The 237,080-nt window shown below is 38.4% G+C and overlaps 35 protein-coding genes, 3 long non-coding RNA genes and 6 other non-coding genes across 83 annotated transcripts; 19 read left to right on the plus strand and 25 right to left on the minus strand.

The window, feature by feature from the left end:
- Positions 1-6,536: 6,536 nt before the first annotated feature.
- Positions 6,537-23,045, plus strand: LOC144467880 (uncharacterized). The gene is made up of 5 exons (XM_078176864.1): positions 6,537-6,709; positions 7,263-7,807; positions 9,947-10,266; positions 12,875-13,189; positions 20,600-23,045. The coding sequence occupies exons 1-5, from the start codon at positions 6,537-6,539 to the stop codon at positions 21,062-21,064; spliced, it is 1,818 nt and encodes a 605-aa protein (XP_078032990.1). The 3' UTR covers positions 21,065-23,045.
- Positions 11,973-13,960, minus strand: LOC144467881 (uncharacterized). 2 transcript variants are annotated; one of them, XR_013493739.1, is made up of 4 exons: positions 13,721-13,960; positions 12,858-13,138; positions 12,723-12,778; positions 11,973-12,608 (listed from the first exon to the last, which is right to left on the minus strand). It is a non-coding gene; the product is annotated as an uncharacterized LOC144467881 (long non-coding RNA). The 2 variants fall into 2 exon arrangements; XR_013493738.1 differs by having other exon boundaries at positions 11,973-12,778; positions 13,721-13,958.
- A 1,017-nt stretch (positions 23,046-24,062) lies between the features above and the next one.
- On the minus strand, positions 24,063-29,403 carry LOC144467675 (uncharacterized). 5 transcript variants are annotated; one of them, XM_078176572.1, is made up of 5 exons: positions 28,953-29,403; positions 28,488-28,810; positions 27,956-28,123; positions 27,411-27,465; positions 24,063-27,323 (listed from the first exon to the last, which is right to left on the minus strand). In XM_078176572.1, exons 2-5 carry the CDS (start codon positions 28,538-28,540, stop codon positions 25,992-25,994), a joined length of 1,608 nt encoding a protein of 535 aa, XP_078032698.1. In that variant the 5' UTR covers positions 28,541-28,810; positions 28,953-29,403; the 3' UTR covers positions 24,063-25,991. The 5 variants fall into 5 exon arrangements, with proteins under 5 accessions (XP_078032698.1, XP_078032696.1, XP_078032697.1 ...); XM_078176570.1 differs by lacking the exon at positions 28,488-28,810 and having other exon boundaries at positions 28,953-29,338; XM_078176571.1 differs by lacking the exon at positions 28,953-29,403 and having other exon boundaries at positions 28,488-28,942.
- A 308-nt stretch (positions 29,404-29,711) lies between these two features.
- Positions 29,712-33,344, minus strand: LOC144468027 (kinesin-like protein KIF9). Its single transcript, XM_078177141.1, has 13 exons — positions 33,032-33,344; positions 32,747-32,898; positions 32,444-32,537; positions 32,189-32,368; positions 31,949-32,134; positions 31,671-31,885; positions 31,247-31,600; positions 31,067-31,166; positions 30,892-31,003; positions 30,717-30,826; positions 30,518-30,655; positions 30,062-30,451; positions 29,712-29,969 (listed from the first exon to the last, which is right to left on the minus strand). The coding sequence occupies exons 1-13, from the start codon at positions 33,143-33,145 to the stop codon at positions 29,919-29,921; spliced, it is 2,196 nt and encodes a 731-aa protein (XP_078033267.1). The 5' UTR covers positions 33,146-33,344; the 3' UTR covers positions 29,712-29,918.
- A 905-nt stretch (positions 33,345-34,249) lies between these two features.
- Bnip3 (BCL2 interacting protein 3) lies at positions 34,250-61,530 on the minus strand. 2 transcript variants are annotated; one of them, XM_078177134.1, is made up of 6 exons: positions 61,449-61,530; positions 51,168-51,333; positions 48,600-48,687; positions 36,963-37,036; positions 35,678-35,833; positions 34,250-35,431 (listed from the first exon to the last, which is right to left on the minus strand). In XM_078177134.1, exons 1-6 carry the CDS (start codon positions 61,453-61,455, stop codon positions 35,380-35,382), a joined length of 543 nt encoding a protein of 180 aa, XP_078033260.1. In that variant the 5' UTR covers positions 61,456-61,530; the 3' UTR covers positions 34,250-35,379. The 2 variants fall into 2 exon arrangements, with proteins under 2 accessions (XP_078033260.1, XP_078033259.1); XM_078177133.1 differs by lacking the exon at positions 61,449-61,530 and adding an exon at positions 60,813-61,041.
- A 938-nt stretch (positions 61,531-62,468) lies between these two features.
- Paip2 (polyA-binding protein interacting protein 2) lies at positions 62,469-66,702 on the plus strand. 4 transcript variants are annotated; one of them, XM_078177139.1, is made up of 6 exons: positions 62,469-62,603; positions 63,010-63,091; positions 63,293-63,486; positions 63,561-63,713; positions 63,789-63,848; positions 64,812-66,702. In XM_078177139.1, the coding sequence occupies exons 2-6, from the start codon at positions 63,019-63,021 to the stop codon at positions 64,821-64,823; spliced, it is 492 nt and encodes a 163-aa protein (XP_078033265.1). In that variant the 5' UTR covers positions 62,469-62,603; positions 63,010-63,018; the 3' UTR covers positions 64,824-66,702. The 4 variants fall into 4 exon arrangements, with proteins under 4 accessions (XP_078033265.1, XP_078033262.1, XP_078033263.1 ...); XM_078177136.1 differs by having other exon boundaries at positions 63,789-66,702; XM_078177137.1 differs by having other exon boundaries at positions 62,470-62,603; positions 63,305-63,486; positions 63,789-66,702.
- A 108-nt stretch (positions 66,703-66,810) lies between these two features.
- On the minus strand, positions 66,811-74,255 carry Alpha-cat (catenin alpha). Of its 4 annotated transcripts, XM_078177130.1 has the most exons (9): positions 73,973-74,253; positions 73,056-73,397; positions 72,239-72,971; positions 71,946-71,972; positions 71,008-71,241; positions 70,314-70,916; positions 69,557-70,234; positions 69,181-69,355; positions 66,811-68,686 (listed from the first exon to the last, which is right to left on the minus strand). In XM_078177130.1, exons 2-8 carry the CDS (start codon positions 73,370-73,372, stop codon positions 69,191-69,193), a joined length of 2,757 nt encoding a protein of 918 aa, XP_078033256.1. In that variant the 5' UTR covers positions 73,373-73,397; positions 73,973-74,253; the 3' UTR covers positions 66,811-68,686; positions 69,181-69,190. The 4 variants fall into 4 exon arrangements, with proteins under 4 accessions (XP_078033256.1, XP_078033255.1, XP_078033257.1 ...); XM_078177129.1 differs by having other exon boundaries at positions 66,811-69,355; positions 73,973-74,252; XM_078177132.1 differs by lacking the exon at positions 66,811-68,686 and having other exon boundaries at positions 69,220-69,355; positions 69,434-70,234; positions 73,973-74,255.
- Positions 74,256-75,306: 1,051 nt separating this feature from the next.
- Positions 75,307-77,694, plus strand: Mms4 (Methyl methanesulfonate sensitivity 4). Its single transcript, XM_078177476.1, has 3 exons — positions 75,307-77,178; positions 77,249-77,302; positions 77,504-77,694. Exons 1-3 carry the CDS (start codon positions 75,916-75,918, stop codon positions 77,612-77,614), a joined length of 1,428 nt encoding a protein of 475 aa, XP_078033602.1. The 5' UTR covers positions 75,307-75,915; the 3' UTR covers positions 77,615-77,694.
- Positions 77,695-78,091: 397 nt separating this feature from the next.
- Positions 78,092-85,879, minus strand: Ranbp16 (Ran-binding protein 16). Of its 2 annotated transcripts, none has more exons than XM_078177473.1 (15): positions 85,752-85,879; positions 84,157-84,394; positions 83,916-84,082; positions 83,621-83,845; positions 82,646-83,519; positions 82,276-82,564; positions 82,065-82,209; positions 81,833-81,980; positions 81,590-81,749; positions 81,081-81,483; positions 80,863-81,001; positions 80,717-80,794; positions 80,459-80,649; positions 80,247-80,374; positions 78,092-80,117 (listed from the first exon to the last, which is right to left on the minus strand). In XM_078177473.1, exons 1-15 carry the CDS (start codon positions 85,764-85,766, stop codon positions 80,012-80,014), a joined length of 3,306 nt encoding a protein of 1,101 aa, XP_078033599.1. In that variant the 5' UTR covers positions 85,767-85,879; the 3' UTR covers positions 78,092-80,011. The 2 variants fall into 2 exon arrangements, with proteins under 2 accessions (XP_078033599.1, XP_078033597.1); XM_078177471.1 differs by having other exon boundaries at positions 84,157-84,518; positions 85,752-85,872.
- Positions 85,880-86,480: 601 nt separating this feature from the next.
- Positions 86,481-97,032, minus strand: Slmb (beta-transducin repeat containing E3 ubiquitin protein ligase slmb). Of its 2 annotated transcripts, none has more exons than XM_078177474.1 (9): positions 96,538-97,032; positions 91,783-92,017; positions 91,505-91,691; positions 90,906-91,362; positions 90,450-90,823; positions 90,286-90,364; positions 90,038-90,218; positions 89,690-89,737; positions 86,481-89,486 (listed from the first exon to the last, which is right to left on the minus strand). In XM_078177474.1, the coding sequence occupies exons 1-8, from the start codon at positions 96,589-96,591 to the stop codon at positions 89,727-89,729; spliced, it is 1,578 nt and encodes a 525-aa protein (XP_078033600.1). In that variant the 5' UTR covers positions 96,592-97,032; the 3' UTR covers positions 86,481-89,486; positions 89,690-89,726. The 2 variants fall into 2 exon arrangements, with proteins under 2 accessions (XP_078033600.1, XP_078033601.1); XM_078177475.1 differs by lacking the exon at positions 96,538-97,032 and adding an exon at positions 93,619-93,786 and having other exon boundaries at positions 87,441-89,486.
- Positions 97,033-97,421: 389 nt separating this feature from the next.
- On the minus strand, positions 97,422-99,553 carry LOC144478822 (phospholipid phosphatase 5). 2 transcript variants are annotated; one of them, XM_078197100.1, is made up of 7 exons: positions 99,291-99,553; positions 98,718-98,978; positions 98,534-98,639; positions 98,307-98,454; positions 98,064-98,192; positions 97,833-98,003; positions 97,422-97,778 (listed from the first exon to the last, which is right to left on the minus strand). In XM_078197100.1, exons 2-7 carry the CDS (start codon positions 98,801-98,803, stop codon positions 97,618-97,620), a joined length of 801 nt encoding a protein of 266 aa, XP_078053226.1. In that variant the 5' UTR covers positions 98,804-98,978; positions 99,291-99,553; the 3' UTR covers positions 97,422-97,617. The 2 variants fall into 2 exon arrangements, with proteins under 2 accessions (XP_078053226.1, XP_078053225.1); XM_078197099.1 differs by having other exon boundaries at positions 99,272-99,553.
- A 15-nt stretch (positions 99,554-99,568) lies between these two features.
- Rcd1 (Reduction in Cnn dots 1) lies at positions 99,569-106,478 on the plus strand. 3 transcript variants are annotated; one of them, XM_078197081.1, is made up of 9 exons: positions 99,569-99,778; positions 100,377-100,482; positions 100,705-101,080; positions 101,160-101,745; positions 101,824-102,105; positions 102,187-102,879; positions 102,964-103,327; positions 103,413-103,604; positions 105,148-106,478. In XM_078197081.1, exons 3-9 carry the CDS (start codon positions 100,824-100,826, stop codon positions 106,251-106,253), a joined length of 3,480 nt encoding a protein of 1,159 aa, XP_078053207.1. In that variant the 5' UTR covers positions 99,569-99,778; positions 100,377-100,482; positions 100,705-100,823; the 3' UTR covers positions 106,254-106,478. The 3 variants fall into 3 exon arrangements, with proteins under 3 accessions (XP_078053207.1, XP_078053208.1, XP_078053206.1); XM_078197082.1 differs by lacking the exon at positions 99,569-99,778 and adding an exon at positions 99,876-99,893; XM_078197080.1 differs by lacking the exon at positions 99,569-99,778 and having other exon boundaries at positions 100,065-100,482.
- A 111-nt stretch (positions 106,479-106,589) lies between these two features.
- Noc3 (Nucleolar complex protein 3) lies at positions 106,590-111,034 on the minus strand. Of its 2 annotated transcripts, none has more exons than XM_078197087.1 (11): positions 110,183-111,034; positions 109,856-109,960; positions 109,466-109,728; positions 109,141-109,381; positions 108,759-109,056; positions 108,348-108,682; positions 107,908-108,278; positions 107,671-107,835; positions 107,246-107,603; positions 107,061-107,158; positions 106,590-106,988 (listed from the first exon to the last, which is right to left on the minus strand). In XM_078197087.1, the coding sequence occupies exons 2-11, from the start codon at positions 109,859-109,861 to the stop codon at positions 106,781-106,783; spliced, it is 2,343 nt and encodes a 780-aa protein (XP_078053213.1). In that variant the 5' UTR covers positions 109,862-109,960; positions 110,183-111,034; the 3' UTR covers positions 106,590-106,780. The 2 variants fall into 2 exon arrangements, with proteins under 2 accessions (XP_078053213.1, XP_078053212.1); XM_078197086.1 differs by having other exon boundaries at positions 109,856-109,979.
- Positions 111,035-111,772: 738 nt separating this feature from the next.
- On the plus strand, positions 111,773-125,057 carry Mino (glycerol-3-phosphate acyltransferase mino). 2 transcript variants are annotated; one of them, XM_078197084.1, is made up of 14 exons: positions 111,773-111,997; positions 113,733-114,197; positions 119,525-119,643; positions 119,706-119,884; positions 121,364-121,519; positions 121,596-121,990; positions 122,078-122,501; positions 122,573-122,744; positions 123,088-123,272; positions 123,344-123,530; positions 123,608-123,831; positions 123,894-124,004; positions 124,076-124,268; positions 124,348-125,057. In XM_078197084.1, exons 2-14 carry the CDS (start codon positions 114,136-114,138, stop codon positions 124,533-124,535), a joined length of 2,595 nt encoding a protein of 864 aa, XP_078053210.1. In that variant the 5' UTR covers positions 111,773-111,997; positions 113,733-114,135; the 3' UTR covers positions 124,536-125,057. The 2 variants fall into 2 exon arrangements, with proteins under 2 accessions (XP_078053210.1, XP_078053211.1); XM_078197085.1 differs by lacking the exons at positions 111,773-111,997; positions 113,733-114,197; positions 119,525-119,643; positions 119,706-119,884 and adding an exon at positions 120,343-121,238.
- On the minus strand, positions 125,027-127,239 carry LOC144478817 (tektin-3). Its single transcript, XM_078197093.1, has 9 exons — positions 127,192-127,239; positions 126,974-127,128; positions 126,647-126,898; positions 126,308-126,540; positions 126,120-126,229; positions 125,902-126,050; positions 125,605-125,827; positions 125,383-125,537; positions 125,027-125,307 (listed from the first exon to the last, which is right to left on the minus strand). Exons 1-9 carry the CDS (start codon positions 127,237-127,239, stop codon positions 125,097-125,099), a joined length of 1,536 nt encoding a protein of 511 aa, XP_078053219.1. The 3' UTR covers positions 125,027-125,096.
- A 182-nt stretch (positions 127,240-127,421) lies between these two features.
- Positions 127,422-129,488, plus strand: LOC144478818 (V-type proton ATPase subunit S1). Its single transcript, XM_078197094.1, has 3 exons — positions 127,422-127,781; positions 127,854-128,207; positions 128,284-129,488. Exons 1-3 carry the CDS (start codon positions 127,515-127,517, stop codon positions 128,827-128,829), a joined length of 1,167 nt encoding a protein of 388 aa, XP_078053220.1. The 5' UTR covers positions 127,422-127,514; the 3' UTR covers positions 128,830-129,488.
- LOC144478816 (heparanase) lies at positions 129,166-132,821 on the minus strand. 4 transcript variants are annotated; one of them, XM_078197091.1, is made up of 7 exons: positions 132,693-132,821; positions 131,668-131,792; positions 131,097-131,410; positions 130,765-131,011; positions 130,335-130,694; positions 129,816-130,260; positions 129,166-129,750 (listed from the first exon to the last, which is right to left on the minus strand). In XM_078197091.1, the coding sequence occupies exons 2-7, from the start codon at positions 131,732-131,734 to the stop codon at positions 129,588-129,590; spliced, it is 1,596 nt and encodes a 531-aa protein (XP_078053217.1). In that variant the 5' UTR covers positions 131,735-131,792; positions 132,693-132,821; the 3' UTR covers positions 129,166-129,587. The 4 variants fall into 4 exon arrangements, with proteins under 4 accessions (XP_078053217.1, XP_078053216.1, XP_078053218.1 ...); XM_078197090.1 differs by lacking the exon at positions 132,693-132,821 and adding an exon at positions 132,412-132,675; XM_078197092.1 differs by lacking the exon at positions 132,693-132,821 and adding an exon at positions 132,236-132,309.
- A 79-nt stretch (positions 132,822-132,900) lies between these two features.
- Positions 132,901-137,205, minus strand: Brd8 (Bromodomain containing 8). The gene is made up of 3 exons (XM_078197083.1): positions 137,052-137,205; positions 133,725-136,711; positions 132,901-133,642 (listed from the first exon to the last, which is right to left on the minus strand). The coding sequence occupies exons 1-3, from the start codon at positions 137,068-137,070 to the stop codon at positions 133,466-133,468; spliced, it is 3,183 nt and encodes a 1,060-aa protein (XP_078053209.1). The 5' UTR covers positions 137,071-137,205; the 3' UTR covers positions 132,901-133,465.
- An 18-nt stretch (positions 137,206-137,223) lies between these two features.
- Positions 137,224-139,842, plus strand: LOC144478819 (tetraspanin-14). Of its 2 annotated transcripts, XM_078197096.1 has the most exons (6): positions 137,224-137,466; positions 137,575-137,647; positions 137,802-138,005; positions 138,074-138,247; positions 138,319-138,450; positions 138,536-139,842. In XM_078197096.1, the coding sequence occupies exons 2-6, from the start codon at positions 137,618-137,620 to the stop codon at positions 138,770-138,772; spliced, it is 777 nt and encodes a 258-aa protein (XP_078053222.1). In that variant the 5' UTR covers positions 137,224-137,466; positions 137,575-137,617; the 3' UTR covers positions 138,773-139,842. The 2 variants fall into 2 exon arrangements, with proteins under 2 accessions (XP_078053222.1, XP_078053221.1); XM_078197095.1 differs by having other exon boundaries at positions 137,224-137,647.
- Positions 139,843-140,366: 524 nt separating this feature from the next.
- Positions 140,367-141,683, minus strand: LOC144478821 (anaphase-promoting complex subunit 13-like). Of its 2 annotated transcripts, XM_078197097.1 has the most exons (3): positions 141,334-141,474; positions 140,821-141,254; positions 140,367-140,747 (listed from the first exon to the last, which is right to left on the minus strand). In XM_078197097.1, exons 2-3 carry the CDS (start codon positions 141,244-141,246, stop codon positions 140,367-140,369), a joined length of 807 nt encoding a protein of 268 aa, XP_078053223.1. In that variant the 5' UTR covers positions 141,247-141,254; positions 141,334-141,474. The 2 variants fall into 2 exon arrangements, with proteins under 2 accessions (XP_078053223.1, XP_078053224.1); XM_078197098.1 differs by lacking the exon at positions 140,367-140,747 and having other exon boundaries at positions 141,117-141,254; positions 141,334-141,683.
- Positions 141,684-143,188: 1,505 nt separating this feature from the next.
- On the minus strand, positions 143,189-145,288 carry LOC144467906 (astakine). Of its 3 annotated transcripts, none has more exons than XM_078176896.1 (3): positions 145,151-145,288; positions 143,931-144,085; positions 143,189-143,695 (listed from the first exon to the last, which is right to left on the minus strand). In XM_078176896.1, coding segments are annotated over exons 1-3 (411 nt in total). In that variant the 5' UTR covers positions 145,153-145,288; the 3' UTR covers positions 143,189-143,441. The 3 variants fall into 3 exon arrangements, with proteins under 3 accessions (XP_078033022.1, XP_078033023.1, XP_078033024.1); XM_078176897.1 differs by having other exon boundaries at positions 145,023-145,277; XM_078176898.1 differs by lacking the exon at positions 145,151-145,288 and adding an exon at positions 144,236-144,951.
- Positions 145,289-147,008: 1,720 nt separating this feature from the next.
- On the plus strand, positions 147,009-149,837 carry Emei (transmembrane protein 161-like emei). The gene is made up of 11 exons (XM_078176841.1): positions 147,009-147,318; positions 147,410-147,513; positions 147,591-147,846; positions 147,948-148,027; positions 148,122-148,337; positions 148,432-148,548; positions 148,619-148,759; positions 148,835-149,009; positions 149,095-149,191; positions 149,268-149,428; positions 149,495-149,837. Exons 1-11 carry the CDS (start codon positions 147,316-147,318, stop codon positions 149,612-149,614), a joined length of 1,470 nt encoding a protein of 489 aa, XP_078032967.1. The 5' UTR covers positions 147,009-147,315; the 3' UTR covers positions 149,615-149,837.
- A 138-nt stretch (positions 149,838-149,975) lies between these two features.
- On the plus strand, positions 149,976-151,632 carry LOC144467863 (uncharacterized). The gene is made up of 4 exons (XM_078176842.1): positions 149,976-150,610; positions 150,715-150,979; positions 151,059-151,324; positions 151,410-151,632. Exons 1-4 carry the CDS (start codon positions 150,605-150,607, stop codon positions 151,548-151,550), a joined length of 678 nt encoding a protein of 225 aa, XP_078032968.1. The 5' UTR covers positions 149,976-150,604; the 3' UTR covers positions 151,551-151,632.
- Positions 151,633-151,809: 177 nt separating this feature from the next.
- On the minus strand, positions 151,810-151,883 carry Trnat-agu (transfer RNA threonine (anticodon AGU)). Its single transcript has one exon. It is a non-coding gene; the product is annotated as a tRNA-Thr (tRNA).
- Positions 151,884-152,203: 320 nt separating this feature from the next.
- On the minus strand, positions 152,204-152,285 carry Trnas-aga (transfer RNA serine (anticodon AGA)). The gene has a single exon. It is a non-coding gene; the product is annotated as a tRNA-Ser (tRNA).
- Positions 152,286-152,575: 290 nt separating this feature from the next.
- On the minus strand, positions 152,576-152,647 carry Trnaw-cca (transfer RNA tryptophan (anticodon CCA)). The gene has a single exon. It is a non-coding gene; the product is annotated as a tRNA-Trp (tRNA).
- Positions 152,648-157,802: 5,155 nt separating this feature from the next.
- On the minus strand, positions 157,803-157,874 carry Trnaw-cca (transfer RNA tryptophan (anticodon CCA)). Its single transcript has one exon. It is a non-coding gene; the product is annotated as a tRNA-Trp (tRNA).
- A 1,551-nt stretch (positions 157,875-159,425) lies between these two features.
- LOC144478988 (uncharacterized) lies at positions 159,426-160,653 on the minus strand. 2 transcript variants are annotated; one of them, XR_013495433.1, is made up of 4 exons: positions 160,570-160,653; positions 159,847-160,469; positions 159,635-159,782; positions 159,426-159,537 (listed from the first exon to the last, which is right to left on the minus strand). It is a non-coding gene; the product is annotated as an uncharacterized LOC144478988 (long non-coding RNA). The 2 variants fall into 2 exon arrangements; XR_013495432.1 differs by having other exon boundaries at positions 159,847-160,580.
- Positions 160,654-160,817: 164 nt separating this feature from the next.
- Positions 160,818-160,899, minus strand: Trnal-aag (transfer RNA leucine (anticodon AAG)). Its single transcript has one exon. It is a non-coding gene; the product is annotated as a tRNA-Leu (tRNA).
- Positions 160,900-166,393: 5,494 nt separating this feature from the next.
- On the plus strand, positions 166,394-167,743 carry LOC144478675 (uncharacterized). 2 transcript variants are annotated; one of them, XR_013495394.1, is made up of 2 exons: positions 166,394-166,705; positions 166,778-167,743. It is a non-coding gene; the product is annotated as an uncharacterized LOC144478675 (long non-coding RNA). The 2 variants fall into 2 exon arrangements; XR_013495395.1 differs by having other exon boundaries at positions 166,394-166,654; positions 166,820-167,623.
- Positions 167,744-167,943: 200 nt separating this feature from the next.
- LOC144478672 (muscle-specific protein 20) lies at positions 167,944-189,083 on the plus strand. The gene is made up of 5 exons (XM_078196796.1): positions 167,944-168,113; positions 176,130-176,211; positions 185,926-186,055; positions 188,492-188,612; positions 188,688-189,083. The coding sequence occupies exons 1-5, from the start codon at positions 168,090-168,092 to the stop codon at positions 188,877-188,879; spliced, it is 549 nt and encodes a 182-aa protein (XP_078052922.1). The 5' UTR covers positions 167,944-168,089; the 3' UTR covers positions 188,880-189,083.
- LOC144478673 (myophilin) lies at positions 169,737-173,585 on the minus strand. Its single transcript, XM_078196797.1, has 4 exons — positions 173,443-173,585; positions 170,980-171,179; positions 170,802-170,922; positions 169,737-170,713 (listed from the first exon to the last, which is right to left on the minus strand). The coding sequence occupies exons 1-4, from the start codon at positions 173,446-173,448 to the stop codon at positions 170,531-170,533; spliced, it is 510 nt and encodes a 169-aa protein (XP_078052923.1). The 5' UTR covers positions 173,449-173,585; the 3' UTR covers positions 169,737-170,530.
- On the plus strand, positions 175,532-175,672 carry LOC144468227 (U4 spliceosomal RNA). Its single transcript, XR_013493783.1, has one exon. It is a non-coding gene; the product is annotated as a U4 spliceosomal RNA (small nuclear RNA).
- Positions 189,084-189,304: 221 nt separating the features above from the next.
- Positions 189,305-190,772, plus strand: LOC144478671 (PRADC1-like protein). The gene is made up of 3 exons (XM_078196795.1): positions 189,305-189,517; positions 189,596-189,735; positions 189,800-190,772. The coding sequence occupies exons 1-3, from the start codon at positions 189,433-189,435 to the stop codon at positions 190,244-190,246; spliced, it is 672 nt and encodes a 223-aa protein (XP_078052921.1). The 5' UTR covers positions 189,305-189,432; the 3' UTR covers positions 190,247-190,772.
- On the minus strand, positions 190,288-193,156 carry LOC144478664 (xaa-Pro aminopeptidase ApepP). 2 transcript variants are annotated; one of them, XM_078196777.1, is made up of 7 exons: positions 193,069-193,156; positions 192,575-192,614; positions 191,385-192,503; positions 190,989-191,315; positions 190,789-190,919; positions 190,535-190,710; positions 190,288-190,464 (listed from the first exon to the last, which is right to left on the minus strand). In XM_078196777.1, the coding sequence occupies exons 3-7, from the start codon at positions 192,491-192,493 to the stop codon at positions 190,342-190,344; spliced, it is 1,866 nt and encodes a 621-aa protein (XP_078052903.1). In that variant the 5' UTR covers positions 192,494-192,503; positions 192,575-192,614; positions 193,069-193,156; the 3' UTR covers positions 190,288-190,341. The 2 variants fall into 2 exon arrangements, with proteins under 2 accessions (XP_078052903.1, XP_078052902.1); XM_078196776.1 differs by lacking the exon at positions 193,069-193,156 and adding an exon at positions 192,788-192,918.
- LOC144478667 (heme A synthase COX15) lies at positions 192,795-195,167 on the plus strand. Of its 3 annotated transcripts, none has more exons than XM_078196782.1 (7): positions 192,795-192,813; positions 193,239-193,293; positions 193,369-193,528; positions 193,613-193,739; positions 193,967-194,099; positions 194,170-194,794; positions 194,861-195,167. In XM_078196782.1, the coding sequence occupies exons 3-7, from the start codon at positions 193,370-193,372 to the stop codon at positions 195,113-195,115; spliced, it is 1,299 nt and encodes a 432-aa protein (XP_078052908.1). In that variant the 5' UTR covers positions 192,795-192,813; positions 193,239-193,293; position 193,369; the 3' UTR covers positions 195,116-195,167. The 3 variants fall into 3 exon arrangements, with proteins under 3 accessions (XP_078052908.1, XP_078052906.1, XP_078052905.1); XM_078196780.1 differs by lacking the exon at positions 192,795-192,813 and adding an exon at positions 192,925-193,030; XM_078196779.1 differs by lacking the exon at positions 192,795-192,813 and having other exon boundaries at positions 193,158-193,293.
- A 20-nt stretch (positions 195,168-195,187) lies between these two features.
- Positions 195,188-205,596, minus strand: LOC144478670 (ubiquitin domain-containing protein 1). Of its 3 annotated transcripts, none has more exons than XM_078196793.1 (5): positions 199,403-199,619; positions 198,655-199,014; positions 198,458-198,576; positions 198,190-198,363; positions 195,188-197,930 (listed from the first exon to the last, which is right to left on the minus strand). In XM_078196793.1, exons 1-4 carry the CDS (start codon positions 199,482-199,484, stop codon positions 198,202-198,204), a joined length of 723 nt encoding a protein of 240 aa, XP_078052919.1. In that variant the 5' UTR covers positions 199,485-199,619; the 3' UTR covers positions 195,188-197,930; positions 198,190-198,201. The 3 variants fall into 3 exon arrangements, with proteins under 3 accessions (XP_078052919.1, XP_078052918.1, XP_078052920.1); XM_078196792.1 differs by lacking the exon at positions 195,188-197,930 and adding an exon at positions 205,477-205,596 and having other exon boundaries at positions 197,937-198,363; positions 199,403-199,618; XM_078196794.1 differs by lacking the exons at positions 195,188-197,930; positions 199,403-199,619 and adding an exon at positions 199,110-199,251 and having other exon boundaries at positions 197,937-198,363.
- Mms19 (MMS19 nucleotide excision repair protein) lies at positions 199,620-203,519 on the plus strand. Of its 2 annotated transcripts, XM_078196775.1 has the most exons (10): positions 199,620-199,828; positions 199,929-199,996; positions 200,245-200,483; positions 200,551-200,883; positions 200,964-201,558; positions 201,616-201,897; positions 201,976-202,688; positions 202,766-203,023; positions 203,086-203,250; positions 203,328-203,519. In XM_078196775.1, coding segments are annotated over exons 1-10 (2,847 nt in total). In that variant the 5' UTR covers positions 199,620-199,826. The 2 variants fall into 2 exon arrangements, with proteins under 2 accessions (XP_078052901.1, XP_078052900.1); XM_078196774.1 differs by lacking the exon at positions 199,620-199,828 and having other exon boundaries at positions 199,861-199,996.
- Rtp (MORN repeat-containing protein retinophilin) lies at positions 203,671-204,687 on the plus strand. The gene is made up of 4 exons (XM_078196798.1): positions 203,671-203,804; positions 203,926-204,109; positions 204,182-204,291; positions 204,368-204,687. The coding sequence occupies exons 1-4, from the start codon at positions 203,795-203,797 to the stop codon at positions 204,514-204,516; spliced, it is 453 nt and encodes a 150-aa protein (XP_078052924.1). The 5' UTR covers positions 203,671-203,794; the 3' UTR covers positions 204,517-204,687.
- Positions 205,006-209,919, plus strand: Fbl (pantothenate kinase 3 fbl). Of its 5 annotated transcripts, none has more exons than XM_078196783.1 (10): positions 205,006-205,354; positions 206,620-206,797; positions 207,074-207,252; positions 207,443-207,616; positions 207,689-207,856; positions 207,934-208,010; positions 208,091-208,267; positions 208,337-208,505; positions 208,590-208,703; positions 208,785-209,919. In XM_078196783.1, exons 2-10 carry the CDS (start codon positions 206,674-206,676, stop codon positions 208,836-208,838), a joined length of 1,236 nt encoding a protein of 411 aa, XP_078052909.1. In that variant the 5' UTR covers positions 205,006-205,354; positions 206,620-206,673; the 3' UTR covers positions 208,839-209,919. The 5 variants fall into 5 exon arrangements, with proteins under 5 accessions (XP_078052909.1, XP_078052911.1, XP_078052912.1 ...); XM_078196785.1 differs by lacking the exon at positions 205,006-205,354 and adding an exon at positions 205,661-205,798; XM_078196786.1 differs by lacking the exon at positions 205,006-205,354 and adding an exon at positions 205,729-205,874 and having other exon boundaries at positions 206,620-206,782.
- Positions 209,920-210,090: 171 nt separating this feature from the next.
- Positions 210,091-212,803, plus strand: Gas8 (Growth arrest specific protein 8). The gene is made up of 8 exons (XM_078196778.1): positions 210,091-210,323; positions 210,424-210,635; positions 210,719-210,980; positions 211,053-211,313; positions 211,371-211,538; positions 211,609-211,695; positions 211,765-211,974; positions 212,034-212,803. Exons 1-8 carry the CDS (start codon positions 210,321-210,323, stop codon positions 212,247-212,249), a joined length of 1,419 nt encoding a protein of 472 aa, XP_078052904.1. The 5' UTR covers positions 210,091-210,320; the 3' UTR covers positions 212,250-212,803.
- Positions 212,804-212,989: 186 nt separating this feature from the next.
- Positions 212,990-216,565, minus strand: LOC144478669 (galactoside alpha-(1,2)-fucosyltransferase 1). Of its 2 annotated transcripts, none has more exons than XM_078196788.1 (3): positions 216,151-216,565; positions 214,791-215,427; positions 212,990-214,733 (listed from the first exon to the last, which is right to left on the minus strand). In XM_078196788.1, exons 2-3 carry the CDS (start codon positions 215,261-215,263, stop codon positions 214,193-214,195), a joined length of 1,014 nt encoding a protein of 337 aa, XP_078052914.1. In that variant the 5' UTR covers positions 215,264-215,427; positions 216,151-216,565; the 3' UTR covers positions 212,990-214,192. The 2 variants fall into 2 exon arrangements, with proteins under 2 accessions (XP_078052914.1, XP_078052915.1); XM_078196789.1 differs by having other exon boundaries at positions 214,791-215,476.
- A 2,211-nt stretch (positions 216,566-218,776) lies between these two features.
- On the plus strand, positions 218,777-223,068 carry Non2 (upstream activation factor subunit spp27 homolog Non2). Its single transcript, XM_078197537.1, has 5 exons — positions 218,777-218,916; positions 220,086-220,176; positions 220,539-220,828; positions 220,899-221,146; positions 221,329-223,068. Exons 1-5 carry the CDS (start codon positions 218,874-218,876, stop codon positions 221,443-221,445), a joined length of 789 nt encoding a protein of 262 aa, XP_078053663.1. The 5' UTR covers positions 218,777-218,873; the 3' UTR covers positions 221,446-223,068.
- LOC144479049 (cilia- and flagella-associated protein 206) lies at positions 222,075-225,892 on the minus strand. Its single transcript, XM_078197536.1, has 13 exons — positions 225,800-225,892; positions 225,484-225,649; positions 225,246-225,426; positions 225,007-225,176; positions 224,739-224,952; positions 224,544-224,673; positions 224,357-224,464; positions 224,174-224,276; positions 224,025-224,092; positions 223,773-223,921; positions 223,617-223,715; positions 223,414-223,549; positions 222,075-223,354 (listed from the first exon to the last, which is right to left on the minus strand). The coding sequence occupies exons 1-13, from the start codon at positions 225,890-225,892 to the stop codon at positions 223,127-223,129; spliced, it is 1,845 nt and encodes a 614-aa protein (XP_078053662.1). The 3' UTR covers positions 222,075-223,126.
- Between the last annotated feature and the right edge of the window lie 11,188 nt (positions 225,893-237,080).

The raw sequence follows: 237,080 nt of genomic DNA on the forward strand, positions 1-237,080 counted from the left end.
TCTCTCTCTCTCTCTCTCTCTCTCTCTCTCTCTCTCTCTCTCCGGCAAGCCGTGTTTCTCGGTTCTCTTTGTCGACGTTTAATTCCTTTTCGCCCACGAATCGTCGCGTTTCGTAAGTCAAACTTTTCCACCGCTCGCGACGGTCCTGACTCTCGCTTTTCTTTCCGCGACGACGCCTCCTCTTTCGAGAAATTGTTCAGGAAACCAAGCCTCTCGGCGCATTTCACATATTATTTCAAATTACATGTTACTTCGCTGGTTTATTTGCATGTTTATTTATTTGTTTATTAATGAGAAGAAGTCATTAGAGTATATAATGAAAGGAATTAACGCGATAAACGCATTTTATAAAAGAGGTAACTTTATGACGAATAAAGGAAAATTGTGTTCATAATTATGAAAATGATCTGTCAGAATTTAAAAAAAATGAGTTTGTCAGTTATTTTACACCACATTACTTTAAACTAAATTTATTCAATGTAATTTTTACGGTATCGTCAAAAATGAAATATTAGATGGTGGTTGTAATTTCAACATTATATGGAATTTATTTAGAATCTTTAGTTAAAGATGATATCTTGAAATTTGAAATTATGGGCACAATCAATGAGTCAAGTAAACAATTTAATAGTCGTGTATCAAATGAACGTCATATTTAATTATTTCGAGTTGCTATTATTTATTTTTATTTCGAGACAACCACGCCGAAAACAACGGTTCAAAGTTTACAGCTGGTTAAAAGTTTATTTTATTTATTTTATTAATCGCAAGAGGTACTGTAGTATTTAGCAAATTATATAGCAACAGTGAATCTTACAGCAGTACAATTTAACACGTTTATCTCAATAATAGATATTAAATTATTGGTTACCGTGATAATCGGTTAATAGGCTACCAATCGGGGGAAAATGCCGATTTGTCGACTACCGATCGGTAAAGTGTTAAAATAGCTATTTTTAGATGCAGGCAATCTATCTTACATTAATCTATCTTTAATAGCTCGCATGGAGTGGAAAGGGTTAATAACTTCATCCTTGCCTAAAGTCCAATGGTCGGTGAAAACGTCGACGCGTCCAAGGGAGGACGGGACAACGAATCGCGCGCGAGAGCGTTGCCAGGGAAAGGGAAACTCTCGTGGAGTTTTCTAAACGCGCGAGAAGGATGTTCGCGTCGGTTTTGGTTCAATAAATCGCGATCGCACCTGTCGACGGCAACAGTGTTGAAGACGATCTCACGCGAGAGTCATCCGCGCGATTCGTTTCTGTTCCACCTCCATCGGGGGACCGGCTCTCACAATCCGAAGGGGGCCCTGTCTCGCGATCCCGTTGGCCAAGAGTGCCGCCCGGAGAACCGAGAGAGAGAGAGAGAGTGCCGGGAAGAGCAAGGATTTCGTTGTTCGCCGCGTCTCGCAGACATGTCGGATCAGCCGGGATTCACGGCCGCCGAAAAATCTCTCTCGTGTCCTCGCGTATTCGCCGCGTGTCTCGACGGACGAGCTTAACCGCGATATTCTCCGGGAAAATTCGAGTGCTTCGCGCCCCGGCCTTATCCGAAAGCCAAGGGCTAGACGCGGCCGACGAAACAAAAAGTATTGTGACCGTGCGCTGGGAATCGATACCGTCCAAAGGATACCATCGGTTTCCACTCGATCCAGGGTTCTCGATCGGCTGGTCGTTCTGCAGTGTACGTTTCCCTTATCCATTGCCCAGGACACGGAACAGAGGAAAGGATAACGGTTAAATAATCTAGAACATGGGTGTCCGACCACGGCGACGAACATCGATAACTCGAATACTGCCCTTGGTGGAAAGTATTCGTACATCCATCAAAATGCGATCACCTTTTTAACCAGTTAACTGCGGCGATCTCTTTGCAATGCGCCCACCAGTGTGTGTCGCGATAATCAAACGATGACGAAGGAAATTATGAATCCAACTCAAATTATTTATAATTTTCATTTGTTTGTCTCATTTCGTCGCGACCTTTAAACATTTTAAAATTTACGAATATATTCTAGTTCTCGCCAGAATTATAATTTCAACATCAAAATGTAACAAAAAATGATTTATAATTTTCATTTATTTTATTTTATTTCGTCTTGACGTCTAAACATTTTAAACGTATTAAAATTTACGAATATATTTTAGTTTTCGCCGGAATTATAATTTAAATATCAAATTGTAACAAAATTTTACACATGACGGATATAATCGTTATGACACACAATTTTGACACGTCTCCATGACGGATATAGTCGTCAAACACACTTGACTGGTTGAGACTCTATCAAATTACCTGAACTTTTTGGATCGTATTGGATGGACTAAAATATTTCCTTTTAATTTAAATAGCAATAATAGTAATAATATTTATTTCTATGACAGGACGAACCCTTTGTTGTAGAATACGAACATGCAATCAAACAGAGTGTAAACTAGAAAAATAGAAAGAAAAATGATAAAGCGGCTGACGTCGACACGATACGACTGCGGATTTCACGCATTTCCGGCAGAAATGAATGTGACGAAATTCGAAATAGTGAAAACGTTCAAACGATTTAAAGATACGATTATAATTCTTTCAACTCGTTTAGCTTCTTCGAGAAATAAATATCTGTCGCGCTTCCGTGCATTGCAGTCGGCGCAATTTTTATTTTTCATAAAAATCTGAATAAAAATCGGAATAAAGTGAAATGACAGAAATGCAGGCATCCGAAAATAAGTGAAACATGTTATGCGCTTCGTGCGAGACGTAAAGGATTTTGAATGTACGGAATATGAGAAAAATTTAAAGAATCTTGATAATACTCGGTACAACAAAAATGATAAAGAATTGTCTTGACTTTATCTATTCTATATCTACAGGGTGTCCCAGTTTTTAAGGTTCAAATTTTGTCAGTGTATTCTATGCCGCGAAGTAAGGAACAAATATTATGTAAACATAGATCATATAGAGCTTTGTTAAGAAGTTGTAACAACAATTCAGAAGAGGAATACTAGTCAACTAATCTTGTAATTTTAAATCTTATAATAAAAATATTTCTTCCACGATTTCTGTCAAATTGCTTATGGTAACGTAATCATTAATTTCGCACACTTTAGGATAATTCTAGAACAATTACCAAGAAAACTACAGTCGATATGATTGTTAAAACGCGTAACAAAATTTATCTTCTAAATATATCGACGCAGCTAAGTGGTTAAAAACTGGGTTTAAAAACTGTATTTTACTGATATCGTTAGTGTCAGCTATATTTTGCGTGATCCAAAAAGAACTTATCCCCTTCGAATGTGGCCCAGATAAGGTAAAACGTCGGACACCCCTGATCTGGACAGTAAATATCGCGGCGCTTCGGAATCAATTTGGAAGCGAGTCGATCGAGCAGGAACAAATGCATAGAGCAGGAATAAACGCATCGAGCAAGAATAAATGCATCGGGCTGAAATATCGTTGGAAAGCACTACGGTGGATCGGCTCGCGAAATAAGTTGCCACTTAATCTCGATCGCCCCGCGACAGAATCCGCGTTACGGGGACAGGCGAACCGGGTGACGCGGCTCCCCGCGGTGCATTCTGCTCGCCGATGCGTTTTCCGGCCGATAAATTGAATTTAATGTCGCGCTGCGAGCGCGTCCGGTCCCCGGGAAACGCGTCGAAACGTTATCGGAAAATCCGGATCGTGATTAGTTGCATCTGCCGGCTCTCCGAAACGGCGGAAGTTCCTCGACCCGGTGCGTCTATTTTACCCCTCGTCGCGCGAGACGAGCACGAGCTCTCTCTCGTCTAAATCCCGATGCGTCGGAGCCCCGCGACGCAGAAAATCCGTCGAATTCGCGTGGGAAAGCCGCCCAAGCGCCGAACACCCAGCTGGGAACGTCGGCCAACGTCGCGGTCAAAATTAACCCTTTGGCACTCGAAGCCATTTCAACGGCAAGTCTAAAATTATTTTTCTGGCTCCAAGTGTCTCCATTTTATGTAACAATATTTATTTTATGCATATGAGATTGAATCTCGTGACTCGTATGATAGTTAGAATTTTAACAATTTTTAAATCTAACCTTTGGCGATGTCTATTAAAAATAATTTTGGAATGTATTACAGTAATTTTAATGGCGCCGCGGAGTCGCCACTCGAGTGCCAAGGGTTAACACTTTGCAGTGGTGACGCACCACTAAGATTGTTACAGCACGTTCCGAAATAATTTTTATATTATAAAAAATTTGATTTCAAAAATTATTAAAAGTATAACTGTCGTTGCATGAGTTACAAAATTTGCATTAAAAATATTGCATAAAATACATTTTGTCGTATAAAATGGAAATGCTGTATGTCAGAAAGTTATTTTAGAATTACAGTTGAAATGGCTTCGTATGCAAAGGTTTAACCCTCCAAACGCGGCCGAGTTTCCATATTTTCGTGACGAAATCGCGGACCAGTATTATTTTTATTTTTCGCTGCGCAGATGCGCCCTAAGAATTAAATTAAAAAGAATATAAAGAAGAGAAGCAAAACAGAGAGAAAAATATTTTTTCAACCCCTTGCACCGTAACGAGGCAGGTTTCGCGACGATGATTTCATATGTTATCCATTAAACAGAAATGTCACGCGTTTCTTCCACGTCGAAACAAATATCATTCTTCTATAATCAAGTTTATAATGAACGTAAAAAAGGGGGCGTACATAAAACGAGAATTGTCCGGTTCTATCGTACAAGTTGTCAAGAACGAAAGAGTGATAATCAACGTAGCTGATGAGAGAAATTATTATGTTTCATATGAAATATCGGATTTTTAAGCGAGTAATATAAAACTCCATATCTTTTTTCAATAGCTATTGATTTAATCAAAATGTGCCTCATTTGTTTCACTGCACTATTCCCAACGTGAGTTTAATTCATAGACGTCTGTCTTCGAGAAATTCTGATTTTTCGGATGAATAAACTATAGCATGGAATTTGTCAGACTGTCTCCATTTACATACTGTCTAGCCCATAAAAAATTGCGAAATTAAACGAAGTAAAATATAAAATTTTATAAAATATAGATCATTCGCCAACCGACTTTCACTATTTTAAACATTCAAGATTATTCCATATTTTCAATTATTCCATATCAGAGTTTATTAATTCTAAAGATCAGAATTTCTTTGAGACAGGCATTTCTGAATTGAAATCTCGTTGAAAAAGGTGTAGTAAAGCAAACGGGACATATTTTTATTAAATCAACAGCTTTTGAAAAAAGATATACAGTTTTATGTATTCACTTAAACATTCGACATTTCATATGCGCCAACCTAATAGTTGAAAACTTGAGAATCGCATTATCCGATGACAAAAACAGTTCAAACAGGCTTTTTATAAATCTCATTTCCTGCGAATAATTGAATTTCTTTTCCACCTGCATACTTTGATTTTCAGGTGCGTTGTCTTTTCAACTCCCACTGTTGATTAGTCAATAATATACTGTTAATAATATACTATAATAATAATTATACTGTTAACCAGTGACTGGCAATACACAGTTTGAAATTCCTTTTCGTAAATGAATAGACACGAAATTACTATAGGGCCGACGAACTATACAACAAAGAAGGAGGGGTGAAATCTAAAATTAAATACCCTTTGCATTCAATTTTCCTACTGCTAAATTTTTCACCGTAATTAGACCGCGTCTGCCACGCGGTCGTCGGGCTAAAACAAATGAACGTTTATTTGCCATTTAATTACGTTTAGTTACAATTTCCAATTACAATTCGTTCGAGGAACCGAACTATTTCGCCCCGGAGCTATTTTCATTTCGCGGCTGTCCAATGAAACGGTTGCTCGCGTGATGTTGTTTGCCGTTCGCGACAAGAAAGAACAACGCTGGCGAGAGAAGGAAGGTGGAAGCGGCTCACCCAAATTGTTCCTTTCGCAGGTCCATCTCGCAGAGGAGAAGTGGGCCGGTCGGGCCCGGGGCCCGGGGCTATAGGCCAGCCCGAGTTTCGTCGCGCGGAGGATCCCGACCTCTTCGAAATCTCTCTTTATCTATAGAGCGAGAACAAGAGAAAGAGATAGAGAAAGAGAGGCAGAGAGAAAGAGAGAGAGAGAGAGGGGTAAAGAGGAAGAGAACACAGCTGCAGAGAGAACCGACTTAACTTTTCGTAGGATGATTCATCGGTTGCCTGGTTGAGCGAGCGGTTCGCGCTTCGATCGGAAGCGAGTGTGAGCTTAGAGAACTCGTAGGAGGAGCAGTATTAGAAAGAGGAGGCGAAGGAGGAAGTGAAGGAGGAGGTGGAGGCCTCGAAGGAGTTCGAGCATGTGAGAGACGGGTCGCGGCTCGAGCGACCCGAAGACAAAGAAGCGCCGCGTCGGAGGGGGCCCGTCGATCGGCGGATGAATTGAATAGTCGGGAGCGGAGTCAGAGAGGAGAGTCGGAGCGGAGTCGGAGCGGAGTCGGTGCGGCGGAGTCGAGGGAGAGATATCATCCTGCGAGGGTGATTCCGGTGTCCCAGGCGTAGATAGGAACAGATACGGGAATAAGTGGCAGCGGAGCCAAGATGAGCAGACGAACCGTGCCGCCGGCTGGGCTGAACTCCTGCGAGAGGATCAGACCGGAACGACCGAGGAACCCTATCCAGAGACTCGTCTGGGGTCCCGGCTCCCAATTCCAGGTCGGGCAAACCGGCTTGCCCGAGGACGAGGGCTCGAATCCACGGATGGCTCTCAGAAGGTACGTGTCCTCCTCCGGTTCGATTCCGTTCCTCCCCGTGTGTACCCCCTTGTAATCGCGATCGATTCGGTTCGCCGTCCGTTTACCGGTCGAACGGACGGGAATTGCGAGAACGGCGAGCTCGTCTATTCAAACGGCTGCTCGAGTATGCGCATAATCGACAGGTTGTTTCGCGTTTACGATATTATCGCTCGTCGAACCGCGGCGCCTGGTCGAACGAGGGTTTCGATCGGGAGTTATTTGTCTGCTCGAGAGACGCCCACGGTCTCGGAAGCTCGGGATAATTTGCTCGCTGTCCGTCGAGACGATACATCGAAACGATACGTCTTGCTCCCTTCCGCGCCGTCTTGGCGTAGCCGTGCGATCGCGTGGCAATCGTCGGACGGTCTCTCCGGCGGAGGAACCGATCGCTTGCGACCGGGATGGGATCAAAAGCGTGTTAACTGTTAAATGGCTAGGGGGATGGAACGGGGTCTTGGTCGGGTCGAGTAAACGGAGAGTTCTCGAGAGGGACAACGGGCCAGCTTAATACGATCGCGTTTCCTTTGAACAGCCTGCTGCGATTGTACGAGGGAAGACAATACCGGCAGGCGGCCAGTTTCCTCGCGAAGCTGCCGCACTACACTCTGAAAGCCACCCTGCCGGACATTCCCGTGGACCTGTTGATCGAAACGCTGCCGCACAGTCTGGCACTGTTGGAGGCGCTTTACACGAGGCTGGCCGAGCTAAACGTCAGCGACGCGAAGGTCCTGAGAGTCGAGCAGGTGCTATGGAAGATCGTGCACCTGATCTCCACCAGCCAGGATCACTTCCGTCTGAGGATCTGGTGCAAGCTGTTGGTGGCGGTCGGCAGATTGGCGCCTAACGCGAGGAGCACGTTGGTCGCTAGGAAAAGGGCGTTGGAGAGGGCGGTGGAGGGCCTCGGTCGACACGGTCTCGTGCCATCGGCGCAGCACTGCAACCCGGAGACCGGGGCCGCGTCGAATCTGCTTCCGCTTCCGGTGGCGCTGAAAGAGGTGCTCGAGACCAGGATCGACGCGTACAAGCTGGCCGTGCATAAGATCGAGAGCTTCGGCAAGCACGCCAGAACGCACAAAGGTAAGATCACGCGATGATCCGTGGACTATGGACTAGAGAAAAGTCTTGTCGGGTCCGAGAGCGGGATTTCGCTGGATTTCTCCGGGCGTCGGGGAAACGCCCGTCGTGGAATTTCCATGGGAAGCGAAAACGTCGCGGACGATCACGCGAGAGAAAGTCGCGGGATATTCGATCGGATGTGCCGCTCCCGATCCGATTACCACCGTCGTCGCCGGCTGTCTGAAATGACACGCGATCGCGTTCCTCGAGTGTCATCCTGTCGTATTTGCCGTCCCGTCGTCTCTCCACCGGCAGTTCCACTTACCGAGATCTCGGGGATCCGGTCTCGAGGCGCCGGGAAACGGGCAAAAACGACGGAGCCGTGCAGGATCGGAGAGAAAGATGCCGGCGGGATCGAGCGCCCCGCGGATTCTTTGTCCCGGTGAACTTTTGTCCGGCATTGTCGCGCGTTCGGAACCGGTGCGAGAGGTGCTTGCACACCTTGTTAGCATTGCCGGGTCGAACAAGGACCTGGAGGGATGGGATCAAGTTTAATGTATACTGACAGACAGGTCAATTACAATAAGCAAGTTTCATCTCTATCACTGTTTTATTTAATGGACTTGATTGAGAAACCGTCGGCACTTTTGTTTAATATATTAGGTCGTTCGGAAAGTCGTTTCGTTTTTTTCTTGGTGGAAATGAAACACAATAGATTACTAAACAAAAACTATTGCAAAGAATCGAACAAAATTTTTAGGCTTAAAAATTTTATTACTTCAMGACTTACTRTATCASTTGTCCAAATATATAATGATTATGCAGCTTAAGCGTGAAGTTGGCTGTGAAAAAATTAAGTCTTTTCTTGGGAAAAACGAAATTACTTTCCGAACAACCSAATAGTTTATTATAATATRAAGTGCAAATATATATCGCTATGTATCTTGCTGTGCATATGCTCGACTACTGACTGACTCGCCTTTGTTCCAGTCACATGCACCACAGTGCTCTAATCCATACAGTAGAGCACCACTGTAGTGACATATATGACGTGCAAATTCAATCACAGCAATGACAAAATATTCATCATTTGCAACAATCACTATCCAAATGCGATCAGATAATGCGTCAACGATTATACTTAAAAAATGTATTCGTTCTATACAAATTGATATTGAACCCTGAGATGAGTACTTTCAGGTTTCAGAAAGGTACTTAAACGTACTCAAATCTTGAAAATAAGAATCCTGTAATAGTTTTCTTCGCCAAGATACTTGCAGAGGACAAGGACCTATCTCGAAGAGATTCGAGTATGTTTCAAAGTAATTTTTAGAGAATCGAATCTATCTCGTATAGACTTGAGTACATATACTTTATTTATTTATTGAATATAAACGGGAAGTTGCCGATAAATTAAAAAATTACAGATAAGACAACGGCGGTTCCTTGAATACGCTCGATCCCATCTCTACCAACAATGTCAACGTGTTGGGATGTCACGGTCGACGTCCGACCGGCCGTAGGTCGTCGGAACGTCGGATTTTAACGCGGGCCCGCTCGCAGCGGCTGCATCGGACGCGTTACATTTCTGGCAACGAGTCACGGGACACGTTGCGGCAGATTTACACGGGAAACGCGGCTCGCCTGACCCGCTTTCGATCCGTCAGCCGGCACGCACCGTGCGCTTAACAGGCTTCAAAACGCTTCGGAGCCGCGCGCGAGCCAATCTAAAGGAAAATGAAATCGTTGTCGACGGTTCCGTCTCTTCGACAGCAGCAAACGGCGAACGGGTCCGCTCGCAAAAATGTGTGCCGGCGAGAGCACCGGCGTTTATTCGAATTGATTGCCGGATGATTACCGGCGCCGAATTTGTCGCGATTCGCGATTGATTTGCTGGCGAATTGCGGGATAATTGGACCGGGGTCCGTCGCGTCGCCGGATTACTGCGCGTGGATTAAAAGAGAATGGAGCGCGGCGCAGGGAGGGGACGCGCGCGGTTCGCTCTCCGTTTCGCTACGGCCGCTGGAATTATCGCGAACCAATCGGGCCGAGCGGAAATTGCCGATTTCTAGGCACGGATCGGGCGCGACGACGTAGGTACCGAAAGCGGCACGAAATCGGATGAAAGGGAAGTGAACAACGGGGCTTTGTGTTCCGCAGCGGACCACGGCGTGCAGGCGGCCTCGCATCAGCGGCAACTTTCCCTGAAGTACAGCGAGATCCAGCAACGGCTGATCGATAATCAGAGCCTGCTGAACACGTTGGAGAAAGTCGGCGACCCGAGCTGCTTAGAAAGTCTCCTGTCGGAGCTGAAGCGCAGGGTCGAGCAGGACAAGGAGGCGCTCAGACAATGGACGGCCTTGAGGAATTCGACGCTCGCCGGGGACACGAAGAACCCGCCGCTGGCCGCCAGGCTGTTGCAGTTCTCCAGGGGGTGCGAGCTCGCTCTCCAGCTGATGACGCAGAACACCAATTCGCAGGTAATCGATCCCCTCGTTCTCGTTGTCTCTCGCCGCGCCGCGCCAAAATCGGTCGACGGAACCGTGGAACGTGGAGAACTCGCGCGGCGCCCGTTGGAACGCGTAATTGCTTCGAGAGAGGCAAGGACCCTCCAACCACTCGGACTCCTCCGTCCGTTTTCCGTGTTCGCCGACTGCTGCGAAAGTAGTTGAGCACGACGTTTGATCATCCGGCGTAACCTCAGCGACATCGAGTCTCCCCGGTTCGCGGAGACCACGCCTTCTCTGTTCCATTTTCCAGCTGCCTGGTGTTGCAGTGCTGTTAGCCGTCGGCGTATACCTTCGCCGCAAATCCCTGGCGGTTTTCCGGCGGATCTTAACCCGACGGACTTCCCGGGTTTCGTTCGCGTCGAATCACCGGGCCCCGTGTCCGGTACAATCCTGCGGAGCTATCGATCGCGAGTCCGGATCGTACCGAATCGCACGAAATTGTTGTAAATCGTTGCGCGAGATCCCTCGCGGCTCTATCGCGGGCGAGGAGCCTACGCGCGCTTAAAATTTTGATAGAACAATTTGCGGCCGGGTGTGTCCGTTCGACTCGGCGATCGAAATGACCGCACGCGGGTAATCGTTGGTCTGCGCCCGACGCGGCGTTTCCAATTAATAAATATTTCGACGGAAATTCGAACGGACGCGTGTCCGGAGCCATCGACGCGGCGGTATGAAATTGCGCGGCCGTTTCCCGCTGATTCGCCCTGTCAATTAATTATCAAGCGGTCGTCGACCGTTCCTTCCTTCGACGTTTTTCAATCGCGACTCTGTCGTTTCCATTTGCCGGCGAATTCCTTGTCTCACCCCCTCTCTCTCTCTCTCTCTTCTTCGCCTTGACTCTGCCGTTCTCTCGGCCGTTGGCGGCACTCGGGGATGGAGGAAGGGCAAGTCCTCGAGAGACAAGAGTGTCGCGAGAAATTCCAAGAAGTTTGTTCCAGTCGATTCCGGGCCGAACGAGCGGAAGATTCGATTCCTGTTCCCGGCGGCGGGGAAGCTGAAACTTTCCCTCCCGGCCGTGGAAACGCTTTAATGCCGTTCCATGGAAAGAACGGAAGGGCGCGGAGGGGAAACGGGGTCGCGCCGTCCCCGACGATTGTTGATTAAAAACGGCGTCGATTCGACAGCGCCGCTGCACACACCGCGTCTCCGTAATTAATCGGATTTTACGAGGGAAACCACTTTTACTTCCCGGGGCCGAATCCTGCGTTTCGGTTCTACTCGACACCGATGATCGACGACCGGCCTCGCCGTCTCCTGCTCGTTCCCTCGACTCGTAAATCGTCGTCGGGTTCGAAGAAACGACGTTAACGACTCGCCCGGTTCCACGGCCGAATTTCGAAAGCCGTGCGAACGGATTTAAGACGCTCCCACCGGTATACGCGCGGCCTGCTCGCGATCTCCGGTTGATTTACAGAGGAAAGAAACTTCTCTTAATTTTAACACAATCATTCGAATTGTTCGACGAATTGGTAATTCGCGAAAGTTGCCACGGCGAACCGTATGAAACCCCCTTGTCCTCGAGTAACGACTCCGAGACGGCATTAAAGCGGTGCCGTTGGCTCGTCCGGAAAGTTGCCCAGCGTTCTTTCGCCAGTGAATGAAAGACGATTTCTTAATGGCTAGAGTGGAAGGAATCGAAAGGAGAAACCTTTTGACATTTTTCTGGTGGCTTTGAAATCTTACGGGTATCGTAGAGGCGCTGAGTTTCTTAGTCGGAAATTATTGAATCGAGGTACTTATTTAACCCCTTGACATATCGTTTTCATTGGACTCACAACTAAAAGTCCTTTCCATTGCAATAATTTCAATAATTTGCGATGTAAATCGTGTGTCTCTATTTACTGAAATGTTCAAATATTGACGACAGAAAATCAGAATTTTATTCACGCTAAAATCACAACGAGAATCGTGTTTCTTGACAATTATAATGATTCCGTCACATAATTACGTTAAAATCTGTCGATAATATTAATTAATTATATATCATCATATTCCACATTTGTGTAATTTAATTAAAAAAAAAAAAATATATATATATTCCGTATTCTGCATATCGCGTTCCACATTCCACGTTTCACATTGCATATTTCACATTTCACATTTCACATTGCACATGCAACATTCAACATTCAACATTCCACATTTTGCATTTAATATTGCGCATTCCGTACTGAAAATTCCACATTCCGCATTCCTGATTCCGGATAAAAAATTCCACATTCCGTATTCTGCACTAAAAATTCCGCAACAAAAATATAGCTTCAAAAATTCCGCATCCAAAATTCCGAACAAAAAATTCCGCATTCCGCGCCCTAAAACATGGGAATTTTTTAAGAAATTAAACACGGACTAGTTATACATAAAAAATTTACATTAAATTAAGCATGAATTACGTGATATCTCATTTTTTTCAATATTGGACTAACATCACTTTCAAAATAAACGGTCCATATATATATAAATGTTGCTAGATTTTTTCATCCTGCAATAAAAGAAACGTATATGAATGGCCGGTCGTTTAAAGTGTCGACAGAATGTGCGAAAAGTCGACGTAACCGTACGGTATGCTTGCTGCCAGGTATTCCATTTGGACGAGAATCTGGCGGACGACTACGAGGAAGAATCCAGCAGCAGCGCGGGCTATCACACGGACGAGAGCTGCAGCCCAACCCCGGAACCGGTAGTTAGGATCAGCTGCGAGCTTCTCAGGCCCGAGAAGAATTTTTCCAGCGCCGTAACTTCCGGCGGCGACGTGACCGCCGAACGACTGGCCGAGAGCTACGCCGCCCTCTACAGCCAGGCCCATTTGCATACCTTGGATGCTCTGGATGCGCTGGAACCCCTGAAGGATGCGCCCGACTTAAAAGCCAAGATCCTCTACTCGGTGGTCGTGGTAAGTGCCGGAATATAATCCGCCCTTAATCCTTTAACCGGATCGTTTTCCGGGCGTTCCAGTTCTTTAACTGGCAACGTATTAACATATTTCCGCGGGGCTCGCGACTATACAATAGCCGAGCCTTGTAATCCCGACTACGGTAGCACCGAGCTCGATGAACTTCTTTTTTAACCCCTTGCCGCATTTTGACGAGATTTCTAGAATATCTTTTCTATTAATATCTTATTAACACTTTAGCGACCGGGGATTTGACCGTAAAAATTTGGCTCAATGTTACAGTTTCGTTTCTATTTTGATATTATTAATTTTATTAATCGCGAAAAATATTTGATATTTAAAAAATTATACAATAATACCGAAGCTTACGGTAGTACAATCTAAAACATTTATCTCAATAATAGATATTAAATCATTAGTTACCATGACAAACGATTCACAGGTTATGTCAGGTTATACGGCGTAGAAAGCCGATTAATAGGCTACCAGTCGGTAAAGTGATAAGTATAAATGTTAATCCAGTCTTTTAACCTTTTTGCTACGATGATTCAGTCCGTCGTTGCGCCAGTCCTGAACAGGACCTCCCGCTTTCGATTTTCTATCCCTTCGTTTCGATTTTCTATCCCATTATGGCATGTAACACAGTAATAATCGAAAAATGCAGGTATGACAAATATAATTTGAGTGGTGTGTCGTTTATTTGTTTCGTTAAAAGATTCACGCATCAGTCGCGAGGGGCGCTGCTATCCAAAAATTAGGCCGTGATTTTACCGGTATGTCGGATGTATCCGTCGTTCGGCTCCGCGAGTTTCCATGTGGATGACAGTTCGGTGCGAAAGGGTTAAGCCGGAATAAAATTCTGTCCTCTTGTCATCGGTATTTAATCATTTAAGTAAACGTAGACAAATGCAATAAATATTTTTTCTTTTCCTTCTAAGAAATTATTACAGTAGAAAAAGTGCTCGTCCTTGTAATTATGAAGAAAATAGTACGGCAAGGGCTTAAACGACGATCCTAAAAAGAACGATCGGAGCAGATGATTCGATTCCGGGGCGACCTGTCGCGGAGCTTTTCGTGCAGCGTTCCGCGTCTACGAATATCGAGGGACGAACTCGATTGCCATTTTATTGCGCTCTTTCCGACGGTGTCCGCGGGGATAAACGGAAAAAAGAACGGCGGCGTTGGGAAAACGAAAAAGACAAGCGGACCGAAGGCCGACCATTGAACTGATTTCACTGCAATTGATGGCACGTGTGCGTCGCGACGACCGCTGTCATTCGCGTGTCGCGCGCCGATCCCCGCTCTTTCTCTATTTTTGCCGCGATTCGTTGCCGGAACGGCCGCTTTTGTCTCGCGACGAAATTCTGCGTGAAACGGCAACGACGCGCCGACAATATTCCGCTGAAAGATGTCGCGGGAAGATCCACCGGTGACAGACAAAGCTAACGAATGGACGCCCGTCCGTCCGCTTTGCATCTGTCGAAAACCTCTGTCCTGGATCTGTGTCGCGAATTCAATACGCGGTCCAAATCGGTGTTATTTTATTTAGTCTAAATTATATATTTATACGTGGTATCTAATTATAATATAAAAATCAAACAAAAAATGTCATACTTCAAATATGATTATTTTGTTCCGTTCAACTTATAGATGATTTTCAAATTTGTTCACTTGATGAGAAGAAACGAAACACAGGATACGTACCGTCTGCTATAAACAATATTGACTGATATTGATAAAATAACATTAAACTGTCAAACGCAGTTGATGTACATTCTTGGATCGTGGTGGTTAATAGGTTAAGAACACGTGTACCTGTGACTTACTTCACATCTATTTAGTTATACGTACAGTTTAGTTATATGTACATATAGTTTGGTTATACGTACCATACATATTGCAAAACAAATTCGCGCCACGAGAAAATAAATTATGCAGGGAGCGGGATGGATGGCACTAACGGACGGAATTAACACACATGAATTAGTACATGTGTATTGAAACATACGCGAAATAATCCACGGGTGCTCGTGACATTATTATGACGCATACTGAACTACAGTAAATTCTCTGCAGTTCTTTCTCAGCTTTTAAACGACAATGGACAATTTTTTAAACAAAACTGGACCTTGACAATTATTCGATACCTCGCTTTTATAATTGTTGACAAATGACAACCATAAAAACGATCCGCAGGCTCGAATAATCGTAATTCTTCCTCCTAAATTGTCTACTCTGATTTACAAGCTGAGAGAAAATTGGAGAGAATTTGCTGTACGTGTAGGCCACGTGCACGCGTGTACACGTATGCTTTGAAAACACATTCAAAGCTATACATACATACATATAGCGCATATAGTTTCTTTGTTTATTCGACAATCCATGTTATCGATTATGCAACACAATATCATTTCGGTGTCCTGTTACACTCCTTTTTTGGCTCGTCACGGTTTATCCAATTTTTCATGCTCGTGTAATCGGAGCTCGTATTTTGGCCCCACGATATAGTCTTCCAGTTTGTAAATCGGCCCCGATTTCCCCTTTTTTTGCGGGAGAACGGTCAATATCGCCGGGCAATCGAAATTCCGGAGAACCGTCGAACGTACGAATTTGTTCGGAAAAGTAGACCGGATGGAAGCGTAAACGGGAAGAAAAAGGGTTGAAACGGAACACATAATTTCGGTGGCGGATGATTCTTGATTTCCCGGCGGACGGCAGGAATTTTCGGCCCCGGGGCTCTCTGCCCGCTGTCCGAAATTGAGCGAACTGTGTCCGCGGACTGCGGACAAAAGCGACGAATTCGACGAAGTGAAAATTACCCGGCTAATAACTCGGGCAACGTAAGTTGGCGAAATTCATCTCTTGCGTAGCGGAGAACTTGAACTAATTTTTTCAATCAAATTTTTTTAATATCATAAATATAAAATTATTACAAATTTATTTTTCATACCTTCAATCTATTTAATAACATTAAAATAATTAATTCTCCCTAATTAAGATACTTAATTTAAAAAATTGGTTTTTACTTCAATTTATATAAAATCTTCATTTTTAAATTTTAATTATTAAAGATTAAATTATTATAATTTATATAATTTATATAATATTTAGTTTAGTTATTAATAATGTTGTCGACTGTCCGTCGTTACATTATATAAAGCAATATTCCGAAATTCAAACAGTTAGCAGCTCAAGGATGAAAGTTTACAAAAGCCTTACTTTATCGAAGAGAAAATTTATCTTAAATCGTGACACTGACCAATTTTGAAAATTTATCTTGTTTGCAATATACTAGAACAAATTGAGTTTGACTAGGTTGTTTCAGTTTTCAATTTTAACTTTCTAGTTTCGGTTTAACACTAGAATTACCGAGTCGTAAGCGTGGATAATATATATTTCTCTACAACAATAACGAGGTTGGATGTGTTTAAACTTGCGATGATTTCCATTGTAATATTCGCTTGAATGAAGAAGTTCGTGCAAACATTTCCAACAAAAGCATTTCCATATTATTAATATTGTAAAATACAAGATCATTGAACCGGTCATTTTGACTGGCTTTGGCAGTTCTAGTGTTATAATCCCTTGCACACTACGATTTCTTTCACAATTAATGAAAGAAATTAATGGTTAACTCCTTGCACTATTATTCCTTTCATGTTGCGTTGATTAGCACTTATTTGTCCTTAATATTTTCCTTAATAGAACCAGATAATTCTTGTTTATTGTATTGCCTTCATTTATTTCTGTTTCTAGACTTTGATAATAGAAGAAAATAATTATATTCATATTTAGTAGAGCTTGCGTGGAATCTCCATCACGAGCCTGACTCGTTATTATAGTGAAAGGGGTTAACTAAGTTAATTAAAAATTTTTTTACGCTGGCAATATAATTACCGAATAAATTTCCACGCGAGGCAGATAATTTATATTTATCGTATGCCGACTGGTAGCTCGACGTTTAAATATTAATAATAGAAAGGTAGAGTTTTATTTCGACTCGAAACTCGAGAATAACATCCATATTTAGTATATCACGTTCCAGATATTCGGAACGAGGCTGACAGGAGTTAATTAACACGTTCGCGGACGCTAAAAAAACAGGAATGAAATGAAAATGTTCAGTGAACCGATTAGCCGTTCCATTAAAGCACGCAAATATTTCGAAAAATACACGCTATTAATAGAATCGAATGCATGATAATTGGGTCTTATGAATTTTAATGTAGTAGCATCCATGTCATTTTGTGTCATAATGAAAATGAATACTATATCATTCATGACAGCGAACGTGTTAATGAAATTGCTTTGACATTGCGGGAATTATAGCGGTTGATTGTCGCCACAGAACGCGTTGAAAATATTAGGTTGGGGAGAAAGAAATCCATTATTTTAAATGAATGGACCAAACAAAAAAACAGAGAAAGAATTTTTGTAGTGCGATATGTCACCTTTCCGACGAGCATAAATCTGAAATTATTTGATGGATACATTAACAGATATCGATCGCTACAGCAGTTTACCGAAAAAAAATGGATTTCTTTTTCCCCAACCTAATATTAAAATATTGAAAAATGTTCATCGAAAATTGTATGTTCGGTCCAGCTGTAACGATATCGTTGATCTCAATGGCGATAGAAAGATGCCCGACGCGACTAAGTCGCGTCCCGTCGCTGCTCCTCGCGCCGCCAATTAATCCGCGGAGTTAATCGGAAGAGACCGAGCACAATAGAATCGCGAGTTCGCGAACCCGAGCGCTCGGGAACTCGCTAATACCTAACTGTTGTCGGTCTATACCGTTGCCGTGTTGCCGGCTCTTGTTTCGCACTCTGCTCGCTCCATTATCGGCCTTGTTTTCTCCCGCGATCGCGTTTCTAGACCGACAAATTTATACGCGAAGCCGACCGGACAAGAGTAACACCGATCGACTCGACGGCGCGGCGGCGTTTTCGTCGATAAACTGGGGGGGGGGGGGGGGGAGGCGGCGGAGGGAGGGAGCAACGAGCCGTGAAAAAGATTCGATTGTTCGCGATGGTTGGAGGCAGGTCACGGATAAACGGGACGAAACGAAACGAAACGGTTCGGCCGGCCGAACGGAGAACGGACGAGGAAAGACGGAGAGGACGGAGTCGCTTTCGTCGTCGTGGGTATTTATTTTAGTTCATCGATTTCCCGGGCGCACGCCGCGATGTGTGGAAAGCCAGCAGCTAGCGCAGCCTGTATGTATGCAAAGTAATAGCCTCAGGCTGACGGACTAGCGCCTCTGCCACTTGCCGGGTACACTCGATCGCAAAAGTGTCCCCTCGGCACACCGCCCCTCCTCGCGACGACGACGGCTTTGACGTTAATGGTCGATCGATCGGACGGGAGAGACAAGGTGCGTGTGGTGGTAGTGGTGGCAAAAATAATCTTCGCCTGTACGCGTGCATCGGCGACGAGCAAAGGGATCAACCGTGTCGTGTACCAGCGCGGCCGGAGTCCGAGGCGAAATTCTCGGAGAACACGCGATCAAAGATTGCCGGATTAAGCCGGCGATATTCGGCCAGCCTGCGTCGCGGATTCGAACGGGAAAACGGCGAACCCGTCGACGAAGGGAATCGAAAGAATCGTGGCCCTTGTGTCAATGACCGGACACCTTTCCCGCGCATTTTCATCAAAATATGCTTTGTTCTTGGCAAAATATCTTTAATATCCGTCTAGATCGTCGCTACTTGGCACATTTCTTATCGGCACGTGTTTCTAATGCAAAATTTTGTTATCAGAAAAGCGCTAAAATTAAACGATAAAGTTTACATCAGTGGACATCGTTTGCCCGGAGCGATCCAACGCGATCTCGCACGCTTCTCGCAAACGAACGCGACGCCGCTGAGAAATCCGCGACAATTAGCGAAACCGCAAAGCCTGGTTCGTTAACTCGTCAACGGCGCTCGAGATACATCGAGCGTTCCTTATCGGGGAACCTTGACCGATCTCTCGAGCGTGCAGGAAATTGAGAGCCTTATCGCCGGCGGCCAAGTCCCGCGTAGAGACATTGAAACAGCTCGCGGTTTCGTGCAACAAAGCGGAAGTCGAATCCGGCCGGGGAGCGTCGACTCGCCGCTCGTAACGTAACGCAGGCGTCGCTTTTCCGGCTAGAGGAGCACGATTGTTTTCGAAACAGGATTTTGAAGCTCGACTGCTTTGTTCGCGAATAATAATTGAACGCTTGCGCCGAGGTGTCGCCGTTCCAACGGGGCAACGCACTATGGTAGAGAAGCCCGAAATCATGGTCAAAATATAAAACTGTGACGGATTTAATTAAAAATTTGTGTATGTATATTTTCGGCAGTTCCGATTACGAATCTATATTTCAAAATTCCAAAAACAAAATGGCGGATCCAATATGGCGGATGGGTTGTTGAAAAGATGATACGATGTTCCCAAAAATTGGTGCATGTATATTTTCGGGAGTTCTGATTACGAATCTAAATTTCAAAATTCCAAAAACAAAATGGCGGAACTTCCACCAAAAGTTACAAGCTTCAGAATATGCACTTCGTACTGTCGTTCACACTCACGAGTAACGACTGCCCAAGAAACTCGAAGTTCGCGGTGAAATTGCCGTTCAGGTATATAAGTATGGATCATTTGGTTCTTCCCATCATACGGAGTCCCATGATTTCGGACTTCTCTACCACTGTGCAACGGCGCGGCGGAACGCGGCGACCATGGGCGATACCGCGCGTCCGGAACTGGGTATAATTGCGTGCCGGTCGAGGCGTCGCGTTAAAAAACCGCCCGCGGGCCGTCGTTCGAGCGTTAATCAAACGACAGGCTCGTTAAAAAACTATGCGGCGGACGCGTTCCCGCCGGGGGTTCGGTTTTAATTGAAGACGAAATCGCGAAATCGATCGCGTATAGCGGATTTGTCCGAGCGAGATCCGGCTCCCCCCCGGCCAGATCCGTCGGTCGAAAAGTCCGCCCCCGATACGCCGTATTCCGCTTCGGAGTGCGGAATCCTTGCGAAACGATGCCGTAAAAACCGTGTGTCAAAGCGGAATCCATTTTCCGTTGCTGAATAAATCATAGGATTATGAAAGCGGATCCCGGGGCGGCTCTCTTCCAGGTGGATTTTCGTTCGCGTCTCTCCCGCGTCGAGAGAAAGGAAAAAGGTCCCGGGTCGTCTCGAACAAGCCGGCCTCCTCCCCGCGCCCCTTTTGCTACGTGTTCCACGAGCCTGTCTCCGATGGCCTAAATCCTAAATTTGAAGTTGATCGTCGGCGAAGTATCGCGGGGGGAGACGGGCGAACAAGAAATTCGGGATCGATCGTCCTGGCGATTGGTCTGCGCGATTCTCTCTTCGACCGAACCCGGTCTGCCTTTATTATATATATTTTTGTTAAACTTCATGCAATTTCCTTGAACTTCCAGCTTTCGTGGCGACTGGCGGGCATGATCCAGACCTCGAGATTCGTCGAGGCGGTGAAGGTCCTCAGCGGCACCGACAACGCGGCGCAAACGGTAACGCCGGGTCTGGAGGAATGCGTGAAACGGCAGCTGGCCACTTCCGGCGCGAGAACCGGTTCCCGGGAGGTCGCCGAACAGGTGGTCAGCCAACTGGAGAGGACGCTGTACGACTTTCCGTGTCTGCGGGGATGCGACGAGGTCAAGAGATACGCCGCCGTTTGCTCCAGTTTAGCCTGGGCCTGCCTGGCGCGAACCACGCCGCTGGTCCTCGACGTGGCCCAAGCTCTGGAGTTCAGGCGACAGGTTCACGTCAGACACCATGCGTCACCGAACCCGAACGGCACCAGGATCAAGACCGTTCTGTGGCCCGGGCTCAGGGAAGGCTGCCAGGGTCCTTGTCTTCATCGCGCGATCGTCCTCACGTCTTAACCCCTTGCACTATAGTAACGAGTCAGACTCGTGTGAAACATTCCATGTACGGACCCTACTGAATATTAATATTATTAATTTCTTCTAGATCGAAATCAAATGAAATATTTCTATTATCAAAGTCTAGAAATTGAAGTAAATAAAGACAATGCGAGAAACAAAAATTGTCTGGTCCTATTAACACTTTCACAGCCGCATGTTTGCGCAGTGAAATGTCGCTAGGGGCCGGCAATATTTTTGAAGAAACACTTTGCCGTCCGCACTATTTGTAAACATTACTTCGTTTGAAAAGAACTTTACGTAAATCCATGAAATAATTCAACATCATTATACAATATTTATTCCTTCGTGTGATAATTATTAAAACGTACAAATATAAAACAACGTTATAAACGTGAATGTTACCGACAAATAACGACTGGTATACCAATGACACCACATGAGTGTCACCGGCAAACAACGTCTGGCCTGCCGATGACACCATGTTGGTGTCAACGGTTGTGAAAGTGTTAAGGAAAATATTAGGAACAAACAAGTGCTAATCAATGCAATTCAGACTTGTCTCGTTGCTCGAAGACAGGGCTCGGAATTAAGTGCACGTAACGCGGCGATGGTGTCAATGGTTAGGCTCCTGTCGCACGTTTCGTTCATTCCCAATCGCCTACATTATGCGAGCGCTGTAGCCTTTAGACGATTACACGGGTAAACGAAACGCGCGACGCAAATCAGATTGCATAGATCGGATGTCAAGACATTGCCGTGATTTCGTACACTTAATTCCGGTACATTTAATTGCTAGGAACACACCTTGACTAGGAACTTCTCCGACCTCGTGACGTAGATACACGATTAGGTTTCCATTGCGTCTTTCCGACGCGAGTCTTACAACGATACCTGAAATTAATCCGCGACATTCCGCGCAGACCTTGAAACAATGTCCATTAACACGTTCGTCGGCTAGCGCGAATCGCTCGCGTTTCTTACCGGTCCCAAATTCGGTAGTTAGAACGCATAGGATAACGTTATATTTTATACATTAAATATAAATTAACGTATAACAAATACAATAATGTATGAATTTTTAGTATTTTTATTTTGTATATTTTACATATTCCGGTGCTTATTTCATTAAATTCCTGTGCTACAAATGGCATTTTCATAAATTGAATAAATAAAATCTTGAATAAGAAGAGCGTCACCCATATTTGGTATACTTATCACCCATGGGTGACGCGGCGACGAACGTGTTAAACTACAGCTTCGATCCGTGAATCGTTTCTTTAGACTCGTTGTCAACATCTCCGGATTGCCAACGAGAACGGTTTCGTAATTGACAATCGACGTCGCGCCGCTGTTGCGAATAACGGGATCGAGCGGATCGATGATCGATGGTAAACCGACGCGACATGTGCCGGATCGTAGCGTATGGAGGACGCGGGCGACACGTCTACGCCATTGGCTGGTCCGATTACCGCGCGCGTCTAGTCGCTGTCTTGAATTTCCCAAGGGGAATCCGAATTACATTTATACTCCCGGCTTATGTAACAGAAACAGGTCGCGCGCTGTTCACCGTCCACGGATAGGGTTTTAACGTCGGGCTGGCGTGATGAGATTCTTTAAAACCGACCCGAACGAGATTTCTTTCGCGAGGTGTTCAAAGATACCGGGGGATACGTATGGAGCGAAATTAGAGCCACGCTAACGAAGAACGAACCCGGCTGTTAAACGACCTATCCGCACGATTCGATTCGATTTGATTTCCAGTTTAGAGCCAATCGTCGATTGCGGTTCAAGGAGACGCGCCGCGCTGCGACGATCGTTCGTAATTCGTTCGCGTAATATCTCGGGATCGTATCTCTTTCTGTCCCAGATTCGCCGGTGTTCGTGAAGCCAGTCGCTTGGTCCGCCGCGGCGAGCCGAAAACTTCCGTGAAACCCGTCCGAGAAACTTTTTCCGCAACAGATGCCTCCCGGGTGGTGGTCGCGAGCCAACTTTTCCGCGCCATCGCGGACGAATCGTGGAACTTTTGTATTCGACGTGCGGCCGCAGATGCCTGGAGAATATCGATACGCCGCGTCGGAGACGCAGCCGATGAAACTTCTTCGCGAATTCTCGGCACGTTCCTCGCCCAATCCCTACGCGCCCTCTTCCAACCCTTCTTGTCCTTCTCTCTCTCTCTCTCTCTCTCTCTCTCTCTCTCTCTCTATCTATCTATCTATCTCCGTCCGACTTGGCTCCGAGAGGGCTGAAACTGGCGAAAAACCGGTCGTTCCCGGAGCCCGTAGTCCCTCCAGAGCCACTTCATTGTTTTTCACGAGTGCGTCGGGAGCGCGTTCGCACTCTTTAGATCGAACGATCCGCGAGAAGGGTTCGCGGGAAACTTCCACGGTGCCTATCCCCCCTCGATGAGCCGAACCGGATGCTCTGTCCCGGAGCGGACCGAATGGCGGTGTGATCCGTGGCCCGTGACACGATATGTTTGAACGGTCGCGCTCGGACTCCGCGGCAAACGATCAGGGCCAATTTTACCTAATTGGCCTTTCTCTCTCCTCACCGGGCGTCGTCGTCGTCGCTCCGATGTTTAAGCCCGCATGCGAGAGGCCAGAACACTCGTGGACGTTCTATTTTCAAACCGCCGGAAATTAATGGAATTTTCGAAAATCTTCGCGAAGTATGTACCTAAGCGGGTATAACCGCGTTAATCGGAGCCGTGTAAACCGGAATGAACGACGACCTCTTTCCGAGCTCCGCGCGTCGAAAAACCGGTTTTCCGGAAGAGAAAGAACCGGAAGTACGCGATTAACACGGACACGCGATAGTATTTAACGAGCGGATAACGAGTTACGCGATATCGTTAAGGTCGATTACGCCCGGAATCGTTGATAGCTAATTACGTAGCGTTTAATTGCTTTGTCGACGTGTCCAGGAACCGGCTGACGTTAATTAGCGGTCCTGCTGTTCTCTCGTCTGTTGAATACCGTAGTATTTATTATAAATCTTTTTTTCTGGTACACCGTGCTGGTGCCTAAGTATGCTAGAATCGCTGCACGTTGGATTATATGCACAGCAATTGTCGTAGCAAGGAGGACGGCAATAATAATCAAATCTGTTTGAATAACGCGAATAACCGCACGGGCCCGTAGCGTTTAATAAAGAATGCAAGTGGCGCGCAGACGGTTAATTAGCCGGAGCCCCGGCGTCGCCGTCTTCGAGAGATAGCATCTTGCCAATGATCCAACTGCGATTCTTTCCTGGCAAACGACAGCCCGCTGGCTCGGCGGGGGACGAGGTTTCAAGTACCGTAACAAGCGTTCTCGGGTTTTCAAGATTTATTATAAATCTCATTTTCTATATACATTATTCATACATCGTATTCCCAACTCTCCTCCGTTCAATCGTAACAAGTATAAACAAGTGGATCCCACAGCTATTAAATGGTTCGCCGGGATCGCATTAGAGCACGATCAATGAAAATCGTTTTAAGGTTTTTCCCTTCTGTTGTTCGGAGCGAGAGCTGTTCCTAGAGAGCTTAAAAAGATACTCGGTACAAGTGCTGGTAATAAAAACATCAACTAAATGGGGGAGCTACTCGCAACATGGGAGAACGACTTTGGTGGAAAATACGACTCTACCGAGCGTGTCGCATTTACTTTTGTTTTATTTCTCTAACTTAAACGATACATTTTTAATACTCTCTTTCTCTTTTCTCCCCCTCACACTCTCCCCTGGTCGTCTTCCATGTCTCTTCAGTCTTCGTGTACGAATCCGGATACCGAGAAATCGTATCTGCGAACGGTCGGCCAGAAGCAAAATGTTATCGCCGCTCAATAACGCGCGATTTATACTCCGCAACGATTTACCCTATTATAAATAAGTAGTAAAAAAAAAAAGAACAAAGGAAAATGAAAAAAAGTGTCGTGTCTCCGCAACGAGAGAAGCAAGCTCTACGGTCAGGGTAAATATAAAATCTTTACAATACCCTCGAAACAATAAATCTATCACTCTCTCTCTTCCTCCCTCTCTCTTCCCTCCTCCTTCTTTTTCTGTCCAACTTTCCGATAGAAAAATGTCCTAGACATACTTATAGAGTTCTACAAGAAATATATATCGGCATACTTTTTAAATGTCGAGAAAATGAAACAAGTCTTAGCAACGTAAAATGATTGGAGAGGAAGTAATATGTTCTACAATTAAAGGAGTTTTTGAACGGCGCTACAGTCGTGATCGCTTATCGGGAATCAGTACGGTTAATTCGCTTGAACAAACTGCACGCGACAATGTGGTGAAAAACATGGACGATGATAAATCGAACGAACAATTACTCGAACGCTTCTACTATAGCGTCTCGTCGCTGGGTATAAAACATTCTCGAAAGATTTTGTACTTTAACCCTCGGCGGGCAGATCTTCTCGACAATTACACAATTGACGACGATTTGGACCACGTAAAGCTTTGTTTATCAATTCCGTCGGAACATAGTTTTAATATATTCTGAATTACAGAGTAATTAAATGTGACCGCCGCAACCGAGGGTTAATTAACTAGGCGAAGTTTCTCACCTAATTTTCTATGAATTCGATACATGGTAGAAGCTGTGTGTTTCATATTTATAAAATCAACTCGTAAGAACAAAAATTTTCACAAACATTCGCAAGGATCTGTACAGCAATCGCGTACTTAAAGTTAAAGTTTTAGAAACGAAATGATTAATAGTAATGTCTTTATGTAAAGCTTCGAAATTCCAGAGATCAAGAATTGATCTTTATTCCATGCTGAATCAAACGAAAAACTTGAAATGTTACCAATCGTCAACGTGGTCGCAACCACATACTTATGACTATAAATGGCATGGCACGAGGGCCGGCTTTCCTTGCGTGCAAAAAAAGAAGAAGAGTGTACGCAGGTGTATAAAAATCTCTGAGGTAATTTACATGACCGTACACCATCGTACCTTGCTGGATTGGTCGTTCGCCAACTTGTCGCGCTCGTTGTCTGATAGGTCCAGCTTATCGCCTTGGAACTTGAGCTCGGCAACGGGCGTGGATGCTTGTATAGGTTTACGTAAGCCCTTCAGTATGCTAATGGAAGTGTTCAACAAACTGTTCTCTGTGTCGATCTTTTGTTTCTTACTGCTCCAGTCTTCTTTGAAATCGTGCTTCCGTTTCTTTTCCATCGAACTGCCGTTACTCGCGGAAATCGTTTCGGATACGCCTGTGCTGTACCGCAGGATTTTGAAGTCCTCGATCTCGTCGGGCATGAACGACGTACCGGAAGTGTTGACGAACATCGAGTTGTTCGGTGAGTATCTTTGTTCGCGTATAGTTACGTGTCGCATTCTACTGAGAGATCGTCTGCCGCTGATACTCCTCAGCGTCTTACCGAAGGACAGATCCTGGTACGGTCTCGAAGGCATCTCCTGCTCCTCTTCTTGCTCTTCCTCCCGATCCGTTCTAGTTGTTTCCGGGAGCTTCTGGTTCTCCTTCATGCAGTCGTTTAATTTGATCTGCACATCTTTCAACAGTATCGTGGGGTCATACGAAACGAACGACTCATCCTTCTGCGTGGTCAACTCCTCCTTCTCTTTATCCTTCCTGGCATCGTTCGGCGACGGACTCGCGCATACTTCTGACAACACCGACCTAGAAGACTCCGCAGTCTCTGCGGTGATATTTTCTGTGCCGTTCAGCGACTCGCTCTGGACCACTTCGTTCTCTTGAACATTACTTTCCGATTCTATTCGAACATCCTTGTTCTCCTTGCCCTCTGGTTCATCGTTCTCGGTGTCCCGCGGCGGCTCTTCGTTAGACTTCTCCTCTAAAGCCTTCACGGAGCCTTCGTCGTTATCGAAGGTCAACTTTATATCGTTCCCCTCGATCTCCTCGCGTTCTTCGTGCTCCTCCACTGTTCTCGTTTCCACGGAATTATTTGCTTTCTCATCCTTCTTCACTGGCTCTGTTTGGGCCTTCTCAGACTCTCCATTCAACTGCTCTTCTCCTGTAGAGCTAGTCTGAGCAGGTTCCGAAGCAGCATGCTCAACATGCTTCTCCGTAGAGTTCTGAGTCTCCTCAGTAGCTACGTGCTTCGTACTTTTTTTCTCTGAGGTTTCATCCAGCTTCATCTCGGCCTCCTCAGACTCTGGCTGCATCTTCAAGTCGGACTCTTTACTTTTGTTTGTGACGCGTAGGTTCTTCTTCAATGGTGTGACAACTTTCTTAATAGGACGCTTCGAGACCAACTTAGATGACTTGCTAAGTTTAGTCTGCAAAAAATATGTTGATTCGCATCAGAGGTTCGAATATGTTACAAAGAATAGAAGTATCTTTATCAGGAGGGGTATTTGATTTACCGTAAAGTCTCTGTGAACAGGAGGTATTTTTTTCTGTGCTGTGCTCGACTTAGACCTAGAACAAGAATACACGAACGCTGAAAGTGGTTGAAAGGAGCTGCCTGCATGTATTTATAGCCAATTTCCACCGAGTAAGAAGTACCGGAGGTGATGAGAGGTATTAATTGAAAATGATTGTAAAAAAGCTCCGTTAGACAACAGCTAAACAGAACCGGTGGAAGTACGAGCCGCAAAGAAATTTTTCATGGAATATTCGAAGATTCGATCTATAAACAGAGAAATGCGGTATCTGTACGAGTTATCGGCGAAATTTGATGACATTTGATCCGGTTTATTTATTTGTTTATCCCCGTCGCGCTTTTCGTGTGACAAGAAGATGATAAATGCAAGCTATGCGCCCGGCACCGCACAAAGCACAAAAAGACAACTCGAAACGATGCGTAAACTCTGACCGAGACAGAGATAACGGATATGTGGCTGAGATATGACAGGGAGGAGACTGTGGCTAAACTCGCTGGTTCGTCGGGCTTATTGGTTTTACAAACCTGTTCGAATTCTCAGATTCGCGTTGTCTGTTGTGCAAGTGCGTTTCGGAGGTTTTCGACGCCGCGGTCGTTGCTTTCGGCAGCCTCCGATCGAACAAATTCCTCTCATCGCCCCCAGGGGCCGCCTTCTTTGGCGTCTTACCCATGGTGTTTAGAGTCTTGCCCTGCCTTGAAACCACGTATTATCTTTCCACGCCTTCACTCTTGTTAGCCCCCGAATGAAAATTAATCGCAACTCGTGGTCACACCGTTCCAACACCGAAATATCTAAACAACTTGATTTCTACCGCAAGATTCCGCTTTTACCCTATACCAATATATTCGATCGTACTCGACACTGCTCCCCGTCTTTTTCTCCTTCTTCTCACGCCCTTTCACTCACACACGCTCTCTCTCTCTCTCTCTCGACCGCTCTCTCCCCCACACGCACTCGTATTTCTCTATTTCTGTTTCAGTAGACCGGGGCCACAATCACGACATTCCGAGCTACGCTATTCGGACAAAGATAACGCGACAAGAAAAAACCACGTACAAGCCGCTCGAAACCGGTGTGTCAGTGTAGCCGTAGCCGGATCCTGGATGCATTCAGGACGCCATGTAAAACGCGCCACTCAAGCGTTCACGTCGGTGCCGTGAACGCAAGCGCGCGGTCAGGAAACGATGCGTGGAGCGACCTTTATCTAATTGGATTGAGTCTTTCGATGTTTTCCGGGAAGTATGCGGCCGTGTGCTAAGTTGCTCGGCGACGCGAGTGCACACTAACGCGACCGTAGATTTGTTCACTGACGATTTTCATTGATGCCATACAATACGAACGAAGGTGAACGCGTAAGGGCGCTGTTGTTGCGTTACCGTCTTCCAGAAACAAAATATTCATTCATAGCAATATTCCCTATACACTTTAGGTATATACTTCGCCGGCGGCAAGTAGCGAGATATAAATGTACACTGTTCGCTTCCTTAACCGGTTTTGTAAATAACACAGAGCCAAGCTTACCTCGATTTAATTGTATCACATTTCGCGTCAATCTCGTGCTGCATTTTATTCATTTGAAACGCGAGTGCAGTCTCGACGGCGGCACTACTAACACAGCAACTTGAAGCAACTAGTCAATTTCAATCCAATACACACTTGAGCTGTAGGCGCGATTTACTTACTGCCGTGGTGGGAGAAACTGATGCTCCCGTTTCTCGAAGGCATACTTTATGACAGTGCCGTCGAATAATCTAAGAGAAAGTTTCTAGATACTAGGCATCTCCTTGATTGTGCCTTGATTGGACTAGAAAAAATACTAGGGAAGACAAACGCTAGCGCCGTCGGCGGTAAAATGCTGAAGTTGATATCTAATTCTGAAATCTGTTCCAATGTAATTTGAAATAATTTGGCATGATCTCCCAGGATAACAAATTTGCAATCTTACAACGTAAATTATACACCTATGTGTTAAAAGAATATAGAATAAAGCCTAGAGTAGAGTACATGCCTAATTAATGAATTGTTAACGATAATCGGAAAATGTCTTGTTACGCCATCTACCATTCCTCGTCAAATACAGATTGCATAGCAGTTCCAACTTTTCGCTACGGGTGGAGCCATCAATACCTGCCGTTTCGCCGCATTTTCATAACGTAATCTTCAACATATTTTAATTAGTCGAAACTAAAGTAAATTTCGTACTTTCGAGCACTTTTTGAAAGTTTAAAAATAACGATTTATTCAATTAAATATAGAATATGAAATTAATGTATTATTCTGATTATAGGAATTTTAATTTAGCTTACATTATACATTTCATCTACCGATTAGATGATCGATAAGTTAATTCGATTAATTATAAGCTAAATTAAAATTAATACGTTAATAATGTTGGATAGAGAAATAATATGACACCGTTATAGCGCTATAGCACTTGTGTTTCACGTTATGCGTTATGTCAAGTATTATTGCATTAGTTGGCAGAGTTTAGAAAATACACCAATCATCGCGTTGCACTTCCTTTATTCTCTCCTTTTCCTAAAAATAATAAGAGGTACTGGTTAACAAAATAGTTTGGATTACAAAGCAACAATAAAAAAGAAAATGATCTTCTGAAATTTAATATTCACCTCAAATTTCCGCATCATCGCTCGTTGGAACTGATTGAACTTGCGTTTAGCTACTTCCAGAGACTCCTTCTCCACCGGTTCCAGTAACAATTTAATCGAATTGTCGCTATAAAGCGTCAATGCGTCTTTTTCTTTGCAGTACTCTCGGAACCCGGACTTGAAGTCCGTATGCATCTTCACCTGTTCCTTTAATAAATGGCGTATCTCGTTCTGTGCCTGAACAACCTCTTCCTCCAAATTCATCAGAACTCTTTCATGACACGCGATATCACGGCTGATCGCTATCTCCACTTCTGGTACCAGCTCCTCTGGTTCTTGCGGTTTCATCGCGTATCGAATTCGCTGATGCTTGCTGAGCTTGTCTTTGGCGTTCTCCAAAGTGCTCTTCACCTGGAGAACAAAGTTCCTACATCGGTCTCAGAGTCCTAAATCGAATCCGGGATAAATTCGGCTAACCTTGAAATACTTGTCGATCCATTTCGAGAATCTCTGTTGAACCGACGTCAATGTTCTCGCGTTCTTATCCAACTTCTCCTTCATCCTACCGTATACCCTTTCGTCTTTCAGGAAACGGTTGAAAATCTGCCGAAGCTTCTGCACAGACAAAAATTTAAGAAGACGAAAAAATTATCATAAAATTGTATATTATACGAACCATTAAAATGCTCTGGTAGTCCATTTGACGTTCGGGTTCAAGAGTCAAATCTTGTTCGCATTCATGTCCTTCTTCCTCATCTTGGTATGGTCCGAGTGTCATCCCGACACCTGGAGAATTTAAATTATTACTTTGTTTTTAGACAGCTATTGAAAAAATTAGAAAACTCTTTAACCAATTTTATCTATGCTTCCAACTTCTTCTACTTCCTGGACATTCGATAATTGTTCCAAAGTATTAACACCTTTCCTTAGACTGTGGATTCGATTTTCAGCAGTCAACGAATTCTATCAACGGATTCAAATATTTCATCAATAAAGATTAATTAAACCATATATAAATGAATATACTTTAGACAATCTTGCTGATACGCTAACGTCCACCATGTTCTTCGACATGTTTTCGTACATCTCCTTGAGTTGCTCGATCTCAGTTTCCTTGGCTGTTACTCTAGCGGTTAAATTGGCGGTAATTAATTGCGACGCAATGATTTTACAACGGAGAACATTATTTTTGGAAGACTTTGCAACCTGTTGTATAGATCCTTGACGCTCTTCAGCAACTGTTGAGCCTGGGTCATGTTCAACAGCGTGAATTTGTTCACGTTGCCGTTTAAATAATTAAGAATACTGCGATTAATCTGCTCCAATCGCGACCTCGATATATTGATCGAAGCTTCCTGGTCCAGGAACATCTCGTTTATTGTCAGCTCTTTTTTCAAAGCATCGATCTCGTTTCGAAGCCTCTGAACTATCGGGTCCTGACCATACCCCACGCCCTTCTTGACTTTGATAGGCTTTAATCTGGCAATGTTCCCAGTGAATCTCAACGTCGACAGAGTGACGTCCAGATCCTCCCTCGTGACACGGATGTGCGATATGAAACTGTCACAGATAAATTGATTTATTCATCGTTAAGAACACGGCAAGCTCGTGTTCTTTTTCGATTAATCACCGGATCACAGATGCAACGGGGAAATCGTCTCCGAGGAGCTTTAACAGATTGCTAGATCGTATCGCGTTGTACGGCATTGGTCCTCCACTGCGTAGATGTGCAAAAAATTGTTCCAGCTGGGACTTGGTCGAGTTGGCTACGGCGATGTCCGAAGCCGTTTTACAGAAACCGTTTCTGCCCATTGTTCCAATGCCAGCCATCTCTACAATGTGCATCTGATAAGGTAGAAAAAGATCGGTTCAAGAGAATCTGTAGAACGCCCGATGAATATAAATTACTTTGGCTCTGGTAAAAACGTTCCCCGACGTGACCAAGCTGGTATTGGTAGCGTGAATGGTAATCACGGATGTGTTAACATGGGACATCGGATACGTAGTTCCTCTCACAATGGATCTCCTGACCTCTCCCTCGAAGATCATCCTCAGTGCTTGTCCCTCGTTCTCCACGGGAACCACAGAGATCTCCTGTGGGAGCAGCAATTAAGACAGGCTCTTATCGCCCGTTTCTTGAAGACGCACCTTAAACGGATCTCGATCTTTTATCCGAGCCTTATTCTCTGTTTCTGGCAACAGCAGGTCTCTGGCATCTTTCCCGCGTAGCTCAACGAAGCTTATGTAGTACTGCATCTTGCTTACCCTCTTTCGGTTCATTTTCTCCAGAAACAGATCGCACAGTATCCTCGATACAAGACCCCTGTGCTGAGAAGAGGAACGTAATCACTGGACCTACATTATTCGATCACATGGCTCTGTTAATGTCTCTCAGAATCGTACTTCCCAGTTGTTGTTTAGTCCGTTGAGGGTGAAGCTTTTGCCGGAGCCCGTTTGCCCATGGCCTAGTAGAACGCAGCTTGTACCGTCTAGAATTCTGAAAGGACCGTGTTTTATCGAGTCGCATGTTTTTCGAAGCGATACTAAATCACGGATTCCTTTCCCGTACAATTTACGTAGTCCGAGAGCAAGACAGGAGTAGATATAAGATATTAAGCTAATAACATCAACGCATTGTCCCAATTGAAACCCTGAAGTATGGGTGTCAAAAGTGACTGTATAATCAAGGGTCATGTTTTAATTTACTTCAAGACTAGATCCTTGCTTGAGCAATGGTACACCTCCTCCTGCGAGGCGTCAAGGAAAATCCCATCTGTTTTGAAACACCAATAAGTCGGCTCTTTTATTATGGCGACCCTGTTCGCCTGCATTTCTTGTAAGCATCGTATAAATATTTTCTAAAGAGGAGATTGATCTTCCTTTAATAATTAATTACAATAACCTGCGATCACTTGAGTGGAGAAAGTTGTGCTCTCGAAATGTCAAAAAATACGCTTCATGTTTTAACATCTTTCGAAAAACATTAATTACTTTGTACTCTAGGTCGACTCGTACGCAAGATTCACAGGGTTTCTCTAACGGAAGTACTCTCACGAAGATCTTAATATTTTTCTCGCGGATTTTTACGTCATTGTAATTGGTCATGCTAATGGAAATTGCGAGTACAATCGGATACAGCAGAGCTTTTTCGTTTTCGGTTTTATTGTTTTACTTTCGTTGAATTGTAAATGATTAAATGCGGTTTCTTAGGTATTTCTGTTTCGTGGAAACAGAAATTGCTTCCAGTTGGTCCGGTTCGGGCGCCATTATCGTAGATTTTTATTGATGAAACTACCGTTTCACCGATACTTTCAAGTGTCTGGAGCTTGTAGATTTTCGATTACGAAACGCCAACAGAAATATTTAACAACAATATCGTAAAGTCTTGCGTATTACTTCAGTTTCGTCGATTCTTCGTATGCTTCACGGGTTTCCAGAAATAAAAGACCCGATGTAATATATAGAATTATTATTGAAAATATAAAAACTTGCGTGGCTAATTCCTACTTACATCGAATACGCACTGTTTCATAATATACAGCATCTTACACTGAATACACGGTATAGATATTATATTCGTCGTCAGTGAAAAAACCGCGGTAATTTTAATAAAGCGATTACGATCGCTGTCGAGTTGTTTCTTTATATTTATTTTTTGTTGATGTTTCGTTTATCATATATAGTTCAATACCAGCCATACATTGTGCTTTCGAAAGATAAGCGCGACTCGTAAATATATCGCGGTAGAATTGTAAGCGTCGCAAGTAACTGGCAAGTCTCTCAAATTAAAAAAGGATTATAATGACTTGACTCGAGCTTCCACGCTGAAATTATGAGCCTGTTTTCTCTCTCGTCAAAGCTTTCATGTATCTAAATGTCCTGGACGATACAAAAGCATGTTTGTTTAAAATAACTGTTCCATATTCCAAGTGCATTGACGATTATCGTCTACACCTCTGGCAGAAAATACTCGATCGATTATGCGTCGATCATTGCAATAATTCGGATATTTTACGTAGAAAATGCAATGAGATCAATCGTTTACAAACATAATATTGAATTATATTCGTTATTATGTATGTATACAGCATATGTTTTGTTATCTTCACAGAACAGTGTGATTTGATTAGTATATTTGTTTAAAATATCATTGCATATTTCCTGCCGAGGGTGGCACTTAATGAATATATACGATTAGAAACACGCCAATCAACGCAAACACATATATTTGATTATGCCAATTCTTAATTTCTAACGAATTGAAAATATAAAATAGAATCGTAATGATTCTTTACAGTTTCTTATACGTCCTCGACAATCGTAAAGTCGCAAACACAGAAAAGGAAAAGAAATAAACATTAATTGAACGGGATAAAAACGAATTATTAACGAGAACATACATCGTAAATCATTTTTCAACAAACTCTCGCCTTATTGTACTTGTATATTACGAACAGATTTAAATTATTACTTCTTCGAAAGAAGATACCATAAGCTCCATAGATTCTCTACAACGTGTATCACACTCGAACAAAATTTGCCTACTCGTGCCCGCATTGAATGTCGATTTCAATGCAGTCGAATGTCTCTCGCAATCTTCCTTTCCTAAATCTTCTCTGTGTAATCATCTCCTATCATTATACTCGTTCATAATGATACCACTTCTTCCCTCTCTATACCACGCTCATAAACATTCTATATCTGTTCTCAACATTTCCCTTTCCGTGTAACAATTAATAATTAATTATAGATAAATACTATCCAAGCTATACCTATAGACTATCGCAGATAGAAACGCATTTAGAAACGGTATAAAATGGACATGTTCCTTGTTGTATCAACAACGCGCTAGACTATAATAATAAATCATATTAATCTTGTGTATGTTTCGTGTACGTGTCTCTGTATATGTCTGCATGGTATTCAAGTATCTTCCCTTTTCTCATTCTAAACATATGCAAATTGCGTACACAGCTTACAGGATAATAAAGAATGTGTGCCATGGGCGCACACCGTAGCTTTAAGTTTTGTCTGTCGGGCAGGAAAGAGTTTAGATGAATGGAGCTAATATTAAAAATCGGGGGGAGGGGGGAGGAGGAGGCTAATCGAAATTGAGTCCCTCTCTCTCTCTGTTTCTCTTGATTGTTGTCGGTTTTACTGTGTTTTTGTTCATCTATTTTTTTTAATGTAATGCTTCATGTTTTAGGCTCGATAGACCCGCTCGTTCTTCAGTCTTCTATCTTTTGCAACACGTTTATGGACCAACTCGTCGCTCCGTTCCTTTGCAAACACAAGCGCAGCAATCCTGATACGTCCGCGGTCCTGACTGGGGAACTCTTTCACTCAATGGTCAAGCTGGACGTTATCGATCCTCGCCTGGTCAACCATACCCTACAAAAGGATACGGTCTTTAGTATACTCGTTCGTGACCCTCTCACCCCCCATTCATTCAGTTTCAGATTTTCAGCGCTCTAGCTTTCTTCGGGCTTCCGACAATTCTCTAACTATTACAAAACTTTATCGCTACATGAGCTTCTTGGCTGTGTTATCGAAAGAGAATCGTTGGGAGAGAAGCCATGATCGAACAACAGGAAACCAATGGAGTTTATTATTCTACAAAGTTAATAAAATGCTTACCCCAATCCAGCGCCGACCAACACGGACAAAATGTTTGTTATGAAAAGTGTATATAGGACCTCCTTGGAAAACAGGCCAATCTTGCCAACTTTCGTAGTTCGGATGCTATAGGATTTTCTCTTGTTCGTTCCAAGAGGATGCTTGAATTTCCAATCTCTAAAATAAAATAGCCATTGAATAAAGTTTTCTTCAAACGCCAATAAAAAAATGACTGTGAAAGTGTTCCGACGTAAAATGGAACTTTGTTAAAAGTTATCAAATTAAAATTACACCTTTACAAAGTGTTAGAAACTTTGGAGCAGGCTATGGAGTAAATTATAGTTTAAAGTGAACTAGAACTTAGGAAATTAGGACAAAGAATTCCCACACGTAAATTATGCCTCTACACTGAGTTGCAAAGTTAGTAAACTATGAAGCAGATGGCGGTATAAAATAGTCTACAATATGGAACTTTGGGAAAAATTCTTAAACTAATATTATTATTTCAAAGGAAACGGGCAACGCGTGCAGACCACCCGGAGGAATATATACATCTAATTTTATACAGCTGTTCGAAGAATTCTTGATAAAATAACCGAAAGGTTTTTCTCCGGACTGTCTTGACTTCTCAAAAATATGTACAGTACCGATTAAGTCTGTATATACAAAAACATCAGTGTACAAATACAGACTCATCATTTAGATACTATTGCAAATACAGAGTTTCCTGTGCTAGATCAAATAGAAATTTATTGATTCTGTCACCGAGCTTATCGTACAAATAAAATAGAAGTCCTCGTTCGGCTTTATTATGTATCATTTAGCAGTGGGTTGTACCAATTATGAACGTCGTATAATTGCGTAGCGCATACAATCTGCGATCTCGTTATCGCTACAAATAGAACTATCTGCGCGACGATTATAGCAAGGAAAACCGTGCAAGAATAATACAGAGAAACGAATTTAGGAAAGAGAGGATGGCTGGACGGGCGGTGAATCACTTAAATCAAAATACAAAAGTACCACAGTTATTTATAGTCGAATCAAAGACGCATTTCAAGACAAAGTAACAATTTTTCTATGCAAAATGAATCCTCCAGAATTTGATTGAAAGCATGATTTTATCAGAAATATTTTTATAACCTAGAAAATTATTTTTCGAAAAAAATTTCTTTGTGCAAATATGCTTCTAAAAATAGCGTCACTTTGTTCCCTTGTTTTTCGCGCGACCATAAGTAACTGAGACATTTTAGGCATTCTGCTTAAGCGGTGCACGGCTTGCACGTGGACTGAACAATTTGCATACTTTGGGGGCGCTTGGTCCGGACGCGAACTCCACTCGTAGATCCAGTCGGTGTTCTTATCCAAAAGCTCTGGTTCCTGTAACAATGAAAAGCGCAGTGTTAAAAGAATCCGAACGAAACGAAACGAAATCTGATTCGAACGGGACTCGTCGGGCTCGTATAATCCGCTCGCGAATCGGATTCGCGAGCATTTAAATCGCGAAGCGGGATCACGTGTCGTCCAGTGAAACAGAAGATGCACACGCGTGTCTGAATTGAATTGAAAGTCGGCGGAGGATCGGTTTACCGGTTTTGTTCGTGTAACACAAAGCTCGGCCAGGTTTTTCTGCTAGGCTGACGCTACGGGAAACCGACGCGATGCGGAGATCAGTTTCCTGTCGCCCGGAAGAATTCGATAGTGATCGCGAATCGACCGCGGTTTGTTGCGCAACAGGATCGAGACCTGCAGTCTTTGTCGCGGATTGTTTTGGCAGCGAAGACAATAGACCAGTCTAACAGTAGCCGACTGCATCAATGTTTTTTTTTTCTACATTGTCAAACGAGACTCGAGTGATTAAATCTTAGTTCGTAACAAGAGATGAATTTATAATATAGCATTAAGTTCACCAACAATTAATACTTCGATAACTCTTTCAAAGTTATCTCGTCCATTCAAACGTTCATCTTATTCTGTATCTCACGCGACAGTTTACACTATTATCGTGCTAAATATCGTGCTTTACAATTGTTTTACAGTTGAAACGATGGTGCAACGAGGGCAATTATTTTCATTGCTATCTTGTTCTGTACAAGAAAAAAGAAAAAGTTGATTGTTCGAAGAAATAAACATGAGTCGCAGCAGTGCTTCTTATCTATGAATGACTATACCGGGGAAGCCACGGGCGGCGGCAAGAGAGCCGCGACCAAGGATAACTTCTATTGGACATCGGCCAATCCCGAGACACGATCGCAATCATGATATCGCCTCTCGTACGCGCGTCACAAATCAACTACGCCTCGTTTGTTTGTAAACAATCCTCGGAGTCGCGGGCACGCCTAAATTTAAATTTGGCGCGCGTGGCGCGTCCCACCGCGGCCCTCGACGATTCCTCGTGTAACCCACGTTTCGTCAAGCGTACAAAGAACAACACATATCCATTGTTTGCCTACCTGAATTATCAATTCGTATAAATTTATATCGATGAAACGAATCTTTAATTCGACGCCCAGAAACATGTCGCGCGAAGCATATTTCAAAGCAAGTAAAGAAACACGAACTGCAAATCGTCGATAGTTAAAATAATTTGACGGTCTACTTTCGCGGTCCAAGCTATTCAACGGGGGTCTAGGTGTTCCCCCGTTATTTTTAGCATGTTCGCCGTGATCGGACTGCTAACACTCGGGGCTTATCGCTATCATCGCCGCGATAACGCCTCGCGAATTATCGACCGCGGCGCAAATCAAAAATCCTAATTCGTTGCGCAAACACTCCGCCCCCGGAAACAGATTTTTCTTTGTTTGGGCAGATTATTCGATGTGTAAATGTGGTCATAGCGATACCGGAGACCCCGATAGTCAAATTTTCGTTTATTTAAATACCCCGCTGGGTCGCTGCGAGCTCCGCTCGTTATAATTGTACCGTGCAGCTTCGTTTTCGAACTTCTGCTTCCACTCCAATGATTGTTTATGCTGAAAAGTCGATGCCGCGTTCGGTTTGCACGCGTCGCAAATGAATTGTTTGCGCTCCGAATAATTGTTTCACGTGTCGACTGTGCACTACTCGAGTCTACGGAAACGATAGTGCACACACGCGTCGACTCGTAAATAATACGGTTCACGGTTTTCTACGTCGACTCCCGCTATCTTTGCTATTATTTAAACTGTTCGACGAAGAAACCGAGACTTCAGCTTGTATTGATAAACAGAACTCTCGTGTTATATTGCAGGAAAATATTGTTCGCAACGCGCACAATTTGAAGGGGAGTGCACGGAAGGCATTTGCATTGCAACTGCGCTCCTGCACAGAATTTTAAGCATTACTACCGTTTCACGATAAATTTCAATTAAAATCGTAGAACGAGCAAGTTTCACGCAACACGGAAAAAGCCGTTCTCTTTCTCCATGACGAATGTACTCGACGATCAGAGATCTAAGAGATTAACGATTCTCTTACGTGAACCTCTCGTAAAAAAAAAACAAAGAAACGTTCCGGAAGAGCGGCGCGCAGCGGTGAAAATATTATTGCAGCGAAACCTCAATCGCGTATCAGCTTTAATCGTCTGCGGTCACACGCTTGTTCCCGGTATTTGCTAAAAAATTATCGAGTTAAACGATCAAGAGATTCGTTAAAATCTGGTCACGTCGAGGTTCAAGATAATCCCGTCCGGAGCCGAACGAAACCAGTTTTCCCGGAGTTTCCGGCATATTTACAAATCATTAAAGCCATTCCCCGTTCCGTTTCCCGCGTTGCGACGTCGTTCGCGAAGATGGGGCATTTGCATAGACGACGCCGCCGGGCGGACAGTTATATGCAACGCGCGCCGTCGCGTTAAACGACAAGCGCGAACGCGACAACGATGCGGCCGAACGGCTGCAACAATGCCAGGGATACGCGGGATTATTTGCGGCCGCGTTACACGCTCGTTAACCACGGACCAATTTATTTAAATCGTTCGCCAAGCTCGTCAACCGAGGCAGTCGCTCCATTTCTCGAAATAGTGGCCCAGTCGGACTCGAGCGACGCGTCATAAGACTTCTCTATGAATCAGCAACGAGACTACCCGCTGCTCCAAATTGCTCGAAAAAGCTTTTTGCGTGTTTTCTACGTGGCGCCAAAAAAAAACCTCGAATCGTGTATCGATCATTGCGACACTTTGTGTTTTCGTTTCGCGTACTATATCGACCTTCTACTTCTCGGAAAGGTGGGCTGTAAGTCTCGAGCAACGCGTAATAACAACTTACTATGGATTAGCACCCGCTCTCGAAACAGCTTTTGCGTGTTTTCCATTGACGCCAAAAGAGATCGTCGCACGCGTGTACTAGTCACCGTGACACTTCATGCTCTCGGAATATTTTCCGTTTATTATATCGATTTCCTGTTTCTGCCGTCTGCGACGTAGAATTATAAAGCTATCGATTCTCCGTGGCGTTCTCCGTCGAAGAACCGCATTGACCGGAAGACATCGTCCGTGAGAGACGCAGGGGAACGTAGGAACGCTTCCGCTTGACTCACCCTTTCAATTTCGACCGACCAAAACTCAATTACGTATGCGGGAATGCGGCGAAGAGGATCGATATTCGAGGATATCTTTCTCGTAGCTCTCTGTCCCGCCATTGGCCTAAATACCGTGCATCACCCACGTGCCTGAATAATCAATTATAAATCGCATGTGGTCTGTAATATAACAACGCCCACATGCGTGCACGCTCCTCGCTCGATTATTCGCCAATTAAGTGCGGTGGTTTTGTTCAATTTCTGGCTCGACAGATTTATCCACTGTCGAAGAGATTTAAACGGTTCTAATGGATGACGAGTGTGCACCGTGAAAATGGTCAGCTCCCGTTTCCAGACAGAAGCGCAGTAAGAGACTGACGCACCGTTTGCGTCGAGCACATTTAGAAATCGGGTGAACAATCGTCGCTGAGAGCGAGCCACTCGAGAGCACCCATTAGCCTCGAATTATCAGCTTCGTTTAATCTCGTCCCATCGAAAGATAGACATCGAAAAGACCCGTTTTAGAAAACCCATGCGACGCGCGTTTTCAACAGTGCCGCGTCGGACCGACCCGACGCGATTCGCGATACGTGTCGCGGCAGCTCGCTGGGAAAGCCTTTTAAGGTTGTTTCGCATCAGCCGTAGGCCCAGTTAGGCGCATCGCAACGCGTTCGGCGAGACCTTGGCTGTTCCGACGAGTATCCCAGAACGTTGCACTCGGAACGGCGAGATCGCCGTTGGTCGCGATTTCGATCCGACACACGTCGCCCAAAGCCAGCTGCGCTGATCGAATCAACGACAGGGTCATTAATATTGCTAACACAACATTGTATACTTGCGAGACGTCCTCGAATTTATCGTAAAAAGAAACTCGAGGAGGGAAACACGGTCTTATCTTTATCAGTGGAGACTCGTTATCGAGGTAACGAGTTTATTGATTATCAGACCTTATTCCCGTGCAAGCGAACCGCGACCGGTAATTTTTCCGAGGACTTGTTTCGACGTTCGTTTCCAAATCGAGCCATCAGCTCTTTTTTTAACGTGTCTTTCCCACCCACGGCAGCAATAAACAGATCCACGCGACGGTTTTATTTCTCCGTCCGGTGGAAAGGGAGCGATAAATTATCGCTACACCGACTCGGAGAATCCAGGCGAGCCGATTTAAAAACAGATGAACGTGAGCTATAGCATTCTGGGCGCTCCAAATGCGGATACCACGTGGGATAATTCCTGGTCAAATGTTGGGGGGCGAACTCGAACTGTGACTTGAAAATTTCGATACAATTTTCAACGACGCTTTAAGGGCTCTTTGAGGGTTTTTTTAGAGAGTTTGAAGCACGTCTGTATGATTCGCGGCAGCTTTTTATAAGCTACGAGAAACTAGAGACGATTCGTAACACATTAACCCCTTGCGCTACCATTCCTTCCATACTGCCTTGATTAGAATTTATTTATCCTTAATATTTTTTTAATAGAACCGGACAATTTTTCTTTCTCTCATTATCTTTGTGTACTTTCGTTTCTAGACTTTCACGAAAGAATAATTTATTTTTATTTCGATATAGTGGAAATTAATAATATTAATATTTATTAAAAATCTGTATCACGAGTCTAACTCGTTATTATAGCACAAGGAGTTAAGCTCTATATACTTATTCGGTCGTCGCCTGACACTGACACTATACTTTCCGTTCGTTATACGTTAATTACCGGTCATCGCAGGCATATCACTTTAACAAATGCTATTCTTTTGTACAGATAAATTTTAAAGCGTTCGCAATTCGAAAAAGAATGTACCTAGACATTACTTGTTACGAAACAGAATTACAATGAGCATTATTAAAATACGGTGACTCATAGCCTTCGCGAAACGTTGTTGCGCGGACTAAACGTAAAGGAAGAGCGAACGGACTTGGTATTTAGCATGTTAAAGGCGAACAGGAGCGACAGGTCGGAGGGAAAGTCGGAAGATCAGAAACAAAGGTCCCTTTCATTTCTTTAAAGATCTTACCTAACAATACGACTCTCTTAGACATCGCTCAATGAAACCATTTATTCGAAAACGCGCGCAGGCCAAATTGGTTCCGGCATCGAGTGCCGAAGAAACGATATTCGAATCTCGAAAAAAATGATCGATGTAAGTAGCGGGAACGTGGGAGAATCGATCTAGCTTCGGCGAACCGTGTCGGTCACTTTCTTACCGGTGACCAAAGCGTCAAAAACGTAAAAAGAAGTCGTCGACGAGATCCGATCGGGCCGAAATCAGGTCACGCACGTTTTGCCATCGGCGAATTGATTCGATGCCGTGAGTGGTCCGATCCGTGGACAATTCCGGATTGGTCAAGGCGACGCGCTTAACCGGAGTGTTGTCGTTCTTTCGTCATTTTACCCACCGTTTCGCGATTCTTTACGCTGGGAAGAGGTCAAACTAATCGAACTCTCGCTTTCCATTTTGCGTCAAAAATTCATTTATTCGGACGTCAATTGACTCATCGTAACGACATCCGTATAAACTTGTTATCATCGACAATACAATCCAACGTCCCGCAACTACATTTCGGAATAATTATGAATAAATAGAATGCAGAGTTACGAATTTATTGCGGGAAGGCTTTTTGCTACATCCAACATGTTAATTTAAAATAATCGGAATAACTTTTTCAACAACCCGATAGCATATTTTCCCAATTGCGTTGGGATCTAAAAACCGTACGGACGTTAAAAAAGTAAACGACGTCGTAGAAATGAACTTTTTATTTTTAATAAGTTTTAATAAAATTCGATTTAATAAAATTCATTGATTTTATAGAAATTTTAAGTTTGTTTTGTCGTGGCAGCCGAAGAAATTTCGCAACGCGACGACAGCGACCAGTCGTTGGGATGTGTACGACCGGTGGTCCAGTTGTCCTCGGCCAATCAGAGACCGAGAAATCGCACGGCAGGATTACGGGCGCCTTGAAAAGCGTCGTTTACGCGAACCGGTTCACGGAAACGCGACTCCTCGCTCGGATTACGCGGAAGTGGAACGCGTTACGCGCAGTACGTCGCGTAACAGGCAAAAGAGAAATTTTTATCGAGCGGTCCGCTCCGCGTGTACACGGAAAAACACGCTCCGCGGACTTTCTACGCATTAGAGTGCTCTGTAAACTCAGCGTATTTCTAGCCGCGGCACGGATAACAAAACCTAGCAACATTAGCTAATTGCGAGCGAACGGTCCGAGATTTCTGAATACCGAGAATTTCAGTAAAGAACGATAGGACGCGATTGAACCATGCCGTTCCATGCTCGGGTCTATTATGACCCCGAACTCGAGGTCTGCCTTGGCCGTTACGACATTTTGATGAATTTTGTATGCTTTTGTATTCTTTAAAACTCATTTGGCGAAGTTTGACAAACTTTCGGAAAGAAATTGCAAGAATTTTGAAAAGCCTGATAAATAACAAATTCAAAAAGGGAGAAGAAATGAGAAATGATATTGTTGTTTAATAAAAATATTAAGAGAAGTATCTTTTCGACAATAGCCAACAACGATATATGGTTGTTCGGTGCTAAGTAGGTTAAAAAGGAAAAAGTACGGTGACGCAATAGTAATAAAAATAATGACAATAATAACAAAAATATCTTAATCCAAAATGTTTGTATACACGAAAGGTCATGGCTCCGTTTGAACCCAATCATGAGACAAATGACAAATTGTTTATGCAACAATGCATATGCAAAAGTTCTACCGAATCAACCTCGAACTGCTTCGACGATGTTTGCCTGTCAATTGGCCGTTTCTCTGGCAACATTAAGCAACAAAGAATGAAAACGAAGAGCGATGAATCTCGGGACCAATTAGACCCTCCAACGTAAGAGACTTCCAAGGAGCGACTTGTAGTTCGACGTAAGCCGCGCTCAACCCAATTTTATAATAACTCGCTCAGCGTGTGTACAGCGGAAGCTTCATTTACCTCCACCGACTCGCGGCGCATTGAAGGAGAGCGTAGGTTTTGCACTTAGGTTCCATTGTATCCATTGCGCCGAGCCGATATCCTATTAGCCCTAGATTGCAACGGCTGATTCGCTCCAGCCAGGAAGAGCCGGGCGTAGTTTCGAACTACGTCCGGTTCAAAAACCTTGGCAAAGTTGCCGGTAAGCCGCGCGAAAGTGACACGTGTGACTCAATTAAACGCCGAGCACACGACGCAATCCGACCTCATCAATAACTGATCGACCCGATTTCGAAAAAGGGAAACTAGCTCGGTCGTAGTTCCGTAATTGTTCGCGTTATAAGAAAACTATAGGCACACGGTGCGCCTCTAGCTTGCGGTCGTGTAAACACTAGCATCGAAGGCAAAGACGTCCCCAGCAATCATCGATGAATCAGTCGAGGAAGTTTCTGCAGTGGCGCAGGCGTGCATCTCTCTAACGACAATGCAGTCGGTTTGATCGTGAAACGAAATGGAACGCGCGTCACTCGCCGCATTCTGGATTTCTCAATTTTTACGTTCGAGCGGTTTGCGTGCACGACTGGCGCATACGTTGCGCGCTTCTAGATCGTTCACCCGTGCGTTCGCTATTTCCCCGTTACGAGGATCACGCGATCCGCTCGGCAGCGAATCGGCTCGCAATTCTCAGCGCCGCGCAGCGCGCGCGCAAAAACCGGTCCTACCCGAGAAAACGCTCGCCAGTGCCAGCAGACGTTCGGTCGCAATGCGCTCGCGTGGGATTATGCTAATTCCTCTGTTATGCTCGTTTCGCGTGAACACACTCGCAATGCGCCATCCACGGCGCGCCTCAAGGGACCGGCGATGTAGCCGGGGCCTGCGTTCGGCTCCATCGATTCCGCGCGCTCCGCGAGGCGGGAATCGATCGAGCCTTTGGCACGCGGCGCGTTTGTCCGCAGGCTCTCCTAGTAGTAGTTCTAGACGCGATGAGTTGACCCGTCGGGTTCGCAACAGGTTACCAAAGTACAACAGAAGTTAGGTGAATTGGCTCGCGGTGAAACGGAGCCGGAACCCCCCCCCCCTAGGTTCAACGAACCGCGACGTCGTGAACTTTGTTTTGATAGGATCTAGGTTCGGATCGTGTTCCAACAAGATGCGCTGGAAATCCGATCCGAATGCGGAGGAATTTGGATGGAGCAGACGCGCTAGAACATAATGTTTACGTTGTGACCTTCAAATGCTATAATATCGAGTGAAAATGCATCTTTCACTGGCGTACTGTTGTGATATAATTGAGCATTAAATGGGATGAAATCTCAGTGCAGTGTACCATAATGTTATGGACTGTCAATAGGATCTCGATTCGATGAGATCTTGTTGCAAAACAAGAGGTAAACGCATTAGAAACACGTTCTGAACACAGAAGAATTTCAATGTTTATAGATACAATGCACATTGCATTACGACCGTGGTAATGCCTATTACCTGCCACAATTACTAACCTGTTCCAAGGTTTACTGGTATTACCACTTTAGAGCATAAAAGGAAATGTTATGACGTCAACTTTGTCTGTAAAGTGATCAACTTTAATGTCGACTGCCCCACATTTTAGAAACATAGCGTATAAACGCTCCTGTTCCTCGATTAACACATCGCAATTTATATCGAACAACGCAGACCCCTTTATGGCTTCCATACAGGCGTTAATAGAATGATTACTAATGTAAATAACGTCTGCCCACTAAACGAATTCCTTAGGCAGTCCTATTACTCTGTTAATTATATTCAGACTGCGGATCTCTATGCGAAATGAAAATTTTGCCATCGCGATCACGATTTTGATAGAAATATATTGTCAAAAACAAAGGTAACGATATCATTAAATTCTTCATACGTCACTCCTCAAACGTTTACGTACCTCGGTTCATTATGATTTAAACCGTTTATTCTGCTAATGAGTCAAAATTTTAAAAAATGAGTTTATCAGTTATTTTACACCATATTATTTTAGACTAAATTTATTCATTGTCATTTTTACAATATCGTCAAAAATTAACCATTAGATGGTGGTTGTAATTTCAACATTATATGGAATTCATTTAGGGATAATTATGAAAGTGGTCTAAGTCAACAATTTAAAGAAATTATACAAACATAACTTGAAAACTGCGCGTGCTCCTCTTTGACGCGTTTCTGAACTACATAATAAGCCGATAAAATGAAAAATGACAATCAAATAATAACAGAAACGGCAATTCATTCCTGTCTATGTGTCGACAAATAGCGGTTCAGGTAAGTTAGTGACACCGTACTTATTATGTGAATATGTTAATTATTATTCGGATACGTTGTAATCTGCAGATATTATACAACCACATAAAACTTCCAAGAAATGGAAAAGAATAAGACAGTTATCATATTCCGATGAATCATACCAAGATTACACTGTAAATTTAGAAACAGTTTTTCCAGTATCGGAAGAAAAACAAAAATATTATGCGTTTACTACCATACATTCCTTCAGTTTTCCAGGAACATTTTAAAAATCTTAAAAAATCGAAATGATAAAAATGCATTACTTTTTTAGAACCATTAATAAATGTAAATTATTTCATTATAGTTATTGTTTCAAATAAAACTCATAGTTCTTTATTGCTTTAAGTTATTTATAGGACATTCAGTTAATTTTGTAAATCGTCTAAGTCAATTCAAACTTTAAAAACAACATTTTCATATGAAATTCACAGAAAATTTCATATTTATAATAAATTTCCATTAATCAAGACTAATAATAAAATTCTAAATAAAAAGATCGCACAATGTAAAAATATATTTTAATTTTTGCAAATGCAATTCATTAAATATCTCAAAACAAGAAATGTATGACATAGACCACTTTCATAATTATGGTCACAAATGAACAATGATACCGCGCCGCAGTAGATCCTGGACGCATCAGTCGTTTGCGAGGCTGATTGCCTCGATGAACAGAAGCTGCGTGACAAGCTGGCAAGGTGATACATACTACGTGCATCGGGCGCCGTATCGGGCACCGTTTCTGCGTCGTCGAATGATCAGAATCGCCGGCGGGAAACGGCCGTTCCACTGGCGGCGGCTGGCCGTTTTATCAAGGCCGTTCATTCGCATTACCCGCGGAGACCTCGTTCCGTTGTTCGACGAACACAGAACGCGCCTCGTCGCGCGATTAAAATAGCCGCGGCGAGAGAAAAGCGTCTTCGCGGTGCATGTTCGTGCAACCTCGAGAAAAGGCGGCGCGCCTCTTCGCGATATATTCTATTTATAATGGGTTATCTGAACGGCCGAACGCGCGGCTCAAAGAAACCGGGCAGTAAAGAGATTGCTGCACTTTCCAAGACCTCGAGAGACCTGCGGCTCGCTGGGTGGGTGGGTGGGGACAGCAAACGGTGGAACAACCACCGGATCGCAACGAACGCCCCCGACTCGCGAAACAACGCGCCGATTGAGCAACGTACCACGACTCATGGAAAATCTTTAACGCGGCTCCTTCGCGGCTCGTTATCGCTATTACTCATTCCGCCGATACGATTGTCTTTGTTGCTATTTCCGAGCATCGTTTCCCACACGATAACGAGGATGATCTCTCTCGCGTGTGTCGCGAGTCAACCTGCCCCGCCGTCCGTATTTACCGAACTTGTTAAACACTGTTTACGCGCGGAACGATAAAACATCGCGGGCATTTTCCATACGCGATCGTTGCGCTGTTCGAGCGACAAATACGTAATCCGTGTGTGGACCGTTCGTAAACAGACGGACCCACCGTTTTATCGGAACCATAGATTCGCACGTGTATTTACCACCCCGTTAGGTCGGCTCGTTCGTAGCTTTTCCCTACGTCACGGCACTGAAAACCGAATCGATCGGAGGGACAAAGGGACGATCACGCGAACCCGTTACCGAACAGGTGCCCCGTGACCCAGAAATACGGAAGGGGCTGGAACGAGTAGTCAACGAGCCGTGGACTTCGCTGACTGCGTCGCTCGATAAAACCAGTTGCACGCCGCGCCGTGAAATTCCAGTGAAAATAGACCGGCGGACGAGTGTCGTCGGACTCGATTTCGCCAGGGAATGCCGGGAATACGAATTCGTTGCTCCGGAGACAAATGATGGTTGATTCCATGGCGCTGTGCACCTCTAGGGAAATCGAGCAGGTTACCGTGGCAGGTTATCTGCTGCACCTTTAATTTGTATTTTATATTTATCGAATATATTTTTGTATTCATTAAAAAAAGAGGCGCAGAATTTGATCACCCCATAGTAACCGGCGCTATTACCCTGTCCCAGGCAGAAAGTACTAAATTTTATCTGGCGTTCAAGATCGGAACGAATAAACCGGCGAAGAGGTTAACAGAATTTCAAGTTATGTCAGGTTATGTCAACGTAGGCAATTATTAATTTGCGTAAAAATCCATAGTTCCAACGACTGCCGAAAAAGATTCTGCTGTTACATGCTATCGGAAATCGATGACGAACTGACCTTGTTGCAGCTGTAATTGATGTAGACTCCTTTGAGCTCGTCCTCGGTCGAGAGTTCCGTGTTGGGACTGTTCGGCGGACTCTTCGGGCTGCAACAACGACAAACATTCTCTTATTTACACGATACCGTGAAAATCGGTGAACGCGCATACAATCGTCAGGCACCATTTACGAACATGCGTAAACATTCTCGAGAGTGTCACTCATCGATAACTCCCGCGATTTTGTATCGGTTGACCTCCGCGCGCGATCGTACAATACACGTGTTCCCATGTTTTTCTGCATTCCTCATCGATCCTTCCCAATGAACTACGACGATAGTGCACGAGCTCTTCGTAACGCGAACAACAATGACCTCATCGAACATCTGCGTCGCTGCAACGGCACACGATCCTGACTCACGAGGGGGGGCTTGAACAAGGATGAAGAGCCGAGTACGATAAACTCGAAGGAGGCAGGAGTTCGTTACCCCGATTATCTTCGAATAGGACAATACGTATTGCCGCGACGCGGCCCACGCCGCTTATCTACGATGACGACACGGTGCCCGCCCGTCGTCTCATCGGCCGGCGGCATTGAAGAAACGATAGCGCCGAACACACTCGGAAAACTGTGAAAAGAACTGCGTCGTAAATCGCTACGTTTGCTTTCCTCGCGCGAAAGCTTTTCCAAGAATTCGACGGACACGACGCGTACCGTCGAATTGAATTACGCTGCGCGACCGAAGAGTCTATAGAGTCGTCGGAGGCTCGGCAGTTGGCCTAGAGGCAGGAGCAAAAATGTGATAAGTAATCTACGTCTCGAATTGCGTGGCCTTAATAACTCTGGTTATGTCGTATTTGGGAGTTGACGATAGATCGAATAAGGACGTAATGGAGCCACGATGAACTGTTAGATGAAAACACAGAACGTCTTTCTTCTAAAGCTACAATCATCGGTTAAGTGCAGTAGGCTGCATAGTAAAGGACAGTTTTTCAAACTGCAAGGTGAAACTCCGAAGAAAAGACCTCAAACTTAAATAATTAGCAGAGTGAAAATCTTTACGATTTTTAAGATTTTTAAAATTGAAGAAACTCGATAAATTAACGAGTTTTAACAGCATTACTGTTTTCTTTTTACAACGAGCAACCTTTCAGTTAACGATGGAAGCGTCTCTTTAATTCTGATACGTTTTTAAATAGCGGATGAAAATAAAAATTTGCATAAACTTCCGCAGTTTAATGAGTATCGCCGAGTGAACGCAGGGGGCACCAAATGCCTCCGTAGCGGAACCGCGGGCTAGAGTGCGCAAGGTAATGAAGGAGACTGCTGCTGAACAGGTCGTAAAAGCACGGAAATGCAAATCTGCTTTTTAGAGTGTCCTATTAGGGTTCCCTGAGCCGAAACGTCGTCGAGTGATTTTTTGGAAGGAGGGTCGGGCGATAGAATTTCAAGTTAAGTTGGCAGGAGAACTCCTCGCCGGCTGAATGGGGGGGGGGGGGGGAAAAGAAAGCAATCAGGGGGAGGGAGGGGGAGAGAGAGAGAGAGAGAGAGAGAGAGAGAGAGAGAGAGAGAGAGAGAGAGAGAGCCGAGCAAAAAAAGTCAGGTCCACGGACGTGCGGCTCGGTAAGCGAGCCGGTTTGTTTGCCCTTTCTTCCTTCTTTCGGTCCAGCCCGCCGCGGTCCTTGCAGCGTACCAACGCCCACATGTACAAAGAGACCGGCCAGAAAAAGATCCACTAACAGTGTGCCATGCAGCCCGGCATCCTCTGACTCATGCAACCAGTTATCTTTCTTTCTTTCTTTCTTTCTTTCTTTTTCCTGGTCGCCCGTCGGCTGGCAAAGTGAAACCAGATTTTCCAGTGGAGCTTCGACACGAACTCGGCTTCTGGAAGGTAGACCGATTTCATAATACAAGAGCCACCACTGTTGCACTTCTCGGGCCACTCCTTTCTCTGCCAACGAGCGATCGATTACCGGTGGTGGGTTCAAGTGTCTTCGGTATCGGGTTTCGTAACCGTTTCTTCGTACCAATAACGAGCTCGGATACTTTTTTTAACGCGATCACTTGGATCGTTGAAGCTACCCGGGATTGCCCAATGATCCGGACACAAGTTAAAAAGATGTATCAACCCTGGTACGCTTCCCTGGGATTATCCAAGACATTTTTAATTTGTCCAGCAAACGTGTAAATAAATACTAAAACATTGAGCTTTCCTTCATCCTTCCGACCCATGCCATACTTTATGACGAGACAAACAAAAATGACTTTCTGGCTTGTTTTATATCTTGGAAATAATAAATAATACTTAATCTTCGGATTTTATTTTGAATCGCCCGCAACACCCACGATGGAGTTGTGCTAGAGTTAAAAATTGTTCAGTGGAAGGATCGGATATCTATCAGTTAGTATGGCTAGGGTTCGTTCTCGTTGCAGTCTTCGGAGACAATCGAAGAGATCTTCGACCCTTTCAGGGTCTTGAACTATAGAGGTCGTGTTTACATAATGGATCATGGCATCCCGAAGTTTGCGTTTCCTATATTACGAACCGTCGGAGGAAGATTAGGATTTCAAGGTGTTGGTAGCTTACCTGTCTCTTGGCGTGTCCCGGCGGGATGAAGCCAAGGAATGTCTCGCAGATGACTGTGTGGAATCCCTTTGTGCCTCCCTCAGGAGTCGCAGGTATTCCTCTCCGCCGCTGCTGAACGGCAATGGCGTTATCCTGTCAGGTACATGATTCAGTTCCACCCACGACTCTGCGAACAAAACACGGACGTAGGTTAGCAACCTAGCAGGTACTAGAAAGCCCATTAGCCTGAAAGCATCGTTAACTATACAGGAAGGACACCTGAGTCAGCGGTCAGGCAAACGAGCCTGACAGTATACCGTTTTTCCATCGATTCCTAATGCAATGCACCCTTCGCTGTGCAAACGAAGCGACGGCGCGATTGTTACCTTCGTCAAACGAAGGTCGAGAAGGAGTCGACGGACTCGTCGCGCATAGGCGCGAACACAATTTTATTCTAAATACAGAGGGCCGCATTAATATTATATTAATATTTGATACCGCATCGTATCTGAGAAATTTTTACTCCGTATCTTTACTGTTTGTTGAATTAATGAATTTATAGGTTTTTTATTAAGTCAGAACACTTACTTTAGATTCCACAAACATAAGTTTTATTTACTTAATTTGTATAGTTTTATTGTTAATTGATATCAGATGAACCAGTGTTTAATTTCGACGTCGCAAAAATATTCGGACACTTTACAAATTATAATCACTTCATTAAGAATACACATATACATCAATTAACAATAAAACTAAACAAATTATGTAAATAAAACTTATGTTTGTAGAATATAAAGTGAGTGTTCTGACTTATTAAAAACCTATAAATTCATTAACTCAACAAACAATAAAAAAAAAAGGAGTAAAAATTTTTCAAATACGATGGTGTCCGAATATTAATGCGGCCCACTCTAGCTATTTGTTGAATTAACAGGTGCAAAACTGACGTTCTTTAGGACGCTTTAGATAAAGAAATCTCTGGCGCTGTTTCTGCTGGTTAATCTACAAAAGCTTGTAGAGAGATCCCCAGACCAGTAGTCATTCCAGCATTCAATTCACGTCAATCTCAAACATGTGTGTTTTGACACTGATGTAACAAGATTCGCTATAATGGTCGTTAAACAATGGTTTGTTTGCTTCGATTGCAACGTTGATTGTTAGCTTCTTACTCAACCATCGCGAACAATTTTCATGAATTATTGTGACTCGCAGGCTTGGTCATGGGAAACGAATTAAAACGGAGGGGAAAATATTAAATGAACGATAATTACAACCAAGCTTTCAGGTATAGACCGTGCGATGGAACGCGATCCGAAAGCGACGGGAATCATTCAGAAACGTGATCGTCGATCCCGAATGTCTATTATCGAGCAATCTGATTCGATTACGGAAGAAGTTCATGGGCAAGGTCCGTTACCATCTGACGTAGTAATTGCAGATCGCGACGCGTCACCGGCGAAGACTATACGCTTGACCCCGACGTGGGGCGATTTAAATAGAGAATCTATCTTCCGCAAAGGAACGCCGTACGACTGTTAATCGATCCGGACCAGTCAATCCCATTGTTCTCAACGTCGACGCTTGCGACGGATAACTTCTAGCGATAGAGGACCAGCAGCGTTAACACTTCATCGACCGATAGCCAATAAAAATAAATTTTCAAAATTGGTCAGAAATTAATGTCACCCAGATATGGGTGACGCGGCGACGAACGTGTTAAATATGATAAATAAAATCAAAACAGAAACGAAAATTTTTACGACCGGACGACCGATCGATAAAGCGTTAAACGGTTTTCAAGAGAGACGCGCGCTCGTTTCCAGCTTCTGTTGCACCGACTATCGCTACAGATTATTGCATAAGGAAAATTAATCGATCGAATTACGAAAACGTAACGCCACGGGGAAGTTTGCGTTCCAGTTGCAGACACGTGCAGATCGATACGCGAACGGCCCCCCGTGTTCCTCGTATAGATTCCACGCGGCTCGATCGTCACGTGTTCGCACGATGGAGGGCCGGCATATATGCAATTCTTGTTTCACGGTGATTCATCGACCTAGCTTCGGACCTTCTGGATCACAACTCATCCAGCTTATCTACCGTTGCGATCTCCAGAAAATGCAACTTTGATATTTGGAACCTGAAGAATAATTAATTGAGAAACGACGACTCGGTGAATCGCGGTTCTCGGATTTGCTACTCTGGGGAATTGAAAATCGCCGGATTGCCACTTTAAGACTTTCGTAAAACTCGGAGGATTACAACTTAATCCTTCCAATATTGATCAGAAGAGTCGCGTGCGTCCGAGCGCAAAAATACGAAAACTTCTTCGACGTGGTTTAGTAGAGTTTCGAAAAGTAATTACAGTCAAACCTGTTTCTGTGCTGTCTTTTTTTATGCGATTCTTTTTTTCGTGCCGTATATGAATATCGACATATTGAATTTAAAATAAATAAAAAAAACAGTTTATTATAGTTGACTTTTGAAATAAATCAACTGTAGTATCTTCAAGTGACGAAAGCGATTACGAACTAGTTTATCGCAAAAATATGCGCATTTTGAGCTACGACGAGTAGTATTGAATTACATATATTTCGAAAATTTCTCCATGTTTGAAATTAGCAATTAAAATTTTTTTAAATGTTTCAATGTCTAATTTAATTCTTTATTTTGTTTGGAAAGCACTTTCTTGCTATTTCGTGAAGCTTCGACATATTTTCTAAGTGAAACTTTTTCGATGCAGTCCCTATCTACCGCACAAAAAAAAACAGGTTGGACTGTATACGAATTTTGTGAAATCTGACAATTAGAAAATTCAAAAATGTAGATAAATTCAAGCGATTTTTTATTTATTTATTACTAATCACTATTACCTTTTATTTATTAAATTACTTAAAAAAACAACAAGTTCTCGGCTGTAATCATCAACGATGTAGCGTCGTTCGACGCTGAGGAACCACGGCCGGGGAAATTGTACGACGAGCAACCGTAGCTTGGAAAATTGCAAAGAAAAGACGAGCTAGAATTAAAGCAGAAGTCGCCCGAGGATCTTGCGAGTGTTTGCTTTAACGAAGCTGGCGCATTACGCGTTGCGATCTGATTTCTCCGCGGCGTCCGCACGATTTTCTTCTACCCGCAATTAGCCACGTTGCAAAAACGCCTTCTCTCTCCGCAGATAACGCAATCCGCGTCTCGCAATAGCAGATAACTGCGACGAAATATTAGCGGCGACGGGTGGGACGGCATCGATTGGTCGAAACGCACGGTGTCATCCGAAGAACGATCGATTCATTGATTCATTATTGCAAGCGAATGTATTTCTTCTTTTTTTTTCTTCTTACGCGATATCGTCGGGATAGACACGTGGAAGGAGCCGATTAATGAAGATCTATTCGACGTTTCGCGGACTTGGGAAGCGGAACGGAATGTATTACGTGACGCTCGGCACGCCACGGCGCGTTTTTTCTCTCTTTCTCTCGTCTGCACGCTATTTTGCTAATTAGCGACGCGGATCAAACACTTTGCTGCGAGATAGACAATTCCCGGAAGATAACTCTACGATAAGGAAGATGCAATTTGCGATGGTTCCACGCGAATCTATCCACGTATCCCGGGTTTTTTTGTTTCAAATTACACAATTTTTCGCCGATTTTCCCGCCGTGTTTTCCGTCACGAATCCGTTTTTAATTGCCAGATACCAGGGGTTTTTGTGCCTTCCTTTTTCTTTATTGGCAGACCCCGGTAAAGATTACAAGTAATCGCGAATCCGTAATTAACACCTCGTATCGGACGCGTGAAAAGAACGACCTCGTCGCGAAGCAATTACGTTTCTCGTGCGGCCCGTTTTATCGAGTCAATTATTTTTCAATTATTTCGGATTAATATACGTATTTGCAATTTGGCCCGCTTGGAAAACATACGGCCGTCGGCACCGCGCGATCATTACGTTATTTCAAGAGTAATAAATCCTGACAAGGGCTATCTCTTCTCCTTGTGCCGGCGACGTTTAAACTTCATTGACCGTGTGCCTCTTCTATGCGTCGGCTGTGCTTCGCCAGAGCGAAGTTGTTGCGGTGCCGGACTCGAATATTTCGCGGAGAATATCAATCGCGTAGAACGGCAACTCGAATCCGACAGATGTATGTAGTGCCCCCTCCGGACACGGGGATTAAACAATTACACGTCCGCGGGCGGTTAGAATCGATCGGATGGCACAATTTCGGTCCGATGAATTTAATTATCGTAGCCGAGGGGGGTAACGAGCGGTTTTCCCTGACATCACCCGCAGCTTTATAATGTTCGTATCGGGCGGGCGGCGAGGCGATAAGCCGCGATACAACGTCGACTACATATGTACGTCGTGCACCTATACGTATGCATGTTTACATGCACGCGTACGCCAGCTATCACCACGACAATAAATAACGCAACGTCGAGGTAATCAACTGTCGTTCTTATTTTGTCCTTTACGGCTTCGCACGTCAAAGAACTCGTCGCGCCTTTCACGTTCCTCACGATAAATTAACCTTCCGCGTTGCCGACCCAACTTCACAAATACTTTTACAGAATAATTAGTCCCGTTATCGGTGCACAAGTGCTCTCCTATCGCAAGCTGAAACGCCATACGAACGGCGAAGCGGCGACAATTTTATTTCGTCCCCAAGACCAGATTAGAAATTTTCGTCGTGGCAAGGGTTAACAAGGCGACAGGAAAAATGTTTTGGTTCCAGCGACTCGGCGATCCGCTCGTTAATTAAATTCCGATTAAAGTCGTCGTCGTCGCGGTTGGACACCGTGATCCAATTGACCAGCTACGAAAATGATTGCGAGGACCGACTGTAAGGGTAACTACGTCGAACTGGAGAAAATACTCCATTGTTCCTACGTGCTGTCCCGGGAGAAGGTCAGGGTAAACATCGAGAGGTTGCGACAATTGGTGAAGCTGTCCGCTATTGTCCAACGGCACCGGGCCGCGTTCGAAGCGAACCAAACGAAGAATAAAAGGAAAAAGAGGAGGTGGCAGAAGCAACCCGAATGTACCTGCTACCCTGTTGACGAATAACAATCTCCGATTCTGTGTTATCGTCGATCATTCCGCTCTCGGTAATCGCGCGGACTCTCGACACCGGAAATGCAGTCGAGACAAACGCGGGAAACGCATGAACGATTAAGAGGCGTTAGCGAAACTAGTTCGCGAAGTGGCACCGGCCACGATGGCTCCGTGAATTTATGCTACCGGTTCACGTGAATTTCAAACGCGATAAAGCGAATTCGCTCTGCCTGTATCCGATTTCATGGTGGAACGCTTGCTCGTAGTGCGAGCGCGCGAGCACCAAACGCGCTGCGCAGCGAGGCCACGCCTACCACGCACAAAGAGAACAATTCGAGTGCTCTAAAAAATTCCGTTTTCGACAGAATAGCGTTTCAGCCAAGCGAAAGAAGAATTTTCGAAAATTGGACACGGACTATTATAGCAAACAGAGAAATAGGGAAATTGCAGGTACTTTCTCTCGCAGAGCTTCCGCGCTGCAAGACATCGCGAGATATAAAGAGTTCGAAACTTTTCGGTTGTCTGTGGAAAAGTTTATTCATTTTGCAGAGTGCCGGCGTGTAAACGGTGTCTCCGGCAGGGTAAAAAAAAAGGGGTTGTGTAATCGCGGATCGACGGGGAACCTGCGAATTCAAGCCGCGACCTATTTTCGGGAATATTTAAGCCGCGTTTGGCTCGCGGACGGCTGGCACGGCCGCCATAGCTAAATCTTTTAGTTGCCCGGAGTCAACATCACCGGAGGCCGGAGTCGTCGAGATCCACTTAGCGAGATTATTTGCAAATAGAAAGGTGAGCTCTCGCCATTAGCTGTTGTTTGTTGGCTCGGTAACCGGGGAAGAAAAAGTCCCTGATTCCCATAATCCGAGACTCGCTTTTCAAGCCCTACAATCAATTTTCGCGTCGCTCCGGCAATTATCTTTTCTCCGGCAGTAATTAACGTAGGCGGTAATAAAGTCTGAGCCTACAGGGCTCTGAAAGCGGATTGTATACACCGTCTTATGAAAAGGGCACTCAATTTAAAATGAGACATTTGGAACTAACATTGGTAGGTTTCGTGCTTACGATAGCTTACAGAAATCCGTGCATTAAAAATTAACCCTTTGCACTTGAGTGGCGCCTCTGTGGCGCCATTGAAAATTGTTATATCATTTCCAAAACAATTTTGACATTATTAAAAAGCTTTCTATTTAAGAGACTGTTAACAGCGTGACAGTTTTACGAGTCACAAGATTGAATTTTATATGCATAAATTATACTAAGTCATATAAAATGGGAATAAAGCTGGTCAAAATAGCTACTTTGGATCTAGATTTAAAATGGCTTCGAGTGCAAATGGTTAAATTAGTATAGTCTCTAGGGGATAACCATGGAAAATAGGAGCTCGTATCGCAAACGCTGTGATAATGTGTCCGACTACGCTAGGAGGGGAGACATCGTCGCCGGGATGAACGCACGAAAATTACCAGGAAACGTCACGTGCCGCGAAATCACGGCGGGTAGGTGGCCTTAATAAATTGAATTAAGGTCCACCAACGGGTGTTATGGTTAAAAATAGACGCAAACGTGTCCCCCTTTTCATCGGTCCGTCATTTCAATTTAACGTTCTCCGGAGGCGTGATAGGGCGGGCGATGTAACATAGTACACAACGATCAAAAGGTAGAAGCGTCTCTGCTAAAAATAGACAGAACAGTCTCTACAACATTCGCCGCAAAACTAGTAGTCGATTCAGCTCTCCGAATTTCTGTAAAGCTCTCAACTTAAAAGTTGGTCGATCGAGAGAACGTTCCACGTCATAAGATAACAATTATCGTTTAGGGTTTGGATGGCCGGAAAGCCTGATTAAGCAGTCATTTCCGTTGCAAGAACATGGCTGGAAGGAAGCTTCTGTGATCCTGCATTGCAACTGTTGCAGCGCGTCAGAATAGAAATGAACGAGTTACAATATAAGCATTCATTGGATACTTTAGGTTGTGGTTTGAACCTTGAAAACAGAAAGATTTCAAGAAAATTGCCCGTTTGAGGTGGGAACTGTCCCTACATCCTAGGAGCAGGTGTGCGAGCAGCACCTACCACAATAGAGCCGTGAGTCGAATCACGTACGAGACGGTTACGAACCCTGGCCACAGGTCAACTTTTTCAGCCAAACAGCGACCGAGAACTGACGTCATCCTACGTAGAGCTCCTGAGGATGGTCACGTAAGCACGAGTGGACAACACGGCTGCGCAGCTCCCCGCCCAAGGCTTCCGGAAAGGGAGCATTCTTCAGGAAACGATAAAACTTTTGCTCTATCAAGCGTCCGGTCTGGACGCTAAAATTATCTCGAACCCGATACGTCGAATGCGGCTAGAATTGCCTCTCCTTGGGGACAATTTTTAATGAGAGTCAGGAACTCGAGTATCAACCCCGTTGAATCATACCGTTACCACCGGAATGATTAACTGCCTCTGGGAGCGGGATAAAGCGGACACCCTCGATAAAAAAATGCATCTTCCGTGTCTATAACTACGAGGATTTATACATATATTAAACAAACGAATTTCTAGGCGCGCACGAGCGGAAACCACCCGTAGCGTAACAATAACCAAGAACTTTTCATCGTTCTTGGACAGTATTATTATTGCGACTAAGTTTTATCGCAGCTGACGGTACGCGGCCGATACCTGTTCTGCAGCTGTACGACGAAGGGAAACATTGCGTCACGGTAAACTCTTGATAACACCGTCGTGTTGCTTCCCCGACGTTATTAGACTTCGACGATTTTCCGGTATATAATTGAAAACCAACGGGAAAGCTAGCAATACAATAGGAAAACAGAAGCGAAACAGGTTGCACACATCGGCGTCCCTGAACTTGGCCGAGTGCCACGTTTCTTCGGATTCGTGTAAATAGAGCCGGTGGTTCGAGTGAACCGCGGGACAGTGACCCAATTGTTGACTGATACCCTGACGCCGGAACCCGCGCGTGCTAATTTTTCCTTTCCATTTTTATTAGACGGACGTGAATTTTATTTCGTCGAATTTTAGGTCTGTTGCGTACTCCATATACTTGAAAGTAGATAAGGTGGGCAATCAACCAGACGTAATGACAGACTTCGGTTTCAGCAACCACGATAACAATTTAAGGCTTTCGCGATGGTAAAAATCGCGGCACAAAATGGTCTAGTATTCGGAATCGGGGGAGTGTTTCAAAAAGCAAGAACGAGGTCTATTTACAGCTGACTTTGATGAACGATCACAAATGGTGACAAATATTTATAGGACCTAATAAAATTATTGGTTGCCAACGTGTGAATTCCGCAAAGTTTCTTCCGAAAATCGTGAACTTTCAGAGTCTGCAAAGATCGTAATCATCGTCATGAATGTAGTTCGGAATAGCTATTCAGGTTCAGATGGTCCCTTGCGGAAACATAAATAAAAGCTATTTTATCCATCGAGCCCTTAACAGAAACAGTATTTCAATGTGAGCAGTCGACTGAACGTACTACGAAACGGTGGTATTATTTTTCATTTTTCATGGTGGAAAGATAACGTACATCCCGAACGAAATGTTATCCATTGTTTTATTGGGCTTGAAACTTCTATTGATTTCGGTATCATATATAAATCAATGGAAACTCACTCTTTTATCAATCTTTTCGAGCTCTAAATTTGTCGAGTACTTGATAATATAAAAATATGCAGGATTTCAAATTTTTTGCTTTCTATCCGTTAACGCTATCGCAGTTATCTTTCTTTATCGAATAAAGTGCACTCGTACTCACTGTTGTGACAATAGTGTCATTTGTGTGATAAACTGAAGAACAAAAGACGGATATAAAGACTATAACATCGTAAAACTATCTTCTAAAAATTTCGTTGAAGGTCTGCAATGCGGTATTTATCGACTTGCAAACCAGCCGAATTTGCACCACACGATATACAACACTTGACTAACGTGGTTCCCATACAATTGTTAAAATGTCACTGATCAATAGACTGCGACCCGACTAAACGATTCCACAGATATTTAATAAGATCTCTTTGCTTTTTCCCATAGCCAAAGCAACAGGTTCAGATCAATTCTCGTTCGCGTGCAATAATCAACAACGAAAACTCGATTTGCATAAAAATGAAGATCCGCGGCCACCCAATCGATTTCTACAAAACAGACGAAGACCCGGAGCAATTGCCACTCGATGCGTTTTCCCCGAATCAGAAATCGAAACAACGCAGATTTTGCGGCGAGTAAATTATTTAGTAAACAAAATACTGTCGACTACTGGTGAACGACACGAGCCATTCTTTTCGCATACATATCTATGGCCGACATGGTGTTCGGCAATGTTAACCACCGGCGCATATACTGTTTTAAAAGCAGACGAGCGCGCCAAAATTTCCGAAACGTAGACGCTTAATTTACAACGGCATCGTCCCGACGATTCGATAGTTTCAAGATGGAAAACGTCGGGAATGTACCGGTGGACAGTAACTCGTAGGTGTGAACGTCTACAATCTACGACGCAAAAGAAAAGGAGATCGCGTTTGTTTACGCGTCAGCTAGGAACACGCGAAATGGCCGCGGTGTTTCGACTGACAGCTGCTCCCATCGATCCGTAAAATGAAGTTTACTCACCACCTAAGCTCTCGTCGGAGGTAAATTTTACCGTGGACGACATCACAATGACCTAAGGCACTCGCTCTTTCACTAGTAGCGGACGCGGCACTTACTAACAATAATTACAACTACAACAGACACTTTTCGACAACTTCTCTCTAACACAGGCGCCGACGCATCCGCGGCGAGTCACCGTGATCAAATGCTTGGCGAGCCGGCTGATTCTGCTTTGTTTTGACGAAACGTCAACACACGCACGTCACGTTCAAGCGACCAATCGCAGATCCGTTCCGTCTCTATGTACATAAATACACTGCTCGAGTCAAGTTGCGGGGGTACACCCCTTCTATTCGTTGCCACTACAAAGGATAGTAGTGGGGGTAGCTAACAGAGATTCGACCTGATTCGACCGTTTCACGCAGAGGGCAGTAGATATCGTCGTACTCTGGCGGAAACAAATTCATAATTTAAATCTACGTCCCTTCACTTTTTTGAAAATATAAAATTACTTTTACTCGCATTCGATTCCTTGCGTATTCATTTACCTTTATACACATACCATCAAATCCCTTTCTTTAAAGTCAACATTGATCCACTTTTTGGACTTGAAGAAAGTTTACAATTTAAATTATTTGCTACAGAGTAAGAACTTACCAGACATCTTTTCATAGGGTTGAAATGTTTCTGTTTACGTTAAATGGTAATTCCCAATACTCCTTTGACTCTTTCCAGCATTCTGACCTTTTCAACAGAATTTACGTTTGATGATTATTCGAGGTGCGAAATATTAGGCATTCACCATCTACATATTATGTTAAACTCCATTACTATAACATATAGTTAACTGAACTAATTTTTGTAACATTTTTTAAATTCTTTTACGCATAATACTTAGCGTCATTGTTTCCTTGGCGACAGAACAGAGTAGGGGAAACCCAATTTAATCGTGAGTAAAGCCTGAACAAGACGAAAGTAGGGAATGACGCCGATGACCGCAATGGTTCCCCTACCTTTTACTACGTGACTCAATCCATGTTCTTATTCACAAAATGACGCAGAAAATTATACATACAATGTCTGCACGTAATCAGATGTTCCATACGATTCCCAAAATCTGATGTAGCGATCTTTGAAATTTTACAAGAATTTTCCTATTTACAAATATCTGTTACAACGTTTTGAAAAATGTATGTTCGAGAATGTGTCCTCAGACGAATCAAAGTCGTGACTTTGCTTTTTACGCACAATATTATTGTTCCATCAGATACACTGTACATGTACAAGCAGACACTGTATGTTTACCCTGTTTTCCGTTTTTATAATAATAGAATTCGATTATATATTGTAACTTTGTGTGGAAATGACTCTAAACGGTTGCTTAGAATCAACAAATATCTTGCCGAATTATTGTGAACAGGCAATCCTATAATTACCGACTTTCTTTCAACCTTGAAAAAGATAATATTCATACTATTTTGTAATCGAATGTATCATCAACGTTACCAAACCATCGCAACGCCTTTTACTTTTCATGGACTAATACAGTACTTGAGGTTCACTTAGAGAATAATATGAAGAACAAGAAAGATCTCGATACTTACAGATAATTTAATAATTATAATGCACAGATCAAAATCAATATCTATCAATTTTTCGAGCACAAAGTGCATTGCTCTTTTTGCACATGGTGGCAGCACCGTCCCGGCATTACTCCAAGGGTTAATTTGTGTTGCACGACACGTATTTCACCCATGAACTGCGTAAATCGTGTTTTCTATCGCAAGTCGTCCGTAGACGCGTTCGTAAAAGGTATGTTTACACTTTACGCTCTGTACGAGATTATTCTTGATCGTAATAACAATAGATAGACGGTGTAATTATGAATAAAGATTAAGAAATATCGGTTTGTCGTGACTACAAAATAGATAGTTAAAAATGGTTGCCCTGCAACACACGGATCTGTCAAGCGACATTCACCCGTATCCGATTGCTACGATGCGATAAATGTAGTCGGTCAAAATTCTCAGTCGTTCGCATATCCAACGATAAATTAATTGTAAACGCTGGAACTCGCGATTTCGACAGTGGGAACCGTAAATTCGTAGTCGTTGCTACCATATGCGTAAACGAAATGATCATGTATTTAAACGTTTAGTCTGCGATTTTCGTACGACCAGGAAGGTTCAAGGTTGTATTTATTGTATATTGTTTTCAGTACGTTTAGATGAGATACGATTTGTCGAATCAGTTCATCGCCGATTCCTTCTCGGATTACGACTTTTCGTATAATACGTATTGTATGTATATCATTTATAATACTATCTGTGAATTCATTTCCGAAATTACATTTTTTTGCTACTTGTACGTTATTCTTGTGCGATTTAACGTGTAACAACTGAACAAATACAAAATAGGATATATCGTGCTATTTGAAATTAAGTATTCTAGTGTATGTTAAGATTATTTATAAAAAGTGTCAACTGTATATAGACTAGTAGTTGTTTTTTCAGACATATTTGAAATAAAAATGAAGATACCAAGCAGTGGTTCTGGAAATGATTACGGTACGGAAACAGACATTATTTCATACATGGAAAATAACTATGATTCTGAACTCGACGTGCCAGAAGCAGAGGACAGTGATTTTTCAGAGTATCTCTGGATGGAGAATGAGGAAGAATTCGACAAAGAGGTACAAAAATTATAATTCTGCTAGCATAGAAGTATATGGAAAATAGAAACATGAATATACATTTCTATAACTAGGTGATTCAACAATTAATGGAAGAAGAATTAACAGAGGAATGTCTAAAAGCAATGTGGGAGGATGAAAAACAACTTGAAAGAAACAGTAGTATTGATACTGAAATTTGGCAAGAACTAGACCGTTTAAGCCTTCCAGATGATATTACTGAATGGGTATACATTGAGATTTTATTGAGCAATATTATAGAATGTATACTGAATCTCATTTTGCTTAATGTATACTTTCAGAGTACATTAAATCCAAATGCAGCTGAATTTGTACCAGCGTTCAAGCCTGCAGTAACATCTGTAAGTACACCGCCAGAAGTTACTGCAAAATCATCATAGAAGCCATACATTTCCTTCTTTAAAGCAAATAAAAATGGACTGTATGTATGGCTAAATATTTACCACCCACAGTAACACAGTTGTATTAACTGGAACATATTAAAAGTTGAACAGCTGTGATTAAACGTACAAAGATATAACGAACGTCAAAGTGGATAATACGTAATGCTGTTATATGATAATCCAAGATTAATGAAATCAGTTGCATAACCAAAAATTTAAAAGCAAAAAAAAGAAAAAGAATGCTATTCAAATTTTTAGACAGAAAATATTGCATAATATTATAAACATTTAATTTTACATATATATTTTTTTGGGAGTATAATTAATCACAATATATACATAAATCACTTGTTAAAAAAATTTGCAATTTATATTTCTTGCTTAATCGTGGACAATTATACGCAGAAGTTTAGAACTTTTAATTACTTTTCTTTTATGTATTTGTTATTACAAATTGAGACAGCATATATGAAGGAAAACCATTTATTGATAAAGTCTCGAATCTTTAGTCAATTCGTATGCATCACTTTCACTTTTGTATTAATTATGTTGTACATATGTACACCCGACTAATTATTGTATCCAAGACAAGCATATCCTTTTTAATTCTTTCAGAATATTTCTTTTATTAAGATCTGAAGGTTTTTATAATGTAGTATGCGTTTCTAGAGAAACACTTCTCCTAAGAGTTCCTTTTATAACACTTATTTTATACTGGTATACACCTTCCGTAGGATCACTGACATAAACTAAGAACAATATATACCGACGTCATTAAGACACAAATGAAATATTGCATTAAAAGAACTATATTTCGTCAAATGCATATTCTGTTGCTGAAACATTCTTATTATGTCCTTATTGCATGGAACAACTTGTAACGATGATCTTTTATTATAATTTGTTTCTTTTATTTAAAAGGAAAGAGGGTGAACAAACATCTATGTCATTATTTTGGTCCTCTATCAGCGTACATCTGAAAGACTTAAAAGATCTCAAATGAAAGTCTTATGCAGGCTGTGAAGGACTTTTTCTATGGCTCATCCTAGAAATACCAAGAGCCATATCGTTTACTTACTTTAATTAAGTAATCAAATTTCTATGACGCGATACTTCAAAAGTGATTAGAATATGTATATGAAATGTAATATTTGAATACTGTAAGTGGTGAATATACAAAATGGTAATATAAAATTTAATATATACATATATATATATATAAATAGATATAAAATCAACATACTTTTCATTGCAACATATTTCATTAGTAAATGTTTGAACATTAACTTAACAATCAAACATGTTGAATACAAAATTATAGTCTGTAGCTATTCAACCATACATTCACCACTTATGTGTACTATTTGGAAACACATACTTATGTACAAATTTTATTAACATTTTTTGCATTGTGATAGATATATATAAATATATATACTGTCAGAATTTTGTAAGATTGCATGTGGTAAATCTGTATTATTTTAGTCACAACATACTTTAGTATCAACGCAGAAACTGTGATTATAAAGCAAATTAAATAGATTTATCAAATATATTATTCACAGTTAAGACACTTTATTGATTTCATAAACGCTTCGTATTATCTTGCTTTTGAATTTTTTCACACGTATCTCGTATACCAATCTGTGGCTACTCCTTGTGAAAAACGAAAAAGTAAAAAAAGAAGTGTACATGTAGTTTGTAATGATATCCGTGACGAAAACGTATAATGCATCGATTATGTGAAACAGTTGGAATGAAATTCAAACAGTTTTCTAATTTGGCACATTTAACTTATTAAAGAGAGACTGTTTTATAGATTTAGAAACGTTTGTTATATATATGTTCTAATTAATCATTGTCAATTTGTTACATATTATTGATGAAATAGCATATTATACTAATTACATGCAGCTACTTAGTTTGTATGCTTATACTTTTTACAATAAAATCATGAAAAAAAAATATCCTAATACGGAGCATATACTAATAGTTGTATTAACACGTATCTTGTAGTCATTGGATCTGTCAATTCAAATGACATGCAATATTTAAATCATATTATTGATATTTTTAATAGCATGTCTCGTGTATCACAGTGGAAAACTGTTTTTTAGCAGTAGAAAAACGAAAAATAGAAAATTTTTCTGGTTACAATGTAATCAGTAAATAATGCCTTGTTGCATACAACTTTGAATTTTCATGTACTCAGATTGTCGCAAAGTTGAATAATATTTCAAGACAAGAATCAATTTTCTAAATGATTTATTTTAATGGTACCTGTATTTATTTAGTATATAATAATAATAGTTATCTAGGTTTTACGAAATAAGTAACTGCAATTATCTCTTACATTATTATGTATATTGAAAAAAAACAACAAATAACGAAATTGTCAAAAAGAATTTGTTAATATAGATATAAAAATAATTTGTAACATTTAGATGAAAAGACACAAATAATGTGTTCCCTACTCAATCGATTATTTATGTGGTTGCGCAATATATTCATAACTTCAACTTTACGTTGAAAGATAAAAAAGTACAAAATCTAAAATACAAAAAAAAAAGAATTTAATCCAAATGATAAGATAATCTTTTTCGATTAATGGTGAAGTTTGTCTTTTGTAATTGCCATTTGCAAAAACAATGCATAATGGATTAAGAATAATTATATTTTTTAAGCGAGTTTGAATTACTATATTGTACCATTGCCATTAAATACTTGCATTTGCGATTCCCATCTCGTATCATTATTTCTGTATCATTTAGTATGTAAATGAAGCATATAAAATACAAATCTGTGTATTGTATTTTTTTTTTTTAAACTGTTCACGCTACCCTCTCCCTTTATTTCCTATTATCTTAAAGTTTTTACGTTAGCCCTTAGTTTTACCGATAACGATTAAACGAATAGACAGTGACATAAAAAGAAAATATATTTGTTAAAAGCATCACCTTATATTTGGCAGCATATCAGTAACTACAATTTATTCTTAAAATTATTTCTATATAAATTAGTGTTTGTCTTACAAAAGTAAAAAATTGATACCAATACATATCTTGTTTTGAAATAACTTGCAAAATGCGAAATTCCACACTTTCTGCAAACGCTTTGATGTATTTCGATAGGCAACACCTACTATAACAGCTAGATTAATATAAATAAAATGATACATGTCATAATATTAAGTGCAATTATAGCTTACTGTTAAATACTTGTTGCTTGTGCAACATATATGTATATATTTTCATAGAGATGCAAATTTCAATACAAAACATGTCGGTGCAATTAATTTCGAACAATCGATGATTTTGAGAAACGTTTACATTCAACACAAAGCTAATGAATTAAAAAAAAATTAAAACAAAAAGAGACAAATTATTAGTAAATTAATCATTATGCACAGGGACATAGTGATTTTTGAAAGTATGAAATTGGTATCAGTTTTTTTACAATTACTTCTTATCAGCTATGTGTGTTACAAAATCATCATAAACAAGATTACCTCAAACTGTGTACTCATACGTACTTATATACAATTGTTAAATACTTTGTTCTGCAGTCTCTTTATTCCAATGCAATACTGTTTCACTTCTTATTGCTTTTCTGTAAGTCTTCTTGATAGAAACTATCTTTCTTTTGTAATTCAAAAGTTCTACATTCCATGAAATCATAATGGTATTTGATAACGTCATATTCTGCCTTAATAAATGTATAGTATATTTGTCGACTCAAGAGAATATGTCGAACAAAGTATATAAAAAATTAATTAATACAGTTAGGATTGTATAGTTTAGAACATTCTAAGAAAATAATGTTCTTTTTGTATACGAATAGATCCAATTAGACTTGTAAATTACTCAGTAGGAATTGTTAATGTAAGTTTAGTTTGGAAGATGTTTAAGACCTGTACCTTAGTTGATTTCATATAAAAGCATAACAAAGTATGCAGCAATATTATTGTCAAAGAATACATTACAATAAGAAACCGACGTTAGTATAACATATTAGCAAACATTCAAGGCCTATAATTATTATTAAAATTACTTGAAGCAGCAGCTTTTGTTTCTCAAAAGATATCAAATATTTAAATACTCCAAAAGATATTAACTCTGTTCTTAAATGATGTTCATCTCTCGGATATGTATAATAAAGTGTATTAATGGTTAAATAGTCGAAAAAGACAACGCGAGAAAAATTAAATTTGCACGAAACATTTTAGCTCTCGTATGTATATGTCTTTTTCAATATTGCAACATAAAAAATATGAGGCCTTTGATAAGTTTACATGCATATATACGTAAATATACATACACCACTCATCGTTTATTATTATTTAGTAAAAATCCAATAAAAATTGATGTATATAATAAAAAATTTATATTTGTATATCAATTGTACACATGATAATGAAAAAATTGGCATCCCTTCGATACTTAATTGCTATTGTCGATTATTAATTAATATATTAAAGTCACATTTTGCATTGAAGTCTCCACTTGCAAAAAAATATATTTGTAATTATTATCAATAATTACGAGTAGTAAAACATTATAAACTTCTTATTTAAGTAAGGTGTAATTTACTTAAATATCCGTACGTACTTCATAGTGATTAAAATGTTCTAATCAATATGAGTTATATCAAACGATGTATCATTAAATCATAAAATATTCTTATACCCTATGAAATATAGTTGACACCTATTAATTTGTATGTATAATAATTCAAATCTAAATTTCATATATACTCTACAAAAAGAGATTAATCTTTGAGATCTAATTAAGTTTCATCTGTAAATTGACATAATCATATAGTGTTCTTCTTGCTTTTTAAACGTTTATCAATTAATAATTACAAAGAATAGTAACACTTATTTTATGCAAGATATTTTATTTTCAAATATTTTCATTATATTTCTGTGGTGAATATCTTCAATTTCTATCACAATTTCAAACATGAAATCAATTTTCTTTATATTTTATTATTTAAAATCTTTCTCAATTGCTTCTTTTACTACCGGGTATTACAACTATTTAATACACTATAATATGATTGTACACTGATGATATTTAAAATATGTTTAGTAACACTTAATTTCGTCTTGTAAGTTTCTACGGTATCGATTTGCAGAAAGAGTGTCTACATTTCTTGATACATAAGAAATTGTTAATAAATGTAGATTAAAACTTTGAACGTCATATTTAGTAGAAAATAAAACATCTTGCTCGAATGGCTCTCCAAAGGTGATGCTGTGTCTAGGTTTTATTTTTATTAAATTACTTACACATGAGCGCTTAAACGCTTTCCGTAGGACTTTGAAACTCTGAGAGTGCATGTATCGGATTTTGCACTTTTTTCTGCGAACCCTTACGTACTTTGGCTCTAACTTCTTCTGGTCTCTCTGGTCGTACCAACGGTTTCTTCTCTGGTGCTTTCATTTTCCATACAACGATTGGTGACTAAGCGAACAGAAAATCAATAAACTATTAGTAAAAAGTACAAGTGATTGATGGCAGCACAGCTGCATAAATACTCACATACTATACAATCCAATTGTTAGTTAGTAAACAAAATTGAATATTAATGTTAGTTGTATACAGGAATTTACAAATGTTAATATAATGTAGTCTAACTAAACACAGTATATTCACGATACTCACAGTTACTGTAGATTGTCGAGGATACTTTGTTGATGCAACATACGAAGCCTTAACAGTAAGAACTACTGCGTTCATCAAGTTCTTTGCCGCCTGTATAAGAGAAGTTGCGCTATCCAGTCCGGATACAATCAATTCGCCGCTAATGTTTTGTACATCCGCTTTAACTTTACTAGTTATATTCATTTGATGACAATATAATGCTATACGTTGCAAATATGCCAGGAGATCTTTTTTAGTAGAACTCTCTGGGCACTGATCTGCAATTTGCCTAGTTAATTTATCTAATTTTGTTCCAGCTTCGGAAATCTTTTTGGCCGCATTGATCACATCCATGGTAGTCTTTAGAGGTCCACGACCCCTGGTGAAGTCTGTCATCTCCATCATGATCATACACATATGTTTTGCCAGAACGATGATATCGTTCCCGGCATCGTCCCATTTGGCAACCTCTTTATCGAATTTCAACTTCTCGCTCTTGAAGAATTCTACCTGTTGCAAAATCTTCTGCTTATCTTCCTCGGGCATCTTGCGCATGGCTTCGCGTGCAGTCGTTATGCCACTGATTTCTGGATACTCATCAACACCGTGTTCGCCAGTTTGGGCGCTCGATTTGCTACGTGTTTCTAATGTGTAATGTTCGTCAAGTTCGACATCCTCGGGATCTAGGTCTTCATCCGCCTAAAAACCATAAAGAATCATGTAAGACCAACACGATCATCTATGTAAAGCTTTAGTCTAAAACTTGAAATATTCTTACTCTATTCATCAATACAGCGCGTCTAATTTCACGGACTCCGTCATAAACTAATCTTGAAGCGTCTATAAAGTCATTCTCATCCACCTCTTTAGCAGGATTACTACCCAAAGCATCTACCGCGACTTCTACTCTTTGCGCAAATTTCGGCATTACTTGTTCCCTCAGAACTTTCACAGCTTCTAATACACGTTTGGTATAGATACAAGGCTCGTAGTTGTCCATCTCAGCCTGGACAACGTTACAGACTCTAGCTGACCGGCCACGGATTGCACCCGCGGTTCTATCTAAAGTGTCGGCATCGCCTTCTTGCAATGCCAGTACGCATTTGTTCACATCTTCTAAAATATGATTCTCGGACACGGCCAAGAAATCATCAATGGTGGTGATGTCGTCGACGGCTTCCGTTAATACTCTAACTTGATTCTCCCACGCTTGCCGGAACACTTCCATATTGTCTAGAGCTACTTTGGATCGATTACGAGCTGCTAGCACGCGGGCCGCGTTAATTACTTGCGGGCACAAATTCTTAATCTGTGCAGCCGCATAACGGACCATTTTCACACCATCCTCATTTCCAGACATACTGCATACCAGATTGGCAACCTGATTAAATGAATCAGAAATGATATGACCTTTATAATTCAGTGAATTCTCTTAAAATAGAGGAACTACTTGTAATCTTTCAAAAATTTACCTCTACTAATTTATTGGCATGCTCTGTAAATACAAGCGCGTATTCTTCTACTTCTTTGTCACGACCGTTTCTCGCAGCTTCAATCAGAACCAGTAAGGGCACGCTTGTTTCCAGAAAACTGTCTGATACGTGGTCTACGACCGCCTTTCTTAATTGTCTACGAAGATCCCGTGTTTTTCTACACATGTGATCGATTGCCCTTTCCAAACCTTCGGATTGTTCCTTGACGCCTATCTGTTGAATTATATTTGAATTGTCATGAATAATGTATAGATTTTAGCGCAGTATGGACATTCAAATAAAATCTATGCTATTGTTTCACTAAATTGATTATTAGAGTGCAATATATGAAAATATTTTAATTGATATCATTATCGGAGATTACATTATTTAGTATGTTTAATTAAAAGTACTTTTGAATTCGTTTAATATGAAATTATTAAAAAGAAGCTATGTACACAAGCAAATCTAAAAAACAATGCATGGAATTGTATGGTTGATGCAATTTTGTATAATAAAACAAAATAATCACATGGTAAGAAACAAAGAAATGTGTGTGGAATTTATGATCAATTTGAATTCAATTCAAACTACATGTTTACTTTCAAGCTACAGTTTATCTAAGTTTAATCAATGTAAAGTCACATCTGCAATATGCACTATGTGTCTACTTTATATACTTCTTCATTTCTATCAACTGGAAACTATATTAAATGTTGTGGAAGTATATCATATTTACAGCTGTGCAGACAAGAGGTCATTTATAAAATTTTTAAACACTCCACTGTTAAGAATGATAATATTAGTGCTTGTTGTAAAACATCACAGGAAAGTAGGAGCATTATACATTATATGTGAGAGCTAATTCAGCAGTTATTTTGCTTGATTTATAAATTATATGCAAAGAAAGTGCCAGAACACAAGGTTTTCATATTTACCCGTTTCCCACCCCGAGCGAGCTGTAACTGCAGTCATCAAAATAAAGAAGAAATGAGTAGAATGAACATATTAAAATACAGAGAAATCATTTTAAGAAAATCTGTCTCCATAAAAACTTATACAACTGCAAAACGTAGTGTACAGAAGAACATATCTTATGAATAAAAACCAATTCAAGATAAATAATAAAAAAATCAAAGTAAATAACCAGTCTGTTCTATGTGTGAATAGCTTGTACACGTATTCATTTTTTATATAAATTATTAGAAAGATTCGCTTACAGCATACTTACATTATTCATATATTCACTGAGCAAATCTTGTAGAGCTTGCCTAACTGCATTACATTCTGCAACAATGCGTTCTCTGCGCTCATCTCTAGTACATGAGGAATCTGCCATTAGTGCAGCCCCACTAATAATACTCTCCAATCTTTCTTCCAGGCTAGGTCTTGTGCGTACTTCATTATACGCCAGCGGAGACATTACCATTCTCTCGTCAAAATCATCTAACGCGGCAGCTAGTTCACCGGGCCCTTCGTAAGGATGTTGACTATCGAGAGGAGTTTTTCCCTGTGCAACATCGTTGATGGTATTCACGGCTTCGCATACTTGCTTCAGAACATAATCACGATTGGCTTTAGCGGCAGCCAGCTCAGGATGTCGAACATAAACTTTGGAGGCAGTAAGAAGCATAGTGGAATGCTTCTTGAGCACAGCTCGAGCTGCAGCTAAATCATCTCGTAATTGAGGATCTTTTAATTCCTGCTGACGCTTTGCAGCTTGATTCATGAGTTCTGATGCATTTCTTCCAAATTGCTTGATGTTTTCTAACAATTCTCCTTGGGAAGATGCATTTTTCAGCTTCTGTAAGTCGTCTTCTACTACGTGCAATGATTTTAGTAATAAATGCACGTCAACCATATCTGCTAGAATAAGTAAACGAGTTACTGCTGACAAAAGATTTCTCGCAGCACGGACCATATTGCCTCTTTTTAACGAAGAGCAAGGATCTTCTGAGAATTCCCTGTTCAGACAATAATAACGTAAGTGTACATTGAAAAATATTTACATTCTAAAAAAAATTTTGTAAAAAAAATACAAGCAATACCTAGCAGCAATGCTCATTGCTGCACCAGTCTTTTTAACTTCTTCAACAGCACTTAACATTTCAGCAGTAATGTCAGGATTTTCGTACGCAATTTGTTCTCCTTTTTCAATAAAATTACTAGTTGCCTTTTCTACAGTACCTACAAGAGCACTGGCTCTCTTTGATTTTCCTTTCTTCTTCTTGCTAGGGCCCTTTGTATTTACAAGCGTGGTTACTTGCAAAACTAAGGGCTCTAATGTCTTCTCTACAGACATGGTACGAATTTCCAAATTCTTGGGATCCCATTTTAAAGTGATTGGACCAAAATGATCTGACATCTTTGTTGATTTATACAAGTCAATTCTGAAAATGGAGTAAAACATACACATGCATACATATGTAAATCCTTCTGTCATCAAATTACCTGTGCTTTTGAATGTGATACAGATAATTTATCAGATAATATAGTTAAATCTTCATTTTATTTCTTCAGTGGCTCTGTCTTGAACAATATTTCGCTAATAATTTTTTAAATCGTCGACGCATAAAATATGTAAAAATGGATTCATTTATAACGAGTACAGACGCCTAAGTTTCGATATAATGAAAAATGTAACGGGGCTGAACAAGTTTCTTATCTAATTCGAATTCTGATAATAGCATCGACGCAGCGAACCTATTTCTATTCGATTTCTTCCCACACTAGCATAAACACCCACAGTCTGCTAATAACATTAAGATCATTTTTTTTTATCGCGAAATTAACAGTATTTATTATCTGCTCGTGAAATGCGCTGAAAAATTGTAGATTTTTAACATCGTCCGAGGCGTATGCGATCGGGGAACACACAACTTTGAAATACTCCGCTAGTTTCCCAAGTTTTGACACTTGCATACGGGTGATACAACATCGATACAATGAAACAATAGATTCTTACCTTCATAAGACTACGGCTTCAAACCTATAGATTTGCGAATAAAACCCAGGTCCGGCTATCTCTAGAATGCTTTCCCACGAAATCAGTCACATTGAAAAGCAAACACTTTAGCGTGTACACAATCCCGTATCATTTCGATGTATCATCCGTTTGTCATCGACACTTCACTCATGACGTCATGATTTCCGCCACAGTTGAAAAGTTAACGATAGCCAAGCGAAACCGGTCTACGCCCGAAACTCGGACTACGAATGTTAGAGCGATCGAGCGTTGCTTGTAGAAACGATGCGAGCACGGTGCACACCGCTGAAAACAATAGTTGTTGAGCCTACACATTCACCTCTCGATAGCGCTATGAAAAACAGCATTACCATCTGTGTCATAAGATTCTGTGACACGGATCACAGCGCCACAATTTACGTGGCTGTCGTATATATCAGCATGTAATCGAATTTTTTAAATTTCCAACCTCTGATTTCATCGAATTTTTCTCGATCTATCACATCGATATTAGCGTTTCTATAAAACTGATATTAATTGAAATGTAGTTTCATTAGAAATATTCATGAACTACAAAGAAATAGCCGTAAAATACCCCCTTTCTCACTTGTTTATATGTACGCGGACGATTATGGTGCCTCTGGCGAAGAAAAAATAAAGCTTAGTTCGGAGTCTATACAGCGCCAATTATGGTAATTGGGGAAAAACTATAATTATTAGCTAAATTCGATTGTTGGTCATTTTGACTAGCAGCTTCAGTGTTTTAATGTTATATTAATTAGCGCTGTGCGGATACCGAACGGAGCTTTATCCTTTTCTCTGAAAGAGGCGCCACCATCGTCTGCATATGCACAATGCAGGGTCGCCCAAAAAGATTAAATCTAGAAAACTTAGGACATAAAAAGTTAAGCCACGAGTACGGAATTAAAAATTGCCCTTATTAGTAGCTAATTATTGAATTAGGAATTTTTTGAAATACGTATATATGTCATTACGTATAAACATTACATTCGCTGTATGTATGCACAGTAATGCCTCACCATATTGAGACATTTCTACCTCCCCATATTGCGCATTTTTATCCCCAGAACAGAAGGCTCTGATTCTCTTAAAGCGACAATCAAGAGCGAGCAAGAGCGAAAGCTCTAACTCGTGGGTGATTTGAATGGCTTTTGAATTTCTTTAAAAATAACATTTATACATTAAATTTTTCATTTCGTGCAAATAATTATCTTTCAGAAAAAGATATGAAGATACTATTCACTTGCAACATTCTTTCATTCTCTCGCGCTAACATTCAGAGCAGTAAAATAATTAGCTGGGCTGTATCTTGCTCAACCTGACGATATATTGTCTGTGCACATTGAGCATCGTTCGCAAGTTCGCTAGTAAATGTGTTTAGTAATTCTACGAAGTGAAAAGTACAAGACAAATATTGTGTCGTGTGTTTCAGATGGACCGCCAAGAATACGGATGCGCGAAATGAATGAGACCGTGAACATGGTAAACGGAGACAAACTACATTGTTCGTCGGTGTGACTGGTTTCGCTTGTGGTTGTGCTAATATCGCGCTCTCTTTCTTATTCGCTATTTGTTCTCTTTCTCTAAAACTGTGAGGACAGCGCTGCTTTACTGTGGAGCATCAACGAATTAGAGAACGGCAGCTTCTGTACCATACCATTTGCAATGGTGTACTAATCAAAACATTTGACTCTATAAATTTCACAATCTATGCAATGCGATCTCAAAGATCGATATTTACGATTTAAATAGGAATGTCTTGTTTATAGAGAACCAAAATGTTAAAAATGAAAAGATATGTAAGAAGATAGCAGAATTTCTTATTTTTGGTCTCTTATCACAAACTATTACCTATTATTATCGTTAATGTAGATGTTAGTTCTTAATTCAAGAGTTTATTTGTTCAAATATTTCAATATAAAATGGCAGATATTGTTGTGCTGAGTGATTCAGATATATCTATTTCTTCTGTTAAAAATGATCGACCCGTAAATTCGAATTTCGACGATGATGACTTTGATTTTCCCGAAGTTCATTTTCATCATGCAAATGATGAGGAATTATCCACAGCAGATGACTATTATAATAAAAATTATTTATCCAACGTTAGTGCCCCCAAATTAAAAAAAGTCTGCTCATCATCATCATCTACAAGTACTCAAAACACTAAATCCAAAAAACGAAATGTTAGAACATCTTCCTATAGCTCATCAGATTCATCTGATCCGATCAAGTTTAATGAAGACAAAGCGAGACACACAACTAAAGTTGATAAACCTGCTAAAAAGAAAAGTAAAGATCAGTTGACAGAGGAAAGGTTGAAAAGACAGCAACAACTGAAGGTAGACAAGGCACTGAAAGCAATTGCATCAAAAAACTCCAAAAACATTCAGCCAGGTGAATGCATGAAATTTATGGAAGTTATTCTAGATAAAGGTATTGAACAACTTAACTGTAAGAATGAAATTTTAACTGCATTAATTAATGCCAATATACAATTCAGTATTAGTAATGAATTAATCCCAAATAGCATTACATGGAAAAGAAATATTGAACACAATTATCTTGACGAAGATAATGAAGTATGTAAAACAACAAATATTGAAAAAGTTAATCAAATGTTAATAATATGGAATTGGAATGAGGTAGTAACAAAAGTAGCAGATGGCAGTTTTTGTGCAACTGTATCCAATATCAAAGAATCATTTCCAAACTACAATATAGTGTTAGTTATCTATGGCATAGGAGATTATTTCACAAGGAGAAAACAATCAAAGAAATCAAGTAAAAATGGAGGACAGAAAACTAAAAGTAAAAGCAATTGTGAGTTTGAAAGTTATCCTGAAATTTCAAAACAACAACTTCAGTCATGCTTAAATAAAATACAAATTATTAGCAAGTGTAGCAGTAGATTAATAGATAAAACAGAAGAGTTGGCACTAATGGTATACCAGTGTACTAAAGCTATAGCAGAGATTCCATTTAAGGCAGAGAAGAATAAAAATTTGTCAAGCAAATTTGATTGGTATGTAATGGGAGATAACAGAAACTCAGTGCGCGTGGATAAAGATGGAAATGGATTGAAAAGATTATGGCAGCAACAACTTTGTCAATTCAACTTGAGTAGTCTGGAAATTGCAGAAGCAATCTGCTCCGTATATCGATGTCCTGCAGATTTGATGGAAGTAAGTGTTACATATTAAGAATGATTTAATACATTGTACAACTTTTGTTCTACTCTGTTTTTTTTTCCAGGCCTATAACAATTGCTCACAAACAGAAGGACTCAATCTACTAAAAGATATACCAGTAAGATATTAATTTGAAGTATTTTTTATAATTTCAACATGTAATAACTCATATTACTATTTAAACAAATAAAATAAAATGTTAATATGGGTCACTGCATGTATGTAAGAGAAAATTATATGCAAACGTTTAAAACTTATAAAGATTAAGTAATTTATTAGTATGATTAGACTACGTAAGTATATCTCCCGTATTTTACAGATTAGAAGAGCAGTCGGACCTCTCACGACATCACGTAAAGTAGGCCCCGAATTAAGCAAAAAAGTCTATATAATGTTCACATCTGAAGATGGTGAAATTTTATTAAGTTAAGTATTTTTATATATGAAATGTCTACTCCCTTCTATTTATTAAATTAATGTAATAATCAAACGTAAAAAATTATAATAAAGAAATATTTCATATAATCTTCTGCTTATTTCAGAGATATTAAAAAATGTAGGTAATTTCTTCATATTTGTATGTTACACAACAAATAACATTATGATTATATAAAAGCTTTAATCATGTTTTATATATTAATCATTTTAAAAACCTAGCGCATAATTTGACTGGATGAAAAGAATGTATGGATAATGAAAATCAATATGCCACGCAGATGGATATGATATCATTGTAATTAGTCTAATTCTGCGCTAGATATTTTTGAACATCGTGTACAATATGAAATGTAACATTTTTACTATATTAAATGTATATACAATGCATTTGTTTACAGTAGGTATTTAACTGAGACACACACACGGTTTAATAAAAATAGTTTTCTAACATTTTGTACAAGTATTTATTAAACATAAAATGTCTAAAAGTTTGTTATAAAAAAAAATGTCAGCTGTTTCATAGCAGCTTTTCTCTACTATCTTACAGTAAAAAATATATAAATGATTTGATGCAACCTAAAAGAACATATCTCGTAAATATTTAATGTAACTCCTACTAAATTAATAACTGTATAAGGATTAACATTACACAGATCTCTCACATGAATTTCTTGCACACACTTCTCATACATTTCTTTATCACTGCTAAAGTAGCATTAAAAGGAAACAAAACAAACTATTGTAACATCTTAGCTTCTGACAATCAATATGATAATATTTAAAGATGAAAATTTTCATCTTAGAGATAAACATTATTGTTTACGCTAAAGATAAGTGTGTGGTCAACGAGCTAATTATATTCAATTTTTTCTCGACAATTTTCTCGATTGTCAAATAATATAGTCAACAGTATAAAAGGCTGTATAAAAGTGAATATACTATTATACTTTTTGTTTTGAAATATTTGATAATCTGAAAGTGAATGTTTTTAAGTCGAGCAAATTTTTAAATATTTTCGTTTACAATATAAAATGTAATATTAACAAAAACATTGCTAGTCTTCTACTGTCAACATGCATGGAAGAAAGATACAGATAAATAAAACAACATAGATAAAAACGAATTAAATAAAAAAGGTAACATGGAACTGTATACAACATGGACATTTACGTTCACTTATAAAATGATTCTTAGTCTTTATGTAATGAAAATTTTTATTATTGAAATTCATCATTTTTTACTAACAATATACATGATTCGTAACCATAATACAGAAAATTAATTTGTTAAAAACATTTGATGATTCATATTTTACAGGTATGCAAAAGATTTTAATGCTAAAAATGCTTACAGAAAAGTGCATCACATAAGGTGATACCAAGAATGTACATGTTAACAGTTAGAAGACTTTTAACAGCTTTCTGAAACATTTTTAATAGCAACTTTGATTTAATAAAATATTATTAATGACAAGTATTAATTTCATCGTGGTCATAGCAATAACGAAGTAGATTTGAAAGCAAAATTTTACATTATCAGTTTAAAGTATTGATATTGTAAAGAATGCACTTTCAATTTGTACCAGCAATTCATTTTTAATATATTTTTGACAGTGATTCAATACTTTTGAATATTATCGTTGTCCTTAATACTGTGGCCCATATCTTGCAGTAAAAAAATATTTAAATAAAAGAAAGTCGGCTGCATATAAAAGTAATATGGAACAAGATACATGATTGTAATTTATATAGTTGGCTTCCTATTCCAAGCTGCATCTTTCTATATTGTTTAAAAATAGTGACAGTAGTATGAAATTTGTATATGTGATGTAAAATTCTAATGTAATGAACGATGCACATTAAATTCGAAACTTGACAATAGTTGTTAAAAATAAAGTCTCGCTGGAAGGAGAAACTCTTGTTTCTATTGAAATAAGATACCCGTGATATGATGGTTTATCAGATTTATCTGTAAAAAATAGTCCAACGAATTTTATCTGTAAGCAATAGGAGTATAAAGGTAATAAAGACAATTAATTATTTTTTGTTAGCAAATATTATTAATAGGATCAGTAACGGTTTAATGTCAGCTTAAGAAAAGCTGTAAGTATACAACATATATTTAAAATATCAAGTTTGGAGGTTTTGTTCTTACCGATTTTAAAATGACTATGTGACTCAAAGAAACTTTAAAAAACAATGTAAGGTTGCAAGAGAATAGGAAGCCACGAAATAGTGGTTCTATAAAACAACAGTATTTGATTTGTTATCTTTATACTCATCTAAAACCATAATTTTAAATCCACCATAATTTATAAGTTCACTCGCACACACATTCAAGCATTTTGGCAGGCAAGAACCTAGGAGAATCTAGTAGCAAGAGAGCGGTATCACTGCAATGTCATCATATTATCATTGGTAACATTTGCAGATGAGTAAGGTCCTTTCATGGTTTCATTTATATCTTTTATAAGCATCGACAAATTTTGTGTAAACCTAAAATAAAGAGAAATATATATATATATATATATATATTAGTTTAAATATTTTTCTTACTTCCATTTTTCATTAAGGAGATCTTTCACGTGCTCGAACATTATCATCACTGTCTTTAATTATTCTTACTTGTCTCTATTTCTTGTAAGTAGATTCCTCTCGACTCCCTCCATTAAATTTTCAAACCACTGCGCCATTGTTGCCTGCTTATCGACTGGTTGACTTCTAATAATATTTTCTCGTAATTGATTGAAATACTGAAATTATAAACATATTTTTATTAATGCGATAGCCGAAAAATTCGTTGTAAAATATTAAACGACTACGCGATTTATACTTACTTCCTCATTTAAAAGAATCAGTACCAAAAGAGGGCGCGACATACCCCATTGATTCCTACAGTCCTCAAACATTATCACATTTAAAATTGTACTTAATATTTGTTGGAGAATTTCAGGATGTTGTTTTAAAACTTGTAGAAATAAATCTCCGCCCCCTGGAACTACAGCATTTTTCCTCCTAGCATAGGTTCCTGAAAAAAGACGACAGATGTTGCACGTATGAATTGATGTAGAATATAACTACTAAGTACATGATACCTTTTGGATAAAGATGTCTAAATAAATAAGACACAATATGATCGAGGGTGGAACAACTGCCAGTAGAAATCATTGTATCTGCAATGAAATATGAATATTATTTCAGTTCCGTAAAAAACAAAGTTACAGTAATTTGTAATGCAAACCTAGTGCTGTAAGGCCTTCGCTGATGCTTGATAGAATATACAAAAAAACTCTGGGCTCCAAAGTGGCAAGGAATACCATATGGTCCTGTGCCAAATACTCGAGTAACAGATAGTACGTTACAGACAACTTTGTATAATGCTGTAGAATATAATATGATAATATTAAATTTCGCATTTATATCTCCCGAACACAACATTTCTCTGAATCAAGCGCATACCAATAAATCACTCTGTGGTATACTAAGAAGTAATTTTATAAATGTGTTAAGTGCATTATCCAACGCCTCGTCTCCATACAATCTGAACGCTCCGAAATTCACATAATTCCCGCACAAAGCTGCTTTCAGCATACTGAAGCATATACTTATTCCCTTTAGTTTTAAAGGGTATATTTGATCCTTTGGAACATCAACAGTCAATATACGATTACCGTAACTACATATCACTTTGCTAGCTTCACGAAATAATAACATTCCATGCGGAGAAGACGCATCGAATTGTAATCGTTGACTTCTATTTTGTGCTAATTCGGCAAACAATTTTAGGACGGGTGTTGTGACTTGTGGTTCATAATGCCATAATTCTACAGCATGTAATAAAATTGGTGTGTAATTTGGATATCTACGTGTAAATCAAGGTAAATATGTTAAATATTAGGTACATATGAACATAAATATATATAATAAAATATTTTTTCATTAGTAATATATTAAAAGTGAAAGGATACAACCAATCCCATAGCATCATGTACGATGTTTTTGTGTTAAATGCAAACGCTAAGCCTCTTAAATCTCTTGCCAAACCGATTAAAGCCTTCTTCGCATCTTCTGCTGCAAAAAGTGAAGGATCTGCGGCACCCATCAATTGTCCCAAACTTTCCAATGCAGCTATTTAAAGTATAACATAAATGTGGGGATCAAGTTAATGTATAATTGTATTGCGTTTTATATTTCAACTAATATAGATGTACCTGTCAATGGTAACATAAACGTGTGAAACCTGTCTTCATCTTCTCCTAAATCTACCATTAACAATCTACCCAAAGATGTGTAAAACATTGATCTACAACGCATTTCTGATGAAGGAACATTGTTTCCCAGAAATGGAAAGTGCTCTCCCTATTTATAAAAGTAACCGTAATTAATGTTCTTCCCTTACACGATTTTCAGACAGCAACTTTCTACATAGCTATTTATACATACTGTGTGATTGTTGAGCATAAATTGTACTTCGTCTAATTTTACAAGTTTCCGAACACAGCTAAAACCCACGGATAAATCGTTTAATGAATTTAGCGTTTTCGAAATAATTTGTTCGCTACGACCCCAGTATTTCAAATTTGTTATACTGAAAATAAAATATCAAAAATTAGTATATGTCATAGATTGTTTCAATGTGTTACTTTTCACTTACATTTTTCGAATAAGAATACCAAGCGTCATAGATTCATCGTTCACTCCTAGAACGTCCGAAAGTCTTCTATAAACTTTCGGATTTTTTTGAACTTGTTCGCCCACATATATTTTACGAAATTGTTCGAAAAAGCTCAACATCGCTAACTCCAATTTTTCACAGCCACCACCTTGTGCAAGTTGTGAATCAGTCAAATGCATTAATTGAAGTACTTTGCAGACCAGTTCACTATCGACTGCATCATACTCTTCGTTATTATTAAATGTTACTTTCCCACCAATGACACCGCCTATTTTTTTTGAAACATTACATTAACGTTCCTTGCTTTACATAATTTTACCAATTTATTAATTGTCGAAATAATGTTTACCTATAATGTATACAAGCCACGTCAGTTGACCTTCTCTTATTGCGATATCCATTTGCTGACTTGGAGATGATGTTTGAGTTAGCAGTTCTTGGTATGCTCGTGCAGCTTGATCGAAGAGTTGTACTAGTAAGGTGTAAGTTTTTTGATATTCACACCTTCCGATTACCGATATCTGCTCCAATTGTTGATGTACTACTGCTAAATCATCGAGCGGATCTTCCAAACGATCCCTAACTACTATAGCAACCGAGTCAAATCTTGAAGTGATATATGCATTGACAACTTCGGGTGTATAGACGTCTAATAAATGTCGATCTCCTGTTTTAACGTAAGGTAAAGATGACACCATCTTTTGCCATAAAGTTAAAAGGTAATGCAAACTGTTTGGTGAAAATTGCCACATTCGCAGACTTTGGACTGTAAATTTAGCGATTAATTCTATATCCTCCGGATAATGTTCTAATAAAATCAGTTCGCCCAATTGAAAATTGCTTTTTAGCCTTAAGATTAGCCTACAAAATTCATGGTAGTTCGTGGGATCGCTTAGACCTCGTGGATTTTGTATTATATTGGTCACACCGTTTACTAAGTGTGTTAAAAACTGTGTCCTTTCAAGATTGGAAAATAAACTTCTTCTGACTGATGCGATTTGGACCAAACACGAGAGGGCTAGTGATGACAATGAGGTAGGTAAACTATGATATAGATCAAAGAAAAGCTTTAACGAATATGTAGAATTCAAAAATATTGGTTTCCAATAATGTGGAATCTGTATTGCACAGTAGTCCTCGGAACTTTCGTCTGCCGATGTTCCAATAAAGTCAAATGTTAAACAATTCTGTGCCAGTTTTAAAAGCTGTCTGATCAGACCATTCTAGAAAATTAAATAATATATATGTATAATATCATCAGTAAAATATTTAAAAAAAAAAAAAAAAAAAAAAAAAACAGACGTAATGGGCTATGGAAACATACCTGTGCCTCATCATTAAAATCTAAATTTTTACAGTTCTCACGTGCTGTACTTAGTAAAGTACATGATAACTTAAATATCTCGAACAATTGTGTGTCTCTGAAGCTACTAGCAATTTTTCTATGTTTAGTGAGAGACCTATTTGCGTCAACATCTGTTATTTGATTCATTTCACAAGTCAGTTGGGAAAGTAACTGGACCCCAATCATATAGTGTTCCACTGAACCCTGTACAAAATAGAGACATTATAAAATCTTACACAATTAATATGTTTTGCAAAAACTTGACATGACAAACCTGAAGAAATTTTGTTACATCATTGACCACATTTCTAAAGACAAATTCATCTTTATCAGAATCAAACCAACCAAGCTTTGATATCCTGGCAAATAATGTGACCAAAGCTTGTATCACAAAGTTTGGTAATTTTGGTTGTGTTGCTAAATAGTTCAGAACATAATTCCCTGAAACAAATGTAGTTTCGTTAGGTCGTTGCATTTGTATCTTCTTTGTCCGACAGTTTCATTGATAAACATACTTATGTCAAGCCTTTGTTGTAAACTGATTCCACCAGAACGTGAGACCAGTCTTGTCAAAGTTGTTGCTGCCAACAATTGTGCATATGCAGAGTCCCCACGTGCAAGCAGCAGCTGGCACTTTGCAAGCGTGTCTGGTGAATTTTGGAATGCAACAAGTGCTTTCTCTGCCTCTGCACGATGAGTAGAATCTTGTGATTCATATAATTGCTTGCAGAGCAACTCCAGCTGCCGTACTTCCTGTATGTCATCCATTCTTAATGTTTCAAACATATACCTCAAATATTTTCACTTAGGTTCAAGTCTATTAGGTTTTGAAATCATTGCTTCACTTTTTTTTAATTCTTTAATCCCTTATCAATCCCTATCATAATTATGAATAAAGAATATATAATCAGAAAACATAATGTTTATCTAAGGAATATGAAACACAATTGTAGCTAAATATTCTTTTTTAATTGGCCTTCATATTACAATCAGTAAACATAATTTCAAAATAATATCATTTATTTATAATATGCTTTTATCTTATGAAATAATATAAATGTAAAATGCATATATAAATAAAGAAAATGTTAATTCCAATGTAACCATGAAAAAAGTTAAATTCTAAATGTATAATAACATTTACGACGGTTGCAATAATATAAATAAAAGTTAAACATCACAAATACTCTCTTCCCTGTATGTTAGAAGTACACTCAATTTTGGTGATTTTGATGATTTATTTGTTTGCGCAATTCTTTTATGTCACTGTTTCTCGTTTTACACTGATAAGACATGAGATAAACATTTAATTGTTTCTTTCATTATCGAACAGTACTTTTAGGTTACGCGGTTTCTATATTTTGTAAATAACAGATGTAGAACAACTGTCTTTCAAACGGTTGGATATTCAATTTGAAAATATCTCAGGAATCTATCCCGATAGAATACTCCATAATTTTTAATGTAATCGAAACAGCAATTAAGAATACCAACAAGGAACGTTAGATAAACAACTATCTAACGTACTGAAGTTGCAGAGAAAACAATCTTAGTTTATGTTGCAAAATCGTAGTATCGGATAGGTTATGCCGTATTTTTTCAAATAATTTTCAATGGGGCAACTCAACTTGAGTTCGTCCTAGAGAGAAAATAATACTTTTCCATAACAGAACGGTCAAATATCAAATTCACGAATTGGATATTTCCATCCATTAATTATCTGTTGAAACTTCAACTTTGCATCTACACAAACTACTATTCACGAAAACAAGGTTAAACTTTTGCACAACGGCAACAGGATCTCGTCCATAAAACGAAACGTCAATGAATCTGTTGATCAAGGAATTGTTTAGTTCATGACTGCATTTTCATTGACAGCGGGACCGAATAATAATCACTGTGATCCGGCAACGGCAACAAACAGTGCAATACCATTGGAAAGCGGTCAGAAGTTTTACGTTTTCGAAACGTTTCGTACACACATCGATACCACACAACTCACGACAGATTTGCCGCCGGCTGATTTACCACACCGTTTTTCAAATCACTTCGTCGTAATATAACTCCGTCTCGTTTCAAGGTTCGCACGTTATTTTGATCGGCAACTCACCTGTTCGTCCGCCATTTTCGCAGCTTCGTATATTATCTACGGTGAAGGCAGGATCACATGCTTTAATCGCGACTGCCACAACATGTTATGTAGAAGCGACGTTTTCTACGTCGGAGCATCGACAACGCCACCTTTAATAACAAAAAGAAAAAAAAATGTTGTAATCGCACTTCGCTTATCATCTATCGATGGAAGAAGATAGCCGCGTCCCCACTATATTAACTGATAATTTAGATATTAGATGACAGTCTTATGTCGTCGTATGTAACAGTATGACCAGAAATGGGGATTATATAATTCATTCGAATTTTCTATTCGATCGATTAATTATTGCCTTCTAATTATCTGATGCCATTAGTCACTAATTATATATATTAGATACAAATTATTTTGATAAGTAAAGAAATGAAAGTACAATAATAAAAATATTTAGTAAATAGGATATGTGGATTAGATCAATATTTCGTAATTTAATACTGAAAATAATATTTCTAAATTTGTTCTTCAGATATCTGTGCTAATTAATATCTTTATTAAAAAATGAAGATAAACTAATACTATCAGAAAGAATATTGTATTTTTCTAATAAAAAATGATGTAGAAAATTTGTTATATTTTCTTTAAATAATTTATTAATGAAAGTTATTGTAAAAACTATCATAATTTTTAACTGGTAGCCTATACTTATGTTAAGATTAATTATTATTAGCTTTATTGATTGACATAAGTAGAAAAATACGTTACAAAGAAAAAAAATGAAACTCGTTTTGTTTTTAAATATCGTTTTCTTGAATTTTACTTCTTTGTACGAAAAATTGTATTCGAATACTTTAGTATTTGATGCATCGTTCTCAAAGTAAATACGATTCAACTAATTTTGTTAACATAACAAAAAGTAATTAATGTATCTGAAAAAAGGTGATTGTCGTGAATTGTACTTTCTTATCAAATATTTTTCGTAAATTACTGATCATTATTCATGATAATATACAATAAATGAGTAGCAAAATGCGATTGCAATATTCAGATTGGGGCCTTTTAAATGTTTTACTAAAATAGTAACATCCTGAAAGGAAGTTTCTAATAAATTATCAATGATAAACTATAAGTAAAATTTTCATAAGAAAATGCATTATTCCTTTTCAGATGATTAAAGAAAAAGTATTACGTATTAGTTATTCGAAGCATATGAACATATATTAGGAATCTCGAAATTTGTTACATACATCAATAAAAAGTAGTGTCAGCAATAATCTCACAGTTTCTTTATATGTATACATGCATTGTATATATACATATATGTACAATTTATTTGAATCTGGAATAATGCAAATTGTAACCATTTTAAAAATTTATCAGGAACTGTACCGTGCAATACTTGTTTTAAACAAAGATACTTAAATGGATATAATATATGAATTAAAAATGTTTGAAATGTTGGCTAGACTTGCAATATAATTGTTAATCTTTATCGATATGTCATCATCTTTAGCGTTAATATTAATACGTCATATATATGTAATAGGAATTTCTTTTATACACATGCTGAATAGATTAAAACTTTCAATACTTTTCTTTCTCATTTTTTATAATTTGACGAACACTTTAAACGTTGGATTACTTTGTATATTTAAAATAACTTACAATTGCACGTATAACTTTAAAAAGCCTTAGATTCAAGGGGCAATGTTGAATAAGTTTTTCTATTACAATTTATCCTCTTCTTGCATAGGTATTGTATTTCAAATATACCTTTTCCACAGCCTTCATTCAATTTTTATGTAGTCAATTTCGTACATGAAACTTTCTGTTGTTATTAACAGTAATCATCACAATGTTATCTTAAATGTATTTTTCTCGTACTATTACTTCTGATAAATGTAACACTGGAGTTACAATCAAGACACATCATTCGTCGCAATGTTTAAAAAGAAATAACTTTTCTCAGTTATAGACTTTTATAGAAATCTCTTTACTTGTTTATAATAATGCGTTTATTGGTTCAAATCATTTAAGACCCCAATCTTCTCTTCTACATTCCAGTGTAGAATGTAAGAAACAGCAATATGTGATGTTACCTCCATAATACCTATGTATACATACGCATTCATAGATAGCTGTAATATAACAGAATACATGCTTATAAGGAGTATGTTAATATCTTTTACTAGTATTATTATGCTATTTTCTTCATTAAAGTATTTCATGAATTCAGAACCTGCTGCATACTACAAAAGTATAGTTTGCATTGGAATCCCACATATACAAACCTTAAAGTTATAGAAAACTTTTCATGCCATCATTTTAATTTAAAAATCACAATTCTTTGTACCCAATTTGACTATAAATGGTTCTCACAATTTTCTAGAATTCTGTTGTTTTTAATGTAAATATTTTTATAATACTTAAAATATTGTACAAGTACTACTTAACATTACTCCTTACTCGTTTAATGTAAAAATCAAATAGTGTCACACGTTTTATTGATAATTATCTAATTACTTTACTTTGTCTCAGCACTTTTCATGTAGATTTAGCCTAATGTAACATCTCTACATTGTACAAAATTCAAAAAACATCTATAAAAATCAAAATCAGAAATTAATTATATAGTTATATGAACGTTGTTGTATAGCTTTCGGAGGTCAGAATGTTTAAATAAATTTGGCGAATCAGTCATGTTTTTTTGCTGTTCAGTATATCTATAAGTAATTTTGTTGTCTTTTAATGTCGGCTGTCAATATAAACGCATTCTGCACTATTTAAAACGTACTTATAAGTTAAGTGCAAAAAAATGTGACTAATAAAAACTTAAACATTGAAAAATATGATCTAACAGAGATCATCAGTCAGAACATAATAATTCCTTTACAATGCTATGATTTAATTCAGAGTCACTATAGTGCTTTTATATGAATTAATATTTACATCTTGGTATAATGAAAATTTATATTTTAAATGCAAATGGTATTGTACCAATAGCTGTATACAGACAGTTAACTTTTCGTGTACTTTTCAGTATATAATATGAATCTCGTAAAATTAATGTCTATGGAAACTGCTACATGTTCGATTAACGGCTGTACATTTATAATGCTAAACATGGGTATAATGATTCACATTAGCTAGTTTTTCTTGAAGATAATGAAACGTGAGGGTTATCATAATCCTTTCACATATTAATACCTTATTTTTTGTCACATTCACACAGGATAAGTACTCCAATCAAACAACATTTTACAATTTTCTTACCATAAATTAATTACACAAAAAATTATTAATTTACTATAATACAACTAACATCTTATTAAGTATATCCAGCCTCCCTAAAAACATTTTCATTTTGTTTACGTATCGTAAGTCTTTTTTTTTCTTTCATAGTAGGAAAGTGGTCAACTTCTATCATATCATAGAGCGTAGAAGAATTCCAGATATGGCCAAAGCAGACAATCATTTACATCCATGGGATGTATTTACGTGGTTTCGTCATAATGTTCATTACTAAACGCAGTGCGTCAAGCGCGTATAAATTAATTCATAGTTTTACGTGTCACTCCGTATCTTCTATTTTAGAGGATTATGTTTGCTTTTCACAGCAAATAATAAACAAAAGTCAATGACCATGTCCTTTTGAGATTCTGTTTCTGTTTAGCCGTTGTTCACAGTGGACACTGATTCTTCATTCTTTGCGTACACTATTGTGAACACATTGAAATTCACTCACTAACCACTTGTCTGAAATGAAGTGTACATATTAACTTAGCATATTTTCGTACGCTTTGTATGATGAACCAAATTTAAGATAGGCCGGCTATTAATACAACAAGGTAAATGGTTATTTATAAAACGTAATTTATACAGCAATATTTTTACAAAAAGAATTTATATAAATCTTATTATCTTAAGACAATAAATAAGTTTCTACATATTATACTTACAGTTATATCACAATGAAGGAATCTTCGTATTACTGCATCACTCAAATGCTGTAAAACAGCATATACAAGATTAATGAATATCAATTATATAAGGTGGGTCATTTAACTACATTACCTGAATTTACTTGTTAGCTATTTGTGGTATAAAATAATATTTTGATAAAAAAGTGAAATAGCAAAAAAACCTTTTGATACCTTTTTTTATATAACAAATAATTTATAAGTAAATTCAAGTGATACAGTTGAAGGACTCATCCTATGGGCGCTCGTGTATGTGTTTAAAAAGAAATTATTTTATGCAATATTTTTCTATATTTTATAAAATAGTCTTTTTTTTTTAATACTCACGAGATGGTGATCTGGTGTCAGTATGGTTTGTACCAGATGCATTTATTGACGGCCCATGTGATATACTTCCATTTGAGGGAGTAAAATTAAGAAAATCCCAAATTAGTATTGTATCATCGTGCGATGACGATACTATTTGGAACTCGTCGAACTGAAGGCGGAATACACGTCCTGTATGCTCCTATAATGATGCAAATATTAAAATGAGTTTCTCTCAGTATTAAAGTAAAATATGAAAAATATCTTACCACTAATGTACGTAAACAGAGCGAGTTGGCTAACGCACGCGGATCTAAGGCTGCTACTAAATCCCACACTTTAATCTTGCTAAAATAAAAGACAGTCAAACATTATTACATTTGTAGGCAACGCGGTACGTATAAAAGTTTGCAATAATTTTCTTTTTCCTCACCCATCGTAGGCTCCACTAACAATGTGTTTACTATCGAATCTAATACATCTGACCAATTCTTCGTGTCCTTCTAGAACACGTAAGCACGCACCACATTCAATATCCCATAATCTGATTGTGTTATCACTGCTACCACTAACTACTAAGCAGTCCCTATACTGCAAACACGCTATTCCACGTCTATGTCCATTTAATGTTCGCACAAACTCGCAAGTCGATGTACTCCATACTTTGATAGTCCTATCACCACTAGCAGACACAATATATTTTTCATCGAAATCAACAACGTTAACTGCTGCCCTGTGTCCCACTAAAACTCTTCTTAATGCGATTTCCGTTTGTGATGTCATGTCCCATACAGCTATTGAACGGTCCTAGAAACGAGGAAAGTTCATTTTATTTATATTACAGTGACACAAACGGAAGAACGTTTAAACAAAAAAAATGTTTGCTCACTTTCGAACAGGTGACCATCATTCCATTATTAAATCTAAGATGTAGAACTGCTTCACAATGATGTATCAATGTGTTTAGCATTTCACCAGTATTAGCATCCCAAACTCTTACTGTGCTATCAGAGGAACCAGATATTATTGCTTTGTCGTCATACTGTAGACACAGAACAGAACCAGTATGCCCTGTTAAGACTTTAATACACTGTAGAGTGTTTCTATCCCAAATTTTAATGGTATTGTCTCTAAGACCAGAGACTATTTTCTGGTCGTCGTATTGCAAACAGTAAACACCTTTAGAATTTTCACTTCTACAGTTTATTCTTTGAAGATTGAATCTTCCCATTCTCCAATTGTTATCTATACTATCAATATCTTTAACTATTCTAGGGTATAGAGATCTATAGAAACTGTGATTTGGATGACTTTGTCCTGGTCTTGGTTTGAATAAATATTGAATCCTGAAAGTAAAATGAAACCAAATACCTGTAGTGTACAATATTTTCGTAGCGTAAAATAGTGTCTTCTTTCATGAAATCTATATACACGCTGACTGTGCTACAAAATGAGTATGCAATAATAAAGTACAAGGCATTAACAAACCATCCCCTCCTCTCGGCGAGTCCTCTCCAAATTGAATCGGTCCGAACTTTTCGCTCGATTAATTTCTTCCAAAGCATTCCCTCGCTAATTACTCGATGCCATTCTTTACATACTAATTCTGTCGCAATTAACGAATCCGCGTCCAGATATGAAAGAATACTTTCAGCCACATGGTCCAATCCTTTTTCTAAAAACATAGCAAAACACTTTTTATTAGACTTGTGATTAGAGTAATTACTACAATACTCTAAGAGTAATAAACCAATAGAAGTATTTACTTGGTAATAAAGATACAAAATCTCTCTGTAACATTGGTTTTAGGTAGGCATTGATGTGTCCATGTTGATAGTGACTCATTCGTGCTAGCAATTGTTCAACAAAGTTAATTTGTTCTGGTTCACTCCATCTCTCGAACAGCTTCATACAAATTTCTTTTTCTTGGCCATAATGTGGAGACACCGCTGTTGGTAATTCTTTCTTGCGAGTAGGATCATAGAATATTGTTATTGGATACTGAAAAAATATAGCGTAGATTATAGTAATAGATATAAACAAATAAGATCAAAAATTGTTTGCAGACATATTCATATAGGTGTTTAAGCTTTGATGAAATGAATGATTTGGCTACTTTTCTTCCTTCTAGTATAAAAGCATCATGTGTTACTGGGGGCAGTGATAAAAATACTTGTATATAATAATTCAATATATATTTCAATTTTTTTTTTAAATACATCCATAAATCAAATAAAATATTGTACAAAAAATACGCGATCACAAGTCTACTCGCGACAAATGTATCTTGAGGTACAGCGAGGTACCGGATTCTTGACCTCAGATATACACCGCGCTCACTCGCATGTACAGGGCATCGAGTATGCTTGCAGAAATAGATGTTTAAACATGCGATTCGTTTCTTTGATTTAGAACGTTTTCTATTGTACACAGATAGGATTTATCTGCGAATGAACCCTCTACCGGCGAACGCAAATGAACGAAATCCCTATATTTATCGACGTTACAGCTGACCCTGACTACAGAATCCCTCTGATCCATGAAATACAAGTTACTTTCATATTTCAAACAGTTTTGATTTTTTTCATTTATTATACTAATAATAATTCCTGCCATTTATTTTATAGCACAGTATCTATATTTACTGTAACCTACATTTTATTTACGTGTTACAGTTATTAGTTTTGTTCGCCTTGAATTACACGCCCTCATAAGTGTTCATGATCGGAGAAATCGGCCGGTTAACAAGTTAAAGTAACAAAAACACGTCTCCTGAACATTTTTAAATATACATTTTTTTTCTACGATGGTACGTTTAATTAATTTGTACTAGGGAAATGTGTCGAAGGACCGTGGCCAGCTCGCTATAATCCAATATTTCGTGTCTGACCTACTTGTCACGCTCGCCACCTCTGGAAACGAAAACCCTTATAATAGATGCATATCTTGTTAAGCATTCTGCAATTAAGGTTGAACATTTCTATCGAACAAACGAAGCTGTTAAAACCGTATCTAAGTAATCATTGTCGGCGCTATGAGCTTAATTGGTTACCGTAACACTGTTGTTACTAAACATAATTAAATCACTACTGCAGTTTAAAAGAAAACTACAAAATCTTAGACCAGTTTAACACTCGACGATTTCTCGGTAATAAGGCATTCCCTCTTTGCTCAAGATATTGTTTCAATATAATGCAATATTCTAAATTACAACGCAGAAAAGGAAGGTTCACTATCATACACTCAAGATAAAACGCTGTCTGATAGGTTGTTTTAGTGATATAGTAATACAGGGTGTATCTCCAATAATTTGCAATTTTTGTGCAATCACTATGAAAACAATCGACAGTAATAAAAACAAATAGACTTGCTAGAGATGTTCTACTATCTCCTAACAATTAGATCCTCAAGTTAACGACCCCTGTAACGACATTCCTCAAATATAACTTGGTTGATAAAACAGGTATTTCTTTATCAAAAAAAATTTTCCCAGGACCTTCCCAATAAGTGTTTACAAACGTACTGAAACAGTTTTATAAAGGATTGCGTGAACGTTCAAGAAAAGATGAATATTTGCAAGAGATTCTGCAGTACCAACATACGTTTTAAAAGTGTACGCAAACAATTCCTGCAACGATCGACGATTCTGATTGCAACACTTTCTGCAAGGGGAAGAGTATATCGCGCAAGAAAACGCTCCTTCGTTCCGAGATATCGTGATCGCTCGACTGTAAAAGGTGGCATAGCAACATTGAAGAGTCCTGGCGGCCAAGGAGTACCTCCTCGATCACCTGAAAATGTTTCTTCACGGTGCTCCCGGCATAACGGGACCGCGAACTTGTGTCGAATCTATGCTTCTCGTATTTCTTTGTCTTCGCATCGTTACGTGTTCTATTTTCTCAAGCTGTCCAACTACTCGAGATAAGTTTGAGTAGCTTGAAATTTGAATTGGACAATGCTCTAAATAAAACTTTCAATTAGGACAAAAACATGGAAGTTCCTTTATTGTTTACTATATTCCTACCAGAAAAATCAACCGCTACAATTAAATATTTCGTAAAAGTTTTCTGAACTAAAAAAATAAATAAGAAGTTATACGGTGAAATTATTTTAAGTGACACGAAAAACAAATAACACTTCCATCCAAATGAAACCAAATGAAAAGGATCAAATCCGTCTGTGTCGGTAAGGCAGAACTAGTGGGAGTCGTGACTGTGACTCGTGGCGCGAAAAAAAGCATAGAGTGGCCATTATAACCTGTAGCGATATTTGCAACCGGAAAAGGTTTCGAAATTCTCATAGTCCTTGGTTGCTCATATCTCTCTTCCTGTCTTTCTAAATACACGGCGAAAAAACGGCCAAGAAAAAGAAACAAGTTTCAAGAATGCGTGTACACGAATTTATCCGGTTATAAGAGACCATTGTGAATTCATAGTCGCGATATGGCGCTTCCTCGAGTCCCGAACGTGTGTAGTCTCTTCGTTTTTGCCGCGAATCGGACCGAAGTTAAAAATGAAAAATTAAAAGCGTGTCTGGCGGCTCGGTAGTAAGTAATATAACCGGAATGATGAGTCACTGGCACTAAATATGAGGGCTACACTCATTTTTTCTTTTTCGTCAAGTCATGTTTCGTCCAGCGACACAATGCAGAAAGTTCGTTTACATTGGGGGATCGTGATACACGTTTGTATCGACTGACCAAAAACGGGACGAATATTCTGGTAAATGAAATAATGATTGTTCCAGTGAGACTACGCATTGTGATACACTCGTAACCTTTGTTTCGCTGCAGATGGTAAATGGTTGAGCGTTGGAAACGATACACTCAAATTCACAAGACCTTCTGATGCAACAACTGTAACTTATTCCTCTTTCTTAACAATCTTTATGCGAGTTCTCAACGCTTGTTCACCTCAGCTCTAGAATGAATGGGTCTTCTTTAACCCGCTCAATTGTACACAGTTCTACTTTTTATAATAGTACAAATTCACTGTTACCAATAATTGAGTTTAATTAAGACGCGACAGATGGAGGGAGAACAGGTCTAAATATTTGTACGCATAATTAAACATTTTTGGCTTATATCCAATTGTGTGTACGAATCAATATCGTTGTAACGACACGCGATCAAATAGAATATTAGTTTTCATTTAATGCGATTGTATGTACCTTATTAAGATATTTTAATAAAATTAATTGATTAATGTCTTTGTATCTTATTTACCATCAACATTTAATTTAAATCGCTCTTAATCATCTCCTCCATCAATCTCCAAAAATAATGAAATCCTGATACCTGAGATAGAAAAAATTGATTGTCACGTGTCGAATTCAATGAAAGTCGATCCTATTCCAGATGTTGGCCGATCATTTATTATTATCGTAGAACAAGCATTAAAAAAAGGATGAGATCGTAAAAGCGGAAAAAACAGCAGAAAGGGAGAAGCGAGAGCTAAACATTGATTATGTAGCAGACCGTTCTCGGAGTTCACCAGGAATCGAGATTAGACGTGTATTCAAGTCATCTGTCTTTCTTCTTTGTTTCGGTAACAAAGACAATTATTACCCGATCGAATTAAGTGATTACTAATTCATTTATCGAATAATATGATTTCCAATTGGAGATTACACTTGCTTGTGCTACATTTTACGGAAAATTGATCGAACGTGTGTAATGTTGACAAATAATTCGATCAGATGTGTCAGCGTGCCGATTTGAATTTCAGCTCAAGAATAAATATATGCTATGACTTTATAAACAAGATATAAAAAATGTACCAAAAGGACGTACATATGTGTATCGCAGACGCGGTATAAACATTGTCTAGTTGATAACGCAGAATTTTAACAGTGTGTACAAATTATTGAAAAAGAAAAAAAAATGTTCAATGACAGAAGCATATAAATCGTATGATCCGCATTTATGATACGCATCTCAGTTGATGCGGATTATAGGTGAGATTACACTGTGGTAACAACCACTGTGAAAATACAGAGTCATTTTGCTTTCGTTATGAAAATACCGAAGTAGGTATATGATAATAGATTTCCTAAAGTTGATGCGATAACTGTCATCAGTAAATATGAGTAAATACACTTTTGATAAAAGAGGTTTCATTGAATGATCGCAATCATCATCATCGTGGATGACATTAGCGTGCGACACAATCCTGCAATGTTTTGCGCGCAATGTAATTCGTGCAATTAATTTCTTGTACCAAGTGTCAGATACGACTAATAAGGTTTTTTCGGAGAAATTGGCAACTGATCGAGAAATGTTTGCGAATTTCTCTGTCATAAGGAGACATAAGATGGCGGTAGAATGGCGGGTCAAAAATACTAATACATTTACCGAACCTGTCGAGGGAATAAGCTACCTGCGACGTTAACGAAACTAGAACGTTACATAGTAATAATTCTGAGAATGGTCGAGAGGCTGATCGGTAACGAGCTCAATAGATTGACCGTTTAGATGGATATTTCAGTCAAATAAGCAGTGTTCTACTGTATATGTTGCATACCTGAAGATTTGTGTTTGTGTCGCCAATAATCTTATCCGTTTCCATGTTGATCATTTTCACGCACAACTGGCACGATCTCGTTGATCTAGGTTGCGAGAAACAGGTCGATACGACGAATGGTTTTCAGAAAGGGATAAAACACCTTTCGAACACTGGCGTTTGACTATTCAACACGGTCGACGACGCTCACGAGTCTTCGCCATGTACAGGAAGTTGAGACAACATTTCACCAACACAACAGCTCGTAAATAACTATGTCACTTCACGGTGCTCAGAAACCTGATACAACTGTTAATTTCTGCAGAAAAAGGTGTACGGTTGTATTATTTCCGAACCGCTCTTAAGCGATCCACGAAACTCGATGTTGATCCCCCTTTGACTAATGTAGAAGATATTCGACCGAATTCCACGATGCACAAAGACACATACGATCAACCGCCAAGTTAAAAAGTTTAACGAGAAGCGCTAACACCATCAACTCGACCGCTGCTCCTCTTTGACTGCCTTTGACTGAAACCAATGTGGTGGCGCGTCATACGCGGCACCTTCAAGATGGCGTTTGACCGCGCGATACGATTACCGTAGGTTTCTGCGCACTTTGAACCGCGCCATTTCAAACGATTTAAAAATCTAGCATCAAGAGAAATTATTGTTTGATAAAACCGACTGATTTAATGACTGTATCGTTGAACTCCGCTGTTCTGCTTCTTTCGCGCCATTCTATCTAATATACGTTCATTAATTATATTGTTCATTTGTTACAGGAAAAACATAAACAAAAAAAATGATGCTCGGGAAACGAGTTCCATGTGTCCTTAATGCAGCAAATGAGCAATATAATAAACACGCAATAACAATAATAATAATAAAAATAAAACAGACTATTTGAATGGTAAAATAATTAATTTTATGTAAAAATATATACATTTAATATACATGCCTTGGAAACTTAAATATCGTTACTATTTAGTATGTAAATATACATAACACAGGCGTAAATCAGGAATGCAAAATTGGTAAAGATATTATACGAATACAGCCCTATAATACTATGATCTCATTTTTCATGTAATAAATGCGTTAGATCCATTTGATCTGATCGTTTCTGGTCTTTCCAATTTCTGGTTGTAGAGTAAGCACAGCATAAGGTTTATGGCACACTTGTGAGTCTAGAGGTGGATAGTAATGTCTATAACACATGTATGTTAAAAAGTATCCTATCACTGAGCCAGCAACCACATCTAAAATTTGAAGTATTAGGATGTTTCGTTGATGGCATAGAAAAATATGTTTACCTTGCCAATGATGGTGATAATCACAAGTTCTACTCAGCGCTATTCCAAGTGCAATACAAATTGGTAAAATAAATGCACATAACTTCCATGATTGTCCTTTACCAACTAGGCTAAATGTATGCAGCTTACCAGCTACATACAAAGCAATAAAACCAAAGCTTGCAAATGCAACTGAAATATAAATAATACTTCAATTACTATAGAATTTACATGAACTATATTGATACATACATGAGGAATGTCCACTTGGAAATGACTTCCTTCCGTCCCTAACAACAACTGGATTTCCATTACATTTGAAATCTGCAATCATTTCTCCATTTGGAAAACATCTCCAAAAGAAATCTGGTCTAGGACGACCTACAAAATTTATTGTAAAATGTTGAAACAGAAAAAATTCTTAAATTGGAAATTTTCCTTTTTTACTTAAAGACTAGTTGATACATTTTTTTGGTAAAGTACTTCAGTTCTTACCAACTAAAAGTTTAATAATATCTGTCACAACACCATTGAAGCCCAATGCTAAAGTCAGTGACAATATCGCTTGGTAAAAATCAGTTTTGTCTTTATAAATTATTAACGTGGAAAAAATTACCACAGCTGGCATAAGAAATACTAAAGGCTATAAAAATACAAGTTAATTATTCTTCTACTATACAATGCACATGCAGAAATATGATGCTATGTATATAGTACAATACCCATAATACTGTAGTTGGAACATAGGAATCAGTTCTTGGATTTTTATATAACCATAATTCCTCCTCATGAATTTTTCTTGTAAATGGTTCTGCTTTCTCTAATTCTCTGTTGTGCATAAAATAAAAATATGTTCACGCAAATATTAACAATAATACTTGAAAATAGATATAAAAAAAGTATTACATGAATAATCCTGCTAAAACGATGCGTAATAATATATCAAACCAAAATCCTGTTAAGAACTCTGTACTACGTGAAACAGCCATCATGTATTTGAATAAACGAAAGCAATCATAGTATAGCTATCATTTTCTATGTGGAATGTATAGAAACAAATATGTATGAAATCACATAAATCGAAATGCACTATACACCTGTAAGTACAAACATTTTTGTGTATTTGTATGGTACTGATTTTTAAGAGTCCATCTATTATAACGGTATCTGCAAACATATGTTTGAAATTATTAACAAAATACAAAAAAAGGTATACGATCAAATTATTTCTAGTTACTGAATTGCAGATTTTTACACATTTATTTCTTATAAAAGTCTCAAAAATAGAAAAGAAATGATGTGCTGAACTTTAATGTCTCATTATTCACTGAATCTATTGATATAGAGGCTTAAGTGAAAGGTTCATTTTGTATTGATCGAGTTTCTTTAGATTTACATAGGTTTATTATACAAGCTATAAATTTGCATAAACATCCGCAATTTAATATTTACCTACTTACGTTAATGATCTAATGCTACCTCTCTAAAAAAATAAGTGTTAACCAATCATTTATGTTGAAGTTTTTCAAGATATGTTGTAACACTTATTTACTCCATGTGTACATAAAATACATAAAAATACATTTAAATATACTATTGGAGAAACAATACTGAATACGTTACATTTTTCTTGCCCAAATATTTCAATTTTAATTGTAATTTTTTGATTCGATGCTAGCGATGTTCAGCTAGGTACATACTGAATGGTCAATTGTGAATCAGACTTCATTGTGATGTGTACATATGGCATATGTACATACAACTTGTCACGTTGAAATGGAACGTTTGGACTATCTAGAAAAATCCTTATTAAACTGAAGAAATATCAATACATTCGCTGGACAATAATAAAATCTAATTTATGTAATTCCATAAATAATTTTAAGACAGCACTAAAATTTAAAGCATGGTTTCCGAGTCCACGATTGGTCAATTAATTTAGATCCATCATAGGTGTACATACGTATGTAAGTATATGTATATGCACATATGTACTGTATGGAATATTATATATGTATATATATACATATATAATTATATCGTGAACATCTGTTGATCTGAACGTCGTTTCGTATGCAAATTGTAATTTGTATTCACATCCACCTAATTATGTATTCATGTTTATGTTCAGTTTGTTCATTCTCATTTGATCGAATATTTGATAATTTTATCATTTAACGCGTACGTTAGCAACTAAACATAGTTGGATCCACAAAATTGCTTGTACCTATTCCAATCTTTGCCATTAGAAAAACTAATTCCGAGTGATTTTATTATCTTTAAGGTTTATATACACTCGACATCATTGAATATTAGATGTTGATGTAATAAATGCACAGTTGAATCTAATAAACTCGTGTATTATCGGATGAAAGTTAATTCAAACCATACCAATCCATACAGTGCATTCTACACGTAAAAATAGTTTGGTGTACATATATATGTATGTACATATGGGTGTAGTTACATATTTTGGAGCCCATGTGGAGTCCAATCACAACCACACATCCACAATTACCCACACACTCACGTTATATTTATATTCTACCTGTTTTTTTGCAACAGATTCCATTAAAACAATATCTGTTGTTTAATGCACGGCTGTGTGATAATATAAGACTTGGCATTGTGATGCTACAAGAAAAAATTTCGAAACTAATGCATATTGCAGGTTAGTTTTATAAGAAACATATACTGCACCATTTTATACATTCAAAGTAATTACGTAATAGAAAATATTATTTATCCTTGCATTTACGTACATTTTATTGCAATTAGTTCAAATTTATCCACTACAATGTTTAAATTTATCTATACATATTTCACAATAATGTGACAAATATAAATATTATCATAATGAATATTAATAACATAGGTTTCTAATTATCTTTAGCGACATACGATTAAAAAATCTAACAAAAGCCATGGAGTAAATGGTTTAAACAGATCCAGTATTATCGAACAGAGGTTAATTATACTTATGGATATATTTTGTATCAGTACTTTACAATAATGATGTTGACACCAATGTCAACGATACCTTCTACATCAATAAGTGGCTCAAGAGTGCCAAGCCCTATGAGTGACACAATCGATGATAATCCAAACAGATTAACAACATATTTACACCAGCTTGCTGGGTGCTATGAGATGGAAGTTGATATGATAACAAGGGATCATTGCTATGCTAGACCATGGAATTGGAAACCAGAAAACATATATGTAAAACCTCTAAAAAAATTATTTTTTCATAAAAGAAGTTCATCAACGTAAGAAATTAAATGTAGATAATGAATTGAGTTCAGTGTACTAATTAAAAATCTTATTGTATAACATTTACTTTGTTAGGGAGAAACCTGATCAGGATGAAGAAATCGATGTTGAAAAAGATAGCAATGAATCACTGATACCACCAGTGGATTTAACAAGATCTAGAAATCAAATGGACGAGCTTCAAAGTTTAGCAAATTTTGCCCGACCCGATGAAAATGAAGACTGGGAAGAGAAACTTGATAAAATCTTATGGACTCCTGTTCAGAATAGAATATTTACCAAAGTCCTTAAAATATTTAATTCTGAGAGACTCGCAAGATTAGCTAAATCAACTAGTGTTATAGAACCAGTATTTCGGCGAACTTCGATAGATACAGCTGCAAGAAGATTTCGAGAAACATTGGCTTCTGCAGGCTGGGATTGGAGACTTGCTCAATGGTTGCATAGCTTATTATTTGATCATCTTCCTCAAGAATACCTTGGGATTTATCTTGATATATTGCAAACTTTAAGACTGAAAATTCCTCAACTTATTGATAAGATGATTGCTGTGCAACCAAACATTAATGCAAAGACAGGTTCTATAACATGGGAAACTCTTGGAACACTTCTAAAAAGATCATGGGATCCAATTGCTCCAAGTTTAAATGGCAATAGACTTGTAATGAAATTTTTCTAAATTGTTACAACACACCAGCGTAAATACCCACGCATCTGATTGCTAACATTATTATTACAGAAAAAATTACCAGGAAATCCAATTCTAATAATAACACCTACTGGAGTTGGTTCTAGCATGTCGTCGAGGCAACACAAATGGATATCGCAATTAGGAGCTTTAGGAATGGTTGTTACTGTACATACACATTTAGGTTTAGCAGCTAATAGAATGACTATGATGGTGTGCATTGACCAATTAGTGCAAGCTACTAGAACAAAAATACAGGATATTAGAAGTGACTGTCCTGGTCGACCGATCATACTAGTTGGTTTTAATGCTGGTGCTGCCCTTGCATGCCAGGTAGTATTAATATATTATTAAAAATACTCAGTGTCTCATATTACATAATTTAATATTAATATTACATTCAAATATTTATAGGTTGCACAAATGGAACACGTGACTGCAGTTATTTGTCTTGGATTTCCCTTCTCTACAGTTGAAGGAAAAAGGGGTACACCTGATGATACGTTAATGGATATTCGTTGTCCAGTGATGTTCATTATTGGGCAAAATGCTACCCTTGCAAAAGCCGACGATTTGGAAGATCTTCGGGAAAAGATGTTGGTTGAGACAAGTTTGGTGGTAGTTGGAACTGCGGATGATCATTTGAGAATATCTACTGCAAAAAAGATATCTGAGGGTATTACTCAGAGCATGGTGGACAGATGTATTCTAGATGAGATTGGAGATTTTGTAGGCAGCATTCTTTTACAACCACAACCTTTGCCGTTAAGATCAACTCTATTATCGAGTTTTGAAAGTAAAAACAACAGAAAAGAACCACGGAAACGAAGAACTTCGACGAGCAGTTCCGTCGAAAGTGAACCAAACTCTCCAACTGTAAAGAAGTCTCGACCAAACACACCTATTTCTTCGGCAGTATCTGTTGGACAAAATACATTATCGCCTGCTGTTTCGAAAGTAGGAACACTTAATGCACAGTCGAATTTAGTAACTGCAAGTGTAGCGCATACAAGTCATACACACAACGTGAAACGCAAACCTCGTGTAATTAGTAATCAGAAAACACACTTTGTAGAACATTTAATAACATCCAGGCTGTCTGGTCAAGTAAGTAGTAAAACAATAGCAGTGTAACAATGTGCAATATGTCCATAGAGAAAGTAAATGTAATAGCAGATATTTTTTTTACAGCAAAACTCTACCACAGACAATGGTGGTATAACTTTAAACATTGGTTCCTTAGCAAGTTTAGCACCCATAGGTCCAATACGATTAGCACCTGCGTCAACTGGTCAGACCGTATCTCCTATGGTAAAAAATACTGCTAAACCTTCAATGTCCTCAACTAAAGTACCTAAAATCGTATCGACAAACGTTCAACTTCAGAATGTTTCTAAAATGAAAGCTCTAGTATCATCAGGCAAAGGATTTTCTAAAGTAATATCTAATAACTACAGGCACATTAATATGCCTGATAAAAACGGAGACGCAAAGTTAGTTAATGTATTGACGAGTTCTGGAAACCAAATTAGAGTTACTACTCCGACTACAGCAGGTAAATGTTCTGCAATTGCTGTTTTTCGTTTTGATTTACAATCATAAATTATATTTAATAAGTATTCAATTTTTCATGTCTATAGTAATACATAGTAAATCCGGAGTGGGAACGTCGAATGGCAATTTACCGAGCATGCTGCAAAATGGCAAAAGTTCCCTCACACTCGCGACAGGTTCATCGTCTACTCGTGTACCAGCGGCGTCTAGCATCTTACTGACCCCAAATAATTCTACAGCAAATAATATAGCACCAACCTCATCTACAATATCAAAAGGTAGAATATTATTATCTAATCAAATACTAAATAATTTGCCAACGTCGTAATATTTCTCACTTTCCAATGAAATATAAATAGCGTTGACAAGTACGAAATTAGGACATTATAAAAATTGGTAAAATTTACTTATTACTTTTAAGAGTATATTGATACAACGAAAGTATTGTAAGAACTTTATTTACTGAAACATAATTATATATTCTCTTTCTTTTTTTTTTAAACAGAAAGTACTACTTTTTCCTAAATTTGATAAATCTTGTACATATGCATAAAAAGTTATATAATTGTATTATGTATCTTTGAAATGTATTTCATACATCCCTATACAATACACATGAAAAGTAACAAATAAATAAATTTTTCAATTTGTTTAAAAGTATCCACGACATAAAAAAAAAAAACGAAATTAAAAGAAATATAAAAATATTATTATAAAACATAAAACAAAAGAGTATAAACAATAAAAATGTACAGATCATTTTCAGTATTAATAAATTATATTTTAAGAGATAAGAGCACTGGAAGGAAGCTCCATGTCATCTGTCTATTATAATTGCAGAAATTTATAGGAGTTTCTTTTGCAGAAATTTCCTGTGTACACAAAACTGTTTCATGTATAGATCACAGCTTTTTTCAATATATTACTATTTAACAAATACATTTTTTTCTTGAATAGTTGTTCATTTTATCCAATTTTATATTTTTATTTACAATTTATTTTATCAATTTGAAAGGACTTCTAATTTATGGGAAAACAAAACACATTGTGCATGAACACCATTGATACAGAGGTTTTGGTACAGCTGTTTCCATTTTTTTTTTTGTTATTATGTTCATAGATTGTGGTTCAAACTTTTATCTGATTTCAGTAGCTTTCTTTATTTGAAATGTGTTTCATGTAGAATGACTGCATTAGTTAAGTAACTTAACTGACGATATTTACTTCTAGTCGTATTATATTTCTACTTATTATTAGTGCATTTAATAATGATTGTTGATTTTGCTACATAAAAATAACAAGGGGATTACATACATATAAATATATTTGTTATAAAATATAGCATGTATTTATATTATTTTACATTTAATATAAGTTTATATATTCAAAAATATTTAAAGTAATGTCTTGTACATATATTAGCGCTACCTTTTATTTTGTATTAAATAAATATTTTTTCATGTAATTTGAATTTATTTGTTTCCTAACCCCGATCCTATTTGCATTAACGATTTGTATTAATTTTCTTTTAAATCATACAGTAATATTTTCCAACAAAAGTATTTTGTCAATATACACATCTGATGAGAAGATATAATAGTACCTGTATGATAATATTATTAGTACAAATATTAATTAAACTATCATAAAATTTTTGTTATTATTTTTATAGCTCGAGCATGGTTTACAGTACAATAAGAATAAGTTTCCCATAATTTCTGAACATATCTATATCCTTGAATGGTGTTCATATTAAATCAGTGGAATACTTGCTGATCTATATTTTAAAAACTTGTTGATACGTACCTATATATTTTATAGTGATGGACGACATGGCAACGACCAGTAACTCTTCACATGTGATCCTCAGTTCTACTCATTCATTGGATACGTTCAAGATGTCACAATTACCTCGACAAGTAACTACCTGTAACAACAACGATAACTCTCATAATACATCATGTGGGAATATAATCATGGTTGAAAGTTCTCTTAATACTAAACCTACTTGTTCGCCGATGATAGTGCCATTTAATAGTCATAGTTCAGGCACTATCTTACCACTATCTACCAAGTTAAAACCTGCCCAACGATCTACAAAAACAATGCCAAAAATTACAGTTAACACATCCAGTTTGCAGAGAATTCATAAAGCAAAACCGCAGACTGTACAAAAGAATTGTCTTGCAAATGATATTGATGATGATTTAGGAAACATCTTGGATATACCGATTATATTTGCAAAAGATGATGACAATTTAAATTCCATTGAAAAAAATCCATCTCTATCGCAAGTAACTGTACCTATAGATGTTCATGAAAAAAGTACAAGTAAACTGAATAGTAACACTAAAGTTGTTCTCATAAGTAACAAACATGATAAGCAACAGACTAACAAATTTATTACGCCTTCTGCTCAAACTATCATATGCCCCAATGTAGCTGTGCAAAATTTAAACCACGTAATACTACAGACGAGACCACAAAATCCTACTATATCGAAAACTAAAACCACAATTCCAATGCAGACTCGTACAAACCAACCCACCATAAAGTACACTAAAATAATACTTGCTAAAAGAAATTCACAGCCTCCTCATCAAAATGATAAAAATGAACAAGTAATTGTTACTAAGACAATTGACAAACTGAATACACCTAAACTTTTGACCCTTGATAAAACTGCACAAATCACATCAAAAAAATTGATAAGAAACGAAGAGAGATACATAGATGAAGCAATAGAAATAGAAGATGCAATAAAAATGAATATTATAGAACGTAAATATATACCCTTACAAAAGGTTGATTTAACACCATCAACGCAACATGAGAACGCAAAACAAATTCCGTGTGAAACGAAAGTAAACGAAGAGACTTATTCGGAGAATTCCAAACTTGATGATGGAATTAATTTCCACATATAGATTGTCTAATTCCAAATAAAAGAATGTGTTTGTATGACTAGCATAATTATGTAAATGTTATTGGTTAAACAGCTTTAATAGTAATTAATTATATATTGTTCCTTATTTTATAGTATGAATGTAATAAAAACGCAACGCTACTGGATGTTCCATGGATTTTCACAGATACTGTATAGAATGCATTTTACAGATACAAAACTACTAGTAAGCTATCTTTTAAACAATTCCAAATTTATCTATGCAAAGAAATATTACTTTTAGTTAAAATAAATTATTTATTATGAATTTATTTTAATAAGTTATTAAATTTTAGAAATTAATTGTCTTAATATAATTGTGAATTGTATCGATTGTGATAATAACTGTATATGCATTGTAAATACAATGGTTTATGAAAATGCGAATCACAATTATTGTTGCACATTTGTTTCATTGTCAAATCTTCTAGTACAATAAAATTCTTCTGTTTAATTTATTTACTTCGGAATGCTACTATTTCATAGCTATAATTTGTACTATATGTAATGTTAATTACAATATGCACTATAAAAATCTACGTATCCGTCTGCAAACAGTTCAGCGTTATTTACGCTATCAACGTAATCACTGAATTCGCTGTTAACAAAATGATGTGTCGTTATTGTCTTCTTTCTAGTTATCTTCTTGGGAACTGGTATAGCTGGCTTAAATGCAACACCAGTGGGATCATACTCAGTGTATAGTTCCTCTGGAGTTCTGCAAAGAATTAAATGATTTATATAATATGTCTAAAAATATCAGTTCATGAAAACGAAATGTTTTACTTACAATTTTGCAATTTCAGGAGACAAACTACCTTCCCCAGTAGATGGTACACTCCATGCTATATTTTTCGCTATTTTTTGAACAACGCTATGATAATGCCGCTGTACAGATAAAATAGTAAAAGTATAGATAATTGGTAAAACTTTAAGGATATCTATTGTTGTTGACAAATTGTTATGGATACGTACTTGCAAAGCCGCAAGTTCCCACAATGCAGTACAATGTGCATTACAACATTCAGGTTCTTCTAATTCTGGTTGGTAAAAGCCATCCCCAGTGCTACAATCTGTATCTAGTAAAATGTTCGCAGTTTTTCCAAGCTGCATACTTTGTTTTACTATCCCAAGAATGCCGAGTACTGTGTTATACTGAGATTGTAAAGACACAATAGCCATTCTTTTGAGAAACGCTATTAGACGGTTCTGTGTGATTCTTTTTCTTCGTTGTATTAAAACTTGTACTAAAACTTTTATAAGGATCTCTGACTCTGGATGAGTTTTACCACAATGGATATTTATTAAATTTTTATATAGATGTACATAAAACCTATAAAATAAAAGCGTACATTTAATTTTCTTCCCTCAAATAATAATTGCTTTTTTGAAACACATACCTATAAGGATCGAGATTTAACGCTGATCCTTGACCTGATAATATTGTGAATACGCATTGTATGCAATGCAATTGATCTCTTAAACTCAAATTCGTTTCTTCCATCAATTTATTAATGGCAGTCACTAAGTCCTGATAGAACTCCAAATTTATGCAATGTGCAAATCTATAATTATTACGTAGAATGAAATATTATATAGTATGATAAAAAATTAGGTGTAGACAAAAATTACTATACTTTGCAAGGCCTTCCAGACAAATGGACAGAATTTTACTATTAGGTGTTTGCTTTAAAATTCTAAAGTAAATAGTAAACACTATACTAGTAATTTCAGTGAGGAGTTTTTGTTTAGTCTGTTTATTCTCTTCTGCTTTAGTCTCAAGCAATTCATTTTCTACCTGTTCAAGCTTTTTATTTTTTTTTCGCTCTCGTTTACTTAAAGCAAGAATTCTTTGTTTGTGAGACGCAAGTTTCTTTTGTTTACTTTCTTCCTCTTTCTCTTTATCCAAATTGACATCTTTTATACGAAGAGATAAAAGTACAAATAGAACTTCAGAATGAACAGAGTGAGCTTTTGCTTTTATGTACTGATTTAGCTTACGCACGATCTGAAAAATAAAATAATATAATTAATATTATTAGAATGCACCTTACAAATTATAATTATAATTTCTTACTGTTAGAGACAATTCAGCTCGTTTGTCTTCGTTGAATATTTGAGAAATGCATTTAGCCACCTCTTGTCTCACAGATTCAAATTTATTATCAAGAAACGGTATCAAAAAATTGGCTATATTAATGGAGTAGTTAAAATAAGGATGAGCTGCTAAAATATCACACATGCACGTTATGCCAAGCTTTCCTAATTCTATCTCGTGTTCTTTCAATGACCGTGTATCTCCTTTTTTTCTTCGTAATGCACCAGACATCTTTTCCAATTTTTGTAAATAACGTTTATAATTTCTTAACAGAGCGGTTTCATAATTCTGTAGTGCCAATGTATCCTTCTTTACTAAATAAACAAAAAATGTTTATCATATATGCATATTGTTAAAATATAAATAATGTCACCAACGATAACTACATACATTTTACACCTTCTTGCTGGACTTGTAGAATATGATAAGAAGGTAGTAAGTCTTTGAAAACTTCTAACAAAGATATTGTTGCTAATTTTCTAACAGTAATATATACTTCTGGATCTGATTCTTCCATAAAATCTAGTAAAGCATTAAAATTATCAGATTTATTCTCTGGTGTTTCTAAAAGACTACTAGCAAGTAAACCGATCTTCAAACGTTTTGACGTTAATGCTTCTCTGCGACATGCTAGAAGTTCAATCATAGACACAGGCTTCTTATTTTCATCTTCATCTTCAACTCCATTCTAAAATATCAGTTAATTCACAGATATATAGGTATTTTTGCTAATGAAGTAATGTTTTATACGATGTGAGCATTACTATAATACCTCTATTTCTTCTTCCACATACTCATCTTCTACATTTTGTTCTTTATTAAACTTATCTTCATTATTTTCATCATCAACTTCTATTACCCTCTTCTGGATAATCCCATTTTGAGTTTTAGTAGGAAGTAATAGACGAACTTTCTTGTTTCCTACTTCTTCAGCTATTTTTGAAACATTATTTTCATATAATTCTTCTAGCGTTTCCCCATTTTTTCTTTTCTTTACTTTCTTATTATCTGTTCTAAATTGCACATAATTATAAACAATTGTATATTAAAATATCATGATAAAGATAACAAAAAATATCTATATATATTTAACATACTGGTTTAAGTGTATATGTTTCAATAAATTGTAGGATTTATTAGAAATAGCTTTCTCCAAAAATTGTAAGTCATCTTCTTCGACCATAGACAAGAGATCTTCTCCATGGTCACTCTCTTCTTCTTCCACTGATTCTGGATGTGATTGTACTACTTTTTGAACTTGTTTTTTCGGTTTATGTCGCCTTGTTTTAAGTTTCCCCTGTTTCATAAGTTTGGTCCTCTTCTGATTGCTCCTTTTGATCGCACTAATTTTAAGTTTCTTCTGTTTTATCCAACATAAGAAATTAACTAATTATACGAAATGGCAGATTCACTTAAATATATCTTCGATACGACGTTTAGGTTATATTTAATTATTGTTTTTAATTCATTAATGTGACATTACTTACCGCCATTTTTTGTAGATTTATGCAATGTTAAACACAGTTTTCTTTACCACAATAATCGTACTATCACGGCGTCTGAACAATAATTATTATCAGCTATGTATCCCGCTACAAACATGTGTTCATTCTGTCAACACGTGTTTAAACGATCGTACACAAATACCTTTCTTATAATAAATAAAAAAATATTATTCATTGTACTACATCGTAATCATTATGTACTCGTATTAATTGTTACCAATAAACTTAAATTGCATAATATATGATATTATTTTATTAATAATTACAAGTTCCAAATTCGATATTGTACAATTTCTGTTCAAAACTTACAATAGTATGTTGAACGCGTGCACAAGATTGTAGCATACATATGTATAGGATCCTATGATTTACAATGCAAAGTGTAATACTTGAACGTATTTATTAATAATTAAATTTATTTTAAATAGTGATTCATGTGAATACAAGAATTATTTTCAAATATCATCAAAAGGTAAGAAACGATTTACGCATGAGTCTAGAAGTTACATATACTTTTTTAGGATAAGGTTATGTTCTGCACGCTTGTCAGACTGATGAAGAAGATAAGCTAAATTAGTTTTCGCACGCTACACTCAAATTTTCCATTACAACCTAAGATTATTTATGAAAGAATACGTAAGCATTGTCACAATTAACTAAGAACTTAATCTATAATTATATATATATATTTCTTAAACAATATGTCATCCTTTCTAATATTTTTTATTGCGTTATGCACATTTATGTTACGTTATATTTTGAAATTTGCTATAAATTATTAAGATGAAGAATGAATATCGTAATTAAATATCTTCCGGCACTTATTATTAGAAACAATATAATTTACCATAAATTTTGTATGATGTAATGTTCAATACCAGAAGATCATGCTTGAAGGTTTGGCATTTGTTTGTTTGACGTTGTATCATTTATTATGAAGACAAACTCCATTATATAACTAATTTAATCATTAATACAATCCACGGTTGATTTGATCGAATCGAAATAATATAAAAAAACAAAGTGTGTAACGAAGCGATTACATTCACCGTTTGATTGTGAAAGCAACGGGTAAAGAAGAAAGTGTAGCCCCATACGAAATCGTTGTTTCGCGAGTTCTCCGACTACCAATGAATCTTTCTTGTACGTACAGTCAGAGAATCTTAATGCGGTCCTGTAAATTGACGCACAATAAAGAACAGCATGAAACGTTAATGGCTTTCAATAGGATTAATTTACGGGTTGCATGGAACTAACTGGACATCGGGTCACACCGATTCTGTTGCTCGAGAATGATGTTCCTGTAGAGTGTACCATGTGAACACGCAAGGACGTTAAACAAGGAATCTCTCGATCAATCCCTTTATACGTTCGATATTCTTATACAAGAATGATCGTGTAGGATTCTTAATATCTAACGTTCCGAATAATTGTATTAGTTGGAATGGAACCGGTTTAATGACGCCATAGATCAGTGCGTGTCCGATCGTCTCTGTGAAGTTTTAAAATGTTTCCATTTGCTTATTTGAGATTGTGCGCGCTGAAAATGCAGATGCGACCAAGACAAGTTTTTTCGTGATTTAATTAACAAACATTTTTCGTGAGATCCTATTGGACAAAAGAGAGTAACGCCACCTCGATTTATGCCGTATACCAAGCTACCATCACCACGTTCCACATTCTTTCGAGAATGAGAAACGCAATAACTGATCGCAAGACAGTTTCCAAATAATAATCTTATCGTCCCTTACCGTCATTGACAAACGGGGTTGTGTACTCAATGGAAAACTTAAAAGTGTCATGCTGATTAATCATCAACATGCATCGTGGGGAATGTTATTCTGCCTCGTGTACCACGTGTTCTCCTTGGTGTCTTGGATGCAGTTATGAGTCGACCTTTGCGGTGATCACATCGGTTGCCGAATGAAACCGAAACTGCTCGTTTGGATCGCATAATAGACATTCCTCTTATTTTTGTGTTATATGCAAGATCCCGTATTACATGCAACAAAACCGGATTTTCGTTGTTAGTTTCTCCTCCGAAAAGTGCGCTCCCCCTATCCACGATTCGCTTTAAATTTTCGCGGTTAAACTTAACGGAGTTGGAACGTCGCCGAACATAAGGTACTCCTTTCTGTCTACCGTGGTTATAAATGTTTGGATAATCGTTGTTTGTAGAACGTAATTGTAAATCTTGCGTGCGATGATATTCGACGAAAGTTCACTGATCTCGCAATGGAATTTTGAATGAATGACTGGATAAGGGGTGTTGCTGGTTATGTATTCCGAGTGTCAGTGTCACTTTATTTGTTGATCCACGACTATTTATTTACTTTAACAACTTGCTGTATTTGCATAAGAACTGCATTTGTAAAGAAATCGAATAAATCAGGTATCGAATTCAGTCTTGCAAAGTATTAATTAGTGTATTGATTGATAACTTCTTTCGGAACAATTTTAGAAGAATGGAGTGGAAGAAATGGAAAATCTGTCAGAGGGAGACTGAATGTCGTAAATCATCGTGTTTTCATACAAAGTACTTTGACATAGGTCGCATGTCAACAAATAATAAGATCGAATCGCCTATTTGAAAAAGAATGTTTCTCTCATGGTCGCTATAACGAATTTGTAATAGAAAGTGGTGGTATGAATTGTTTCAAGGGATTTAGAGTTTTGCTTTTGAACTTCGATAGGATTCACAAGTAAATTTTGTATGTGGTTAGGACGTTGATATAAAACGATTTTCTGTTTACTAGCATTCGGGCCTAAGTACTACTGTAGATCAGAAAATCTATGCAAACTTATATCTCTACTCTTCTCGACTTATTGCAGGATAACGCAGGAATACAATGACTTAATCTTGCGATGAACTCAAGGTTTCATTATTCCGACGTGTAAAAGCGATTTCGAACTTCGTTAACATTATGTTACACTTTATTCCACTGCCATTATCGACTTCCACGAAATTACGACCGTCAAGATTATTCTTAAGGCGCATCCAAGAACAAAAACAGTACCATTCGACACGTTAGGACGAGATCGTTTCGCAAATACATAGGAACAATCTAACACGCATCGCTGAAGCAATCCGTAAATGCCTTATGAATTATTGATAACATTTAACATAACGTAAATATAAAACGTTTAATAATTAATGCAACGAGTACTTTTACACTTTTTTCGAGAATTTTGGCTAGTCCTATAAGGATTGATTTAAGAAATACTTAGGAATGCGTGTCAGGTGGTTCACCCTGTATATACTCACACCACCGGACGTTCTTACAACCAACGCAGTGTCTCTGCATACGAGTTAACATGGTCATCAGTGTATTGCCGACCCGGGAGCATTACATACTACCGATCATCTCGCTGGTTCACCTCTATCGTAGGCACTCCTTGTACAAGTTAACATGTCCAACCCTGTTGCGACGTTACCTGTAACTTTAAATTGAGACCAGGTTCAATGCTTGTTTCAAATCATAATAGTTATAACATCAACAATTTGTCCGAGACTTTCTAAAGTCACTGTAGATTTTCTCACACGACTGTTCAAGTTGCTCATGTTTCACTTACAATCGACGAGAGTTTATGACGAATTGTTAGCCCTATTCGATTGCGAATTGTTCTTCGGCCGTTAAAACGGCACAAAGGGGTTCTCTAGTTTGCTTGAGTTCAAGGGCCGTCTGTAACAGCGATACCAGCGACGCTAACCGGTGCGCAACACGTTTAAAACGAGTCAGTGAACTGTTCTCGACGAATATTGTTGCCGCATATTTAACGCATCGCGGTAGAAAGTCGCGGCGATTGTCCCGACCGACCGCGGCAGCATTTCGTTTCACGGTGTTGTTGTTTCACAAAGGTTCCCCACGACGAAAGTCGTTGATTGCGAGTGCAAGCGCGCGCGCGCGCTCGCCCTCGCGCACCATCCGCTACGTCTGACGATAACGTGCTCTCTCGGGGGATCTATGGATCATGTCCAGGTGGTTTCTTCACGAGAAGCGACGGCCGCGAAGATCAAAGTTTACGCGATTGTCACCGTCCGTGATCGGGCTGACTCGAGATAAACGGCGGCCGATTTCGATCGAAATCATGAGTCCGAGCAGTTGAGCTCACGGCACTGTTTTACGGACTAAACGAACATAATCGCTCGCTCTGCCGGCGCCGGCCCGCCCTGAAGCCAGCCAGTTACGCATTTTCGAATTCATTTGCTTTTTTTTCTACTCGGCGAGCGGTGCGCGTCGTGCGAACCACAGTACGAGACGATGGACGGCCTCGTCGAAATTTTCCTGTTCTTCGGGATCCTCCTCTACTTTTTCAACTTCAGGTAACCATACTCATAGTACAACGCTACGGCTATTTGAAACGGCTCGCCGACGAGGTGTTAACGACCGCCGCGGCCCGCCGCGAATCTTTCTTTATTTTCTTCCTACAGGGAATTTCGGTCGAGGGAGAGTCGTCTCTCAGCTGATTGCAACGCGATAGAGCGATCGTCGCGGGTCATTAAACACGCGAGATTTAGTGTAACGTCGCACGATATCCCCCACTTCGTGGTTGAACTTCTCCTCGAAACAGATGTGTGCCAACAACGTTGCACAACTCTTTGTACCACTAATCGCAATTTGCATGCACCCGATTAGGGGGTCATAACCTTTTTGTTTCGCACGGTCTAGCCTGCACGCTAAAATAACCGGGTGCCATTCAAATCTTATTTGTAACACCTATAATCGAGTTGCCCGTCGTTCGGGAACGTTACGCGGAGCGTGCTGGACATCTCAATTAGCTTCAATAAATTTCTGTTTATGCGTTTTGGATCGAGGTTAGCACTCTTTTATGCATCCAATGTGAAAACGAAGTTGTTCGATTAGATAATCCTTCGCAGAAGAACTTTCTTTTCACGCAGCGCATAATATAGTCAAAGAAAACTCTGATTTATTTAATTTGCAAATTTTTGTTATACTGTGACGAATAGAATGTGGAATGTCTAATCAGCTAGTTTCGCAAAAAATATACGTTTCGATTTAGAATCAAGGTTTAGTTTATCGTGTGAAGCAATACGAGGAAACCAAACTTTCGTCGATTTCGACTACTATTTGCATGAAATCATGGCTCACCTTCGGCCGTTTGTGCTTTCTCTTTCGCGAAGAGGTGGCAAAATTGTAATCGTGTCCAAGACTTTAATTTTCCATTTGTCGATCGGGTCGCGAACTTTTTGTTTTCAGCCACAATTAGGAAATTATTTAAATCTTACAGGAATCTATTAAGCCATTACGCCGAATTCTAGCTTTGCTTTTGGCCACGTTTTCTCACGCGAAACATTCGCATTAACGCTAAAATCGCACAGCGGTCACGCGCGTGTTCTGCCGCAGCATCTGCATCAGATTTGCATCCCCTATTCTCACAATGCTTTCACAAGAATCCGACACGAGTTTCTGTTCATTGATAACCCGGGCCCCGACCCGAACGATCATGCGTTCTATGTTAAAACAAAGAAATTCAGCAATATCGTAAGATGCTCTATTTTTATCGAAGTTCTCCATTTTCTTTCATGCTCGTCGATGCTTTTAACCTCTGTTCAACCCGATATCAGTCGACTGAAAAATAAAATTGCGACACGCTGATTCGATCGGAGCATAATCGACTGCGTTCGCTATTAAACGATTACGCTCTCTGCTCGTCGAATTTCTACTTTTCTTCGTTGCATCACGCTTTACTATAAACGTATCCAACGCTAGAATCGAATCCACAGAAATCGATTAAAACATTGATACGTATAGTTACAATCTATAGTTTTGGTTCGCCAATTCCTTAAATATTTCATAAATCAGGTGTGCATACTCTGTTTTCAGCGAACATGTTAATATTCACTTTGCTCGTGTCTGCGAGATACTTTGTTAAAAGTGTTGCAATTTCTACGGGAGCTTCGGCGTTAATGAAAAGTATCGTGTTAGGATTTAAAAAAAAACCGTGTAACTCGCCCCACATAATCTCAATTCGTCGGAATGCGAGGTAAATGTTGGCCAGTGTCATCAGGCGAGCATGGCAAAAGTCGGTCCAGTTTGCTAAGGACCCGTGTCCACGGTTATTAATCATGATTATCGTGTAACTCCCACTTGAGGTGACACGGTCACTGCTCACGATCGTTTATAATCGTTTGATGGCTTCAAAGCAGCAGCTTGGCACGCGATACTCTTATCTGTTTGGACTTTGCCGATTAATCATTGCTACCTTCGAACGTATGCCGCTTTCGGCAACGATAGAAATTTTGCGAATTTAAATGCGATCGTGGTACTGTCGATCGTGACTGCGAAAGGCACCGGCATCGATTAACACCGATCGTCGGGACAGATCCGTTTCCGGTCCGGTACAACGTCCGTAGTACCCCAATCGATTGTTTCGCGATGACATGGGTTCGACTCGTCGATCATCGTTCGATTTGTCGATCACCATTGAACGACGCCGGTTTTGTTTTTGTTTCGGTCAGAAGCATCGTGATTACACGGCTCTTCCGATCGTACAGGCCACTCGCACTCAATACTCGTTTATGTAACCGATACTCGATACGTTTGCGTGTACATGGATCGGCTGCAGATCGTATGGCCCCGGGGTGTCCCTTTCCTTGCCAGCTATCTGCATAATCGCGTCGCAAAACCGGCCGCTTTGCAATACATATTTCACGACTTTATCGAACGCACGATTCAATACAACATTGGTCGAGGTCGTGCTTGAAAGCACTCGTCATGATGAACACGAACAATAATAGTACAAAAACCGCCTCGTTCCATGGTGCAACAAAGCGTCTAAGTGTGAATCCGCGAATCACGATTATTCGCATTTATATTCCTGCTGCTCGAAGCGACGAAGTTTCGCGACGGATGTAACCCAATACCGAAATCTAGTTGACGAAGTCGGGTACACGTCGTCGCAGCAGGAAAACAGTAATTGTCGTGATCATGCCGTTTCGTCGGTCTCCTTTTGACCTGTAAGTGCGTATCATCGTAAATAGAGAGCGGATCGGTTCCTTATCTTCGGCTCTAAGATAAGGAATATAGATTTTGTTGTTGAAAACTTCCGCGACCTACATTTTATTTTGCAAAGAGCCTCCGCGAATCGACCTTCCGCTTCTCGCGTTTCAAGTTTAGACTTTCGTGAATTGCGTTTCAAGTTTCGACTTCGTGAATCGCGTTTCGAGACGGCCGAGCAAGCATTGTTCCGCGCGTACCTATTTTGTTCATCCATTCCGTGGAACAATGCGAATTAAAACGTCATCCTAAGACTCGTGCGAGCCTAACGGAAGGTAACCTTCTTGTAATTTCCATGTCCACGGCCGTACCCGTACAATCCCGTTGGACATCCTGCGGAACTGACTTTCGTGGGAGAGTCCCCGCTGGTATATTAGTATTATCAAGAAGTCATCTTGCCAGGAGAATTTACTAAGAGAAAGTTTAGATTCGATAATTGCCTCGCGCGGTATCTCGCGGCAAACAAAAGGCACGGTGAGCGATAGGTGTGCAGAGATCATATTTTTGTAAAACGGTCAGGCTAATAATGAACAGTATTGTTGACATGTTCATTATCGGACGAGGAATTTGCTCATCATTGATCTTACAACCAACCGATCCATCTTTATTGAAAGCCGCCCGACGGTTTCACGCCCCAATTGAAGCGCTTAATCTCTTGGCCGACCTTTGCTTTTCACGGTCAGATCGCTGCTTACCCATCGATATCTGATCTCTCTTCCTTTTTCACATCGAGAAATTACGCTATGGAACTTGATATTAGTCGGTAACGACGGATTTAGAATTCTGTATTTCGCTATTACCTTAGATCGTAAAGATTTTGTTCGTTTTCAAAAGATGATAAAAACTGATCGCGTTAATGCTTTATAGCGTTGGGTGAATTGGTTGTCGTGGTAACTAATAATTTATTACCCATTATTGAGATAAATATGTTAAATGGCGCTACCGCAAGCTTCGATATTATTATATCATTTTTTTAAATATTAAATATCTCTTGTGATTAATAAAATAAATAAAATTAAAATAGAAACGAAAATTTAAAAGTAAAGTGTTGAGTGCTCGGTAGTTTTAGCGTTAACGTGTAAACTGATTTTTATTTTTATACTTTGCTTTATGAATACTGGAATGGAGGAAGAATTTTGATGAACTTCAATGTATATGTACTCCGTGCGACCTATGGACCTGATCCAGAGCTCGCGTTAACTAATTCTTCTATCGTTGTAACTCGAATGCCTCCTGTTATGCATCCAATCCGAGGGACAGGTTCAGGAAAAGAAAAACCACATCCGCTCCACTCAGAATTGCACTCGGCTGTATCGACTCGTCGGAGATCGAGCGTGAATGATGCTCGATTAGACTCGGGAGCATCACCCGTGAAATTCTCCGCGAATTATATCCGTGATTGTCCGTTAACAATAACCGAAGCCGGCTACACGACCGATTTCAAAATTTCATTTAATATTATACGTTTGTTATTATTTTCTTTTTTATTTAGCTTCATTTTAGCTCGATTTTGATTTTTTGTGACTTCTTTTTATTTTTATCGAGGAACATTCACAAAAACAAATTTGTATCTTGATTTAACTTAATCCTTTCCATTCGAGTAGTGGTTCTGAGGCACCACTAAAAATTGTTATATAATGTTCCAAGATCATTTTTATACCTTGTCATCAAAGTTTATATTTAAAAACTATGTTAAATAGCGAAACTATCACAAGAATAAATTTTATATGCATAAAAGTGTACTTTGTTGCATAAAATAAAAATACTATAAGCCAGAGAAGTTATCCTAAATTTACAGCTAAAATTGTTTCGAGCGCAGAAGGTTAATTCTGAACCTTAGCTCTAAACTCGAGTAGGATCTAATAGTCTTTAGTTGTATTCTTATTAATGCAGTATATGTTTAGTTTTGTCGTTATCCGAGATTCTCAAGAAGTAAATCCCCCTTGTAATGGGTACCCCATATTTATAATAGTCAAAGCGCAAGCAAATAGGATAGGGAGTAATCAAATCTAATAATATTCAATACATTGATTTTGTATTTTGTTCTATCTCCGAAATTGTTCGCACGTTCAGCGAGAAAGTTATTGGAAAACATATAAAAATGTAAGCGGAGTATTCAGACGCGCGAAATTCTGAGTCTGAATACGAGCAGATTGAAAGCGATGATTTTTCCGACTTTGACGACGGAGAAGAAAACATATTCAATGCCCGTATATCATATAAAACGCAGAAGATTGATATCGGATTTCAAAAATGATACCAAAAAAATTAAAAAAAAAAAACAAGAAATAATAAACATATGATTGATTGATTGCATCGAATTTGATCGCATCGAAGTAATGTTTTGGTTCCTTTCGTGAAAACAACATTTATTTCGTAACCGGACAAATGACCGGTTACGTTATGGTTAGATATATGGCAAGTATCAGTACGATTACTGTTAATATCACGACAGGGATAGGTCAGCAATTATGATCTGCGTCCAGATCGGATGTTTCAATCGTTCTGCAATAATCGAGCTGCGAATATAACTGGTGAAACCTTTGAAGCACCTGCTGTTGCAATTAATATAGATAAATTTGCCGAAACTCATTGTACATTAATAACGAATAAATGTTCTGTGTAATCGCAGAGCAAACACCATGGTGGACGTATTGTCAACGCGTCTGCAGGAGGTCTACGCGAAATGGGAGAGTAGAACGGAAGTGAAAAGAAATTCGGAACCGAGCACCAATCGTTATTCGGTCAGGGGTAAGTTTATTCTATGTAATCAATGAATACGGTTCGTTACGGGGCGGTTCATTGTGTTTTAGAGCTTCGCCGGACTGGGTTGCAGTTGCACAAGCGAAAGATACTGGATAGGGAACAGACAAAAAAGATTCGTGAAAACAACTTGTTCAAGATCAAGGAGACCGAGCCGTTGGCTTCCGTAGTGAAAGAAACACCTGCGTTTTTGCATCAGTGCTGTCGCAGTTGCACTCCAACATCCAGAGTGAGTTTCGTGTAAAAATGGATATCTAACTGCTGTTACGAATTCTTAACGCGTTGATGGTGTGCCATCTACATTCGGATGATTGGTTAAAAGCAATTGATATTACAAGTATAGATCAAAGGAATGCTTTGATTTTATGAAATTTTTGCGATCACTTGGCGCGGTCAACGTGTTAAAGAAATATGCTCGTATGACCTCAAAAAATGACGTTCAATCGAGGAATTATTATAGGTATACTGTACTATATGATCATCCCTATTAATTACGTAAAAAGTGATGTTAACGTGATTTAATATGATCATAGTTATTATATTTGAATTTTTTAAATAATTGTCTACTAATTCCATTAACGGGCTATATTGCGTGCGAAGAGAACAGCAATGTTAATAGCGAATAGATCTACCCAGACAGTTTGACAACGTCGACATCGCTTCTTCACATTCCTGCAACACCAAAAATATATTTAGCCGTGCCTCTTGTGACCATCGCACGCACAAAATTCGGAATATCGTGGTTACACGTGTGTGCATCAATTCAGTTTCATTTGTTCCGAATAACTCGTTTGTCTACTACAATTAGTGAGCTTGATCGAATAATAAAATCTACAAATATTCAAGAAAATATTCAAATTAATCAAATCAGTTAATATCTGTGATTATAAATTATTTCAAACGTATTCAATCTTAAAAGTGTCCGATGTGCTACGATTTGAAGAATGATTATTAAAATTCTACAAGTTATAATAGTACACGTTGTTTTGTATAGTTTGAAATTCAAATACTGTGCAACAAAAAGACTTTTTGTTACCTAATTAACACCGCCATCTTTTGACGCACATTTAATTACGTAACTGCTGCATCGGATTCTGTCAATTCCTTTGATAACTACAGTAATTGTTGGTCGCACGTATGCACACAACACACGCACAAATTGTTTTATTGTACAATTTTGTTGCGCATTTTATTGCGTAGTGATTGAATATAATAATACATTTTTACCAACATACATTGATCATTTTTTTGGGTCAGTGAATTCATACATAGGCGATGTGTAATGTACACCGTCGAGTGCAATGTACCTTTATCGGATGCATAATCACAGCTCTTTATGACAATGCACCGAGGCAATAGTAAGGGGTCGTTCAATCGTTCTTATTGAATAATTTAGTTTGAGAAATCTGATTTGAAAACCAACTCGTAACGCTCGCGAAACATACAATAATGACAATTAACGTGAACGTGTGTGATCAAGAGCTATTTTCGAAAGACAGAAAAGTTTGAAAATGTATGACAAACCGCATGGACTTTTTTCACGATGGCTACGTATTACCATTGTACGAGGATATCCCGAAGGTGTAAGTTAATTAAACTTGCACGTGGAACATATCTAATTTCCCTTCGAGAATCATTCTAAAAATAAGAGAGTATCTTTATGTGAGAAAGTTTCTACATAATTAACTTTGATTTCGTGTTGTTACAGAATTCGTTGGTGACTAATATTAGCAAGCAGTACGTGCCTTTCGGATTAAATATACTAGTAGTCAATCCAGGTACCACGCTGTTTTCAAATGCGTTCAATTGCCTCTCTCACGTTTGGAGTCGTAAAGTGTACAATTATGCGAAAGTCACTCAAATGGTACATCGAACGAGCAATAAAATTTTGGTACCCGAAACATCGAAATCGCAGATACTATGGAGAATTCCGTTTTTAGGTCCTGAACGATGAAAGATTAGAAGAAGCGATCAAAATGACCGCTTTGGAAACGGCGGCAGACGAGGGCTGCAGCGAGGCCAAGGCTTTTACCAAAGCAAAGGAAAGAGCTAAAACAATCCTACTTGAGATGGAAAGCAGAATAAGCAATGTTTTACTTAAAATGACTGCTTGGGTTCTGTATAAATTGTTGCCGTGCTTTATACAGTCCGCGGTAGTATTACCTTCGCAGATAGAGATGCTGAAGGAAGCAAACAAAAGTGGCCTCCCTTTGGTATTTCTTCCGCTACACCGCAGTCACTTAGATTACATTATGATTAGCTTCACTCTATTAATGAATGAAATTAGGAATCCACTGATCGCAGCCGGAGATAATTTAAAAATTCCACTGTTTGGGTGTGTTGCAGTGTTATTATATTTTGCATTCTATTCTGCTGAGCTTGTTCTTTACCATTAATTATTGCCATTTAACGTTAATTCTAGGTGGCTACTGCGAGGCTTAGGCGCGTTTTTTATAAAACGTAGGATCGATCCTGTTTTGGGTCGCAAAGATGTTCTTTATCGTGCTACACTCCACACGTATATTATGGAGAGCTTGAGAGCGGGCCATAACATTGAATTCTTCATAGAAGGGGGACGAACAAGAACTGGTAAACCGTGTATGCCAAAAGGTGGTATTCTGAGCGTGATCATAGACGCGTACATGGATGGAACTGTAGAAGACGCGCTGCTTGTACCTGTTACAATGAACTATGAACGCCTCGTTGATGGGAATTTTGTTAGAGAACAGCTAGGTCAACCAAAGAAAATGGAAACCTTTAGGTCTACGATTAGAGCCTTGTGGCAGACTCTAAAGGGCAATTATGGAATCGTTAAAGTCGACTTTTGTCAGCCGTTCTCCCTTAGGGTAAGCGGCTAGTTAATTATCCGTAATCGTAGTATAAAATGCCTTTATTAACTTAATTGCTTAATCAATAGGAAATCTTGATTGCGTTTCAAGTACAACAAAATAAGTTAACCGTTAATAAAACATCGCCCACCGAGAAGACTTTAAAGTATACAATGTCCAGTTCATCATTGTATGGGACAGACGTTATTGTGGAAGAGCATCGTCAATTAGTAGATAGTATCGCGCGACACGTTGTGTATGGTAGGAGAAAGATGAATGATTTTTATACATAATAACGCACAAAAGTGTTAGTACCCTATTTAAAATGCGGTAATTTTTTTTTTACACAGGGCTAAAGTTACCGAGATGTACGAAAGGCATTTTTTAAATTTTCGTCTGATAAAAAAGTTAAATGACTAAAGTTTTTTATTTTCTTTTATCATCTTAAGTAATAGCAAAATTAAAACAAAACGCAGTTTAATCACTGTATTATAGACTAGTCCCTCCGTAATCTAAGGCTTTAAAAATAAGGTCCTGCGTTTTAAAAGGTGTACAAACATTTTTGTGAGCCACTGTATCCTGTTCAATAGAAAATATTTTTTAGACTGTTCTATCTCAACGCCTATCATGTCCACCAACGTCGTTGCATTTTTACTTTTAAATAAATTCCGAGACGGTTGTACTTTGGACAAGTTAGTGGAAGCATTTGACACGCTCAGACAAGACTTAGAGACTCGGAAGAGAGATATTGCGTTCTGTGGGGAAAGTCTCGACATTATCAATCACGCTGTGAGCAAATGATTCTTTTATTAGTTTTTTTATTGAAACAAGGTGATATGACCTCGCATTATATCTTTTAGATGGATATTTTGGGGCCGGGGTTAGTGCAACAGCAGAGACAAGAGATTACAGAGGCAATTGATGGTCAATTAATCAAATCAGGCTTCGTCACCGCAATCCGTCCTGTCTCGATATTACCAAATGTGATCGAATTGTCTTATTACAGCAATACGATGCTTACTTGTTACGTTATGGATAGTATAGTAGGTAAGGATGAAACCAATTAATAGTTTTAAATCACTAATCTCAGAAGAAATTACTAATGTATTGCTTGTGTTTTTTAGTATCAGCTTTGTATGCTGAATTGCATTCACAGATCAACGATCCAGAAGCGATTGCTCAAAACAATATCACAGTATCTCAAGATCTCCTCGTTCGAAGGTCACTTGAACTATGCGATATTCTTAAATACGAATTTATATTTTGCAAACCATGCCAGGATTTAGAACGCGTCGTTATTGAGGCTATACAGAATCTCTCGCATACTGATATCATTATGTTACAAGAGGTATTATAAGCTAACCTAATTGTTTACCGACCAAGCTATTGAGAGTGAAAATGATTTTACAGCCAGATTGCTTAGAAGAAGAGTTGTGGAGCAAGAGGTACGCATCAAAGTTTGACGACAGTTCAGATGAAGAATACATGGCCAGCAATAGGAGTAAAAAAATTCAATATAAAGTATGGACACGCTTTACACAGCTGAAGATATTTTGTTATAGTGATTCTCATTTGTTTGAATTTTGTTTTAGCTAAGTGTAGTACCAGAACACGCAAAACGTATGGAATTTCTTCATACGATGTTACGGCCGTTAGTTGATACCTATACGTTCAGTGCCTTTACACTTAAAAAATTAGTAGGACGATCACTTACTGAAAGAGATCTAGTTCAAGAAGTCCTAGCAGAATTGAAAACAAATTTAGATCGGGGTATAGTAAATTATGGTGAGTAGTAACATCGGAATATGTTCAATGGATAATAAGAGAAGAGAAGTAATGCAGGATTAATTTGTTCATAAAATAGGAGAAAGCTTATGCGTTGATCCAATAAAAAATTCGTTGAAGTTGTTTGAAAAATGGAATGTTTTGGAGTGCCATGCGCAAGAGAACATTAAAATATTCTATCTGAAGGATGAGTATGACAAAGATTGGGCTGTAACGGAAATCTATGAAACAATAGCACCTTTCAAATGGATTCGAAATGTAAATTAAAGAAATAACCTTACCGAGAAAATAACTTCTGTAATGTACTATTCTTTTATATGAAACATCGTTGTAAAACCTTGTATATAGTGGATTCAAAATATTAAGTAAGATATAAGTTTAAGAAACTGTGTTTTCGCTGCACATTAGATTATGTAAATTAAAAACTTGACAAGCTCTGTAGATAAGTCTTGATAAATATTTTTTATATATCTATGGTATTGTACAGGTAAAGTTTAGATTTCAGTTATTAATTCTGATGCGCGTACAAAAATTTTATATACATGGTTCATGTGATATTACTATACAATCAGCATTAGATGATTATAGTTTTATAGTTACTACGTTAATAAAACTAATCTTATATACTAATGGTTTGGGTAGCAGTAAATTCTTTATTAATGTCAACGAAAGATACGTACTAAAAGCAAAGCTATTTTTATTATATTTTTATATAAAAATGCTAATTTTATACGAAATATTTACGTTAAATGTATATTATTAGAAAAAAATAAATATAATGACATGAGACTTCCGGTACTATTAATATGTATACAATAGAAGCATATCTTAAAATTTAATAATTGATGCAATTGGGTAGGTTTTTCTCATACCCATGCACTTTTCTCTGTCAATAAATAGTGCATCAACTTTTGATTTTAGATCTGTTTCTAAATTGGATCTAGTGCGTAACAGTTGTTGATGTTGTGCTTCAAATTTTTGCAACTTCAAGTTCATTTCATTTATCATTTCATTTATGGTTTCTACTTCCTTGATCATTCTGTGAATCCAAACCATAAACGTAAGATTAATGTTCTGAGAACATGCATCATAAATTTGTTTTCTTTTTATATACCTGAGTTGAGCATAATCTTTGCACAGTTCGGCTTCGGGTCGATGGCTCCTGCTTTCAAGACGAGTGTGTGCAACTTTCAAGGCAGAGCTTTTATCTGCAATTGCTTTTTGCATTAATTGCATATTTTTTTCAATTTCAAATATCTCTTGTTGCATCTATATCAACAAATATGAAATATGTAGTGCTAAAAGCATATAAGATGAAATTATAGGCTTCAATTACTTTGTGTAAATGTATCTGTAATCGTTCTTTTGCTTCAAGCATCTCCGTAACTCTTCTGGCTAGCGCATTATTTGTAAAGCCCCAAGCATCCCACATTTCTTGACCTACTGCATTTATGGCAATTTCAATGTCGCTAATTAACTGACTAGACTTTGATCTTTCTGTCTGTGATTTTTTCACTACATTATTCGAGGCTTCAGCCCATGATTCAGCTTGCGTAACGCTGAATAGAAAATGTATTGTAGCGCTACATAATCCTTATTAACTGACTCTGTAAATGATTAATTGTACTGTTACCTATTATCGTATTTTTCAATGCCGCTGTAGTACTGCAAACCACGACTAAAATTATTCATCTGGTGAGAAGTGATATCAATCCCTAATGCAGTCTCCTTGTTTCTTATATCAATTTCTAGTTGATTCTGTACCGCTCTACTATTTGTAAGCTAGATATAAGAATTTGTTGTATAGCATAATATCCGCACTTCTATATAAACTTTTCAATTTGAACGTACTTGATTAATACATTTATCAGTAAACTCCTCTAATTTATTTTGGCAGTTTCTCACCACTTCTATCTCTTTTAGAAGAGCATGCTCGGCCTGATCGTGCACCAAATCAGAACCTAATTACATTTTATATCATATACAGAATGAAAGAAGTGACAATACATATATAAGACTTAAATGGAAAAATTTAAAACCTGTCCTAGCCTCGCGGTAGTATAAACATTCCTGAGCTATGTGCAATTGTCCTTCCAAATTTTGTATTGCCAACTGTAAGTTCCTACGACATTCTTGCATTTTTTTATTTGCAATTATCATCCGTTCCAGTTCCGCAGCTACTTCGTTCCTCCAGAACGTCGTGTCCGTGATTCTTTCTCCCAATTTTCGACCCGTTTCTATTTGACCATTTTGCACTTTTTCATCGGCCTCTCTAAGATTACCTCAACAAATTATAGAAATATATTTTCTTTATACTTAGGAAAAGTAGTCTCGTTAAAATTGCTCAAGTTAAATTCCAAAATAATATTTTCTTTTACCGCATCATTCGAACGGTGTCCTGGCGCAAGTTTTCCGAATAATTTCTATTGCTATTGGATTCATTGTAAAGATTTATCTGGTTTTGCACCCATTCGTATGGACCATATCTAGTGAAGAGTGCAGCTCGAGCCGCATGTGCAGGATTCCTATCGAAGCCGGTCACTAAATTTGGGAATCGTAATGGTTCCGTGGCCATTCCATTAGGCATGTAACAGGTTTCGGCCAGTATATTTGTCATAGGTTGCGCTGGTCTAAATTATTATTAGAGTGCCTTTTAAGAAATGTAATTTTTCAAATAATTATGCATAACTACCGGAAGTTCTTACAAGGAGGAGGCTTCCACCATTTCGTATCCCATAGTAGGACGCCAAGGATGAGGCTTCGGGATTTTATAAAATTCACCGACTCTAATTGGAACAGGTGGACCAGCTATTTGTTCCATACATGGCAACGCGCCTACTGTGCTCCATGGTTGGAGTTGCTAAAATTAATGTCACAATTTAATGGAAACATTGCATGCGATTTCATGTTTTGGAATACGAACCGAATACATAACAGTTTCATTCTTCCCTCCGCTTTTATGGCTATCCATGTTGTGCTTTACGATATGCAAGATTTAAGAGAAACCAGAATGTTTAATACAATGAAAATTTCTTTATTAGAAGATTTCATTTAATTTGAAAACAGTGACATGGTTTAGGTTTCAGAGGGGAAACTTATTTGAAAACCGGAAACAAAGTCGTCACGTGACGTCTGTCATATGATTCCCGATCTAGTCAGGTGCTCCGTTGCCTTCTGCTCGATTGCGAGCTGATCAGTACTTCAGTATTCGTTTGACTCGACCAAAATTGTTTCGTTGGAGGCATCATGACACAATTTTGTAGTGTTTTCAGTTTAACTTTCACATTAATCATCGCTGCTCAGGTTTCACTGTTGTATGCGAACGACGCGGTACCAGTACTAATATGGGGTGGTGCGGGCTTCGATTCCGAAAGACATTCGATAAATCCATTTTTGAAAACTACACGCAAAGAATTCGATTCGTTTCTGCATGAAAAGCTGGAAGGCTTGCCCCCTGTACTTCTCTTCGTGAAACGTAATCTGTGTGTTGAGGATTTAATAAAGCACAAACAGGTTAGTATATGAGCGACAGCGCCCAAAAAGTAATTTGTTCGGACGTTCGAATAATACAGTCCTTTCTTTCAGCTTCTTCATTCGACTATCACTGGTGATTCATTCTATTATTATCCTGCAGTTGAGACAGCAGTCAACGTTATCGAGGATTTACCTTCTTACAATACAACTTATGCAGACTATACAGATGCTATATCCGAAGGGCAGTTGTCAGTTATGACAATTAGCAATTTGGATGTTGTACCGCAGACATATGAAGCACTGAAGGAATCTAGCCCTAATTTAACAGCTATTCTTACAGGAAGATTGTGTAGTTATAGACAATCCGAACGCGTTAAAAGGGATGTTACTGAAAATGACACTAATGCTTTTACTTTGCAAACTGCACGTGTACTTTTCTATGCTAGTGAACCTTTATTACTGAAGGTAATTACATATTATAAATATCATTTTCCTACAAATAATTAGGTGTAATTTTCTAATAAATGCGTGTGTGTTACAGATTCCACAAAAGAATAAACCTGTACAGCTTCTCAATCCAAAAACAAAAGAGATCAAAGATGATGGCGAGTTCATATTGAATCTAATTTACGGAGAATTAGATGATCTAACACTTTCGTTTAAATTTGAAAATAGAAGTGGTTACTATACTCTCAATAAGATTATTTTACTCACAAATCCTGAGAGTTCTACAAAAAATACCACCAATGTTACCTTAACATCAAGCACAAACATTGTCTTTGCATCGAAATTTTCATATCATTGTTCATATAATACAACTTTCCAAAAAGATGATACTCACGTGCTAACTATAAAAAATTTCCAAGTTCAAATATTTAATGAGGCAGATCCCGCAAGAGAGGCGAGATTTAGCGATGCGTACGATTGCGTTGGTTTCACTACGATTCCAATTTGGACAGGAATATTTGTTACCAGTATATTAGGTCTAATTTTGATTTGGGGTCTTACCATGATTATGGATATTCGTACTATGGACAGATTCGATGATCCTAAAGGAAAAACTATCGCAGTATCAGCTCAAGAATGATATGTTAAATTAACCTTAGTAAAACGAACGTTCTTGTGTAAATATATAACATAAATAGTAACGACCCAATAAACTGTTATACCGTTACTTCCATGCTCATGTCGTACATACATATATAATTATTAGTAGTAGCCATATGTAATACATTCTGAAAATATTGATTTTCTTTTAGAGTTATTCAAATGTATGTAATAACATTTCATTACAGAAAGATATATCTAACCATTCCAATTACCTAATATTATGTATGCATCTGTTCAGTATTTGTATATTTGTTGCGTGCAGTAATGCTTCTATCTCGTAATGTTTTCAAAGTAGTTTGTAATTTCTAGTAAATTGTTTTATATCAACAAGGAAAGATGCAATATTATGTATCAATGAATAATCATTTGATTGTATCTTTCGTTAACAAAACAGTCTTGTGATATATTAATACATTGAAGGGACATGAAGTTTATGAATACGTTCACACGGTGCCGTTTCTGTATTCTAGGGTGTTACAAGTTGACGATAAGAGATAGTTATCTACAGATACGCGTATATATATATATAACATATATTTATAGACACGTACAAATTCATATACTATAATAATACATACAATAACTTGGTTCTTTAACTATTTTATTGATTTCATAAATTTTTTTTCTTAGCAAGAAATTGTAAAAATGTTTTATTAGATCGTATGGTAACTTTTAATATATAAAAAACATATTATACAAAACCGTGTATGCTTTTGTTGATTTTTAGCAGAATACCTATGTTCTACATGCTGGAACCTCTGCTCCATGCAATACCATATATACCATAGAATAGGGTGGCAATTCAATTGATTCTGTTGATTCTAGTATCACAGGCGAGAATGGTGGTAAACTTCCATCGGGTTGCAATTTCAATGTTTTACCATTCATCTTTATATCTCTGAAAAGTAATAGAATACAATAATGGATTTTGTAATAATATGACCAATAATTGCATTCACATACTTCGATTGAAGATAATCAGAAGTTAACGCATATACGAAGAGTTTAGCATTCTTATCAAGTATAGGAACGATCCCTCGAATAATTATTACAGAAGGAACTTTATTAATATTGATTCCGTATATCGTGATAGCTGGAACTCTGTTAATTAATGCTTTCTCAGGGGTACAGTGAGCATAGAGCCGTACACCTTCCAAATCATTTGGCGATGTTATCTTTAAAACTCTCTCTGATACAAAGTGTTTATACAAAACACTAACCCACCAGTCTGGATTTGGCATAAGATTTGGTCCTACCATAGCATAATTACCGCCAAATAATGACTGTCTGGTGACACTATTTACACCAGTACTAGCACTATATCCTAATTTATCAAGCCATAAAAATCCAGCTACAAATCGATCTGATAATCCTGGTGCACCACCACCAAATGCTGTACTGGTTTCTGCTGTAAATAACACAGTCAATTTTAGTTTTAATGGATGTTACTCATTTTGAACATGAATTTATTTAATCACATACATAACCACATAGGGATATTCTTTCCTGATGATGCAATGGCTTGTTGCATGGATTTAATTTGTTCTGGTAGATAATTGAATGTAGTAATATTAATGAAATCTGAAAGTTTAGCTACTCTCCCATTCAGATAATACTGATGCCAAGTAACATAATTTACACTGTCCTTATCGTTCTTTAAAAACGTTTCAGCATACTTTTCTCCCATATGTTGATCATCTCCTACATGGTTCACTTCTGGACCAACAAGGATACTTGCATTATATCCTAGTCTGTTCAATAACAGTCTTAATTGATAATAATCATTTGCAAGCTGAGTTGCATTCACTTTTCTATTAAACACGTGATAAAATGAATTTGGTTCTGTAATTATAATTTAACCATAATTAAAAAATATGGTAAATAAGATTGCAATATTACAGTACAGCATTACCATTTCCTAATTGCCAATCTAACTTCATATAATTTTCCTTGGCAAACAAAATTATATTCTTGGCATTAGCATTGCTCCATGCATTATTCGCATCTCTAATTAATACATTTAAATCGAAAATCATTCGTAGTTTCGATTTCGTTGCAAATTTGTATAAATTTTTAAAATCTACATCAGTGATTGTAAAGTTACTTATATCATCACCATTTATAGGACTAATTGCCGTTTCATTAATTATCTGCATCGTCTGTTAATCGTAAAATCACGTTAAGAAATTAAAAAATGAGTAAATAAGCTATGCTATTAAATATACATTACAAGATTGACGAGACCTGATTAAAAAATAAACAATCGGAAGATGTTCCGCCTATTCGAACATAAGCGGGTGAAAGATGTCGGGCTAAATTAACGAATTTTTCATTTTCGATTGGAAGATGTTTCCTGTCTCGTAGTAAACTTGTATCAAGCCCCATGGATAAGAATTTGTCCGATACGACGTACAGAGGTGAGCGTTGCAAATGGATGTAATATACATGGATCTTATTTGTCTCATTGATCACATTATTAAAATTCCATGCTGTTAATATTAAGAATATTATACAAAATCCCAGAATAGATAAGCTAAAAACATGGCAAAATGAGGTATCTGAAAGTCAGAAAGGAAAAAATTTATTATTAAGTATTCAAACAATTCGCGCAACTTTATAAAAATTTCTATTGCAAATCGAATTGGAATCTTCGAGCATGCGCAATACATCGCATAACATGGAAGATAATATAGTATACCGGTAGTGTAACTTTAATATTGAAATTAATAATATACGAATTCCTACGTTACAACATAATTTTTTTGAAATAAATTAATTGTATTGAAATTTGTCATTAATTGGAACATTTACTTACGGATACGAACGTCACCAAGGTTCTCGTATTGATTTTTTCCTCGTTCGTTGATTTTCAAGTAACTCATAATTGTCCAAGATTTTCTAAATGTTTTGAGACGTATTTTTTTATTAATTATTCTTGTGCTGCGTAAAAGAGAGAAATGATGATTAATCGAGTAGTGTGACTTCTGTTTATGTTCATATAGCAACCGTCGATAAGAAAATGAATTATATATTGCGGCCCAATGTTGGCGAATCGGAGTGAAACAAGCAAATGAGTACAGAGGAAGCTGAGAAATGGCCGCGTTTAATTCAAATATTTCAACTATACATTTAAATTATGTATAAGTATCTACGTAAATATTTGCAACTATTGTTACTTCAAATAATCTAAAATTTATAATAAAGTACAGTAAACTACTAAACTAAATGAATGTACATAATAAATTATACTCGAAACTGGACTGAATTCGATATGAAAAGTGATTTACTATATATTTGAAAATGTATACACAAATTTTTCATAATATCATAAAATATATTTTTATCTGAGTTATGTCAAAAATTTAAGTACTAGAAGAAATTACTTTGTTACACGTAAATTTTCTTTTCACAATGTTACGTCCAGATTGTATTTTTCCAATACTAAATCGACCTGTACAATGATTATATTTTTTCTGTCTGGCAACTGTAACAATTATGAAAATGTTACGCCTAATTAAGCTTTTTGTAATATACGTTTAAACAAATTTAATGGGAATACCTTTCGAGGTTATTGGACCAGAAGTTGAGTCTAAGCTAGAACTCGACGATTGAAAAAATACAGATTTACGCCGGTGTTTAACAAGACGATTACGATAAGACAAACTGCGGCGACGTTTTTGTCGTTTAAATAATTGCTGTTTCGATTCTGAACTGCTTAACTCATTTTCAGCCCAAAATGGCTTGTCACTATCATCCGATACCGGCAGCATTAGTTCTGAAGACTTAGATACATGATGATTTAAAATAGTTTTGTGTTCACCATTATTACTAATAACTTACTATTGCTACACATTTCCCAAATTTGAAACACGAACTGTTTTTAATCTCTGATCGAGTCATTGCATTGGAAGACACAGCAGAATAAAATGACTGATTTTCATAACCTTCGTCATCTTCGGAACTATGCACTGTTTTTCGAATATCGCCACTAGCACAATAACCCATTATTGCTTTTAGTTAGACTTGCGAAAATATTGTAATTGCAATATGTTGATTTTGTAAATTATATGTTTCCGTTAAACTGGTAAATTTGTAGGTGATTTGGGTCTTTAAAATAATTCAAGACCTATTCAGAGCCATTTGGAATGGTAGGTTTTTTTTTGTTGTAGAATAGTTTCTACTACTTTTTGAAATTTCACTCGTGTACAAGATTAATACAAATATTTTCTTGTTATTTAAAATGTTTTTATTACATTTTTGCCGAAACAGAAATCTATTTCAGTGAGTTCTCATTTTTGTAAAGCAATGAAGTATGAATGATTCAATGTATTAAATTCACTGTACATTTATAATACCATACTGGTACGTTATAAAAACAAATGAAACCAATTTTATACATTCAGTGTAAAATATTCTGTGTTGTTCTTCATTGCTATAGGGAAGTAATAGAATAGAATTGAAGTCATTGTTTCTTCTTATAAAAGTTAAGCAACTTTCATGTCTAAAACTTTCCTTTGATGTCAGCAGGGTAGATTTGTTTGGCTTTTTAAGTGTTCCAAACAGTTCCTTCAAACTTCAATGTTAACCACATACATCTACTCGAAGAGGAAACTTTAATCATTCTCTGATTTTCTACGTTTTTTTGAACGTGGACTATCTGTATCATGAGGGCTTGGTGTAATGTGACTCCTTTTCCTTTTTATGCTACTTTCACTAGCCTCACTGCTACTGCTTGCTGCAGTTCTTGTTTCTCTTCTGAGTGTTCCCTCTCCTGTAACTTGCACCAATATCTAAAATAAGAATAACATAATATTTGCTATTAGTGACAATAATTATGTTTGATATCTACAAAATTTATGACTGGATGTATACCTGCATATGCTGTAAACATTCTTCTTGCATTGAAACGGCCATTTTATAAATAAAAGTATCGTGTTTATTATACATTATTGCATTTTGAAACATTAGCATGACATCGCGTTGGAAATGTATTGTAGATCTGATCGTACCATTGTCTATATTCTTTTTAATTGTTGACAGATCCATAGGTCTAAAGATTACTGAATGGTAGCCAGGCGCTTGATCTTCTGTAATAGGTCTCAAAAATACAGATGCATACTTATGTGTAGCAAGACGATTATAAAACAACATGACTGCCTTTTTCCATGCTCTGTAATCTGCACCTTCTCCAGTACCTTCATTCTCTGGCTCACTGTCAATAGACGCGTTTTGTTTTTTGGAGTAAGTTTTCATAGCACGTCCACCGCTTAATTTACTTAACGACGATTCTTCCTCATCCAATTCAACAGTATCTTCACCAGCGCTTACTATCGATTCCGTTTCCTTTTTTACATTTTGTTCGGTGTCTACATTCTTTTTATCTTCTTTCTCTTCTTTTACAGGAATATCTTCCTTTTTTATTTCTAACATAGTAATATTTTCTAATCGAATTTTAGATTCTTCTTCTATTTTAGATTCTTCAAATGTGTTTTCTTCCTTTTTAATAATAGGAACATCGTTTTCAGATTTAGCAGGTTCCACAAATTCTTGTTTTGAAATTTCAACTTCTTCTGATGATACTAGTTGAGCAGAATCTTCTACAAGGGTAGTTTCCTCTATCTCTTCTTCTTTAATCTCTATATCTTGCAATATAGAACTGGTCGTATCTTCTGAAGAATCCTTTGTGTCTTCTTTCTTAAATTCATCTGTATAAATCTCTAAAGTTTCTTCCGTGTGTTCTTCTTGAGATTTTTCTGGCGATTGTTCGCTTACTTCAATAATGGTTTTCTCTTTTATTATAATTACAGGTTCCTCTTTAAACGATTCGACTGATTCTGTACTTTCAATTGTATTCTCTATGATTTGTTCTTCAGTTATTTTTTTCTTATCTTCTGTACTGTGTATACTTTCGTCATCTTCTAAAATCAAACTAATGTCCTGGGACTTCTCAGTGTCCTCTGTGCTGGGAAGATCATTCGTTACCTCGGAAGAAACACTAACAACTTCTGCCGATGGAATATCTTGTTGTTCACCAGTAATTTTAGCAAGATGCATTTCTAGCTGATCTAATTCCATATTTCCCTTATTATCTAGCTCTTCGGAAGACTCTCTTTGTAGTTTATCGCTAGGTGATTCTTTAGCCTCTGGTACAACAACTTCTGTTTCTTCCTCTTCGTCTATCTCATCTTCTACCATTTCATCCAGCTCTTTCATACGAATTTTGGAATCAGTTTCCTCTGCTTCTACATTCGATGTTGAATCCATAGTATCCAATTCCTCAATCATTTGTTTTTCTTCTAATGGTGCATCTTTGCTACTTTCACCATCATTTGCCTCCAACTCAGGGAGAAGTTCATCAGGTACTGCCATCCTTTCGTGACTTGTAGGTTCCTCAGATTTAACTTGCTCGGACGTACTAGATACAGTTTCCGATATTTCAGCGACAATAACTTTAGGTTCTTGTGGTTCAATAGCAACCGTCCCTATAATTTCTGCAATGTTTGATGTGCTAGAATCAATTTCTTCGATAGCCATTTCACTTTCTGGTGAATTAGAGAGTGACACAACTTCATCTACATCTCTAGGCTCTGGACGTTCTGTAACAACTGGGACTTCTTGAATTTGGGGTACAGTAAGACTATTAATTGTCGTAGTAGTTGTGTCTAGAGTCTGTGGGCTCCCAGTTATTTCCTCTTTTATTAATTCTTCTATATCTCCAATAATTTCGTTAATTTCATCCTTGTCTATTACATCTGCAATATCTTTATGTATTGCATTTATTACGTCTATATTGTTTATTATGTGTACCATACTTTCTGTGATTGGACTATTTGGTGGATTAATGGCAAGTGGTTGAGCAGGCATTGGTGTCTCATTTTGAATTGTCACTTGATGAACAGGTTGTGTCTGTAGAGTATGAACTTCGGTAGGCACGTTCTGTTGCGATACAATAGTTGACGTTGTCTGTAAATTTGGTAATGGGCCTCGTTGTGCATTAGTAGGCATTTCAAGCAACATTGATAAAGTTGGGGCACCAACCGATGGTCTCTCTGGTGGTGCATTTGCAATTGTCGAAGAAACTAATTGATGTAGTTGTGGAGAAACGTTTTGCATCAATTGGGTATTTGGGACTTTAGGGCTAGAGCCAAGTAGACTTGTAATTGTGGGAGAGCTTGCTTGTGCTGTTGTAGTTGATGTCTGAATTTGTGTGGTAGGACTTGGTGATTTCAGTAAACTTGTTAGTAAAGGTGATCTCCCACCTTTACCCTTCTTTTCATCCTCATCAACTGCTTCAGTTGTTTCTTGGAGTTCTAGCGATGTATCAGTAGATCTACGTTGATTTATAGCAGATGTTCCTTGCGGTGAATTCAATTCTTGCTTCTGTTGGCGTTTGGCTAACCATGCTGAATGGGCCCTTGCTTTTTGTTCTTGCTCCCGTTCTTCCTGTTCAATGCCAAGCCACATTTTTTGTAACTTATCTTCCGTCACAGGTCCAGATTTTAACATATTTATTTCAGCTTTAAGTTGCTGGTACTCATCTCTTTGGAAGGCTAATATTTGTCCCAATTCAGTTATTCTTTCCTGTGTTAGTTTTCTAACTATGGATTCACCAGTTGTTTCTCCGCTCTCTCTCTTCTTTCTCTTTGGAGTGTCTGCATTTTCTAATAAATGTGCATATTGAATGGCGCAAGACTTTTGAGAAAACCAATCGGGTGGTCTTAATGTGTCTTTTTCAACAATTGCCTTCAATGATCTCGACACACTCATCCAATTTTGGTCACCAGATTTCAATACACTGGATGCTAAACATAGTTGCTCACGGGTACTCCAACTGTCATAGGTTCGTTTTAATTTCAACCCTAAAAAAAGGTATTGCAATAGTAATTATAAATAAATTAGAGAAACAATGAACTTATTAGTAATTTTCGCATAAAGATCCCTACAATGGTAGTAACGCTTTGGGCATCAACTTGTTGTTTACATTGTATAGGTTACAAAACGGTATTAATTTATTCTAGTTCATTACATGCGCAAACGAAAATATTTAATACGTTTAATTTTTCTCAGCAACAAGTAATTGTTGCACCATGATGTTACTATAATATACGAACAATCAAATGTTTAAGATATGTGTATTAACATTGAATAGTTTTCTTAACCTTTAAATTACAAACAAAGATAAATAATTCAAAAACTTACTGTCTTGTACCGACGTCATTTTTTCAAGCAACAAATTTAGCTTTTCATTAATATATACACACGAACATTGAAGTTCACCGATTAATTATTAAGAATTTATTCGTCATTAAGTCTTTACATATAATTCATGTTGGACGTGAGCTGATGTACACATGCATGTGTGTATGCATTGTTCCTTTCCAGTGGAACATGGAACGCGTGGACAGCTGATTTCAAATCGAAGAGCAAGGAACACGAGAAACGGAACTGTAATGGCGGATTCCAAGTAAGCTGTCAAAGAATGGTGCATTATAGTTTTGATTTTATTCATGGATCGTCAAAAGTAATTAATCTAGAATCAAGTGAAAAGTTCGTTAATATGTATCCAGTATGTGAAGTCGACAAATTGGTAGTGCAGCTGCTGTAAATTGTACATGTACATATATATATACATAGCTTAAAACGCGAGTGTGTTATATTAATTGTACATACCAACCAATAAATTCTATAACTGTTTTTACTTTGCAATGATGAATAACCGAAGACGGACAAATAATTTTACATATGTTAGTTCGTGCGTAAAGTATATGATATTTATGCTCAATTTCGTTTTTTGGGTAAGTGAGGCTTTTTCATCTTCAATATCTCAATAAATTTTCTTTAATTGTTGTAATCATCATCTCTATACTTGTTTCTCGAAATTACATAAAAATTTATAAGATAGTTAGCTACAGGATAATATAATCTTAATTATGATATTTTATTATGTAGTTATTTGGAGGATTGTTAATTGGAGTTGGATTATACGCATTTGTGGACAAATGGCAAGCTACTGGATCTGTTAGACTGGAAAATGTGTACGATGTGGTCTTGAATATTTCTCTTGTAATGGTCATTGCAGGAGGAGTAGTCTTTGTTGTTAGTTTTGCCGGATGCGTTGGAGCACTGCGTGAAAATACATGTCTTCTGAAATTTGTTAGTACCGCTACATATGTGCCAAGTAAACATTTATAGATTAGTTAATATATGATTTTTTATTGCAGTATTCACTTTCTTTGTTGGTATTCTTTCTCCTTGAAATGGGCGTAGCAATTGTTGGTTTTGTGTTTCCACATACATTGCAATCATTGTTGGAAGAATCGTTTACAGATAAAATTATACAAACGTATAGGGAAGATCCTGATCTACAGAATTTCATTGACTTTGGACAACAAGAAGTAAGACCACCACAACAATGATACGTCATAAAAATCTGTGACATTGAATGTATAAATATTTTTATTTACAGTTTCAGTGTTGCGGTTTAAGCCAAGAAGGATACTTAGACTGGGGAAAGAATGAATACTTCAATTGTTCCAGTCCCAGTGTTGAACGTTGTGGTGTACCATTTTCTTGTTGTATCAATGCTACAGACATATCGGTATAATCATTCTAATATTTAAGCAGTCAAATAGTAGTAGCATGATTAAAGCACAAAATAAATAAGATGCCATTTAAATTTTCAGAGTGGTCTCGTGAATATAATGTGTGGGTACAAAGTTCAAATGTTCCCAGTCTCTGAAGCAGGAAAAAAGGTGTGGACCAGTGGATGTATTGAAATTGTGAGAAGTTTCGCAGAACGAAATTTGTATACGATAGCTGGTATTGCTTTGGGTATAGCCCTTAGTCAGCTATTCGTAATTTATCTTGCCAAAACACTAGAAGGTCAAATTGAATTACAAAAATCTCGTTGGCATTCCTGAGCTTGACTTCAGGCCACCTACCGCTATCAGATTCATTGCCCTCCCAGCTGGCAGGTGGCCAGTGGCCGAACAAGAGGCCAAGATGTCGAAACGCACGTAAACGTTCGAATGACATTACTCGTTCTTTTCGCCATCTTCGTATACATACTATGCATTCTTTTTCTGATTAGGCTTGTTCTTTATTTTAAAAATTATTTTCATATATACTTAAACAAAGGTTAGCTTTAATTTTCATACTTTCCTATTGTTGCAAACAAGTTTTTGTTTTTTTTTCATCGTTCTTATTAAATTGTTGAATGCTTTAGCCATATATACATTTTTTTTAAAATAAACTTCTATTTACATGGCAGCAAACTGGTCACACTAGTTCATTAAAGAAATGTGATCGAAATATGAGTCTTCATTTACATGCATATGAATTTGCATTTATAAAAACTACTCGCATTTGAGTAGAATTTTTAATTAATATAAGACTACTAAAGGATAGAACAGTGAGTAAATGCCAAGGTAATTGATTTAATATTAACGTGCAATAATTATTCATGTATGATTTTCTGAAAAAAATATCCTTATACAATATTGAATTTCATACGGTGGTAATTCTTGCATCAAATTTTCAAGGTATCATCAGAATAACGTATCCATACATATTATAAGTACTGACAATTTAAGCTTTTGAATAATTGATCTATAAAAGACTTACAATTAGATTATGTAATTTACGAGGTAGACACAATTTATATGAGATTTATAAGCGATTGAGTTTTTATACTCTTCTTTTTCTGTATATTTACTGCAATCATTTGCAAAGATACTTTAGCAACTATATCGTTCTGATTTGAAACGAGAGATTTTTGTCTTTCTTTTAGATAAAATATACTTATCAGACACAATAGAATACAGTAAATAAGTACACAGATAAAATGCGCACATCTTTCGAGAAAATTAACTTTGAATCTCTTTTGCTATGTATTCATGTTTTTTCAATCTTTATATGAGCATATTATAAAAATATTGTAGGATTTTAAGAAATAGTCGGAAACGGGCTTTGGGACTGAGATTCGTATATTGATTATCGATCATGTGCCGTAACGGCCATGAGTACAAAGCCTTCCGACTTTTTCCTAATCTCTTAGTCAAAATACTTATGGGTCTGGTGGGTCCTGATCCCCCAATATCAGTAAGCACATAGTCATTTACAAATCCATATAGTTTCGTTCTATTATATTATATTAGTGTAACTCTAATCTAATGTATAGATGAAGAAACGTCCAGTGCCAAAGTCAGAATATTGTCTAACATTTTTATTTGGAAACAAAACCTGACAATAATCTGGTATAAACGATTCGTTTATTGAGTGCATATGGAGTACATCTGCGTGACTTTTTATCAAGAATAAATGTAAAACTGATATATGAATCCATCTAGTTTGTAATAAACAAGTATTATTCTAATATTGTGTTCTTGCCATTACCAGTGTTCAATTATACATATAATATGAAAACGAAGAAAGAAATGTTCAATAAATTAATGAGGTGATTCATGTAAAAATGAAGAAAACAACAGCTGGTGTTATTATTTATTTTAAATTAGTTTATTTATATAAAGAAATATCTATAGGCACACAATCTAAATATTCTAAAATAACGCTTTGACCATCAACAAGCTCAGAGTTGTCTAGCAATGTTGTTAATAGCGTATCCATTTCATTAGATATTACTTCGCCTGTTATATGATGAAATAATTGTAATCGAGATGCACCTGCTACATGATTATTATTGGATACTTTAAGTACGTCTGCAATCGAATCAATGGCTTTTCCTATTGTCCAGGTCATATTCACATAAACACCCTTTGATGATCCTACATGTTTATTAAACATTTTAGGTGATGGATATACAAGAAAGTAACAACGTTGGTTCATTGGTATATTTCTAGGACCAACAGCAAAACCTTTTAGACGCATAAGACGTACCTGTAAGAACGTTTAATGTAAACTTATATACGCATAAATTCTATTTTGCAGAATATTTAAAATCACAACATACTTTGTTGGCCATTACAACGTTTTTAGATTTCTTTAAACTAACTGTGATTTCTTGATCTGCTATAGCTTTTGCTTCTGCAAATTGTTTCTTTGGTATCTGCCATTTTTTCAATTTCATTGTCTTATCTTCATTAGAATATTCTAAACACCCATGGTATCTATGTTTCAAACAAAAATGTTTCTTGCATTTGATACAGTGCATTTCGATAGGTGAAGTTTCTTTGCAAGACTCGTCTGAACAAATGTGACTTAATGACTTTGTCTTGGTCTTCGTTACATTGTTGCGGAAATGTTCGCATTTGAGAGAATGTGCCTGAAAGTGTTGCATGCAAAAAGTGACATGACAATGACTGCACACGAACGGTAAAAAATTTAATCGTTTACACTCATCTACTGAACATCTTTCCCCCAGATTTGGAAACTCCATTATGAGTCCTTGTTAAAAAATAAAGTAAACATTAGTAAGTAAATTGTGGCTGCGTTGGTTATGTAAAACATTCAAATATATACTTGCCTAATTAATTGTGAGACGGTGTCGGAGAATGTAAATGATTTTCGCTGAGTGCGCCCAAAGCAAGATTATTCCACTTTTGTTCCAATTCCTTTAGTGTCATATGTGAATCGCCATTGTCGCTTTCCGGATCAGGTAATTCTGCTGCTGGTACTACAATATCATCGATGGGCAAACATTCATCTTGCCAAGCTTCATCGATCAAATCTAATAATAATCTACCGTCTCCACACACTTGACTGTCCATTCCGTGAAGACTCACTTAATTGAACAACGTATCGCTCATGCTAATACAGTAATGGGCCCTTCTTTTGTACAGTTACAGGCCGCGGCTTAATCCGTTAGCAAGGATCGATATAGAAATTTTCTTTGCTCTGGTTGGCCGACGATTCACTGCTGAGACAAAATCCACTGTAGATTGGATGCGCAATACAATGATGGGATTATGCGCGTCAGCTTATGGAATAAGAAAAGCGTGCAGGAGTAGATCTCATTACTGTATAGGTATGTTTAGTAATGTCTCCCTGAATGTCACAATTTCGTTCTATCGCGAATGACGCGATGCTATTGCTACGGCCTTGTGATTTATCGATTTTTTTCGCTAAGTCGATGTTGAGTTCAACGGAGTCAGTGAACACGTGCGCTGCGGCACACACCGCGACTCCTTCGACTCGAATTTCCGGAACACAATAACATAACCTATTTAATTTTAACATTTTAAAACTGAATTTTTTAACATGTTGCTGATAGTTTTCTGATTAAAATGAGACTAAATATGATATAGTTTTTCAAATATTTCAGATTAATAATACAACCAAACAAAATATAATTTTCATTACATTTAGTTACTTGATACTTAATGAATAATTTATTTTATTCCATTATCGCTGCGACTATATAAGAAAATTATAAATTATTATAAATATATATTAATGATAACTCTACATTAAAATGATAATGTACCCTTGATATTATATATACATTATACGTATACAAATTAGATAAGCGCAAAATTATATTCACATAAAATTTTAGGATTGATGGTAAAAGTACAGTAAACTGTTACTTCAAACTGTTCGTGAAACGCGTTGACTCATTCTAGCAAATGTTTGTCGAATCGAGGCCCTTTCCCTCGGAATGTCAATAAATCGAGGCATCTTTCCTTTCGAATGTGAATCGAGGTAATGTCCATTGCAAATGTCAATTGAACGTAGACCCGAGTAGCATAACTTTACTGATATTTTCTTTCTAACTTTTCTAATCATTTTATTTGGTAGAATCTGGCTGATATATTAAACAATTTTTCATGTATAAAAGATTTTTGTCAATAAATTGATGAATTTACAATAGGATTGTATGAAACTAGATCATTGTTTTAAGAAAATTATAACAAATTATATTTTTTCATGGTGTTGGATTGTACGTATCATTGTCAGTAAATATCCTATATTCAAAAATAAAATATTCTACTCGTTAACGAGTATCGATATAAAATTTTCTTTGCTTTGATTGGCTGTTGATTCATTGCCGAAACAGGATCTACAACGGATTAGATACGTAGTAAAATGATGAAGACGTGTGCGCTAGGTTAGGAAATAAGAAAAGTACAATATTTTCAATTATTATCTAAGTTTGTTACAAAAAAAAATAATAGAAATAATCAGTCGCGTCATATACGGGAAAACGTTCAATCAAATAGCCAAATAGTACCATACTCTTAACAATAGATGGTGACACAACAATACTTCGGCGCCACTTTTTAATAAAATAGACGAGTATCAATGAAGAACGTAACGTGTAACAGATGTTATTAAATGACAAAGTTGCAGAGGTCTTTTTAATTTTATTTAAACTGTAGTAGTATTTACTGCAGTGCGTTATTTTTATTCAAAGTTTTTACATACTAGAAGTACATCGCAACGAAACAAGCATAATAAGCTCACTCACGATACTCCATCGACTGTGCTATGTTTAATGTACGTTTACGCGTCAACTCGCATCCATTATACCTAACTTAAAAATACTTAACGCTTTGGTTCCCAGATCATGTTTTATTTAGATCATCTTATGTGAATCGTTTAAAATAAAATTCCCCGCTGTTTAGCCGCTTATCAATCTTCTCGATTGCGGTTTTCATCGATCAGAAGATTTGAGTCACGTTTCTCGGCTGCCTCTTTGCAGACACCTCGGTCGCAGAACAATCCGTCGGCGCAGGGACAAAGGATGAAATGGACGTTGGTCAATAACACCTGAGCACCGTCAGGATACGACGCGGTCATGTTGATCGTGGAAGCGCTGCCTGGTCTGCACATTTCTCCCAATGCTTGCATAGGTTTGCACTGAGGAGTACTGTACCTGTTTGCTCCTAAAATCAATCGTTCTATTAATTTCGTCGATCATCACTGATTATCAATAAATATTATCGCGTTCTTTCAAACGAGTTAAGCAGCCGCCAGAATTCAACGTGAGAATTGGTTCTACAGCGTCGGAACGCTGCCCTTGAGTTTCGATTTCGTTCTTGGAAATTAGAAGGAGTCATAGTAGCACACGATTTCCTTTTGATGGCACCGTGTGTAAATCGTTACCATCGAACGTCATACCTATGGTGCAACAGTATTCGGGCCCACATTCCAAATTATTCTGACAGCGAATATAATCTGGTCGGTTCGTTGCGTGGGAGAAGCAGCTGAACGAAAGGAGAAGAATCGAAGTAAGCAAGATCGACGCCATCGCACCTCGTCTCGTTGTTGGATACCTGTAAAAGATCGTAACAGATATTCGCCGTTAGAACAGAACAATAGAGGGTGTAGCCTAATTGTCAGTCATATTTAATTAAACGGCATGCTCAGAGTCTAGACACCCTTATTTTATTGCCCTCTAAAGACGGATATAGCAACAAGACTACCTCTCCGTTGTCTTTGTTTCGGTATTGTTTCGCGACTACGTGTATCTGCATCATCTCAGGAAAGAACGAGTTTCTTTGGAAATTTGTTAAACCAGCCTCCACGTAGGTTGATCGTATATGGATCGATCCTTTTGTCCAGGGCTTAGTCACGCGTTAAATCAGACAGCGAATAACCGAGGCGTCAACTTCCAACACGTTAGAGACTGTAAAAACCAAGCTACATATGTAGCGTCGCGAGATCGCTGATATCCACAACGTTTGCTCCGAATTCTGTATCATCGGTGACTCTGACCCCCCGCCTTTCTCTCGTCTTCGTGATAAAGTATCATTGATAATTATATAATGCCCGACTGCAGCGATGAAACGATACACATTATTTTCGAGGACACTCATGCGGGCTCGAACGCAATTATGAATGACTCGTGACGAATAGATTGCGGACGTGCGTGAGAATTCACGCCGTCATAGACCGATTCGGTAGAATTAATATAACGATGGATCGATTTAATAAAATACCGTTCGCATTAATTTTTATCCTTTAACACGCATTCACGACACTAAATAATTATCCTGCAACGATGCTGCGAGGTTTTTCATGACCCATTAACACCTTTCCCACGAATGTAAAGCGTTCACAACTGAAAGATGAAAATTAAGAAGGAACGCGCATCACGTGGACAGCTACATAGAGTAAGTGTCTCTGTGAATCTCGATAATTTCTTATTTCGTTATTACATGTGTAAAATATTCTTGGTCCCTCCTGCTAGATGTTTCGTTCTGTACTCACGTGTGAAGAAGAATCCTGTTAATCTCGTGTACGGTCGATCACGACTTTCGCGTCTCTCTTTCTATCTCTTTGTTTTTCACGTGTGACAAGACCGAACAGTACTACGTAAATTATACATAGGTACGTACATTCGCGGATACCAGCAAAGATCGTTCACGTTGTCCACGCTCAGCGAACACTTGTCGACATTTGATCGCGTGAACCGACGAGTCTGTTGTTTTTATATCGCAGTCTTCCTCCGCCTGACTCGTCGCGTTCTTCCAAATAAAACGGTTCCCGCGTTTTCCCCGAAGAGGAAGATCCGCGCACGGGTGTCACGGTCGGATCGATCGATCTTCGTGCCCAGATACACGCAGCTCGTTTTTCGATTGGCGCCATTATTTCTGAAGATGCTCGCGCAAGCACCATCGAGAGAGTCGCAATCGCTATCGCCTGGCTGAACTCTATTTTCCAGGATAATACTAATTTATCTTCAACGAGATAAATTAATTTATCGTTTTCATTATAGAAATAAGCGGTACAACCGTCGAGTTCCTCTAGATCCTCTAATATTGATCTACAAAATGAGAAATAAAATGAAAAGGAAAAGTTTTAAGAAGATACCTATTGTATTTATTTGCGGTGATTAAAGAGATAGAAACTTTCTTGGTATATTATTTCAATTCCAATCATTTTGTTCGAAGTTCGAATAAAATTTTCTCGTCACCTTCGTAATTACCACATTTCACAGGCAGATAGGTTCAATCGAAGATCGTCCGTTTATAATTAACTATTACGTAATCAATTGAATGGAAATCCCGCGACGCGAGATCGCATCAGATCCTGTAAGCTCGTACGTAGGATTAATAATTAATGCATTTTGTTGTTCGGTATTAATGAAACAATGTTGAACGTCCGGCAACGATGGGACAACGAGTTCAATGCGTGCGCGTGAACTTCGATCGAATCGACATCGTAAGTCCTTTAAACTGGATCTCTGTATTGCCTTTTTTTTTATCAATTTTGTATTTATCGGTCAGGAACCATGAGAGGAGGTTCATCGATCTCGCTTACATATGGAATATTGCTTCACTCTTGATTGTACCAAGTTTCTAATTTATCCATAATCAGCACGAGACCAGCATTTCCTGTGCGATCAATTCGTCGCTGATTGTACGTACCTGCGGGTATTGGTAATTGTAATTACACAAGCTGGATCTATCAATAGCAAACGATTGTCGTAACCTTTTCTAATAAAAATTGCTATTAAAACATTATTATCATTTATTAAAGAGTAATATTATTTGTTATATTTTTCTATGGTTCTGCAATGGTGAATGCTGAGTACTACTATGGAAATGGTAAATGCACGGCATTTTCTACTACTTCAAATCAGAAGATTTACTATAATAATTAAAACGGTAGATTAAATGATTAAAGTACATACGAAATATAAGCATAATCCTAATGTCCAATATATTTTTAGATTATTTATTTTTATAACATTAACGAATGTTTAATACAATCGTAAACGACTCTTACCGGTTCGTCCATAACACGTTGTGTAAACAACGGCAAGAATTATCTGAGCATTCTAAAACCTAAATTTAGCATCATTTTTTGTAGCGGCGAAACGCTCAAATTGCTAGACAAATTACTTTATCGACAATCAAAATCCCTAGAACGTTTTGGTAAAAGTTTGGACAGTTTTAAATATATGGTACCGCTCTCGTTATCGACACCATATTCGCGCTTTATGACGCGTTTCTTATTTACAGTTATAATTCTTCAATCTTGCTTCTTTGGATAGTTACCTATGAAGGAGCGTATGTTTAAATATTCAAAAGAAAAGTGACACTATTATGTCACAAACGCGATTTGTGGTTGTATTACATAGCTTTTCTCAATATAATTTCAAATTTAAAAATCTTTTACGGGTATACAGATGGCAGCTCCGATGATAGTTAGCCATCTGCCAACGACTACGGAAAGCTTCACCTCAAACGGGTTAATCTTTCCTTACTATAGATAGAATTAGAATAACTGGAAATAACCTCATATCCCATGCAAAGGGTTACGATGTTTTCGGTTTCGCGGGGTTACAACTATTTATAAAACCAGCTATTCGAACGTGTGCCATTTAAAATGGTTGAACACGCATTACCGGCGTTATTTCCAAGATAATTTCCACTTGTTATCCTCAGCATTAGTCGGCGATTTATCGAGGAATTACGGATTCCGTGATGGGACTTATGGTTTCGTGAAACCGGTGGATTCACTTTATTTTTTTTCAAAATCCGCAACAAATTCGATCATGGTAATCTATTTGAACGCAAGTGCCTGGAACAAATAACAATTTCAAAAAGACATTCGATGTTCTTTAGTAAAAGTGAATTACAATGTTGCAGGCTTTCCTAGGAGCTCAATTGGTCATTACCCTTATTATGGTCAGTGTCATTCAAAAATTGACTCCGCATTTCTCCTTGGCAAGATGGATGTTATGTTCTACAGGGTATGTTGACTTGTTTGATAACAATATCGATCGAACAGAATTAAAAGTTAATAGAAGATTTGTTAATTACTTTATAGGTTGACACGTTACTTGTATCCGACTGACCAACAGTTAAGGAGCATGGTGGGTGTACCCAAAGAGAAACCCAAAAAAGGCAAGCATATGGAGAATGGAAAGCTTGCCGATGTATTTCAAGTTCCTAGAAATCTGGATATTACGCTGGAAAATGTTAAGATAAATACATTAGATGTAGTGCATTTAAAATATTATACAGAGTATCAGTGGTTGTTGGATTTTTCTGTTTATGCTGCAGCAGTCTATGCTTTAACAGAGGTTGGTAACAGTTTCGTTGAATGTACAAAGTATGAAGGAAATATAAAATGAAAAGTTTAAGCTTCTTTCTTTGTGTCTTTACAATGCTTTATATTAAACAGGTGTATAATTATTTCTATCCGATCAAAGATGAGATAAATCTAAGTATGCTTTGGTGTTCATTGGTTTTGGTTTTTGCATTGTATCCTTTTTCTCTATTGATTCATATTAGGGTATACTTTCTCTAAAGAATGAATCTTTTATATTAAGATTGACTTCCTTAATTAATTACTTAGCAAAGTATTGCTCTCCTTGTGGATAGAATATTTCAAAGGAGAGGAGAGTATAGGTGAAAGGTCTACATGTATTGTAACCGGATTTGCTTACCTTCTTATAGCTATGATGGTTCTTATCGTTGACGAAAATAATCTTGAGATTGGATTGGACAAAGCCTATGCAAGCTTTAATCACAGTGCATCTTTGTTTTTAGATAATCAAGGTCTTTCATCTACGTAAGTCTGCAGAACTTTAATTAGGAGCTTTTAATATGTCTTTTTAATTATTTCATCTCTATATATACTTATTCTCTGATAATTTTCTTTGTAGAGGTCCTGCATCAAAAATTGTTATAAAATTCTTTCTTGCATTGTGGTGTGGTTTGCTCGGTTCCTTATTTACTTTCCCTGGTTTGAGAGTATCAAAAATGCATTGGGATACGTTAAGGTATCAAGATTATGGTAATGTCAAAAATATTCTTACTGGAACGAATGCTTAACATACTACTATATTTTAGATATTACGAAAACAGAAAGCTATTGTTATTGATATCAAACATTAGTTATGCCTCCCCACTTCTATTGATAAGCTTATGGATTAAGCCTATAAGTAGGGATTACCTTACAGTTCGAATATTTCGTGGTATGAACGGTCCACTGTAAGTTTCAATACATTAAATGCTTTAATAATGTATTAATTGCAGCAATGTATTCTTAAAAATAAATTTTTACAGAATGACACCATCGGCTTTCGAGAGTATGAGGCTAATTGCAATAGTCGTTGCGATTTTATTAAAGCTGATATTGATGCCGACGTATTTGCAATCATATCTAAATTTAGCTGTGCAACGAATAGAAAATCAAAAGAAAGAAGCTGGTAGAATAAAGAACGTTGATTTACAGAAAAAGGTGCTTATGAAAAATGTACTTAAGAGAATCGAACGTAAACGTAGTTATCAATTATATTAATAGTCTTATCTCGACTTTGTTCCAGATTGCAGCAGTATTTTATTATTTATGTGTTGTTGCGTTGCAAATCATTGTTCCATTAATTATATGTTTATTTTTAACGTTCATGTACAAATCATTAGGTAAAATCAATTTTTTAGAATTGTTTATCGATTTCACGTTTTCATATATTAATGTGATTGTGTATGTCTTCATTAGGTGGTTATACGTGGGAGGGTATTTTCAAAGAAGTAGCATTGGAGGAATGTCCAGCGGATGACCCACCGATATCGGTACTGAAAGGAACCAGTGATGATTATGAAAAAACTGTTGTGCAAACCGCGCAAGATTTTCAACTTGCGTTAGGATCTTTAAAGCAGGTATAATTATAGTTTCATGAATAGAACCGTAAAGAGTTCACTGATAGACAATTTGTTATTTTATAGATATTTACAACAGATGTGTATAGAGGTTTATTCGGTCTAGCAACGTGGTGGAGTTGCTTCACATTATTTGCATCTACTGCCATGGGCATGTTTTATCAATCATATTTCTCCAGTATGTGAACAGTCACCGTGAAAGGGAAACACACTTCACGTTATTTCGCACAAATTTATGTCAATCTTTGCAATTGGTCTATCGATTCTACTGTTATCGGAATATTCAATGAATATTTTTCGAAAAAGTACCTACAACGAGGTATGCACAATATCGACTGTCCAAAAAGAAACATTTGTACCAACTTTTAAAATTTGTAATACGTATAGTAATAAAAGCATTGAGACTCGACTACGTCAAAACAAATGTTTCAATTTTCCGTACAATGTATATCGATTATATAAAACTGATGGAAAACTATATGAGGTGATAGCACACAGAACAGCAGAGAGAAATTAACGGATATTTTATGGTCGAATCTAAGTATGGCTTCTGAACGTGTGCGAGACATAAATAAATTGTATCACTGCCAGTAAATGAGCTATTTAACATTCTGTGAACGACTATTTGATTACCATTAATAACCTGTCAGCGTATCAATACCGCTTTGGACTTGCTGAAAGCAAACTTTCTTCTACTACGTCACTATCATAGATAAATCACTTAGGGATCTATCATTGCCCTTTATATATTGATTGTAGCAATTCGTTTCTTATACACAACTCTGTAAAAAATACTCAAATTATTAAGAAATGCAATGTACTACCATTTTCAAAAAGACACGGTCGTGACACGACGATGAATAATAGTTTATATCCTAGTTTGTAAATAATAAATAATTGTGTACATTATCCTGCCTACTAAAAATCTCCTGTAAAGACAAAAACTTGATATCAAGCGATTACAATTCATGAACTGTCCCATCTTGGCATCTTGGAGAAAGTGTGATTGTACCTCTGGAAATGTGTTGATGTGATGCTACTCACGTATCAACCCGGTCGCTTCCGCAATATATAACTCCCCACGGGGTAACTTGGCGTCAGAATAGTTGATGTACCGTTGTTAATACGGTCGTTCGTTCCTGTGAGACAGTGCCGAGATTCTTAAAAGTTACTAAAATGTTGGTGAGTATTGAGAGCAAGTTTGTCGACTTCAACGAAGAGTAACTGTTTCGAGTAGAATTTGTTGCTATTTGTGTTCTAGTTTCTAAAAGATCTATTTCTTTCAGAAATACATAGTACTTGGTTGCATAGTGCTTTCCAGTGCATTTGCTGAGCCACCTATTAATGGTGTGAAACCCACAAATGTATTAGGCACTTCCGACCAACATGCATCCTTCAGTTTCATTAGGCCAGGCTTGACACAAACTGCTTTTGCATTTAGTGGACCCAGTTCTCATCAATCATTTAGTTCCAGTATTGGAAACCCATACCTATCACAGAAAGTGCTCCCTAATGTTGCCAATGCTCTGGCTTACAGGAATCCTGGCTTAGGTCTGTAATTATTTAAACAAATGATAGTATTTTTATAGTTCTCAAAAAAGAATCAGAGTAATTATGTGCCGTGTTACAGGAGTATATTCAGTTGGTCCAATTACAAATGGCTATGCAGCTGCACCACCTGCACCTTCATATGTGTCTCCTGTAGCTGCACCATACCCCTATCAAACTGCTGCAGATCCTGCAGCATTGGCTTATTATCAACAGTTGCAACAAATTCAGCAACCTCAGGCACAAGGATATTCTGCAGCTGCTTTGTACCAAGCACAATTGGCCCAACTTCTTGCACTACGGCAAGCTCAAGCACAATCGCAAGCACAAGTTTCCCAAACGCAACAGGTAAAACTTTCGATTATATTACAACTAATTATAATAATTTGTAAAAATTGAAATGTGATTTCTGTTTAATAGTAATCATCCACAGGTTCCCGAACGTGTCGAATTGCAGCAGGAGGAACAGCAACAGGAACAACAACCTCAGAGTTTGTTAGGCATCGCTTATTCTTCTGCGCCTTCTGTGGCACGCGTGAAAGTTTCTGGAAATGGTTATAAATTTGACTTTTAGATGATAAGAATGTACATAATAATTTTATTTATTTGCATTAATTTAACGTGCGCTGAAACAATTTGTATACTACCAATTAATAATCTAAGGATACCGAAATAAACTTTGTGAATTCTTTATACAAGTTACTTGATTTATCACTTATTAAACTGCTAATAAAAAACTAATTTAATGTGCAACGATAAATGTAATAAATAATAATATTCTACGTTAGAAAATTTTATCGCTAAAAGTAAATAAAGAAAAAAAAGAAGCCACTAGGCCCCGGGGGGATTCGAACCCCCGATCTCCTGTTTACTAGACAGGCGCTTTAACCAACTAAGCCACGGCGCCGTTGAGCACCAATTTCGATTAAGGCGTAGAACAGGTGTGAGCAGTAAATGAATTTAACAATTAATTATTGGTGCAGCATTGTTGTACGTCTTTACAACGTATAAAAATGAAACGAAGAAAATATGAGTTATGTCCTGGCAACAGTAGAGAACTCTACTTTCAAAAACATATTATTGTATAAATGGAATAAAAATTTTTTTCATTTCTAAGCCCAGTATAGTCATTCAGTTTCATTGGTATCATCTATCTTTGCAATGTAAAATAGTACAGGCTCTTCGATGAAAAAAAATGATTCATGTTATGTACATACTACTACTACTCGCAGTCGGTAGGACTCGAACCTACGCTCCCACTGGGAATCTGATTTCTAGTCAGACGCCTTAACCACTCGGCCACGACTGCTGCGAGAAACGGCCTTGAAATTTGAAAAGTTCAGAGAAAGTGGAGATAATAATGAACAATTAAATGATAATAAAATATTATGAGAATTATTTAGCACCGACAGACCAAGAACTGATTAAAGTGTTCTACATGAAGCGATAAACCTCGATTCTCATGAATGACTTGTAAATGTTAGAATTTTTATGAAAGATAATGAATGGAAGTACATATACATATATAAAAATGTATGAAAAACTTACATTAAAATCAAGAGCATGTATATTATAAATATTTAACAGTAAAAAAGAAATTGACCCCGACGTGATTTGAACACGCAACCTTCTGATCTGGAGTCAGACGCGCTACCGTTGCGCCACGGAGTCTTCGTTACATCGATCCTCTCAAAACAGAATACTTCCTTGATCTCACGAAGAAAATTTCGTTTCGTATAAGAGAATATCTAAACTAAAAAAAATATTGATTATATTTCAATTATGGAAATTAGAGTACATCAGATTATTAGTCTCCTATTTTACAATTAAATTAAATTTTCATATTAAATTAAATATACTTACAGGCAATATTCGGGTCGTGAAAAGGCTCAGATCGAATTCCAGCATTCCGCTTTTGCCGAACGTAGAAAAGAATAATAAATGAAGAAAATAAATAAGAATATAACACAATGTAAAACTTTGTTATGTTTCCTTCATAGCACTTTTACCAATGTAATGGTAAGATTTTCTGGTTAAAAGAGGATCACACAATTCTTGTAAGATTACATTGATTTTTATGAAAAATATAAATATACTTTTCTTATTAATATTAACCCTTCACAATCGAATACCGCCGTACTAGCGACATCAAATTTCTATTCACTAGAACAAATATCACCGCATAGGTGACAAACGATAAAAACATATCACTTTATACAAAATCATATATTCGACCCAACGTGAAGTTCACTTGAAAATGTCCTCGACTGCAAAGCGTTCATTTAAATATTTTAGGAAACTAATAAAACGTCGTCCTAGTTAAAATTTTTATTTTTGTAGTTTACAATAAACAATTAGTAATAGCAGTTATAGTAATTACCTTTTATAGTCCAGCACTTTCTCCAGAATAATCCGAGTACTATCCTAAAAGTATAGGAAATTCTTTTACATTTGCTAAGAAATTTTGTACACACTCGCAGTAAGTATGAACATGCTATATATATCATTCTTTAGACGTTCAGTCATAACAAAACACAGAAACCGATATTATTTAGCCATATTTTCTTAATTACAATTGTAGGTTAATGAATTACTTGTGGTGGGCTATGGCCTCGTAGCATAAATAGTAGTCGTATGTTTTCTAGAAAGGTAGTAGAATGTCTATACGATAAAACAGTGAATGTAACATCATCATCATCAATCATCAGTATTGTTGCAGTGTGTCTACAAACAGGAACGCGATGCGTGCTCACATCCCGCATGCAAGCACAGATTTATCCGAGGAACATGTTGCTAGAGGAGACCGGTTTCTCCCTACGTTGAAAAGAGTTTCGCGCGGGTTGTCTCACAAAGCCCCTCCTAGCACCAGGAGAACACGTTAACGTAGTTGGCGTGCTGGTAGCCGCGCTGTTCCGTCATACCTTGACTTTCGCCCGTGAGGAATTTTTTCAACAGGAACGCATGCGACCGATAGATGAGCTAGTGTGCACGCATACCACCTAGGCTGCGTGCGTGTGCACATAGGCCACGTGACGCGCTGACATAATACACAAGCTTGAAGGCAGGATCCCCCACCTCTGAACCGTGCGTTAATTTTAGGGGAAAGCGTAATAAGGATTGATCCATCCGCGAATGTAGCGACACTGGGGGATCGTCGTTGTGTTGCACTACGCCACGGAGCACGATAACGATACGATAAACAATTTACGAGACGTCTCACCTACATATACGTACAGGAGACACATTATTAATTCCGATTTTGGGGAAAAACGGTGTCACTGTCCCGTGATGATGCTTCGATCCAAGCGGATGAGGTTAGAACCATCGTAACAATGGTTTATCGAGGGCGGAGGTGAAGCGGGAAGATGTCCGCTGCAATCGGGGACGTGCTAAACACGTAGTCCTGCCGAAATTTCAGCCCATGCCGGAGTCAATGAACCGATAAGCAATGGAAAGAGGTCGTTGGGGGCCAATAAAGTATTGTACGTCACAGAGGTGCTTAAGGCCCGCGCGGTTCTTCCTCAAAATTGTGTCTTTCCGATCCGCGGCTACCACGTCCATCGAAGAGGTAATATCGATGGCGGCGAATGTCAGTCAACGTTCATGCAATCCTACTACCGAGTCGGTTAAATTGTTGATTATGTCCATTCTACTCGTTAACTACAGATTACTGGAGGCTGCGCGTAAATTAGCATATTCCTCGTTCGTCGTACGAAAGGCGAAAGATAAACGACGATGACGAACGGCGCACCGAGGTCCACAGTGATCTTAGATATACGTGAACAACGTCCATGATACGTATGTGTGTGGCAGTAAGCTCGATGATTGTAATTCAGTGAATAACTCTATCGCATACCGCGACAAGTTAAATTAATGTATCTCGATATATTTTAAATATTACTTGCGACTTTTATGTTACAAAATTGCGTTCAAATCGTACCTGATATCGATTATGTATGTATGTATTTCGATTCCTGGGGAAAAGATGGTAGTAGATGTCATCGACATCATGATATGTGACGACATTTTTGATAAAAAAATTTTGTGGAAAACTGACGGAATCTTAACAATACAATGATACGTATAGATCAGAAATTTTCATACTAAGGGTCGAAGCATGATTTAATAATATATGTAACGTGTACGCTGAGAGATGTTTGAAGTTTGAAGGTTTAATGATTAGCAATCAGAATCATTTAGGCTCAATCAGTTGGTGCATTGTAGCAGGAAAGCATAATGATGTTGAAGCACAGTTGAGATCGATAAGCCCGATCGTAATATACGTAGTCGTGCGAATATGTAATCTTGTTTAGTAACACTGGTATGCAACAATGATTATCTTGTAAAACTCGTATTGTGTTACCTATTTTTATAAATTGCACGCTATACAAGATATACAGTAATCATTCTGTTGCGAATTTATGAATCGACTCCGTCGGTAATTTAACTAAAATTGTAAAACAAATTGTGCTGCCATCTACAGCAAAATTTTCAAGCTGATTAGTTCCGGTTATTATTGCTAAATGGCGCAACAAACACGTGTTTTCTCTAAGACAATTTATTATAAATTAAACAATTCGTTAGTATGAAAACAGTAACAATTGAATAGATATTTACAAGGTAGTAATAACTTACTCATTGATTTAATCCACGTTTTTAAAATGTCGATAAAGTAGAAAATATTAATTATCTACATCCGCCACACATTTGTGACTCTTTTTTTTGTGGAAGATCTTTAGACACGCCACATTGGCTTCTCATTAGACCGGGAGAAATAATTTGAACACCTGTCATGACGGATATGTCTCTTTGTATATTTTGTGCCCTACGCCAAAGTATAAAAACTAACTTCTATTGGACTGTTCGGAAAGTCATTTCGTTTTTTTTTGTTTTTTAACACGATTTTTTTAGAGTGTATAAACATTTTATTAAATTATGTATTCTTCATTTCGGGCCAATGCCTTTTGTCATCTTTTGAGCAAGAGATTGATTCCACGATCATTCTTCAACTTCTGATCTTTGCTGGAAAAAAACTGATAGCAGTGATATTTGACATCCTAATTTGAAGCGAAGGTCTTTTCGTCAAAAACATTTTGCAGATACCGGAACAAGTAATAGTCCGAAAGTGCCAAATCTGAAGAGTATGGTGGGTGTGGTATTACGTTTCATTCAAGCTGTAAAAAACTTTTGACGAGTTACGAAATTTGTATGAGGTTCTCTACAAATCTCTGGTCTTTTCTCCTTTTCTGCCAAGACGTTTCGCGTGATCATGAACGGTCGAATTCGAGAAATTTAACCTCTCAACAATCTCGCGAGTTGTTATTCGGTGGTTTTCATCTATCAATGATTATATTTTATCTTCGTCGGCTTCAACGGGCCGTTCATCATCAATATCGAAATTGCCGGAACGAAATTTTGCAAACCAATTTTGGCATTGTCGTTTGGTCAATACATTTTCTCCATACACATCACGTAATTCTTGCCATGCTTCAACTGCACTTTTACCTTGTTGATACAAAAACAGTAAAACATGTCGATAATGCTCCTTTGGATTTTCCATCTTTGATAAAGTATCAAACAAAAACTACTGCAAAGAATCAAACAAAATTTTTAACAACTAAGCTTTACTATATCAACTGTCAAAATATATAATGATTGTGCGGCTTAAGTGCGAAGTTGGCTGTGAAAAAATACAATTAGGTCCTCTGTTGGGACAAAACGAAATTACTTTCCAAACAACCTAATATATTTGAAAGGGAAGCGTCCCTTAAAAAGTAAATGCTACCACTAACTTAAAACCAAAACAACTACTAGTGACTAGTGCCTATCTTAACTTAAACTAGGTACCTGCATTACCTCCACTTTTAAATATTGAACGTAGTGTTGTTTCTTCATTGTTATGTTATATACTTCATGGTTAACATTTAACCGGTGTAATTAAAATTTCTGTTTGTCATGTTCATTGCTTTTCCATTTTATTGTTCATTATTTTCCTTAAAACTGATATTGATTTATTAATGCTTGCGATATTGTAAGTCTGTAATTAAATCCAATTCGTAGTTTACCACGAGTCACATAATATTCCACTTCTCAGTTCGACTTGCTACTTCATAACTGTGTTTTATTGAACTATTACTCGACATATAAATATTTTGTATACTAATAAGTAAGAATGACCATAAGAAGTCGTAGGGAACTACATTAAATAATACAAAAAACAACTTTACTTGTTTTTAAAAACAAATTGAACGTCGACATGCTTGTCTGGGAAACATGGACTGATTAATTGTCACAGCCTAGGGTCTTTTCTCTTCATTTTCCTTCTCCAATAATACAAACACATATAGGGTAAAAGGCAGCCATTTTAGTCGACCTCCATCACGAATATGTTAGCCTAATCCAAGGAGGGGCTAAATGAGACAACCCGCGCGAATGTCGCTCAACGGTACAAGAGAGGAGAAAGGTCATTTATATTATCCTAGTATTTCGCGTCTTGTGTGCGGGATGTGAGCACGCTCCGCACTTCAGTTCCTTCGCACTGAAACTTCAGTATAAAGGAACCGCGTCCGTTATATTTCCCGCCATCTTTCCCTCGCAAACATGCACACATGACGTCGAGCGATACTGTCAACTTATACTTTTTCTTCGATACATTTACGTAGTTGAAATCGAATGTCAACGATATATGTATTCCGTTCGTACAGAGCGAAGAATCAGTTATATTGACGGTGAAAAATTAATGCGACACAATTGAAATCTGTTGAAAAGATTATGTCAAAGTAAATAATACTTAAAATGTCGTTGTTGCAAAATGAAAGATAGAGATTGACCCCGACGTGATTTGAACACGCAACCTTCTGATCTGGAGTCAGACGCGCTACCGTTGCGCCACGGAGTCCACTTGAACGACGCTTCCTGACCGCTAATTTTCTGTGTTCAGACATGTAAGTCCGACAACAGAAATCCATCGAAAGAATCATTGAGAACAAACTAAATAATCAACTATGCCAAGAGACGTTGCATTATTTTTAAAAGATATAGCAACTGTAATCTCAATGTTTAAATTTCATTTAGAGATTTCTCTATAAAGAAAATATTAAATGTTTCACGACCACGTATCTATGTATTTTAAAAGTTGCATGTGTACCAACAGGGTGTGGCTCGTGGTAACATCTTCAGAATGAAACATGGATCAGGCTAGCAGATCATCGAGAAGCATAGAGGTACTTTCTCGGCGATTTTTCGGAACAGCTGGCGTTTATTATTATACATGTATATCATTGCCGCTTCCCCTTTCTGAACCGATGACTGTTCAATAATCGACCCTGTTTACCAGAATGGTCAAGAATGGCTAGCCCCCGGTGATAACAATGGCAACAGGATTTTATCCGAATGCAAGAGCATTGTTTCAAAGCCACAGTTTGGTAACTACGAGAATACTCATGTTTCTCAAGTCTCTTCTTTTTCATATTACTAAAGATAGTCGTCGTCATAATATCACCTGTTCAATTTAAAATTTATGAAATTCTAACTTTGTTCATAGATAATGTTCCTTTACAAAAACGAAGTTATCAACCATGTTACAACCTCAGCATAGTATTCACTAGAACGTCGAAAGATGTCTCTGATTCCCGACAGTTGTAGCGGTAGGCTCGACGCGCCATCTAGAATAACTAGGTTAAGATAAATGTAACTAGGTTAGAGTAAAATATAACTAGTCATTAGTATAGTTAGTTTTAAGCCCTTAGGTTAAGTTAGTTGTACTCTACGCCTAAGACAAAAGCGCCGTCGACGTGGGTGTTCAGATAGAAAAAACTCTCCCATTCTTCCTGCAACCGCCCACGCATTAAGGTCTAATAAAGCCTGCTTCACACTCCAACTCTCGTGTCCAGTTATTTCCGAGTGTGCGCACTGAACCACGGTTGAGAATAGTCCCACACAGTTGCTTGTTTTGTTTATTCAATGTGCTTAGGTACATTAATGCTACACAGGTTACGTTAACCTCTAATTTTTAAAGCTAATAACATCTTTCTCATGTCTTTCCGAATGTGTTCCTGGAAGATCTAGTTTTCTTTTGTTTACATTAGGTTATTTTTGTTTTATGTTCGCTTGCTATGGAGGACGAGGCCCGGCATCTTTCCCGGTTTTAATCTCTCGTATTCATTTCATTCGTACTGATATTACTACATTATTTTCTGCCTCCAGGTACTTATAACACCAATCAATTACTATTTTATTATTCTGTTCTCTTATTTCTTGTTTTATCTTTATTCCATCCGTTTTACTAGTTCCTAATTACAGCTTTGCTATTTTATTTTCTATTAAATTATTTTATTACTCTTATTATATATATTTTTTGACGGTATGTCAGAGAAACACCTCACAAACCTTTAAAAATTTTATTATTGTTTTAATTATTACTATTTTGTTGGTGGTTAGTAGCGCCATAGTTGATTAACTTCATTCTCTGCAAATCATAAAAGCTGAAACTGAAGATTATGTAGTCTACTTCCTTGATCTCTTGGCTGCACTCGTAGCCTGGGACATCTACTATACCCTTTCTGAAAAGTGAATGGTTTGAGAAATTATGGTTAATTCTAATCCTACTTACTAGTCCTAGTGTTCCTCTACTGTTGCAAACTATGGCTTTTCTCTTACCTTTTATTTGCCTTTTCATATGGTGTTAAAGTATAATGTATACCTCCAGTTCTCTCTCCAAATTTTTCTTGTCATTTCTTTCATCTCTCGTCAATATATTCTTTAGTTAACAGATTTGTTCTCCCAGTCCCCTCGATGCCTATGTAATCTGCAAGTCATATTACTTGGTATTTTTATTTATCTTTTATTTAGGTATCTTTTATTAGGTATACCTTCTGCCCTGCTGTTTATTTCTATTATTCATGGGTTAATTACCCCTCTTTAGTATGATTTGTCCTGCATTCGCTGAATTGTTCGCAACATCAAAATAGAGTTTGAAATTCTGAATATATTTTTTATTTCAGGATACTCGCTTGCATCGTTTCTCCCCATCATCTTTTCTGTCTCTAATGCGTCTCCAATTTCTATGTTTCTCCTAATCTGTTGATAACAATTACAATAGCTTCTAGGTTGTGATATACATATTTGAAAAATTTAAATACTTTCAAATAGCTGTGTCTTTTTCGCCTTGGAGTGTTATCTGTTGAGATTTCTATTTAAATTAATTTTCTATTTAATTTCCGAAGGACCCTTTACGTTTCGAGTAGTTTATTTGAAATGCCGGTATATTCATCAGCGCCATCGTTTACATTTTCGCCGAACTAGTTCCGGGGAGCACCTACGTCCCTTCGAGTCTCCCTCTTGTTTTTCTCATTCCCCTCTGTGATTTTCCCACATTTTTTTTTAGGACGTCGGACGCACCCTAACCTCCCACCGTTTCACCTTTCTTCCTATTTGAATAGTATTCCCCTCTTTTTCCGCTTCACTTTTTCTTTTCTTCAATGAGCCTTGAGCCCTAGGCGGTTAATAATTAAGAAACTTATGTTATATCGCTATACCTTCTAACCACTTTTCCCCTAAACTTTATCATATAACTCCACGCCACGTGTTTTTACCGTTAGTAGGTTCTCCCGCCAATTCCTGGTTCGAGACGGAACATGGTGAAGCTCCTGCAACAACGTGCGCACCTAATAGGTGTGAACCACGGCGCCGCGTGCCGACGCAACCCATTGGACCTTCAAAGGAGTCGGTACCACTGTCTTCTTTCGCTAATTACACGAGGCGGATCACGAAGGCCACGAGGAATACGTTCAGTTGGACGCATCGACGTCCATTTATTATTGCAAACGGAAGCAAAAATTAATGGCAGCGGTGGGATTCGAACCCACGCCTCCGAAGAGACTGGTGCCTTAAACCAGCGCCTTAGACCGCTCGGCCACGCTACCCGTTGTAGTGTCCAGTCGCGTTCGAGTACTTGTACCGAACGCATCGTCGATCTACGGTGCAGAAGCAGTGAATCAAGATAGAGTCGAATAGTGCATCAACTGCAACAAAGTGCAGTGCAGTGAAGTGCCCATTCATTGAAATCAAGATAGGAAAACACAATAGGATACCGAGAAGAGATCCACGCTCCACCTGCAAGGTGCGTCGGGGAGCACGTGCCCCCGACACACAATAAACAACCAAAAACACATACACACGGTCGGAATGAGCGGAAAACGCCACCGTGAGGACTCCCCCGAGGACGCAGCACAAGCTGCGCTTCGCAGGAGAGTAAAAGAATTCGACCGACTAACCGGAACGGACGCATTCCATCGTTTTTTCCGGAACGATAAAAAAACGGCGAGGCCTAACCTAAGCGCGGCAAGAGCCACGTGGTCATCCAGCGAGTCAATCGCGAACGAAAACAAAGAAAATTCAAGCACGGAATTCATAACCCCGAAGAGAACGGCAAAATTAAGAGCCCCAGAAAACAAAAAAAATGAACTAGACACGGGAAACAAGTATACCCCGCTTGCAGAGCGAAACCACGAACCAGAGGACGCCATTCCGGCGGGCAGCCACAGCCGCCAGGGGCCGCCGCCCACAAACAGGAGCGCTGCGAACGCTCCCGAAATCAAAACGAGGAAACCCAAACCCCCGCCAATAAATGTGTACACCTCGAACACTAAAAACATCATAAAGATATTTAACGAGGCGAAAATCCCAGAGGAGGACTTCTGGGTTAAACAGTCCAACGCGGAATACATCCGAATAATGCCGCAAAAATTGGATGTATTCCACAGAATCAAAAACCTATTAGACGCAGCAGCTCTCCAATATTACACTTTCACTCCCAGGGAAGAAAGGAAGAAGACTCTGGTACTGAAGGGCATCGGATCAGACTTCACCGAGAAAGACGTAAAAGAATATATTATCAACAAAAACCTCCCCAACCTTGAGGTGGTCGAGGTCACCAAAATGGCATACGACAGGAACAATAGAAACAAATTCCATTTCATAATTCATATTACACCCAACAGCAAATCACTAGCGCTCACAAACACAAAATTCATATTACACCAACAGGTAAGATGGGAGAGACTGAGAAAAAAAGGGATCTTCCAGTGCAGAAGATGCCAGCGAATCGGGCATGCCAGCAGCAACTGCCACCTTAAGTTCAGGTGTGTGAAGTGTGGAAAAGACCATGGCCCAATAGCGCTCGGTGGAGTCTGCGAAATGGATGCACCTGGGAACGACACCCAGGTGAAATGCGCAAATTGTGGAAACCATGGACACCCGGCGTCCTACAAGGGATGCCCATACTTGTCCATGGCACAAAGCATAAAAAAACAGGCCAACGAGATAAGGAGAACGTTAAGAAGTGAGAGAACAAAGAAGATGGATCGGTTCACCACTCCGGGCATCTCATATGCAGTAATGGCGGGGAACCAGCACAAACCAAGCTTCCCCCCTCTACAGAGGGAAATTAATATAGATGAGAGAGTTAACAAGGTAACGCGATACACAAACAACGCAAACACGAGTATTAAACCCCAAATAATAGCGGATACACACAAAAGTGGACATAATGACAACATCACACAACTTGAGGGCTTACTCAACAGCTTCCGGGATAACATGTTATCCATGATGAAAGACCATCTACAAGAAATAGACAAGAAAATCACGAACAACGCCAGAAGAATAGACTACATACTAGACCACCTTGAAAACTAATGACCCCACACACGAAACACATACAAAACAAAACTCAGGCCCTACCTAGGGACACTAACCCAACAGTCAAACTCTGTGCCATTAACGTAAATTCAATAGCATCAAACAAAAGGAGACTAGACCTGGAAGAATTTGTCAACAGAAACAAAATCGATATAGCACTCATAACAGAAACCAAACTAAACAGCAAACACAAACCAAGCTTCAACAATTACGCATTCATTCGCACAGATAGACCGCACGCTAAGAACGGAGGAGGAACTGCAATATTAATAAGCAACAGAATCAGCTTCACACAAATAACATACCCAAATTCCGCACCGAACAAAGTCATCGAATACACCGCAATTAAAATAAGTTCAAACTCTAACAACAAGCTCTATATTTTCAGCATCTATGCAGCATGCAACAACAAGAAAACATTCATTTCAGAACTAAATAAAATCTTTGCAGAACATAAGCTATCCGGAAACAGCATTTATTACATATTGGCAGGAGATCTAAATGCACGACACACTAATTGGGGAGACCACAGAACAAACGACAGAGGTGCCCTCCTCAACCGCTGGGAGGAAGAGAACGGGATCACCCTCAAAACCACCATCTACTCCTCAGACAAACCCACATATCCGAGGACGGGATCATTCCTGGACATATGCATAGCTGACTCCCGCATCGAAATTAAGACTAACGCCGACAGAAAACTCACCACCCTCCCATATGACAGCGACCACAATGCAATAGAATTCACATTCAATAGCGAAGAAATATTTCAAGGATTCACCCCCCCCAACAGACAAATTTCCCAGACATAACTTCAAAAAGACGAACTGGAACAAATTTACACAACACCTACTGGACAGATACACAACAAACCTACCAACCGACAGAAATCTTACGATCGAAGAAATTGACACACAAATTCTAAAAATCGAAGACGCTATTCACGAAACAATAGAAGCCACAGTTCCAAAAATCAACCCCCACACACCCAAAGGCTGCATGAAATATGTGAACAACAAAATCAAAAAGCTGCAAAACATAAAATCAAAACTAATCACAGAGCTATTTAAGACCAACTCCACAAACTGGTGGCGTAGAAGTCTAATCACGGCAAAAATTAAAAATATAAACAAACACTTAATTAAACTGTTTAGAAACTCTGAAACCGAATACTGGAACGCGAAAGCCAATAGCATCGATTACCGGGATCCGAATAAATTCTTCCCCAGAATTAACAGCTCCATCAGACACATAGAACCACCAAAAGTGCATAACCTAATCATAGAAAAAAATAACACAGACTTAATTACAGATCAAGTACGGGGAAATTCCGAGCTCATCGAACATGACAACAAATACATAGCTGCAGACCCAATCTCAAAAATGAATATTATCGGGAAGTACTTTGAATCAGTTAACTCACCCAGATACACAAACCAGGAAACTGATACCAAAAGACAAGCAGACGCAATAGCGAACGAATTCAAAAAAGCAATCCAACACAACCGATCACACAACGTCACACACACAAAATTTACACGCAATAACCAGGCGCACAACCCCCAACAGAACACCGACTCGAACCTCCATTTACACTCACACACACTAGTCACACTATTGCTCAAAAAAGCTAGAAATAAAACATCCAGCGGACTGGACAGAATACCTATGATAGCACTCAAACACATACCTCACAAACTAATCATCGAATACACCATAATCTTCAACAACTGCTTCAACCACTCCTACTACCCCACTAGATGGAAGAAAGCCAAAGTCATACCAATCAAAAAAAAGAACAAAAGCTCCGAAGACCCAGCGAGCTACAGACCAATCAGTCTCACCATGAACATTAGTAAAATTTTTGAAAAATTAATCAAAATCCAAATCACAAACCATACCGACTCAAAGAAAATCATCCCAGATAACCAGTTTGGATTCAAACATAAACATTCCACAGTACATGCAATTAATAAATTCTCCTCAGACATCAATAGACACCTACTAAATGGCAAACTAGTCGGAGCAACACTCATCGACCTCGAGAAGGCTTTCGACTCAGTCTGGTTAAACGGACTCACTTACTTACTGAACAAACTCAATTTCCCACGGCCACTGACCCTCCTAATAACAGACATGATACACGGCAAGTCGTTCGTTACGTGGGACGGGGTGAACACATCGACATTAACATTTAACATACAGGAAGGGTTGCAACAAGGCACAGTTACGTCCCCAATCCTATTTAACATCTTTAACAGCGAAATCCTAAACCTATACGATCTAAACACCGGTAACAGCACACACTCAGGAGCATACGCGGACGACATGATAGTATATGTAGCAGACAGCAAAATCCCAACAATCCAGGAAAAGCTAAACACCATAGTAAATCAGATATACGCATACTACAAAGAGTGGAACCTCAAAATAAACCCCGCTAAAAGCGAAACAATACTATTCAGAAAAACGGTAAACGAAATATCGCCGCGCACCGTCCCACACATTAAAAACTTTCAAATCACAATACTAGACAAAGACACAACAACCACCTACCCAATCCCCAACAAAGACACAGTTAAATATCTCGGTGTACATTTCGATTACCTATTCCGACTGAACAAACACCACACCATACAACTCGCCAAAGCTAAAAACGCCCTGAAATCAAACCACAGAATCTTCTATAACAGACACGTGGAACCGAAAGCCAAGATCATATGTTACCAGCTATTAATCCGACCCATTATAGCCTACGCTGCCCCCATCTGGTGGAACGTGGGCCCCTCAGTCATGGAGCAGTATAGAAAATTCGAACGAGCATGCCTAAAAGCTTGCTTAGGCACATACCGCACAGCCGAAACAAACTACACACATAGAATCAGCAACACAGAAATCTACAACGCAGCTAACATCCCCAGATTTGACTCCTTCTGCCTCACACTTACCAGAAACTACTACAGCAGCCTGTACCAGATAGACAACAAACTACTCAACACATTGATAATTAACGACGAATACGCCACACTAAGAATGGCGAGGAGCAACTACTCGCCCCCAGAGCTCTTCACCAACCTGGACAGGAAAGGATACATACAAGACGAACACAACATCCCAATCATATACCACCTACAAAGACACCGAGCAGATAAAGCAATAAACACCAACATCGAGGACATCCCAAGAAGCAAATGGGTGTACTCCACAGCACTACCTGACTACGACGCCAACAACACCGAAAGGCTATCAAAAAGATACTGGTGGCTTCAGGGCGAAGCCAAGCACATGGACGAAATAAGAAGGAGAGCGAAACACAAAAACCAAACCAACAGACACAACAACACCACAGGAGGGCCACCGGAAGCCCACACACAAAGATAACAGAATATACAAACAAGCAATAACAATAATACCGCCCCTATAGCGCCCACCCCGAAACAAGAAACAGTAACGATGGTTTTTTTTCTTTTCATTTTTTCTACCATAGTACAAACTCAAAACCGCTAGTCACACCCCGAACTAGAATATAAGATAAAGATCTTAGATAAAAATAAATAACCGCATCCCCAAAACCTAAGTTCGACGAGACGCATCACCTGATGACAAATCGAACATAATTATTTTAGAGTATAAGTATTTATAAGGAAGTTTGTAGCTTAGACATGTAAATAGATTAAGCAAGAAATAAACTACCTTTTTCAAACCAAACCCGTTGTAGTGTCGATAAATATATATACCATTAACATCAAAGAAGTTATCAAATTGTTTACCGATGCCAAAATTCCAGAAGAAGATTTCTGGGTAAAAAAATCCAACACGGATTACACCAGAGTAATGCCACAGAAGATAAATGTATACTACACTATTAAAAACCTGCTGGACGCAGCGGCTTTACAATATTATACATTCACCCCTAGAGAAGAGAGAAAAAAAACAATTGTAATGAAAGGAATTGGGCCAGACTACTCTGAGGAAAAGGTGAAAGAGTTCATCAATAACAAAAACCTCCCCAACCTGGAGGTGGTTGATGTAACTAAACTAATATACAACAAAACTAACAAACAAATTCCATTTTATAATACAAACAGCAAACATCCACAGATTCGACTCCTTTTGCCTAACGCTCACCAAAAACTATTACAGCAGCCTGTACCAGCTAGACAACAAACTCCACAATTCACTAAAGATAAACGATGACTACGCCACATTAAGGATAGCGAAGAGCAACAACTCGCCCTAGAGCTCTTCACTAACCTCGATAGAATGGGATGCATCCAAGATGAACACAACATCCCGATCATATACCATCTACAAAGACACTGCGCGAAAAAGGCAGTAACCACAAACATCAACGATATCCCAAGATACAACTGGGTGTACTCTACAGCACTCCCAGACTCCGAAATGAACAATACAGAAAGACTATCCAAAAAATACTGGTGGCTTCAGGACGAAGCCAAACACATGGACAAGATAAAGAGAGCAAAACACAAAAACTAGCAGCCACAACACTAATACAGGAGAGCCACCAGAAGCCAACACCAACTACCCGATTGATTGATTGATTGATTGAAACTTTATTGGCAGTGGATGTAACCCATCCGTTCGGCCTTCCATACAGATACATAATTTTTTTTTTTTTTAAAATATGTATTCCATCTTTCGTCTGTAATGTATGTCTTCATCTTCCTTTTCTTCTTTCTTTGTTGTCCATTTATCTAGCATGTACTTGTGTGGTACTGGTTTGTCTTCCCACTTTTCCACCCTCACTTTTGTTCTCCCTCCTTTTCCTTCTAGGCTTGGGAATTCTTTTTTAAATATTCTCAAATTCTCTTCTTCTTCCTCTGAGTCGCCGTCAGTCCAACATATATGCTAAATCTGCTAGATACAGAAAGCGTCGCGGCGATGCAAGCTGCGACTCTTCTGGAAGGAATTCTAGAGATGCAACCGCAAGAATATCACAAGATTTCTTCAGAGAAAAATCTACTATTCTAACATTTGTTTCTATTTATTTTAGGTAATTAAGATACAAGGAGTATGTGTTACCTACTAGATATACACTTTCGGCCCTCTACCCGCGAGTCTCACAAAAATTAGCGGCCAAGGTTCAATTGCAGTCGAAACTATTTCCAGTGGGTAGAAACACGGTGATCTTGTGATTTCTTTGAGAATCCCCCTCCAAAAAGATACGGCGGAGGTGGTTGCGCGTGTAAACGAGGGTAGTGGTGAGTAAGTGATCCATATATAGAAACGCCCCCACGCTGACCAACACCAACGGGTACCTGTCACGCATATATACGCAGCACGAGGCTCGGAGGCTCACACTTTTTGTGCTTGAGTTTGAGTGCGTTAAGCTCTATCGGTTTCCCTTGCGCGTTCTTCTAATTGTCAACGAAGTCGGCTATATTTCGTCATGCCTGGACGTCCGCTTTGGCAGGTAAGTCAGCTCATTTTTATACATATACGATTTCTTTGATACCAAATGAATACTGGAATCAAGTCAACGTACAAAGTTAAATTGCCGACGATTTCCACAAAGTTTCATGTTTGTTCATATAAAATTTATAACGTTCTGCGATCTCTCATGTGGTGGAAATATTAAATTCATATAAAATATGTAGTGCTCTACGATCTGTCTGTATTTATTCTTATTAAATTATTAATTATTTGTATTATTGATTAAATCAACTTTCATTCGGATTTGTAGCCTGCCGAGGAGTTTAGAGAATAATTTTCACGATGAAATAAAATGTTCCGATTGCAGTTGTATTAAATAAACCAGTTAGATTTTGTTTTGGACATTTTTGATGTCCAGAGACTTCACGTGCGAACGATTTCAAGTATATGATATATTGCTGGAACCATCGGATCTGTCTTAACACCAAGAAAAATGGATCTAGCAAGACGCCAAATTCACTTATCCGTTTCCTATCCCAAGTTACGTTGCGCCAGTCATTCTGAAGGTGTTCTCACAAAAATTTTGTATACTCGCGAACCGTCCAGAATTACACGACGGAAGAGAAAATCACTGTCTCCTTGACATGCAGAAAAGCTATCTATTTCAAACTCCTGATTCACCGCGCGTATCGCCGCGATACTTTCTCGAGTTTTCATTAAAATGCTTCTAATTCTGGAGAGCTTATATGTACACACCCTGAGTCACTCGATGCATTTGCTAAACTAAATTTGATTTATACTTGGGATCAAGGGCGATATGCGTAGCTTGAACAAGCTTTCGATGGGCCATTAGCGCGGCAAGCGCTGGGTCCTTGAAATCAATACTTCCATTACAGAAATTATTTTTGCCGATTGCGATGGAAATCTTAATTGACGCTTCAATTTACTACATCGTAGCGTCCATATTTTTGAAAAGGCGCGAACATTCTAAACGAATGCTGTTGCCGAAATAGTCTGTTTACTCGTGAATAATGATATTTCCTGTTGCGAAAACACAATGCGAGTCCAGTTCCAAACATCATCTAAAAATATTCAAACGATTTTGGTAGCATGCCAAGTTAAGTAAAATTTTTAATGAAAGTATTGGTTGATTGCGTGACCGGCGTGGGCGTTCCAGCTGAAAAATTTGTGTCGCGGTGGCGGCAATGGGTCTCATGGCAACGTTTATTTACAAACAAGCCGTTGGTATTTTCGGGACTAATGCGCCGAAATTAGACCGGTCGAGTTGAGGGTGCTACCAGAAACATCCGAGATCCAAAACGGAAACGTAAACGAGCTCGAACGGTTCTAGAACCCCTCCAAGTTAGAAATTTCCATTAGATTCCAACGCCGCTGGAAGTAGAACATTTCAATGTGTAACATTCGAAGCCGAATTATATATCGGTGCAGTATGCAACCGTCGTGACTTACGGCAAGTCATGTACCGAAAATATGTTTCGTGTATATGATTCATTAATAAGCCACATTAACTGTATAAAGAAGCGGCATTAATGGCTCTTGGCACGTATTCTCTAAATTTTCTTTGGCCGTCTTTCTTTCGCCCATGTTTCGCGTAACGTTGTGTAGAAAGATTATTTGAATAAATTTTCATGAAAGACCACGGTTAATAGAAAATAGCAGCGCTGCCTCTTTATTCGATACATTTGTTCACATGTGAATAAGGTGATTAGGTATTTTATGAATAATTAGAAATCATAGAAAAGTACGACTCTTTGCTTAGTATCAACGAAATTCATTGAAGCAACTGCGAGACTACTGAACGGTCACGCGATGGAAAATGACAAATGCAGTGTTGGCACTTCGCGTCATGTTGTTTGTCATCTTTAATAATTATGCGTAGTGCGAAATATCAGTCGACTTACAAGTTTCGCTTTATTACACATCGTTGTCGAAATTGTTTATCGACTTGCACGCATAACTATTAATTTTCAACGACGTCTATATCGAGTCCTCGATGCGTGTAACTGTGTGCTCCTGTGAGTGTTCTTCTTTCCATGTGTGTGTTTGTGTAGAATACGTGATCCGTGTTGTACATGTTGTGTTTGTGCAATGCGTAGAGTACGTAGTGTAGATTATAAAGTGTATAGTGCAAAGTTAGCGATTGTAACATGTAGAATGGTGTTTAGCCATCGAATAGGCTACTCGATCGACACAGTTTCAGAATCTCGCATTTACTTGTACAGAGAGAATGAGAAAATAAATTTACAACGACAAGTATGATGTTAGATCTACTCTCCTACAGATGGACACGTTTTTAATGACATTCGAAGTTTGCGTACGCGACGCTCTTCCGTTCCAAGAGTTTGAAATCCGTCTGATAGCGTGTGGAGATAGGTAACAAGTAGTAATGTGCCTAAGGCGATCGTCGTCAACAAGTTGTCGAATCGAGGGAAATGTTTACATGTGTCTCGTGTTGCCGAAACCACCGTGACCGGATTGGCTGGCACCTTTGTTGAAGCCCATTTGTAAATTGAGGTGGCCCTCGCTCGCTCGAAGTTGGTCCTCCGTGAAGCTCCGTTTGTTTTCATCGGCCATCTTGGGTCCTAGACCGGGTCCGGTGTACTCAGGATGTTTTTGCGTCTGTTCGAACAACCGGCGTAACAAGCAAAGTATATATCCTTGCTATAGTACTCGAACCAAAAGCAAATCTAATTCGCAGAATACTTACAATCCTACCGAGAGCATAAAGGCATAGGGTCACTTGCGGTATGTTGCGTCTCTCGAAGAGGTCAGCCGTTTGGAAGATCTCCTCTTGCGGGACGCCGTAGTTCTTGATGGCAGCTTGGAATCTAAATGAAAGTCCGAATTACAATTCAGTAAACTCACAATATCCAATCGTCTCCCACCTTTGAACGTTTTCCATCAACTGGAAGTTGGTTCCCCTCTCCTGAATCTTCTTCACCGATCCGGGAGCCAGTTTATTGATGAGTTTGCACAGGACGACACCATCCTTAAGGATGTCTTCGTAATTTCCTGGCGGAAGTTTTTCGCCTAAAACGGCCTCGATCCAAGTGAGCACCTCACTCTCTTGTTCCTTGTTGCGTGCCTGGAAATACAAGAAACTTGTAAGGATATCGTAATAAAATCGTGTAGAATTTTTGTTCGTATTGAAGCAGCCCCTTAGATTCGGTTACAGCGAAATCGAGAAGCATAGGGGATGGTCCAGCCGGAGCGTCGGCGATTTAAAAACGTCGACGGAACGGAAATAGATCACGACGGTGTTACGTTACCGTTCGTAAAACGCACGTCGAAAATAAAATATCCGTCGGCGGCCGATCCGCGCTCGACTTTTATTAAAATCTGGCAGAGACGACTACGTTCACTCGGGCCACCTGTTTCTGTGCCGTGTGAACCTCGTTCGTTTCCCGATTTCTGGTAGAATCGTGCCGAATTGCACCGTGTTTGGCAACCTGACAATGCCTCCGCGTCACCGTTTCTCATTCAAATCACCAACGTCACGATTGATAGCCTCAAATCTCATCGAACGTACCGATAATATCGTACGTCTCGGTTCGGAAGACCACTAATTCTACAATCCTCTTCGAAGCTACTAGTTAGAAGCCAGTGATCGGTGTCCCTGTTCGCCGCGTTAATGTAAGCAATTTGTTCAACTCATTTCCCGTTGATTTAGGAGCACCCCAGCCGACGATGTCGACGCAAATTAAATCTGGCAATCCCTACAACCGTAATAGATCTGTATTTATAGCGACAATCAGCCTCGATACTTCGCGAAATAGATCCTGCGTGGTCTTGACCGTACTCCGCGCGAAAATCCTGTTTCAAGGCAGACCCGTGTTACCTATTATCCGCACAGAAACGGAACGGATCTTCTCATCACAGCAAAGAACAATGATCAATGCTAGAGATGTTCTGTGTGGATACCAGGTACGGAAATTATCATCGATTGACTTTGAAATTATCTAGCAAGGCGCTGTACTTGGTGGATCGGAAAGGATAGAGAGAAAGATCTTTCCTGTACTCGCCTGCGAAGTGTCAAACCTTCAGAGAAGCAACGTGTTCCCCGTCGAACTCTCGAGATGTATTTTAAGCTCGGTTCTCAAGAGGAGTAACGTTTCCGTTCCCTCGACTTTTCCCAACGACCGGCAATCTTAAAATTAAGATGATCGAGTCGAGAGCGAAGGAAGAGGCACGCATGATATTTTAAAACCGACCGGATATGCTTCTAGAGTTTTGATCGGGGTTACAACATTTCGAGGATAAGAACGCCACGAGGAGATGAATAGCATCAATGCCGCATATAATGATCAACACGTTTACAACTTATTTTCTGTTCGTCCTCACTTACATCGCCGTTGTGCTTGCTGTTATGTTCGCCACCCTGGTGTACATGTTTTATTACTTTCCCGTGTCTCTGTTCTAGTGTAAATCGTATCGGATCGATAATGTGCGAAAAGTCTCGGTGTCAATAAACAATATTAAAACGTTTTGCAAAAACGTGGAAATGAAATTCTCGCCGGTCGAGAGGATATCCATCCCCGAGCATCGTCGAACATAGATATTGCGTAAGAGTATTTATCTTGAGGTAAAAATACCTCGGTCGGTCAATACGCGTCAAATTCCATCGCGGTAACGAAACTGGCGTCACAGGATTTCCGTCGTATTAACAATCTAACAGCTCGTGTCTGCACAACTATAAACGGATCGTAACAAATCAGTTAGGGAACGTCTTCTTTGACGTTTGTTGCTTGTTAGACGAACGGTTTGGAACGCCCGCAACATCATTAGATCTGGCTTCGCGGGCGCTATGTTAACCCTGCGACGGTACCCCGAGACTACGATGGCTTCTCACCGTGTAAAAACAAAGTTTCTTGATGCTTTTACAGAATTTTTCAGCAAATTCCATAGCAACATTGCAAACAGGGCACCGTTATGGAATTAAAGTTTACAAATGCGTCTTTAATGAGAGGGACGAATGCCGGAACGATAAATTGAAGCTTTAGTTATACCGGTGCATACGCTATACCGGTACGTTCCCTCGTTTTTTAACCGTTGGCGTTTTCAATACTTCTCTTGTGTAAAGATTAATCCAATATTTTGGGACTACCGCCAGAACGAAATAGCCCAAGGTCTACTGTAATTAGGACTCTACGAATAACCGCGGTTCCTCGGCATTAGCATCGCGAACGCGAGCATTATTAATGCACCAGCTGTTAGCGGTTCCCCCTTGCGTGTCACGATGCTCGTTAACGGGCATGATTATCGATAATATATCGCGACATTGGTCCACTGTTGCTCGCGGAACGGACACCGCCTTGTCTTCGGAGTTGACCGTTTCGCTCGACACATACCGGCATTGTTTATCCTGTCAGGTCCTCCGACGATCCAATTTCTAACCACCGCACCGGGCAGGATTCTCAACTCTCTTTCTCTTCCAAAGGGACTGCAACTTTTGAACGATGACGCCGATCAAAGACTAAGTCGGACGCTGTGCGTCGCGACGCTATATGCCGGTCTCCCCTCCGCCGAATCCTTTCCACCGACATTCAGGAACGAGTGATTTTTGGCCGGTTGCCCACTGGGTATTCCCACACCCCCGCCCGCCTTCCCACAGCCAGATCTTGACACTGCAGCCCTATTTACAAGACAAGACACGAGGCGACCCGTTACATCTGTCATAACCGATCTGTTCTACTTCTTCGCCTTCTCCTCGTTGTACCCTCTTCGATTAATTAAACTGAGAATCGTGAATGGATCCTGAAACGAAGAATATATTTTCATTACGATACTGGGTAATGAGAAACAGATGATGACCTAAGTTCGTAGACCTTTTTCACCATAACCGTGTAGCGATTTGGGTCGAATCAGAGCTACTTATTCTCGGCTTCTTCTTAACCCTTCCTTGATGAATCTTCGCCTTGAACTATGATGGTCCTCTAGATTCTAGGATCCGGAAGAAGCTCCGGCCCGATGAGGACACGGTCCACCGTTATTTAAAATATAATTGTTTTGGCAAGTTTATGTAGTACATTTTTCCTAAAATTGCATGAACAAGACCCTGCAGAAAGCAAGACGTATTTGAATTTCCATTAAGTAGAGCTAACATGTTACTTTATGACTGGAATAGCAGAAATGTGAATTATTATAGTAACAGTATCGTGAGAGAAAATCGTACCAAGACTGGGAATAGTTAGAACGATCTCGACAGACTATTTAGGGGGGTTGTATCACCTGTATCGTTATTACGATTGCTGACGTTCCCGCAAGCGGAAAACTTCGAACAAGTGGGTGTGTTTTGCGCGAATCGACGGTAGTTAACCGGTCCGTGGACCACGGCCAGATGAAAACACCGATAAGCGAGGCGTCGTAGTTTCTGGATTTTGGCCACTTCGAAGGGTGAGGCCACCGCCGAGTTTAGATTCCGTCAATCGACACTGTTTCCAAGTTTATCGTAACTCGACGAAATCGTCTGGAACGATTCTTCATGTTCGCGTAGTCTAAGTTTTGCCCGTAGTTATGTAACGAGAAGATCGATGGTATCATCGATACTACGGAATACGATCGTGGTAGCCTTTCTTAGAGGTTAGGCCGATTCAATTAGAAATTTGAGACATTTGAGACTTGGATTGATGCTGGTTGCAATGCCGAAAGCGTTACACGATAATACTCGTTCAGTTCTCTGCTAAAATAGACTCTGCTCGCGTTTTAACTAAACGATCATCGATAAGAAATTGAAGCGTGTTGCTTCCGATAAATCGTTTTGTGGTTCACCCAAAAATCCCAAAAAATCCTCATTTTTGGAACTACATTTCTCCAGACCTGTAACATACAGTATAATCGGCTTCTTGGTACAATTGTTTAATTATTTGCCCAGGAGATTTAAGCAACGAATAAGATAAGAAATAAATATATTAAAGGTAAGAAAAGTAAGGCTTGCACAAACTAGGTGAAAGAAATTGAATAAAGTGCAGTGAAATTCCATTGCAAGGTGTCGTTACATACTGCATATACTTAACTGCCACCTCCTAGCATCCTGTTTCCCTATCACAGTACATTTCCAGCAAATACTCAACCAATCTTTACTTGCGCTCAATTGCAAATGCACCGGTTGCGGTTGCCTTACACAGTCGCTGAAAATAAAGTTATTTGAAAACAAAGTAAATAAACCGTTACCGAAAATAGTAGCTGAAGAATATTATTTATTCAATTGTGTTTATTCATATTATTAAGTAACTTCATGTGTATCAGAAAGTTGTATTGAACTGAAGTTATTATAAAGCTTACAATTGTACAGACCAGTAAATCAGAGGCAGTGTAGCATGGTCTTATACCGCGATCAGTTGATGGACCTGCCGCTAGATGGCATCGAGGTTGAGTGACTTCTCGCAGTTAAAAGATGCCGACGGTGTTATTAGTAGGACGGGGGAAAACATGCTCGTCAGCTTTGCGCAGTGGCGATATCGTAACCAATGAGGTTCTACCGAGGTGCGATTATTGCTAGTTGAAAACTTTTACCAATACCCCGCCATGACGATGTGAAATACCATCGGCTACGGCAATTTTTGGAAGTTTCTACGGAAACTGATAACACAAATGCAAACAAAAACTAACTTTGTCTTTCCACTCGTATAGAGAAATCCAACCTTGAAAATCTTTCTTCGTTCCAAAGAATTATAGTTTTAAATATGTCAACTTGTAATAATAAAGTACCGCTTCACCCAATACTTTTTCTATGCTAGAGAATTTTTAAAGATTTGTGTTAATCAAACAAACTGGTGGCTCCTTCACACATGTAAGATAATCGACAATGAATATTCCACACGTGCGACAAGGGAAGTGGCGAAAGAAGAACCGTCCGATCCTAAAAGAAATTTTATTTTTAGCTATCATGTTTAAATAGATCTCATCTATCTTATGTACTTAGTACCCATGAGATACTTAGTACCCATTAATCACTAGAAGCGACATACCAACACACGCTACAGTATAAATATTCGAAAAGTTTTAAAATAGTGCCTCTTTACTCTTCTGCTTTCAGGTTGCTGGGAAACGAGAGGCCAGCCAGGAGGCTGAAGCTCAGCAATGGATCGAGACGGTGGTCGGGGAGAGATTTCCATCAGGTGAAGTCCTTGAAAAATATTTTAGTTTCTTTTATATTTTATTCAACTGAGTTAGTTTACTATAAAAGGGTCGATCTTGATCTTGATTGTGACCCTTTTCATAAAGGATTCTTAAAACACATACATAGTCAGAACAGTGGAGCAAAAGTCCTCATTCTCAATCCCTATAATAGTAATTGTCAGGACCCGTGGAATTCTATGATAGAACCTGCTCAGATCGTAATAACAGGCTTTATTTTTACCCTTATTGTTTTTATGATTTATTACTGTACATGAAGCGAGTCTACCGTGCGCCGACCTCCAGAGATATATGTAGTTTTGCCGTGTTGAGCCCTGGAAATTCCTATTGCAGCGGGAGGATCGAAGGAAGCGCTATTGATTGAACATTGCCGATGACACCTACTCCCTCGATGTGTTTTGTGCTCCCTCTCGGATGCATGGGCTCCTGTTCTGCGGAGGTGGTGCGGTTCGAAAAGCGTGTCAATATCACCACCCCCGTGCAAGACCCACGCAACATTTCAAATGCCCTCTGAAACCCTATAATTCCCGGGTACGAATGTCAGGCCGCGTGACGTCGCAAAGGTTAAGCTTGTTGACTAGGTCAGTTTTCCAGCATTCCCACGCGACAAAATGGCGGACGATTCCTGCGAGACATTGAACTCTACGTCGGAGTTTTCTGCCGGAGTCGTTTGCATCTGAACTCTCCATCAGAATCGAATATCGTTAGCCCGTCAAATACTAATTGGTGCATTTGAATCTAAATGCCATTAATCCCCATAAGTTCCTAAAAATTAGTTTCTTCATCCCTCCTCCTTTAACTATCTAATTCAATCAATCGAATTTAATTCACTACCTCACATTTAAAACAAATTGGTGCACAAAGAAATTTTATATTTTCTAAAGTAGAGAATAAGCAAATTTTAACCCGAGTTAGGCATGGAACTTAAACCTAGAACTTACAAAGGACGAGGGTTGGATCCGGCTGTTCGGCAGAATTTCTAGTTCCTGGGGGTAGTTGCATCTTTCGTCGACTGTTGTTTTCCTGATAAAACGCGCGCTTTGTTACGTCATTCGAGTCACCCTATTGAACGCCGGGCAACAAACCCCTGTGTCTAACGTGTACCCCTGGTTCAAGAAATACGCCAGGCGTCGACGCAATCGTCGTGTTGAGCACACTGGGTTCACTGAAACATGAACGAGATGCGACCGATAGTCATTTCTCGAATTTCTGCGAGTTACTGTCGCATCCCCATTGGTCGTTCCATGAAGGATGAGAGAGGAACTTATGGCGGTTGAATCCTACACTGCATGAAAGAGGGGAAAATGTTACCAAAGGAGAATCTTTCTAGTGAAAACGCATATAACGCTGGAAACAGCGCCTTCGTGACATGCTGTCTCCCTAATAAAGTGGAGGGTGTAACGAAGGTGGCCAAAGGCTAAACGATGCCATCTTTCTCTGTTGCCTTTTTAATTAATCTATATAGAGCTTCCACTCACCACGTGAATCGGAGGAGGAGGTCTGGGGCGCGGGTTAAGTGAAGCTTCCTTGGCAAAGTGTGTGCCTGATATTAACCGATTCAAAGCGCACCTGTCACGGGATTATCGTTCCACCTCATAGAATAGCAATTGATATAACATTGCAACACCTTGTAACTCGATTATTTTTTAATCATCAGAATTCATTGATGTTTTATACTTTCCATTGACAACTTTTTTCGCAAATAAAAAGATCGAGCTGCAAGACGTTCCGGCAATATTTCTATTTCGTTTTGTTTGGTGACTGTAAATAATCTGTAGTCTTGAAGTTGATATTATAAGTTGATGAACGTGAAATCTGAAAGATCAAGATAGTTTGAATTCAAGGTTTAGAGTATAATTTTCAAGTCTAATAAAACTTTTCATTTGGCATTATCAGAATGTTTCTTTCAATAGACGAACGGTTACTTTATCGATAGATAGTATTATCTACGACAGATGGGGCTCGAGTACCGCGGGTCAGCTCCACCTCCATCGAGGATAAATAGCTCCTCGCGATGATGCGTGCCGGGTATTCGAAGCTTTTGATGTTATTGACTCGTTTAAAATTGAACTTGGAATGGCGGCGTTCGATCGTCTCCAACAGTCACTTTCTCTTCCACCCCCGCAGCTGTGGCTTGCTCGAATAAAGGCAATCGGAATTCGACGTATTCCAGGATTCCCAAGTTATTCGGTTGTAGATGTTAGCCTGTTCCTGGAAGCTCGCGAGGCATGCTGAACACGATCCTCTCGAAAGAATGCGTCATACTTATTTCTTGCAGTAGATAGTCAGGATTTCGCATTTTAATATTCGTTTGGGAAAAATATTGGTATGTTAGCATACATCTGAGACCATTTAAATGCATCAACAAGAATGTAGTATTTGTATAAAAAGTAAATCTGCAAATGACCATATTTTTGAAAAAATACAACTTATTATAATTAACCAAGTGATTATTGCATGCGCTTGTGATAATAAATTGCATAAAAGATAAAAAATTACATTATTTTCTTACGTTACTGGCTTCGTTTTATAGAGGTTTTTAAATATTTCTTCTTATTCTTTATCTTATCATTCATTCTAATACTAATTAATTTTTGTATCACGGGATAATTTATCTCTTTCTAATCCTCTTTTCTCCTATCAAATTTAACTACGTTTTCGGTACTAGATTCTGTTTGGCTTTCTATTTATTCCCTGGTGGGTACACCAGGTTATCTTTATAACGGTTTCTTTCCCCTCCTGCTTAGTAAATTTCTTTCTTCTGCAACTCCATCTTCTTTGCGCATGCGTTTAATTGCTGCGTGTTCATTCCTATTGGTTCGCGTTGATCTTGCCTTAGTTATGATTGGTTTCTCAGATTCAAAATCCATGCGCTCTACTGGTTGGTTCAGTAGAGATAGTCTACTTAGTTCCCCTTGGCCGGTGCCAGGTGGCTCTCCTATGGTGATTTCCTCCTTGCCTTCCATCATCCTAGGTTGCGTCACCCATGGTAGGAGGGTAGGGTGGAACCCTAACGTTCGTTCTTTTCTTATCCAATCGGTGTCGATGAATTTTCTTCCTCCTCCCACACTTTATCGCTCACTACAGCCTCTCTTATATTTTCTCTCTTTTCTTGTTGCTCGCTTGACGCCTGTATCTCTCGGTCTGCGCTATTTTATTCTTACGTACGTTCCTCTTTTTTCGCTCGCGCTTCCAGGTCGGGTAAAAGACCGAGAAAGTCGAGGGTGAATTCTAGGGAGCGAAGTGTCAGTCATCCGTTCGTCACGGTGGCACAAGTAGCTTGCTAGCACCAGGGTACCAGCAGACGTTTGAGGGATTTATAGCTTTCCCGCCACGTCGACGTCGACGTCGACGTAGCTCGCGGTGGCCCAGGCTGGACAGCTTTTTCGAACTTTCTCCTGTCCAGCCTGACGCAAGGGTTGGTGGAATGTCGACAGCCGTCGATATGTCGAACGGTTCGTCACGAGGCGTCGTGTGACGTCACGAAAGCTCGCAGTTACTAGGGTAGCAACGATGGGTAGTAGATGAATTTATGGCCTGCTCACCGATGAGAGCCTATTGCCCGCGTGTTAGTAAGACCCACCCCTGGCCTTGCCGTGGATGTAAGAATACTTTTCGCCAGGAAATGGCTTGTCTCGATGACACAGACCGAACAGAAGACCCCACGGATACGTCAGCGGATGTCAGTTGTCTGTCAAAGGGTCGTCAATGACGTCATTCTGAGACAAGCGTACCAGGATTACAGCCCCGGGGTAGATTTACGAGCGAGCGCAACAGGTGGTCGCCTCCAGCTATATCACGCTTGAGGGTGTGCTCGACGAGCGCATTTCGCTGCTATTGATCGAAGCATAGTTTTCCTTGACAATAGTAATTTGTGCTAACATTGGTAGTTTCTTTTGATCGTCGTCGTTTATCCTGCCATAATTAGGTCTTTATTGGATGTTGGTTGTATAACCACCGACTGATATATATGGACAATTCTTCATTGAAAACACTGAATTCTCGCTTGCTGCAGCTGAAAGTTAGGCGATTTTTAATAAAAGCTGCACGCACATACTTTTTAGGAGGATGATATATATCCAAGTAGAAAAAGCTTGAAATTGACAAATACTACTATACGTGCATGAATTTTTCTTTTAACATGATTGACCTTCACTGAGATGTGAGACATTTATTGAAAGAGATTAGTCTTTCATAATGTAGTCTCTGTGAGTATGAGCTTGCATAAAAATCTTTATACCACCGCTAGCCACTGATAGAATGAAGAGAAAAGCGGATTCTGCGCACACATCCTACTGTTTCCGCGGGACCTGTTGCTCGCCTCTGATCGTAAATTCAGCCCGGGGATGTTGTCCTGGTGAAAACCGTGCGTTTGACGTCTTTATGACATGAAACTGACGTTAAATCGATACTGGCTCGGGCAAGCGCACACACATATAGGCGCAAATCCTTGTTTGAGGTTCCTACAAATATTAATAGAAATTTAATTGATCATAGTACGTATCAGACACCGTTCTTCGGTGAGAGCTACCTGAAGACCGATTAACATGTGGAACCCTTTGTATTATTGCTTAAGAAATGACTTTTTCAATCAACGAGAAATTTAGTAATTTTGAATCAATAGAAACGAGGCTTTCTCTATGACGGTCCTGGGGTAAGTACCGTGTGGTTCTTACCAGCAGGTATCATTGTCTTACCACTTTGTAGCCGGTACCGTCATAAGAACAACATATCTGTGTTATACGAGACGTCGGATCGCCAGCTGAAAGATTCCCGATTTTCCAAATATATTTCAACGAATGTGCCCCATCGAGTACCTTCGCAACAACAACTTGTCAGACATTATCTGAAGTTTGTCTATTGCTAGCCACTATAGCTTTCAGAAGCTACACGAACCCCTATCCCTATCGTAAATTAACCGAAAGCGGAGTAGCGTCGGGCTATCTTTCCTCAATTTCTCTCTAAAACAAGCTGCCGTCGACATATATTTCTCTAATATTATAAAAGTTGCAAACTGTTAATTCGTATAGCAACTAATACAATAACATTTCAATTACTGAGCTAGAAAAGGTTAACTTGTAAAGTCAATTGGCGCAGTCGACGCTTACTAAATATTTACGCGTGACTGCGAGCGTAGCGTATCCACAGGGGGTTTATCGATTTCACGTCAAATCGCCGAGACATGACGACCGTGACGTGTCACCGTAACAGGATCGTATCACCGGTAGAAATATCGCCGTTCCGCCGATAGGTATTGTTGCAGTCCCGATATTTTTTCGCCGCGAACGAAGATACTGGTAAGACACGCGGCGTCTGAAAAATATCAGGCCAGCATCACACGGTTGTGTTCGCGTCCAGAACGAAAGAAAGTGGTGAAGAATCTCGCAGGATGTCGAGAACAGGGTCTGGAAGGTGTTCCCTATCGATTTTCTGTCATCCTCTCGCGTTTACGACATCTCATTGCGATTCGACGCTACCAGGAACGTATCAGCATGTTCTCTGCTCTCTCTGCTTGTTTACACCAGTTTGCCGCGTTCCATCGGGATATTGATGTTGCCATTCCCCTCGGCTGTTGCCTGGATAGCGTGGAAAAGCGGAAGGTCTGCTCGGTTCGTTTAACTCGCGCTCTTCGACGAGGCTACCAGACTGATCGTCCGAGATGCACATTTTAAACTATTAGAAATTTTCGCCTCTTTCACTACCTTTAGGTGTGAAACAACAAACAATCATTCGTTGAATTATGTGACGGTATCCCTGAAAAATAAAATATAACGATTACTGAAATTTTCTTATCAATTGGAGAATTTTCTCAAAGTTACATCATGTACCATGTTAATTTTGAACATTCGCATGTAATTGCCCCATCATTTTTCTTTGTATGTCCACATTGAGAATTGATCACCGTTTCCGTAAGACTATAAAGTACACTGGTAGTCGATTCGCAGCTAATTGAACGGAACTGGTCGACGTATCTGAAACTGATCGACTGTCGAAGTCTCGTCAATCGAGAATTCAAGCACAGGACCAGTTTTGTACTAGGCGAACAGATTTTCGGGTAGGCATTCGGCGGCGCGCTGTCCGTCAGTCAGACCATATATCAGACCGGTGAAACAATGTTAAAAATGCTTAAGGCTTGGCCACTGCAAGATAGAATATAGTGCAGACATAAAGCTTTGTGTAATTTGCGGAGAAACGTGTCACAGGAAATGCGAGCTACATCCCACGTGTGCTAACTTAAGTAAACAACGCAGTGCAATTTCCAGAGGCTGTGTACAAAAAAACACACGGTGTAACAAGGAAAACATTGTAATCTTTAGCACCATAAATAAAATAACTTGCACTTGCGCCGTCCACCGCGAAACCACGTGACATGTCGTCCTTGCACGATCAGGGTAGTAGTCTTTCGAACAATTCGCGGACGTCAGCTGCAGCCAAAAATATTCTGGAAACATTACGAAATAGAACGCAGTGGATTCATTGAATGTATAAAATGAGAAAGTATTTATTAGTTGGTGGCATTTTTAGAAAGAGAGTGTTCACAAAGCGAACCGAATTAGACTAAACGAATGAGGAATGAGACTAAAGAAACCTGGCGACAGACGACGGCAATTGCAAACCACGTTGAGTTTTCCGGGTTTTTTCATTGCACGTCTCAGGTCCTTTATTGAGGCAATGTACATTTGAAGAAGACAAGTGTCCCGATGCCGCCTTGTCAAAGAATTGAGACTTTGTTCGCGGAGGATCTGATCAAGGAATGGGGGGGGGGGGGGGTGATACCTTCTGGTAAAAGAACCGTGACTGACCAATCGGAACTTACCCCAGAACCTCGGTGGAGTATATGTATATCAACAATTTTCTAACATATCCGATACTTTGCATTACGATTATTCAGAAGTGCTTTGGTTTCCGTGAAATGCAGGGGTCGTTATTTTCATTGCCATAAATTCATAGATCCATGCACGTATACTTCAATAATTTATGCACACACGCCGAGAGCGCAGTTCGAGGAATACTCGAGACTCGCTATGTTTTCTTAGTAACTCCACAACTTTCATATTCATAGATACTGCATATATTACCATCGCTGACTATCACTAAACTAGAATATAGCGTCTGGACTACGCCTCTCCCTCAACCGTGTCATCTGTAAAACTATATTACTGAAGAATGTCGATGGACGACGTTTTTCTTTCTGAACAATGACACCAGAGTAGCCCATTGCATAAAATAATTTAAACAATAACCCACTGAAGTAGAAATACAGATCAGCTTACCTCTCTTTTGAAATTATAAATATACAAATAATATTTATCGCTGAGTTCAGGCCGCTCCTCTGATTCAACAATTACATTATACTTTGTATTATAATTCTATAACATGTGTACTTACGTAATGGCATTTAATGTGCCAATTACGATATGATTGAACGACTTGTCCTGAACAGCGATTTGACATTATACGCAATGTGATGGAGTAACAAGCGTTTTATTTCTCGTGACATTTAATCTGTTTGCGTATTTCCAACGGACGCCTGTTGCGCCCGATGCGACCGCAGCGCTTCTTCTGGCGGCTCGTGCATCGATACAATTTATAAAGCCGGTCGCCAGGTAGCGTGCCGTGTCGATAAGTTCGATACATCGAAACGTGACACTGTCAGTTCGCGGGTGGGGGGAGGGGGGTGAACAGTTGGCGATGACGATACAGGGCTGACAGCCCCATGAGTGCACCTCCTTGGGGATGCTGTGCTCCTGGCACTTCGAGATGCAGCATGTCTTTCGAATGGCGACGGGAGCGCTTCGCAGCACGATCCCACGACGACGGAAAGACAATGATGGCGGTTAGGTGATCCGAGGCCCCAACGATCGCGAGCAAAAAGAGAGCACGAGCAACGGGAAGACGGAGGCGGTCTTTCCTGGTCCTTCGACCAAACAGCAAAAAATGCCATGCCCCTTGGCGCGCCTCTTGGTATAATGGGGTGCCATGAACGAGTGCTGGTGCACGCAGCCTGCGTTATTATTTATTTCGGTGAGAGAGAGGTGGGAGAGATACCTCGCCGAACGAACGTGTTAGAAAAAAGGTGCGTTTTTGATATAAATATTGGAAAAAAAAACAAAAAACAAAAATAGAGCAATAATTAACCCAAAAGGCAGGGTGAAAGGTGAGGTGCAGTTGGAGCAAATAGATTCCGACCAGGAAACAAGAATAAAGGAGCTGAGATAAAAATGTTCCAAAGGATGGGAGGTTAGGGTTGTCCCTAACTCCCCACCTACAAAAAAAAAGGGAGATGGATAGCGATGATCCGGAGGGAGTGGGAGACCGTATAGCGCCACCAGACGACAAATAAACAAAGTAAAAAAGATGGCGCCGGTAAATGTACCAGGGTAGATTTTACAGGAAAGAGAGGATAGTCAGCCAATAGAGAACGAGGAACCCTTTCACCGATTGGTTATGAAGAGACCCCGAGAGAACGAAGCGCTAACGGAAAGAAAGGCGGTAATTACAAAGATTTTGGTGAAAAAGTCAAAGGGAGCTAGAACAAGACAGCAGTAACATCGATACTAATGTAAACTAAGAGTCCGTCGGGTTTGTAGACATGTGCGAATTAATGGGATTTAACCGGAAGCAAGTTATGCAATATCTTCCGAATAATGTGCTTCTGGACGATATCCAATATTTCGAATAAATAGGCACAATTCGTTTGTTGACATCCAGCATACAAATGCTCGCACCGCACTAGTTTCTTCTACTTCCCAGAATTGCGAAATAGTTGAAGCCAATTCTGAATTCGACCACTTGAGACAGATACGAATCGATTTGGCTAGGACCTGAAATTTCGGTCACTGCAAACTGTAAACCAGCTGAGGTCGTAGAGTCGTGTCTTCTGTCCCATGAGGTTACCGACTCCGACGTATATCTGGTCAATGCATAAAAAATCCCAAAACATCCTAGTACCTATAAGAAGGCCAATATAACCTGGAATTCTAAAGTTGGGATTTGTGCATACTATGCCATGGTACATGAGTATATTTGCACGATTTAGCAACAAATTAGGCATCTCTTTGATGATGAAAGAAGAAATTATATATATTAAATTTCTGGCACCTAATTGAGCGATTGAGAGGAAATTACTAAAATAGAAAAGAAACTGTAAAAGGAGAGAAACGAGTCTGTCCTTCGTTCGTTCGAGAGCCGATAATCGCACAATCGACAATGAAAAAATCGATGGCTGACTGTGCTATACTGACTGCGCATGTCGTCATCGTTACCAGCGGGGGAGAGGAGTCGTTTGTTTTTTCTGCTATCCTGGTGTCACTGTGGTTCCCGGCATTCTTTTCATTGTTCTGTTACTCTTGTTTTGTTTTTGAAGATTTTCACTCTTCAAATCGAAATACCAATGTAATCTGGATTTACATAACATCTCTTGACACGGAAGATAAGTTTAAACGCTTGTTAACGAAGGTGCTTGTTTTAGAAAAATATATATCAAAGTATGAGAAAGTTCGATCACGGATACCCTTTCCAAAATTATGATCTTTTCTTTTACTTCTTTTAATTTTCTCGTAGGTACAAAGCAACGAGTGTGGCTGGATAACTATTGCACTAACATATGTATGCACACGGAAGTTTTCTTTCCGAAAAACTTAATGATAACAGAAACGTTGATTAACGTATCCGTCTTTTACGACCCTTTTCAGGCGTGAGTTACGAAGATTCCTTAAGAGATGGTGTCCTTCTTTGCAAACTTATGAACAAATTGCAACCCGGACTTATCACCAAGATTAACACTTCCGGCGGTGATTACAAGATGATGGATAACCTTAATCAGTAAGTACCTGTGATTAATACGCTGACAAATATTGTATAAATATTCTTTCACTTTTCCCGAAATACCTTACCTGAAGAGATATTTATATGTACCGTGTAATGTATTTACGCGCGATTCAGCAATGCCCTACGTCTTCATGTTTCTCTGTTACACAGTCGACTTTCCGCAATCGACAGTGTTTTGCTTCGGAACGACTCTCGACTCGCACCTTATCGACATCGAGACCATTGGTCACCGCTCTCGCCGGAATCGAGAGATCAAACCATCTGCGACTATTGACCTCGAGTTTATCCCTTCGAGGCCAACGATTCCGCCATATTCGGGCATTCAAGAACGCGACAATAGCTGTTCCAGCTATTCGTGGTACAGTCGTACCTCTTACCGCCGCCTGACAGCCTGCTAAATAAGTACCAATAAAGTCTGAGGTCGGGTTACCGTCGCGCGTCGCAGTGAACTTCGAACAAAATACAGAGCATGTTACGGGGTAAACGTGATTTTAAACAACTTCGCACTCTGACACGATCGCGTTCCGTAGATACTCGGTCGGATATGTGAATAAAGACAAACGCAGGTCTAGTCCGGTTGACTGTGGCAAAAATTCTGAGGGCTTTATTTCGGGTTTTGCTGCTTAAATACATTTGTTGGGGGCGTATTTTTATGGCTATACGGTGTGTACGTGACTTTTGACATGTTTTCTGAAAATGTAGCGAGACTCCGGTAAAACATCTGCAGGCCAGGTACGGTCGATGTTCCTTTGTTGGTGTTTTACCGGGCGAAGCTGACCTGGCTCGTTTGGTCGTTACAAGCAGACGGACCTATTATGTCTCTCTCGCAGTAGCTTAATCTCAGTAGATGATTCTACTGTTGTCATTCAGACACGCTTCAAACTGAATATTCGATACATTGAACATTAGAAATAATTCTTTGTATTGTCTTTTAGTGTTCGAATAATTTACATTCCTTTGTTCCCCATTGTGGCTAAATTAGCCTCTCTACTGCACCGTGAATACAAGTCAACCATTTTACACCTACCTCTCAATTCGAATATTTTTTATTTTCAGAATGTTGAAAAACAATTTAGCGCGATGTCCGCTACTACCGTCCACGAGAGATAACGTGGAGACAATACGGTGTCCTCAGTAACAGTAATACTGTCGACAATTGTTTTTCTTCCTAGAAATCCCCATACCACTTCTAATAACCTAACTCTAATTGATTGTTGCTGTCTTTTCCTGTTTCCATAGCAGTAGCCGGGACAATCAAATTCCATATTAAATTTATGATCTATCTCGTAGAAGCATATGTTTATTTTTCTTTTCCATATTTCTATTGCTATTTTTTAAATACGATAAATACTTGATTTTTGTTTCGTATAAAAAAAAGAAACATTGGCGCCTTTTTGGGTAGAAAAAAAGGTCCGTATAGGATCCTTACAGCGCCGATTGAGATAGTGACGAAACGTTCGAACTGTTCGCCAAAATTACCAACAGTAAAATTTGGTGAACAGCTTGAGTGCTTTGTCGCTACACTGATTGGCGCTGTACAGATTTCGAAAATTTAATTTCGTTCTCTGAAAGAGACACCACGATCGCCCTAAGTTCCACAATGTAAAATCGCTTAAAACAATTAATTTTGATAAAATTACGGTGCAAAAGATTTCACTGTAATATCACAGCGATATGTTATACTATGTTAAATGTTTCTTTAGTTATTGATAGCTATCGGCTGTGATCGAGGCGTCTATGTTGTTAAATTCAGAGAAGAAAATCTCCACTGTACAGATTCACGCGACGATTATCGCGACTTCTTTGTTTAACCGCGGTGTCGCGTTGCCTGCGCATGCCACCAATTGGCGCGTTTTCAATGTTTAAGAGCGCTTTCTTGTAGTGGGGCGAACGATGCGCAGCGCGGCCACTCCGCGTTACTCCCTTTTCATGCGGAAATCAGGAACGTCATGGAGGTTGTACATGCCGCGCGTAATCCTCTTTAATTAGCTACATGCCTGGTAACCGGAGAGCTCGTTAACACTGGCCTGCCTCACGTTTGTCGCCTACTGTCATCGCGACCGACAAGATGGCGAATCATCGAAGATGTGCCGCGGTTACGGGTACACGATGAACGCGTGTGCAGCAGAATTAGATAAACGTTCTTTCAAATAACGAATACAAGTTTAAAATTTATGTATAAATAGATCTAATCGTAGATCATCGTCAAATCGTAGTTGTAATAAAATGCCTGCTGTCGCTAGAACCACATTTATTCTCTATGATCGAATAAGGAATAATTGTGACACTTGACATTTGTCGATGACCAGTATAATATGTGCAATTATCTAGCGGACAAAATATGTATAGAGGGCATTTGCGAAACAAAAAGTTTTCCGATTAAAGAAGATTTTTTAAATAGAATTAATAATATTCATTACATTGTTTCAGGTTCCAAAAAGCTTGCGTGAAATACGGAGTACCTGATGTGGATCTCTTCCAAGCAGTTGATCTCATGGAAAGGAAAAATATAGCTCAAGTGACTAATACGGTCTTCGCCATCGGTCGCACCGTAATTAATTCTACTAAAAATAAATCATGTATTCCTTTTGATCAGGCGTATACAATTAATTTAATTTCTTCATAGACGTACAGACATCCAGAGTGGCGTGGACCCTGGCTAGGTCCTAAACCAGCCGAGGAGAACAAACGACACTTCACCGAGGAACAATTAAGAGCCGGTGAAGGCTTAATTGGACTCCAAGCTGGGACTAATAAAGGCGCGACTCAAGCTGGACAGAGCTTTGGCGCTACGAGGAAGATACTCCTTGGAAAATAATGTTCACTGTTCGTTCTTCGATGACGTTACAGTTCATTTTATAAATTATAATATTGATATAAGGGTGAAACATAGCGAATAAACGACATTAATTTACAATGCAGTTTATACAAATAAAAAATAAGTGGCGTTTTCTCGCCATTTCAATACATTGATAACAATACACACGAAAATCAACTTGTTAATAAAGATTTATCTCTTTTATGTATGATTCTTTGCTAATGTCACCTGCACTCAAGTAGTGCTTGCATTATTCACTAGTAGAATAATTTACTGATCTATGTGATTTATAAATAAATTAAGTAAAATATGAAATCACTGTTATATTTACAGTAGTGTATATACGTGCATTTCATTGCGCATCTACGTAATTGCAAAATACTTAGTCGACAATTACGAGAGCCATTCATAAACTATGTATTGTGTTGTGTATGTGAACGTTTATCGTATCCGTGAGATAGTGCACACAAGCGCAAACCAGAGGTTATGTCAATGAGGTTAAATTTCCTAAGTTCTGCACGGTAATGCCATTAGTAACGATGTGAACACTAACATGCAAATACGGAGCATGAATTTTTTCCGTTCTTTCTACATTCTAACATTACTTGGCCTTAAAATAACGAGTGGAATCGGAGAAGGTTAGTAAGGATGTGATGATGTTAGGTTACCGACACCTGCATTATTAAATTTACTGTTTGTCATCGAAAATTGGTTAGGAAATTTGTTTAAATTTAACTCGAGAGGGTCCTTCCTGGATACGAGTTACGGAACAGATGTGTTCTTCGAAATTATACATCCACCAGAATTGGAGTACACATACAAATTGAAGCCTGCCAAAGATTTTGGTGTTCCTTTCGTAAGTAGCCATCTGTACTCTTCAAACGATACTGATCCGTTCATTGTGTCTTAAAACTTTTTAGAATGCAAGCTTCTTGGAGGAGAAAATTCCTCTGGTTCCGGCCGAGCCTCCTCAAGGTTGTCAGATAGCAAAGAATGCCAAAGAATTAAAAGGTAGAGTTGCCCTGGTAGAACGTGGCAACTGTAGTTTTTTTATTAAGAGCATGATGGTCGAAGAAGCTGGTGCGAAGGCTGTGATTATAGCAGACTATTATTTACCTACTATTGAAGATTCAACAACGAATCCTTTCTGGGCAGACTATTATTATGTAGAAATGGCCCGCGACCACACCATACCACCCTCAAAAACAGTGAACATTCCTGCTGGATTTTTGCTTGGTAAGAATGGCAAAATGATTCGGCAAACACTAAAACGTTTAAATCAGCCATTTGCCTTAATCAATATCCCGGTAAATTTAACTTATACTTCTTTGGATAAAGTACATCAGCCACCATGGTTGCTTTGGTGATGTTTGATACATATTAAAGGATGGTTTTAAGAGGGGACAAATTAAATATAAAAACAGTTTATTATGGAATTTGTTTCTTGGTAAATAACTAATTGTTATTTCGAAATTGGCTGAGTTTCTCTTTGTAGCCATTTAAGCGCTTGAGCATTTTCTGGTCCTTGCAATAGAGGTTCCAGAACATTCAAACATTTCACATGATAGTCGTTCAAGTATTTGATCTAAAAAAAAAGTTGCAAATGATATTATTGAGATGTAAAGAAGAATGTAAAGGAAAAGTAAAATTAATACCTCCTTATCCGTTAATAAGGAAACATCAAGTAACTTGGTCTGTATAGGCACCAGTGTAACAGTCTCAAAAGTAAGATAGCCACGATCCTTGTAATTATATGGAGTATTTGCTTTTACGACTAATTCTATATTTTCGAGTCTAATGCCAAATTTTTCGTCCTCGTAGTAACCTGGTTCTAATAAAGTTACCGATTGTATTAATGCTCACAGTATATTTATGTAACAAAAAAAAGAGTAATACTTATATGTCGTACCATTTGAAATAAAATTGCCAGGTTCTAGACCTGGATCATCTGGATATGGTCGCCAACTGATGGCAATAGGGTCTTCATGAACGTTTAGATACGAACCTACTCCATGACCAGTACCATGAGGATAATTAAGACTGTAAATGTACATTTAATATATGAATAAATAATATTTTCCATTTTATATGCAAAACAGATTTACATACCCGATGCTCCACAAGCTTTGACGAGCAAACGAATCAAGATAGTTTCCTTGTAACTTCAAAGGGAAAATAGCTGTAGAGAGATTGCACTGTCCCTTAAACACCCTTGTGAAACATTCACGTTCAAAGTTTGTTATATCTCCAAAGTGCACAGTTCTTGTAACGTCTGTGGTGCCATCTTGGTACTGTGCACCAGAGTCACAAAGATACAATTCTTTGTCTGTAATTGGCACATCCGTTTTCTCGGATGGTTGATAATGCATTATTGCTCCATGAGGTCCAAACGAGGAAATTGTTGGGAAACTAAGTCCAATGAAGTGTTCTTGCTCCCTAAATGAAACATATAAATAATTTCGTTTATATACAAAGTCCATCGATTTCGCATATAAATCCCCTTACTTCCTAAAGTTCTCCAGCTGCGTCGCCCCTGATATTTCTGTAACCGTTTCTTTCTTATTTTTAACTTGATCTTCCAACCATGCAAAATATTTTACAAGTGCAACAGCGTCACGTATATGTGCTGCCTTCATTCCTTCCACCTCAACACTATTTTTTACAGCCTTCATAATCTTTATCGGCGTGATAGCGCTATGTTTTTTTATTTCCCCACAAACAGCATGTAAAGCATAGCTCGAAGCATTACTAATCCATATCTTTTCATTACTAGCAACTGCAGCTTCCTTTAGAAATGCATTTACATCATCGTATGGATGATAAACTGCATTTACCCCTTCATCTATTAGCTGTTGTTGAGCTTTCTCGCTAACGCTGCTTTTATCGATAAACAGGTGCAGATCGTTTAATGTGAGAATCACGTAAGCAAAGAAAACAGGATTGTAAGGAATATCAGATCCTCTGAAGTTCAAAATATATGCTACTTCGTCCAAAGCTGTAATTACAAGTACTTTTGCCTTGTTCTTATTCATTTCTTCCCTGCATAGTCTAACTTTCTCTCCTGCAGTGCGTCCTGAAAATTGCAGAGGCTGCGGCAGAACATTGTTACCTTTAGCAGCAGGTTGTTCATCGCCCCAGACTTTATCAATTAAATTTTCTTCAAGCGGTATCAGACAATGACCAGCAGCAGTTAAACCAGTATGTAAGACAGCCCATTCTGTATAACTCATTAAATTAGCATCTGCACCAACGGTAGACTTTGGCGGTAAATTAGAAATCAACCATGCAGTTCTCGTTGGAGTATCTAATAATCCTTCCTTCATCAGCGTCCACATATCTGGAGGATCAAATTCTGCCGCAGCTTGTAAATAATACCTTCCATCTGTCCACAACAAAGCTTTGTTCGGTGTAATAATGACAAAACCAGCAGATCCAGTGAAACCACTTATGAACTGCACTCTCTTATCTCTCTCCCTTAAATATTCAGACTGATGGACATCATCTGAATTTACAAGCAGTGCTTGAATACCTTTTCCTTTAATACCACCAATTGGAACAGCTTTCATCAGTTCACGAAGTTTGGCTAATTTTATTGCACCGCCTTTTTGTGCCATATTGATACCACTATGATAATAAATTCCTTTGTGTAATAACATTTAGATAAAGGAAATGAAACTATCTAATTTAATACTTACAAATTATATCAGCTCTTATTTTTCCAATATTTGCCCCTTCCTAAAAATGTAATTGTACTTGCTGTAAATGCCAACCTATTCCTTTCAAACTCTCACGATTCTGTTAGATTTTATCAGACTAAATGAGAATTATCTTATCATGTAATTCAGAAAAATATGGGGGAATTCAACTCTTTCCTTTATCAAAAATATGCATTGTATAGTATGACATACCGATACCGTTTACACTTTTTCTCAAGGTTAGAGCCGATTCAATTTGTAACAATTCAGCAAACAGCGTTCGTAAATAACTATAACGCAACAAATTTTTAATTTATTAGCATATAACTCGTACTTGTAGTTTATTAAAATCGGTTATTCAAATAATGAAATAATATATCTTCTTATGCATGTAATCATAATTTTAATATAATGTGCATGAAAATGAAACACGATAGATATAACGTAACCGGTATTGTACGTCATTAATTATCGTTACATACATACATACATACTTTAATACAATGATCAGAAAATTATAAAATTTTCTTTTCAACTTCTGCAATAATATAATACTTTTTTTGTATTCTTTTTTACTGTCATACTCCGTATATGTAGGTCTTCGGGTTATCCCGAAAACATGCAAAGTAAATATAATCATTTGTTTACATTTAATTGTCAACAGAGATACACATAAAGATAAAGTATTATCATTGAATCTAAAAATACAATTTTGCAATGTAAGTATACATACAATTATATATATATGTATATTCTTAATTTGATATATCGTTAATTTATTCTATGTTTTTTAGCATGCTCAGTTTAACGAAACATTGTGCATTAACAATTGGAAAGAACAATGTATTGAAATATCTACAACCTCGACGAAGTTTGTATGCGTTTGTTCTAAAACCCACAAACATAAGTAGGGCAACTTTATCAATAAAAAGAGATTGTGTCTTTTTGCAAAAGGTATACATACTAAAATAAAAAATAATATCCCATTTGAATACTCTTCAGTTTAATTAATACTAACTTCTATAATAATATTTATAGAATTTGCATAAACAAAGAAATGTCATAGCTGTTGGTTTTGCCTCAAAATCATCTCCAAAGTCAGACAAAACTGTGGGAAAATGGCTGTTAACATGTAGTGGCATGGTTTTCATTGCAGTTGTTCTAGGTATAAGTGTCTATTTAACTTTTTATTCTTATATACGTACTGTTATAAAAGTTATTGTAGACAAAACTTATGGTAAATAGGTCTTAAGTCGAGAAAAATACTTTAATAGCTTTATCATTACACATAAAACTTCTATATTAAACGCTTAAGTTACCTCGTACATGAAAACGAATAAAACTTAAATCAAAAAGTATTCAAAAATTTATTTCTCCTTCCTATGTATTTAGGAGGTGTAACAAGACTCACAGAATCTGGTTTATCAATGGTTACTTGGAAATTGCTAGGTGAAAAAATGCCTACTACTGAAAGTCAATGGCACGTAGAATTTGAAAGATACAAACAGTTTCCTGAGTATAAAATGTAAAACTTATTAACGCATGTTAATGCAAGCTATTTAATATTGTACTGTGCATCGACATTTTTATTTTAGAACCAATCATGATATGACAATAGAAGAGTTTAAACGCATTTGGTGGATGGAATATTTGCACAGAATGTGGGGACGTTTAATAGGTGGAGTATTCATAGTTCCAGCAACTTATTTTTGGGCGAAAGGTATGCTGTCATCAGCAATGAAAATCAGAGTAGCTGCCTTAGGATCATTGATTGGGTTACAAGGACTCATGGGCTGGTATATGGTCAAATCGGGTTTGGAGGATCGTTTTATGGACCCATCAGATGTTCCTAGAGTTTCACAATATCGTTTGGCTGCCCATTTGGGAATGGCATTCATAATATACACAGGATTCCTGTATAATGCTTTAAGCTATTTAAGTCCTGCTGAAAAATTAGATCCCAGCAACTTGAACGTTAACATGACTGACATAAAACAAAAACTGAAAAGATTTAGATGGATAGTTCATTCGACGAAGGGATTGGTATTTCTTACTGCTTTATCTGGAGCTTTTGTAGCGGGAATGGACGCGGGTCTTATTTATAATACATTCCCAAAAATGGCAGATAAATGGATACCAGACGACATACTCGCAATATCGCCTAAATGGAAAAATTTTACAGAGAACCCAACTGCTGTACAATTTGATCATAGAATTTTGGTATGCTTTTGATATAGGTAAGGTAACAATTATAACGTCTCAGTGATAATCTATATTTCCTTTCAGGGAATCACTACGTTGTCTCTGATTACTTATATTGGAATTGCATCTCGAAAATATAAACTTCCTGGAAATGCAAGAAAAGCAGTTGTTGCTGTTCTGTGTGCTGGTTATTTACAAGTACTACTAGGAATCACGACATTATTACACCATGTACCATTAACATTAGCCGCATCTCATCAGTCTGGTAGTCTTCTTGTACTGAGCACAATGATTTGGTTGTGTCATGAATTAAAGTACTTAAAATATGTTCTTAAATGATACTATAAATGCTTGTGACATAGAATGATTGTTTGACACGAAACAGGAAATGGTAAGATAATTTTATAACAATTTCACAACATTATGCTTTATTTGACAATGCATTAAGTTATAATAATCAATATTCATAGAAATAAATTTACACGTGTGTAAGTAATATACCTACAATCGGAATATCAAAGTTTAAGTAATTTTATATCGTTTTGTAAGTATATTTAATTTCATGTTTATAAAGAACAAATAAATACCTATCCTAACATAGTAAACAAATTGTGTCATATCTGTAACATTTTCACTCCCTTCCTTCGTTATCTGTTATTACAAGATTACATCTTATGGGCCTTTCTGAATTTTATTTATAGACTGTAAATCAGAATGAACTGACTACTAATATCATTTCCTCTTGTTTCATTATGCTTGGGCAAGTATCAAATACTAAATAATGTTTGTACTGATACCTAATTTCAAAAACCAGCTTTGGTTAAGTAATATTACATAGTTCAATAGTAATATTCGGTTAGTTTAAAAAATGTGTAAACCCTGCTTAATTGATAATTGCTATCTAATTACAGTAATATTTTGTTTTAGCATTTAAAAAGTTTTTTTTTTCTCCATTATACATGTTCTAATTATTTCTGATCAGCAACACAGTGAATTCAACTTTATTTTATTGGCAGTTGTTTTACCTAATCTCCAATCAGTCATTCTTTGATTTTTCTTTTATTTAAAACGCCTTATATGCATTGGTCCAACATAGCAACATTAATATAAAGCAGCAGCAATATTTATTAGGCGTTTTGAATTGCACTTTCATTATTGTAATGCTTTTTTTTTATTTACAGTCACTCTCATTTCCTTGCATGGCAATAGTGCCACATCACATTTTTTTTTTTATTCAATATTACACGGATATGAGTATTAAAGGAAAATGTTTTTTTCACCGCTCATACAAATAGGACTTACAAGCCTTAAAAAGAAACACAACATTTATGGTAAAACCTTTACACAAATATGTGCGAAAACACATACTGTAATTTATCTATGCACAAAACATTTCTATGGTGTTCGAACATCAATCAAAAAGAACTTAATGCAGTCTCTTTCATATATTGCAAGTAACCCAAATACTATATAATGAAACTAATATCAGTCTGATAGAATTTGTTGTCCCATTGAGAATCTTATGTCTTAATTACGTTCTGGTAACACATGTCTCACAATAAATGCGAAATTACCATTTCGAACATAAGAAAAGTATAAAGTAATACTTTGAAAAGTGTCATTGCTTTACCAGATGATCACATGTCTCATTAAATGAAGGTACAGTTTAATTGCATATTGTTAATGCAAATAGAAAAAAAAGTCTATGTCTTTGTATATAAAGAACATTTGTGAACACTGTGATCTAGCAGAGAGAAGAATTGTGTATTTATGTGGAGTTCCTAAATTCCTAGACAAACAAGGTATACTTCCTTCGATTACATTATTATCCATATTATGTTCCAAGAAATTAATCATAATCAATTTTCGTGTGAATAGGTTTTTGTACACTTTTATGTTAATATTTTTAACAATTTCTTGCAGGCATTTGTATTATCTTGGACGTAATTACCCAATTTATAAATAAGTTATTTATACGATTAAATATACTTGTTTTGACACACAAATTGAAAATAGTGGAACTGATATATGTATCTGTATACATATACGTATATACGTCTGTATTTATTATACATACACCCACACGCAATACTATATATAATTTTATATGATCAATGCATATAAGAAATAAACTATATCACCGTTGTATTAGTACAGTCAATAAATTCACACGCATAATGTCACTTTTATATAGTTATACCTTTAGACAAATTTTTCTTGTTGTGCAACATATGGGGCAGAAGTAATAAATTGAATGCTATTTAAAAATTGAACTTGCATTACCGTTTCTGTGTTAAACATTTCCTTATAAGCACAAATAACACAGAAACGTCGAAACGATTACGCTGGTAAAATTGTGCAAAAATTATACGTTCTGCACCACATGCGTTTCAATATTAGTCTTATGTTTTCTTCTCTGTGCATTATTCTTCAACTTTGAAAACCTTATACAATATCCTATTAGTACTTACAGGAAGGAATCGTAGATTTTCAGGCCATTGTTAGGCCAAACATTTGCTCCTATTAAATAATTGAAACTTACGACTTATAAATATTCAAAATCCATTTACAAAGATTGAAAGAAGTGTATTAAACAATTTTATGCCCTATACTGTTACGTAAAAATAACAAGATATTAGTGATTGCTTCTACTAATTTGACCCTAACAAAAATTGCAATTTATTATTTCATATGAAAGAAAATTGAATACAGAATCTAGATAAATTAAGAAGAAATGCATTGCAACAAGTAGCATATATCTTGTTCCTTTTCTCTCTATTGTCCATTGATGTCTTCTTTATATTCAATATTTATGTAATTCTCTTATTGTTATTTTAAGTGTATGACTTATTTTTTACATTATATCATTATGCAACATGGTTCAATAAGCAGCACAGAATAACTTTCTACATATATACTTAGTTTTCTCAAGTGTTACAGCACCAGTACCTCCGTTGGTAGTAACAAATAAGTATGACAATATCAGAATTTGAGTATGATCACCTTCCCTGCTGTAAATTCAGATGTCATTTCCGAAACAATTTTTCTTGCTTGATTTGCTATTCGCATTAAACAAGAAATCAATCATAAATTTTAATTCGAATTCTCTAACGATTCATCGATTTACAGTTAACACTCTCCGTTTTTTGTTGATCTAGTATAAATTAAAAAAAAAAAGAAAGAATTAAATAATCACAACCTACAATTTAAACGAAATAATATTTAATCCTTATAACATTTACGTATATTACGAGAGTTAAGTGCATTTTATTGTAAAAAATCACTTCAAGAATTGCTGCTCTATTCTTAATAATGATACATTATAAAATTAAAAAAAAATCTGTTCCTACTTCTTGAACGTGTGTAAGATAGTGCTTATTAGAAAGATTGGTTCAATGTGACTTGTATCTTACGTATACAGTAGTTCAGCTTGTTTTCATTGGACTGTCATCCAACTTTTCAGGATTCACAATTACTTGTATTACATAACCCGGTTGTATTTTTGCTTCTTCTATATGCATTTTATCCCCTAATAATTTGCCACCAAAGAACCACCTTTGACGAGATGGTTCTAACCCTTCCTGGCTCTGTTGATACAATAATTAAAGAATAGAAAAATTTGTTCACTTCATTTCCTATTTAACAAATTATTATACAATGTTTTTAGAATTTTCTAAATACCTGCAACTTCTTTTTAGCGATGGCAATAGTATCTTTGCTATAAACAGGCAATTTTACTTCCCCAGATGTAGTTGACAACCTAAGCTTCAAAGTTTGTTCAACACCACTATCAACTGGTTCTATAAAATAACATCATGAATAAACACCTAAATTACTAATTCAATATATTTAATAACAAAACTTATTCATTCTGTTACCTGAACAATCGGCAGGAGAATCTCTTCCACTGTCCTCTTTCACAATATTAATAGGATAAGATAAGCAGTAAATAGGGACTTGATACCTGGTTCCTAATTCGTCATAACATTCCGTTAAAAAGCCATTCGGCACAGAAATATTAGCTCCATCTAATATAGCCTGTGCTAATTGATAGTCTTGAGCTTCTGCAGCAGTTGCCCCAGCTCTCAACGCATCCCATATTTCTTTACGACCATCGAACGCAGGTGCAGTGTCCCAAAATTCATCTCTTTTGCTTCTGAGCTGACCTTCTGTCAATGGTACATCTGACTTCCACCTAATCACTTCATGGCATAATGGATGATTCTTTCTTGAATTTCCTATGTAAACAAAAGGTTTCTTTGCAAAAAGGAAAGCGTGCGATATTTGCAATAATTACGAAATCGCGCAATGTAATACATTTATGTCTCCGTACCGAATTCAATGATAAACAATCGTAAAATGTAAATATTTGCCGAGAAATACATACGACAGCAGTGATATTACATACGAAACTTTGAATCCAACATCGATAAAGAAACAGCAGAATTTATATGCAGAGTGACAATTAATTAGTCGCAATGCGATGTGACAAATAATATGCAAATAACGAGGCATAACACGTAACAAACGCTGGATGCGAAGGTAAGGGAAAAAGCTCAAGTATCTTCAAGGTTAGTCCGATGTTGATCTACGTTCCTGTGCGACAAATCTCGATCAGATATTTACCTGAATTGACTCTCGACGAGTTTCCTGTGGTATCGTCAACGGAGGCGTTTCTTGCCCTCGTTAAACCTATGCAGCCTCCCATCCTAGGCGGCTGGAGTGACCAAACATTTCACTGAAATTTAACAACACCTCGCATGCCATTTTCGTCCATCTTATCCACTGCATTACAAATCGGTACCATTAGAGGCGCTCTAATCGTATCATCGGTAACTTAACCTAAAACACACGGCACGCACACAACTAGATTTTAAAGTTAAATACATATGTAAAAGAAATTAAACCACTGAGCTTTTCGATAGGCGAAATAATTAATTGGCACATATTACATGTAACGTGACAACTGCATGTGATCACCCTTATCGCGAATTCGGTTTTGAAACTTATGAAAAAGACGTTTATCGCAATCTGACTGGAACATATACGAATGTACGTATGTACGTATACATACTTATTATTACACTGAGGTTAAGTAACACAGCAAGGAGGCATGGTATGTGATGGCTTCGATTGCAAGTACTGTTTCTAGGGAAAGATTTCTTACTGCGTTTGAAAAAATTGAAACACTGAATACGACATGCCAGGAGATTGCCTCAGGTGTGTATTAATTACCATAATTATTCTTTCTGATGATATACATAAATGATTGACCTTGATGTATAAATCAAGCAAAAATTAGCCGTACACATACACAGGAAAGAATATTTTTTGTTTTCAAGAACTTGTGAAATTTGTCAAAATTATAAATTAATTTGATGTAATAATAGTATAAAATTGGATCGTAGATTTTTAAATTACTGATAATATTACTTTAAACTGTGTTGTAATCATTTTCGTTTATTTAGAGATACAATGTGGAGACACAAAGCTTTATGCAGTTGTGGAAGAGCTTGGACCTTTCGTTACCGACAAAGATTGCGATACAAGAGAAAAAGGGATTGATGCCCTCTCTTCTATTTTATCTCATCTACCCAAAGAGTACTTGAATGAAAATGAATTAGGTTTCGTAACAGCGTTCTACTGTGATAGGCTTAAAGATCATCATAGTATTATACCATCGGTGTTGAGAGGAATATTATCACTTGTAAGTGTTTTAATATGTTTTTTAATCGCATGTGAACAAATAAAAATATTTTTAATTATTGTTTCAGGTTGAAATGAAACACCTACCTCAGAATTCACCAGAACGTTTAATTAGAGTTCTTTTTGAACATGTTCAATGCCAATCTCAACTAGTGCATGATCGCCGTAACATATATTTAATATTTATAACATTACTACAAAACAGAATAGAAGACCTAAAAGCCATGGGACCAGATTTTATCTACGGATTTGTTAGTTATATGGATGGAGAAAGAGATCCTAGAAATCTTATTCTATTATTTAGCATACTTCCACAGTTTATACAACAATTTCCATTAGGTCATTTAACAGAAGAAGTGTTTGAAGTCACTGCATGTTATTTTCCAGTGGACTTCAATCCTGTAATTATATTAACCAATACAGATTTTAACTATGTAATTGTTTATGAATGTGAATTATAGTGTGACTTAATTTTTTTCAGTCTGGATCAGAAGGAGTAGGAATAACACGTGATGATTTAGCAGAGAAATTGGCCCCTTGTCTTTATGCTGTACCAGAATTTGCAGAGTTTTCTATACCACTTATACTCGATAAATTATCCTCAAATCTTAAAGTTGCCAAGTTAGATTCTTTAGATCTCTTATGCAATGGCATACACACATTTGGTGTAAAAGGTGCTGCACCATATATAACTGAACTATGGCCTGCCTTAAGGAAAGAAATTATACCTGGTGGAGATTTAGAACTAAAAACTGCAAGCTTAAAGACAGTCACGTCTATAATTTCAGTTGTATCAAGTGATACCGAGCTTTGCGAAAAGTTTATTGATAGTATAATTACAGACACAAAGTCTTCTTTGTATGACGTTCAACTTAGTATGTTTAGACCAACTGTTACAGCATTAGAATGCATTGCAAAAGTTAATAAAGAATCATGTGCACATGTATTAAAAGTAATAGTGCCATTATGTCTTGGTCAATACTCTGTTAAAACTTCAGCAACTGATAAAGTTATTTTAATTGAAACACTAAATAATTTTATTAAAATCAGTTCCGAACATGAAATTGATGTCAAAGGTATGTACTTATATAGTCATATGTGATGTATACAATGTACATAAGATATGTTTGTAGGTGTCCCAGAGTTATCATGGACAGATATACCGCAATTGTATTTAAGTGAGCTATCAACACAGCATACAGAGTTGCAATCAAGACTATTGGTTGGCCTGACACTGCAGAAGTTGTATTTAAATGAAACACATCGAAAATCTCTCTATGAAAAGATTTGCAATCTGATTGATACATCTTGTTACGAAATGAGAATGATTTGCGATGCATCCGTTTTAGCTTTTGCTTCTTTATATCCTGAAGAAATATTAGCTTTGATAAAGGAGAAGTTTAAATTAGAAATCGGTAAATCGAGCTGTATCTTACATGCTTTCATAATCTTTTATTTTAAAATACATAAGTAAAATATTTTATATGTTTTAGGTGAAGAAACCGTAAAAGTACAAATTCGCAAACTGGAAGTATTAACAGCAGTAGCTAAAATGTACAAATTAGGTACTGAAGTACTTCCACACATTGTGTTTCAGACGAATGCAACCAATCCTGAAATAAGCTTTACTGCTTTGACGTGCCTTCATAGATTAGTTGCTACAAAAAGTATTGATTATGATATTCACAACTATCTGCATAATCAGTGTAGTATTATTGAAAAATTAGTCGCCATTGACATCAGTCCTCTGGATCAGAGATTAGATTTGATTTTAAACATTTCTCGACTAATTGTAAGAAATCTCACGTTTGAACAACAGCAAAGCATTGTCGATAAATATGTTACAGCTTTAAATACGAGTATTTTAGAGAGCAAGGCAGTGTTAATAATGAACATATTCATTCCTTTAAGACTAAATGTTAATTTAATGTTGACCTCAGATTTGTTACAAAATTTGTGTAATTTAGCTCTGAATAATATTCATTCCAATGTAAGGCTTACAACGTGTAAATTCATAGCTGTTGTATTAAACAAAATGAATGATAGTAGTGAATGCTTTCGTCGTGTGTTGTCGTATTTCAAAGAAAAGATAAGTGTTAGTTTGGAAGCAAATATTTGCATCGAAGCTGCAGCGTCTTTACAAATATGGTTAACAAAAGCCGTAATTACAAGAGGTTCTTATGATGTTGAAATATTTTTAAATGAGGTATGTAACAATATCTAATAATCTTTCAGAATATTACCAGACCAATGCTTAATATTTCTCTGATATTATTTGTATAGCTTACAAATCTTTTAAAACATGATCAAGTTGGTCAACTAATAGCCCAGAAATATAAAGATTTAACGAGTAAACAGGAGGATGCCTTAGTACAAGAAAATTTTTGTGTTATTAAAATCTTTTATAAACAAAGAGTATTTGAACATTTAATTAAAAAAAATCTCGAGTTTGAGGACTCTTCAAGACAAAGATATTTGACTGCAGTAGTATACTTATTGGAGGAAGCACCTGTGGAACTTTTATCTATGCATTTAACAAAGGTATTGATTGCATCTTTACATATCAAGTTATGTTTAATTTAGTAACATGTATTCTTTTTCAGCTGGTACCACTTTTAATAGAGTCTTTATCTCTTGACAATGAACAGTTAATTTTCTCAACACTGTTAGCATTGAAAGTTCTATTGGAGACGAAACATATTATTTTCTCCGATAAAGCACAGTGTTTTATTCCGAAACTTCTAAAGCTGATTACTTACAGAACAATGGTAATATATTATAAAATGAATTGACATTTCTTAATGCAGCACTTCATACTTTAATATATTATAAATATATATTTCAGAGAGTTAGAATAACAGCTCTAGAATGTTTAACGAATTATTGTAATTATCCGACGGTTCTACTTAATATATACAAGGAAGATGTATTAAAAAATCTGGCAATTTCCCTTGATGACCGGAAACGCTTAGTCCGAAATGCTGCAACAAAAGCTAGAGTACGGTGGTTTTTGGTCGGAGCGCCAGGAGGAATTTGAGATCAATGATCTGTTTACCCTTAATGAAACTAAATTACAAATAAAATGTTGTACGACTTACAAATATGTATATTTTTTTTAAACATATAAATGAAATGTTGATAATCTATGTTTCTTTGATTTCCTAAATCGTCAGTAAATGTCAGAAGTTTAAATTTACTATATTCTATTCATGCTATATTGTATATAATGTACATAATTGAATAAAGAATTGATTCCTATAATAGGATTGAAACCTGAAAGATTCTCTTTAATGCTTTTAGTATGCCAGAAGCATGGGTGATGGTAAGAGTTAATGTTTTAGTAATTCGTATCTTCAGTTTTTTTTCTTTTATATTTGAAGAAAGCTGTGAAGATAGTGTTCTAAACTGTGTCAGAAATTGTGCACGTATAAATTTCCTTGCAGGTGTGGTAAAAAATGGTGCTTATAAATATGAAGATGGTACAAAGTATATTGGAGATTGGAATGGAAAAGGTTTAAAGCATGGTGCTGGTTCTTTGCTCCTAACTGATGGAACACGTTACGATGGTGGTTTTCAAAATGGATTGTGCTCTGGTTTAGGAGTAATAATTTTCCCAGACGGAGCAAAGTAAATGCCCATTATTAGCTTACTCAGTTTACCTGTATGATCGCAAACGTTTTAATATTGTTTATGCGTCAGGTATGAAGGTGAATTTATGCAAGGATGGTTTCATGGCCATGGAGTGTTTTGGAGATCGGATGGAATGAAATTTGAAGGAGAATTTCGTGGAGGCCGTGTATGGGGTCTAGGTATATAGAATGTTCTAAGTATTCGTCATATATAAATTATATGTATAAAAATCATGTTTCAATTTTCTTAATGAAGGACTGATCACATATTCCGATGGATCTCATGGATTTCCCAGAAATGAAGGTTTCTTTCAAGATTGTAAATTGGTACGACGCAAACATTGTCCAGATATAGTACAAAAAGCACAGAAGATATCTATGATGGCTCGTGCTCAATGCAATTAAACAGTAAACATAAATGAAAATGAGTAGTTGTGAATTATAATAAAAGTGTTTAACACTAGTTAATGCTATTTGTTTGTTTCATTGCAATCCAATTTGTCTGAACTAAGAGTACCACTTAATAATGAAATGGTAACACATTATTAACATGAAATAAAAACAATTCTGATTGTATTTACATATTGAATTGATTGACACATGTGATTCAGCGATTCGAAAACACAATTTGATACGGCGCCAATAGTTTGTCTCAATTAAAAAGATAAATATAATTCGATTTGTTTTAGTGTGACGGGCATGGGTTTCCAGTGAATTCGTGAAAACGATACGATGTGATCGTTTTTCATGTTCACACAATGTACTTAACTACGTGAGTACTACGAATTCATGACGTCAATAATCTTATATTATGTGCATGGGTAAAAAGACGTAAGATATTAACATAAACCAACGTTATCATAGCTAGGCGACATGATTCCAAGAATTTAAAAGGCAAATAAGAATGAGAAGGGAAGGAGTATATCGCATCGGGCGATCTTCATGGAACATGGAACGTATTCCCAAGATTCCTGTTCAGCGTAGTTATCGCTCGACATAGCGAACTTAGATAACCAAAGTGATTGTGATAGAAATTTTCCAATTTTTTATAAAACTGTCTAAATACTTCACAGAATCATTGAGTGCTATTAGATCAAGCTTGAACATTAACGTGGCATACCGACAAAAAGTAATAACTGCTTCGTAATCACGCGTTGTCAGTCATTTCATGAGTAACTTCGACAATTGCTGATTCGTGCAAGTTTTGAAATAGATGGATGCAGGTTTAAAATGACGCTTCCAGGTAGGAGATCTTATACCTTATTTCTTTATATACATGTAGCATATACCAATGTACCGTATACATATACACATGTATACCATATACGTAGATACATACATACATACATACGATACAGTTATTACATTATCGATTGCTTCGTTTCTCTATCGTTGGCTGGCTTGGAAAGTGGCGCTTGTATTTTGTCCTCTCTCGTGTCATTGTATCAACCAATAGTAGATACACGTCTATTCTGTGTATTGATATCAATCCTTTCCGTTTTGTTTGTTGACAAAAATTCAAAGAAGAGTGGTGTCGTAAATCGGATGATCCCACACAGTTACAAGTTACACAAGTTCCAAACTTACAAGTGAATGCACAGTTAGGCGCGTGCAGCGTTCGCGCATACTCGTACGATTTTCATTTACGCTCGTCACGTCACAAGACACCGATGGCGTTATTCCGCAAGTACATAATACATCGACGATTCTAAAGCTTATGAATTCTATAACCAATGTTCACTGGAAATTTTTCTACAATGACGGTAACGTGAAACGCATCGATCTCGTATTGTTAACGCATAGTTGTCATTTTATTCAAAGAAATGTACAATTGAATTTTTTATTGATCACACGCGAATGTATGCAGTGATTACATTACTTTATAAACTGTGGATATTTATGTCATGGATTCAGTGTCATGTATTCGCAAGATTTATAATTAAAATTTTATACCATTGTTTATCATTTCAACTAATTATCTTTTGTTTTAATCATGGTAAACGGCGTATGTTTTTGGTAGGTTAGTGAACACGAATTGTGCTACTTTACATAGGATCGTGTGACATACTATTATACTTGTAAATTACATTATTAACATAACAAAATGTAATGTAATATAAATAGTATAATTTAAATCGAATATATTGTCTATGTTATTGGTCTTATTATGAACAATATAAAATACTTTGTATTCGTATTTGACTGATTTCGATTCATCATTAATAAACATTATATTTTGTTTAATTGGAGCTGCTGTGAGTTTATAGTACGTGTCACAGTTTATATGCCGTTCTCAATAAAGTATTATGCATTCGTGTTTTTCAAATATGGTATGCATAATTAAGTAGTAACCTTTGTCACATGCCATAATTTCGAATATCATTACATGATCAGTCAGTGAAGAAACATTTCTAAAATATGGATGTTATGTAATGGATAGTTCACATCATTATCATTAAGTTAGCATTCACTATGCATATAACTTTTATTCTTTTCATTTTCTTTTAGTCAACAAGTTGGCCAATACACTGGAAGTATTTGTAAATAATTTGAAGTTCAACAATGAATTCTCAAAGTTATAAAAATCATATAACTTCAAAAGTTATGGCATCCAACGGTTTTCCTGATTCTGAGACAACAGCCATAGAGTCCAAAAATCACTCATCACCCTGTGAGTTATTCAACTGTATGTGTGCTTAGAGTAGCCATTTTTATTTTATTCTTCTATGTATATATTTTATATATTTTAATAGTATTGTCCCAAGTGTTTATACTGCACTAGTTGCTTGTACTCCCTTATCGTTTATGCAATTGTTGTGTTTTTGACGTATTAAATATAACGTTTTTAAGAGTTGCATCTTGTTTAATAATGCATCAAAATGTTTTCAATATTTTCTAATAATTTGGATATAATACATTATAAATATAAGGATGTAATACTTTCTCATTTCTTTTTTTGCAGCAATGCCATGGTTTGGCATGGATATAGGTGGAACATTATGCAAATTAGTATACTTTGAACCAAAAGATATTACAAGGGATGAGGCTGATGCAGAGGTGGAAGTTTTAAAGAATATTAGGCGGTACCTAGTTAAGAATTCAGCATATGGGAAAACTGGCCACAGAGATATACATCTGCAGGTATATCTCTTGGATTATTAAACGCTTTAACATATTCACTATGTTGCGAGCAATTATTTATTGCGATAGTGAGTCAATAAAACATCCGTATTCATTGATGCAGTGAAGATTGTAATTAGTTAGAAAAACTTTCAATAGGTCTGAGTAATATGAAGCCTTGATGTTGTTTACAAATAGAAACTGATTACAGATGGACAATGTTTGTATAAGGGGCAGACATGGAACATTGCATTTTATTAGATTTCCTACAAGTGAAATGGGAAATTTTTTAGCATTAGCAAGGTCTAAGGGTATGGCTAGTCTTGTGACAATAGTTTGTGCCACTGGTGGTGGAGCATATAAATTTGAAAAAAATTTTAAACAGGTGAGAGTCCTTTCTTTTGCTACACTTTTATGTTACAATATGGAAACACACTAATAAATGTTTTATTCACAGGAAGTAAATATGAATTTAGCAAAATTTGATGAATTAGATAGTTTAATACGTGGCATGCTTTACATAGAGACAACGAATCCACGCGAGTGTTATTACTGGTCTCATCCTACTGAGGATAGCAAATGTCAGAAAGTTCCTTATGACTTTTCTGAACCCTATCCATTTTTGGTATGTTTGTTTCTATTAATAGTTTCTATATATGCCTGTAAGCTTGTATTTTACATCTAATATATATCTTTTTACAGCTTGTAAATATAGGGTCAGGAGTAAGCATACTAGCAGTATATGGACCAGAGAATTATAAGAGAATCTCTGGTACAAGGTATGTTACTTCTTTGATAATGTTAGTAGATAATAATAGTAAAAAATACTTCTATATTAATTAACTTATTTCGCATTTAGTCTCGGCGGTGGTACATTTTTAGGATTGTGTTGTTTATTAACTGGGTGCAATACTTTTGAAGAAGCAATAGAATTAGCAACAGGAGGTGACAATACCAGAGTGGACAAACTGGTCAAAGATATTTATGGCGGAGATTATGGAAAGTTCGATCTTTCCGGAGATCTTGTTGCAAGCAGGTATAGTTTTCAATACTATACTACGTTAGAACTTTGAATCTCAGTTGTGTAATTAATTTTTTATTTAAGACATTTACTTGCATGTTTTGATCGTGTGTTCAGTTTTGGTCAGATGAATTCTAAAGAACGTCGCAATGCAGTTAGTAAGGAAGATCTTGCGCACGCTACACTTGTCACCATTACAAATAATATTGGTTCAATTGCGCGTATGTGTGCCGTGAATGAAAAAATCGAAAGGGTAAAATGGATATAATATTTTTGTGTTTATTTTTTGGGAAATCGTTTTGATGTGATGTTTATCGTTTCCGTTTTGGGATTTTAGGTAGTGTTTGTGGGTAACTTCCTCAGGGTAAATCATATATCAATGAAACTTCTGGCCTATGCTATGGATTATTGGTCTAAAGGAACAATGAAAGCTTTGTTCTTGGAACACGAGGTAAAGTATATTAAACTGCAATTTTTAAATGTTATACATTATAGAATATGATCTCACATTTTTCCTTTTCTTCAATTACAGGGATACTTTGGCGCAGTAGGATGTCTGCTTCAATTCAATGGAGATACAAGTTAAAGATATAGAAAAAAATGCATAATATATAGCATTCCATTTGATACTCCCGTTCAAGTGAATCTTTTTTAAAGAAAGCGGTTGTCCAATTATTTAATACGATTATTTATTTTTATTATACATTGTTTAATTTCTCAGGAATTATTGTATATGTTGTATATGCAGTTATAATGTTATATGGAATTTTAACAACGGCAGAAGCCTGAGGTCAGGATTGTATTATCTTCATATTTATTGTAATCTTAACGAATAAGCACAGTACAATAAGTTAGTATTTCGAAACGTATTCTATGATCATTGTAAACAGACTTAATGTGGGCACAAACTTTGCACGAGTTTACATAAGAAATTACAATTGACCAAAAGTCGAACGCATAAAACTCGAGTAAACATTCTTTATACGAGTAACATGGGTCTACCTCATACTTTACTTTCCAAACGTTTTACAAACACACTCATCGATTCTTTTATAAATCGTAATTTTTTTATAAACTTTTTATTATTCACAATTGCAGAGGACAAACAATAATTCGAAAACTATCTGCTTAACATCTATTGCTAATATGATTATTGTTATTAATACGTTTTTAACGTAAGTTAAGAGAATAGCAAGATTAATGTTACGTTATTCAAATAATAGAAAGTATATGTAATGGGCAGTGACGACATTTAGAAGTTACTTCTATGCATTCTTTGCCGTCTAAAAAATACTGTAAGGGGTATTGTACGAGGTATGTATTACTGCAGAACTTTAACATATTATGCATCGGGTACCTCAAGATGTAGACGCGTAAGATATTGTTAGGCATTTGTTATAGAATAATTTACAACACGATAAATCATAGAACGGAAAAACATTACATGAATATTTGTATTGTAACATAAAAAAATGTTTTTGATATACGTATTTTATGATATGTTTGACGTTACAGCTAATATTTATATGTATTTAAAAATATAACAAGACTAGTTTTGTTACTGTGTTTCTTTTTACAAAACAAGAACAAATGTAACATTCATATATTAATAAATAATGCATCATTTGGCATGAAATGTTAAAAGGCTTGGAAATGTCATAGTAAAACTAGAAGTATTTTTTAAATTGTATTATTAGATTTGCATGCATTTCTGAACTCTTCCTTGCGTATTTTATACACATGATATTCAATAAAATGATAAAATTAATTGGGAAATGATTGTTGCCATTTCGTGCGTTTTACATATCCTCTGGGTTTTAGTTGCTTGGCAACTATTCAGTCAAAACATATAATCTTTCATGTTTGGAAGTCCAAGAGTGATGTTTGCACCTCACTTATAACTGTCTATACCACAGTGTTACTATAAATATTTTACGACAGTTAATAGATTTATATTTGCTTATTTCCAGTAAATTTATTTTACAGAAACGTCATTTAAACATTAACTCTATACTGTTTATTTGTATCGCGTTTTCTAAGATTCTTTTGATAGAATTTTGTATTAAAAATGGTAAGTTCCTGATATTTGGTTACTAATTTACGTGACAAAATCGTAATTATATCCAATTTGGACTCACGTAATTACCTATTTCTCTGTAAATATTTCATAGGGGCCTAAAAAAGCAAAAGCACCTGACAATGTTGATGGTGCTGATACAACAAAAATGAATAGAGAACAACTGGAGGTGTATGCTCACAAAATACTTGAAGAGTTGGAACGGGAGAGAGAAGAAAGAAATTATTTTCAGCTTGAAAGGGATAAGCTTCGGACTTTTTGGGAAATCACACGACATCAATTGGAAGAGGCTCAAGCGACTATTAGGTACAACCATGATTCTTTTAACTTAAATATATTTCATCTCGCAATGTCTATATCATTTCAACCAATGTCTATTGCCTGCAAAGAAACACAGAACGTGAGAAGGAAGAAATAACTGATACGCATGAGGCTGAGCTGAAATTGTACAAGCAGAAAGTGAAACACTTAATCTATGAACATCAAACCAATTTGTCAGAAACTAAAGCAGACCACATGGTTGCATTAAAATTGGCACAAGACGATTACGTAGCTCAAGAGAATGAATTGTATAAAGACAAAAAGGATCTAAAGAAGACAATAAAAGAGCAAGACTTAGCACATCTAAATGAGATACGCGCACTAAAATTGGTATGGAAGAGATTGAAAATAATCTTCTCGCATTATTAAATGGGTTTACAGCAATTGATCTTTATTATTTAGCAAAATGCGGAGGAGATAGATAAGATAACGAAACAATTTGAAACTGAAGCCGCGGAAATGGAGCAGAAATATGAGCAAAAGTTAGCAAATCAATACGAGTCTCTTACTCTGAAACATCGTATGGAAATAACTGAAGTAGAAGAGAGAAAGAATATACAAATTAATAATTTAATCAAAAATCACGAAACAGCGTTCTCAGAAATGAAAACTTACTTCAATGACATTACTCTGAACAATCTGTCTTTAATTAAAAGTATGAAGGTATGACAAATATAAAATATAGATCTATCGATATTACCTTCTTTTTTAATGCTATAGGATCAAATGGAAGTAATGAGAAACAATGAAGAGCGGATGAAGAAACAGGTGCGAGAACTGACCGCAGAGAACAAAAAATATTCTAGCGACTTGAAAAATCTTGAAAACTCAGTGGCACAATTAACTCACCAACTTCAAAACTATGAGAAGGATAAACAAGCATTAATTGTTAGTTTTTTAATCAGTTTTTATTAATACTACTTAATTTTACATTACATTTTATTTCCTATCCTTACAGTCTACTAAGAAGAGGCTGGCGATTGTTCAAAAAGATTTTGAAAATCTGAGATGGGAAAACGAAGTACTGGAACTACGTTTCGACAAGGTATAAAGTTGTCTTTTTGCTTGATAAAAATCGTTTTACTTCAATTTAAAAATACACTTTGTTCATTAGTGTCAGTCTGAAAGGGACGAGTTACAATCAAGATTTGTTTCGTCTATACTTGAACTTCAACAGAAGACAGGTCTAAAGAACGTACTTTTAGAAAAGAAACTTGAAAAATTATCTGATTTGTTAGAACAACGCGAGGCACAAATTAGTGAGGTACTTGCTGCTGCTCAATTAGATCCAGAAGCTGTCCTACATGCTAATAAGAAATTAGAGGTATGTATATTAATCGCTTGTCTTCGTTTTTGTAGTAAGATGCATTTTTTCCTTTACAGAACATGCTGACTAGAAAAAACACTGCAATACAAGATCTTCAGTATGAATTAGCAAAAGTTTGCAAAGCGCACGATGACCTATTAAGGACATACGAAGCAAAGTTACAGGAGTATGGAATTCCTAAAAGCGAGCTTGGCTTTCAGCCCTTAAAAATAAAATCAGTAAGTTCAAAATTAGGTCTAGGACCTGCTGGACTAGTTACTATAAATCGCTAGTTTATATAAATAAATCATCCTGATACAAATTGTGCTGACTGTGCAACATTTCTTTCCCAAATAGTCATTAGATTGAACATTATTAATAGCCAGTAAAACTTTTGAGACATAAATGAAGAACAATAATGGAAAGAAAGCATAAATGATTTTTGACGTATACTATTTTTATTTTGTAAAACAAATAAGTTTCAGCACATCCGTTTTACTTTTTTTTTTTATAAATTACGTAAAGTTATCACAGAGAATGTACAGAGCAGATCATATCAGTGCCTGAAAGTTGTACATATTCGTAATTATGCCTCTTTAACATTTTTATAAATTCTAAATGATGAACCATTTTGTATCAACTTTTCAACCATTTTTCTTCTAATCAACAACTAACAGGCATTGAATACATTGAAGACGCTTTATGTAAGTATACCTATATATATCTATATATGTATATAGATATTAACATATATAGACATGGACACACCGACTAGTCTAATTTATAAAATATTATAAATCGAATATATCAGGTCACGTGGTTAATAAACTTCAAACACTTATATACTGGCCTTATGTAAAATACCTCTTCCTTCGATCTATTGATTTTTTCTGTTTCAGAAATATTTAATTGTCAAGTGAAGAAATAATTTATCATTTTTTTTTTGTGTTTACATATTTGTAAACACTATAATACCTTGTATAGATATAACTCCATTGTATATGTGTGTACATGTACAAACGTGCACCAGCGAACGTATATATTATTTTGTACACACATATGAACTTACTATTATTATTATTATTTTATATATACATGTGGATATATATATATATATAATTATATATACATATACATCTCCACATATATGTTTCTTTATATATGTGTATGTATATTACGAATTTTGGCACAATAAGAAATAGAATCACAGTTGAAATCATTGTACATTATAAGAGTCATAGATCATCAATACTTTTTTATCTATATCTGCAAGTTTGCCTTTGTATGATAGACTTAACGCATAATGCAAGTACATTTAACTATGCTTTCTCCTCCTCTCAGATTGTTACATTATATCACGAAACAACTCTACACTAGTCAAAAGCTTCTGATTCCGAAAACAATAATATAAATATTCAAAAATCACTGCACCTAATTTCCGACCACCGTAAAGTTTGTATATCTTTTTTATTCTGCAGATTTTTCGATTAGGCTCAGTTTATTGGTTCATCATGTTAAAATAATATCGAGTCTATTTAATTGTTCAGGGCCGCAAGAGTATGAATCTCAGTAGTAAAAAAAATAAGTATCTGTTTTAATTTTAGACATTAGTGGTCCATTGTTCCGTTGTATCCCTCTTCTATGTTAGATTCTTACAAATTTTTTAAAATATGTAAATTTTCTTACTACCATTATGGGTGCACAGTTCTCTAATATTTATCTAATAGTGCAATAATCAAGTGAAAAACTATGCACATTATTTCTAAGCAATTTATCAGCATTGTAGATATATCATTTTGATAAAAACTTTTTGAAATATAACGTTACACTTTCATTTGGTTGTTTCATTATGAATAATGCAAGAATAATTTTGAATTTTTACAAGAAACAAAGTATTAATTCTACTAAATTAAAAATTCGATAAAGTTTAAATTTTTATATTTAGTGTAAATAACTGTATCCTGCCATATATATGTATTGCTATTTAAAATAAATGTTATTACTTACGAATTTAAAATAATTGCAAGAATTATAAACAACTAACAAATTGTATAGAAAACTTCGTTTTTGAGCATTTATAATTTTGATGTAAACAACAGAGGAGTGTTCTCTGTGTTATAATAATATTGAATAAAACGAATATTTATACTCTGTATAAAAAGTATTTTTCATAAAGTGTTTATACACATGTTATTTCTAATGTGAAATTCGTAAAAAGTATCCTTTTGATTTTTGTTCAACTCATTATTTTCCAGTTCGGCAAAACTTCAGCAATCAATGTAGAAAAGTATGTTGTTACATTGTACACCACAGTTTCACCAGCAGCCAAAATCGCTCCAAATGAACCATATGTACCATAATCTATAATACTGTGATTACATGCTGATAAAACCGCCAGGTCTTTGCCAGGACCTCTCGCATCCACGTCAGATACGAATTTGATTCTATGTCGTTTACTATGCAAATTGTACTTGCACCAAACTATATTATCACTAGTTACTACAAAAACTACATTACTATACTTGCCAACAAAATAATCCATTGCCGCGAAATAGTAGCTAACGGGAGCAGGTCTAATTTTCAATTTCTGCCACAAATAGTCTATGTAGTCTGTCCTTCTTACGTGTATGCTTACGAACGTTGGTTCAGGCAAGTTGAATTCTTCGCCTATTTCTTTTAGTACTCTTTCTGCATAAATTCTCAAATTTGGCTTAAACGTAAATTCTCTTCGTACATCATCCAACCACACCAAAATGAGGGACCAGTATGCTGCATGTCTACAATGAGAGCATTGAAACATAAAGCACTCAAATACAGTGAACAAGATTATTTACCTTGGTATTATGATATTCTGCTCCGTATTATTCCATTGTCCCAGAGAATTAACGACTTGGCTAACATCTAGACTGCATCTCCCAATGTAACTAAGTGGTGGGATACTAAGATTTTCAAAGTACTCTTCTAGAGTTCTTAGTATACAGCGTGGCATGAACGGTTCTAGGCCAGTCTGTCTGGCGGTTGCCCACACCGAAACATACTCCCAAATTTGATTGCCAAGCCTGCCACCTTGGACTGCAGAAACTATTCCATTTATTCCATTCTTCGGACATGGATTTCTCCATTCTGGTGGTATTCTGATATTCTTTAATGTGGTACGACAAAGAGCTTGTTCATAAGTAGAGATCTTAATATGACGAGCTGGTGGGTTGGATGTGTACATAGGAAACAGGAAGACATGGATGCCGAAGACCACTATGAGAGCAAGAACTATTGCACTTGCAAGTACATGCTGTTGAGCGTGACTCATCCTTACTTGATTCTGCAGGATACTCTGTCACTACGTACCAATCAATTCTTTTCTATATCTTCTGCACTACAGCTGTCTGCTTATTATTCTCTACTCTTCAATTTCCACTAGTCCGGCATTTCGTATCTACAGGTGTGCCATGCCCTTTGTTTTCCGACGTACATCTTTACAATGATAATACCATTTATATTGAATGGCACATAATTTCTATTCCTATATGGTAGTGGGATAGGGGTTGTGTAATTAAAGTGATAATAAAAATACTTGAAAAAAGATTTGCTTGAAATTGTATATTTCATGTTGAAATAGTCACCGATATGCATAAGTAGTATAGGCAAGAATTGGTCAGACAATGGAAAAAGGACATGGCTTAGTATATATGTACTCGTTTTAAAAGCTACTAATTTAGCAAGGTTCTATTATACAAAGCACGATATGTATGAATCGAGATTTGTGATTGTTTATTTTGCATCTGATTCAATTAGGCTACAAAACGTCATGTAGGAAATTATATTACAGAATGGTTAACAGGTGGTGAGCTTCAGGTGTTACATGAACTTAGACATGTATATACAAAAATGTATCATCGACTATCCGCTATGAATAGCACGATAAGAATGCAGAAAACGCAAAAAACATAAAAAAATCTTTTACTTACTCTGGAATACGAAACAAAAATTGATTTCGCTAGTAGGTATGATTATCAAGAGAGAGAGAGAGAGAGAGAGAGAGAGAGAGAGAGAGAGAGAGAGAGAGAAGGAAAGAGTGAGAGTGAGAGAGAGAGAGAGAAACATTTTTTCCAGTAATTTTCGCGAGACGAACGCAACTGAGTTGTATTCGAGATCGAAAGTTGTTCACAAACAAAACGACGATAATTTGTCACTCACCCGTTCCAGTAAAATATTCGCATTGCACTTGAAACTCGCTATTAGCCACGGGGCTCGCGTCACTCTGTCTATTATTTCTACTACTCATGTTTTCCCGGTGAAATCGATGCGTGCCTCGTGCATCAACGCTTGTTGCGTTTCCATGAGATGTATGTACTTTTATATCTTTCAATCGATTTCACTTCACCGACACAGATGGTTACAGCGCGGGGCTCACTCTATTTACTGCTGATATTATAATAAATTGCAACTACTGCCTCAAAACGAAACTATTTCGCGACGTTATTAAATAATAAAAGATACTTCCGACAAACTTGCATCCTTGGAACAGGAGATGTACAGACCGATGACGTCATGGAGAACAGTCGTCACTACTGGGTGGTACATGTACATATGACATATAGATTTTTCATTTCTTTTACCGCTTACCGAACTAACTCTATAGATAACATACATACATACATAGAATCAGTTGTCCGTAAATGATAAAAATTCATTTTCACATTTTTTAAAGATTTAAAACGATTCGAAATAAGAATATTTTCACCGACTTAAATCTAAATAACGTTAATTACCAGTGACCCCCTTCATGGCATAATACTCAAACTGATAAACGAATGACCAACTGCAGTTAATTTCCAAACACGCCAGATAGCGGTACCATACTGTACTTACTCTGTCGGAAAATTAGTCTACCAATTTAAACATTTTGGTACTACGCACTTTGGCGCTGGATTACATACTTGTCTCTACGACTTGCATTATCATCGGAAGGTAATGTGCTTTTCGTAACAAGAAAGAACTTCGTACAGTGCCGCCAGATGGTAGAACAAATCTAATTGTAGTCCAGAAATATCAATATTTCCAAGATAACTGGACAAGTGTAACCTCCCTTCTATACATTACAAATAAGCAACAAATTAGTTAATAAACGTTTAAAGAAAATTTTCTTAATTCGTTCTGAAATATTTGACAATCTTTAGTAGTTCGATTATAAATAATTTTGCGATTAAAGGATGATTCATGTCAATGCACCGGAAGTAACTGAAATTTAGAGGGAAAACGATATCTATTCTGCAAAAGTTAACAATAATGGTAATTTGTCTACAATATTTGCATTTATTTTTACGTAATGAGTAAACAAAATTATAGTGATAGTAAGCATGGATGGTAGACGATTTGTCAGAGTGCGATAGCGACGTAATCGCGTTCATCATACTGTTGACCCGACATGATCCGCAAAGAATGAAATCGCCATTTTGAAGCGTTCAAACACCCGTGGCGGCATTATGTTCCGACGTGTCATCAGTAAATATATTTCTTAGATCGAAATAAAAGAATATAAATGCGTAGATCGGAACAAAAAATTTATTTAAATATTTTAGTAGACTCGCCGAAATAAATTCATATGGAATTTTAAGGAGAAATTCGTCTTGTAATGAACCTGCCAGATTGGCTACAGCTAGCGCCAAAAGTATTTACGTCAGAGATACCGAAAGCTTCTGCTGGACACGTTAGATGATAAAATCATGAAAGGCGCTTCCTGAGAAATATTTTCCTCGTAAAAAACTAACACGATTTTGTGAATACAGTAACCGTCTGGAATGAACGGTTGAAAAGTTATGAATTTTTAAACATCATTTCTCGCAGGTATCCTTTCGAACGTGTTGAACGTTACTGTACCACCGAAGCGAGGAAGAAACCGAGTGGTCGCTTCGACAGTTGCAGCCTATTAAAATAACGCACTGATTGGATACAATTATATATGAATGTATCAATTTTTAGATATGATAACAGCATGTTTGCTACTTGTATACTCCAAATATGTTTCAGCAGTTACAAAATTGCAACGCGTTCCATTCAATGGTGTACGAAATTCCAGGTCTCGTAAACAGAACAGTGCAATTGTGATAGGCAAAGATAATGAAGTTGATGATGTAGCTGATACAGAAAAACTAGAGCAGTGAAAAAGATTCATGCCGATGGCAATATAATTTATGTATTATGTAGCTACGCCATGAATCTGCGATCGCGATAGAATAAACCAATTAATAAACCAATACACATTTTTTTTTTAACATATCTGTAAAATGTATACTGATTGTCATATGATGAGACTATATGCCCGACGCTGCGAATCCCGGAGTGGTCGCTTCGTACAGTCAGCTGCGATAAAATCATTGGAAGGATCGCGAGAAACTCCGTTTCGTACCGTTAAATCGCAATATTACGCAAGGGGCGTCATGAGAAACTTGTAGAGAAAAAAAAACTGACCCGATTTGGTGTATATTATATCCTGGTTAATCGTCGATGAACAACGTTATGGATTATTGAAAATGTATTTTCTGGAAGAAACGAGACTAGGTAAATGAGCCGACTGTACCGTAGACGCCACCGGCAGCCACGAGCGGTCGCTTGCGGTACAGATAGAACTAAAACAATTCCGTGAACGCGTTGGCGGAATGTCGAAATAGGGTCGTTCGATCGCAAAATTATGGGTGGGGCGTCATGAGAAACTTGTAGCTTGGAAAAAACTAACACGATTTGGTGTATATAGTATTCGTTTTTAACGGACCGTTTACGAGTTATCCGTTTTCGTCGTTTCGTATACGTGCGACGTATCGAGTTGGTGTTTGAGGTGACTGTACCTACGGACGCTACACAGGAGTCCGCAGCCGGCGTAGGTTCAGTTAGCAGCAGTACGCACAGCGAGAAGTACGACCATGGCTGATATCTCGAACGAAGAACTTCGCAAGGAGATCACCGGTAAGTCGGAATATCCATTGATTTACCGTACTTGGACGTCTGATTATTAGAAAACCGGGCTCGTATTTACTTGTGCCGCGAATTATCGGTGGATTCGCGAGTAGGAATACGTAGGAAATTAGGCTCTTTGCTCTTGCGATGTGACGACTTTAGCGCGCACGTATGCGACGAAGTGGCGTGCCCCACGCCGGCCATTACAACGGCGATACGATATTTCCACGTACGTGCAGCGTCATCGGGGCAATGTATTGCGAAATGGCTCCGTGTAATCAGTCCCGATATTTTTCAGAAAATTTTTCGCCGTCTACGAAATTTTACGGTTTTCCCTCGGTTTTCGGAGTACCGAACGCTTTCCTTGTTCTCTTCTCCCATAGTGTACGTTGCATGACGCGACTGACTGTGGTGGCGCGCGCCAGAAGCCATCGCGTGTTTCGTATCTCACCTCATTCTCTTCTGTTCTACGATTTTTGCGAAACCGATTTTTGGATGCAGGATCGTGGCAGTTTTCTCCAATATTTCCGCGAATTTACTTCCGATTTTCTTTGTTTCGTCGAGGCAAATATAGCTCGCTTCCGACGATTCAACACGTACGTTACACTCGCAGGTCGCGGCATACGACGTTCCTGCAAATGTTTGTTGGCACGCGTATTTTCCCGCCGTTATGCATACTCATCGTCGACGCGATAACGTAGCCGAAGCTTCCCTCGAGCTTGTCAATCGATTTCCTTGCTCCGAGTGCACGTTCCTTCGGAATTTCAACGAATATCACCGATTCAGGTCGAGTCTTTGGTTGTACCATGTCCGCGGACTTCTGCCAATTTTCTGACTTTCGACACGCCGATACAGTCGAATCGATCGGCCGATGCAAAGTAGGTAATTTCGTGAACAAGATCAACGCGGTGAATTCTCGTTGGGCATATTACTATCAGAAAATTGCTTCATGGACGATACTCGGGTAATCGGTAACCGGCGTTGAACCATGGCGGCCATTTGTGCCCAGTATTTACTAGCCGCTTGACGCGGGAAACCACATTACCCTAGATTTTTCCCCATACATCTGCACCACAAGTTTCTCATTTTTTAATCATTATTCCAAGAATTCTCGAGGCATTTGAAATGTGAAGTTGACAGGGCATTATTTACAAGCAGTATTCATTTTCTGTTTGCAGCTATCCTGAAGGATGCGGACCTCACCACAATGTCTGCTAAAAAAGTCAGGCTACAAATCGAGGGGAAATTGGACATAGATCTCACAGAAAGGTAACAAACACTTTGTATGATTAGATCTTTTTAAAGATAAATAATGGACATTTTATGTGGATGCAACAAACACTCTTAGAAATCTCAACGATTCGAGAGTGTATTCCACCTTGTCCTAGAGAAAAAGAAGATTCTCTGCGTGGAACTGCTTTTTAATAGCTTCCACCTCGTTCCATCTTCAACAATTTTAAATTAATTGAATAAATAATTAAATAAATTGCTAGCATTACTTTCTTTTTCACTTCATCAATGTATGAATTAACATTAGTAGCCCAGAGAATTTGGATTTGATTTTATTTCAGCTGACTCTTTAATACTTCTTACCGATTGCAATCTAACTAAAATATTTGGAATGCCCGCAGGAAGAAGGAAGTAGATAGCCTAGTCATGGAGTGTTTACAAGAGAAACATGATGGAGCAAAGAAGAAGAAGAAGACTGCTAGTGAAGAGTCTGAGGATGGTGAAGAAGAGGAGGAAGGTTCAGAGGAAGAGGAGGAGGAAGAAGAGAAGAAACCAGCTAAAAGAAGTCCTGCGAAAAAGCCCATAAGCAAGCGTAAGAAGGGATCATCTGACGACGAGGAGAGTGCCAGCGATGATGATGCGAGCGATGAGGAATACAGTCCAAAGAAACCGAAAGCTACGCCCAAGAAGAGTATGTATGCAAGATATTGGAAACTGACTCTTTTGCATGTGTTCTAACGATCGATTATTTCGTGCTATAGGTAAGCCTGGCAAAAAAGGAAAGAAGAAGGGCAGTGACAGCGATAGTGACGAAGATTGGGGCAAGAACAAGAAAGCTCAAGGAGGTGGTGGTGGAAAGAAAGGTGGTGGTGGTGGTACAGGTAAGGGTGGCTACACTCGTGCCATTACACTGTCTCCAGAACTCGCAGCAGTAGTTGGTGCTGAGCAGATGGCACGACACGAAGTTGTTAAGAAGATTTGGAGTATTATTAAAGAAAGGGACCTCTATGTAAGTATCAGGCCCAGCAAATATGAATTCCACGGAAATTGCCATACCAACTTCTTTCGAACTAGTGGTATCTACATACAATATACTTTGTAAGACGTTTACTTGGCCAATTCGGTGGAATTCAAAATAACCATAGAGTTTCTTGAGTTTGAGTAGCTAACAATTAACGTTGTTTTTTTCAGGACCCTAAGAACAAGCAGTTCGCAATCTGCGACGACGAACTGTTGACGGTAATTGGAGTAAAACGTTTCAGAACTTTCGGTATGATGAAATACCTCAAAAATCACTTTGTAGATTAAATCATCCCTGAGCTACAATCTCCGACAGGTTATAAAAAAAACATTGTATAACATATTCCAAGATGCAAATCGCATCTCTCCATCTTTCTCACACGAAACATACATAAAAATACATATACATACGAACACACAGAACATATTGCGACTTAAGACTTTAGCCATGTTTACACCGTTTTCGATTCACTTTGTTGTCCCATGGTAGTCGCTTCTACTCACAAAACATTCGCAATGTAGCATCTTAAGTTATGGGCATTATTTTAAAGAAAGGAAAATAAAACGAAATTACGGCACCGTGTAACATTACTGGAGGTGACTGTAGAACAATCTAATGCAAATGATGACCCACGAAATAAGAAGGATTCGGGTGAAATTTGGTTACAACGTCGGGTGATAAAGGGAGAAGAAGTGGCGTACCATGGACAGTCGGACGATTATTTGAAATCTGAAAAACATTGAAGTGGCTGATAGTCAGTAAGCTGGTTTTAAGTCTATATTCAGGATTAATATTTTATTGTTTGTTCGGTGGCTCTCGTGAGCCGCCCATTCCCGCCAAGCGTGAAAATACGGTGTGCCGCTCGTGGCAGCGAAGTCGAAGCAGCGAATATGCTCTGAATTATTTTTTAAGACGGTCGTTTTCAATTTTTATCACGTGACACTTTGTTTGGACGAGCCATCGGAGAGTTGTTATGTGAACCATTAATCGGACATTTCCGAAGACTATATAAATTGCATTTTTGGTTGATGACCAAAATTTTCGTTTGGACCCTCTGCACCGCTGCCGCCAATAAAACACACGATATTTTCATTCGTTTTGTTTTTAAAATATGGATTGTATATTTCGACAATGGATATGTAACACAGAGAACGAAAAAAGAAACAGGGCAAGTGATTTTGTCAACCAACGAGAGAGTGAATAAAATTAGAAAGACAAAAACGTGCGGTAAAAAAAAATACAGAGAAACCAACGCCATGCGAAAAGAAAGAAATCAATATTCTGTACCTCTTCTGTATAATAGCTACATTATACAATGAAATTATTACTAAGCGAAATTTAATTGTATTATCGTGTAATTACTAATTATTGTCGTAATATAGGTTTCTTGGTGTAAAAAAATTGACCTAACTTTTAAGATGTAACGGTAAAAGCGATGTATTCAGTGGAAGGAGGTACGATGTATGCGTATTAAAAAAGAAAAAGGAAACGTCACAGTATGTGCAGCAATTGCGCAACGTTGAAGTGTAGAAAATAAGATAGTCTCATATGGCGTGAGGTACGGAATTGATACTGGCCGCAGACACCCTTACGTGAAAAAGAAGGAAAGGAAAACAAATTCGTGCGTTTTTCAATCGAAATTGAAACTAGTGCTGGCCTAACTTGACTTGACTTGAGAGAAAGCCACAGAGATCATTACAACAGAAGAAGATTAAGAAAACATTCTATGAATAGATGAGGAAAGACTACGCGGAGTATGGGTGAAAAATAAGACGTACGTTACTCACGGAATGACAAATTCTAATGCAAGTTTGTTTCTTTAAGGAAAAGAGTGCGGATTATGCCCTGATATTCCGTGAATGTATTTGAGAACGTCATTAAAAGATATTGCTTTCATTTTTTTTAACAAATTGTCCTCTTTACATTTATTCCAAGGCGAGAAAATATTCCTGATTGACCCCGAAGTGTTCAAAGATGTTCGAGATCATCCTCGATGAAGGATAGAACGTGCTGATTGTCGTCGCGTCTACCACGTAGCCCGAAGATATATGTCAGCAGTTTCTTCGTGTTCATGTAATTATCTCTTCTTGTCTGCACCTCTTTGTCCCGAGGTGGAGCAGCTTGCACGTACACGCCGTATCGGAAGTTCGACTTATCCGTTTGAGTACTGCGCGTGACGCATCGGCTTATGCTTGCCTGAAAGAAAACGTAGCCCAACAGATCTCACCATTATTCATTGCATAAATGTTACTCACTAGATTCAACGCTTTCCGCCTGAGCTCCCACACGTTCGATGAATAATTAAGGTCGATGGAAGGCGGCAGGATGTGCAGGTCCGTTTGGACCATCTGCGATTGGCAGAGCTTCAGTTCATCCGTTTCCTCGGGCTCTCTAATCGGTCGCATAAAACTCAATTTACCTAATCCATCGGTAGTTACTGAATGCTCGAGATACTCACAATTTCTCTGCTTTTAGTGCTTGTACGTCCTCGTGCACTTGGAACAGGTAGACGTACTCAGGATGGCGTCGTATAAAATCGAGAGCCCGGTAGATGCACCTACAAGATTAACCAGAGATTAGCCTGATCTACGGTTCCATCTGACGATTGAATTACTTGTCCGGATCTTTTCCAAAATGTTCGGCGGCACTCTTCGAGCAGAACACATAGTACTTCCCTTTCCACTTCGCCACTCCATTGTTCGGATTTCCTGGGATCAGCGCTCCTTCCACATAAACGAACGTCCACGCGCAAAATCCTAGGAACTGAGACAGGACGAATTAATTAACCTAGAGGTGCCTTGTTCACCCATTTACTACGGCGCTCTCTGCAAACATTGATTACAACCTTGTCGCGCGTTGATCTCACCTCGAGATTTATGTTCTCGAAATCCTTGGTGGTGTCAGGGTGGTAGAGGGTGCACTCGCCGCACGCGGCTGCGAACATAGACCACGATGCAGCACGTGCAGCTACCAGTCACGTGAGATTATTGAAGCCATATTGCCAGTTTTTATTACTTATCAATTCGCCCATCGACTGCTCCAATCTCTCAGCATCCGTCAGAACTGTTGTTTTGCCCAGCATGTCGTCCACGATCGCATCGTTGAACACGTTCACCGTCTAAGATGTATAATTTAACGGTGACATTTTAGAATCCTGGTCGGCATTTCTATTATTCCGTACAAAGATTCTGCAATTACCCTGGTGTTTAGACTCTGCAGTTCCCACAGGAAGCTGTTGACGCTGCTCAATATGATCACTTCGTCCTGCAGACCCATCCATATGTCTGCCAGATCGATGAATTGCGGCTGAACGAGTTTAAAAAATGCGATTTCAAGTATTTACTGTAAGAATAGCTCTGAAAAGGAGCATGAACCGCGTGCTTACGTATACTTGGGATGTGGGGATGGCAGTCCTATACCTGACGGTATCGTGAATCTTGAATAGTCGACCCTGAAGGCGCTCCATGAGGCCCTGCACCTCCTTTTCACTGCATTCTACGTCGCTCAGCAGTTTTCTGTTCAAAGAAAGCTTATTGAAATGAATAACTCTCGGTCCCGAAGAGTTTCAAATTGTTCAGACCTAACGTAAATCTCCTGTTGCCTACACGCTGCCAAGATCCCAATCAGCCAGTAAACGTTGTTCGTGTTAAAAACACCGAATGGCAACACCTCCCAGAAGCAAATCGCCTTCTCTACGGCTGCTGTGATCTTGTAGATCTTCAGCATTAAACGCTGTAGAAAATCGACGACAGAGTCGTGGCTCTTCTTCTCGGCCTCTTGCAGGATAACAGGCACTGCGAACGCATTTCGTCATCGACGTGTCGCTGAAGAATGAGAAATATACTCACGATCGTCGATGCCCTCGCCACCACGTTGGCAGTCCCTATTGAACAGCCTAATTCCCGCGACTATGCACATCAGCTCCATCAGTTGCTCCTCCTTTTCTCGTTTGGACATTTTTATGTAGGCTTCTAGCTCCGACGGTTGAAAGACGCTCTGCAAGGCCACCGAAACCTCCCTAGACCGGGCAACAATCGGGGTGCATTCTTGGTTTAAGATTCACAACGGATCCCGAAGAGATTCCTACCGCAGCACCGATGGAACCGTTGGATTTCCTAGGCCACTGAGCACAGTTATCACGACTAGCATCTTCTGATACAGTTTCTCGGAATCCTGCTTGTTGGACAGCTTTTCGGTCTCGCAGATTTCGGCTACCATGGGACCTGTTTTCTCGTGCAGACGCAGCCTATGATGCTTTACGGTTTCGTCTACGAAATTAAACCTCGTGAAAGTAAAGAAAATATTCAAGAAAATTAATCTCTTACCCCTGTCGCGATAATGTTTTGCGAAATACAATTGGCTCTTTAGGATGGTTAAACTGGTGCTTGTTGGCTCAGATATCTTCCTCACTATTGCCTCGATCAGTTGCTCGTTGCTCTCCGCTTCGCCGACTTTGATCTCGTAGTCAGGACTCAGCAGAAACAGAGTGGTCTGGTGGATCAGTGTACAGATGATTGGTTTTTATCGAATTTTGGATGACAGTACTCGGTGCCATTTCAAAGATACAGAATTTGAGGAACGTCTGAATGGATCCAAGCATTGTCATCACAGCTTTCCGAGGTCGAAGATTGAACAAAGTACCAAAAACGAAGCCAGATCCTTAGTCACGTGCACCTCCGATGACCTGCACTCGGTCACTATCCTCCTGATCACTTCTCTCCTCGCGTTTTCCATTATGGAACTTGGAAGTTATTATTTGGATGAATTTCAATGAGCCAAGCGAATATCTTCCTCGCTGTTTGATCGATACGTGGGAAGTTTCCTGGCCGTCCACGCAATTATGTAAAACAGAGAAACGTTTCATTGCTGGGTCCGATTAAAGAACGTTCTTGCCAATAAGTAAAGAGGATGCAATAATTTGAAGGTCTTATCAATTTTCTGCATCCATTAGAAATGATCTCGAATTTGTAACCCTCATAAAAGAATAGAATTTAATTTATTTCGTTACGAGTACTTTTCTCGTTCAATGATTTACTATTGTACAATGAAAGAAAAGAATTTGAAATTTGATTTTCGATTTGTATGAGGGTTAACTCGGAGTCTGTGCATGGTTTCCATATATTAACCTAAGATTCTTCCTTCGAATTTCAGTCATAGGAAGTCCGGTTAACGAGCAAACAATTACAGACAGCATTTTTCATTTATACGTAGCAGATGAACATAAATCACTTTTTTTAAAGCAAACAGATCGCATGCTATTTGCCTGGAATTTCGATAATCGTCTGCGATAAAAATGTGTGCAACTCGAACTGGGTGTAGTCGATACATCAAATTGCTATCACTATTATCGTTTTCTTCCTGATTATAACCCTCCAGCCGGAATTTGTTTACACAACCATTTATATCACGAGCAGACTGTGGAAATTGATGCAAAATAAAGATTGTCTGCATCAATTGCAAGGCATAGAAATCAAGTAGAAACTTCGTTCTTTCTTTAACCATCTTAATGGATTAAAAATAATAGATGGACATTTGAAAATGCTTTGAATTTTTACACTATTATCAATTGCGACTAATCAATTTTACTATAAACCCATGAAATTTGCAGTCTGATCGTGAAATTTAGTTTGTTGTAGCCCCTGATTGTCGTTTTCCTTCATACAAAGCGGTACGAGCACACGAGCGGCAATGTTTCGATTCAAACAGCGGTGGTTTTCGCGCGGCGCACACTCGGGAAGGTTCGCTGGCGCTCGGTAGTCCTCGACGGCTCGATACGTGCCGATGGTGGGGATGGGGACTCGGCGAGGGCGAGGGCGAGGGTAGCGTCAGTCTGCACCGGCTAAGGAATCGGGTTGGATGATCAGTACAGTGTGGTGCGCTTTACGAAAGGGGCTAGCGAGGACCCGGGACGCGAGACAGAAAGAAAAGGTTGTAATGACGTTCGCGTGAGACTCGTGTACACCGTTGTGAATCGCCGTCCGAGAAACATGCCGACTGGTAACCGGTGCTCGGGTCCGCGATGCACCTTCGGTGGTGTAACGGTGCAGTGGAAATTGGTGCTGTTTCTGCTAGTGGTCGCTGTCCTTTCTGACGTTTATGCCGAGGGCCAAGGTGAGTCTTGCTCCGATTTACCTGTCTCTTCTTTCTTGCCTAAACGATCTTTTGTTCGAACGATTTTTTGTTCCAAATACCGAGTATCGTTTGCAAGACGACCGTCCACCTCAATATTTGTTTGTTTGTTGTTTTGTTTGTTTGTTTGCGTCGGGTGGTCACGCTCTATCTCTCTCTTTCTCTCCCCCTCTATCTCGCATTCTCTTTCTCTATATATATCTGCCTCTCTCTTTTTCTCGTTTCCTATTTAGAATGTTTGGTCGCTGCGACCACGTTTCATAGACATTTTTTAACGAGCCACTGACTAATCTTCTCGTATTTCTACTCTCAATGAGGATTAGTCAGTATAATTAGTGTAAGGGTACGATGTGTGTGACCAGTCGTACGTCGTGCAGTTATGCGCGACGAAAGTCATGCTGCACCGTGACACACATGTAAATGGTCGAGCTTGTTGTTTTCTGTCGGGTTTCGAACGGTGGACAAAAGAAATCGAAGATCCGCTGTCGTTTGTCTCTGAGGAGATCGTGTTCCTCGTTCCGAGAACGATTCGGTCGATGCTCGTTTAAATGAGATTGATAGGGGATGCTGCACGCGAACGTGTCCGTATCGTTGATCAAGCGTGACAGCCTCTCCATTAGCCGAACAATGCGAACCCGCCCGTTAACCTGTTAGCTGACTTTTCTTCCGCGGATGATTCGGAGCGAGATTGTCCGTGGAACAGGATGCCCTTGACGTTGCTAATTCGGATTCAAATATCTTTATCAATCGGTCGGAGCGATTAATTTGATCGATCGGTTTACGATTAATAGAATTAATGGAAGACTGGTTCATGGAGAAAGTTAACCGTTATTTGCTGTTTACCAATCATTCCTTTGATTAGGACTGTTTGAGTTTTTTCTTTTAATTCCTCGGAAATAGTATCTCATAGAGACTTGTGTCTGCGTGCTTGATGATAAAACCGGGATTTTCGAAGTTGATCGACTTTGCGGAAGTAACGGAGGGTTCTCATGGGGAACGATGACTCACACATAGGCGCACGTGTTTGCAATGTATCATTAACAGCGTCGAACGATAACAAAACCTGTTCTCGCTTTCTTGCGCCATTTTCTCCAAAGCGGAGGACAAAACTTTCTTCGACGTTTAAACTGCGCGCGTAAACCTTGTCCGATTATCCGAGTCAAAAGAGTCGTTTTATATCGAACAACGAATTAACAATCCTTCAACGTTAATATTAAAATTTTGTATTTTAATTTTAAATATCATTTATTTTTAAATTGTTGAAACGAGAAAGGCACTCTCTCAAAAAACAATTGAATAAATCACTTTATTCGTGTTCACGTAATAACAAAAATGGCAAGAAATCTAGATAAATTCAGACTTTTTATTCCAACAAAATTAGTCCATTATCCATTCAACGATGGATAATTATAAGTATAGTAATAATAAGAACCAACGAATTGACCCGATTATTTATTATTTTGCATCGGTAGCAGAATAGTTTGAATAGTGGGAATCAAAATCAACGGTTTGCGAATATGATGGACGAAGGGGAATTAATTGCACAGCGTTGACAACGGTGTATGGAAGCAATTGAATTGAATCGGTTGAAAATGGTAGGGTTAGGATTATCGGTAGCAGCGTGTAGTCTGCGGTTTTCGCGAAAACGACGGTCTCGTTTTCTGCAACCGGGGGCGACGCACCCTCGTCGTCGGCGCCGCGACAATTTTTTCTTTCCCTGACGGTGATCTCTCGACGCGACGTCGGCGGCGGCGGCGTCGACGGCGGCTCGTTTTAACGGCCAGACAATGAAGAAGAATGTAAAGTGGCGGGGGCGAGGAGGTTCCATTGCCTTTCTCGCAGCCGCATTGTTGTCCCGTCACCAGACGGAGCTCCGAGGGCCGTTTAATCGAAAGTCGAGCGAACGAGAAGAGAATCATCGAGACACACGACCGCGCGGAACAGTTCTTCGATTCGGTCGTCGAACAAAGTTCTTGGACTCCTCCGATCGTCGAGGTGTGCTCTAGAGCTAGTATCTTCGCTCGGGTTATATCAGTTACCCGGCTAGAGCAAAAATGTCCGAGTATCTCTTACGACAGCCTTGTGTAGTCGAGTACTTCATAAACAAGCTCTTAATATATCTTATAAATCTTATCTCATAAATTAAATCTTTTAACTGGCTATAAAAGCTACTATTATTTTTATACTATTTATGATCCAAGTCCTTCGAGCCCCACTAAAGTGAACGAGTTTAAGTGGATCTATACACGATACAAAGCCTCCAAAATCTTTCTATGGAAGGAATTATTATATTTTTCGATTTCTTTGCAGAATTGGTTGATACAGTTGGGATAAAAATTTCAGGCTCGATAAATAACGGATCCGAGCAAATGGAAGGTACAAGAAACGTGTATTCTTGCTGCTGCGGACCACGAACATTTTTAGCGGTTAAATTCTTTCAATAGGTAACCGAGTATGTATGTACATACTCGGGAAACTTTCGGTTATCCGAGTATCTCGACAACTCCGGTGTTCCGCGGTATTCGAAAAAATTGTGGCGAGCAAGGTGTCCGAGAAACAAACGGAAACTCGTCCTCGTTAACGAGCATCGTAGATAAAGAATCGTTCCGGTTCCGGATTATCGATTCGCGACGCGAGTCGCAATTACGGCAAATTAATTGGAGAACCGCCGACGCAATCGACCGAAACCCGGGCAAGCAAACCCAGAACCGCATTTGCATCCCGGCAACGCGATCTCCCGGTGATTTATATGTTGCGATTCGTGTGGAGCTCGATCAAATTCGACAGCGTTGCCCGCCGCGGGCGATAATCGATTCGGTCGGAACACGGTCTTCGATTCGCGCGGATTACCGTTCTCTCTCTCTCTCTATCTCTCTCTCTCGAAACAGAATCCTTGGGAAGACGTAGAAATCGCTCGCTTCGTTACGGATACGTAATCAATTATGGATGAACAAGCCTCGGGGATTTGTCACCAGTTTTCGAATTCCACGGGTCTGCCTCTTTGTGTATTCGTTCATTACGTCGGATCGACGGTCGTGTCCTGGACAATCGGATTACGTCGACGAGGGAAACCGGGGGGACCATGTTATTCGACGAAACCGTGGACCTGCTCGTGAAATCACGGGGGTCCGCTACTCGGGTTTTTCGAAGATCGCGACTTCGATCGGTAACGGGTTTCCGCGGGGAGGACCGTTCTCTCGAGATAGATCGACCGCGAGTTGCGCGAAGTCCGATTACACGTTGTTAATTCATTCGATCGGAGTGGTTCCCCGTCCACGGTGGCCGGTCCCCTCCCGGCGTTCTACAATTGTAATCGAGGTAATTACGATGCTTTTACAATCACTGAAAGCAATCCGTAATCGAATTAAACACGCCGCCTCGCGCGTTCGTTCGTTCTCCGCCCGGTGTAAAACCGGTTGATTTTCCTCTGTTCGCGGTGCAATTTCATGTGTTTGTTTAAAAACTGAATTAAACGCGCGCCGGCGAATCGATCGGATCACATACGGCTGGAACACCGCTTGTTTTGGTCTTCGCAACAATCGAACTCTTTGGTTAATAGGTTATGGTAAAACAATACAAGCTGCAACCAGAAAAATGGTTTTATACTAACGTTGTTGGTAGCGTTATTACTATTATTATTATTATTATTATTATTCATTTAGCAATACTAGCGGGTTCAATTTTTCCGTTGTTCCAGTCTTTAATACAATCGAAAAAGATTGTAAGATATTTATCCATGGACTGCAGGTTTTTCTGTAAAATAACATTCTACGTCGATTACAAGAATTGCAAGCTAAATAAAACATTAATTCTTTGTTAAAATAATTGTATTCGTTTGTAATTACAGTAGAGTTCCAATTGTCCTACAACCGGTTATCCGGTACGTCCGATTATCTGACATATTTAAGCTAGCCACTCTTCGGTAATCCGCAGTCTACTATAACACTAGACTGTGGATCTTTTATGCGAAGTGAAACTTTTCCGAACTAATTGCAAGATACAAATGATAATGCTTATTCTCTACCGACACTTCTACCAAGCGTTCCAATTAATCCTTCGCGCTGGAAGCCATTTCAACTGCAAATCCGAAATAATTTTTCTGGCTTCTAGTATTTCCATTTTATATAACAAAATTTATTGCACGCGTGTGAAATTAAGTCTCGTGACTCGTACAACAGTTACGCTTCCATCAATTCTTTCGATCCGTGCTTTAGTGATATTTATAGAAATAATTTTCGAACGTGTTGTAACAATATTAATGGCGTCGCAGAGTTGACGCCGTTCGAGTGCAAAGGGTTAAATTAGTGGCAAGTTTCTCTCTTTGTGTCGAGAACAATCTCCTAGAAATATGGTCGAAGAACCAGTGGATGGCGTTAGATAATCGGTGCGTCAAGGGGTCAACGCATGACGTCGCGTTTTTCTCGGCAAACGATGAGAGATGTTCGGGTACTCCGGGAATTGCAGAGGCTCTCTCGCCTCGAAGGTGAGAAACGTTTCTGCGACTGGCGCGGAACGGAAGTAGCGGCGTCATCGGATCGTCGTGCCGGTAGACTCTCGGAACGATCGTCCGCTCGTTAAACGGTGAGTAAGCCGAGCCATCGTCGCCGAGAGGAAGCATTTAATTACGCAATGGAGAAAGAGCGATTCGAACGTTCGTCGCGACGGGCGATTGGTTCTCGATCAGCTGCTTCAGCCGCGTGAAATCGGTTGGTGCCCATTCTACGCGATTACACCTGTCCGTAGATCGCGGAAGGCGTTGCTCCAAGGTAACCGACGATCGGAGCCTTCGCTGGCGAGGATCATCAGGAAGGAGACGCTGTCTGTGATAACAGCGCATTAATCATCGATCATAAGTGAATCAATGTGGATCGACTAATAACGAAGTGAGTCACGCTCGGTGGACGTCGCAGACGCTGCGCCGTCCGTGACCCCTTCCTCTCTCCCTCGTCGCGACGGCGCGCGTCGATGAGTCGTCGAATCGTTTCTATTCTCGAATCACCTTTTTTTTGTATTTCGTGCGCGTTTTTTTAAAGAGCAGCGTTCTCCGTTCTTGCACGTTTCTCCTTCTTCTTCGCCAGCCTTCTCTAATTCATTCCCACCGCGTTGCACAGTTTTTCTTACTCATTCCATTATCTTCAATACTGTCTTCATTATTTTTCCGATCCAATGACTGGTACAGTCCACCAGTGTCTATTTTATAATTTCTACATTATTTAACTATTTATTTATTTCTGATCGAATATCCTGTTTCGAATCTGTAAATAAGGTAATCAATTTACAAAGTCGCGTTTCACAAAGTTAACGATTCGAGACTTCCCGTAGAACGGGTTATTACCGTAATTAGTAATTATCATTATTACGTTGGAAAACGTCGACGAAAAAGTGGAAAGAGAGGCGGCTCGGGTCGCGAAACAAGCACAAGGATGCCTGGGTAACCAGATTGCGACACGCTGTCGACACATCGGCGCGGAAAGAAAACCGTGGAAAAGCGGGCCGCAGCTTTTGAGCCGCGTGCGCGTGTGTCCGTTCGGGAAACCGTTCGGCCGCCGTAGGTCCACGGGAGCGTCCCTCGAGCATCTGTAACAGTCGACGGAGTCGCGCCGAGCGGTTGCGCGAGGCCTACGGGCGTGTTCTCAAGGACTCGCCGACGAGAGGCTTCACGGCCCGTCGAGCGTTCCGAGAAGGACGAGGAATACATATAATGAACGCAACTCGGTCCGGCCCGACGCGACCCGCGAGATCGCGCGCCTCCGTGAATAATTAAGCCGTTGTTGCGGCCTTTTTTTCTTTTTCTCTCGGTCTCGCTCTCTATTCCCGCCGATCCCCGTCCACGCCCGTTGAAACCCGGCGAGACTCGATTATACGCCGTCTAGGAGACGGAACGCAGAGACTACACGCTCGTGTTTCGTTCTTTTTACTCGTTGGCGTTTCAAAGATCAAGTGGCTCGCGTTCATGTTCGGTTCACGATCGCGTGGTCAAGACAAATTCTGTATCCGCGGCACGCCAGCCGCAAGCACTCTGCGAAATGAGATGCTCGTGCTCCATTCCATTTCCAAGGAATTAATCCGAAGAGAGCGTCCGACTCACGCACCCGTCACGCTCTGTATCTTCGAAATCGATGCTGAAAGATCGCCGTGCTCTGTCATTTGGCTAATGATTACGTGACTAATGAAGAAGGGTTTTTAGTTAGCTTGCTTTGAGTGCTTTGATTCGAGAGTTTTTTCGTATTTAGGTGGAGAAACCATCCTTCGCAGTTTATAAGATAATATACGAATCCTCGATCATATTTAATGGTACATTTAACATCAGTAAAAAATTATTTGCATGACAACAAATTAGAAGATTCTTTAAAGATTATTTCTTGATAATCCAGTCCCAAATGATCAAGCACACGAGAAGCTGGTAATTTCCTCCATCATCTCGGAAGAAATTCCAGCGCAGCGTTTGACGGGAACGTGCGAATTGATTTCGCGCGTTGTTTGCGAACTTTCCGAGGCGCAATGCGCGCCGGATCGTCCGCGATCTCGGATCAAAGAGGAGCAAATGCCACGCAACGAGCCGCGAACAAAGAAACCGCGCGGGAGACCGCGCAAGTTTCGCCCGAGTATATGGGTAAGTTCAGGTGTCACGGGTGGCCTGCCGCTCTCTCAAACGGTGCACCGCTAACAAACTGCAACGCGACCGGAAACGCGATTAGCTTTACGACCGCGTAGAATTGTCGTCGAACCCCCCGCGTCGCTCCTCTCGCCTTCACTTTTCGCCGTGTCCTCCTACGAAAACGGATTTGTCCTCGCGACCGAAACCCGGCCCGCCTCGTCGACTCCTCGTAATTAATTCGTGGCGCGATGTCGGCGCGGATCGCCGGCCCGTCGTTCGTGGACGTTCGCGGGGACGATCGTAGGAAATCTCAATTACGAGGCGGGGATTTAAAGCGGCTCGGAACGGCGGCACGGGCGTAGGAAAGCCGGGAGATCCGTTAAGGCCTGGGCTTAGCGACGGGTCAAGAGTGTTTAAGCTCAATGAGGACGACGACGATCGGGCCCGGCCCGGCCCCGCGACACGATCCGGCGAACCGGCTCGTGCCACGTGTGGGCAGAATTTTCTAAACGATGCGTGCACCGTTCCGCTCGTGGGCGACTCGTACCAGTCGACGCGTTTCTCGTAACATCCGCAGATTATCGCGGTTTTCTGTCGCTCCTGGAGGACGGTCCCCGCTCGATGATTTCACCAGATTTTTCCACCTCGTTACCCCACGATTCTGCACGAAACCAGTTGCTTCTGCGCGTCTTTCCATCGAGAATCCCCGCGAATCTTCGCCCGTGATTCAAGATCGATGTTCCTATGAAAACGTGCGCAAGAATCTTCTTCCCGCAGACTGATTTATTAGTTCATTGTCTTCGCCGTTGTACGAGACTCTTATTTGGAATATCCTTTGTAAGATCATTCAAGATATAATTTCAAATAACGTGTTATTTCATTTTATAATTATTTCAAAGAATTAGGAAATTAAATGGAATGACTGGGGCTATTTCACACCTTTCGGCTTTAAACAAATCAATTCGCGTGATTCACTGTATCTCCGTGATTACGAATATACGATTATGAATACGTAGTTACGAATATACATATAGTTACGTATACGTAGTTACGAATATACATATAGTTACGAATACGCAGTTACGAATACACAGTTACGAATACGCAGTTACGAATACGCAATTATGAGCATACACTCTCGAAAACGTAATTATGAATACGTAGTTACGACCACATACGTATCCGCGAATAAAGTAGTTCTCCAATTAAGAGACTACCGTTGGCCGGCCCCCGTAAAAAGCTCAGTACCGCACGATCTCGAGAATCGTCGCAGTTCAGAAATTCAGTTTGCGGCTAGTTCGCGCGGTTTCGCAAGTAATAAGCGTTCGATACGCGACCTTCGGCTGCCGTCAATGGTCAGACCTACATTCCACCGTAGGTGTGCGCCTCCAATGCCGGAATTCGTTTCGCCGTGCCGTGAAGCTTCGCGCGACGTTCAACCAAGACCCAGAGATCGTCGAAGCCTGAATTCTTCTCGCGGAGAGGATCGCTCGGTTTCCTCGCCATGCTGGCCAAACACGGTGCCCGACACATACGGCTGTCCTCGATCTTGCTCTAAACTGCTATCAGTTTACCCTTTCACCCTTTTTTTTCCACGTCGAGTTCCGTTCCGAGGTCTCCCTCGCCCGACCAACCCTCCGAACGATCCCGACGCAGACCTTTGAAACGTAAACCGCGTTACTTAAGCGTGCCCCTCACGGTTACGAAATCCATCCCTCCTGTGTACCCCGGGTTTCACCCTCCCGCGACTTCTTTCTTCCGATCCAGACCCCGTGGAAATTAAGCGGCGGGAAGAAACCCTCCGGCTCCGGTAGAAAACGCGATAATCCTCTTCCGCCGTCTCGTACAATCTCCGTGTACTTTTTTCTTTTGTGCGCAAGCGGAACGGGGTACGGTGCCGCACAAAAGAAAACGCTCGACGTATTTCATAATCGTTTATACCGAAGGGCCGCGTGATTAGCTCCGAGTGTTATGGGATCGCAGCGGAACAGAGCCGGGCGAAAGATAATCTGATTAAAAACGTTTTAAATGTTTACTTATTCCTTATATACGTATATACATATCTCACGCTCATCTTCTTTTTACATATTTATTTATTTATATATATGTTCATACATATATGTTTTCTTTATTCTACATTCTTAAAATCATTGTTATTATATTTATTTATTTATTTATACACCGCGTAGCCTAATTTTTTATACATTTGTTATAACTACTTAATCATTTATCTATTATTTCTTTGCGCCACTGCATAAGGCGGTAGGAACGTAATTAAATCCGGGTATTCCTTGTAAGCCCGGTTGAATATTGTTAAATAAATTACTATAAGTTGAAGGAGATTCTAATAATAATAATAACGATTATAATAGATAATAATAATTTTCATTTATAGTCTTATCAGTTTTATATTTCTTTCCCGAACTTTCTCGTTGTATAACACGGACGCTTACGATGCAGTCCGCTCGCAACTGGAGATCGCACGCGGATATCTGCAGCGTATAAACGAACCGTTTCATAGACTTATTCTATTGTCTCGCGGCCGTGCTTCACGCCGGCAATACCTCACGACACCCGAACCCGCGCTCGTTCGTTTCGCAAAAGTTATCGACTGGCCGCGAGCACGTACGCGGCAGCTTGCCGATCGCAGACTGATTTCGGCGCGCCACGCAATCCCGTAAAGGTTATTCATTGTATGTAACTTCCGACACTCGACCGGGGGCCCATTTCCGTTCTATTTGATTTCCACCGTACACACGGCCGCCCATTGGAACGAAATTATGCGACGCGTGCCAGCGTCGACCATATGCTCGCCACGGTGAATCAAGCCCCGTTGGCTCGCGAACCCGACAGACCAACAGAGACCCAACAGCCGTGTGTGTCCCCCCCTCCCTCCCCCTCATCACGATCTCACCTCTACGCTCTCGGGGATAATTACGTGGGGGGAGACAATGGTTCACGGGGGAGACCGGTCTCCCCCCCCCCGGGCAGCGTCGAGTTTCTTTGAGTTTAATCGTCCGACGACTTTCGCCCTGGTCACGTAACGTCGCAGATGTCGCGATGCCCGTCGACGGCTTGTTTCGAGTTCTCGTTACTTGTTGCTCGGCCGTTCTAACGGGGCCCCGCAGCATCGATGACAGGCCGTTCGGACTGCGCGTTTATGGCGTCTGGGAGCGAGCACGAGCGAACGTGTCG

This window comes from Augochlora pura, chromosome 3, assembly GCF_028453695.1.
Source record: "Augochlora pura isolate Apur16 chromosome 3, APUR_v2.2.1, whole genome shotgun sequence".
NCBI classification, from domain to species: Eukaryota; Metazoa; Arthropoda; class Insecta; order Hymenoptera; family Halictidae; genus Augochlora; species Augochlora pura.

Excerpts from the sequence above, each read along its gene's own strand:
- LOC144467880 (XM_078176864.1), top strand. The coding sequence starts at position 6,537 with ATGAGCAGACGAACCGTGCCGCCGGCTGGGCTGAACTCCTGCGAGAGG. Across the intron at positions 7,808-9,946 it reads GCACGCCAGAACGCACAAAG|CGGACCACGGCGTGCAGGCG; the intron begins GTAAGATCACGC and ends TGTGTTCCGCAG. Across the intron at positions 13,190-20,599 it reads TCCTCTACTCGGTGGTCGTG|CTTTCGTGGCGACTGGCGGG; the intron begins GTAAGTGCCGGA and ends TTGAACTTCCAG.
- LOC144467675 (XM_078176572.1), bottom strand. The coding sequence starts at position 28,540 with ATGCATCCAGGATCCGGCTACGGCTACACTGACACACCGGTTTCGAGC. Across the intron at positions 28,124-28,487 it reads ACACCGGTTTCGAGCGGCTT|GCAGGGCAAGACTCTAAACA; the intron begins GTACGTGGTTTT and ends CGTGGTTTCAAG. Across the intron at positions 27,466-27,955 it reads GAATCTGAGAATTCGAACAG|GTCTAAGTCGAGCACAGCAC; the intron begins GTTTGTAAAACC and ends TTCTTGTTCTAG.
- LOC144468027 (XM_078177141.1), bottom strand. The coding sequence starts at position 33,145 with ATGACCAATTACAATGACGTAAAAATCCGCGAGAAAAATATTAAGATC. Across the intron at positions 30,827-30,891 it reads TGGAAGCATAGATAAAATTG|GTGTCGGGATGACACTCGGA; the intron begins GTTAAAGAGTTT and ends TAAATTCTCCAG. Across the intron at positions 30,656-30,716 it reads ACTACCAGAGCATTTTAATG|AAGCTTCGGCAGATTTTCAA; the intron begins GTTCGTATAATA and ends TTGTCTGTGCAG.
- Bnip3 (XM_078177133.1), bottom strand. The coding sequence starts at position 60,855 with ATGTCGTCCACGGTAAAATTTACCTCCGACGAGAGCTTAGGTG. Across the intron at positions 51,334-60,812 it reads CTCCGACGAGAGCTTAGGTG|AGTCGTGGGTGGAACTGAAT; the intron begins GTGAGTAAACTT and ends TTTTGTTCGCAG. Across the intron at positions 35,834-36,962 it reads CCGGACCAAGCGCCCCCAAA|AGATTGGAAATTCAAGCATC; the intron begins GTATGCAAATTG and ends ATTTTATTTTAG.
- Paip2 (XM_078177136.1), top strand. The coding sequence starts at position 63,019 with ATGAGATACGATTTGTCGAATCAGTTCATCGCCGATTCCTTCTCGGAT. Across the intron at positions 63,092-63,292 it reads CTTTTCGTATAATACGTATT|TTGTTTTTTCAGACATATTT; the intron begins GTATGTATATCA and ends ATAGACTAGTAG. Across the intron at positions 63,714-63,788 it reads CAGATGATATTACTGAATGG|AGTACATTAAATCCAAATGC; the intron begins GTATACATTGAG and ends GTATACTTTCAG.
- Alpha-cat (XM_078177130.1), bottom strand. The coding sequence starts at position 73,372 with ATGTCAGATCATTTTGGTCCAATCACTTTAAAATGGGATCCCAAGAAT. Across the intron at positions 71,242-71,945 it reads TCGCTCGGGGTGGGAAACGG|ATAGGCGTCAAGGAACAATC; the intron begins GTAAATATGAAA and ends ATAATTCAACAG. Across the intron at positions 70,235-70,313 it reads GCGCTGTATTGATGAATAGA|GCGGATGAAGACCTAGATCC; the intron begins GTAAGAATATTT and ends TATGGTTTTTAG.
- Mms4 (XM_078177476.1), top strand. The coding sequence starts at position 75,916 with ATGGCAGATATTGTTGTGCTGAGTGATTCAGATATATCTATTTCTTCT. Across the intron at positions 77,179-77,248 it reads GTCCTGCAGATTTGATGGAA|GCCTATAACAATTGCTCACA; the intron begins GTAAGTGTTACA and ends TTTTTTTTCCAG. Across the intron at positions 77,303-77,503 it reads ATCTACTAAAAGATATACCA|ATTAGAAGAGCAGTCGGACC; the intron begins GTAAGATATTAA and ends CGTATTTTACAG.
- Ranbp16 (XM_078177471.1), bottom strand. The coding sequence starts at position 84,427 with ATGTTTGAAACATTAAGAATGGATGACATACAGGAAGTACGGCAGCTG. Across the intron at positions 80,795-80,862 it reads CGAAGGCCTTACAGCACTAG|ATACAATGATTTCTACTGGC; the intron begins GTTTGCATTACA and ends ATTTCATTGCAG. Across the intron at positions 80,650-80,716 it reads TAGACATCTTTATCCAAAAG|GAACCTATGCTAGGAGGAAA; the intron begins GTATCATGTACT and ends GTCTTTTTTCAG.
- Slmb (XM_078177474.1), bottom strand. The coding sequence starts at position 96,591 with ATGATCAACATGGAAACGGATAAGATTATTGGCGACACAAACACAAAT. Across the intron at positions 92,018-96,537 it reads ACACAAACACAAATCTTCAG|TATCCAATAACAATATTCTA; the intron begins GTATGCAACATA and ends ATATTTTTTCAG. Across the intron at positions 90,824-90,905 it reads TGATGGTCACCTGTTCGAAA|GACCGTTCAATAGCTGTATG; the intron begins GTGAGCAAACAT and ends CCTCGTTTCTAG.
- LOC144478822 (XM_078197100.1), bottom strand. The coding sequence starts at position 98,803 with ATGATGGCTGTTTCACGTAGTACAGAGTTCTTAACAGGATTTTGGTTT. Across the intron at positions 98,455-98,533 it reads TTCCAACTACAGTATTATGG|CCTTTAGTATTTCTTATGCC; the intron begins GTATTGTACTAT and ends GTATTTTTATAG. Across the intron at positions 97,779-97,832 it reads TTATCACCATCATTGGCAAG|ATGTGGTTGCTGGCTCAGTG; the intron begins GTAAACATATTT and ends TTCAAATTTTAG.
- Rcd1 (XM_078197081.1), top strand. The coding sequence starts at position 100,824 with ATGATGTTGACACCAATGTCAACGATACCTTCTACATCAATAAGTGGC. Across the intron at positions 101,746-101,823 it reads GTTTAAATGGCAATAGACTT|AAAAAATTACCAGGAAATCC; the intron begins GTAATGAAATTT and ends TTATTATTACAG. Across the intron at positions 102,880-102,963 it reads CATCCAGGCTGTCTGGTCAA|CAAAACTCTACCACAGACAA; the intron begins GTAAGTAGTAAA and ends TTTTTTTTACAG.
- Noc3 (XM_078197087.1), bottom strand. Across the intron at positions 108,279-108,347 it reads GAGCTGAATTGTCTCTAACA|ATCGTGCGTAAGCTAAATCA; the intron begins GTAAGAAATTAT and ends TTTATTTTTCAG. Across the intron at positions 107,604-107,670 it reads TTAAATCTCGATCCTTATAG|GTTTTATGTACATCTATATA; the intron begins GTATGTGTTTCA and ends TTTATTTTATAG.
- Mino (XM_078197084.1), top strand. The coding sequence starts at position 114,136 with ATGGACGGCCTCGTCGAAATTTTCCTGTTCTTCGGGATCCTCCTCTAC. Across the intron at positions 122,745-123,087 it reads CGCGCGACACGTTGTGTATG|ACTGTTCTATCTCAACGCCT; the intron begins GTAGGAGAAAGA and ends AATATTTTTTAG. Across the intron at positions 123,832-123,893 it reads ATATCATTATGTTACAAGAG|CCAGATTGCTTAGAAGAAGA; the intron begins GTATTATAAGCT and ends ATGATTTTACAG.
- LOC144478817 (XM_078197093.1), bottom strand. The coding sequence starts at position 127,239 with ATGGATAGCCATAAAAGCGGAGGGAAGAATGAAACTGTTATGTATTCG. Across the intron at positions 127,129-127,191 it reads ATGAAACTGTTATGTATTCG|CAACTCCAACCATGGAGCAC; the intron begins GTTCGTATTCCA and ends CATTAATTTTAG. Across the intron at positions 126,541-126,646 it reads GACACCGTTCGAATGATGCG|AGAGGCCGATGAAAAAGTGC; the intron begins GTAAAAGAAAAT and ends AGGTAATCTTAG.
- LOC144478818 (XM_078197094.1), top strand. The coding sequence starts at position 127,515 with ATGACACAATTTTGTAGTGTTTTCAGTTTAACTTTCACATTAATCATC. Across the intron at positions 127,782-127,853 it reads ATTTAATAAAGCACAAACAG|CTTCTTCATTCGACTATCAC; the intron begins GTTAGTATATGA and ends CCTTTCTTTCAG. Across the intron at positions 128,208-128,283 it reads GTGAACCTTTATTACTGAAG|ATTCCACAAAAGAATAAACC; the intron begins GTAATTACATAT and ends TGTGTGTTACAG.
- LOC144478816 (XM_078197091.1), bottom strand. The coding sequence starts at position 131,734 with ATGAGTTACTTGAAAATCAACGAACGAGGAAAAAATCAATACGAGAAC. Across the intron at positions 130,261-130,334 it reads GAATATCCCTATGTGGTTAT|CAGAAACCAGTACAGCATTT; the intron begins GTATGTGATTAA and ends TGTTATTTACAG. Across the intron at positions 129,751-129,815 it reads TCTGATTATCTTCAATCGAA|AGATATAAAGATGAATGGTA; the intron begins GTATGTGAATGC and ends ATTACTTTTCAG.
- Brd8 (XM_078197083.1), bottom strand. Across the intron at positions 133,643-133,724 it reads AATGTTTACAGCATATGCAG|ATATTGGTGCAAGTTACAGG; the intron begins GTATACATCCAG and ends TTCTTATTTTAG.
- LOC144478819 (XM_078197095.1), top strand. The coding sequence starts at position 137,558 with ATGATGAATAACCGAAGACGGACAAATAATTTTACATATGTTAGTTCG. Across the intron at positions 138,248-138,318 it reads TTGACTTTGGACAACAAGAA|TTTCAGTGTTGCGGTTTAAG; the intron begins GTAAGACCACCA and ends TTTTATTTACAG. Across the intron at positions 138,451-138,535 it reads TCAATGCTACAGACATATCG|AGTGGTCTCGTGAATATAAT; the intron begins GTATAATCATTC and ends TTAAATTTTCAG.
- LOC144478821 (XM_078197097.1), bottom strand. The coding sequence starts at position 141,246 with ATGGAGTTTCCAAATCTGGGGGAAAGATGTTCAGTAGATGAGTGTAAA. Across the intron at positions 140,748-140,820 it reads ACGTTGTAATGGCCAACAAA|GTACGTCTTATGCGTCTAAA; the intron begins GTATGTTGTGAT and ends ACGTTCTTACAG.
- LOC144467906 (XM_078176896.1), bottom strand. Across the intron at positions 143,696-143,930 it reads CGAATACTGTTGCACCATAG|GAGCAAACAGGTACAGTACT; the intron begins GTATGACGTTCG and ends GATTGATTTTAG.
- Emei (XM_078176841.1), top strand. Across the intron at positions 147,514-147,590 it reads TGGATGTTATGTTCTACAGG|GTTGACACGTTACTTGTATC; the intron begins GTATGTTGACTT and ends ATTACTTTATAG. Across the intron at positions 147,847-147,947 it reads CAGTCTATGCTTTAACAGAG|GTGTATAATTATTTCTATCC; the intron begins GTTGGTAACAGT and ends TATATTAAACAG.
- LOC144467863 (XM_078176842.1), top strand. Across the intron at positions 150,980-151,058 it reads TTACAGGAATCCTGGCTTAG|GAGTATATTCAGTTGGTCCA; the intron begins GTCTGTAATTAT and ends GCCGTGTTACAG. Across the intron at positions 151,325-151,409 it reads AAGTTTCCCAAACGCAACAG|GTTCCCGAACGTGTCGAATT; the intron begins GTAAAACTTTCG and ends AATCATCCACAG.
- LOC144478672 (XM_078196796.1), top strand. The coding sequence starts at position 168,090 with ATGCCTGGACGTCCGCTTTGGCAG. Across the intron at positions 168,114-176,129 it reads CTGGACGTCCGCTTTGGCAG|GTTGCTGGGAAACGAGAGGC; the intron begins GTAAGTCAGCTC and ends TTCTGCTTTCAG. Across the intron at positions 188,613-188,687 it reads TCTTCGCCATCGGTCGCACC|ACGTACAGACATCCAGAGTG; the intron begins GTAATTAATTCT and ends ATTTCTTCATAG.
- LOC144478673 (XM_078196797.1), bottom strand. Across the intron at positions 170,923-170,979 it reads TTGATGGAAAACGTTCAAAG|ATTCCAAGCTGCCATCAAGA; the intron begins GTGGGAGACGAT and ends ACTTTCATTTAG. Across the intron at positions 170,714-170,801 it reads TTTATGCTCTCGGTAGGATT|ACGCAAAAACATCCTGAGTA; the intron begins GTAAGTATTCTG and ends TTGTTCGAACAG.
- LOC144478671 (XM_078196795.1), top strand. The coding sequence starts at position 189,433 with ATGCAAATACGGAGCATGAATTTTTTCCGTTCTTTCTACATTCTAACA. Across the intron at positions 189,518-189,595 it reads AACGAGTGGAATCGGAGAAG|GAAATTTGTTTAAATTTAAC; the intron begins GTTAGTAAGGAT and ends AAAATTGGTTAG. Across the intron at positions 189,736-189,799 it reads AAGATTTTGGTGTTCCTTTC|AATGCAAGCTTCTTGGAGGA; the intron begins GTAAGTAGCCAT and ends AAAACTTTTTAG.
- LOC144478664 (XM_078196777.1), bottom strand. The coding sequence starts at position 192,493 with ATGGCACAAAAAGGCGGTGCAATAAAATTAGCCAAACTTCGTGAACTG. Across the intron at positions 190,920-190,988 it reads CAAAGCTTGTGGAGCATCGG|TCTTAATTATCCTCATGGTA; the intron begins GTATGTAAATCT and ends GTACATTTACAG. Across the intron at positions 190,711-190,788 it reads TGGCAATTTTATTTCAAATG|AACCAGGTTACTACGAGGAC; the intron begins GTACGACATATA and ends TAACTTTATTAG.
- LOC144478667 (XM_078196782.1), top strand. The coding sequence starts at position 193,370 with ATGCTCAGTTTAACGAAACATTGTGCATTAACAATTGGAAAGAACAAT. Across the intron at positions 193,740-193,966 it reads TTTCATTGCAGTTGTTCTAG|GAGGTGTAACAAGACTCACA; the intron begins GTATAAGTGTCT and ends CTATGTATTTAG. Across the intron at positions 194,795-194,860 it reads AATTTGATCATAGAATTTTG|GGAATCACTACGTTGTCTCT; the intron begins GTATGCTTTTGA and ends ATTTCCTTTCAG.
- LOC144478670 (XM_078196793.1), bottom strand. The coding sequence starts at position 199,484 with ATGGGAGGCTGCATAGGTTTAACGAGGGCAAGAAACGCCTCCGTTGAC. Across the intron at positions 198,577-198,654 it reads TTCTCCTGCCGATTGTTCAG|AACCAGTTGATAGTGGTGTT; the intron begins GTAACAGAATGA and ends GTTATTTTATAG. Across the intron at positions 198,364-198,457 it reads TCGCTAAAAAGAAGTTGCAG|AGCCAGGAAGGGTTAGAACC; the intron begins GTATTTAGAAAA and ends TTGTATCAACAG.
- Mms19 (XM_078196774.1), top strand. The coding sequence starts at position 199,900 with ATGGCTTCGATTGCAAGTACTGTTTCTAGGGAAAGATTTCTTACTGCG. Across the intron at positions 201,559-201,615 it reads ACATGAAATTGATGTCAAAG|GTGTCCCAGAGTTATCATGG; the intron begins GTATGTACTTAT and ends ATATGTTTGTAG. Across the intron at positions 202,689-202,765 it reads TTGAAATATTTTTAAATGAG|CTTACAAATCTTTTAAAACA; the intron begins GTATGTAACAAT and ends TTATTTGTATAG.
- Rtp (XM_078196798.1), top strand. Across the intron at positions 204,110-204,181 it reads ATTTTCCCAGACGGAGCAAA|GTATGAAGGTGAATTTATGC; the intron begins GTAAATGCCCAT and ends TTTATGCGTCAG. Across the intron at positions 204,292-204,367 it reads AGGCCGTGTATGGGGTCTAG|GACTGATCACATATTCCGAT; the intron begins GTATATAGAATG and ends TTCTTAATGAAG.
- Fbl (XM_078196783.1), top strand. The coding sequence starts at position 206,674 with ATGAATTCTCAAAGTTATAAAAATCATATAACTTCAAAAGTTATGGCA. Across the intron at positions 207,857-207,933 it reads CTGAACCCTATCCATTTTTG|CTTGTAAATATAGGGTCAGG; the intron begins GTATGTTTGTTT and ends ATCTTTTTACAG. Across the intron at positions 208,268-208,336 it reads GGAGATCTTGTTGCAAGCAG|ACATTTACTTGCATGTTTTG; the intron begins GTATAGTTTTCA and ends TTTTTATTTAAG.
- Gas8 (XM_078196778.1), top strand. Across the intron at positions 211,696-211,764 it reads TGGAACTACGTTTCGACAAG|TGTCAGTCTGAAAGGGACGA; the intron begins GTATAAAGTTGT and ends TTTGTTCATTAG. Across the intron at positions 211,975-212,033 it reads ATGCTAATAAGAAATTAGAG|AACATGCTGACTAGAAAAAA; the intron begins GTATGTATATTA and ends TTTCCTTTACAG.
- LOC144478669 (XM_078196788.1), bottom strand. The coding sequence starts at position 215,263 with ATGAGTCACGCTCAACAGCATGTACTTGCAAGTGCAATAGTTCTTGCT. Across the intron at positions 214,734-214,790 it reads CAGAATATCATAATACCAAG|ACATGCAGCATACTGGTCCC; the intron begins GTAAATAATCTT and ends CTCTCATTGTAG.
- Non2 (XM_078197537.1), top strand. The coding sequence starts at position 218,874 with ATGGCTGATATCTCGAACGAAGAACTTCGCAAGGAGATCACCG. Across the intron at positions 218,917-220,085 it reads ACTTCGCAAGGAGATCACCG|CTATCCTGAAGGATGCGGAC; the intron begins GTAAGTCGGAAT and ends TTCTGTTTGCAG. Across the intron at positions 220,829-220,898 it reads GAAAGCTACGCCCAAGAAGA|GTAAGCCTGGCAAAAAAGGA; the intron begins GTATGTATGCAA and ends TTCGTGCTATAG.
- LOC144479049 (XM_078197536.1), bottom strand. The coding sequence starts at position 225,892 with ATGGAAAACGCGAGGAGAGAAGTGATCAGGAGGATAGTGACCGAGTGC. Across the intron at positions 225,427-225,483 it reads AAAACATTATCGCGACAGGG|ACGAAACCGTAAAGCATCAT; the intron begins GTAAGAGATTAA and ends TTAATTTCGTAG. Across the intron at positions 224,674-224,738 it reads CAACAGGAGATTTACGTTAG|AAAACTGCTGAGCGACGTAG; the intron begins GTCTGAACAATT and ends TTCTTTGAACAG.